The sequence below is a fragment of the Tenrec ecaudatus genome, chromosome 7 (genome assembly GCF_050624435.1).
Source record: "Tenrec ecaudatus isolate mTenEca1 chromosome 7, mTenEca1.hap1, whole genome shotgun sequence".
NCBI lineage: Eukaryota > Metazoa > Chordata > Mammalia > Afrosoricida > Tenrecidae > Tenrec > Tenrec ecaudatus.
Genome location: NC_134536.1, coordinates 32,607,121 through 32,870,670, shown reverse-complemented (window position 1 = coordinate 32,870,670; position 263,550 = coordinate 32,607,121). Strand labels below are relative to the sequence as shown.

At 44.3% G+C, this 263,550-nt stretch overlaps 3 protein-coding genes across 13 annotated transcripts; all 3 read right to left on the bottom strand.

Moving 5' to 3' along the window:
• Positions 1–15,985: 15,985 nt before the first annotated feature.
• MTFR2 (mitochondrial fission regulator 2) lies at positions 15,986–32,028 on the bottom strand. Of its 3 annotated transcripts, XM_075554495.1 has the most exons (9): positions 31,766–32,028; positions 31,471–31,538; positions 31,132–31,248; positions 29,642–29,746; positions 29,152–29,264; positions 25,572–25,804; positions 22,622–22,979; positions 20,711–20,885; positions 15,986–19,111 (listed from the first exon to the last, which is right to left on the bottom strand). In XM_075554495.1, exons 3-9 carry the CDS (start codon positions 31,192–31,194, stop codon positions 19,091–19,093), a joined length of 1,068 nt encoding a protein of 355 aa, XP_075410610.1. In that variant the 5' UTR covers positions 31,195–31,248; positions 31,471–31,538; positions 31,766–32,028; the 3' UTR covers positions 15,986–19,090. The 3 variants fall into 3 exon arrangements, with proteins under 3 accessions (XP_075410610.1, XP_075410609.1, XP_075410611.1); XM_075554494.1 differs by having other exon boundaries at positions 31,132–31,538; XM_075554496.1 differs by lacking the exon at positions 31,471–31,538.
• A 6,166-nt stretch (positions 32,029–38,194) lies between these two features.
• BCLAF1 (BCL2 associated transcription factor 1) lies at positions 38,195–66,858 on the bottom strand. 9 transcript variants are annotated; one of them, XM_075554485.1, is made up of 13 exons: positions 66,711–66,858; positions 61,944–62,044; positions 58,803–58,915; positions 57,127–58,035; positions 55,452–56,117; positions 55,133–55,302; positions 52,723–52,828; positions 51,713–51,797; positions 48,929–49,104; positions 47,654–47,834; positions 45,914–46,060; positions 40,863–41,075; positions 38,195–40,695 (listed from the first exon to the last, which is right to left on the bottom strand). In XM_075554485.1, the coding sequence occupies exons 3-13, from the start codon at positions 58,904–58,906 to the stop codon at positions 40,690–40,692; spliced, it is 2,763 nt and encodes a 920-aa protein (XP_075410600.1). In that variant the 5' UTR covers positions 58,907–58,915; positions 61,944–62,044; positions 66,711–66,858; the 3' UTR covers positions 38,195–40,689. The 9 variants fall into 9 exon arrangements, 8 of the variants coding, with proteins under 8 accessions (XP_075410600.1, XP_075410604.1, XP_075410601.1 ...); XM_075554489.1 differs by having other exon boundaries at positions 55,452–55,598; XM_075554486.1 differs by having other exon boundaries at positions 57,127–58,029.
• A 17,347-nt stretch (positions 66,859–84,205) lies between these two features.
• MAP7 (microtubule associated protein 7) lies at positions 84,206–262,244 on the bottom strand. The gene is made up of 18 exons (XM_075554227.1): positions 262,112–262,244; positions 181,856–181,957; positions 180,077–180,154; positions 166,675–166,838; positions 165,734–165,851; positions 162,316–162,426; positions 156,201–156,314; positions 151,740–151,867; positions 146,639–146,754; positions 145,960–146,234; positions 143,320–143,554; positions 141,513–141,696; positions 141,294–141,395; positions 140,908–140,958; positions 140,742–140,799; positions 138,973–139,075; positions 134,317–134,540; positions 84,206–84,378 (listed from the first exon to the last, which is right to left on the bottom strand). The coding sequence occupies exons 1-18, from the start codon at positions 262,242–262,244 to the stop codon at positions 84,206–84,208; spliced, it is 2,469 nt and encodes an 822-aa protein (XP_075410342.1).
• Between the last annotated feature and the right edge of the window lie 1,306 nt (positions 262,245–263,550).

Genomic DNA, 263,550 nt, shown 5'->3' with positions numbered 1-263,550 from the left:
CTTCTCCCCCAGGGCACCGCACTTCTTAGCCCCCTGCAGGCCTGCCCCGTGTTACGCCAAGGAAACTCAACCTTCACCTTACTGAGTTAAAACACTGCTTGTCCATTGCCCCACCAAAATTAGGCTTCCGATTTCCAGCTCAGTTCTTGTTCCCTGATGCTGCCAGGTACGCTTTGAAGCCGCTGCTTGCAAGGCCTGAGGTTCAAACGCAACAGGCCCTTGGCGAGAGAAAGACGAGTCTATCTGCCCTGGAGTTTGGGGAAGCGGTACAGAGGGCAAGTAAGAGTGGGCGGGCCAGGCAGGTGGTGTTGATGCTCTGCTCCCCTTGTCAAGAGCAGCGCTGGGAAGAGCGCCCTGGAGGACGGGCGGCAAACTCAGTGTTGTGGATCCAATGATGCCCTGAAATGTATACTGCAAAGATGCTTTTGTTGTGTCCTATTAATGAGGTCCCACCGTAGAGGGTAGGTCCTACAGCTAAGCATTTCTGAGCTTTAAGGAACAGTTTCGACAGAGAAACGCACGGGGTGGCAGGTAAGAATTTCGTCTACCAGCGACGGAACACCAACGCTTGACAGTAGATTCCAGAAGCCAGGAGCGTCTTACCGAAGGAAGAGACATGATCCTGATGTGGACTTTCAGCCTCCGTCACTTTGAGGATGAGGGGGGCGCTGGGCCAGGCACGCTTTCAATCTGCTGCACATAAGGTTGCGCTCTGGATGAGAACCAGCGCCGTGGCACCTGAAACCAATTGTGAGGAACGACATTCCTGTGCTTTATAGCCACCTGCTGTGGCCTTTCCGCTACAGCAACACAAGTTATCTGAGGCCCTCAGTCGCCAGGTGAATGGTGAACCCAGATGGCTTCTATTGTAAACAGGAAGACCGTGTTCTGAGAACCCCCAAGTCAAGGTAGCCTGGGATGGAAAGCAGATGCTCTGGCCCCAGGAAGAAGGCCCCTGAAGGCCTCCGTGGCCTTTGGTGCAGGAGTTATCCCTCAAGGTGAAGTGTGGAAATGGGGTTGGTCACTAGTAGGTGCCTCATCTACTAATTAAACATATTGAAGCCACCTTTTATTTTGGTCCCAAAAGATCAAATATTGGTATCGTATAGTTCAACCTAGTCCTTCAGATGGGGGTTATGAGGATATGATGAAGCGGTGTTTCACACGAGAACAAGTTGTTTGGCTCTGGCCCTTGCTCTTTTTCTCCTACTCCTTCCTGTGCGGTGCCATCAAATGAGATGCTCCCACTCCTGGGGAGCTCCTGTATGACTTAATGCAAGGCTGCCCGGGCCCGAGCGTCTTCATGGTGGTTGCTATTACACCCATCCACCTCTTTGAGGATCTCCCTCATTCCCACGGCCCTTCTGCTTTACAACACTCTTCTAGTGATTGGTCTTTCCCGATGGCTGGTGATCAAGAGAGAGCTACAAATATGAACCAATAGGAGGGGCTTGATGGCTTAGTGGGCTACTAATCAGAAGATCGGCAATTCCAAACCACCAGTGGGGCTGCACAAGAAAGAGGAGGCTGCCCACGGCTGAGTCAGAGTCAATACACTGGTTGGAAGTTTGGGCTTCTTTTGCCTTTTCTGCTCCTGCAGGGGATACAATCTTGGGTCCCCTCAGGAGCAGCTAACCCCTGTTCTAGAGGGTCTCTATACGCCAGGATTGACTCGGTGGCCATGAGTTTGGTTTGGAGTTTCAAAAAGGAGGTGGGAAATGGAGTTAAGAGTTAATGGAATTCATCCATGCATTTTTGAATCCCCGTCATAGTTTTATTCTAAATTATCCCCCGTGTCGCCAACCAGAGTAGACCCAGTCAAATTGAGCCTCACTCCCTGAGAAAACCTTGGTAGATGGTTTGGGGTTTTTATAACCTTACAAGAAAATCATCACTATGACATTTTCTCATATAAAATGTTTTCCTGCCCAAGAGGAGTACTCATGCTGATGTCTCCCAGATAACTGGGGAGCAAACCAGCAGTGCCAAAGCGTCCTGACATCTGGTTTGCTATTGAAACAAGGCCATGTTGCCAAGATTGCCTTTGAGAGATGTATCACGATGGAAATGAATAAACACATTCATGGAAAGACCAGTGAAACCAGAAGCAGACTGCAGAGCTGACCCCCTTGGGAAACCGAGAGCAGAGGAGTTCCCGGTTGCTGGAGGCTTTTAACTCTATGCCACCCACAGAGGTTTGTGCACCTCAAACCAAAACGAGTTCAGTCTCACTCGGAGCCACCCTACGGGACAGGGTAGCAACTGCCCCTGTGGTTTGACAGGAGCCGGAAGCCCCCTCTTTCTCCCACTGAGCAGCCAGGCTCGTGGTTAGCAGACCAGTGGGTAACCCATAACGCCATCTCGGCTGCTTTGCGTAACTGATACGGAAAGAAAGGTAGTGACAGTGCTTCAGCCTCACACACTGCCCCCTCCCCCCCCCTTAGGGAAGACAGTGGCAGAGACACAGCAACAGGAAAAGGGAGCCCCACACGGAAAGGGCACGGTGCGGCTTCTGCACCAGACATGAGCTCAGCCAGGGAGAGCAACTTCGCCCGGGAATGATGGGCGCCTGTGGGAACCGTGCCGACTTCACACAGCAAGCACAGGCGACCTCTAACAAGTGTGCAGCTTCGAGAAGACCCAGCGGCTTCAAATGCCCGCCCCGTGAACGTGTGGAAGCCCCCGGCGTTTCTATGACTTTGCTCCCTTGTTAGCACTGAAAGTTGTCATCGCCTTGAGAAGAAGAACAATGTTCTTTTGGGTCAAGGTGCAGAAGACCAACAAGCTGCTGTATACACATTCAGCACTCGGCTGACTGTGAGCGCCAATTCTGCTGCCGTGTCCCGTTCAGATGGAAAGCGACGTCTAGAGCCGGGCCAGTGAGGCCGTGAGTCGGGAGACCTGCTCCTCCCCTCCCACCAATTTGCCTGCCAGGACAGCAGACGGGCCAGGGCCCCGCAACCAGGCGTTGGCTGCACATCGTCCAGAGAATGGGACAGGTACTGCCGTCACCCTGTCCCTATTTTCCCGGACACACACACACACACACACATCACCTGGACTTGCGACCATCCATCATTCAGAAGTCTTCATAAGAAGCCGTGAGGAACTCTGTCTGAGAGAGAGAGAGAGAGAGAGAGAGAGAGAGAGAGAGAGAGAGAAATGAGGCCAAGGCGCTTCAGACTTTAACAGGGAAGAAGTGGCAAATTCTACCGGGCATGAAGTTTAGTGGATCCCAACTGGAAGCCATGTCCCCTAAATCAAGAAGTCCTAATATCTGAAAGTGCCCGGCCTAGTTGATGTTCTCAGCATCTTCCCCCAATTCCAGGAAGATGATTGTGAGGATGGTAGTGGTTATAGCGGCGAACATCTACTAGGTCCACACTAAGGTCACAATAACTCTGTGAAATGAGTACTATCATTTGATTTCTTTTTGTGAATAAATTTTAATGTTATTAATTTTTTGTAAATACTTTTACTGGGGGCTCTTACATCTCTTATCACAATCCATACATTTATCCAGTGTGTCAAAGCATATTTGCGCATAGGCTGCCATCATCATTTTCAAAGCATTCTCTTCCCACTTGAGCCCCTGATATCAGCTCCCCACTTCTTCCCGCTCCTTCCCTCGAGTGCTATTTTGTTTCTATTTTTCTAGATATGAAAACTGAGAACCAACAAACCCCAAAGGCCAGAAGAACTAGCTGGTGCCCTATGATCACAACTCACCACCCTGTGTGGGATCACAACAAATGATCCTGGATCCAGTAGGAGAAAATAATGTAGGCCAACAAAGCCAACACAAATCGATTTATATGAACACACACACACACACAGAGGCACGCACGCGATTTACTAGTCTAACAGAGGCTGACAATGCTGAGACAGTGGCCCTAAGAAACTCCTACATCGTTCCCGAAGACTACCTTTCACCAAAACAACACACGGGCCCATGAAACAAGCAATAACACCTGTAAGGAATGTGCTTCACAGAACAAGCAAATATACTAAATCAGAGGTCAGCAGTGGCCCAAAAGCAAAGAGGAAAACGTGGAAAGGGACAGAAAATCCGATGAACCGGGACGGAAAAGGGGAGGTGCTGACAATGGTGGGAAATTCAGGGATGTCGTGGGACCTTTTGTGTACAGACTATCGAACAGGAAGCTGCTTTCTCTAAACGCTCATTGAACTATGATTTCTGTAAAACAATGAGAGAGAAATAGAACTGAGGATCAAAAAAGGTGAAGTCATTCTACTGTACACCGGGCTAAAGAAAGGAGTCCTTTCTTAGTCTGGACGCTCCACTGGAACCTGTTCCCGCCAGGTGGCCCTGCTGGTATTTCAATGCAAGAGGCAAAGATTCCAGCATCACAGCAAAAGACACACCACCACAGTGTGGCACACTGGGAGAAAGGCGGAGGGTACCAGCCCAGAGAATCACAGCAAAAGACACACCACCACAGTGTGGCACACTGGGAGAAAGGCAGAGGGTACCAGCCCAGAGAACGTGTACCTTACAGTCAACCACTGAGCCCCAAGTTGGCTGCTTGGACTGTGTGAGTTCCCACGGCATGGAAGCCCTCCAAACCGCAAATCACTTCCAGGTCACTTACGCATTAGATAAGGGATATGAAAAGGCATTCCATAGCATTAATTTTTTATTAATCATTTTATTGGGAGCTCTTACAGATATTCTAACAATCCATCATTCAATTAGATCCAGCATAACTGTACAGTTGCTGCCGCCATCAGTTTCAAGCATTTTCTTTCCTTTTGAACTCTCTGTTATCAGCTCCCCATATCCCCTCCCTCCCCCACCTGCCGAGGAACCCTTATTGTTATCTATCTATACTGGCCATGTCTTACACCATCCAATGTATCCATTCACCTACAAATCTGTTATTCATTCCCCTCGAGTGGGGTTATACAGTCAAATTGCTATCGGTTCCCCTTTCCTCCTCTCCCACCCTCTTCCCACACCCTCAGGAATCATTACTCCCATTACTGTTTCTGAAGCTTTATCTATCTCGGCTGTCATGCATGGAACCATCTTAATTATACAAATGACCATACACTGACCATACACAGGTCTAACAAGATAAATGTGATAAAACTAAGATCATAATAGTAAAACTAAGGCCATAATAGCAAGGGGATGTCAAAGAACTAGAGGGTAGGTATGTGTTTCTCCAGTGCTCTACCGCACCCTGGATACATCATCCCTTCCGTGTGGCCCTTCTGTGAGGGACTGCCCAATTATCTTGTAGGCGGGTTTGGGGTCTCCACTTTGTCTATGCTCCTTCACGTCAATTTCCTTGCTTGTTTTTGAACTTCTGATACCTATTCCCATTGACACCTCAGGATCACAAAGGTTGGCATGCTTCTTCCACGTGGGGTTTGTTGCTTACCTGCTAGAGGGCCGCTTCTTTACCTTCAAGCTTTTAAGGCGCCAGACACTCTATAACATTAATTTATCCCAGGTTTGAAGAGATTACGTTATTTCAGGGAAAAAAATAAACACCTCTTGATCTCCCCTACCACACACCCATTAAGATCAAAGACTACAACCTTCAGCTGGATTACACCTGAAAGAAGACAAAACTCCTCACAACTGGAATCATGATAAAGGCCTGAAAGACTGAAATTGTCAAGGATTTCATTTTACTTTGATCCACAATCAGTTCACAAAGAAGCAGCAGTCAAAAAATCAAATTAGAGAGATGTCGTGCCTTGGGCATACCTGCTGTGCCCAGGTGCCAAAGAGAAAAGATGTCACTTTGATCAATCATGTGGGCCCAACCCAAGTGGAAGTATTTTCAATCACCTCATATGCATGCAAAAGCTAGGCAGTGGATAAGCAAGGTTGCGGGAGAATTGGTGCATTTGAACATGGGGCTAGCAAAGGCTATTGACCAACTCATGGCCTGCCTAAAGAGCAAGCAAATCTGCCTTGGAGTAAACAACCAGACGTTTCTTAGAAGTGAGGAGACTGTGTCTCGTGTGCTCTGTGCATGTTTTCAAAAGGTTTCAGTCCCCAGGAAGGGCACCATGCTCGGTAAAGTGACTGTGACTGAACAGCTTTGTGCTAGAAGTTTCCTCCAAATTCAGAGTCTCCATCTGCTCTCCTTTGACTTCCACTCATCAGCCTGGTGCTTCTGTCTGGATCGACACATGGATCAATTCTCATTCCATATGAACAAAACTACCATCTTCCCCATAGATACCCTCTTTGAAATTAAACGTGTACTCTTCTATTAATGCTTCCTTATAAAATATGGCATCCAACTCCCTCCCCATCCTGGTCCAACTTCTCACAGGTCCTCGATGGGCAGACTGTTTAAAGTATCCTCAACCTGTGGGTCGTGAGCCCTTTGGAAGTTGAATGACCCTTTCACAGGGGTCTCCCGATTTATAACTGTAGCAAAATCACAGTTAGGAAATAGCAACAAAAATAATGTTATGGTTGGGGGTCACCACAACAGGAGGAACTGTATGAAAGGGTCATGGCCTTAGGAAGGTTGAGAACCGCTGCTCTAAACCGGTCAATGTACAATAGAGCTCCTCTTAGGCACAAGCATGACTTCTGTTATTTAGCCCATGTTTGCAGGTGACGGCTGGGTGTTGTTTCAGGGGGATGTTTGATCAGTGATCTTTGTTTCATTCTGGTATGAGTTGAATTTGTTCCCTTGCAGTTGGAATTTTCATGATCAGACAGATTTCCCTTTAGCCTTTTACTGAAAACACCATCTCATTTTTGTTTAAATTCAATAACCTTTCTTTCCTCAAGGTAAGAAAGAACTACACTCATCCTACTATTAATATTTTCAAAAAGTAAACCATAAATCACCACTACTCAGCTTAGGGTACCTCTGCAAAAGGGTGTCCAGCCAAAGCTGAGCTGAGCCTGGATCTTCAAAGTTCATAAGTAAGTATCTCAGAGGGAAAATCATCAAGAAAGACATAGACTGGCCCTGCGTCAACAAGATATAGCGTATATAGGAAAACTATTTTACCTAAATGTCTGCTAGTTGTAGGCCAAATGGAGCAAGCAGTTCCGTTTGGGGAGAGTCTGGAAGTGTCCCGCTCTCTCTGCAGGACCTGGCAGGGTGCCTGGAACACAACAGGCATTGTGGGGCCAGACACTGATCTAAGCATCTGAACACAACTGTGAATAAACTATAACCATTGATGTGCATATGTCTCACGAAGGTATCTATCTATCATGAGTGCATAAAAATACAAGAATGTCTGGTGTTTCTTCTTCACTTCCCATCATAAAGAACAAATGGGTATAAAAACTATCTTCAAGTTATTACTATGAAATAGAAACATTTCAAAGTTCATTATCCTGGAGGAATTATTGGTCTGCTATAGATGAATTGTACAGAGGTCTTCAAATGAGATCTTTTTTAAAAGCAAGTGGAAGTGTCATCTTGGACTTATCTACGTACAGAAGTCAGGCCAACTTCATCAGCGTGCAGCTACAATAAATGTCAGGCAATATATTAAAGTGCACACTTATTATAAATAACAGAATACATTTTGTGGTCTTGAAATATTCAGTCGTGGAAACCCTTGCTGGGGTGCCCCTGGTTAGGCATTTATTAGTAGATTATTATCACAGTTTCTCTAGTATGTTCTCGTGGGGCTGGGTTCTCTAGAGAAGCAAAACCAGTGAAGCTTATCTACATCTAGAGCAGTGGTTCTCAACCTGTGGGTCTCCAGCCCTTTGGGGGTCTAACAACCCATTCACAGGGGTCCCCGGATCATAACAGTAGCAAAATTACAGTTACAAAGTAGCAATGAAAATAATTTTATGGTCGGGGGGGTTACCACAACATGAGTAACTGTATTAAAGGGTTGCGGCCTTAGGAAGGTTGAGAATCACTGATCTAGCAAGAGAGAGGTTTATATCAAGGAAATTGCTCCCACAGATGTAGACGGGGCAAAGTCCAAGTCCATGGGCCAGATGTCAGGCTGGAGGTTACTCCACCTACAGGGTCTGCTGAATCCAAGATAGAGGGTCAGACAACAGGCTTCTGGCTGCAGAGGCTAATAAATTCTAGGTAAGATGAGAGGCTGCTAATGATTCAGGCAATAAGGCGTGCTGCTGTCTCAAGCCCAGTGAACTAGAGGTTTACTAGCCAGAGATGCAGGATCAAGACCCAGTCCAAAAAAAGCAAGCTTTTTCATCCTGGGGGAATTAACTCAAAAAACAAAATCACTGCTCCTCAGTCAATTCTGACTCATAGCAACCTTACGGGCAGAGCAGAACTGCCCCTGTGGGTTTCTGAAGCTGTCAGTATTTATAAGAGGAGAGAGCCTCCTCTTTCGCCGATGAAGCTCCAGGTGGGTTTGAACTGCCAACCTTCAGTTAGCAGTCCATGTAACCCACCAGGACTCCTTTCATGGAGGATTATTACATCTTAATTGCCAAACCATGGATAATCCTGGCCCAGCCATGTTGACAGAGAATCTTCACTGTCATCGAGGGGCGCTGCAAAGCCCACCCAGGGGTGCCTGGAAAGAAAGGCCTGGGAATCCACTTCCAAAGGGTCACAACCTGGCAAACTTTTGGAGCACAGCTCCACTCTGCCTTTGATGAGCCGATGAGTCAGAACAGACTCAAGAGCAGCAACAAAACACAACGTTATGTTCAAAGCCTTTCTTTTATGACAAAGGAAATTGTGACCACAGACAGTAAAAGACTTGGCTCATGGTACACAATAAGTTAGAGTTCTTACTGGAAGGTGCTCTCCAGCCTCCCGATGCCAAGTCTACGCTCTTTGTGGTCATCACACATCGTCTCTCTCTGGTTTCTGGGCAGAGGAAAAGGAGAGGATTGACTGCAATAGAACGTACCCATTGTAATATGTTTTCCTAAAAGCACGGAGCCCTGGTGGTGCTATGAGTTAGTCATTGGGCTGCTGGCTGCCAGGTCAGCAGTTCAACTCCACGAGTCACTCCAAGGGAGAATGATGACCTATCCCCCCAAAGATTTATAGTCTCAAAAACCCTGTGAAGGGTCCCAATGAATCAGAATTGACTTGATGGCAGCCGGCTTTGGTAAACTCTAGCTCTGATATAGGGGAACGCTCGAAAGCTTAGAAAATAAAGTTTGTACTTACAATGATGAAGCAAAGACTCAAGGTAGAATATGGGCGGTTAAAAGCTGAAGATAAGTCATGGCCGAACTCCATTCACTGCAAACGGATATCCTCTGGTGTCAGTAATCGATGAGATTAGGACTCCTGGCAACAGGCATCTACCCTGAGGGAAAGACATTCGCGTCTGTAGTGTTTTACCTTTCACTGGTCCTTCTCGTGACTAACTTTGGTCATAATCCTTGAACTAACTACAAGCTTTTCTTTCTTGTTGTGTTTTGTTTTGTTTTGTTTTTTCAGTGGTTTGTTTTCCTTGTATATTGTTGCTTGGTTTTGCTCTGTCTTGTTTTTGTGCATGTTATTATCTTTGCAGGTCTGTCTAAATAAGATAGTCTGGATGAACAATCTGGAGGAAAAGCAACGGGAACAACAGTTCCGGGGGGAAATGGGAGAGGGGGCGTTGGGGGCTAAGGAAGTGGTGTTAACAAACCCAGGGACAAGGAAACAACAAGTGATCCAAATTGGTGATGAGGTGGGTGTGGGAGGCCTGGTAGGGCATGATCAAGGGTAATGTAATGAAGCGGTATTGCTGAAACCCAGGTGGGGACTGAGCATGATAGTGGGACAGGAGGAAAGTCAAGGGAAATAGAGAAAAGAGCTGGGAGGCAATGGGGCATTTATAGAGGTCTAGACAAAGACATGTACATATGCAAATGTATTTATATATGAGGATGGGGAAATAGATCTATGTGCCTATATTTATAGGTTTAGTATTAAGGTAGCAGAAGGACATTGGACCTCTACTCAAGTACTCCCTCAATGCATGAATACTTTCTTCTATTAACTTGGCATTCTATGATGCTCACCCTCCCAACTCAACAGCACAAGACAAAGCGGGTGAATAAGCAAATGTGGTGAAGAAAGCCGATGGTGCCCGGCTATCAAAAAAGATAGCGTCTGGGGTCTTAAAGGCTTTAAGGTAAACAAGCGGCCATCTAGCTCAGAAGCAACAAAGCCCACATGGAAGAAGCACACCAGCCTATGCGATCATGAGGTGTCGAAGGAATCAGATATAAGGCATCATCAGAACAAAAAACCCTTACCATAGTGAATGAAGGGGGAAGTGCAGAGTGGAGACCCAAAGCCCATTTGTCGGCAACTGGAGATCCCCTTGCACAGGGGCTTAGGGGAGGAGATGAGTCAGCCAAGGTGCGATATAGCACCGATGAAAAATACAACTTTCTTCTAGTTCCTAAATGCTTCCCCCGCCCTCACTATCATGATCCGAATTCTACCTTGCAAGTCTGGCTAGTCCAGAGGATGTACACTGGTACAGATAAGAACTGGAAACACAGGGAATCCAGGGTGGATGATCCCTCCAGGACCAGTGATGTGAGTGGCAATACTGGGACGGTAGAGGGAGAGTGGGTTGAAAAGAGGGAACCGATTATAAGGATCTACATGTGACATCCTCACTGGGGGACGGACAACAGAAAAGTGGGTGAAGGGAGACATTGGACAGGGCAAGATATGACAAAATTATAATTTATAAATTATCAAGGGCTCATGAGGGAGGGGGGAGCGGGACGGGAGGGGAAAAAAGAGGACCTGATGTAAAGGGCTTAAGTGGAGAGCAAATGCTTTGAAAATGATGAGGGCAAAGAATGTACAGATGTGCTTTACACCATTGATGTATGTGTGGATTGTGATGAGTTGTATGAGTCCCTACTAAAATGATTTAAAAAAATATTCCGTTTGAGTAGAAAGCACCATGAGTCCAAAAGTCCCATCTACATTTGAAGAACTAGAGGGAAATCGAGTGTTTGTGGTGCAGTACTTCATTCAGTAGCTAGTGTCAAACCCAATCTGTGGTTGGTTTTTGTACTGTAGGCTTGGTGAACCAACTTGCTTTTGACCTGGACAAGAATGCTGAGCATCCAGTTTGCAGAGGCTCTGGCTGAGAGAGGAAGCCCCAAACCCCTTCGCAGGCTCCCCATGCGGTCTAAGCGTTCACTCCAGTGAATCCCCCCGGCATGGGACAGGCCTTGCTCCCAGGCAGGGCGCATTGGAACGTGGATGGGAGCAGATGAGTTAGGTTAAAACTTATCACCTGTTCATCGAATCTCCCTTTTGATGCGTTTTAAATACGTTCTCGACTTTAATATATTCTGCTTTCTTTTCCCTTGAAGTTTTTCTGTTGTGTTTTGTCATGAGTGTTGGTTGCCTTTTGTTTGGCAAAGTTGTTTGTGTGTTTTTCTGTTCGTGAAATCCTGCAGAGGTAAATCTATAGAGATAGTAACTGGATTAAAAATTTTCTTAAGGTCGTGGCAGGGGAGGTTGGGGGAAATGGGGAGGTAATAATGAGCACGAGGGAAAAAATGTTCTCAAATGGTTCGTGGTGGTGATCACACAACTCTTTTTAATATGATTAAACAATTGACCTGGATGCATGTGAATTATAGTTCAAAAGAAACTGTTAATAGAAAGAATGTTGTGATTTCCTGCCCAACGTCTAGTGTCGATTTGTTAAAACTTGTCTTTTAAAATCTTGGGTCTTAAAACATCTATGGGGGCATCATCACAAGCTATAGTGATGATCGTGAGGGCTGAATGACGGGCATGTGACTGGGAAATCTGCATGTAAGATGAGAATCGGCCAGAGGAGCCGCAGCGCGCCGTGTTTCGGGAACTGGCCTCCAGGAGCAGCCTCCGTGCCAGATTGCAGCCCTCGCAAAAGCAGGCCTCGAATGGCTTGGCGTCACACTTCATTTGTGACCAATCGTGATTCTCATCCAGCTGACTCATCACCCATCGGATCTGGCACTTTCTCACTTTTTCCAAAACCCATATCCATCCCCGAAGGAGACGCAATTCCTCCCACTGAACTATTTTTCCAAGGCTCTGGGGCAGTTCCTGGGGAGACACTGCTGGGACACAGAGCTGGCAGAAAGACACAAGTGTCTGGGCTGAGCAGAGACCTTGTGACCCAGCGTGGTCAGCAAGTGTGAACCAGGGCTGCACGGACCAGCAGGTAGCCCTGGGCAGGACAGATGACCATGCCACCCTGTGGGCGGTTCAGGTAACCAGTGGCTTCAGGCCGGGTCCCCTGGCCGAGCAAAGGTGCACTTCCGGAGATATCCACCCCCAACACGGGCCGCAGAACCTGGGGGCCTCCAGCAGCCTAAGACGAAGCTTCGAGGCCTCTGTGTATGTTTGAACCATTTACTTCTATTTCTATTGCATTTTCTGCTTTTCGGTAAAGTCTACTATCAGCTCTGGTTCTAACTACACACGTGTCCCTCAAGTCTATTTTCTTTCATCCTTGGCAACCTAGGTTGTCTTGGGGACACAGAGCTCCACTGTGGAAGTCAGAAGAGGAGGGGGTGGTATTCCTGAGAAGGAGCTGCCTTAGCCGTTAAGAATTCAGACTCGGGGGCCAGACAGCCTTTCCTGTCTTGGTAGGGGTCTGAACTTGGGGGAGGTAATGAACCTCTCTCTCCTGCCATTGCCTCATCATTGGAAAGGGCACATGAACGCAGCTGCCCACTAAGGTTAATGTAAGGTCGACTAGCGTAGGCTCGTGAAGTAGCTAGCACTAAAGAAGTAGCCATCTATTTAGCTGTTACAGTTCACGAATCATCGTCCAGGAGCCTTGGCGGTGGAGTGGGTCACACATTGGGCTGCTAACAGCAAGGTCAGCAGTTCAAACCCACCAGCCACCCCAAGGGGGCCGAGGAGGCTGGCTGTTCCTGCACAGGTTTACGGCCTCAGTAACCCTCAGGCGTCTTCTCCTCTGTCCACGGGCTCACTGTGAGTCATCATTGCCCACCGACGGCAGGGGCAGAGAACAGGATCTGGTTTCCCAGGGAACAGAGGTGGCGAAAGCAGGCCCAGCTGTGCAGACAAGGCTGGAAATCAGGTCAGGACACTAGTATATGTGTAAGAAAGAACTTTATATCAAGAAACAATCGCACGTCAAGAAAACATCCCAGCCCAGTCCAAATGAAGTCCCTAAGTCCTTTACCAGCCCGTAAGTCCCTCTTCAGCCTCACGCAGCCACATGCAATGATGCAGAATGCAGGAGAGCACTGGTCAGTGGGTGCGAAGTCCTGTGGACACGATGGCGGTGGCTCTGGCGGCCAGCAGGAGGAGGTCAGAGAGGTGGGGTGGGTCCCAGGGTCCTTCTGAGAAGGCCACACCAACAAGCAGTCACCATCAGGCTGTGACCTGATTGGCAGGCCAACCTCCACCCCTTTCACACGTTCCAGTTGACGTGAAGCTGTGGGACCACCTCAGCCACAATCCGTAAGTTTCCATCAGTGTTGTCTTAAAAATCATTTTCCAATGGCAGCGTTTTGGGATCCACATGTACACGTGACGGTGGAGTAGCGGTCGTTGGTCCAGCCTGCCTCATGGTGATCCCGTATGTGTGGCAAGGTGAGATAGGGTCCCCTGGCGTCTTCACTGGAGTTATCTTGTTAAGCTTCTCGTCAGACCTTGCCCAATCAAAAGCCCACCACTCCTCGCCACCGTCTTCTGGCCATATGCAACGGCAAGCAGGAAAGCCAACATCCTAAGCTTTCCTGATGAAAATGTGGGCGTGACAATATGCTTTAGCAAAAAAAAAAAAAGGCACCACTTCCACGTACGAAGAACCCAATCTTCGTTAGAATAAAAGCCGAAGCTGAAGGGTCACAATGAGTCAGCACTGACTCGATGGCAGTGTTTGATTTGGTTAGCAGCAGCCTCACAATGGCTGTGCTTTTCCCAACAGGGAAACAGACAGCTGCACTCAGCCTGCAGCATCTGTGACAATCTGTCCGTGCAGCTAGTAAGCAATACCAACCATTGCTTTTATCCGGGAAAGCATCAATTATTACATAGAATATTATTCCTTGGGAAAGAATTAGATTTACCTGATAACATGGTCATCTCAAATTTATTATGATTATGCCCTTTATAGTACATAAATTCCCTTGAAAAAAAAGCTGCTTTTGCACTTGATACTAAATCTAACCATACTTTATAACGTAAAAGATTGATATCCGGTTAGTGAGGGATCACCTAGACGTTTCTAGGTGTTTTACTGCTCTCTTGTGGCAACTACTGAAAACTGCAGCCTGAAGTTTCTGGTCTCCTTAGTTTGCTGGTTTGGTTTGGCTCAGCTGGGCTAGGCTGTTTTGCTACATAGCTTTGAAAGCTGTCTTAAATGCCGTCTAAAATTAGTCTAACATTACAAAATGGGCAGTGCTGCATAGGGTTTGGAGAACCCATCTACCCTGGTGCCATCCAGCTGCTTTAGATTCAGAGACCCTATAGAACCGAGTAGACCGGCCTCATAGCTTCCAAGGCGATTAGATAGCACTCACAGAAGCAATTATTACATCTTTCTCCCGCAGAGCAGCTGGTGGGTTTGAACTGCTGACCTTCCAGTGAGTGGCCAAGCATTGTGCCACCAGGGGCTGCTGGAACTGTCACTGAGTGTGAGAACCTGGGCCGAAGTTGGGCTGTGGTACCTTCTCCACAAAGGTGTCGGCTGCTTCCCAAGGTGCTCGCGAGGAAGCCGCGACGACTTGACAGTGCCAGGTGGTTCTCCTTTCAGTCACCAAACACTTCGAACTGAAGCATGAGCCCTGGTGTAGCAGCTCCTCGCTGCTACCCGGAGACTGAGCCGTCCCAGCATGCCCGCCACCCTCTGCCGGAGGAAGATGTGGCAGTCTGCCTCTGAGGACTGAGCTCTGCAGACCCGACAGGGCAGCTCTACTGTGTCCTACAGTAGACTAGATTGCAGTGGGTTTGAACCGGGTTTGGAAATAAGGCGACATGACCTTGAGCCAAGGGCAACTCTCAAAGAGGGTGTCAGTTCTGGAGGATGGGGTGGTGCATTAGAGGGGGTGGGTCCCAGAAACATTGTAGATTCTGCGGGAGCAGCTCTGGTCAGAGCGTGTTATAGGCGCCTGACATTGCCGTTAGCTTGGTTCTTGGTAGTTGCTATTGTGACTCGCCGTGGCAGGCTACAACGACTTTATAGGGATATTTCAACATTGTGTGTGACCTCTTGGAAACACATCACCACATCAGTCTCCCAGGTGCCTCTGAGTGGGTTCAAACAGCCAACCTTTCTCAGTGGTCACTTTCAAGGGTGTGCCACCCAGAGACTCCTCAGGAATCCCAGCTGATGTCATTCCCACTTGAGTGGCCCTGTCATCCTGCTACCAGGCTCATTCTTTATTCTCTCTTGAAAAAGTTTGCACTGTGCAAGTTGGTGATCAGGACTGCAACCTGCAAATATTCTTTGGTGTGATATAAAAACCTCACATTTCACATAAAAACCTCCACTTCCTTTTGTTTCCCAACAGGTGCAAACAAATTCCATTGCATGCCTCTCTGGTCCGAAGGGAGTTCCTGCCCGATTCCAGAAAAACCTACTTTGCCCTTTGCTACCCACTGAATGATCCTTCATGGAAATGGCAACCAAGGCACCTGAGGTGGCGCCCTGGCAGTGTAGTGGTTATGCACTGGGCTGCTACCCCAAGGTCAGCAGCTCAAAACCACCAGAGGCTCTGTGGACACGGGCACGGCTTTCTGTTCCAACCAAGAGCGAGTCTCAGCAACCTGGAGTTCTACGGTGTCCCACAGGGTCCCTATGAGTTGAAGTGGGCTCAATGCCACTGAGTTGGGGGGGGGTTGGGGGAGGGCATCCGGGGATCAGAGGAGGGGCGTTCTTCAAGTGCAACGCTTCAAAACCAAGATGTCATCTACTCATCCAGTTGGCAGGAGCTTGGCTTTCTTGATTTTTTATACGTTTTATTGGCACATAGTTTACATATCATCCGATTCAACAGTTCCATATTGAGTACAATCACTACCATATCAATTTGAGAACATTCCACCTCCCACGCCCCTCCCAGGCCCCCTCCACTGGCTCTCTCTGCACTGGGCTGTCATTCATAGTGTACAGTGAAAGCTGGGTGTGGTCCTCCATCTTGCTCAGTAAGTGCTTCAAGTCTGCTTGGCTTTCGCGGAGTATGGTCGTATCACCTGCATGCTGTTACTCAGCCTTCCTGCGATCCTCATGCTGGGGTCTTCTCCACCTAAGGCAGCTTCTCAGATACTCGCTTAGCACAGACTGAACATACATGCACACCTTTCCTGTCTACCATGCAAGTAGCCCCTTGTCCGCGTACAGATGCTTCAGAAGCACAGCTGAGTTATTCTCAATGTTACATGCGAGGGCTTACCTCTCCAAAAAAAGGGGACGGCGCCGGGCTGGGCAGCGCGGAGCTTTCGGAGTCGGCATTCTTCCGGCTGGGCGGCCTCAGGCAGCCCGCTCGGAGTTAGTGCGCCCCGTGGCGTTGCCTGGTCACAGTAACTCTTTGTTTTGTAAAAGGAGTTTCACTCGAACGTCATTTGCTGACCCTGACTTGTGGTAGCTTCTTGACTTCCCTAGTAAGCCCCCTTCACAGTGAGTCCTGAGTGCTGTCCGACCCCAAGCATGCAGCGGTGTGGGAGGGAGAGCTGGAGACAGAATGGGTACGAGTGGCACCACGGGCGTCTGTCTGCCTCTCTCTGTGGCACCAGGGAAGCCAGAGGTAGCCAGACGAGAAAAGTCATCTCTTCTCTAAACCTTCACCAAACTCACAAAAAGTCAGAGAAAAATAACAGAGTTTTAAAAATAAGTGTCACCAATAGCGGTGAGCTCTGGCTCGTGGTGATTGCATGTCTAGCAGAACAAAATGCTACCTGGTTCAGCACCACATTCTACAAATAACATTTAGGTCATAGGTTCAGGACAAGAGGATTACACAGAATCCCAGACTCTGTGTGGAGGGGCTTCGGGCACCTGGACACCAGGGTCCACGGCTCGGAACAGAAGAGCCCCCGGTCAGCTCACTGCGCGTGGAGGTGCTGTGCGGCTTCTCGAGTACTAGACGACGCTGCCGGTGCCGTGGAGGGAGCTCTGACTCAGTGACCCGGCCTGCGCGGGCTTCCCGACTGCTGCTGGAGCCACTGTCACGGCCACTCGGCCAGTCCACCCCGCCGAGGGCCTTCCAGTACGCAGCGCCATTTCCTTTTCCAGGGACTAGCCTCTCCTGAAGTGACTGAAGTCTCGGCACCCTTGCTTCCAAGGCGCATTCCGCCCGTGTTTCTTCTGTGAGTGATCTGTTTGCTCCTGAGGCAAAAGAATCTCTCACTGCCATCGAGGCGATGCTGACTCATAGCAATCCTGTTTCTAAGACTGAGACTCTTTACAGGAGTAGAACACCCGATGTTTCTCTCGAGGAGCTGCTGGTGGTTTCAAACTGCCTACTGTGTGGATCATGGCCCAACACACAACCACTATACCACCAGGGCTCCTTGGCAAAAGAAAGAGTCCCTTAAAGTATCAACTCAAAAGTTGTTCAAGAAATACACTTCACTCAGCCCAGAATGGCTACCTTCCAAAGTTTGGTTACAGGTTTGAAAAGTCGAAAAATAACTGAAAACACAGACTACATTGGGTGTGGATGGCTAAAAAGCAGTTGTTTCGGGATTTTACAATTTTGACAAGGGCAGAGATGAGGGAAGGCAGGTGAGGGGATGTGCAGAAGGGGCAGAAACTGCAGCCGGAACAAGAGGAGTAAGGGGAGGAGGGCACGAAGTGTCAGAAAACAATCTCATATGAACACAGACCATCATCCACCCCCGCCCCGACTGAGGCTCTATGGCCAGGAGCCCTGCGGGCGGCGAGCAGCAGCAAACCCACACAGTGTGCTGAGAAGTCTGGGGAGAGTCCCGCTGGCAGTGCTTGGTCAGGGTTCACAACCAGGCAATGCCAAGCTGCTTTCCTTGTGTCACCAGGTGGCCACTGCCTGTCCACTACCTGGAAGGGGAGGTGGGGACAGTAACCAACCCTCTGCCATGGCAACAGGAAACCCGTGGGCATCCTGGGTTTCTATGGAAGGGAGAAGCCGGCCAACCAGGCGGGTACTTTGATCAAATCATTCCTTCAGCCCCCAATCCAGTGCCAAGGCTAATCCACCTAGGGGCCTAGGGCAATGTGTACACTTTCATATCACCTTAGGATGTGAATGAGGGGGACAGAGTATGTAGCCTGTGCTTTTGTGTGTTTCACTGGTATCGCCCAAGGAACGACCTATGGAGCTCTCACAGTTCAGACTTTATGAATGAAATGTACAGAAAAAACTTGAATTTCAATTGCAACAAAACCCAGTCAAGTTCAAATGACATGTTTTACAAAAATAATGATAGGCACATATATTTATATATCCAGCGTAAGCAAACTTTATCAAGAAGCAGATTCTTTAAATACTTCTATCATATAACAGGTCTAATCAGTTTATAGAAAATACCTTTAGCATCCCAGGAAGAATTATGTGGTGGATCGACCTATGACTCAAAATAGGACTATTAGAATTTTAATATGCCATTAAAATTATCATCTTTGAAAATGTCCAAGTTGCTAAAAGCCAAATCAACCAGATCCCTGCCAATGTCTCAAAGATGCAAAGCTTATTAAAATAAGGAGTCATAATTGGCTTTAAGCTGTTTAAGAATCTAAATATCTTATATCTGCTGAGGAGTACACTACAGACTTATTCACATTAATTCCTTAATCCATTAAAATGGTTTCTAAATCTTACTGTTCTGAAATGAACAATAAGACATTAAAGTCATTTAACATTTAGCTCAAGGAAAAGCATTCCAAGTGTGTGTAATCAGCTTTCAATAATATTAACATAGACCAAAAAAAAACCCACACGACTAACTGTCCTCAGCAGCCAGAGATCTCCCACAATCCGAGACGAGGGCTCTGAAAGGGCCTGAGTGTGCCAGCGTCTGTCCACAGAGGGTGGGCTCTTCCAGCGGACCGACGGGCAGCCCATTGCCGCCCCTTTCCTTGTCAGGTGCCCACCCAGCTCCCATTGCCAATCGCTCGGTCAACACCGTCTGTGTGGGTCAGTTCCTTTCTGTCACCGTCCTAGTTATGAAGGGTGATGTCCAACCTGAAATAGAGAAAATGCCAAACATACAAATTAGTCTACGTGAAAAATCTACCACGGCGCGACAGTTGCCGGTGACCCTTGATGTTTACTTCAGCAAGAGTCCATAGGAGAGGCACTGTGCGGAGGGCAGGGGACACAAGTGCGTGGAGGGAACACAGCCCGCGGGCGAGGCCCGGTGGACGTCAGGAGCCGCTTTGTGGGGAAAGGGCCCTGCGAGCTGCCACTGTAGATTGCAGCCTAGAAACCCCGCGAGCCGCTTCTCCTCTGGGGCGCAGGGGCGCCGTGGTGCAGAACCCACTTCCTCGTACCCAGCAAGGTGGCCAGGTGGAAGCTTAGGGCTATGAGATACACAAAGAGATGACTCTCTCTCTAAAGTGCTCACAGGAGCGGGAAGAGAAAGTGTTGAGTCGCTAGTGAAATGGGAACAGTGCAGACAACGAGGTAACACCTGCTGTCTCCCCATCACTCGACGGGGGCTCAGCGAAGCCTTTCAAGCATCCAGGAACTTTACCAGTCAACCGCCAGTCTCTGCCTAGCAGAGAGACTAAGGGCAGGATGGGGTGCATTTCCTTCGGTACAAAGAGGTACTATTGGCCTGACTGACTTAGGATATTGTTGTGTGCATTAAATAAGTGGAAAAGTACCTTGTAAGTCAGACATTTCTGTAAACTGTAAATTTCTCTAAGTGAGGCATCTATTTTAGCCACATTTGCATTTTATGGTGATAGTTCTAAATTATACATATTTAACCTAAATAGTGGAAAGACGGTAATTTCCTAAGTCAACATGACCAAAACATTTGATTTCGTACTCTGTGTTTGAGCGAGCACATGTGCACGCCCACACACACACACACACGCACACAGCGACCTCAAGGGTTCCAACTCCGCAGGACAACCTCCCGCACTGTCGGGCTCCTTGAACGGCCGCTGGCAGTCTCAGTGTCCGCGGCTGCCCGTCACCCGTCCATGCTCTCTGTGCCCTTTCTTCCTCAGGGGCGCTGTGCCAGGCCTCATTCTTACCCACACACTCTGACATACTGCCGCAACACGGTTCAAGATGGGAACCCATCCTCAGATTAGACTTATGTCGGGATTCAAATAAAGCGACACCAAGTGAGGAGCAGTCCTAAGTATCAAGCATTTCTTGGAAGCATCTACTAAGCACTGTCATTATGATACTTATCATCTCTTCATTCAAAGCACAATTACCCTAATAGTCCGAAGTGTCTGACTGGAAATATATATTATACATGTATGCATGTATTCACATTTAACTGTGGTTAGGTTGAATCTATTCCCCCATTCGTCCCTGGTCCTCTCAAACTTTGAAACACCAGTTGTCTAACAAGCAACAGTATGAAGCAAGCACCTGCCTGAGCAAACCACTAAACCACTAGAAACTCAGGCACCAGTATTTCCAAATCAAGGGCCTCCTGATCCGTAAAAGCCAAGAGGAGCGTATAACCGGGCATGTCGGCATCGTCCCCCACCGGCCAGCGCAGTCTGCATGACTACTTCGAGAGAACGCAAGTCCAGGATCCATGTGGACAAACGGGGAAGAAAGGGGGAAAAGGAAGGCTACGTTATCACCACTCACCCTTGACGTTTCAGGACTAGAAAACGGAGAAGACTCCCAAGACCTGTTTTCTTTCTCAAAGGCATCGTCCTCTTGGAATGCAAATTTCTGCTTCAGCGCATGAGCTATTAAAGACACGGGGTCCCAAGCTGGGTTTTGTCTTTTCCGCTTATGAATAGGTCTACCTCCAGGTGACCTGTTTAAAAAAGAAGAAGGGGTTGAAACATTGACAGAACATGAGCTCCGCTTTAAGGATAGAGCAGGAACAGAAGCACTGGGTCGCAAGAGGCTGCGATGCTTTGCCTTGCGGTTAGGCATCCAGAGGGCACAAGGACTCTCAACCGAGCATCACGGTGCCGAAGGGCTGGAGCCAATTTCCTCATTTCACAGGAGGTGGGGGAGGGGGACACACACACACACAAACACGCACACATTTAAGGCCTTCTAAAAGGAAGAGAGTCATTAAGATAATTAATTGTTCATTTGCTTGGCCATCCATTCCCTCAGCCGTCACTGAACTCGCACTCACCTAACAGGCTCTATTCTACCCTTCATGGATCGAGGGAATGTGGCAGGGACGAGAGGAAAGCCCTTTAGGAGAGATGACCAGAGAAAGGCTAAGTACGTGACATCGAACTGAAACCTGGGTGCAGGAGGGGATCTGTTTCTGGTGGCCGTCCCAGAAGGAACGTGGCCTGAGAAGAGAAAGCAGAGAGAGCGGCCGATACGGCTGCAGGGTGGTCAGCAAACCAGGGCGCTGGAGGAGGAGACGTGGCGGCCCCAGCAGACATGAGAGTTTCAGTCTCAGGGCCTGGAAAACCCCTGAGGGGGTAAGCAGGGGTGGCAAGGAGAGCTTCTGCCTGGACATCAACAGGGACGCGCCAACCTTGCATCTGTAGCCCCGCACGAGCACAAGCAGTAGAGTTGCCGGAGATGAGGTGGGAAGCCCGGTGAGTTGCGGGGACACAGGGGAGCATGGGACGGGCCCGCCCGGCCTGCCCACTGTGCATGGTAACCAAGGCAGCTCCTGCATGCCACCGACAGACCCAAAGCTACAGTGCCGATCTGGTGGGGATCAAGTGTAAAAATGTTAAGCAGTGCTTTACCTGTATCAGGAATGTGTACCGAGTGTGTGGGGGGGTGGGGGTGGGGTGACTAAGAGAACATACCGCTGATCTTCTAAAATAGGAAATAAGTATAATTAACCTTCCATGAAATCGCCAAAGAAGCCTGCCGTTTCAACAACAGGGAGTTCAGACTCCAGGAGAGGTTGTGCAAACACGTTGGAGCCCCACGATCGTCACCTAACTCTGCTTTACAAGCCCGGCTAGATCTGAGCATGCGCACTGGTAGAGACGAGAGCTGGAAACACAGGAGTCCAGGACAGACAAACCCCTCAGCACCACTAAGGACAGTAGCCAGACCAGGAGGGGAAGGGTAGGGTGGGGAGAAAGGGGGAAACGATCACAAGGATCTACATATAACCCCTCCCTGGGGGATGGACAACAGAGGCAGGTGAAGGGAGACAGCAGTCAGTGTACGACAAGAGAAAAAGAAAAGGTGTACATTATCAAGGGTTCACGAGGGAAGGAGAAAAAGAGCTGACACCAAGGGCTCAATAGAAAGAAAATGTTTTGCAAATGATGATGGCAACATATGTACAAGTGTGCTTCACACAATGGATGGATGGGTGGATTGTGATAAGAGCTGTAAGAGCCCCCAATAAAATGATTTTTTTTAATTCAAAAAAAAAAGGAAGTTGGAAGGGGTCATTTCTGGGGGAGCAATCCAGAGAGGAAAGAATTAGATAAGACTTGCTTGTATTACAATGATGATTTTTTAAAGATGCTCATTATTTTGACAAATGTAATACTCTTTCAAAAACATCACTGAGAAGATTTCAGTTCACTTCTCAAAATTATGACGACATACCGTTCCACGGCGCGAAGCTTGACTTGATTCATGTCCTTCAGCACATCTAACATGTTTGGGACATCGTTCCTCCTCTGGGTTTGCACATGACGGCGAGCACGGCTTTCACTGGCACCCAGGTGCTGTTGGGTGGTTTCCCTTGCTGAGCTGTCTGCGCCCCATGTATGAGGTCCGGGTTGTACAGTAGACAGGGCGCCCGGGGCCTGGAGAGCAGGCGGTGGGGGAGGCGGTGGGGGAGGAGGTGGCGGAAGAGAGGGGCGCTCCCGAGGGAGCTGATGGGCTTTGACCCTCCGCTGAGCAGTCTCTGATGGCGGCAGTGGGCCCATATCACAAGGCCCTTCGTTCAAGTCCCAGAGGCCTAAAGACAAAGGAGATATTGAGAAGCACGCAGACTGCTCTGCAGCATGCCACGTAAGCGATTAGAACCCAAACAGGAACAAAGTCTGCAGCAACGATGACACAGTGGCCAGAAAGGACAAGCAAATTCCCTCTGCTTGGCACTTTCTGTCAGTCAAGCCAAACCATAAATTCATCTTCAATCCCGTTTCAGAATTCTCAGGTACGCCCTTCCAAGGGGGAGAGTGCATTTTTAAGAGCAAATGGAAGAAAGTGTGTGACCAGCAGTGTACACGCTCTGAATGTCATTTTCACTGAGGCCGGAAAAGTCCAGAGATGGCCGACAACTTATAGTTTGGAAAGACTCAGGCTGCTCTGTCCACCCACTGGTGACCTTGTGCAGGAACACTTTTCTATATGGGCTGGGTAGAAGATGGCCACGAAAAAGCCCCGTGTCTCTGTATGTGTGCACACGCGTACAAGTAGAGACTGTAGTCACGGGCCGTCTAGCTAATTCTGAATCATAAAATCCAAACACTCAGCCTTTTGCCATCAAGTGGTTCCAACTCATAAGGACTTTACAGAGCGGAGAGACCCGCCCCACGGTTTCCAACCTAGAAACCTTTCTAGAAGCAGAAGGCCCAATCGCTGAATGGCAAGCAGGCTGGTGGGCTAAGGCTGCTAGATCTTCAATTAAGCAGTGACAAATTCAATCCCTGGGCCACCAGGGCTCAAAGAACTACAGGAGTGGATGAGTGCCACAGACCTTTGGTTAGTGGCCAAGTGCTTAAATACTGTCCCCCTAGGCTTCCTGTATGTGTGTGTGCATTATCTGCTACTATAATTTATTAATATGTGTTTCGCAAGTCAATTCAAACTCAAGTAGAACTTGACACAAACCTCCCATTTTTTTGGTTAGTAGCTGAACTCCTTGGTCGTTTATATCACCAAGAAACTCACTGATTATAGCTATTACAGATAAAGCAAATATTATAAATTCGTAGGTTTACAGCTAAAGTATATATTATCAATTAAAAGCATTATAAGATAGCATCTGCATTATGAATTGTATGTAATACACATTAGATACATCTGATATTTTTTAATCTTTTATTGAAAGTACTCAATACCCATCTTGCTTTAAATTCTGTATCTGTACAGACACACACACATACACATATATACATACTAGTACATCCATCCATACCCGTGTTTGTGTGTGTGTCTGTATAGATATAAAATGTATACAAGGGGGTATAAAAACCCCAGTTGCACTAGGTCGAGCAGAGCTCTCGTGGTAGGCGCTTTCCCTCTAGGCGAGCATCCAGCACCTCACTCTGAGGCAGTGCGCCCATGATGACACCTGGCAAGGTTCTCTCAGGTCACAGTAAATGTTTTCATAAGAGCAGTTTTGCTAAACCGCATTTCTTGTGATGGCTGATTTAAGAGAACAGCGTGCGGCTGGGAAATTTTGTTGCCTGCTTGGGAAAAATGCCACAGAAACTGTTGTGATGTTGAACACAGCTTACAGGACAGCGCTATGTGAAAAACTCAAGTGGACAAGTGGTTTTCTCATTTCAAAAAAGGTGAAATGTCGGCTGATGACAAACCTCTGTCTGGACATCCGTCAACTTCCCAAATAGACGAAAATGTCATAGTGCAGTTAGGTTCGTTCCAGCAGGCCAGACTGTTGATCAAGCTTTCTATTTAGAGGTTCTGAAAAGACTACGTCACAGTGTGTCACTTGTGCCTGATTTGTGGCAGACAGGGGACTGGTTCTGCCATGACAATGCACTTGCTCACACAGGAACCTAAGTGTGCCAGTTTGGGGCCAAAACAGCATGCCTGCTGCCCCACACACCTTTCTCACCTGCCTCACGCTGTGTGACATAAGACAGCAATTTGACGATGCAGAAGAGATGAAGAAAAAAATGCAGGAGGTGCTGTCAGCCATCCAAACAGATGAGTTTGAAAAATGTTTCCAAGAGACTCACAGATTTGACAAATGTATTAAGTGTAATGGAGAGTACTTTGAAAGTGCTAAGGTTGTTTTTAAAGAAAATTTTAATACATAGCTTTGAAAAAAAATCTGGGTTTTTTGGGGTCCCCTCGCTCGTGTGTGCGTACATGTATGCACGTGTGCATTAAAGCATGCTCCGTCTCTAGCCACGTTTGGAAAAGATGTACCTGGAAAGCGTTCTCGAGAAGCTGGTGGAAGAATAGCAGTGATGACTGTAAGTCACAACTAGATGAGACCACAAACCCGTATGTTCCCTTCAAATTAATGTCGTTTTCCTCTCTAAGTCATACTGGTTCTCAGAAAACTTAGAAAAGCTTCGTTAGAAGAGACTTTTTCATTTGAAAGAAGCAAACAAAACAATCTTTAGTAGTACAGCTAGCTCCTCCTCTCCAAACCAAAGCATCCCCTCACTATCAATGTCTAGATGTAGGCTGACTAAACTTCAAGCACGTTCATTCTATGTACATAATCTTTTATGCTACTTCACGTCATTCAAGACACATTCGTATCAAATGCTCTCATTTCAGAACTGCACTGACATCAACACTAGCTGGGTATCATTTAACTGAACCAAACTGCCAGCACATGGTTTACCAGGATTCACGCTGCTTCTCGGCTCCTGCCTTCCCACGATGGCAGCGATCTGGGCCCGCAGAGATGCCAGCTCATCTTCGAGGGCGGCTATCTTCTTCACGGTGGCATCCCTGTCTGGGAGATCACTCTTCATGGGCGCACTGTGTCTTTGACCATGGGACAGTGGATCCCTGACTGGTCGCAAAGGATTGAAAAGTTCCCTTTTCTCTCCTTCGTTTCTGCAGGTGCTCTTTCTGTGCGTAGAAGGAAGAAGCGGAAAGAGGAAAAGACAGAGAAGAGGAAATTTTCAGTCAATAGGGAATAAATGTCTTTACAGAAAGCAGTGAACACCGACACCCGGTCAGAGCGGTCTCCGTCCCCATGGCCACCTCTGGACTCCATGGGAGTGAGCAAGGAATCTGACGGACTTCGCACTCTCGATAACGAGACGTCAACGTGGCCCTGGAATAGGTGGTCAATGAAAGAAGAGTGAAGACAATGAAAAGCACGCGGAAACAATCAGTCCACGGACTGGTGGGCTACTTAAACATCAGCTTCCACGACCGTGAGACCAACACGATGTCAGAAGAGACTCTGAAACGTGCTCTTAATCATAAGGTAGCTAAGGCAAAATGGAAGCCATGATGAAGTCAAAGAGCTACAGAGCAAATTTTAAGAGACAGCTCGAGAAGACAAAGTAAAATGTTTTGAATGAAAAGTGCAAAGACCTAGACTTAGAAAAACAAAAAGGAAGAATATGCTCAGCAGATCTTAAACTGAAAGAACTGAAGAAAAAAATCAAACCTTCCTTGAAATTAAACAAGCAACCATCTAGGAGGGAAACAACAAAGCCTACTGGGAAGAAGCACAGCAACATGGTGTGTAACCAGGAGGTGTCGACGGGATCAGGTACCAGGCATCAGAAGACCCAAAACAAACAATCATTTTGATTGAGGTGAACGAGGGGGGTCGGAGTGGAGACCCAATGCCCATCTGTAGACAACTGGACATCCCCTCACAGAGGGTCACAATGCAGGGATAAGCCAGCCAGGGTGCAGTCTAGCACTTCCTCTTTCCCACTATCATGACCCCAATTCTACTTTACAAATCCGGCTAGAATGGAGCATGTACACTGGTACAGATAAGAATTCTAGACACTTGAAATCCAGGACAGACAAACCCCTCAGGAACAATAATGGGGATGGTGATACCATGAGAGTAGAGACAAGGTGGGAGAAGAGGGAGAAAGGGGGAAGCATTCACAATGAACAACATATAACATGTCCCCCTAGAACAAAGGAAACGTGCCTGAAGGAAGTCAGCGGTTGGTATAAGATATGAAAATAACAATAATTTATAATTTATTAAGGGGTCACGAGAGTAGGAGGGTAGGGGAAAAGAGAAGTTGACACCAAGGGTTCAAGTAGAAAGAAAATGTTTTAAAAATGAGGATGGCAACATATGTAAAAAATGTGCCTGGTACAATTGATGTATGGATTGTTATAAGAGCTGTAAGAGCCCCCGATAAAATGATATATATTTTTTAAATCAAGCGTTCCATTGCAATATTGATTCTGTGAGAAAAATCTTGGATGATGCAGAAAGCATCAAAAGAAGATGGAAATAGTGACTGTACCCAAAACTAGTTGGCATTCAACCATTTCAAGAGGTAGCATGTGATCAGGAACCAGTAGTATGAAGGAAGAATTCTAAGATGCACTGAAAGCATTAACCAAAAACAAGGCTGCAGGAATTGATGGAATCCCAACGGAAATGTTTCAACAAGCTGATGAAGCCCTGGAAGCACTCACATGTCTATGCCAAGAAATTTGAAAGACAGCTACTTGGCCAACTGACTGGAAGAGGTGCCTGCCTATCTGTACCCATTACAAAGAAAGATGACCCCCAACATGCTCAAATTAGAGAACGGTATCACTGACATCCATGCCAGTACAATGTTGCTGAAGGTCATCCAGCAATGGTTGCAGCAGTACTTTGACAGAGAACTGCCAGAAGTTCAGGCCAGATTCAGAAGAGGACAGGGAACAAGGGCTGTCATTGCTGATATCAGACGGATCTTGGCTCAAAGTAGAGAGTACCAGAAGATGTTTACCTGTGTTTCATTGACTATGCAAAAGCATTCAATTATGTGGACCTTAACAAACTATGGATAGCCTTGAGAAGAATGACAATTCCAGAATCCTTCATTGTGCTCTTGAGGAACCCCTACATGGATCAAGAGGCAGTTAGTTATGTGAACAGAACAAGGGAATACCTCATGGCTTAAAACCAGGAAAGGTGTGCATCAGGTTGCAATCTCTCATCATATTTACTCAATCTGTATGCTGAGCAAATAATCGGAGAAGCTAGTACATGTAAAAGATTGGAAAAAGGCTAATTAGCAACTTTCAGTATGCAGATGACACCACTTGCTGGCTGAAAGTGAGGGGGACTTGAAGGACTTGCTGGTGACGATCAAGGATGGCAGCCTTCAGTGTGGATTACCACTCAATGTAAAAAAATAAACTCCTCATTGGACCAATAACAAACATTTCATGATAAATGGAGAAAGGTTGATGTGCTCAAGGATTTTTTCTTGCTTGGATCCACAATCCATGCTACCGGAAGCAGCACTTAAGAGATCACACGGTGTGTCGCATTAGGGAAATCTGCTGCCCGAGAGCTCTTTAGAGTACTGAAGGGCCAGGATGCTACTTTGAGGACTATGATGTGCCTGACCCGAGCCATGGTACTCTCCGTTGGCTCACATGCATGTGGAAGTTGGACACTGAATAAGGAAGACTGAAGGAAACTCGATACGCCTGAACTACGGTGTTGGCAAAGAAAATTGAAAGTACCATGGATTGCCAAAAGAACAGGCAGATCTGTTCTGTAAGAAGTCCAGCCCGAATGCTCCTCAGAGGCAAGGACGACGAGAACGCATCTATGTACTTTGGACATGTTATCAGGAGAAACCAGTCACTGGTTAGCATCCGGCTTTGTTAAAGTGGAGAGGCAGCAAAGGGCAGGCAGGCCCTCGATGAGACAGACTGACACAGTGGCTGCAACAATGGGCTCAGACATAAGAACAATTGTGAGGAGGGCACCGGACTGGGTGGAAGTGGCTGGAAGCCACCGAGCGACAACAATGTGGTATGCAGCAGCACAGCAGCTTTCTCCGACAAACGAACACAGTGCTTCCCTCTGACATCCTGTTCCTTTTTCCTGGCAACGCTTCAATATCCCTTCCTGGGCCTGGTGTTGTCTTGAGCCCTCCACTCACTGCCGTCCAGGCAATGCTGACTCACGGTGACCCTACAGGACAGGGTGGAACTGCTCTGGTGGGTTTCCCACACCGTCAGTCTTAACAAGAACAAAAAGTCTTATCTTTGTCCCACAGACTGGTTGGTGAGGTGGCAGAACAACATGTAACCCACTACACCTCCCCAGGGATGAACAAAGCGGACTAAAGAAATGAGGAAGGTACTGGTACGGCCCTACACAGAGAAAAGCAAACTTCAAAAAGTGGCTCAATCACTACAAATAAACCTCAAAACATGCGAGCACTCAGATTATCCCACAATAAGCACGCTAAAATTACCTAAATCGGAGATAACTGGCTTCTTCCTCGTTTGCCATGCACAAAATGTCAGCCAAGGATGGCAGTGTAGAGCCACCGTGAGCAGAGGCTGTGGAGCTCCAGGGCGGGGTCAACTAAAGTGGAAAGGGGGAGAAGAGAAAAAGTTATACTTGGGCAGGTCTTGGCAAGTGGGGGGTGAGCATACGCACACTCCTTGCAAACTGAATCTGTGAAGAATCCAAGAGCGTGAGAAGGAAAATGGAGCTGCAATAGAAGAGTGCGCAATGATGAGGGAGAAACATGGTAAAAAATGCTGTCCCTCCACAGCCTGGTTACTCTTATCTGCTAACCGAAATGTAATTGCTCAGGCACCAGGGAACCCAACTGTCTTTGAATGCACTTCCTGGAGGACACAGCATGGCCACCCAGGAGGGGACTTGCTTCCCAGGATAAACTACTATAGCACGCATTCCCTAAGAGTCAGGGCGCTGAAATCAGCTGAAGGTCTTACCGCAAAGTCAGGCCTTGGGCATGGTTCTAAAGGAAGAATTCTCCCAATTATGCGAACAATACTTCGGGTTGATCCATATTCTTTACTTTCCCAAATTTGCAAAATCTATTTAAACACAAAATGTTATTTAAGATGTATTCCAATCAAGCCTGTTTATACGATCAAGCCTACAGAAAGAATGCCAATGTAAAAGGACAATGATATTATTTTTTTAAAAAGGTAATATAGGCCACAGTATTCTTTGCAGTTATTTTCCTCAAAGGAGAGGGGAGAAATGAACCAGGTCCTAGGCAATTCTAAAAATTGTTACTGAAGCCAATTCCTGATGTACCAACATCCCTTGAATCCCTCTTAAGGTCACCTACAACTTGTCCCTACTGTATTGAGACTATTTAATTTCCCATAATTCCCTTGTCAAAGCACATGTTCTTTTGGGCTAACACATTATCTCAATTGCCTTGAATTTACTCGTATCTTAAATTGTATTTTCAATTTCTCCCGGTGTACGAGCCTCTTCCTCAGAGCTTACTAATCTTCTCAAGTTATTCCTTAAAAACAAGCAAATATTCACCTCCTGCTCTGTTCTCGTGAACTTCGTTTGGTCTTACAACTTCTGAAATTCAAAATGTTTCAATGTCATCTGAGGTTCTATCTTCCATTACCCATTTCTATGCCATCAACTATCAAAATAATGTAGAGAACTCCCAAATCTCTTTGCGTTCCTACCTTTTTGAGCTATTTATCTGTCTGAAGACTATTTCTGTTTGTTTACTCCAACATCACTTCTGGTTCACCTTATCTCCCCGACTCACACTGACAAGCCTATTTATAATAACAGCACCATCATCCTACAACTTGCTATCGTCCAAGCTCCTGCTATCCTTGACCAGCTTGTCCATTCTGTAAGCCCTGCAACTCTATTTTTGTACCTTTCTGATACTGTCTTCTTTCATAATGGTTATCATTCTTGTGCTTTTTATTTTCTTAACCTATATTTTAAGAACCAGACATTTCTCCTCTTTATCGCCCGCAGAACCAAGGACAGGCTTGGCGCACAAGCTGGTCCGTAAGGAACCACAGTGCATTTGCTCATAGTTATCAGAACTAAATTATCCTCTCCCCTTCAGATTTATTCTGAAAGAGCTGAACCTCAAGTTGTTTTTACAACCAAATATCAAAATTATCTTTAAAAAATTAGATGAATATAAATGTTTTATCTATGCAATCGAGCAAATTCCGTGAAAGCTATGTTTGTATTTTGCTTCTTTTTGGATCTTCTGTTGGCAAATGATCAATGTATGATAGTAGGTTCTTAACAACCCTTTTTAATTCAAATTATCAAAGCTATACAAACTCACCTTGGTTCCACCTAAAAAGACGTAACAATTAAAAAGTAAATTTTTAATGTTTGCACATCTAACGTTATCAAAATGAGACCCAAGAACATACGCAAGAAGTTCATTCAAGTCCATTAAAAGGCACTTATTTACCTGGTCTATGGGAATCCCAAAGTATTCCAGCATCTCTCTGAGGAGTGTCAATAGTAGAGACATGGATGAAGCAAATACAGAAGCAAATTCAAGAAAACATGATCGGTTTCTTGATACCTGTTGGAAAAGATTAGCCTTGCAGATAATAAGCTGCCGCATAAATTATACTAACAGCCTGGATGGTCGTTCTTTACACGTCGCAGTATTTTGAAGGTCAAGGGGTGGGAGGACAGGAAGTTTGTAAACTTCAACTTATCGGTTAAGTTGCTTGAAAAATCCGCAGGGTGCTTGGGCCAGTGAAATCGACAAATCTCAATAATCAATGGGCGAGGAACTCACTTGGCAGGGACGGTTTCTGACTTCCGGTGAAGACTTGGGGGCGGTGTGAGCTCGGCAGGTGCTGGAAGCTGGCAGGGACCCACCCCACAGAAAGGTCAGCTAGCTATAAGTAGTTCTTTCTCAGAAAAGCATCCGACCGCCGCCCCAAGCTTCTCCGCTCGTTAAACGATAAGAAGCCTGAACCCCAGCCAGGAGGCCTGGCTGAGCCACGCCACTAGTTGAATAACAAGCCGCGGTCAGGGCCCGTCTCTCGCTTAAGCCCAAAGCTCCAAACCCAGCGGGTTCCCATGCTCACCTGACCCCAAAGCGCGGCCTAGCCCCCGACCGCCGGAGTCCAGCGGCGGGCGATTCGCGACCCGCCCGAGGCCCGGGCGCACGGGGACAGGACGACAGCAGGTGTCGGTGCCGAGGTGGCCCTGCAGCCCCGGGCTCAGCCGCGGCTACACGGCCGGAGGCGTGGCCGCCCACAGCCCGAGCCCCGCCAGCTGCCTCGCCTCCAGAACCGGCCCGCCACGTCCACGGAGCCGGAACTCTGAAGTGGACCTGGGCGAAAATCAAACTCCGCGGGGCCTGTGGCCGCTGCCTGTTCTCATTGGGCAACGCTGAAGGTAGGTCCCTGTGATTGGTCGTTAGATTACGTCGGGTTCTAGCGAGTTTTCACACCCCGGGGAAGCGGCTGCGTTTCTTCTGCGCTCGCGCGGGGGCGGGCCCTACAGACGCAGCCAATAGCAGCCAAGTCAGCTGCGGGGCGGGGCGGGGCAGCGCGGAAAAGTCCAGGATTCGCGGGGTCGTAAATGCCGGCCTGTAGGCCGTCTCTCTATTCCGTGAGCTCTGTGGTGCCTAGTTCGTGCCCTAGCCGGCTCTTCAGTGCGTATCGCCCCCTATACTCAGACCCCAGGCAGGCCAACTCTTCTCTTCTGCTGCAGGTCAGTCTACATTTCTGTTGTTTCACTTATTCAGTAAGCATTGCATGAGTTAGGCATCTTACGTCCCAGGCTACCAAATGTGGGTGGGACACTGGCCAGGCCTGGGCAGGACAGTCACCCATTGCCATTGAGTAGATGGGGCTCATGTATAGAAACCCTGCAGGGTTCCCCAGGCTCTGGATGTTGACAGGAGCAGCCAGCCTCATCTCCCTCTGAGGAGCTGGTGAGTTTGAACCACTACCCGACACTTAACAGCGACATCAGGGCTTCTAGGTAATCAGAAACCAAAGCCACTGCCATCCAGTGGATTCGGACTTCGAGCATCTTGTTGGATTCAAAATCCCTGACCTCTCAGTTAGCAACCTAATGCATAACTCACTTAGGCCACGGGCCTTTTGGTAAACTCAGAACTATCCAGTAGATTCAAACTGAGTGACACTGTAGGGCACAGAACTACCCTTGTGGTTCTCCCAGATTGGAACTCGTAACTGGAGTGTAAACCCTTTGCCTTACTCCTGTGGATCAGCATGGCTTCGACCACTGACCTTGAGGTTAGCGATCCAATGTGTAACCACTGACAACCAGGGCTCCTGATGGGTTCCTCGTTAGTGGTGAGGAAATATCTCCGTTTTCTTCTATCTGCTGAGGTGACTTACTAGCATGATTTAAAACCAAGGTTGTCCTCCACTAGTATTTCAATAGGAGAGGTGTGTTAAAGCGACCTGCCAATTTATGATCCATGACAGTTGCAGGCCTACATTACATTTGTTTCTCTATGGTACACATCACTTGTTCCTTCCTTCCTTCCGCTGATATTGAAGACCTGTTGTGTGCCAAAGGCACCCTGGTGGCACCATTAATTAGGTTATTTGGCTGCTAACCTCAAGGTTATGGAAATGAGGCAGCAGGCTTCTGCAGAGCTTTAGTTTTGGAAACCGTATCTAGGGTGGCCCTGGGTAGGTATTCACTCACTAGAGGGCTGTGTTCTGCGCGTCTTCTAAGCACAGGAACTGCACTACCTTGGGTAAGGCATCGAAGCGCACCCTTCCTGGAGGCACTTCTGGACCACCATGACACACAGGTATGGCATTTTTATAACATCACTACATTTTGCATTTATAACTTCCCCGCCCACATGCACCACCACGACCCAACTATGAGAACAGGAACTTCGAATCAATCCTTGTTGTATTTCCAATGCTGTAGGAGCAACTGGTATGAGTCTGATACCAGGGGCTTAAGTGGAGAGCCTGTTTTGAGAATGATGAGGGCAATGAATGTACAAATGTGCTTCATACAATTGATGTATGGATTGTGATGAGTTGTATGAGCCCCTAATAAAATGAATATATATGTAAGAACTCCCAATAAAATAATAAAAAAGAAAAAGCTATTTCTTTAACAAAATGACTGGATATGGAGAAAAAAGTGATAATGGCCACTTGAAAGACACACCTCCTGATCTTCAAAGTCAAAATGCGCCTGCTGGGTCTACTCTATGCATCTTGGGGCTGGGGCAGGGGGGTTAGCACTGTGAGTCAGAAGCAAACCCATGCCCATTAGTATAAGGCAGTGAGTAAGAACTGTCATAGCTGCTAAATAGATTCACGGAGGGGGGCGGGAGGGAGCGGTGTGCACAGAATGTAATAAGGATAAACGTTAAATCTTTGAAAGTACCAAGCAGCTACTTACTAGAGGAATACTTGCCTTTCATGTTCCTGATTATTTATAGCCTAATTTAAGCAAGCCATGGTACTTTCAGTCACATCATATCATATGCATTTGAATGATCCACAATAATGAATGCATTTGAATTATGGTCCTGGCAAATACTGAAAATACTATATGGGCTGCCAAAGGAATAAACAGATTTGAAGAAGTACAGCCAGAATGCTCCTTAGAAGCAAGGGTGGTGAGACCTCGTCTCACAAACTTTGGACTTGTTATTAGGAGAGATCAATCCCTTGAAAAAGACATCGTGCTTGGTAAAGTGGAAGGGCAGTGGAAAGAGGAAGGCTTTTGATCAGGTAGACTGGCAGTGGCTGCAACAATGGGCCAAAGTATAACAATGGTGAGGATGGTGCAGGACCAGGCAGTGTTTGGTTCTGGTGTAGTGAGATCCCTAGGCAGAACTGACTAAACAGCACCTAACAGTTCATTTAAAAGAAGGGTAGTGCCTAGAGCTGCAGTTCTCAACCTGTGGGTTGTGACCCCTTTGGGGGGTGGAACGACCCTTTCACAGGGGTCGCCCAATACATAGCAGTAGCAAAAGGGACAGTGATGAAGTAGCAACGAGAATAATTTTATGGTTGGGGGGGGGGGGGGCGGGGGCGATCACCACAACATGGGAACTGTATGAAAGGGTTGCTTTAGGAAGGGTGAGAACCACTGGCCTAGAGATACACTTACAACGCTAGTAAAAAGTGGGTAAGAGGTATAATAAACCTTATTCCTCATTACTGCTTTCGTATCCAGCACATACTGAGACTTACCAAACTAATGAAGTCAGGCACATAACTATCACAAAGAATGTCCAACTACTAGACCCCTAGCAGCGGGTAAAAACTGCTTTCAGCCACGGCTGTGTGTATGTATTAAGTCCTGGTGGATAGAGGGCACTGTGCCTTCAGATGAGAAAAAGACATTTCAAACATTCTAGAAATACTGCTGACCAAGATACTGATAATCTTCATGGAAACACAAGGATGAAGTTTTTTTGGAACTTTGCTATCAGACGTTATTCCAGACACTGAGAAACGTGCACTGTATTTCCTTCTGCACCTAATGGCAATTCCCTGTAGCATTGGATTATTCAGCAAAAGGCCAAGTTTAAAATTGTAACTACATTGTGTTATCTACTTCTCTCCACACACTCCTAACCAGATCTGCAGTTCTAAATCTAAAGCTTAGGATTCCAGGTCTCTCATAGGTGTGTAATTTCTTCTACTGAGCCTTATCCTGTGTAAAGAATATTATACATGCCTAACAACTTGGAAATCAACCGATCTTGGGGATCTACATATACCCTCCTCTCTGGGGGATGGGCAACAGGAAAGTGGGTGAAGGGAAGCCGCCGAGCACTGTAAGATAAAATATTAATTTATAAATTATTAAGGGTTCGGAGATGGACGGCAGAGAAGGGGGGGAAGGGAGACTCCGGATAGGGCAAGGTATGACAAAATAACAATATATAAATTACCAAGGGCACATGAGGGAGGGGGGAGCAGGGAGGGAGGGGAAAAAAAGGACGACCTGATGCAAAGGGCTTAAGTGGAGAGCAAATGCTTGGAGAATGATTGGGGCAGGGAACGTGCAGATGTGCTTTATACAATTGATGTATGTATATGTATGGATTGTGATAAAAGTTGTATGAGCCCCTAATAAAATGTAAAAAAAGAAAAAAAATTATTAAGGGTTCATGACAGAGGGGGTAGCGGAGAAGGAAAAAATAAAAATAAGCTGATTCCAGGAACCCAAGCGGAAGGCGAATTTTGAGAATATGAGGGCAACGAATGTATAAGGATGCTTTACTCAATTGATGAATGGATTGTGATTAGTTTTATGATCCCCAATAAAATTATTTAAAAAAAACCTATTTGGGAATCAAAGTACATCTTTGAAAATGCAACTTTTAAAAGTGCATTAATACCGGTCTTTTACAGTTAAATTATGAATAGGTGTTACTTGTTCCTTCCAAATCATCCATTTTTCACTCAAACAGTTTTCTAATTAAAATTTCAAATTAAATCTTAAAAAATGGTTATTCCCCACAGCTGGAAAACCCCTCGCTGCAACCAACTTCCCTAGAATCATAATGGAATCATCATTGACTCAACAGCAATGACTGGTGGGTGGGTAGACGCTTTAGATTCCCGTTTTAAGGTGACTCAGGCGATTTCTGCCACGTGTTTTAAAAACCGTGTACTGTATCGGTATTGTAGTAAACTTCTGTACATGAAAGTCATTATACTTTCATGTTTTTAAGTGTGAGGATACCCAACTGTACAACAAACTATTCCAAGTTCACTTACACAACACCGCATGGCAGCCTAAACAAGTACCCTGGAAGCTTTCAAAAAATGTCTTTCCTGCTTTGTACAAACCAGCGGCAGCAATGCTTTTATCTTCCATAGTGAGGACTGAGTAAACTCGCAGAGAAACCACGATTCTGGAGGAAGATGATGCTCTGTACTGTGATTCTCTCTGCTGAACTCTGCAAATTACAGCAGGATCATCACTGCCAGACCATTTGTAAAGCCATTTAAGCTATCCCACTCTAAGTACTTTTATCTTCTGAATTCTGAAAGTTCTATGATCTATTCTATGGTTGTAAAAAAAAAAAAAAAACCGAAAAGTTCAGCCTTGGTGATTTCAGTACTCGAACCCTTGTTTCTTTTCCATCAGTGGTGTTACGCGCCTATACATGTTTTCTTTTTAACCACTGTCATCTAAAAGGCTCTCAATATAAGATAGTAACAATGTACTAGGAACTCACTTTTTCTTCAGTTGTCTCCAGTGCATTCCTACTCACAGCAGCCTCATCACCCAGGCTTCAGACACATGCTCCCCGGGATTTTCAGTGACTGTGACATTTTGAAAGTACACTACCGAGTCTTCTGAGATGTCTCTGGATGGATTCAGACTAGCAGCCTCTTGGTTAGCATAAACTTCGCTGCTTGCTTGATAAAAACGTGCAGCTTTGGCGTCATTTGTATGACAGATAACATCTTAATCATTTTGAGAGTTGGTCTCAAATCAACACTATGCCTAAGGCTCATGTCAGACAAAGACAACTAATTTCCATATATTCCTTGACCCTAAAGTATCAGTGAGCAATAATCCTGCCCTTAATAAAAGTCCAACAGACTCCTAAAATTCTGATTACCTCTATAAGACAAGCACTCAGGACCCCAACACTCGCTTTTAACAATGGCTTCACCTCTGAAGACGTATAAACGAGGGAGTAATACTTTTATTTTGTTAGAGCCTGGCCCAATAGAAACCTCTAATGAAGTTCGCTTTCCTTAATTTCCTTACCGGTTTGAGAATTCATAGTTGAGAGAGGTTTCTGTAGTTAGTTCTGAATGTGAAAGAAGCAAGGTGATTCTAGGTGAAACCTCTCAAGAGTAAACTGGCACAGGAAAAGGAAAACTCGGTAAGCCTGAAAAAAGGTCAAATAACTATCAATAAGGATACATTTGTTCCTGTGATTAGGGGACATATAATTAAAATTACCCAGTACCATCAGCTTGCACACCCTTTATACATGCATACACTTGTTCTCGCTCATGAAAAGTAATCTGTGTAAAGCTGAGGTCATGGCTTGCTTTGTATTTGAAATACCTTTAAAAGGCACCATAATAAGCACACCGGATATTAAATGTGGACAAAGACTAACTTCAAGGAACCTATGATTAGCTATTGACTCTGAAAAGGGCTTCCCAAAGTTGGTGGGTAAATTACCTTTTAATTGCATGATTCCTTGAACTGTGTGAAGAAAGCTCTTTTTTTAAATGAAAAGCAATGACGATTCTCCATCATTAGGAGGCTGTATCTGAATTCCTATACTCAGTGGCACTGGCTCACCAACTTGGGGGCAGGGGATTCGATTTCTTAGAGGAAATAAAAATGAGAGTTTGGATGGATTTCATAAACATTCTTAATACCCACCCACCCAAGCTCTATACCAGGAATATTTCCACCAGTCAATATTATAAGATCCAGAAATAAGCCGTATGAACTCATTGCATAGGACAGATAAAGAACAGTCTCAAAATTAAGTAAACAAACAACAGCTATTACCACTTAATGACATTTTATTGGCATATGACAATTTACATGGGTCCCTGTTGCATTATACAGCAGACTAAGAGTTGTTTAGCCATCTACATTCATTCTTCTTGGTTAATTTTCTCAAATTGTGATTCCAACATTGGTAATAACTGTGACAAAAAGGAATCTGAGTAATTTCTTTAAGTAGATTGCACCTGGAAAACTATCTTTGCTCTGTATCTCCCCGATGCTGGAACGTATGCAGACCTAAGAAAGAACTGAGTCACAGCTTCTTAAACAGCCCTCTTAATCCTTTCTGGTTCATTTACATTTCCCCTTAGTAAACAAAAAGGAAGTCTGTCAATGCAGCTATCAATGAGTTAGTATTTCCTGGCACTTGTAAATAGGTATCATTAGCAAAAGGAACCATTCAGCTTTTATCATGTCATCAAATATGGAGTTAAAACTATGATTTAATAAAATACAGGTTACTTTGTATTTCTTTAGCTCTGAAATAGATCACAGCAACATGAAGATGAGTTTTCAACTGCAAAGTTCTCACATTCATTCTGTGTACTATATTCTGGTAGGATACTCCTTCCTCGGTGTTAAGTATTTGAGAGAATAAAAGTAACCAAATCATTTATTTATATTAAAGCAATACTTTTGCACTTAAAATATAACTGCTCATAGGACTTGGGAAACTTTAATTCCCACATTTAAACCATTTCTCAGCAAATCTGCTTTATCCTACTGCCTTAAGCAGAACAAATCAGTATCTTTTCAGCCAGGCATAGAATGATAGCGTCTAACCAAAGAGTAACTGTGAAAATAAAAGGCGGACTGTATAAAACAAAATGGTCACAAACTCTTTGTGTTAAGGGTACAGCACATAATTTCTTTGAAACTATTTTCACCAAATTTTAAAATTCCAGAATAAGAGTCAGAACAAAATAGGGGGAATCATGCAACACTAAGAATACAATTAGGCTCATAGCATAGCATACACTGGTGTTTTATCTTTCTCCCCTACCAGCTGCTTTTAAAGGCTCCTGTTGGAATCGTGCAAAAAGCATTGCAAATGATCAAAAATGAGGATGTAGACTCATAAGCTCAAGATGTCAAAACATTTACATGAACAGAAAACACAGCATCTCTTTTTAACGTGAACATATTTCAACTAATTCAGATGCTGGATTAACTAAGAGGCATTCGGTTGTCTTATGTGTGCGTGTAAGCGGACAGACTTGATATTGAAATTTACTATTTCTGACTTCCATTCTTTTAAAAGCTATCAACATAAGTATAAAAACTGGTTCAATTTTGAATGGAAAGATTATCTACCTGAATAGAGCCCTTAGGAATGAAAAGAGCCACTTTGCAAAATGAACCGGACTAGAAGGGAAAAGTAAAAACCATCGTAGAGTGCTGCTCTAACAAGCCTTCCAGAACTTTTTATTGGTGATATTTTAAAACAAGTTACTTAAAATACAAATGAACAGTAAATTGTGTTCCACTAACTTTTCTTATGGTTATACTACCAACTAAGGGGGTTTTGTATTTGACATCCAAATAAATAGCTACGACATGAAATCAAGTACACTGTTTTAATGTATCGAGTTATGCAGGATATATCCCTCTTGAGACCAACAAGCTTCCAGTTTTGCTCTGGGTTTTGTCATTCCGAAGACATTCAATAGGAATGAATGGGACTTTTATTTGCAATTATTACTGCAGACCAGTTTCCCCTCTCAAAGCTGCCATCTAAATCTGAAATGACTCAAACTGTAAATAAGAATGAAAACGGGAGGAAAAAAGGAAAAGAGAACATGAGTTTTGAACCCCCATAGGAAAGGCTGGTAAGAATGTTTCTAGAACCTCCAGCTAATTCACAAATTAAAGCTTGTTTTAAAAAATGTTTTTAAATCACTGCTTGCTTTAAATTTATTGTTTTAATTCTCTCAAACGTCTCCATCTATTAATAGTTTGTTCTGTGGTATACTTCAAAAATTCATCACCTACAGGGGTAGTGCTTTCCAATGAAGAAAAAACGTTACACAGACGTATACAAATAAAATAATTAGTGTGGCCTCTGTAAGCAACTTCTGTTCAGATTTATTTTTATGTAGAGCTAAAGTCTACTTCAGAGTAAAACATTAGCAAACAGGGAAGGAAGAGAATCAGAACTGTCACAGAGCTGTACTTGACCGTAGCTTATAGACAAAGCAGAATTACAATGCATGTAACAAAAACAGCAAAAAGTTTTTTTCTTTTTTTTTGTTTTAGGTTGATAGTTACAAATATGGTACTAAGAATTTTCTACTTTATTTCCGTACAATTTTCAACATACAGTCTACTATTTTTCAAGATATTTAAAGACTTAAAACAAAATGTCTACTGACTACTTGCAAACAGTAAAATTTAAATGAATTCTTACATTCTTATTTGGAAACAAAAATTAAGTAAAAAAAATATATGATGGGTGCAAGTTCTGTTCTGTTGTAAGGTTACTCCAGATGAACTATTCCTAAAAAGAGAGAGAAAATAAATATTAACAAAGATGCAGACAGTAAAAATGAACTAATTATTGTTCTTAAAAATTTAGTAAAAAAAAAAGTAGTTATTGTAATTTTCCCTTTAAATCCATATTGAAGAAAAAACTGTTCAAGTTACTAATCAGTTGACATGTCCTACCTTTTCTTCTTTGCGTCTATCCTTCTTTTCTTCAGCATTTTCCATGGTCTCTTCATCGTCTTCAACGATCCCATCCCCTTGATATTTGTCATGAGTCCATTTTGGACTGCTACCTGATTTTTTGAAGTTAAAGCGCCCTCTGCCACGTTGGAAAGTACCACGACCTCTTCCTCTTTTGGCCCAATAATCCACACCATCATCTCTGTCATCATGCTACAGAAAGGTCAGAAACAATTATCAATGAAATGGCTTTTTCTAAAGGAGATGATTATTTCTCTTCATCAAAAGTCATGGTATTAGAATTTTCTGAAAATTGAGTATGAGATGGGTAATATAACACTAAAACAAAACCAATGAAACGGAATTTTCCTTCAACAAGAACATATTACAGTAACCCAATGAAGGCTGCACATTCATGCAACCTCGCCTGCTAGATTATCACTTTCGTGGGTCAGAACTTTTCCTTTTCATTAATGTTATTCTATTGCCTGAAATGAGATAAAATGACCAACATTTCGCCCTACAAAATTACTTTAATCAAAAAGATTTGCACAAGTCTTATGAAAAAATATCACTATATTATCGTAACCTGATGAAATAAAATAGTTGACATCTCAATTATACCCCAGATGTAGATCAGACTTCAAGATTTTACTGGAGAGATTTAATCTAGAGCAGTATGTACCACATATATCATCAATGTTCTAAAATGGGGAGTTTCTCATGCAAACTCATGATGGTCCGAAGAGTTAATACCTCAGCTCTCCTTCAACCTTAACTATTTTATCACATTTGAATCGTAATTTTTTCACTCTCCAAATACAGATGTTCCCTAAATTTGATTGTTACACTAAATTAGATTGTTCCACTAACAAGACAATCTGCAAGTGTGCAAAGTGTTTGGCTTTGAAAAGTTAAATAATCGAAAAATGCTAGAGGTGCGCTTCATGGTACCCATCTCAACTTTAAACTCTAAAGGTTCTAACCCACAAAGTGAAAAATAAGGCAACTGACACCCCCCCTTTGTAAGACGCTCGCATGTGGTCAACAGGATGGTGTGCCAGTATTCACCAACTATCAAAAATGTACTGAAACTTTCTTTTACTTAACACAATGAGTACTCTTTCCAAAGCACATATACTTTAGATGGGCCTTCTCCTTTAAACTGAGTTCAACATACACATAATCAACACACTATATGACAGCATTTAGCAATTTCTAATCATGCTTTTTCTAAATCATTAATACATCACCAGCTAGAGGTGTGTGCGCAACTAAGATGAAAAACGTTGCGTGTGAACTAAGTCTGACCTTCAGAACATCACATAGACTTCAACCCTAAATACCAAATAAGCGATTCAGAGTCTAGAGCACACTGAACAATGCCGTCAGAGTTACATGCTCCCATGGGGTTGGTAAACCAAACCTATTTAGAGTCTGTCTGTATTCACAGATTTATGGGAGGAGCCAACAGGTTTTCAAAGTAGACAACATGGGTTTAAATCCTAACGCTGCCACTTAACACCAGTAAGGCAGTATTCTGGGCGCTTCACATGGATTTACGCATGTAATCCTCCCAACAACCCTGTGAAATAGGTATTGTTAATACTGCAGTTTAACAAAAAAAACTCGGGCACTGAGACATTAACTTGTCCAAGACCTCCTATGGCCATAACCCAAACACATGTCCCAGACGTCCTGGGAGCAGACGACTACCATTATCATGTAGCTTAGCTGAAAAAGCAGTGGCAACAATCTACACCAACATTCACAGAGCAACTACTTTCAGCTAGTCGATGACTTGAAAATAGCTAGAGAAAAGTGCAGCTTGAAGATGAAACACCTTCAGGAAGATATTGCTGGCAGCTACCTACTGAGATTTCTAATTCAACCATCGAATTCTTATCATTTTGAGTAACACTGAAATAAACAATTACGAATTACTGCAGCCAATTAGTATGAAGCCAGAAGTCAGTGGTTTATAAAGAACTCCGTGACAAAGTATGCAGTCCTCGTCCTACAATGACATTTGTCAAAGGGTTGACCTGTCCCAATCCAATCCTTAACCTATTCCTCCAGAAAGTTTCAGGTCTTAAATTAGACTGATAGCCCTCCTGGAGTACACAGATTACTGAAAACATTATTCTATTTTTGTGGAAATCCAAAATTTGAAATGGGATCCTGCAGAAGATTATAAAATGAATGTCACAAGTCGTTTACTACTGGAGAAAGACTACTACAGTGTTTAAGAACTCATTTCATGGGTTCAAATCTTACTACTCAGACAAGCAGCCTTTTCAACAAATTAACAGAAAAATTCCTTTTTTTCCACAAACTTTGTTTGGAAGCCTTCTCTTACTACTCTGTCCAAGCTTTTCAAGTGCAAAAGTAGAGTCAACCCCTCAAAACATTCAGTCAATACACATGAAAACACTTAGCATGATCCCTCAGATAGTAAGTCATCGGTAAATGTTAGCTATTAATATTCAGTATCGATGCTTTGCCAATATGGGCAAAATGTCCATGTTAAAGAGCCTAGCCTGCAGTTCTCAACCTCATTTTCTCTTCATTACACCTGTTTCTTTTTCTTTGTATTAATGTGAACAAATGTGATAGACATATGCATGTTTTACAGAGACGTTTTCAAATGTAGTGCAGAATAAACCAAAAAGAACTCACTGCTATGGGGTTGGCTCTGATTCACAGGGCAAGGTCAACCCTATTATCTTTATGGGAGCAGATAGCCTCATCTTTCTACCCTAAAGTAACTCATGAGTTGGAACAGCAGACCTTGAGGTTAGCAGATCAATCCACATAGAAAATGTTACTGCTGCTTTGCAGTGGCTAGATTCCAAAAATCATTTTCTTCTCGATTAATAAAATGAATGCCTGGCTATAGCAACATGAGCACATCCCAATTTAAAGTACAAGCTCTGATGTGCCAGGTTCTGAAAGAATGCCACAGAAAATGGTCTGGTCTAAGTACCTGTAAAATGCCACAGGTGGTAAACAATATTTGCTATCTCTGTTCACCTTTCACTTCTACCTTTCTACCTTTCATACTTGGTTATTGTGCCTCAAATGTTTTACTATCACTTCCTTCTTCCCCATCTTCTGTGTTTTATTATAGCTTTATTTGTGATCTAGGAGTAACTTGTAGATGTTTTTCTCTCTAGATTTACACTAAGAATTATTCATTAGACTACTCCACTGCAGTTAGTTCACATTCAACCTCTCCTGAAGGGAGTATCATCTCCAGTCTTCTTCCGCTCTGTTCACTATGAGATAAATCCCTCCCTCATTCCCAACTAGGTGGTTCTTCAGTAAATCCTCATCAGTACTACTTTCTTAATTTCTTGCAAATCTAATACCTTAGACCTTAGTTCAGACCTTTGAGTGCTATCAAATGTTTTCACAATCATGCTTCTTTTCCGAAACTCTTATAACTCAAAGTTATTAATAAGGTTTATGGGCTTCCACAATCAGGTTCCAGCAGGACTTTTTAGTCTTTACTTTTCCCAAATTTACACAAGTATCTAAGTACCGAAATCCCCTTTGTGACAGCTGTTTCACTCCTGCTGATGCACCAGGCTATATTTAAATATCAAAATTCAAGCCAAGTTTTATCTATGAAATCTTTTTAAATCACTTCCCCCTTTCCAAAAATCTCCATTCCTCCTTTTGAAAGTCAACATATGTATTTACCAGGTTTTATCACTGCACTAATTTGTCAGCAGAGAATTTGGAACCACATTTGTCTTTCCATCTTTCGTACTTTAAAACAGCATCAACAGCAATTTCTGACTGAATTTTTCCATGGAAAATAGATACGATGTTTGAACTTTATACTGCAAAAAGGGTCAAACAGACCAGCATTTTTACTTTTCAGGTTATGGACTCAAGGGTCTGAAACAAGTGTAAATTTCGCCAAGAAAAGGGCATTTTGAGCAAATATTAATTCATAATATACTCCGAACGACATTCTAACTTTTTCAGATTTCATGACCATTAAAAGTACCAACCAAGGTGGCAACAAGAAACCAATTTTTGAGACTAGTGCCCACTTTCCAGAAAAAGGTAGCTCTTCCTGCCTTTAACCAAACCTCCTTACAGCAAACTCACTGCCGTCCAGCCAGTGCTGGCGCCTAGTGACCACCAGGACAACGTACAACTGCCGGAGGGCTTCCAAGGCTGTGACTCTTCTCGAGTAGAAAGTCCCGTTTTTCTCCCTCTGACATGAAAATTGGCACCCCAACGTGTAACCACAACACCATATATGCCATATTCAGAATAAATAACATTCATAATAGCTGAACTCAAGACACAAGTCTGTAAATCCTGTATTTTCCTCAAGTTCACATCAATCTCTCTGAAAGTTATAAGGAGAAAAAAATTAATGCTTCTGGTAATGGCTTTGGATTTGCTTAAATCTGTCTCTAGGATGCAGGATGATCTTGCCCCATGCCAAACAGTGGGACATTTCAATCTGCCTTAAGAATTCCTCAGGTCCACCACTAGCTTCATCCCTTCTAAGTTTACTTCACATAGATAAGGAAACTATCTTCACCATAAAAACCAGATCAGTGTAATCTAATAACTTTTTCACACGGCGATTTTTTTCATCCTCCTTCACGCCAATGAGAGTCACCACACAACACAAGATCCTTAATTACAAATATTTTAAAAGGATTTTCCAGTATTTTTGTCCTATGATGTAAGGCAATGTAAGGTAAATCTAAGTCATAAGTTTCTACCATTGACACTGTCTTATAGACAGATATAAACCTGTATTAAAAAACTACATATGCGAACTACAATGTAGTTATCTCTGAGTATGGCTGTCAAATCCGACATACTTTTAGCTTACCCTGGGGTTAGTCAAGATAAACATGGCTAAAGGGACCCACATGTTCAAAACTACAAAGGGTTTCCACATTCAGATGAGATCATCTCAAAGTGGTAGATGTCTGTACTTAAATGTATTCACCCAGTATGCTTTAAAAATTAATGCAAACCAAAAAAAAAAAAAAAAACAGATTTCTAAAACCCACCAAGAAGTACTTCTTGCTCTTTGGGGTATATTCTGGATCCCATTCCTCTTCCTTCGGTCTCTTTTGAAAAGTGGTATTTGAGTTGTTTGGACCAGTATTTGTCCCAGCAAAAACTCCTCTGGCTCTTCCTCTGCCTCTAATTCGAAACTGATTAACATTAACAAAGTTGTTTAGTAATGCAATCAAAGGTACTTAGTTACATGCAAACTAATTTACTGCAGTAACAAAAAACATATTCCCTACTTTCCTCCCTAATTGCAAAGCCATTGAGGATGGTAAAAGATGGCAATTTTATACCACAAGCAAAAACACTTTGGCTACTCAACTTAAAAAAATTATACTCAAGTTTCAGAATGTTGTATTTTCATGGCCTCAACTAATACTATAGTCAAATTAGTTTTTCCCCTTTTACAAGAATTCTCCATTTCCTTGGATATAAATGGAGCCTCAAATGTTCAAGCACACCTGTCACCATGAAAGCAAATCTCTTTTTCCCAAAAGGTTAACTAAAGGACCCTGACAATCCCCACTGGACACTTACTGAAGGGTATGAATGTGAATGAAGACATTTAAGCAACCAGGAGATGCAAAACTATGAAGCCATTAATAATTAAAAGGTATGCATCGCTCAATTTCTGACTGGATAATGTCCAGCTACATATGCATTCAGGGTCCCATAAATTGGGGTGGGGGGGTTTAAATGAAAGCTACTCTCTTTGTTTACTAAATCCTATTAATGATTTTTTAAGACCTCAAAACAAGACTCTTGCAGCAGTGGGTCACAGGTGGGTGAGGCAGAGGACACGGCACTAGGTACAGGCTCTTGGGCTTCGTCCAGAGATCAGGCAAAGCAGAACAGCAGGCAGAGCTGGGCTCCCTCAGCACCCTCCTTGCTCACTCCCACTTGCTCTGCTACTGCAGCAGCCTGTTTCGGCACTGGTTCCTCTGGCCTGTCAGCAGTTTGGCAGCAGAAGCAATGGCAGCAGTGTCTACAAAGCCAACCCAAATCAGGCCCCCAGGTTTTAATATGGTGTTCACACCATGTCCAAACCTCATAATCCCTATTCAGAGAACATATTGATGAAAAGCGATGCATACCTACATAAAATCTTTATGAAAGCATGGGGTATGCTAATGTCACATAGGGAGAAAAGACTTTGTTATTGAAATCCACATATAAACAAGGACCTAACAGGCAAAAATGAAAATCAGTTGTTAGCGATTTGTAAAAAAGTTTAGAAATATTTCTACAAAAATTAACTAATTCTAAGAAACTGAAAACCCCTTTCTCTGATTATTCAAAGAAAAGTCTTGGACAACAGCCATTAGTAATCTCAAAATCAAGAAAGTAATCCTCCAGATCTCAAAGTGGACTCTCTTAAATAAATGTGAGACAATTTCCTTTTTCAAAGTTAATACTAGGAGTGCGGATTCACATAAGAGACACTCTAAAGCAGGCGTCCTCCAACATGCAGCCCGCCGAGGACATTTACCCAGCCCACCGGGTGTTTTTTGCCGTTTGTTGTTTTACTTCAAAATAAGGTATGTGCAGTATGCATAGAAATTGGTTCATATTTTTTAACTCTACAGTTCAGCCCTCCAACGGGTCTGAGGGACAGTGAACTGGCCCCGTTTAAAAAGTTTGAGGACCCCTGCTCTAAAGCATATATTCAACTTTTCTGATGTGCAACACAAGGTAAAGCCCTACGCCAAGTGACCAAAGACAACTTCAGAACTTACAAAGGTTCCTCGTGGCCGGCTAACTCCGGGAAAGCCGGAGTATTCTTTTAGTTCATGGTGAGTTTTAAGTTCTTCTTCTCGTTCTTTCTTACTCTCCTTTTCTTCTCGAGAACTCGGAGAAGAGGGGGATGCTGAAGAGGATGAAGATCGAGAATGATCTTGCTCTCTACTTTTATGTTTACTGCAAAATAAATAGAGAAAATAAAAAAGTATGTGACTTTTTAAAATTACAAAGACCCTGTTGAATCTTACAACAAAAGGGATATTTTTCAAGTGGAAAAAAAACTATCCCCTATTAAAATTAGTGCATATGTAAAATGACTGGGTGTTAAACTTTGACACAATCTGTTGCCTTTCTTCAGAATTTGGTTTCCATTTCTGAAAACTATGCTATGGCCTGCCAGTTAGAAACTAGCAGCGAAACAAACTGAAAGCTCAGTTCTACAATACTTTTAACTTTTTTACTTTGTTGTATTTTAAGGAAAGGGAAAGCAGCATAGGAAAAAGAATGTTCTTAAGGCCAAGTTCAAATTGACTGCAGTGTGTACACCCTGGGTGAGAACAGCGGATTTGGCCAAAACACCGTAACAGAAATAAAACACATATATGACATTACCAATACAAGTGATAAATAAACAGCAAGTGAAATCCACCATTGACCTAATGAACAGCAAGAAGAGCAATTATCTCTAATAATACTTTGTATTCCTATTATTTATTTGGCTCTATGATCAAATTGACATGATTCTAATATAACACCCGAAAGGTCATACCTGCAGTAACTCTTACCACAGCTAACAGTATCCATGGAAACATTACTTTGAAAGACTAGCACACATTGTCATTGCATAAAAACTAAACCATCCTCCCCCCCCGTATCTCATGTTAAAAACCACTAGATATATTTAAAATTCTTGTAGTCTGGGTGTTATGAGTTGAAAAAGTGCGGAATCAAGCATAACGAACCAAAGTTCTTACACAAACTGTTTCTAGAAATGCACTGCATTGAAGTCCAACCTCCTGATGTAGCCTGGATAATAGGACACATTAATTTGTCATTTTTTTTTTCAGTGTTAGCTTGCTATTCCAAAGTTTTTGTCCTCATCCACCATTAGCCGTGTAAAAGACAAATACATTTTTGCTGTAAAACAAATAATTTTAATTGTTTAAATTTAAACATTCGATTACATAGTCAAAATTGAAAGCAATTAAGCTGACAATTATTAAAAGGCTAATTAGAAGCTAAAACCTAACTCAGACAGTTTTAACAATTACCTGTCCTCTTTGTAAGATTTGTATTCCTTGTACTCTTTGGGCGTTTTCTCCTGCTTTCTTGATCCACTGGATTCCCTGGAGCCCTTGGAATCCCCTCGTTCTTTACTTCTTTCTTTTCTACGACGGTCAATGTCATGCCGAAGATCAGCAGAATCACACCTTAGTTTTTTATCTCCCTATAAAAGACAGATGTAAAACACAGATTTCAGGGGAGAAAAAAAGCAAAATAACATTTATAGTTAAGATTTTATGCCAATTTCTAAACTGATATTTTAATATCAGAAAAGAATGGGTACAATAGACTACATTCCTATAGTTTTGGTTTAAAAAAATGTATTTATTATGTTTTTACAAAGCATCTGTGTATACAAATGTTGTACAACTTGAAAGTTGTCACAGGCTAAAAAGGGAGAATTGTATAGGTTTTTGCTCAAAATGATTCCTAATAGTTTTTTAAAGCAAAACAATACAATTTTTCAACTCAACACATCCTCATTAATCCATCATCCCTCCTTCCAAGTTAACTCTTTTTAAAATTTTCAATTATAAATAGCTGGACAATGATAAAAAAATTTTTGAATTTTGGTTGAGGTACAGCCTTTCTGTCCTATAAAGTTAAAGAGCCCTAGATTAATGTTCTCATTACTTAAACCTCAATATTATCAATCTCTTTCCAAATTAAGTTGATCAACCCAACAAAAGACACTTCAAACGTTACGTACTCTAATTTCTATAACATGCAAGTGGAATATAACTCATGAAACCAATTGAGTTTGAATAGGGATAAAAACAAAGCCAGAAAGATATTATTCCCAATCCTGTACTCAGTATCTTGGGCCATTATACTGCCCTTTCTCAAGTCAGGTATTGCAACGGACATTAGTTTAACTGGGTCACAATTCACCTCCTTCTTGTTCCATTGCTTTTTCAAATACTATATAATTTAGGAAGATGGAAAGAGGCATCTAGGAATGAAGAGAAATTATACATCAGTAAGATGCTAAGCAATGTGGACATCCTTGCTAGTATTCAACAGTAAGAAGCATTTACTCTGGGAAGTGTAGGTGTAATATTTATACTCATCCAAGAACTGAAAGTATATATATATCCAAATGCTTTCAACTACTCATTTTTTTGCACTCAAAAAGTAACAAAGAAAAAAATCTAATCAAGAGCAAAAGTTGCCTAGTCATAGTATTACAAAGCCCACTAATGCAAAGATTACATAAGTGAAAGTACTTTGTAAATGGCAAACTATATACACATTGATTATATATTATTAACACGTGTTAACTGTTAATTCAGAGAGAAAGATGAAGGATAAAAACCCAAGTCATGTCCTCTCATCCATCTATCAGTTACCCCTTTCCTCCAGATCAAAATCTGGTCTCAATTACCGAGAGGAGTAAGAATCTCCATGTCAGAGCACATGGATAGACTAAATAGTTGGAAAACAGATTTAATCAACATTCAATCCAAAGTATTTACAGTAAAAGCCAAAAAGTATTCAAATTTCAAAATCTATTTTTCCATTATCAGTATGTCTATGCAAAGCAACCACTTTCTTTGTAGTATGGCCAGTTAAAACAACTTGTACGTTACTGTTGGCTATTAATAATAGTCCAATTTATGACTCTAGTTACTAATACCTCTGCAGAACAAACCACTTTTACTCTCATTTTTCTGATTAGAAAACCAAGGTTCATTAAAGTAAGTTATCTCCCAGGAAAAATTGGGATATGGAACCAACCAGTACTTACAAGCCCTCGAGTCATTTTTTAAGACAACATACAGTTGCTTTTTTCCTACCTTTCCCTATAATTCTACTACTAGATTCCTTATGACTGATCATACAGACAAGTCCACGTAGAAAATTCCTATAGCTATAGCCTTACTTATTGATGACCTCATTTATGACAACAGTAGAAAGTACTACCTGACAAACTTACCCAGAACAATATACTTAGAGGAGTAACTAACACTGAGAGGTGTGGCAAGAGCAACACTAGCTGAGAGTCAGTTCTGTGTCAAAGTTGCTGGGCTATGATTCTCAGTCATTTGACAGTGTGTAATCTGGCAATTGTGTGATCATGTAGTCATCCTACGTTGTAATCTGATGTGGTCACCTCCATTTTCAAATAACATCAATTTTTTACATAACTACCTGATCTTTAGAATCTAATTATGTCTAAGCTAGGTGTATTTAAAATTAAAAGATAACAAATATTCCACACACCCCAACCACTGCATTCCATTCCGGAGCCCTGTTCCTGGATCTTACATAGCCTTCCTTTCCCCATTTACAGTTTTCCCCAATCCAGATTCCAATAGTGACAACTTATTTTCCCCAATGTTCATTTGTAAATCAGTTCTTTCTTTCTTTTTTTGGTAAGTCAGTTCTTAAAATGCTTTTTGTCCTCTGCTGCCAAAATTAAAAACACCAGAACCATGAGTATTACTACTACTTGTTCTTGGAGAAAAACCTAGAGATTTTTTAGAATGAACATTTTACTCTAAGGCTGTCCTATTTCAGCACAAAACACTATAGAAATCCCCATATAATTTCCATTCTTCGTCTATTTATTCTTGAACTAATTCCTTTCACTAGCATTTTGAAGCACTCTTGGCTTATAACAATTCTTGAAATGTTAGTTTCCTCTAGGAAGGAATGCTGACTACATTAATACAATTAGAAGGTTATCTATGGACATTTTCATATGTTACCCTATAGTACAATAGCATTTAAGCATAACTTAACATGGAGAAAAAAGTACAAACACATACCTTCTGATTTTCTTCTTTAAAAACTCTCTCTTCCCCGGCTAAACGGGTATGCTTCCTCAGGGCACTTGGAGAGATGTCAATTCTCCTTAATGCAAAATAGTTATTTGTGGGTCACTTTGACTTTAAAGTTCCAAAAACTTCTCAATATTATCTATTTGTGTTAAGTAAATACTAGAGGCAATTATTTCTCCCCTAATTGACTTACTTATTAGCATAGTACGGACTATCCGATCAATTTCTATTCATCAGCTAGAGTAAAATAGGCAATATTCATTAAGAACAAATTAAAATGATTCAACCACATATTTATATATCTATAAACAAAACCTATGCTTTGAAAACACCCAAACTTCTCTAATTATCAAAAATGGAAAATGTGATTTCAATTTATCGTGTAATCATATAATACACCAGTAACCTCTATAAGCACTTTAAGCACTGGATTATTTTACTAGTTCAGGATGTTTACATACTCTTCAGTGCGTGCCTTTGTGCCTTCCCTTGTTAGCATCTCAGGCAACCTTCAGAGTGACTATCCTTCAAAGTGGAATTTAGGTCTCAAAGGGGATACTGGTAGATGCAATAGCTTATTCACATGGCAATTCAGTGCAGAGCCACAACTGGAGTTACAGCACCCACGTCCTTTTCACCATGCACTTTCATTTTATAGCAGGCCTCTGGGAGTGAATTCAAGCCTAGCTATAGACATCTATCTACCTCCTCCTCCCTCTACTCCCCCCTCCCAACCAAAAAGGAATGGTTAAGAATCTAATTCCATACTGTAATGTGACAAAAATTAATATGTAAGTTCTAATATCCAGTTTTAACCAAGTAACCTGAAAATTAAGAAGAAACAGTAAATTATAAAACTTTCATACCTAGAAATTACTTATTCAATGGATAAATAAGGCCAACGTTCGTTGTTACATTTGATAGCATACTTCCAATGTAATCTTATATAAACAGACTCTTCTTAGCAAAGCATGTTTATATGCCATTTCAATACATACCTGTGTATTTCAGGGCTCTTTTGCCGGGCACTATGTTCTTCAGTGGCTTTCTGATACGACGTGAACCTCTCATTTAGGGTCATTGAAGCTGATTTGAAGTATTGTTCTGTTGATTTAGGAGAAATACTGTCCTATTAGTTACTTTAAAAGAGATTTTGCACTTGTGACAGAAAGGCATGTAGCAGGTAAAAATAAAATTCAAATGCTCGAGAGATCTAGCAGAAGAGAACCAAGTGTTACATAGAATCCCTAGCCTTTTCATTTTAAATTCTTGTAATACTGACAGAGGACCAGTGCAAAGTGTCTCACAGGCCCCTCTCAAAACCATTTATAATCCAAAGCCCACAAATTAAATCTCTGTAAACCACTATACACATCATCCATCAGTACAAAAAGGGACAATGGAGGTCCTTACACCAGAATGAACCACTGAAGTTACCTCAAGTAACCATTTGCAGAACACAAAAAAATACTGAATTAACTACAAAGCTGGCTTCTGTACTTAAAACTATTTGAAGATACAATATAATCCATAAAAAAATGGACTGAAGAAAAAAACTGAATACTGTCATTTCAAATGGAAAAATATTTCTTTAGAATCAACATTCATGAATTATTCCAAAAGATCTGGCATCTTGGCAAACCTGACGGCACATTTGATAGTTATCTTGCCTTTCCTTAAGCAAATTTTAAAATTAGTACTATCAATACTGATTAGCTTTAAATCGGTTCAAGAGATAAGCTAATAAATGTAAAACAGACGTATAAAGTCAATGAGCTATGAAATGTTACATTATGAAGCAAGCTATCTGCTTAACAGGTCAACATACATCTGCGTCAACTTACCGCCCAATATCCAGCAAATGTCTCATAACCAATCATTAAAACTTGTAATGGCCACTACCAGGGTAGTGCCGCAATCATAATTCCATGAAACCCAGGAATTTGAGCTAGTAACTCTCTTTTTATGCCATTTTTGCCAGGAAGACAGAAGATTCAACTTTGCCTGTATCTTTCAACAGCTATTTTACTTTGAAACATGGATTTTGCCATTTCAAAACATATTCCAGGACCTAGTTACAATGAAAAAGAAAACATCACTGGGCATTTTCAGCTCTATGTAAAGTAAGAGCTGTTCAGATCGGTTGCACAACACGAATAATGAAACATATCTACAGTTCTTTTAAAAAGGAAAAAATAAAAGGAAAAATATTTTTATCAAAATGTGATCTCAAAATTCAGCAGCAAATTATAAAATAGGAACAAGTCCAAAAAAGCAAAAAATGTAAAAATCTAATGTTTCATATTTCCTTTACCATAGTAATAGGGTCATAAATTGGTTCTCAAAACTACTTAAAAGCCAAGTAATATTCTCTTATGTTACCATGTTTAAATAATTAACAATCAAAAACCAGTATATATTGGATATGTTAAGTGCACAAAGAAAAGTTTCTACTATGAGTTACTCCTGTCAAAAAATAAAAAACTGGGGGGAAAAAAGAAAAGATTAAGACCAACAGCCATAAAAGGTTCCTCAAAAAGGAGCTATCTCCCTCCTAGCAAGCTGTCTCTTGAAATTTTAAACAGAGGTAAAATAACAAGGCAAACAAAAACTTGATCTACTTGCCCAAAATGTCATCCCTTCAAATTTTTGAAATTACATAATTTTGAAACTAGAAACTTATTAAGTGAATACAAAAGTACTGCTTCAGTTAAAATGAACACCCTGATCTTTAAAAATCTGAAAAAATGTCATCATGAACCACTAGTAAAAGTTAAATTATAATCTCACTTGCTCACTAGTCATCTAAGTCACTATTTACATACTTCAAAAAATATCAACATTTCTGGTCTATTTATCATCATTAAATTAAAAGCCAACTATGATAAAAAATTAAAGCAGCATATAAAAACATGCTGGGAAGTTAATACCGCTTTTCCATTAGTTTCAGGTTTCTTTAGAAGTTTTAGCTAATTCTTAGTAATATTCAGCAACAACCACAGTGTTCTGAATCTATGCCAAGGGCACACTACACCAAACACTAGCATGCAACAAAAGATAATCCATAAACATTCTGCATTTCACATCAATCAGGTACAGCTGATGACACACAACATAGACCGGTCGTCTGCATTAAATCTACATCATGTTTCCTTATAATGCAGATTCTTATGGCATGATTTAATTCTGGATCGTGTTTAAATCACCTTTTGTTAAATACCTTCATGAGTCTCATTGCTAAGTAAGCAATATTAATTTCTCTTTCATGGAAGTTTTTTAATCACAATTGTAAGAGTTCTTGATGGTGCATCTACTCCTTGACTATATTAATAACTAACCCAACTAATACCCTTTAGGGTTTTTATCTTTACTTTCCAAAAAAAATGTAATTCACAATACTAAGCATACCTTTAACATGATGAACCAAGGACACAATGTGTTGAATAAACGACTCTGATGTGCTTTTGCTGGCCTGTGGCAACTTAATGTGGTCAAAGATGGACCGGAATTCTTGCTCCTTCTTGACAGAATGGACAAGTGTACTAGCAAGAAGCCTGTCTTTAGTCAAGGAAGCAGGTCTGGAACATGTAACAAACACAAAAACAAAATACACCATTGGTTTCAATACCAAAATGCTATGTGCAAAACAGAATAGCTACCTAGGACATTACCGGTAACTGCCCGCCCGTAAGGTGGTATTTACTGCGCACCACGTGGACTTTCTTACCTGTTAGAGTCATCAAGCGGGACAGGTGCCATTTTGAGTTTGACCTCAGGACGATGAGAATCGCTGGCTATCATTTTGATCCTAAGTGGGCTCTCCTCTCTGAAGGTAGACTTTTCTCGTACATCCAGATTCTTGTGTAGAGGGGGACTGTAATCAAAGAGGTCTTTGAGCTTTTCAGACTTTACCTGCTCAGGTGACTGAGTTTCTTTCTTTACTGTTATTCTCTCAGAATTTTTGTCGTCTTCCTTGTGCTTATCTTTTGTGGTGCTAGGCCTTTCCACTACGTATCCAGTCTCTTTAAGTTTATAATTTTTTTCTTCTCTAAATCCATCACTTTCTCTATTGCCTTTTAGTGAAACTTTAGACTTGTACTTGGGTCCTTCCTCCTCAGCATTCCGGTGAGATGTAGTAGCAAAATTTTTACCCTGATCTGCAAGGACTGACTTCCTGAACTGTCTATAATCCTCTGTCTCCTCTGTGTCATCCCCTTCTGAGTCATTAAACTTTTGTTTTCCAGACTCTTTATCACTGAAGTAATCTAGAGCTTCCTGATCTTCCCATTCTCCCTCTGCCCTCCCTTTTTCTGATCCTTTCTCCTTTGGAGTCTCTTTATCCCTGGTATTACCCCTATCAAGCAGGAATACTCTAGACTCTTCATCTGTGAACCTGTAAATAATAAGCAAAGAAGAGGGTGGTAACTCTGGATTGCATTCACTGCAGATGACCCGCATGCTTAAATTTGTTGTCCAAAATCACAGGACCAGTAATAAAAAGAAAAAGTCCTACTGAAAAATGCTTTATCAAACCATGCATATAGAAGTGATTGAAAGTGTACAGAGCACATTATACTGGTTTTTCAAAGTAAATTTACTTCTTAGGTTTCCTGAAATTTCCAAAGCCATGCTAAAAAATTCTTGTATTTAGTCACAGACTATGACTGCATTAACAAATGCAAATTTCTAGAGGGACGTACAATTTACAATACAGCCTAAATTTAACTTTTGGCACTTAGACCCATTAATAGGAAACATTAAGTATGTATTAGAATTTTTCTTACAATCTAAAAATTTCATGTTTCATTTATTAATATATACGTGTGATCACAAAAATGAACTTCAATGGGAATTATGTTTTTAACATTCTTTATCTGAAATCACTAAATAACTCATACATTGTTCATGAAAATAATGGTATCTGACAATATTAAGTTGAAACAGTATCAGTTCAATAAAAAATTAATTCTAGTATTGTCCAGTATTATATACCATAAACAGCAAGTTAATCACACTAAACCAATTTTCATTATGCTGTTTACCAACTCGAATGAACACTTAAAATCTGAACACAAAATACCTATCCATAATATCAGTTCATCAGGTAAGCAACATCTTAATCAAATGAATGAAAATTGATAGCAGGGCTATTTAAAGTACCACCCAGGTAAGAATCGCATCATGTAAATTTGCTATGTAGGTCACATTCAAGAAGGGATGAGAAAACAAAATATGCTTTTTGAACTCATAACACTTTAAAATACAATCTAGAATGACAGTATAAGAAAGGAAATCATGAGCAAAAACCACTAGTTAAATGTATATATTTCAATGAAATGTAGTCTTATTAAATTCAATTAGAAGTATGAATATTGTTGCCTAACTCATTACTTTATTCCTACCTTTTTAAAAATTTTCCACTCTTTGCAGTGTCCTGATCTCCACCATCAGGATAAAACGAGGACCGCCCTCTAGCTTCATCTCTTGGAGCATTCTGTGGTGTGATTGTCTTTGCAGGGCTTCTTCGAGAAGGGATGTGATGAATTGGACTATTCTGAGAAGGACTGTATCGACTAGACCCATTTCCAACAGACCCAGACCCAGATCTTTCAGGACTATGCTGAATGGAATGTGAATGCTGAGACGGGGTGTTTTTTGCAGAGTGGACTGTACTGAGCATGGGGGCATCAGAGCAAGAGGAGCTCTGACTAGGTGGTGTAGCAATAGGTGAAGGACTATGGGGTGATCTGGGGCTATTATCATAAGCTGAAAGGCCAGCCCAAATATCACCAGATGCGGCTGACTTATTAAATTCATCAACAGATTCAGATGGGTCATGTTCAAATGTATCTTTTGGTTCCTCCTGTGATTTACTTTTCAAAGGACTCTCTTCTTGAGGCTCCCCTTCAGCTTTTTTGGTTTGCTTTTCCTGAGACCCTCGTCGTTTAGACACAGGGGACTTGCTATATGGGGATGAAGATCGAGAAGATGATGATCTTGGAGACCTAGAGGATCTATATGACCGGCGAGATCTGCTTCGGGATCTCTGCGAAGAAACAGATCTTCTTTTGGGACTTCTGGAACGTGATCGACCTCGTCTAGGGCTCCTAGAGTGTCTTCTATTCCAGACAGGTCTATAACCACCTCGATGATATCTACCTCCTCCTCCTTGATAATACCCTCTACCCCTTCCTCTGTACCCATAAGGTCTTCTCATTCCTCTATTATTTCTGTAATCTCGACGATAATCTCTAGAATAAATGCGATCCCTACTACGAGATCTTGAATATGTCCTGGAACGAGACCTAGAACTAAAAACGAAATAAATATCAATGCAAGAAAAACACTTCCACTCTACCATTCTAAAAATTGCTAGCTGAGTAAAACAGTTAATTATAAAACCTAACAGTATACATTAACAAATCCTCAAACGAAAGAAAAAGCTAGCATTTTCAGTAAAAAGAGTTTCGTTTCAAAGGTCAATATTGAAAATAAAGGGCCTCAGAAATGAAAGCTCAAAAAACGGGGCATGGGGGAGAAATCAACCCATCTAACTATGAGACATATTGTAAAGCATAGTATATCTATGCAGACATTATAAAAATTTATTACTATTAGAAGAAAAACAACGTGAATGGTCAATTTAAAACAAGTAAATGAAAAAACTTATTGAGGAGCTCCCAACCCCCAATCAAAATGAGAAACTATGAAAAAAAAAACCATATTGTCTACAGTCAAATAGTTCCATTATCTAATTAAACTCTGATTAAGCTTATGGATAAGTGCAAAGAATCCCACCAAGGATTAGCACAATGTAAGAAGAAAATGAGATGGGGAGTCAGGCTAACTGTATTCAAATAAATACTCTATGCTATTTAATTGGTTACAACTTGAGCAATTCTCAACTTCTCTAACACTAAAATGAGGATAAGGTTCATTTGAGAATAAAACCCATTTCATAAGGTTCTTTGAGAATGAAAAATTAAAGGGTCAGTATTCGGTCTATAGAATAAGCATTCACTAAGTAGTAATTGGTATGTTCATCAAGATTAAAATACTTAAAATTACATAAATTCACCTGTATCTCTTCTTTCTAGAGTGTGACCTTGATCGTGATCGAGAACTAGACTGTGATCTAGATTTTGATCTTGAGGAATGGGATCTAGAATTTGACCGACCCATCTTTTGCTCCTAGTCAAATGAAAAAGTAAGAGATTAAAATTACAACATGATTATGAAGATATCATTCAACATTACCATTCTCCTCAAATAAATATTTAGAAGATCATCAATTATCCCTACTGAAAGTATATTTCATCTGTGTGACAGACCCTGTATACTGAAGACAAAGCTTTCTTTTTTTTTTTAATTTAATTTTTATTTTTTGGGACAAAGCTTTCTATGCACTGCCCCAGCTATGTGCCGTAAACCAAAAAGGGAGTAGCTGCAGAAGGCAGAAAGAACAGTATCAGACTGTCGCAACATGTCAGATGCTATTTCATGCCTATACAAATGCCAATACAATGCCTACCTCTCCTGAAAAATATAAATAGCATCAAAGTATTACAAATAAGGAAGCTAAAACAATGAGAATAAAATGGCACATTACTATAGAAAAAAATAAACCTACCAGAATGTAATCATAGGTGCTTTATGACCTTGTAAAGGGATTAAACTGAGCATACCATATACATTCTATCTCGGTGGTTCTAGCTAAGTCTCTTAGGAGAATAAAGGCACCGGTTCTCTGAACAACTAGAGCTAAAAGCTCACTGCACTCTCACCCAGGAGCATGACTCTGCTCTCAACTATCATGACAGTAGAATGAAAACGTGACATATAGTCTCCTCTATAGCTTTCTGGTAAGATGAAAACAAATAAAAAGAAATTAGATTACTGCAAGATAGATATTAGATTAGAACCATGAGGATAACTGAGACAGTGACATGTTTTTTAAACACAACAGTACAAAAATCAGTAACAGGAACAACTGATTTATAAGATTTGCTTTCTATAAAACTAATATATGCAATATACATGAGAGGACTTCAAAAAGTTCATAGGAAAATATAATCAAAATATAATGAAATTTTCCCACAAACTTTTTGAAGCTCCCTCGTATATATATAAAATCATTGCATTCCATTCCAAATTTTCAGTTTTTCAATGATTCTTAAGTATACTTTTGCTACTTATAACTACTCTCAAATTGTACTTTATTACTACAAATTGTTTTCCTAAAATTCAACTATTAAATTTTTAAGTCTGTAATTCCCATACATTCAAATCATTTTTCCTACAACCCAATATTTTTGAAGGCCTCACTTTTATCTAGACTTTGTTTGCTATTGTGAAATAGCCATCTGTAAAAACTGAGTTGTAAGAGTAACGTTTGCATACTTTCTCCTTAAAGAACTTAAATGACAAAGTCAAAGGTTTCAGATAAATATTTCAAAATAAAACATAACTTCCTCTATTAGACAAACTAGCACCTTTGTCTTCTACTCTTATTCTTCTCAACCCCAAGTAACCAAGACAAAAAGACAGAGCAAAGTATAAGTTTGGAATTTTTAAAATGTGGGATAAGACCTGCAACCGGCATGAAGCAAATTTAGGAGTTAGTATAGGGAGACTTGATATAAGACAAATTTAACAAGGCAAACACAGTAATTTTATTATGACAATATAATGAAACTGATAAAAATATATTTTCATTTTGAAATATATGTGGACCTTTGGGGAATTCTTGATAGTTTACTGCTAATTTGCTTTCAAAATACTGCTCCCCCAGTTTTACTTAATTTGCATTCGGTACAGTTCAATTAATATCAGAAATTTTAATTCTTTCAATTCTGAAATACTTGGACACACTCTAAGAATTAAACCTGGACAGCAAATGGTTTTGGAGCGCTCAGGAAAAGGCAAAACTGCAATTAATTTTTTAGAAAGAAATACTTTCAAGGAATTAAGGCTTAGAAAAAGGTGCTGGGCTACACTTAATAGATCTAAAATCTGTTATGTTTCCTAAGCTTCCTGAAACTAATTTCTGGTAAGTGATTGAGAAATTTTCTAGGTTTTCAATCTGGAACACCTTGGTTAGGATAGAAAAAAAGACAGATCGTTGGGCTAGGAAGATAAACTCAAGACTTCATTGCTCAGTACTTTTACAGCACTATCATCTGGTCAGTGTCACCCATGGCACTACTAAATGCGGGTTGGACTGCTATCCAGACCCCTCCCCAAATAGATTCAAAGCCACCAGCTGCTCCATGGGAGAAAGAATAAGCTGTCTTCTCCAATAAACTCCCTTAAAGATTTAGTTTCAGAAGCTCTATATAGGATGAATCAAAAACTACTTGATGACAGCAGGTTTGTTTTTTTCACTGGTCTGGTACTTGGTGAAGACAAGAACAATGCCTTTTGTCTTTTTATTTACTGATACCCCAGGTTGTAACACAGCTAGAGATGTACATAGGCAGAACCTGGAGAAATTTTTTTAAAGAAAAACACATATTTTCTATTAAGTCGGCACACCTGAAATTTCAAAGTACATACTAAGAAAGCATTATTTGTCCTCTTACAACAAATATACTTGGCTAAGAGCTAACATGACCTCTGCCGTTATACTAACCAAAACCAAAGCCACTGCCATCGGTTTTATTGCAATCCATAGTGGACCACGTAAGACAGAGCAGAATCGCTCCATGGGCTTTCTAAAGCTGCAAATTTTAGGGAAACAGGGCATCCCATCTTTCTCCTGCTGGGCATTTTAACCACTGCACCATCAGGGCTCTATGTAGTTATGCTTCCTTAGCTGTGTGCCTTTGGATATATTCCTTAAACTTCTTTGTAACTCAGTTTCATCATCTATGAAATTAAAGAAAATAACCATGCTTCATTTAACTGTTGAAAGACTAAAATAAGTACACATAAAATACATTTAATAAAGTTATGGCACTCTTCTTGTTTAGGGAAAATGTGTTAGTAGGGGATTTTGTTTTATTTTTAAATAGCTTGATGTGTACTGAAATAAAAATAGATTAAGTACAGACTTTCCTAAGACTAAGTTTTAAAATATGGTTTACATCATAAAAGTCAGGAAAACCAGAAGATTTCAGATCACATCCTTTTTAATCATTCAATATGAATCTTTTCTTTAGCAGCCACATTTTCCCCAAGTAAGTCAAAACTGAAAAGTAGAGAAATGAATATTATTTACCTGGAACTTTATTTACTCAGGATCAAGCAATCAAGTGAAGTCTGTGAGATGTGTAAAATTCTTCCTGGAGACAATGTTCTGAGAAATCAAATTCTAAATTCCTAGCAAAAATAAAAATGAGATTGATTTAAGGTTAACTGTGTCACAAAGCATCTCACTAAGTGCTTCAATAAATGCTAATAACAGCACTTATGATTTATGGGTAGAAAAAACTGAATTAGGGCATAGCAAACTTACTAACCATTAAAAAAAACTCAACTATTCTTTAAAATTATAATACATAGTAGTATGTCACAAAATTGACAACACCATAGCATGTTATTGCAAACACTTGAAATAACTAGCAATTTGGATATCTGAATCACACAAAAATCATCCCAGTATCTCAAAACTATGCGTAAAAGCACTGTTATGGACACTCTCAAATGTACAGCAAATGAAGCAACTATCTATTATAAATCAATACTTCTAAATCAACATTAAGCACGTAAATTTAATCCTCCACAAAATATTAACTATATATAGTAATGAAATCCTGGTGGCACAGTGTTTAAGCACTCTGCTTATCAAAAGGATATTGGTTCAGATACCAGTTGCTCACCAGGAGAGGAATGTGGCAGGCAGTCTGCTTCTGTAAAGACTGACAGCACTGGGAACCCTATGGGGCAGTACTGGATATTCCTACAGGGTCACACTGAGTTGTAAGTGCCTCAACAGTGCCCAACAGCACGAATATTGACAAAGCTAGCCTTGTGAGTAACAGTGATTTTCTATTATATTGGTCAAAACCAAGCCCACTGCCTAAAGTCCATTCTGATGAATAGCAACGCTGTAAGACCGCTCCATAGGATTTTCAAGTGCATTAAGTCTTTATGGGAACAGAACACCTCATCTTTCTCCCTACAAGCAGCTGCTGAGTTTTCCCACCTTACCAAGGCTCCTCTACAAAAATCGCCAAGGGAGCAAAACAAAAGAAATACAAGGATGTGTGTCTGCAAAAAGATACTGCAAAAATTGCTTGGTGGGAGGGGGAATCTGAGGCTAAAACAATTCAGGACAGAAAGACAGTAAGGTTATGGTACTATGATCGCAGAGGGGAGTATAACATAAGCTGGAAGAAGCAGTAAAAGACAAAAGTAAGGACTCTTGCTTTTATTCTAATTTTTATTTTAGCTGCAATGTAAAGTTCCTGGAAGTTTAGATTACAGAATTGCGCCCACTGATACATATATTTTAAGACTGGTTGTATAGAGGGTGAAGTCATAAGGAAAGAAGTGAACAAAGTAACAAATTAGAAAGTTGAAGGGAAATATTAACCAGGGTAAAGGGGTTGCAATAAAGACAGAAAAAGAGACAACCCAAAATCTAATTTGAAAATACAGTCAAAAGGATTTGCTCAGCGTGTTGAGGGTGCTAACAGAGGGAACCAAAGGGAGAAATAAATACTAAAGGTGCCAACTTGTCTAGCATCTGGGTACATAGTAATCAAAGCTTTTCTGAGTTTGAGAAATCAAGGTCAAGTTTGTGGGAGAAATTGAGATGCGTTTAACCTTGTAGGTTGCTTAGTTATGCATGACATGTAGCTGTAACCCAAATATGCAACTCAAGAGTTCCTTATCAATCATCCCCTTATTACAATTTATAGATTCCACTTGCTAACAGAGATAGGGAGTAAACTGCCCCACGCATCTTTATCCAAAATAAAGCAAACACTGCATCTGAATTGCTTACAACTGATTGAGACCCTCTGAGACAGTGTACAACTGCACCACAGGGTTTCAAAGGCTGTAAGCAGACTGCCCATCTTTTCCTGTGAAGCAGGTGGTGAGAACAAACTGCTGACCTTTCCCCATTTGTGACTGAGCGCTTCGATCACTGCACTACCAGGATTGCTGATAGGACTATGGGGAAAACAGATGAGACCTTTTTAATTAGATATAGTTCTTCACTACCTTACCACACTGAATCTTTAAGATATTTAACAACCAGTCAGAGCACAACTGATGCTAAAAGCAAAAGTGGGATCAACAAAATATGGAACATGAAGCTTCAAAACGCAGATTGTTTAGGATACTACTTGAACTAAGTCTTCATTGTTAACAGCTACAAGAAGTCTGGAAGCCAGAATTTCATGGCAAAACCATATACTTAATAATCCTAAAACAATATCCCAATATCCAGTTCAATTGCGGGCTCAACCATTAAATAGCTGTCGTTATAACCCTAGATGGGTTACCTTAATCTCTTTCAGCTTCAAATTTTCTCAGGTGTAAAATAAGGTGAATAATGTTACTTGCTTCAAAGGGTAAAAGTTAATAATCAATAGCTTAATTCAATGGTTGGCACAACACAGTACACACTCAACAAATGTTAACCATCATTATTTAACTATGATTCTTGTTATGTCAAACTACAAATGCACCAGCATACAAAACTAAGTAGTACTTTTCTTATCAAATCAGCATATATAAGTCTTTCAAGAAATGAGGGGGAGGGGAGAAGGGGGGAACCCATCACCAAGTTGGATATATATATATATATATCTCCCACCCTATATGGGAATGAGTAACAGAAATGTGGGTGAAGGGAGACAACGATAATATAAAAATGATCAAAGATTCACAAAGGTGGGAGAGGGAGGGGAGAAAAGAGCTGATACCAAGAGCTCAAGTAGAAAATAAATGTTTTGGAAATGTTGATGGCAACATATGTACAAGTAGGCTTAATACAATTGAATGATTAAAAAAAAACAAGAATTTCCAGCATTTTACTTAAAAATATTCCAGGAAAATAAGATTTAAACAAAATTGGCAAAACATATTAAACCTACATCGATGAGAACTTGGGAGAGTTCACTAAACTCTTCAAACTTTTGTTTACAATTTCCAGAACTAAACACTTTTAAAGAAAAGGGGGGAAACACGCAACAGAATGTTCCCATAAAGATTTAATCTTGAAACACTACATATAGGGTAGTCCATTGTAACAGTAGGACTGAATTTATAGCCATTTATTTGTCTTTAGTCCAGTTTGTCATTCAACTAAAATGAACACAGAACTTAAATTCAAAATACCTGCCACTCCTGGTTCATGTGACCCAAAGCTGTATGTTTGAGCCTCCATTTAGAAAACGGAGAAATGACATTTCTTGTGCTTCACAGGAGTCCTAACAGGGTAGTGGTTAGGCATTGAACTGCTAATCTCAAGGTCAGTAGTTCAAAACCACCAGCCACTACAGGAAAGAGCGGCTTTCTATTCCAGTGAAACGCACTGCATGGACCCGTGACAGTGTGGGTGAAACTACCTCTATGGGTTTCTGACATGGCAAATCTTCACTAGTCTCCTTTGACATCATTTTTGTTATCAGTATTCACCAGTGAATTGATTAGTGTGACATCCTTAAAACAAGATGAAACAAGCTCTTAATTAGGTTTACAGGTATTGTTTTAGTTATAAAATCCCTCATATCAAATTATGTCAGGAATGGGCACAAAATAAACAAATAGTAATTTGCCCTATATAAATGTACTTTCCAACCTAAACAGCACCCCAAACATTCAGCTTGAATCTAAATAGGAGAAATCAGAAAGTTTTGCTTTGCTTAAAACGAGGGGGGAAGAGATTAAGTAGACATCATTAGCACATCTGTTTGAGTCACGTTTGCTTTCAACCGTGTTTTCTAATCCTAAAACGGTTAAAAACTTTTAGAAGTTGGTTTGATATAAACAATTACCGAGGTAGCTGCTCCAATCGGATTAGATGGGGAAAAAATGGTGGTGGGGGAGGTAGAGAGTAAAGAAAGCCCACTTAGGAGTTTGAAAGAAGGGCAAGATCTCCAACCTCACCTCGACCATCCCTCCCGCCCAGCGGCCCACCGCCGTCTCCCAATCTCGGGTGCCAGACGCCGGACGCGGAACTCGGGCTGAACCTCGGGACGCGGGGGAGGCTGAGTCGTGGAAGGGCCCTTCGGCAGGGTAAGGCGGGCCAGGCCGGGATCCTTTCGCTGGGACACCCCGCTTTGAGCCGCCCCCACCCCCAGGAAAAGCAATGACACCAGCTCCCAGAAGGGCCGGGGCACGCTCCCTTCCCACGGGGCAGGTTGTCGCGGGATCGGGGAAGCGGGGCCCAGAGCCGAAAGCCCGCGGGGAGTGCCCTGCCGGGGGGGGAGGGGGGGGGCTGCGACGCGACCCAGCGCCAACACGCCGGGCGAGCCCGCCGACAGCCCGGAGCCGGGGAACCACCTACCCGTCTACCCCGGGCACTCCGCCGCGGGGCACAGCGATTTTGCCAGCGCCCACACGCGCCTCGAAGAAAGGTGGAGAGGCAGCCAATGAGCACAAGACACAGTTGCACCGCGGGCGGCCGCGGGAACGTGGGCGGGGGGAGGGAGGGAGCCGCGCGTGCGCGGGAGAAGGCTTCGGGCGGGGGCGCGCAGAAGCCAGGGCAGAGAAAATGGGGGAAGGGTTGACCCAAAAAAAAAAAAATGGAGCCATGCGCACGCGCAGGAAGGCCGAGCAGCCTTGAGGTCTGGAGCCAGGTTCGTGGCCGCGCGCGCGCACCGTTCGCAGAGCTTCCCCCACCCCCTCCACTTTGTCGGCCGCGCAGTGCCCCGAGATCCTGAGGAAAGCTGACAGAAAAACGCATAAATAACGGAACACCACCCCAGATATCCTATCACAGCCAGTCCGTTACCACTCACACAAAAAAATTCACCCGTCCTCGGTACTCACTACCATTTTTCCCATCCGAATGCAGCCCAAGGCCTACCTGATACGCCAAAGCACGATTCCCGGGACTGCTCTCCGTTGTAGCTACACAGCGGCCATTTCCCGACTCCCGAACGCGGAGGAAAAACCATAGAGGTAGCTTCGACGCGCTAGCTGGACTCCGTCACTTCCGACTTGGGGCGTGGCCTCCGGTGCCGCTAAATACCGAGGCAAGCCCCGCCCACCCTGCCGCCCTGGACTGGCTGTCCGGCCGCTAGTCAACGTTGCCTGAGGCTCTCTGGGAAGTCGCGTCGGAGGTCTCGCGCGGAGAGCGGCGGCCCCGCCCTCCGGCCCGCCGGGCGGGGTGTCGGGCTAGGCCTTAGGGCCCGGGTGCCGTTTGCTATACTGTCTCTGCCTCTTGGGGGGATCCTCCGACCCTGGCTGTCGCCCTCCCAGTTTCTGCTCCCGTTTATTATTGCGGAGCGTTTTCCCCCACGCGGCCTAGTCAGGTGTACTGCGGGGCCGCCTCGACCAAAGCCAGCCCTCACGCAGGAAGGAAACGGGAGGGAGGCCGGAAGCGCTAGCTTTCTTCCTGGACGCCGGCCGACTGGGTTGTATCGCTTTGGCGGAATAGAAAATGCGCCAAACGCCCTTGGATCGTAGAAAATGGCCACGATCGTATTGGACGAAGTGGCGTCCGATGGCCTCGCCCGTGCTTAGCCCTACAGTGACACTGAATTTGCTCACGCAGCCTCCCTCGGTGGCGTTCGTCGCGTTCACCGGTGCATTTTTCATCGCGACTTGGTTCAGGCGTTGTCTTCGGCGTGGCGGAACGGTGCCATACGCATCACGATAAAGAAGAGCGCGAAATGGTTACGCTTTCACCCACTAATTTGTCCCCGCCGAGGAGCATAACCCAGCACCACTTGGCCTGCTAAAATTGTAAATCACAGTCTAAATCGGCGGGTCACATTTGATTTGGATAGAATTTCCAGTAAGAGCCACAGCACATTGTCTATTAATGTCTCTGAGCCGCACTTTGTACTGTTGTTATCCCTTTGATGCGCATAGACATTAACTAAAGGATTTTAAAGTTGTCATTAGCAACCAGTTCTCAGGCATTCAGCTAGTTAAATTCACGATCCTATTTCCTAGACAAAAGTAGCTTGTATGGGGTGATCTACTGTACAGCCTTTTACTGTGAACACACACCCCATCCCCACCTCAGAATGTAGGAGCAGGGAATCTTTGCTTATTGTGTTTGATCCATCCCAATATCTTATGGAAAGGAGCTCTGTAAATATTTGTTGAATAAATGAACTTTATTAAAAGAAAAAATGGTTGACAGATCAATACAACTCCACTACTGCAGGTATGGGAGGTGAGAAATCAGGGGCATGGTTTAGGGCAAGACTAACAGCCCTTGTCCATTTATTCTGAATGAATACAACCAAGTTTCACAGGAGTGTTTTTGAGCCTAGACTATTAAGCCTTCCTTAGTTCAATAGAAAATATTTTGAGAAATGAAGTCATCTTTGTATCTGGCTCACTGAAGCTGACTGATTTTTTAAAACCAAGGCAGTAACCAGAGGAGACACAATGTGTGAAATTGGCCTGGATGAGGTATTCAGACTTTTCTGAATCTAAGGTCATTTGATGTATGGAATTTCCAATTATCAATCTTCAAAGCCTCTCATGTAGACCATGTTTGTGTCTCTAATAGCACATCCATTGCATTGTCTTATTTTCACACTCTGAAATCCCCTCATCGAAGCTTCATGCCCCTGTAATAAAACATGATTCCTTATTAAAATAGAAATAATGTTAAAAATAACATGAGTGGGGCACAGAATCTCAAGAGTTCATTTAAAATGGATCATCGATAAAAAAAAAAGTATCCTAAAAGGAAATATAAATGACCAACACTAACAATAGAATAAATACAAAAACCATGCTCCGATATCTTACACTTAATAAGTTAGTAACTTATTTTGACTGATGGACCATTGACAATTGGTGAACAGCAGAGAAATGGAGCCAACGGAGATTGCTAACTGGACTTTTGTGCCACTGCCGGCTTCCAATCTCCCTTGGTTCCTACCCTTCCCAGGCTGTGCTTTGATCCTTTAAGCTAGCTGATGCCTTTGAAGCATATTTCTTCTCTGGGTAAGTTATCCAAAGTCAGTTTCTGTTGTTCACACACAAGAACTCTAAATTCCATGACATAGTTTTGTTATGAGAATCATTTTTCAAATATGGTCCGGCATTTTTCCAAATCTGTACCAATGGAATAAAGGGTTCCCCTTGCCTGACCAATTTCATTCCCTGCTGTTCATGCAAGCTAATTTGTTTGGACCCCTGAATCTCCTTTGGCAAACTCTTTGATCCATCTTGAGTTCGTTTTTGTACAGGAGGTGAGGTATAGGGTCTGTTTTATCCTTTACTGATGAAAATACAGTTTTTCCAGCACCATGTGCAGAAAAGGCTCTCTCTTCCCATTTAATGTGTTTGAGTCCTTTATCAGAGTTAGGCACTTGGTTTTATTTGTGGGTTCTCAATTTTAATCCATTGATCTTCATATCTATTATGCCAGTATCAGGCTGTTTTGATCACTATGGCTATAAAGTTAGCTTTAAAGTCTGGGAGTGAAAAGCCTCCTATTTTACTTTTTTTTTTTTTTTGAGGGGAGCACGGAGTAGAGTTTTACTTATCCTACGTTTGTTTCTTTCCTTTCTATATAAAGTTGGTAATTAGTTTTTCCATTTCTTTGAAGAATTGTGGTGGGATTTGTATCAGAATTGCAATGAATTTTCAAAGTATGTTTGGTAATATTGACATTTTCACAATGTGTGGTCTGCCTATCTGTGACCATGGTAGCTTGTTTCATTTGTATAATGTTTTTTGGTCTCTTCAAGGAGGGTTTTGTAGTTTTCCTTATATAAGTCTTTTGTTTCTCTTGTAACTTGTTCAAAGTTTAAGATCACCAACATTACTTATTCAGGGAATATTTATTGTAGTGAGGTTCCTTAGTAGTCACCTCTCCATTTAGAAAAAATAATAAAGTGAAAATGTAACAATTACATCATACCTAAGTAAATCCCCCCAGGATTAATGTGCATCTTTTTCATATTTTTGCAACAAACAGAACATAAAATACTAAAAATTTTATAAGAAATATTTGCCCCAAATTGTATCAGCTTGTTGTCCAGCAGAATTCATTCAGAAGAGGCCATGCCAACTGAAATAAGAGCAAGACGACACATGCCACATGTTGTGTTTGTAAGATGAGTTCAGAACTATTTTTAGGTCTAAGTAGGAAGATGTTATCTTCCTCCATATTATCTTTGCTTCTGCCAGACAACCAGAAACACGAAGAATCTGGGGCCACCACGGATTGCGATAACTCAAAGTAGAGCTAAAGATGACTAATTCTAGTTTAACCTACTGCCTAACCCAAAATCAGAAACTTCACCAGAGTCACTGGCTCCTTGGCATACCCGGATGCCAAGGTCCATGAAGTGGGAAGAAGCAGCTTGAATCTCTCAGCTGCCCCTTTCAAATCAGCATAAAGAACAGCTTCGAAGTTGGGCTCTTTTGCATGGCTCCCCTTTCCAGAATCATGGCTTAGTAATTCTCCATTCCTTTACTAGATCCCCAATTTTTCCAGTAGATGTTTGAAATGAGGTTATTACCCAAATTAGATAATCCACCATGCCAAGAAATAGAATACTCCTCCATGAATTTTAACAAGCCACCTCAAATCCTTTTTAAATAATGTGTTTATTTTTATTGTGATATTATTCTGTTGTAATTATTCATACATAACGCCACAAGTTTATGATCTTCTTGAAGGAAAGATAATTATATTTTTTGCATCTTCAGTGCATAGCATATACAGTCATCTCAGCGCTAAGCATGTTTGAAACCATAACTTCATTCCAAGGTAAGTGATATATTAAGGGAAATTTTCAGCATGACACAAATTTTATATTTACTTATGCACAGTTTTGTCTGTGAGACACACTAGGTGATGGCAGCAACTGCTCTCAGAGGAGTCCAGTCCAGGAGAATGCTTAAGCAGACAAACACTCAGAGAGCTGCATGTCCCACACCCATCTCTATCGAATATCAGATAACTCGTTTTACCACTTTACAGTAACACATAACTAAAAATAAATAAATAAATAATGACACATAAGCTATAATCCTTCTCATGCCTACTTCCACAAGTAAATCTCAGGTATTTTAAAGAGAAAATAATTTATTTGTTGTTTCTTAGCCACGTAACATGCAAAGTTCTGTTAATACTTGTTAACTTCCGATCTTTAAATGTGACATTAAACTTTTATGCAGCTTAAATTTTAATACTATGATCCACCTCTCCTTTCCCCATAAGCACCTATGGTTTTTTGGTTGGGTTTTTTTGCGTAGTGGGTAATGTTTATGAACACATCGGTTGCATTATGGCAGAACTGACTATGTAGCACTCCGTTTGTAGGACCAATATTAGCTCGTGGGAAACGGAAGTTTGCCAAGGTGAAGTATCAAGTCAGACGTAACACAGCTAATACGTGAGGAGCTAAGAGCAAAAAGACAACCTTTTTACCACGATAAGATTTGCCCACCTTTTGGGAGGTCTTCCACATAAGTACTGGGTCTTAGGCCAGGTTCTTTAGAGAAGTAAAATCAGTGACGCTGTGAGGTACACAGAGAGATTAAGCTCAAGGAAAGAGATCACCCATGATAAACAACGGCAGCCTCCAAAGGGAGCAAAGGACCAGAGAGCTTGGCCAGAACATCCACATCTGTGGGATGCAGGCCACACCCCTGAGGAAACTCCCTTGTAATGAGTTGGCTCCTCAAAGCAGATCTCCTCATGGAAGTGGTTATATTATATTCAAAAACCAAACTCACTGTCATTTTTCTATTCGATCTCAACTCAGCAGCTCCATTTGTAACCTGCCACACCACCAGGGTTCCTTGATTACAGTATGTTAGGTTAGATAAGTACATCATTATGTAACAACCAAACTGCTAAGAATCGTGACCCCGTCAAAATGGCACACAATCCTAATTATTATACACTTTTTTGTGTGTGAAGAACTAGAGTTTATTTTAGGCTTTTGGTTTGTATTAAATTTGTGTGCGTGTGTGTGTACATGTGTGCACACGTGCCTACGTGTGCATGCCGTGCAGTTTGTCACTCTGAACTGTCTCTACTGTGACACAGACATTTGCAGTTGACAGATGGCCTTCTGCTGTCGGGACCCAGGCTGGTTGTGACATTATCCGCTTTTTAATAGAGTTAGAACAAACAGATCTACCTGACCTCAAGACTTATCCTTAATATATGTAATTTGGTTAGTTCATGTATTTCTTAGTCTAGATAGTAAATTATATATTCTAATGTATGCATATATGTATATGATTGTATTTGTTTATATATTTATTTGTCTTAACAGTTCTTATTGCCCGCAAGTAAATTTTTAAATTTCACACTCTCCCATTATTTATGAAATCATCTTCCTAAATTATATACTTCTACTTGACTTGATAAGTGTAAATATTTTCTCTTATTTCAAATTTACTTTTATATTCATGCAATTAAGATGTAATATTTATCTGCCCTACTATCTTCCTAAATAAGATCATTATTGGGGATTACACAGAAATATTGTTGTTGTTAAACCAATCCAAACCAAACTCACTGACACTGAGTCAATGATGACTCAAAGTGATCCTTCAAGACACAACAGAACTATCCCTGTGAGTTTCTGAGACTGTAACTCATCAGAGTAGAAAGCCCTACTTTTCTCCTATGGAGCGGCTGGTGGTTTTGAACTGTTGACCTTGCACTTAGCAGCCCAACTTGTGACTACTATGCCATTTGGGCTTCTAAAGTTGTCAGGTGCTGTCAAGTCATTTCCAACTCACAGCAACCTGATGTATAACAGAATGAAACACTGCCCTGTGCTGCGCCATCCTCACAGTGGTTACGTTTGAGCCCATTCTTGCAATCCCTGTCAATCCATCTTTTGCTGTCCTTCCACTTTACCAAGACCCAGTATCTCCTGACAATATGTCCAAAGGGCGTGAAAGCAAGTCTCGCCCTCTTTGCTTCTAAGAAGCACTCTGGTTGTACTTCTCCAAAGACAAATTCAGAGGCAAGCAGAGCTGTCCACTGCATTTACTTAAACAAGCGTATGCAAAAAATACACTTGAAATTAAATTGTGGAATGTTTCAGGCCAGACTTATTAGTGCTCTAAGAAAAAGCATGCAGGGAGTAACGAAATGAGGAGACTGTCGAGGCGTACAGCTCCAAGGCTATGTAGTATGAAACCCACATTTGATCCTAGGCCAGTAAAGTATGGACTTAGGGTACAACAGGAAGTGGAATGTTTAGAGGATTATAAACATCAAGCACTAAGAGTATATGCAATAAGGTGAGAGGTGTGGCATGTAGTATGAGGTTGCGGGGGGGGGGGGCACCCCCCACCGCTAGTCGTGGGTTCAGTAAGCACAATCGTATGTTGCGATATATAAGTATATTATATTCAAGTCATCGACAGCATGAGATAGAAGAGATATTGCAATAATGGGGTCAGACACATTTCGGTAGCATTGCTCACCTCAGCCCTGCTTGGTGGTCCACATGGAGAGAGGGGGAAGGGAAGGAAGACAAAGGGAAAGGGAAACGGGGCAGGAGAGGGAGCAGAGGAGAGAGGGTGGAGAGACCAGTAAGATAGCGCCTCTATTGCTAACCCAGGGCTATATACCTTTTGGGGGCATGCAAGCCCACTAATTACAGGTAAAGACATACGTCACAGGAAGGGGTTGCACTATAGGTTATATAGTAATGAGAGGGGGTGGTCTAAGGACATACACACAATAGGAAGAGGAGGGATTGGGGATATACAAGTGACAAGATGGGCGGATCCAAGAGTCAGAATGGCAGCTTAACTTTGACCTGTTCTCTGGATCTCCATAGGAACCATTATCAGTAGGGTGTAAACCCCACCTACAGGAACCAAGCTAATGATAGCAAGCTTCAGGGAGAAGTAACCCACTGCTTCCAGCAGCAGGGAGCAGGCCCAGCCCTGTGGTGGGAGGACAGCAGTCTGCCTCCAGGGAGGATCTGACCTCCCCCACAGTGGCCAAGAAAGCAGAATTAGACACCCTAATCTCTCTCAGAGGCTGGACGGTTATGAATATGAATTGCCTGCATGGGGCACCAACCTCCAACTTTCCAGAGATAAACAATTGTGTTACTGTCAAAAATGATGACAGATTTTGAAAAGAAGATAAAACCAGGTAGATAAATCATGAATGAAGCCATGTTTCAATCTGAAATTCTGCATATTTTTCATCAAGATAGAAAATAAATTATCCGTGCCATACCTGAACCTTGTGTGCTCCTCCAAACATTTAGTCATGCTCTGAGAAAAGTTTGCATATTGCCTCATGAAACGACAATGTATGAGAGAACTTGATATAGTGTCTGGGGTCTTCAAGGCTTGAAACAAGCTGCCATCTAGCTCAGAAGCAACAAAGCCCACATAGAAGAAGCACACCAGCCTGTGCGATCACAAGGTGCCAAAGGGACCAGGTATCTGGCATCATGAGAACAAAAAATCATATCTTGTGAATGAGGGGGGGAGTGCGGAGTGGAAACCCAAAGCCCATTTGTAGGCCACTGGACATCCCCTTACAGAAGGGTCACAGGGAGGAGACAGCCGTCAGGGTGCAATGTAACAACAATGAAACATACAACTTTCCTCCAGTTCCTAAATGCTTCCTCCGCCCCCACCCACCCCCAACTATCATGATCCCAATTCTACCTTACAAATCTGGCTACACCAGAGGATGTACACTGGTACAGATAGGAACCAGAAACACAGGGAATCCAGAGGTATGAGTGGCGATACTGGGAGGGTGGAGGGAGGGAGGGTTGGAAAGGGGGAACCAATTACAAGGATCTACAAATAACCTCCTCCCTGGGGGACGGAAACAGAAAAGTGGGTGAAGGGAGATGTCGGACAGTGAAAGATATGACAAAATAATAATTTATAAATTATCAAGGGTTCATGAAGGAGGGGAGAGCGGGAAGGAAGGGGGAAAAACGAGGAGCGGATGTCAGGGGTTTAGGTGGAGAGCAAATGTTTTGAGAATGATGAGGGCAATGAATGTACCAATGTGCTTTACATAATTGATGTATATATGGATTGTGATAAGAGTTGTATGAGCCCTAATAAAACCATTTTAAAAATTTAAAAAGAGAACTTAACCTTAGTCTAGGTTTTAAAGTTACTTTTGGAATCAGAAGACTAATGAAAATCATGAGCAAAATTCTATCCCTATTTTCAAATGACTTGTCCTTTCCAATATATGTTATATGATCTGATCAACAGCCAGTGGCATCAAATCAATCCCACGTCCTGGTGATCCCACGTGTAGGACCGTGCTCCAAAGGGTTTTCAGTGCTTGATTATTCAGAAGCAGTACTCCAGAACTTTCTTCGAGCACACCTCTGAGTGGGCTCGAGCCCCCAACATTTTCATTAACACCCAAACATGTTAACCAATTGCACCACTCAATGACTCCATGTGATCCTACATTAACCCCCAAACTCAGACTCACTACCTTAGAATTGACGCCACCCATAGCAATCCTTTAGAGCAGGGTAGAACTGCCCCTGTGGGTTTCTGAGAGTGCAACCATTAGAAAGCCATGCTTCTCCCATGAAGCAGCTGGTGGTTTTGAACTGCTGACCTTGCCATCAGCAGCCCAATGCATAACCACCACACCACCAGGGCTCCTGGATGACTTCATACACAATCCTAATACTCTCACCTTGAGTTACTTAGCGGACGTTCTAGATGCAGTATTAATGACTCGAGAGAACAGAACTAGAATTTTCCACATACAGTGAATACAGTGAAATATTATGTAATGAGATACATATAGCAAATATATAAATAAGCATTTTATAATTCATTTCAATGCAGCAACAGAAACTTTTTTTCATATAAAGAACAAGGTCTTCCCTTAGCAACATGTGTCTTCTTCCTAAAATTTTAAGCCTTGTGTTCAGTTTAAATGTTCCTGAAGTTGGAGGAACAAAAAGAAGTCCAAAGGAGCAAGATTAGGGCCATAGTGTGGAGGGAGTTAGGCTTCCCAATGAACTTCTCAAAGGACAGCGATGCTTGCTTTCCTGAAGGAAAGAGCAGGTGCGTTGTCCTGGGAGCAATAAATTATTCCATGCCAATTTCCAGGCCTTTTCCTCACCAATATTGTTATCAATTCTCTTAAAACTTTTTCCTACTGAGCCCCCAGAATTGTCCTGTCTCTTTCAAGAAAATCTATCAAAATTATCCCCTTTGCAATAAAAAAAAAAGAGTTGCCAGAAATGTCCTCTCTGGTTTGACTCTAACTGAACCAGCAGATAACCCTCAAAAGCCACTGTTTTGACTGAACCCTTGGGAAGGCGGACATGGGAGAAGAGGGGACAGTGAGGGGGACAGAGATGGGGAACAATGTGAGATCTAAATTGATGGCGAAATGGGGAGCTGATATCAGGGGCTCAAGTGGAAAGAGAATGCTTTGAAAATGATGATGGCGGCATATGTACAAATATGCTTGGCACATTGGAGGAATGTATGAATTGTGATGAGATGTAAGAGCCCCAATAAAAGTATTTATAAAAATAAAGAAGAACAGCTGCAAGGTAATGCAAGAAATATAAACATATATACAAAAAATTGATGGCGAGAAGGGTGTATAATACCTGGTGGGGTTTAATCAAGTGCAATGTATCCGAGAGGAATTACTGAGAGCCGAATGGAGGGTGCGCATGATACTGGGATAGGAGGAAGGTGAAAGGAAATAGAGGAAAGAAAAAGAAGGCAAAAGCTATTTATAGAAGTATAGCTTTAGGCATGTATATATGTAAATATATTAATTTATAATGAAAGGGATAGAAGCCAATGTACTTATATTTATGTGTTAAGTATTAAGATAGCAGACAGACTTTGGGACTCTACTCAAGGCCTTCCTTAACACAAGAATACCTTGTTCTGATAATCTGGCACTCTTTGATACTCACCTTCCCGACAAGATTGCTGAAGACAAAATGGTACATACACCAATGTGGTGAAGAGAGCAGATGGTGCTCGGGTTTCAAGAGATAGTATCCGGGGTCTGAAGGCTTGATGTTAAAAAAGCAGCCATCTAGCAGGGAAGCAAATAAGCCCACATGGAAGAAGCACACCAGCCTGTGTGATCATGAGGTTTCTACGGGCTCAGGTATCAAAAGATCCAAAACAAACAACTATATCAATGCAAAGAAGAGGGGTTAGAGTGGAGACCCAAAGCCCATCTGTAGACAATTGGATTCCCCCCCACACACACAAAAGGGTTATAAGGAAGGGATGATTCAAGTAAAGTATAGTACACACATCATTTCTCTAGTTACTGAATGCTTCCTCCACCCTTCACTGCCATGACCCAGTTCTGTATTAAAATTTGGCTAGACTGGAGAATGCACATGGATTGACACATGGAATTCAGGACAGATAAATCCCCAGGAACAGTAGTGGGTGTAGTGAATCATGAGGGTAGAAGGGGTCTGGGGAGGGGGAAGGGGGCAAATGGAGGAACCCATCACAAGGTTAGATATATAGCCACCTCCACCCCAGAAAGGGACAAATAACAGATATGTGGGTGAAGGGAGACAACAGACAGTGTAAGATATGAAGTAATAATAGTATTTAATTGATCAAGGATTCATGACGGTGCGAGGGCGTTGGAGGGAGGGGAAAACGGGAGCTTATATCAAGAGCTCAACTAGAACATGTTTTGGAAATGATGATGGCAACATAGATACAAATATGCTTGATACAGTTCATGTTTGGGATATTATAATAGCTGGAAGAGCCCCCAATAACATTTTTTTAAAAAGAAAGAAAATGGCTAAGAAGTAAAAAACAATAAGTAAAGTTATCAAATTTAAATAACTAGTCTTATTCAAACCACTAAAAATTGGGGATTGTAAACTGAAGAAACATTAAGGAAATTAATTTAAAATCATTGAAATACTCTCAAACTGTTTTGCTACTTTTTTAAAAAGTAGAAGGGGTCCATTTGATAGTAAACCAGATTATTCCGGCATTAAGGATTGGGGAGTGGGGTGGAGGGCAAGAGGCAAATGGAAATGATTATCTACTAAATACTTACTTAGATGACACAGTCCTGTAAACCATCTTCAAATGCCATTATCATTCTGTTTTATTCATGAGGAAACAGTTTTCAGGTTGGAAATAATTTATTCAATAGATGATAAACTGAGGCATCAGAGTTGTAAGCCAAAGTTGTGGAACATCTAAGGGAATGGCATGTCTGGTTTTTCCTTCTGGTTTTGGTTGAGAATTTGCAACATTGAACTAGGAGACTGGGAACGCTCTGAAACAGAGGAAGATGCTCCACCAGAAGGATTGCCATTGTGACTGCAACAATGGGCTCAAACGCAGGGACAGTTGTGACATGGCGCAGAACCCGTTGGCTCTTTGTTCTGTTGTTCACAGGTTAGGTCACTGTGAGTCAGAAGCGACTGGAAGGCACCTAGCAACAACAACAACAAATGCTATTCCTTTTGTTTTAAAGATTAGTTCAGAGAAAACTGCTTTCAACATATTTTGTGTGCTGTTAGGTTTGAAAGGAAAGAAACTTCGAATTTCTCAACACTTTTTGTAAAAATATACCATTCTCTTGTGCCTACATGGGAGTGGTGTAGGAGAGCGGCCTTGGAGTACAAAAGGCCTCGATTTTATGCTAGGAGTGAGAGAACATTTGCTTTGTTTGAAAAAGGCCTGTTGGCTTCAGCATCTCCCATCTTGATGGAAGGACTGGAGTCCTGTAACAATATGAAGCTGGCCCTAACGAGATAAGGGATTAGAGCTGCACAGCCCTAATCTGTCCCTGTGCACTCGCCAACCTCCAGAGCCACAAAAGACAGGCGCAATCCAAGGGGAAATTGTCTACTGGTGAAGCACAGCCACGACAAATCTTTGCAAAGTTCTGTGAACCTGTAGTCATTTCTTTCAGTTCATCCAGTGTCAATCTAAAAGAGGACCGCTAAAAGACCTCATTTCACATCTCACTTTTAAAAGTTGGCATGTTCGGAAACAAATTTAAACACCAAAATGATACTCTGTTTATGGATTTTTAGAATATAAATGATTTCTAGATTTTTCTTTATTTGCTGTATTTTTGAAAGTTCTACAATAAACGCTACTTTTATAGCATAAAAAATCCTTTTAAATGTTGAGGTCACTATTATTTTGTTTGAATTGTGGAAGCTAAGGGACAGTTAAGAATCCAGGAAATACTGTCAGATAATGAAGAAGAATACAAGTTCCATTACGGAATCACATTCTAAATTTTCACTAAGAGAATATTTGCTTCCAAAGAACTCTCCCGAGTTTGGGGGGTTTTGTTTTGTCCTGTTTTCCCTTTGCTCCTAGTCTGCCCTCCAGTCCTCTTAGCTGCAACAAACTTCCCTGGAGCAATGAAATGGAGCTGCAGTTCAGAGAGAAAATAGTATGTCAAACCACTTGCTTCCAATTACAGCGAAGCTGCATACTGAGTTCCAATTGAGCATAAACCCAGCCCGTTGCCATGAGGTCAATTCTGACTCATAGCACCTCCATAAGGCTAAGAAACTGCTCCCTACGGCAGCGGTCCTCAACGTGTGGGTGGTACCACATCCCCTTGGGGGGGTCAAACGACCCACTTACAGGGGTCACCTAAGACTATCGGAAAACACAAATATTTCACAATATATAATTACATATTGTTTTGTAATTAATCACTATGGTTAAATTATGTTCAATTTGTAATAATGGAAATACATCCTGCATATCAGATATTTACATTCTGATTCACAACAGTAGCAAAATTACTGTTATGAAGTAGCAACGAAAATAATTTTATGGTTGGGGGTCACCACAACCTAAGGACCTGTATTAGGAAGGTTGAGAACCACTGCCCTAGGGTTTTTGAGGCAGTAAATCTTCACAGGAGCAGGAAGCCTCGTCTGTCTCCCAAGGAGCGGCTGGTGGGTTTGAACCACTGACCTTGTGTTTAGTGGCCTACTGGCTAACCCACAAGGGCTCCTTTAGAACATGATGAGCATGCCTAAAAAAAACACTTGATCCTTTGCAAGACAGTTATTTTTCAAATTTTAATTTGTTATATTGCAATCTGGTAAGTTAGGTTAAATTTTGACATCATTGGTTCATTGTTGCCTTGAGTATAGAAAGGACTGTGAAAGAATTTAACTGACATTGTTTCTTGGTGTTCATTTCATTACTTAAAAATATATATATGTATGTGTGTGTGTGTGTGTGTGTATACCAAATAACAGTGAGTACAAGGAAGAACAAAATGTTCTAAAATTGATTGTGGTAATGATTGTACAACTCTTCTTAATATGTTGAACTACTGAATTGTACAATAGATGGATGAAGTACCAATAAAAATTTTTGAAAATCCCTAGAAGCTTAACATTATGCTGTAACTGGACTGATTTCTGCAACACAGACCCATGAAGTGACTGCTTTCACACACGTCTTCCCTGTCACAATTCCAAGGAGTTATTTCTGTCAATAGCATAAGAGATGATCTGTTAGCCCAACAATGATATGCTTACACCAAATGTTTGGAAAGGAATTCATTAACATGCTTTCAAATCTTTCAGGAGCTGGAGTCATGAAAATATTTATCATCATTGGTCATTTGTAATTTATTCATAGAGATCCAGCTGGTAACCATCTGGTGGATAAAACTGAAATCTGGGGGAAAGTGCAAGTTACTGGAAAAACATATTCATATGTCTTTGATACAAAGTTCAGCTTGTTTATTACAACTGACACGGGATGGTTTACCACAGCAGATACATAGGGTATACGGAACTTAACACAAAGGTAAGTTGGAATTGTACTCAAACGTGAATGCTGAAAGACAAAGTGAAGAAAGTAGAAGCATTCTAGTATCTAGTTGGCAAATACACCAGGTGAAGTAGGCTAAGCGTGAAACAACTAGACTCCAAGACAAGTAACAGCTTGTATGTAAATAGAAGCCTTTTTCTCTCTCTGCAGCCCAAGGCATTTGGTTGGGATGGTGAGCATTTCCTCTCTTCTGTCTTGTGACTTCTCATCTCTTTGGGGCCCATGGATGAAATTCAAGGGCATACCAACATTCAAGGGATCCAGAGTTAGAATTCAGGGGTACCAGCATAATTATATTAGAAAAAGGTAGATCACTTAAAATAGATTTATCATATCCTTTGTAAATGATATGAAAATAAGCACACACACACACATACAGCCCACAAAAGTAGTATTAGAAATACTCATGACTATGGAAAATAGAAATCAGAGATCTTTTAGAATGATTTTTAAATTTTGAATTAGGTTGGGGGTGGGTCTACATTTCAGACCATTAGCTCCGTATTCAACAGTTCAAACCGCTCATCAATCCTATCCTATATCCTGCCCCCCCCCCCCGCCCCAGCCCCCAGTAGTCTAAGTCCTCTCCACTCCCCTAATTTCTCTCCCCTCGTGTGGACCTCTATCCTCCCTCTCCCCCATGTCACTGTGTGCCAACCCTCTGCTAGCACAGACTTTTACAAGCTCTTATTGGCCTTGCTGCACCCCTCTGTTGTCATCAGGTTTCAACGAATTCAAAAAATCTTTATTGATATATTGTTCCTCAGGTGCCTTTGAAAGAAGTTTTCACGTCAGACACAGTAAAATTTGCAAAAGCCGGAAACCATGCAAGAAAGAAACCTGTCAGAGAAGGAAAACGCAAATATTTTCCACTAAAACAAGTGATTAAAACCCACTCATCAACAAGAGTGTGCCCTGGCAAAGGTGGAAAATTTGTGAAACCCAGGAAAATAGGCCGTCTGTTTAGTTCCATCTCTCACAGGTTTCATGGTAATAGGAAATTCTCATTTCATTAAAATACCACTCCGTCAAAGTACACATTAGAAAAAAATACACAAATGAGTACCGTTGTTCTATCAACCCAAATATCTCTTGAAGAGCTTTTCTTTGAAAGGAGCTGAATACTCATTAGGAAAGACACTGGTGCTGGTGTTCTGCCCAGTTGATGGAACAAAGGGACTTCAAAAAGTCTGTGGACAAAGTCCATTGTCTCTTTAACAACCGGCTTTATTGAGCTATAATTCATATATCGTACAATCCAATCATTCAATCACACTAAGAAGCGAAGGGCAATCACTCAGTCGGATTCCTCTGAGCTGAAACCAATGTGACGGCAGAGGATTTGATTGGTAATCAACCCAAAGGGGACCTGGTGCCATGCGGGTTAGGTGTCGGACTTCTAACTTCAAGGGAGGTAGTTCAAACCCACCAGCTACTCTGAGGGAGGAAGAAATTAACTGCTCTGTTAAGGTTTAGACTCAGAAACACAACAGAGCAGTTTTACCCTGTCTTATAGGGTCACTATGAATAGAAATCAACTCAGTGACAGAGAGTTTGGGTTTAGTAAGAGACCCATTGTCAGTTGATTAGATGGCCCTTACTCTAACTGATAAAGAATGGGTGTGGTAGTTGCATAATCTGTTGTCAATTTGAGACTTTCAAGTGAAGGGGTGGAGTTTACTTGTCAATCAGATTGCAGTTTGATGACCTTATTTGAAGGCACTAAAAAGTTAACTAGCTTACTGAAGGTGGGACAGAAACTCACCCCTGGGAGACATTGCAGCTGACAAGACACATGGAACTACTCTAGTGCCCTGAACTGAGGGAGCCACATGGAGACCCGTGCCAGCACTGAGATGCTTACAATGCAACTGGATCCACAAGACTTCCCACCCACTGGCCTGTGATCTTCCTGCATTCAGCGTCATTACATGTGTTTCATGAGTCTGAAGAGGACTTTCTAGATTGGTATTGCACATATGAGCTAATATCAGATTTATGGGCTTGATTTGGACTGGGCTGCAATGTTTTCTTAATGTACAACTACTCTTTATATAAATCTTTCTTTTTTTCTTTTTATTTTTAAGAAAGCTCTTTCTTGTACACATGTAAGTGTCTATGAATTTGTTTCTCTAGTCTACCCAGACTAACACAGTGGGGAAAGAAACATTCTGGAAAGAAAGATGCTAAACTCTGGAAAGATCCCATCCTCCTTCACACCTGGGCCAGGGCTGATGCTTCATAGAGTGTAGGATAAAAGGCATGTCAAAAGGAGGGATTTGATCAAATAGGGAAACGATCAAGCCCCCAGCGACAGGTCTGTGTCCTTGGGTAACTCGTTACTCTAGGGGTAGAGGAACGGTGGCTGCAAACCCTGCCAGTGGAGACAGAACTGAAATCTGCACCGAGCATCTCTCATCCCCACCCCACCTCCAGCCCTGTCTGCAGGGGCCCACATCCCACCCCTCTTCCTTGCAGAGCCTGTAAAAAGGAAAGCCACTCTCAGCATCTCCCAAGAGCTCAAGTTCACAGCTCAAGAAACGGCCTATCCTAGAACACTTTCCCGTAAGGAGGGACAAGGTAGCAGAGTTTGAGAAGGCGCTGTGGGTGAGAGAGTAGAGGAGGGCATGTTTAAAGTTAAAGTCTTGGGAAGCAAAGTCTAAAATACATGTTCAGGATCTCTACATAAATTAAGCCTCCGGTGATTTCCCTCTGACCATGATCAAGAGGTGGGAATAGCCTGGTGATCAGACAGAGTATTGTAGAGACTCTTGTAGTAGATTAAAATGAAAAATCTGACTTGAGTGGTTAAAAGCTTATCATTTGATCTCCCTTTTGAAATGCTCTGAGTTTGATCTGGTTTAAAAAAAAATATTTTGTGGGTTTTTTTCCCCCTTGAAATTAGGGTTTATCTCTTGTATTTTGTTACTGTTGGTAGCCTTCTTGAATTTCTGTTATGTATTTTTCTATGTTTTCTGGTATATGAGACCCAGGATTGGTGAATTTATAGAGATAGTAACTACATTAAGGGACCCTGAGGGTCACGGCAAGGGAGGTGGGGATAATGGGGAGCTAAGATCAAGGGGTACAATAAAGAAAAAATGTTTGGGAACCGATTGTGGTAGCAAGTGTACACTACTTCTTGATATAATTGAACTATTGACTGGTGTGATGTCTGGACTGTGTCCTAGTAATTTTTTTAAAAGACCATCCTCAAAGAATGAGAGGTTTTTTTTTCCTGTTCCTACAGTTCAACAAAGTCAACCAACCCCATCTCATTCTGATCCATACGACTTTAGGAATTTTCTTTCAGGGAAAACAAATCTCGTAGGATGCAACCAGAGCTGCTTCTGAAAAGAAGAGAGGAGAGGCAGAGGGCCCAGCGTCCAGTGGGCACAACTCCATTTTCTATCGCAGTCTGAGCTTTCTCGCTGACTTTCATTAGATTGTCAGAACACAGGGCCTGTGGTCAATTGTACCCCCAAACTCCAACCTTTGCCCTGGCCATCATCACCAGCTATGTCCTTTTGTTCTCGTTCCAGGAAGGCTGCCTCAGCCCTTGCCCAGCTGACTGCTCAGTAGTCCTGCTGTCTTGGCCTCGGTCAGGCCCACTCCATAGAACGCGATGTGTTCCAGGGTCCGGCCACAGACCAGGGGTGACTGGGCAGGTGACATGGGGTGACAGACCAGGGGTGACATGGCCAGGTGTTTGCTATGCCGGCTTTCTGGCAACCAGGATGAAGGGAAGAGTATTAGAAGTCCTTAAATACACGCGCAACACACACACATACGCATACAATTCGAAGCTACAGTTTGCCTTAGAGCAGGAGTGACCCATAGCCAGTTTTTGTGGCGTTTTACTGGAACACAGCCACGCCCATTCATTGACGTATTGGCCATGGCTGCATTTGAATACAGCAGCACAGAGACATCGTTGTAACAGCGACAACATCACAAGCAAAACCTAAGATATTTAGTGCTGGGCCTTTTGCTAGGAGGCCTGGTTGTGCTATCCGAAAGACGTTCGGTCCTTGGGTTAAACCTGCCAGCCTCCCTACCGGAGGAGGAGGAGGAGGAGGAGGAGGAGGCATTTTTCTCCCAGGAAGATGGACAGCTTCAGAGACCCTAGAGGGCCACTCCGAGTCCGGATCAAATCCAAGGCCGCGGGTTCAGTGTGAGCCCTTTCCAGACCTGCCTTAGACTCAACACTTAACCTTGGGTCTTGGAAGTCACCCCAGATGACTGCAGAGTTCTCCTATGGCAACGCAGGGGCCATAGTCACAGTACACACGCCTCTGACCCCTCAGGAAATCCCCACGCTTTCACCGAAACAAAGCACACTATCTACCTGACCTTGCCTGTTTTCCTCTTCTATGACTTCTCTTCAGAACTGTATTGGGCCCAGGGTCCAACAACAGGATCGAGCTTCCAGAACCCTGAAGACAAGGAAGACCCTCCACAAGGTTCTTTGTTACTTGTCCAGTCGATTCTGACTCGGGCAACTCCATGGGTGTCCCATTGCCCCCTCCACCTTCATTGGCTAAATAGCTGCCAAGAACAAAGGCTGTACTCTTGATACCTGGCACCTAAACTCAGTGCTGCCTCCCATGTTCCTGCTTTCTCGGAGGTGCCCACAAACACACTTGGGGAAAAACTTGGAGAGCGGTCCTTTGCTGGCATGCACGACATTCTGTGAGGGGCCCTGGCCGTGGTGACGCAGCAGCAGTGTGGGTCGAGGCTGCAGCCGCTGAGATTACATGGAAACCAGAGCCCTGGGAGAAACGTCCTGAGGAAGGAGAGAGGCAAATGGTCATGGCTGCTTTGTGACTACAGGAAATACTGGTGGGGCTCCCGGAGAGAAGGAGGGGTGGGTGAAAGCCCCACCAAAGAAGAAGAGTGGGAGCCGAAAGTGGAGGCTCCCAGAAGAGTGGAATAGAAGGCCCAGCTTTCTCTGTGCTTCTCAAATGCAAAGAAACAAAACCTTTTACCAAGGAGAGAGCTGGGATCAGCGATTTTGAAGACAGCAAAAGGAAGAGGAACGAGCTAAAGAAACCAAGCTCACTGCCATCGAGTGAATTCTCCTTTACGGCAACTCTGAGGGTTTCCGGACCTGTAAGCCTTTACAGGAGTAGAAAGCCCAAGCTTCCCCCCACGGGGCGGCCAGTGGTTTTGAACTGCCACCAGGGCGCCCTATTACGGCTCAGAGTGACCATAGGTTTGCAAGGCTGTGAGTCTTCACAGGAGCAAATGGCCTCCACTTTCTCCGGCCGTGTGGCTAGTGGGTTAACTCGTGACACCCAGGCTCCTTATCATAAGTCACAAGAAGAGCAATGCACCAGCATCAGATGCAACCGACTCAGAAACTTAAAATACACCAGAACCCCACCCCCCTCTCTCTCCTCAACTCTGCCGCCTTCTGTTTTTTCACAAGTGATTTTTCAAATGCATTCTCTTTGAGAATGACTATGTTGATAAGCAACATGGGCAGAGATTGCAGTTGATCTACAAAACTCCCAAGTTGCTGCCTTCCTAAAGAATTTCAGATCCAGGAGAACAATTTCTATCTATCTATTATTATTATTAAGAAAATAGGCCCACAGTTCTCCACTGCGGAATACTTGACTTTGCAGGGAATGCAAATTCTGTAGATGCCATTTTTTACCTCTAGTCAAATTCTTGCTAAAAACATGTCAGTATCAAATCACAGACCCATTTCTCTTTTCTACATCAAACCCGAGGCACACGGAAAACTTGTATCATAGTGATTATGTAAATGTCTTTTTGCCACTTAGAAAATGCCTGCTAAAATATTGAGGGACAAGAGAGTAGGATATTTACAACTCAAGCTGAGGGGCTGCGCAGCACTTTCCAATAGAAATATAGTTTGAGACACATGTAATTTTAAATATTTAAACATTTTAAAAATTTAAAAAGTCCAAGCAAACTCACTGCTTTGAGTTAAATCTGTCTCATAGTGACCCTATAGGACAGAGTAGAAAAACTCCTAGTACTTTCTAAGGAGTATATCTCCGCCCCCCCCCCCCAGGCATATGTCTTTATGAAAATAGAGAATTCACCCAAAGAGCAGCTGGTGGTTTTGAACTGGTGACCATGTGGTTCACTATGTCACCAGGGCTCCTCTTAAATATTATAGTAGCCACATTTTATTTTATTTTTTTTTTTTTACAGGAGAATAGGATTCATTTACTGGTACAAGAAGCTAAACAAAATAAAGTATGAGAAAAAGGAGGTTTGTCTGCATGACCAATAATCTAGACATCGATGGATGGCTCCCCTCAGTTCTGTTTCCTAGGCCACTGTGATGAATTCTGTCCTAAATCTAAATGGGTCTCTTTCTTATCCAGACTCCCTCTTACCTCCCATATGATGTGATTTCCCTTTGAGTCATTTTTTGGTAAAAATGGAGCTCAACCCAGTCATCCACCTCAGAAATGCCAGACGATGCAGCAAAGATATGAATACACGTATGCTATGTTGACCTTCTTACATTTCAATGCTGGGTTACATGTTGGGCTGCAAACTTCAAGGTCAGTCGTTGGAAAGCACCAGCAGCTCCAGGGGAGAGAGGTAGCACGTTCTAATCCCGTCAAGATTTCCAGTCTCAGAAACCCACCCAGGCAGTTCTACCCTGTGGATGTGATGGCATTCGGCAAGTTGCCCAAGTATTAACCACTCTTGCTTCCTAAGTAATCAGAAGACAGAGTGCTCTTTTTAATGGAAGTTCGTTGTTACTCTTCTTGTTCTTGTTGCTGTTGTGTGCTTGTGGGTCAACGGGAACTCGTAGTGACCCTCTAGGACAGAGTGGGACCTGCCCCAGCAACTGCCCCAGGGTAAATGTTTATGGAAGCAGATTGCCCCCTCCTTTCTCCCAGGGAGCAGGTAGATTTGACCCAATGGCCTTTCTCAGTAGAAGTCAAGTGCTTAGCTGCTGCCTTATCAGGGCTCCTGACTTACTTGTCATAGGGCACGTTTTCTGAAACCTCTAGCGGAGTAATCTGTGGAGTGAAATATGGGCTATGCAGAAAAATTTACCCTCACTATTAATATTCCAAATGTCATGGTTACCACTATGTACCTTGTATTGCCCATTACTGAGCACAGATATCATTCCAAGCCCTTTGCAAGGAAACTCATTGATCATAAACAGCAAGATTTCCTTTCATCCTGTTATCTCCACTGAGACATACCAAGGGTGCCTGATAGTCCAGAGGTTAGGCATTAAGGTCGTATTTGGGTTTCTAGACATAGTGGTAGGCTGACCTTGGTCCCAACTCCTTCTTTGATACTGTTTTAAAACCTCATTCTTTTTAGTTTGTAGAGATTACATAACCTAAGAAGATTAACTAGCTAGTTAATATACAGTAGCCACATTTTAAAACGTCAAATCAAACAAGTGACAGTCACTTCATAACAGTTTATTTAACCCAGTAGGCCACAAATATTTTCTTTTTGCCACAAATATTTTCATTTCAGCCTATAACCAGTATAAAATTATTAATGAGATATTATATCTATTGAATTAAGACTTGGAAATAGAATATACACTATACCTTTACAGCACATTTCTATTGGTTGCTAATTTTTTACCAGAAATATTTGCTCTTTTTTTTCAATGTCATAAAATGAACAATTTGAAAAAGTATATTTTTTCGTGTAACCAAGGTGTTCTAAATATACTTAAATTTTTTTCTAATAAGTGTATTGGAATTGCTCTTTTAATTTCTATTTAAATTAAATAAAATTTAAACTACAGTTCCTTAGTCACACTAGTCACATTTCAGGTTTAAACAGCTAGTGGCGACCAGACTGGACAGCCTAGGGCAAAGGGAGAGGTACTGATTGTCCAAATGTAACAACTATAAAATGTTAGCAGTTGCTGAATCTAGGAGAACATGCAAAAGTCTTTTGGATGATCCTTTGAAATGATTCTAAAAATAAAAAAGATAAAACTTGCTCAATGATCATAAATGTGTTCAGAGATGGAAAATGACTCTGACTATAAAAATATTTGTATTGCACTGTTAGAGGAAAAATCCTTAAGACTAAAGAAAAAATACAACATTATATGTACCATAAAAGTGATAGATCTTCACATAAAAGAACAAAAAATCATATCATTGTGAATGAGGGGGAGTGCAGGGTAAAGACCCAAAGCCAATCTGTAGGTAACTGGACATCACCTTACAGAAGAGACACGAGGAGGAGATGAGCCAGTCAGGGTGCAGTATAGCACCGATAAAACATACAACTTTCCTCTCGTTCTTTAATGCTTCCACCCCTCCCTCACTATCATGATCCCAATTCTTACCTTAGAAATCTGGCTAGGCCAAAGGATGTCACTGGTACAGATCATAGCTGGAAACACAGGGAATCCAGGACAAATGAACCTCAGGACCAATATTGAGTAGAGATACCAGGAAGGTCAGGGGAAAGTGCAGGAGAAAGGGGAAACAGATCACAATGATGTACATATAACCTCCTCCCTGGGGAACAGATAACAGAAAAGTGGATGGAGGGAGACATCGGAGAGTGTAAGGCATGAGAAAATAATAATAATTTATAAATTATCAAGGGTTCCTGAGGGAGGGGAGGGGTGGAAATGAGGAGCCGACACCAAGAGCTCAAGTAAAAAGAAAATGTTTTGAGAATGATGATTTCAACAAATGTAAAAATGTTTGACACAATAGATGTATATATGGATTGTGATGAGTTGTATGAGCTCCCAATAAAATGATTTTTTTTAAATGATAGATCTTCCCCAAATAAAGCAAAAACAAAACAAGCACTTTTTATCAAATATTCTCAGCCTAAATTGTGTGGGATATTTCACAAACAGAATTTTTCTATATAGTTGTCTTCTTTCTAGTCCAAATTATACACTAAATCTCAAGTCCTGAAAATACTAAGTATTACGCAAAAGGTTTTAAAAATCAAAAACCAAATTCATGGCCATCAAGTCAATTCTGACTCACAGTAATTCTATAAGACTGAGTGGAAGAGCCCCTGTGGGTTACCAAGATTTTAAATCAGTAGAAAGCTTCATCTTTTTCCTGCAAAGCCAGTGGTGGCTTTGAACAGCCGATCTTGTGGTTAGCAGCCCAATATGTAACCACATCTATCTGTCTGTCTATCTATCTATGGCACCATGCCTGTGTATATAGCTACATGTACACATATCCATATAGATGTGTGTATGTACTCTGCACACACACACACACACACTTGAAGGCATTAACGGGCTAATAATAAAGAGAAAAATGACTGAGCTAAGACCTGGAAAAGACCGGAGGCAAGGACGTAAGGCAGGCCACTTTAGCCTGGGTCATTTTCCCTGGAAAGCGCGGTAGCTTCTGGAGGAGATGGGTGCTGTGAGAGCCTCTCCCCGTGGGTGGGGAAATGGTCAGAGTCACGAGTCCTACAGAAGGGAGGGACTGGGCCCGCTCTTTACTTTGAGCTGGAACCGTAACAGACTGCACTAAGGACTAAGCATGCATTAGAAGTAGACAGGCCCTTCCTTAGTAGGCTTGCCACTGAAATTTGAGTAATCTTATTTTCATATTGAATTAAAGAGTTAGTCAAGATGCTGGTTCTCCAAGTCACCCAAGAGTCCCGAAAGAAGCAAATGTTAAAGTATCCAACGATTTTGGCCAATAATTCTGCAAATAGAAAGTCTGACATTAAATAAAAACTAGCTAGATTTGAAGCTACTTGCAGTCTCTATCCGATGTAGTATAAATATTCATTTCACTGAAGATAAAAATGTATTGGATTAAAGTGTGTCACCTCAGATCTTGCTGGTCGTGCCCCGCACTACTTAGCTCATACGCTCGCTTGCTGTGATTGTGTGCTACCCAGCGGAGTCAGACTCCCAGAGACCCGCAGGTGGGCTAGGACTGTCCCACGGGTTTCCGAGGCTGCGCATTTGTGGGAACAGATGGGCCGGTCTGCTCTCCAACGGAGCCATTGAGTCACTGAGCTTTAGGCTCATTTTACCGTGCACAACCATGGCTCCTCTGTACCTTACTAAAATTCTAAAAACCCTGAATTCATACATATAGAAGAAGGAAAAAAAAATCTACCTAAAACACTTTGGAATGTTCAAAACGTTCGCGGCAGAAATGGAATGAGAAGAGATTGGAATTTTTCCACCAACCTCGGAAGCCCCCTCAGATGATGCTTAGCGCAGAGCAAGTCTCAAGGTGCTAACGGTAGTTGGAGGAGGAGCCTGGCGGCCATGGGTAAAGGCTGAACTGCTGACTGCAGGATTGGGCGCTTAGGCCCCCAGCGCGCTCCAAGAGAGGGGAAGATGCTCCTCTAAGGGGCCTCAATCTGAGAACTATAAATAAGGAGCCTCTCTGAGTCGCAACTGACTGCATGGCAGGGGATTTATTTTTGTGTTAAAGTACCACTCTTGCCACCGCTCGCTCTGTTATTGTTATAAAATGCAGGAGCAGCCAGGAAACGGTTAGGCACTTAGCTTCAAAGACAGAAAGAAACTCTGCAAGGGGATCTGGGGAGGAGATGAGTCAGCCAGGGTGTGATGTAGCACCGATGAAAAATACAGTTTTCCTCCACTTCCTAAATGCTTACTTCCGCGGCCCCTCCTCCCCCAACTATCATGATCCGAATTCTACCTTTCAAGTCTGGATAGAGCAAAGGATGTACACTGGCACAGAGAGAAACTGGAAACAGAGGGAATCCAGAATGGATGATCCCTTGAGGACCAGGGGTGTGAGTGGCAATACTGGGAGGGTAGAGGGAGAGTGGGTTGGAAAGGGGGAACCAATTACAAGGATCTACATGTGACCTCCTCCCTGGGGGACGGACAACAGAAAAGTGGGTGAAGGGAGACATTGGACAGGGCAAGATATGACAAAATAATAATTTATAAATTATCAAGGGCTCATGAGGGACGGGGAGTGGGAGGGAGGGAGAAAAAAAGAGGACCTGATGCAAAGGGCTTAAGTGGAGAGCAAATGTTTTGAGAATGATGAGGGCAATGAATGTACAAATGTGCTTTACACAATTGATGTATGTATGGATTGTGACAAGAGTTGTATGAGCCCCTAATAAAACGTTGAAAGAAAGAAAGAAAGAGAAAGAAAAAACTCACAGCAGCAGTGCCATGCATTCTGTGATGCAAAATGCCACTGGGGACAGGACTCGCAGCGTGTGCATCTGAGGAGCATATGGAGGGTTGCCACTGTCTGCTTAAACTCGATTCAGAAACGAACGATGGCCTTTGGCAAAATTTTCCGTCCTCTGTCGCCCTCTTCTTGCTGGCCCCGTCACACTTACTTTTCCGACTGTGCAGTGTTGTTTCCATTACAAGCCTGCCTGCCCAAGTACCATGCTCAAAACCGTGCGTTCGTGATGTTCCGATTCTCCCTCCAGTTTCAGCCTTTAAATTAAAATTGGGTGATGTGCCCGATGCCTTGTCAAGATTGCTGAGAATGGAGCATGGGACCCTTGAGGCCAGATGGCTGTCTGGTTCTGATAAGATTCGCATCTCTCACATATTTGATGATGGGTATTTAGGAGTGGAAGGAGCTCTCGTGGGGAAATGGCTAGGTCCCAGGAAGCTGGCCAAAGAATCAGTGTCTAACAGCCTCTCTGGGATCTGCTTCCACAAAGATTATAGCCTTGGGGACCCTATAGGGCAAGTCTACTCTGTCCTATAGCGTCATTATGAGTCAAAATAGACTTGATGGCTACAGGTATTTAGAAGTGCCAGTGTGCATATGACACAGCCTTGCTTGCTGAACAAGGATTGTAGCCTTCAGGATGGATTACAACTCCATGTAAAGAGGACCAAATCCTCACAACTGGACCAATAGGTAGCATCATCATAAATGGAGAAAAGGTTAAAGTTGTCAAGGATTTTGCCTTGCTTGGCTCCACAATCCCTGCTCATGGAAGCAGCACTCAAGGGATCCAAAGACATGTTGCACTAGGTAAATCTTTTGCACAAGACCTCTTTAGAGTACTGAAAAGCAAAGATGTTACTTTGAAGACTAGGGTGCGGCTGCCCCAAGCCATTGTATTTTCAATGGCTTCATACACAGGGGAAAGCAGAGCATTGAATAAGGAAGAGCGAAAAAAAAGTGATGCCCTTGAATGATGATGCAGGTAAAGAATATTTTATGTACCAGGAATTTACTAAAGAAAAACCAAATCTGTTTTGGAAGATGTACAACCAGAATGCTCCTTAGAGGCAAGGATGGCGATACTTTTTCTCAAGTATTTCGGACATGTTATCAGGAGAAACCAGTCCCTGGAGAAGGATATTATGCTTGGCACAGGGGTGGGGGGCTCTAGGGGTAGTGAAAAAAGGAAGGCCCTCAATGAGATGGATTGACACAGTGGCTGCAACAGTGGGCTCAACCATAGCACAATTGTGGGGCTGGCAAAGGACTGGGCAGTGTTTCCTCCTGCTGTCCACAGTCAGAGCTGACTCAACGGCATCTAACAAGTGGGGTGAGAGGGGTCCAGGGAGTGTAGTGGGTGATGCTGTGGGTGGAAACTACCTGTCACTCCATGGGAGAAAGATGGGGCTTTCTACTCTGCAGTAAAGATTTACCATGCCAGACACCCACAAGGGGGTGCCATTCTGTCCATTAGAGTTGCCATGAATCAGCATCCACTCAGCAATGAATGGTAGGTCAAGATGACCATATACTTACCATTTTAATGCCCGGATTGCTTTATGATGATGTTTATTCATCTGGTAAGTGTGGATCTGCCACTGTTAATAAATATTATTTAAAGTGGATGCATAAGCAAATGCGGAAAAGAAAGCTGATGGTGCCCGGCTGTCAAAAAAGATCGAGTCTTAAACACTTGAAGGCAAACAAGTGGCCATCTAGCTCAGAAGCAACAAAGCCCACATGGAAGAAGCACACCAGCCTGCATGATCACGAGGTGCCAAAGGGATCAGTAATCAGGCATCAAAGAACAAAAAAAAAACCATATCATTGTGTGCTCACCTCCCTGATATGATCACTGAAGACAAACAGGTAAATAAGCAAATGTGGTGAAGAACGCTGATGGTACCCGGCTATCAAAATATATAGTGTATGGGGTCTTAAAGGCTTGAAGGTAAACAAGCGGCCATCTAGCTCAGACGCAACAAAGCCCACATGGAAGAAGCACACCAGCCTGTGCGATCACGAGATATCGAAGAGATCCGGTATCAGGCATCACCAGAACAAAAAAAAAACATACCATTGTGAATGAGGTGGAGAATGCAGAGTGGATACCCAAAGCCCATTTGTAGGCCGCTGGACATCCCCTTACAGAAGGGTCTCAGGGAGGAGACAAGCCAGTCAGGTGCAATGTAGCAAAAATGAAGCATACAACTTTCCTCTAGTTCTTTAATGCTTCCTCCCCCTCCACTATCATGATCCTAATTCTACCTTACAAATCTGGTTAGACCAGAGGATGTACACTGGTACAGATAGCAACTGGAAACACAGGGTATCCAGGGCGGATGATCCCTTCAGGACCAGAGATGTTAGTGGCAAAACCAGGAGGGTGGAGGGAGGGTGGGTTGGAAAGGGGGAACCGATTACAAGAATCTACATATAACCTCCTCCCTGAGGGAGGGACAAAAAAGTGGGTGAAGGGAGACATCGGACAGTGCAAGATATGACAAAATAATAACACAAATTATCAAGGGCTCATGAGGGAGGGGGAACAGGAAGGGAGGGGGAAAATGAGGAGCTGATGCCAGGGACTTAAGTGGAGAGCAAATGTTTTGAGATTGATGAGGACCATGAATGTATAAATGTGCTTTACACAATTGATGTATGTATGGATTGTGATAAGAGTTGTATGAGCCCCTAATAAAATGATTTTTAAAAAAGAGGATATAAAGAAAACACCAAAAAATATATATTATTTAAAGTTTTGCCTTATCACCACCCTCACCCCCCAACGCCCCCCCCCTCCAAATAAACTTGATAGTTGGGAGTTGGTGTGAGGTTTAGATTGTTTGTTTTTTAAGGGTGTGTGGATTAGTTTGTGTGTATAATATCATTCCTGACATTGTTTGCCTGGCATTCACGATACTCCTTTTGTATGTTTAGTTATTAATCCAAGCATTGTGGACCTTAGAAAGACCCTCCATAACTCCTCAGCTGCACTCGCTTCTTGCTTTCTGTTGCTCCATTGCAGTGCCTAAATCTCCCTGCATAGCTAGGTGAAGGATTGTTCCCGTGTCTGTTAAGTAACACCCAGGAATGGAAAATTGATTGTGGGTTATAAGAAATGTGATCTCGCGGCTGCAACACCCCAGGGAAAAGGCTTCTAGATTCCTACTTTCAGAGGAATTTGATGAAATCATAAACATGCTTAATAGGCACAGAAGTTTCCTGAGCAACTGTATTTCTAAGGATGCTTGTGTTAGTCTGGGTATTTTAGAGAAAAAAATCCACAAAAACTCATATGTATAAGAGAGTTTTATATGAAGGGTAAGTGCACATCAAGAAAACATCCCAACCCATTGCTGCCCAAGCCCACAAGTCCAACATTAGCCCATATGTCCGACACCAATCCACAAAGTCTTCCTCCATCTTACAAAACACACACAACTATGCCCGCTGCAGGAAGAAAGCTGAGTCAGTGAGCATGTAAGCATCTCAGTGCTGGCAGGGGTCTCCACATGGCTGCTCCAGCAGCCTAGGCTGCATTGGGGTAGGTCCAAGTGGCTTCTCCTTGGGGAAGTCTTGCAGAAAGTGAGCCTTGCCAGATGAAGCAGGGAACTGACTAAGGCAGCTGCACCCTGGTCCAACCTTCACAAAGCAAGAGACCTGAGAACTTGAAAGGTGAGGCTCACCGAGCCATTTAGCCATTTCTCTCTGGGCCCTTCAATTATCCCACATGTGTTTATTGGCCAGGTTGGAACAATAAACATTAACTATCTCAATGCTTAATGGAGTCTTGCTTTCCTCTGAATGTAGCTCTAGTTTAAGTAGGAGGTGCTTTCAAATCCAGCATTTCTTGCTTCTTAGAATCCTATGAAGGTTGGTATTTCAGAGCAAATAACGATATTGTTTTAACCAATAGGCTTTTTATATTGCTTTAACCAGTAGGCCTTATTTTAGTGATGGCAAAATCTCTCCATAAGAATCCTGTAGTGTAATCCAAAGAAGATGCTGAGGAGGGGGGTGGGGGGGAAAAGGATGAAGGAAGAAAAGGGAGGACGGGACAGATGATAGAAGGAAGGCCATCGGCCATCGAAGATTTGGAGGGGACAGCTGTTGAGTGTGAAATCCCAAGAGAGGATATGTTTTAATGGTATCAATTATCTAAAGGTGCTCCAGGAACAAAGGTGAACATCGGCAGAAAAATCCTACCTTGTAAATGAAAACACCTTTGCGCATGCTCTCATATTGCTTCCCTTTCTGTGGCCTCCTGGCCCACAGGGGTCGTTTTATTTGGACCGATCAACCTTGTCCGAGGCAGGTGATGCCAAGAGGTCTAAACAGGGCCTTGAAGGGCCATTCTCTCCCTGAGAAGAATCTACCTGTCTAGCCCACGTACAATGAATTCGAATCTACTTTTTAACAAGATCTCCAGGTGATTCTGATAGTTGTGCACATGATTCTTGTGTAAACTAAGATAATTTGGGTGGTCTTGTGACACGGTAGATTGTGATTCAGTATATCCGGTGGGAACACAGATTACCATCAGGGAGTTGAAACAGAAGGGACTAGTTGGACTCTCTGGGTTTAAAGGACTGACTCAGAGTACACACACACACACACACACACACACACACACACACACACACGTGCACGCACGCCAAGATCCTTGGGGAAGTGGCAGCTGTGGAGTCAGCAGAGACCACCCGAAGGAGATGTTGGAATGAAGCCAGGTGCTTGGGAGGAGACTCAGGTGGAGAGTCTCCCTCCATGGCTTATTTCAGAGACTCTGAAGAGAGCTTTGAACATGACAGGTTTTCTGATAGACCCCAGTCAGAGAAAGATGTAGCCATTGAAAAGGCATTTAATTTTCAGGGAGAGAAAAAGAGATTGAAAGAGAAATCAATGGAGGAAGAGTAGGGAAGGGAAAGGGAGAAGCGAGCGCCTAATAGAACTACCTCTGCCCACTAAATTCCCCACTCCCTCCCCACCCTGCATGATCAATACCAGCCCACACCTGAGGCGAGGACTGCTTGAGCATTGTGGGAAACAGACCCGGAAGAGAGCATATGAAGACAAATTCTCTGTGCTCAGGATGAAAAAAGCCATTTGTGAGTTGGTGAACAGGCCCAGTCAATTTCTCCTCATTAAAAATCACCCCCACAATATCCTCCCATTACAGTGCTACCTTCAGGAAACCTCTAACAAGCAAGCACATGATAGACACTATTCGGCCATTTCCTTTATCTATCAGAACAGACATGTTGTCATTCTCTCCCCGCTCAGGGCACAGTCACTCCCCTCTACCTGCCCCCAGTACGGTGTAAGGTTACTCCCCCCCCCCCCCCCCCCCGCTCCCCCTCCTCCCCGCTCCCCCTCCCCCCGTGAGTTCAGGGATCTCTAGGGCTAAGAAACTGCGGTGGAGGCCACCCCCACCCCCCAGCCCCCCATGGCATGCCCCGAGACTATATAAGTTGGTGGAAGACTGTATTCTCTCTCTCTCTCCATGGAAGAGGTGAGCACCCCACAGCTCCTGTCTGTCTTTTCTGTATTCCCTTCACTCACACAACTGTCCCTTGAGTCCCATCCAGTTGCGGGCTGCTCCCACAGAGCCTGCCGTTTTTTGGAGGAAAATCAGGCCAGTGCACAAAGCCTGCGGGTGGGCGGGCGACCTGTGGAAAACAGGCGTGGGATGACTCTCTAGGGCATAACACCCCCTACTTCTGTACCCCTAAACCCCAAAGGCTCCTTTGTTTCAGGGAGTTGGGGAGAAACTTTGAGGGTGAAACCTCTGAACTGACAAGACATTGGAAGGGGAAGGACTCATAATGGCTGTGCTTCTGGTATCTCTTTCAGGTTTCCTCCCTCCCTCCCCTCTCTCCAAGCCCTGAGACAAATTGTGGCGGCTGGTCTTTGGACCTGCCCTGATATATTTTTCTAGGCAGAGTATCTAATACTCTTGGGAATACACACTCACAAGATACCCGAAGAGCACATCATTTGCTGAAAGACAGTTGACCCACCAGCAGAAGTAGTCTATTACAACAGCAGACCAATCATTTAAAATGAGCATCATAAATATTCTGGGAGAAGACAGAAATGATGTTAACAATGAGAAACATGAAAGATCAGGTTTGGGAAAGTATCCTTAAGGTTGTGATTAAAATGAGAGTGGATAGAAATAAGGAATGACTCAGTGGGCCGGAAAATCAGATGGCAGCAGAGAGAGGGAAGAAAACATAAAAGATGCTGAATACGGCGAATAGAGGAGAGTATTCAGGACCAAAGCGTAGATAACAACCCAGTTGCCATCAAGTTGATCTGACGCATGATAACCCCATATGTTACGGTGCAACATTGCACTCACAGGGTTTTCAGTGGCTCGGATTTTTCAGGAGGCCTTTCTTCCAAGGAGCCGGTGGGTAGATTTGAACGGCCAACTTTTTGGTTATGGTCAATTTGGATAATGTTAGTTTCCACTGAGTTATAGCTGACTCAATGTGATCCCATGTGTGCTACTCCGTAGGGTTTCCAAGGCTGTGACTTCAGAAACAGATTGCCTGATCTGCATAGGAGTCTATAAAAAGAGAAATATTAAAACAAACTGGAAGAAATATTTATAGAGACAAGGCAAGATAAACTCCTCAGAATTATGAGAGACCCTATTAGGTGCTAAAGCAAACATACAAGGAAACACTCATACCTTGACATATCGTAGTGAAATCTAAGACTGAGGGAGATAAAGAATAAATTCTAAAACTCTACAGTGAGGTAGAGCAAAACTGAGGTAGTTTATTGTGCCAACCTGGCCGATAAACACATGTGGGGTTAATTGAAAGGCAGAGGGATAAATGGCTTACTGAGTCTTACCGTTCTAGGTTTAGGGTCTCTTGCTTTGTGACGGTCAGACCAGGGTGCAGCTGCTTTAGCCAGTTCCCTGCTTCAGCTGGCAAGGCTCACTTCCTGCAAGACATCCCCGAGGAGAAGCAGCATGGACCTACATTGATGCAGCCCTGGGTGCTGGAGAAGCCATGTAGAGACCCCTGCCAGAGCTGAGAGGCTTATACATTCACTGATTCGGCTTTCCTCCTGCAGTCAGCATCATAACGGTGTGTTCTGTGAGATGGAGGAGGACTTTGTGGATTGGTGTCAGACATACGGGTTAATAGATTAGTGTTGGACTTGTGGGCTTGGGCAGCACTGGATTGGGATGTTTTCTTGATGTGCACTTACCCTTTATATAAAACTCTCTCGTATACATGAGTTTCTGTGGATTTGTTTCTCCAAAGTACCCAGACTAACACAAGAACATATACGAAGGAACAAGAGTCAACTCACAGAGCGACAAGGGTCAAACTATCAACAAGAAACCAGGCTGGGGACAAAAAATGAATAAAACAATATTATTTTTGAAGAAAAAGAATGTGAACCTAAAATTTTATCTAATTTTTGTTCTAGTTCACTTATGACATATTGTCTTCCTTCTGTACATAGGTTAATATGTGTCTACTCTCTAGTTAATTATTAACCCTCCATTATATTCAAACATAAGAGTTTGATGACAGTATCATGCATAAAATCCTCAGAAATTTGTTACACATTGAAAACAACTTTGGACAGAGAATTCAAATAGAAAAAGCCATTCCAGGATAGGCTGAAATATATAAGAAAAATAAAGATAATTAAGAAGTGAAACTTAAAAAAATTATGCCTTTAAGAAGATGCTGTTATTGTTAGATGCGATTGGATGAGGCTGCACATAACAACCCGATATACTCCAGAATGAAGCACAGTCCAGCCCTGCACCATCCTCCCAACTGTTCCTCTGTTGAGTGCACAGGGACCACCATTGTGCCAATCCATCTTGTCCAAGGTCGTCCTTTCTTTCACTGCCGTCTGCTTTACAAGCACGGTGTTCTCCTTGGACTGGCTTTCCTAATAACAGGCCCAAGGGACTTGAGACAAGTACCACACCCTTTCCTCTAAGCCAGCGGTTCTCAACCTGTGGGTCGCAACGACCCTTTCACAGGGGTCTCCTAAGGCCATCAGCAAACACTTATTTCCGATGGTCTGAGGAACCTAGACACTGCTCCTCTCTCACACGCAGACACACCCGTATATGAGGACCCAGCATGAAGACTGTTACCCATGCTGCACCATGCTTCAAGACAAAATGTCATTAGAACAAAATATTTCACAATATATAATTTCATATTGTTTGGTGATTAATCACTATGCCTTAATTATGTTCAATTTTGTAACAATGAAAATATATCCTGCATATCAGGCATTTACATTATGATTCATAACAGTAGCAAACTGACAGTGATGAAGTAGCAGTGAAAATCATTTTATGGGTGGGGTCACCACAGCCTGAGGAACTGTATGAGAGGGTCGTGGCATGAGGAAGGCTGAGAAACGCTGCTCTAAGCAGTATTTAGGCTGTGCTTCTTCCAAGACAGGTCTGTGTGTCCTTTCGGCAGTCTACGGTTCTTTCAATAGTTTTCGCCAGCAGCATAACTCAAATGCACCAATTCGTCTTTGATCTTCCTTAGTCAATGTCCAACTTTCACCTTAGTCCTTAAAAATATAGACTGGACCACAGAAAAGACTAAGGTCAAACAGAACTTACAGTAAAAATTCAAGATAATGTTAACACTATAGGGAATAAAGAAGAGTTCAAGGAGAACAAGGAATATCAGACTAAACAAAAGCTGTGGTATCAGGCAAGAGCATAATATTTTAAAGGGAATATAACAATAGAAATGTAGGCTATATTGAAATAGTAAGCGAAAGTTTCAAGCAGACGTGTAAAGAATTGAGTAAAAGTTGAATATACGTGTAGAGATGTGTAAAGAATTGAATAAAAGTTGAATATACGTGTAAAGAATTGAATAAAAGTTGTTAGGTGTCACCGAGCAGGCGCTGAGCCGTAGCAACCTTATTGTGCGCAACAGAACCAAACACTGCCCAGTCCGACGTCTCCCCACAATGGTCCCTGTGCTTGAGCTCACTGCTGCAGCCACGGTGCAGTCCTTCTCCTGAAGAGCCTTCCTCTCCTTCACTGGGCTCTCCTGACCACATGCCCAAAGTATGCCAGGGAAGTCTCGCCATCCTTGCCTTTAAGGAGCGCCCATCCATTCTGCTTTATTCAATGTCCATTTGAGGCATCGGAAACCACCATGCATGGCTTAAGGTAGGCACCTCCTAGTCCTCAAAGTAAAAAAGTAAAATCTTTGCTTTTCAGTACTTTTAAAGAGATCTTGTCCAGCAGATTTACCTAATGCAACACGACTTTTGACCTCTTGACCACTGCTTCCATGAGCATTAATTGTGGATCCAAACAAGACAAAATCCTTGATTGCGTTCAGCTTTTCTCCATCTATGATGGTTACCTCTTGGTCCAGTTGTGAGGATGTGGATTTTCTTTTGCAAACTAGCGAATTATTTATTTATTAAATACGTTTACTTGGGGGCTCTTACAGCTCTTATCACAATCCTTACAACAGCCCTGTGGAGCAGGTTTCATAGTGAGCCCCATTTTACAGATGGGAAAACTGAGGCCCAGAGCCCTTAAGGGGCTGGCTCATTGCTGGGCTGTGGTGGGATCTGGACTTGAATCCAGACAGCTTGACTCACAAGGGCAGGGTTTCTGTTGTTGTTCTGATAAGTCCTTTCCCTGCTTCCCCCAATCAGAGGTTCTGGCCCATCTGGAAGTGGTCACATGGCGTGCTAATTGCGTTTCCTAGCTAATTGTGTTTTCTATATTGCCCACTGCTGAAAATTCATCATGGAGTCCATGCTGACTCATGATGACCTGTTGTTTAAGAGTACCCAATCTTTCTCCCTTAGAGCTGCTGGGGGTTTTGAACAGCCCACCAGACAGACCGCGGACCAACATCTAACCACTGCACCACCAGGGCTCCTTCTTGCCCGCTTGACTCCAGGAAACTTGAAAGCTGGAGCTGTTTGCCTCTGTGCCCATGGTCCAAGAGCAGCGAACACTTGGGAAATAAACAACCCCCTGCCGACCTCCTTCTGGACCCTAAAGCAGTGTCAGAAAACAAGCCGCCCCTCCCTGCTCTCCTCACCGCCCTCCCCAGCCCAGATCCTTCCTCCCCCAGCAGCTCTGGAAGGCCCCCCTGTCTTGCGCCCTATGGCCTAAGGTGGCGATGGCCCCCGTGGCAGGAGTGCTGAGGACAGGGGTCTCCTGTGAGAATATAAAGAGACTTTCCCCAGCTTTGTCTCCCCCAAAGACATGCCAAACATTAGGGGCATTTTGCCAGCATATGGGGGGAGGTCAGATGCTCACAGACATCCTCCCTGAAGACAGTCAGCTGCGAGACTACTGTAACCCCTCCCCCCTATTAAGGACAATAGGCTACTTCTCTTTAGAGGCCCATAATCATTGATTCGGTTCCTGCAGGTGGAGTTCACACCCTACTGATAATGGTGGCAGGGAACAGGTCAAACCGGCTCAGTGACATCCAAAGTGAGGCTGCCATCCTGAATCTAGAATCCGCCCATCTTGCCACATGTATACCCCTAATCCCTTCTCTTCCTATTGCGTAGATACCCCTAGATCACCCCCCTCCCATTACTGTATTAGCTATAGCACAATACCTTCCTGTGACATTTGTCCTCACCTGTAATTAGGGGGCTTGCATGCCCCCAGAGAAGATAAAAGCCTGGGTTAGCATTAAATAGCTGTCTCTATCCACGTGGAGCACCAAGTGAGGATGAGGTGAGCATGCTACCAGGAGTGTGTCTGACTCCGTTATTTCAATCTCTCTTCTATCTCTCATGCTCTTTATGACTTTACTATAATCTTTACTTATTATCGCTGTACAATTGCGCCTACCGGACCCGTGATGATGTGTTAGGGCAGGTACCCTGACAGTCTCCCGTTTAGCAAGCCTTTGTGCTCCGTCCTCTCTGAGAGGGAGCTCCTCCCGTGGGGCCAGCCTCGCCTGCACCTCGCGGTCTCCAGCCAGATCTTTCTCGGGTTTCCTGACCAATGTCTCCCTCCCAGCTCTCCCCCTCCGTCTTCCTCGAAAATTGGAATTTCCAAAAGGGAAATGGAATGTATAAGGATTGATCTTCTAGGCATGAATGAGCTAGAATGGACTGGAGTTGACCATTCTGAATTAGAAACGTATGTGGCTTACTCTGCCCAGAATGACAGATTCCAGAGGAATGGCATCACAGTCATTATCCAAAGGGACATTCATTAAGACCTATCTGGGAGTACAATGATATCTCTGATAGGATAATATCTATCTGCATATAAGGAAATCTGGTCAATACAATGAGTATTCAAATCTATGCACCAAACACTAAAGCTAGTGATGCAGAAATTGAAGAATTCTCCTAATGTCTTCAGTCTGAAATTGATCAAATATGTAGTCAAGATTCACTGATATTTATTAGTGATTGGAATGCAAAAGTTGGAAACAAAGAGGAAGGAACACTAGTTGGAAACTATGTTCTTGGTGGTAGAAATGAGACTGAAGATTGCACAGTAGAATTTTGCAAGATCAGTGAATTTTTCATTGCAAATTCCCTTTTCAACAACACAAATAGCAATGACATATGTGAACTTCTCCAGATGGAATACACAGAAAGCCAATAGACTACATCTACGGGAAGAGAAGATGGAGAATCTTCATATCAGCAGCTAAAACCAAACCAGGGATGACTGTGAAAGAGATCATCAGTTGCTCATATATAAGTCTAAGTTGAAGTTGAAGAAACTTCAAACGAGTTCATGAAAATCAAACTACATGTTGAATATATCACACCTGAATTTAGAATGTCTCAACCACAGATATGCTGCATTAAACACTGAGTACAGAAGGCCTGATAAGATGTGGGATGGATGACTTCAAGAACATCAAACAGAAAGAAAGTAAAAAGCAAAACATTCACTGCCACTGAGTTGATATCAACTCAAAGTGACACTGTAGGACAGGGTAGAACTGCCGCTGTGAGTTTCAGAAACTGTAATTCTTTATGGGACTGGAGCGCCCTGTCTTTCTCCCACAGAGTGTCTGGTAGTTTCAAACTACTGACCTTGAAGATCAAAGCTGAACTCATAACCACGACATCACCAGGATTCCTTACAGAAAGAAAAGGTCATTAAGAAGACAGGAAAGACAAGATCGGGTGTGTTCAGTGCAACGAATGTATAAGGGTGCTTGGCTCAATTGATGTATGTATGGATTGTGATAAGAGTTGTATGAGCCCCAATAAAAAATTTATTAATAAAAAAAGACAGGAAAGAAAGAAAATATCAAAGTGGATGTTGAAGAGACTCTGGAACTTGCTCTTAATGAGAGAGTGGCTAAAGCAAATGAAGGGGATGATAAAGTGAAAGTGCGGAACAGAAAATATCAACGGGCAGCTTGAGAAGACAAAACATTACAGTGAAAATGTATAAAAACCTAGATTTAGAAAACCAAAAAGCAAGAACACGCACAGCATTTCTTAAGCTGAAACAACTGAAGAAAAACTCAAGCCTCAAAATGAAATATTGAAAGAGTCTTTGGGCAAAATATTTAACAATACAGAAAGTATCAAAAGAAACAGCAAGGAAATGGAGCAGCAAGGTCCCCAGGGAATGCTGAAGGTGGACTTTGGGGCCAGGGCGTGGTGCCCCAACAGACTGGACTGGAAAACACTCCTAAAGGCCAACAAATGATCCTTGAACTAACTACAAGCTTTTCTTTCTTGTTGTGTTTTGTTTTGTTGTCAGTGGTTTGTTGTTTTGTTGTATATTGTTGATTGGTTTTGCTCTTTCTTGTTTTTGTGCATGTTATCATCTCTGCAGGTCTGTCTAAATAAGATAGGCTGGATGAATTATCTGGAGGAAAAACAATGGGACTGACAGTTCTGGGGGGGAAATGGGATAGGGGGAGGTGGGGGCTAAGGAAGTGGTGTTAACAAAGCCAGGGACAAGGGAACAACAAGTGATCCAAATTGGTGGTGAGGTGGGTGTGGGAGGCCTGGTAGGGCATGATCAAGGGTAATGTAATGAAGAGGTATTGCTGAAACCCTGGTGGGGACAGAACATGATAGTGGGACAGGAGGAAAGTAAAGGGAAATAGAAGAAAGAGCTGGGAGGCAAAGGGCATTTATAGAGGTCTAGACAAAGACATGTACATATGCAAATATATATACGAGAATGGGGAAATAGATCTATGTGCTTATATTTATGGGTTTAGTATTAAGGTGGTGGAAGGACATTGGGCCTCTACTCAAGTATTCCCTCAATGCAAGAATACTTTCTTCTATTAAATTGGCACTCTATGATGCTCACCTTCCTGACACAACCACTGAAGACAAAGCAGGTGAATAAGCAAATGTGGTGAAGAAAGCTGATGGTGCCCAGCTATCAAAAGATACAGCGTCTGGGGTCTTAAAGACTTGAAGATAAACAAGCGGCCATCTGGTTCAGAAGCAACAAAGCCCACATGGAAGAAGCATACCAGCCTGTGCGATCACGAGGTATCGAAGGGATCAGGTATCAGGCATCATCAGAACAAAAAATTCTTACCATAGTGAATGACGGGGCGAGTGCAGAGTGGAGACCCAAAGCCCATTTGTCGGCCACTGGAGATTCCTTTGCAGGGGGGGTCTAGGGGAAGAGTCAGTCAGGGTGCGATGTAGCACCGATGAAGAATACAGCTTTCCTCCAGTTCCTGAATGCTTCCTCCCCCGCCTCCCCGCCCCTCCCCCCGTCTATCATGATCCAAATTCTACCTTGCAAGTCTGGACAGAGCAGAGGTTGTACACTGGTGCAGATAGGAGCTGAAGGCACAGGGAATCCAGGGCGGATGATCCCTTCAGGACCAGGGGTGTGAGTGGCAATACTGGGAGGGTAGAGGGAGAGTGGGTTGGAAAGAGGGAACCGATTACAAGGATCTACATGTGACCTCCTCTCTGGGGGACAGACAACAGAAAAGGGGGTGAAGGGAGACGTCAGACAGGGCAAGATATGACACAATAATAATTTATAAATTATTAAGGGCTCAGGAGGAAGGGGGAAGCAGGGAGGGAAGGGGGAAAAAAGAGGACCTGAAGCCAAGGGCCTAAGTGGAGAGCAAATACTTTGAAAATGATTAAGGCAATGAATGTGCAGATGTGCTTTATACAATTGATGTATGTATGGATTGTGATAAGAGTTGTATGAGCCCCTAATAAAGCATTTTAATAAAGAGAAGAAGATGGAAAGAATACAGAGCTCGGTGCGGAATTACTATATAAAAGAGAACTGCCCCTTATTCTACCCTTTCAAGAAGTAGCAACTGATCAGGAACCAGTGGTGCTGAAAGCGCTAGCCAAAAAGGGCTCCAGGAATTGTTTCGACAAGCTGAGGAAGCACTGGAAGCACTTCCATGTCTATGCCAGGATCTCTGGAAGATAGTTACTGGGTCAAATGACTAGAAGAGATGCATCTGTGCTTTTACCCACCCCAAGGAAAGGTGACCCAACAAAATGTGCCAGTTATAGGACAGTATCATCCATGTGACATGCAAGTCAAATTCTGCTGAAGATCATCCAACAATGGTTGCAGCAGTACATTGACAGGGAGCTGCCAGAGGTTCAGATTGGATTCAGAAGAGGACGTTGAATAAAGGATACCATTGCTGATGTCCTATGGATCTTGGCTCCAAGCAGAGAGTTTATTTGTGTTCCATTGAGTAGGCAAAGGCATTCGACTGTATGGATCGAAACAGACTGTGGATAATCAAGAGGAGGATGAGAATTCCAGAACACTTCATTGTGCTCATGAGGAACGTGGCCATGGATCAAGAAGCAATGGGGCCAACCGAACAAGGGAATATTGTATGTTTTAAAAGCAGGAAATGTGTAGTCAGGGTTATCTCCTCTCACCAGACTTATTCATGAAGGACGTGTTATGACGTGCTTACTGAAAGTGGGGGCTTGAAACATTTGCTGATGAAGATCAAGGATTGGAGTCTTCGGTACGGACCCGTACATAACATCGCGGTAAATGGAAAATAGATGGAAGTTGTCAAGGATTTTGTCTTGCTTGGATCCGCAGCCAAAGAAGCAGCTGTCAGGAGATCACGCGGTGCATTGCATCGGGTGAATCTGCTGCACAAGACCTCTTTAAAGTGTTGAAAAATAAGGACTAATGGTGCCTGATCCAAGCCATAGTATTTTCAATTACCTCTCATGTGTGTGAAAGTTGCCCATAGGATAAGGAAGACTATAGAAGATTCGATACATTTGTTTCAAGCACCATGGACTTCCAAAAGAATAAATAGACTGACTTGGAAAAAGTACAATCACGATGCTCCTTAGAAGCAAAGATGGTGAATGAGGGGGAGTGCGGAGTGGAGACCCAAAGCCCATCTGCAGGCAACTGGACATCCCCTTACAGAAGGGTCGCAGGAAGGAGACGAGCCAGTCAGGGTGCAGTGTAGCAACGATGAACCATACAACTTTCCTCTAGTTCTTTAATGCTTCCTCCCCCCCACTATCATGATCCCAATTCTACCTTACAAATCTAGCTAAACCAGAAGATGTACACGGGTACTGATAAGGGCTGGGAACACAGGTAATCTACAGGATCCTGAGGGACCAATAATGAGAGTAGAGATACCAGGAGAAGGGGAAAGTGGGGTATAAAGGGGTAACCGGTCACAATGATCTACATACACCCCCCCTGGGGGACAGCCACAGAAAAGTGGGTGAAGGAAGACATCAGAAAGTGTAAGATGTGACCAAAAAAGGTTTTCTGAGGGCTGGCGGGAAAAAAACGAGGAGCTGATACTGAGGGCTCAAGTAGAAAGAAAATGTTTTGAGAATGATGATGGCAACAAATGTACAAATGTGCTTGACACAGTGGATGGATGTATGGAATTTGATAAGAGTTGTACGAGCCCCCAATAAGATGATTAAGAAAAGAAGAAGCAAGGATGGTGAGATTCTATGTTCCATACTTTGGCTAGGTTGTCAGGAGAGACCAGCCCCTGGAGAAGGAAGGACCTCACGCTTGGTACAGTAGCAGGACAGCTAAGAAGAGGAAGTCCCTCGACAGGACGCACTGACCCAGTGACCGCCACCCGAGGCAGTTGTGAGGCTGGCGCGGGTCTGGGCACGTTTCCTTCTGGTGTTCCTGGGGTTTGGGAACTGACTCAGCAGAAGCTCACAAGCCCAACAACGTACCTGGATGTTCTATAGCAGGGTTTCTATAATAGACATTTGGATGGTGCCCTTTCGTCAGATGATTAACTGATGAATGCGTGAACAAAATTTAGCCATAAAACAGCATAATATACTGAGCCCCTTTAAGGCAGAGTAGAATTGTTCTTTGGGGTTCAATTGGTGGGTTGGGGAGGATTATTTCCCCCTGCATGGTACATGCGGAGGAGTTCAGAGATGATCAAATGGCGACAGTCTCCCACCTCTCTGCCTAATGCCAGTTGGTAGTAGGCCTTAAAATCAACCAAACCGGTTGTCATCTTGTTGATTCTGACTCACAGTGACAGGGATGTAGGAAACTTCAGGCTGCAACCTTCCTTCCGTCTAAGGCAGCTCTCTTCCTCCACCTTCTGGACATTTGGGGAATGCGCAATTGTGCTTTTGGTTAGGTATTCATATTTTATACCTCTGGCCACGCGCATTGCTGGGAATAGGTATCCTCATAAAAACCACCAGGATCTCACTAGGTAAAAATCTTGTGACTTAAAGGCTTACCAAAACCCCCACTACATTATTTTAATGCCATTGTATTTTTAAATTATATCTAGGTAAACAGATAACTAGCTACATTATGTGTCTACGTCAAAGTCTCCTTTTGCTCGTCCAGTTCAAGTGAGACCAGGCAGAGTTGCAAACAAGTCTATTCCATCTAACTAGGGACCAAGTGGGAAAACGCCACAGGACGGTTTGAGTTTCATATGTTTTGACATGTGCGAGGCCTGGACTTCCACGCACTTTAAAAAGAATTTACTCTGTATTTGTGAGAAAAACTATCAGTAGACTAGCACCAGAAGGAAGTAGCTTATATTTGGCAGTGAGTATTTCCCAAACTCTTACTATCACTTTAATTCAAGATTATACTGGAATCGTATATCAAGGAAAAGAACCAAGTGTTCTGTAGGGAAAAAAATCAATAAAATAACCATTCATCATACCCTCCAGCACAGGGTAAAACTGTCCTTGTGGCTTCCAGAGCCAATGACTCTAGATGAGAGTAGAAGCTTCAAGTTTCTCCCATGCAGCGGCTGGTGGTTCCGAACCGCTCTCCTGGGGCTCAGCAGCCCAACGCACAACCACTATGCCACCAGGGCCCCTATGTGCTCTGTAAGTAGAAAACAGAAAAGGCTACAGACAGATTACTAGTACTATGGACAGAGTTCAGCAAGCTTACTGATACAAGGATATTTATTTATTTTTTAATGAAGTTCTTTAAATTGTGAATTAGGTGGAGCAAGGTAAAAAGCGAAAAAGAAATCCATTGTATCTCTATTTATCAGTAACTAGGGTCGCAGTGAGTCAGAATCCACTCGCTGGCAGTGCGTTTGGGTTTTCTGGAGCGTGGCTTGGAAGGAGAATGATTGACAGTCTCGGAAACCCGAGCGAGGCGGGTTACAATTCAGAATTGATTCCATGGTGGGGGTAGCAGTGGATAGAAAAGAGAACCTGAAAATGGCGAGGAAATGGCCCGGGGGTCATGTCCGCCCTCCTCTGGCCACACAGAGGAAGAGGAAACACAGCTCCACATCTGCCCAGGGACAGTCCCAGGGGACAGAGGGCAGACACGCCTTCCTGCCTCCCTGCCTCCCCGCTCCCACGTCCTTAGAGCTGCCACCAACCACCCTCCCACGGCTCTCCCCTGCCCAACAGAGCTGCAGGATGGCAATGGGTGCGCAGCCTCACCGACAAGAAATACTCCTGATGATGGGGTTCATCCTCATCACTGCCCTCCTAATACACCCCATCACCGCGAGTCTTGTCTGTGAGGGAAGCTAACGGAGTACGAAATGCTAGGGATACAGTTCTTTGGTTGTCTTCTCACCGCTTTGCAGCCCCTCAGCCATGCAGCTAGACATGTCCCTCCCAGGTTCTCAGCCTCTCAGCAGTGTGGGCCCCTCGGCCTCCTGGGTGGGTAAGCCCCCATCCGTGCCCGAAGGCACTTCACCCTGCAAGCCAGCTTCCTCTTGAAGGCCCTCAGCTCTGCTCATTCCATGGGCCGGGAGCCCTCTCTCTGCCTCATAATCCTCCCACTGCTCCTCTGCTCGTGGTCTTTGCACCTTTGGGGACCTCTGCCACCTCACATAGGAATCTCTCATGAGTGGTGAGTCTTTCTGATGGCCACCTGAGACGCTGCTCCAGCTTCTGAAATGACTCACGTTGAGGTCCCGCAGAAAGGCAGAACCAACCCATCCCTGAGTTCGAGTTCTCTGCACCCTGTTTGCATGCCACCTCCCCACCCAGTCACTGGGTAGGCATTACAAAACTCTGGAGAGGAGAGCCATCGGCAATTTTACTTCACTATAAATGGCTCACAATAATATAAAGAAACATTATATACTTAATCAAAAATCTAGAGAAAAGTGGCAAGACCCCTAGTCTCAGAGGTTTTGGAGCATGAATCTGGTCCTACAGTTTCTATGGAAACGCGAGGGGTGGAGCTCCACTCAATGAAAAGAAGGGAGAACTTGCTCTCGATGAACAGCACAACCCTGGGGCTTTGGCTCAAGGGCAGACAAATAGACCCTAAAGACACACTAGACCAAGAAACTGACAGAGGAATAAACACAGGCCTGGTTTGTGATAAGACTGGGCATTGCATAGGCCTTGGGAGTGGATTGGTCAATAAATGGGGCTGAGGCAATTAGAGATGTGGAAAGCAAGCAACTCAAGTAGAATGCAACCGAAACTTGGTTCTCAGAGCATGATGAGACTTAGACCAGAAAGGCAAAGCAATAAAGAGCTCCAACAATGATGTAAGAGCGTATCATTGCGACCTTTGGGTTGGGAAAGATTTCTTTGATTAGATTTACAAAGCACTAACCTCAGAAGAACACACGATTAACTTGAACTACACTAACATAAGACCTTTGGTTCCATCAAAATAGACTGTGGAGTGAGTTAACGCGGGAACCATTTGCAATGCACAGAACGAACAAAGGATCACGTTCTGCCTATATGGAGAACTGGTCCTGGTTAGTTAGAAAAAGGATAAAACCTACAAGGAAAGCAATTAAGAAACATGAATATTCAAATGGCCAAGAGAAAATCAGAAATGTGTCTATCTTATTAGGAACCCAGGAAATGCAGTGAGATCTCTTTATTGCCACTGGAATGTCTAAAACGAAGCAGTCTGACAAGGTGAAAATGTGGAGTCATGGAAGCTCTTTTCAGTGTTGGTCGGAGTACGAATTGATCGCTGTAATTCAGAAAATATCTTGACATTTTAAAATAATTTCAACAGTTGCATTCCTGTCACCAAGCAATTTTGATCCTGAATATGAAAATGTGTGTATCGAGACACATATTCAAGAGGGTATAGGGCCTACACATACTGATTGTCCTCCAGTAGGTGATATCTCATAGTGACTCCATAGGACAAAGTAGAACTGACTCAGGGCTTATTTCTAGGTTGTAAATCTTTTTTTTTTTCCTGTTTTCTTTTTTTTAAATTTTAACAATTTATTAGGGGCTCATACAATTCTTATCACAGTTCATACATATACATACATCAATTGTATAAAGCACATCTGTACAGTCTTTGCCCTAATCATTTTTTTCTCCTCTTTTCTTTTTTTACATTTTATTAGGGACTCATACACCTCTTATCACCATCCATACATATACATACATCAATTGTATAAAGCACATCCATACATTCCCTGCCCCAATCATTCTCAAGGCATTTGCTCTCCACTTAAGCCCCTTGCATCAGGTCCTCTTTTTTTTCCCCTCCCTCCCCTTTCCCCCCTCCCTCATGTGCCCTTGGTAATTTATACCTCGTTATTTTGTCATATCTTGCCCTATCCGGAGTCTCCCCTCCCCCCTTCTCTGCCGTCCGTCTCCCAGGGAGGAGGTCACATGTAGATCCTTGTAATCAGTTCCCCCTTTCCAACCCACTCACCCTCCACTCTCCCAGCATCGTCCCTCACACCCCTGGTCCTGAAGGTATCATCCACCCTGGGTTCCCTGTACCTCCAGCCCTCATATGCACCAGTGTACAGCCTCTGTCCTATCCAGGCCTGCAAGGTAGAATTCGGATCATGGTAGTTGGGGGGAGGGGTTGTAAATCTTTGTGGAAGCGGATTGCCACGTCTTTCTTCAGCAGCTCAGCTGGTGAGTTCCAAAGATCAGCTTTCTGTGTAGCTCGCAGCACTTAGTCAAGCACTCAACCACTTAACCACCAGCATGAGAACCATGTTGTGCATATTCCAAGGAATATGCGATACAACGGAATGGGGAAATTAGTGCCACACGCAAGCAAGATTTTTCTGGAGATCATTTTAAAAATGGGTCGCAGCAGTCCATTGATATGAAAAGTCAAGCCAAATCCAGAAGATAGGAATGAGCGCTATCATTGTCCCTGTCAGGTGGGTCTTGGATGGAAGAGAATATGAGAAAGATGTTTGCCCGTGTTTCATTGGCCAAGTACAGACTTTTGACTGCAGATCAAAACAAACTGTGGACAACATTGCAAATAAGGAGACTCGAGAGCACTTCAGGGTGCTCACTGGGAGCCTGGACGTAGATCAAGAGGCACTCATTCGAACAGAACGAGGGACTACCGCAGGGTTAAAAATCATATGAGGCCTCTGTTAGGGTTGTATCCTTTCACCACGCTTGCTCAATCTGCATGCTAAACAAATAGTTTGAGAAGCTGGACCACAGGAAGGGAATACAGCATCAGGAATAGAGGGAGGCTCATTAACAAGCTTCAATGATACAAATTTGCTTGCTGAAAGTGAAGAGGGCATCAAGCACTTGCTGATTAAAGCAAACAACTGCAGGCTGAGGCATGCATTGCAGCTCAATGTAAAGAAAACAGAACCCCTCACAACTGGACCTGTAAACGGCATCGTGGCGAACGGAGAAAATAATGATGTTGTCAAGGATTTGTTTGCTTGGATCCACAAACAATGCTCATGGAAACAGCAGTCAGGAAAACCAATGACATATTGCATTGGGCACATCTGCTGCACAACACCCTTTTAAAGTGTTCAAGAGCAAGCATGTCGCTTTGAGGACTAAGGTGCACCTGCCCCGAGCCTCATGTCCAAGTGGTTGCCTCATATCCAAGTGAAAGTTGGACACTGAATAAGGAAGCCGGCAGAAGAATTGACGCCCTTGAACCACAGTGTTAGTGAAGAATGTTGGAAGCACTGTAGGCTGCCAGAAGAACAAGCCAACTTGTCCTGGAAGCAGCACAGCCAGAGGACCCTTAGATAGAACCAAAAGTGACACGTTATCTCACATACTTTGGCCATGTCATTAGGAGAAGTCAGTCCCTGGAGAAGGACAACATGCTTGGTACAGTGGAGGGCAGTGAAAGAGAGGAAGGCCCTCGACAAGATGGATTGACACAGTGGCTGCAATAATGGGCTCAACCATCCTGAGGATGGCGGGGACCTGGCAGGGTTTCTTTCCATTGCATCTGCGGTTGCTGTGAGTCGGAACGGTCTCCATGGCATCTAACAATAACCCTAAATTCTGTGTTCTCTACCTTCACCCCGTGGAATCCGGTCTCCTGGAGTGCCAGCAAGCTGCAGGAGGTGCCTCCCTTCCAGATTCTCTACTTGGAAGCGCTTTAGATTCACAGCATTCTAGAACTAGAAGGCTCGGTGGCTCTACTGCTAAGTGACTTTGGCCCCATTCTGATCTGAGATGGGTCCCAAATGGAGCAGGGTCCCATGGTGAGGATTAAAGAAAAAGGCATCTCATGTCCTAGTAGAATCCTTTGACCAGGATAGAACAAGGCATTGGCAATGTTTAAACCTTCTATTTAAATCCTTAGTGAACACAAGTTTGTATTTTCTTCCTTTCTCTTAGATTCCCGTGGAAACTTCTGTTTATTCTGATGAAATAAAATATGTTACAAAATAGTGGCCATTCCCCCATTTGTTATGCATATAAGTCAGTTAGTTAGTCCATCTTGCTGTGCAGCCTTGCCCCCTGTTGGTTTCCAGAGTTTTCCATCATTCTTAGCTCAGTATGCCTTAAGCAGTAACTCCCCCTTTAGTCCCTTACTAATCACAAATACACTTTGGGCTCTATTATTGGGGGCGTGGAATCTTTTGGCTAGGACATCATACTTCGGAAAGTAGAAGGTTAGTGAAAAAGAGGAAGACACTCACCGAGCTGGACTGACACTTGGTGCAACCAAGATAAATGGCTTTCTGGAGGCTAGTGCCTCTCTCTCTCTCTGCTGTCATCTTTCTGCTGGGTGACCCTGATGGCTGCCAGAGCCCAGGAGATGCATCTACCACCATCGGATCCACAAGACCTTGAACCCACCAGCCTGTGATCTTCTTGTGTTCTGCATCATTGCATGTGGCTGCATGAGCCTGAAGAGCGACATATGGACTAGTATCAGACTTATGGATTTGATCTTACGTAGGCTGGGAATGTTTGCTTGATATACAAGGGGGTACCCAAGTAAAATTGATACTCTTTTTTTTTTTATGTGAGGGGGATAGTGCATTTGAAATTTGTTTCACCAGGTCAGACTGTTAATCAAATTTTCTATGTAGAGGTTCTGAAAAGATTGCATAAGTGTGCGACAATAAAAGGCCTTACTTATGGCAGATGGGGACTGGTTTTGCCACCATGACAATGTAACTGCTCATGCAGACATGTCAGTGCGCCAGTTTTTGGCAAAAAACAGCATGCCTCTCTTGCCCCACACACCTTACTTACCTGACCTCGCACTATGAAAGCTTTTTTTTTTTTTTTTCTGAGAATGCAGAGGGACATGAAAGGACAACAATTTTACCAGGTAGAAGAGGTGAAGAAAAAAATGAGGGAAGTGCTGTCAGCCATCCAAATAGATGAGATTGAAAAAAATATTTCCAAGAATGGAATCACAGATTTGACAAATGCATTAAGTGTAATGGAGAGCACTTTGAATGTGATAGGTTCTTTTTAAAGAAAAATTAAACACATAGCTTTGAAAAAAATCCGGGTTTTTGTGGGGGGGTATCCCCTCTTATGTGAGTGTCACTGTATTTGTTTCTCTAGTCAACCTGACCTAACACATTATCCGCAGTGGTAGCAGCAGTACATTGGCAGGGAACTGCCAGAAGTTCAGCCCACCACTCTACGGCACCTAACATGTATGTACTTAACATGCATCTACATTATACATATACATGTGAATACCAGTAATATATATATTGGATTTCATTTCGAGTTGAAATTTACTGCACTTTAATGTATTTTATATTATCATTTGGATCACTGTTTTATTTTTATATTTAAGAGAACATTATAATCTTAACTAGGACAATGAAAGACAAAGACATATTGTCTGGAGCGGGGAACCATTGTCTTGAGGTCATCGTGGTGTCTGAGGGTTTGCTGACATACAGAACTTCAGACAGTACCGTGAGCTCAAGAGTGTATATGAGTGGTCAAGTGCAAAGCAAAACATCACAGTTACAGGTGAGGTTACGAGGGGGATGGGTTGACAGGTGAGGTTACAAGATGCAGACAGCGCCCCCCCCCCCACAAGGCAGCCAGGCATGACTCCAGTCTACGTGACGCCACCTCCCATCCCATACAGTGAGAGGATCATTTTCTTTATGAAGTTTTAAAAACTGCATCTGCAGGACAGTACTGCCTGTGAATTCAGAAAGCGTTTAGAGTTGTGCTAGATGCCTTTGCTGTCTGAAATGACAGTGAACATGTATACTTCGAAAGAGTGCTTTCAGTTATACTGCAGAAAGTCTTCATAATTTATTCCTTGGTAACAAGGTTTTAACAGGTAGGGATAAATAGTGGGCAACTGGTACAATGCCACAAATGATATCCAATAAGTACCAACTATATGATATGAAGGGACTTAATAAAATTTGAGGGAAAAACAAGAGGAGGAGACATGACAAGGAGACGACGATATCATTACAGAATAAAGAACAGGTGAAGGGGAAATATGTGTGGAGTAAGCAAGTCCCTGGTGAGTCCCCTCTGGCCGTGGGTGAGGGGTGTGAGCAGCCTTGCCAGCCTGCAGGGTGCATTGGAAAGTGGATCGCTGCCGATTCAGTTAGGTTAAAATCTAGCACCCTCTTACTTGATCTCCCTTATGAGCCATTTAAATTTGTTCTAGTTTTTAATATTTCTGTTTTTCTTTTTGATTGAGGTTTTTATCTATTTTACTTTGTTAGTCCATTTTAACTTCTTTGTTAATTTTCTGTGTAGTAACTGGATGAATGGTCCCTTGGGGGTATGGCGGTGGGGGTCCCCCTGGAGGGAAATGGGGAGCCTGTAACAATGAATACGAGAATGAAGAACATGTTCCCAATGGGACCTTGGTGATGGTTGTACAACTCTTGTTGATGTGACTGAACTACTGAATTGTCTGACATGTGACTTATATGTCAGTATAACTGATGGGGGAAAAATAATACTGAAGGAAGGACACAGATCCTCCACTTGAAATAAACCCCAAGAGAGTAAAATGTATTTCCGCTGACACTAAGCCATTGGGCAGAACCGCCGAGAAACACGAGAATCTATACTGGGCCAGTGTTCTTCTGGTGTCCTGTGAATGACTAAGGAGGCCTGGTGGTGCAGTGAGAGTTAAGTGCTGGCCAGCTCACCTCAGTGGACAGTTCGAATCCACTGGCTGCTTCATAGATAAAGAGGAGACTGTTGATTCCCATAATGCTTCATCATCTTGGAACCACTAAGGAGCCGCTCCGCTCTGTCCCGAAGGTCACGATGAGTCAGAATCAACTCGAGGGCAAGCATTCTGCTTACTTAGCAGCCTTGGAGGTCCTCTGGAAAGTCCAGAAGTTGGCTGGTGGCGCAGGGGTTCAGGTGCTCCACTGCTCCTGAAAGGCTGGAGGTCAGAAGCCATCAGCCTCTCTGGGGAGGAGGATGCAGCCCTGGAAACCCTCTGGGGCCAGTCCTGCTCTGTCCTCTAGGGCGGCTGTGGGTCAGAATCAAGGGCAACGGGTTTGGAACTTAGGAAACTCCTTGCATTAGAGACAGCACATGAGTCTAGACAGCCAGATGACAGGATTTCATTCTGAGGCTTGGTTGGTTTTCATTGAGGCTGAAAGCTCAAGTAATACATCCCGCCCACTCACAGCCTCCAGTTCTCCTGCCTTTTGTTACACATTTCCTGAGAGGAACAAGGCCAGTGTGGAAGGAGCCAGGACAAGGGCATACAGTAGTTAACCGAGAGTGTGTGCTGTGTTCAGAAAATGCTGTGTGAAAATGAAGGTTAGAAAGGATTTCTTTCCTCGCTGGGTGACCTTTAATCCTATTTTCGGTGGCCTTCAATGGGACTAGAGCTGGGAGGGGGGGTAAGTGGAGGAGGAGGAAGGAGACTGAAGGAGAGAGTGGGGCAGTGACCAGAGTGGGGGCCAGTGTCTGCCCCACAGTTGCTGTCAGAGACTGGGACGTCCACAGAGCTGTCATGTGGAAATCCCTCCATGGCAGTGGAACTTTCTAGAACTCATTTACCTCCCTTATAGGAAGAGAAGCCGTTTCCTTTTCTTTCCCCCTTGTAACTTGATTGGGAATTAGGTGAAGGTTTACAGAGCAGATCCGTTGTGCCTTGAATAATTCACACCCCCTTTGCTTCCGGTTATCGAATGCACTCCCCACTTCCTCCTGCCGGCTGTCTCCTCTTCCCATTCCTCCTTTCCTAACCCTTCGGAATTTTGTCCTGGGCAAATGCTGCCCCCTGGATCTCCACGGTCAATAGTTCTAAGCGTGTGTGCCTTTGGGTCGTTGTTCCCTCGCAGAGTTGTCTATTTGGGTGACCAAGGACCATGCTTCTGGGAGTTTCCCTGTCTTTATCAAACCAGCAAGCCTGATCTTTTTGGTTGGTGATTTTGACATCTTTGCCAATTCATTTCTTTGAACTTTCTAATGTGCTCCAAAGGTGGAGTGGCTGAAGCATTGGGCTGCTAACCAGAAGGTCGGTGCTTCAAACCCCTCAGTCCCTCCATAGGAGGCAAATGAGGCTCTCTGCTCCTGTCAAGATTACAGTCCCAGACACCCGAAGAAGCAGTTCCCTATGTTGTGTAGACCTGAAATACTCTCAATGGCACTGGATTAAAAAAAAATCAATCCCATGGGTTCGTCATCTCTAGCTTCAAACACTCACTGTTGATGTCCTTGTAAGCATTTGTACAGTGGTTGACTTTGCCAAACTTTCTGGGATTTTAGCTACAATACGGTGGGAAGTGGTTACTTGTGAACCTGTATCAATAACAACTTTGTTAGAATGAACTCATCATCAGTGGAAAGGGCAAAATCACAAAAACAGATTCCGCTCCTTACTGATGCTGTGGTGACTCCTCAGAGGAAAGTGGTCATTCAATGCAGAGAGATTTTAAAACAGTTCTGCTAGTATCTAACAAGTACCACCTCTAAATGGCTTACACCAATACTTACTGTACATCTATGATTGAAGTTGGTAATAAATGACTAGGGGTCCTGTGTGGTGTGATAGGGGAGGAGGCCGACAGGGGTGGGAGGTGGTGGTGGTGGTGGGGGAACCAGGTCGAGAGAGATTGAGGTCGCAGCACTGCATCTAAAGGTGATTTCTGAGGTCAAGCACGCCTGCTGTGTAGACTAGACTCCATCTCCATGGTAAAACAGTGGTATGCGTGTTTTAATTAAGCCAGAGCCAAGAGTGAGTGGTGAATGCCTAATGAGACCCCACGGATCCTAGCGATGCCTATAGGTCTAGGGATGGCCCGTGGCTCTGAGGGATTCGCTCTGCGGGTACCATGGCTACTGCCTCCCCCCTACAAATGGTTGGTCACCATAGAGGCTATGTCTATGTGACCAGGTGGAGGAAGGAGCAGATGGCCTTGTGCCTCAGCTTCGAAGGGAGGCGGGCAAGGGGGAGAGAGAGTGGGAAGGAGGAGGCATGGGCTGAAGTCTTTGCACAGGACCTGACTCTCAGGGGGGGTCCCCCTCAATCCTCCCATCGCCTCTTCCCCAGGGCAGTTTGAATCGAGATAAACTGAGGCGCAATGTCTCCATGGGAACAGCATCTGGAGAAGAAAATGGGGAATAAAGTCAGTATGTATAGCCCGTGACTGGTGATTTTATGAGCTGAGTTTCTTCACTCCCTCCCAGTGGATGAAGGAGGGCAGACGTCCTGTTCCCACACCTGCACCCCCGCAAACCACCCAAGTAGGAAGCAAAGGCAGGAAGCATGAGCTGTGCAGTCTACTCAGACCCCTCTCCTTCCGCTGTGTCCTGTGGACAGGGCACAGGCTTTAGAGGCCAGGGGACCCAGGTTCAAATCTCCACTCTGGTGAATCTGTTTCTTCATCTCTAAAACAGAAACAATGGTATTCACCTCCACAAGCCGAGAGGATTCAAAATGCTGCAAAGAGCGCACTCAAGTGTGGCTCAGAGAAGACCCTTTACCAATGGACCCCCCCCACTCATGGAACTGTCGCCGGCACAGAGCAGATCCCCCCAGAACAGAACTCTCCGTGGGGTTTCCAAGAACGTGAGTCTTTATAGAGGCAGACAGCCCCATCTTTCTCCCACTGAGCGGCTGGTGGGTTTGAACCACCGGCATTTTGGTTAGCTTTAACGACTGCAACACCGGCTCGTTAAAAAATGACAGGTATGTTGTATATCATTGGTGACTTGATGCTTTCGTAAGTGGGTCTCGGATTTGGATGCAAAGAATGGGATTACGGATAAGGAACAAGCAGGAACCCCTATTTCTGAACAGAGTCCAGTGTGGTGCAAATGCACAGTGCCGGGTTGCGAACTAGATGCCCAGCAGTTCCTGCCCAGGGCCACCTGGGAAAAAGGTCCACCCTCTGTGTTGGAAGGGGAAGCGACGGGAACCCGCCAGAGGTCAGTCTGAAACCAGGGGGTTGCCATCAGCTGAAATCTGCGGGAAGGCAACTGCTTCTGTTGTTCATGTGTCTAGAAGGGTAAACATCTGGGTTCTTCGGAGCTCAGAAGTGTAAATAATTACCCGGTGATCATGCCCGAGGCCCTGGAGCATGCTTTAAAAGTATCTGGACAAGTTGCCTGTGCCTCTTCTAGTTCAATGCCATTTCCAGGCTGCCAGACAGGCCGATTTCATCAGTCTGGGGAGCCGACTCTCTCTCTCTCTCCACACACACACACACACACACACACACACACACACACACACATTTGTTTTGCCATGGTGACCCCTGTCACTTCCATCTGGAGAGTGAGTGATGATGTCATTATCAGGCGAGGACCAGGGAGCAGGCAGCCACATTGGTCTGGGCTGTAGGATGCCAGAATTCGGCATCCGTCAAAGGAAGCACGGTGGTGGCGTCTTTCGCAGACGGCACTGAGAAACGTCACCCCAAGAAGCATTCGCTTTCTTGGACAAAGAAAGAGTTGTGTTTGGACTAACTGAATGTGATTTTGAGAGAGGGATGGCGTGTATGAAGCGACTTTAGTTTGCTGGCTGTTCCGGACTGGTGTTTAGTGAGACTGTAATTGGCTCTCATGGTCTGGTGATTCTTTTAAATCTTGGGGACAAAATGTGACATGGTCTGGTCAGATCTGCTGACGAGGCACTAGGGTGACCCTGGGGATGCAGAGGACACCAACTGCCTGCGGGTGGCCCCTCCAACCAGGGCTAAGGAGGAGAGAGAGCTCCAGCAGCCTGGTGGTCCCGACAGAGAAAACCAAAAAGCAAACTCACTGCCATCGAGTTGATGATGGTGACATTAACAGTGACCCTACAGGGCCCTTTTTCAGGAGTAGACAGAAAGCCTCCGCTTTCTCCTGTGGAACAGCTGCTGGTTGCAAACTGCTGACCTCTCAGCTAGCAGCCCAACACATCACCACTGGGCACAAATGAGCGGCTATCCCAGGCAAATGGAGCCCTGGTTGGCATAGGGGTTACATGTTCAGCTGCGATCCTCATGGTCGGCTGTTCAAAGCCACCAGCAGCTCTGAGGGAGGAAGACTTGGCTTTCTACGCCTGTAAACATCTCGCTGACTGGCTGGGAATCAGCACTGGGTCAATGGCAGTGAGTTGTGGTCGCTGTACATGAGTCACAGAAGCCACTTGTTTGCGCTGACGGTTTAGCACTGCAGCGCTGCGGCACAGTAAATCATGGCAGAGGGCCACTGGTGCTTGTATACATTTCCTTCTTCCGCCAGGCCTCGTCAGTTTCCACTCAAGTAGCTGACCCTTTAGCTGCTGAATACACTGGCTGCACGTGCAGTCCAGCTACGGGGAAGCGTAAATCAATATTCCAAAGGACTTTGCCCTCATTGGTTTCTCGAAGACACACTAGTTGGTGATGGTGCAGCTTTAGGAGTACAGGTGTGCTCATCTTCGGGCTTCGCCGCGTGGCACTCGCGACTTCCCGTGTGGCTGTGGGAGCAGCGGAGGAGTTTATGGCCAGGCCTGGAAGTTGTACACACCACTTCTGCCCATACCCGAGTGGACAAAACCGGTTTGGGGCACCAGGGTGACACAGATACATATGACGCAGCCTGCCTTTGTTTCTGAGAGTTGAGCGAAAGCAGTGCTTCCTAAAGGGGACAATGCCACCCCTAGGGAGCACTGAACTGATCCAAACTCACTGCCTGTAGTAGTTACATAATTTGTTCTCAATTTGAGACAATGATGAGTGACGGGGTGGAGTTTAGCCTGTCAATCAGGTCACAGCTCGATGACCTCATTCGGAGGTGCTAAGGAGATAAATAGCTCGTTGGAGGTGGGACACACACCTACTCCCTGTGAGGAATTCCTGTGGACAAGACACATGGAGCTAAGCTAGAGCCTTGGAGCTGGAGAAGCCATGTGGTGACCTTTGCCAACGCTGAGATGCTTCCACCGCCACTGGACCCACAAGACTGTCCACCCATTGGGCTGTGATCTTCTTGCACTCAACATCATTGCATGTGTTGGGTGAGTCTGAAGAGGAATTTACAGACTGCCACTGGACATAAGTGCCAATATCGAACTTTAGGACATGATCTGGACTGGGTTGGGATTTTCAAAAAATATTTTATTGTGGGCTCAAACAACTCATCACAATCCATACATCCATCCATTGTGTCAAGCACATTTGTTGCCATCATCATTCTCAAAACATTTTCTTTCTACTTGAACCCTTGGTCTGAGCTCATTCTGTCCCCCACTCCCAGTCCTGCCCTCCCTCATGAACCCTTGATAATTTATAAATTATTGTTTTGTCATGTCTTACATGGTCCGAAGTTTCCCTTCACCCACTTTTCTGATGTCTATCCCCAGGGAGGGGGTTATATATAGATCTTTGTCATTGGTTCCCTTTCTACCCAACCTTCCCTCCACCCTCCTGGTATCACCACTCTCACCACTGGTCCTGAAGGGTTCATCTGTCCTGGATTCCCTGTTTCTAGTTCTTATCTGTACCAGTGTACATCTTCTGGTCTAGCCGGATTTGTAAGGTAGAATTGGGATCATGATAGTGGGGGGAGGAAGAATTTAAGAACTAGAGGAAAGTTGTATGTTTCAGTGTTGCTACCCTGCACCTTGACTGGCTCATCTCCTCCCTGCGACCCTTCTGTATGGGGATGTCCAGTTGCCTAGAGAGATGTTTACTTAATATACAATTGGCTCTTTGATATAAAGTTCTTTCTTATACACATGAGTCTCCCTGGATTTGTCTCTGTAGTCTACCCGGACTAACACATTGCCATACAGTCGATTCTGACTCATAACACCCCTATAGGAGAAGAAAGAACTGCCCTCATGGGCTTCTGAGGCTGTAAATCTTCATGGAAGTGGCTGGTGGTTTAGAACTTCTCACATTCTGGGCAGCAGCCCAAAGTATACCCACTACTTCGCCAGGGTCCCTGGGAAGATGCAGGGGGACTACGAAAGCAGATACCTACACTTTATCTTGGGTTATGGGCTATGGGACAAACGTATTCATTGCTGGGGGGCGCTGAGTTTATTATTTCTGAAAAGGGGGTTGAGATAGTTAAAGTTTATTGTGCCAAGGGAGCAAATGAAGGGGGAGGAAGAGAGAGTGGAGCACAGCCTGGCCCACCAAGCCTTGAGGACTATATCCCCCCTCAGAGCAGCCAATCCACAGAGAAGACCATATGGCCGGTCCCACTATGAGACACGACATCCCTCACTGACCCATACCCCTAACACTGGAGACACAGTGTGGGAATTCCACCCAATCTGATCCACCCACACTGACGCAAACCACTAAGCACGTGCAACAGAACAGCAAGGGGAACAGAGCAACAAAGTCCCCAGGGAATACCAAAAATAGACTTTGGGGCCAGGGTTTGGCACCCCATTAGACTTGACCAGAAAACACTCCTAAAGACCAATAAACAGTAACTACAACCTTTTCTTTTTTTGTCATTAGCTTTTTGTTGTTGTTTTGTCTTGTTGCTTGGTTTTGTTCTGTTTTGTTTTTGTGCATGTTATTATCTCTGCAGGTCTGTCTAAATAAGATAGGCTGGATGAACAATCTGGAGGAGAAAACAATGGGACCGACAGTTCCAGGGCACATGGGAGAGGGGGAGGTGAGGGGAAAGGAAGTGGTATTAACAAACCCAGGGACAAGGGAACAATAAGTGATCCAAATCGGTGGTGAGGAGGGTGTAGGAGGCCTAGTTGGGCGTGATCAAGGGTAATGTAACCGAGAGGAATTACTGTAACCCAAATTAAGACTGAGCATGATAGTGAGACAAGAGGAAAGCAAAAGGAAATAGAGGAAAGAGATAGGAGGCAAAGAGCATTTATAGAGGTCTAATTAAAGGCATGTATATATGCAAATATATTTATATATAAGGATGGGGAAATAGATTTATGTGCAGAGATTTACAGGTTTAGTATTAAGGTAGCAGATGGACATTGGGCCTCCACTCAAGTACTCCCTCAATGTAAGAACACTTTGTTCTATTAAGCTGGCATTCCCTGATGCTCATCTTCTTGACAAGATTGCTGAAGACAAGATCGGTGAAGAAAGCTGATGGTGCCCGGCTATCAAAATATATAGTGTCTGGGGTCTTAAAGACTTGAAGGTAAACAAGCAGCCATGTAGCTCGGAAGCAACAAAACCCACATGGAAGAAGCACACCGACCTGCGTGATCACAAGGTGTTGAAGGGATTTGGTATCAGGCACCCGGTTGGAGACCCCTGCCAGTGCTGAGATGCTTACACATTCACTGACTCAGCTTTCTTCCTGCAGTCGGCGTCATTGTGTGTGTTTTGTGAGATGGAGGAGGACTTTGTGTCAACATATGGGCTAATGTTGGACCTGTGGGCTTGGGCAGCACTGGGTTGGTATGTTTTCTTGATGTGCACTTACCTGTTATATAAAACTCTCTCATACATATGAGTTTTTATGGGTTTCTCTAATGTATCCAGACTAACACAGGGAAGGTAGGCCGAAGACGGGAATCTGAACTAAAACTACCCTTCTCTTTACACAAAGCAGAGCCCATGGATTTCCAGGACTCCTTTTGGAAATCACATTATAGAAGGCACAGCGGCGGTAAGCTGATGCCCTGGACAGACCTGGCTCCGGTCCTGACCAGGAATTTCTGACCTGTAAGGCTTTCTTTTACCTTTTTAAGTCTTCGAGGATGAGAGTTATAGTCACTTAAAAGGGTTGTAAGGATCATAGGAGCTAATGCATAGAGAGATGTATTACAGAGAACCACATATAGTAAATGCATATTAAGTGGTGGCTTTTATACTTGTATTTATTGATTTAATGTGGGGCTAGTAGGAATTACATTTGGGGAGACAATTACCACTAAGCTTCATAATTCATTAAAGCATGGCGACATTCAAGACAAGTCTTAACAATTTTTTTTATAACTCATATCTCCGAAAAGGAAAAAAGACATGTTGATTCAACATATAAAAGCCTGACAATGCAAATGACTTGCAAGCAACCTTTTGGTTTCTGTTCAACATGAAAGGAAGATAGTATGAGATGTGACGCTGCCTTTTTCTTTTAAGGTCTGGATTACTCATCCACCGGGAGTCAAAATCACTTGATGGATCTTTTCAAAAGGGCTTTCATCAACTGCCCTTCCTGAGGAACAAACAGATCGTTCTGAGAGTGGGCCGTGCACGAGATGGTAATACTCTGATTAGGAAAAGGAAGCTTGGCGATAACAAATATTTCAAAAGAGGTGGCTAACAGACTAGAACGAGTGGACATAACCTAACATACTGAGATTGTTCAGGCTTACAGACTTCCACACTCCTGGTGTTCTTTACTGATACGGTCCAACAACACGATCAGGAAAAGCAGCATCATCATAAACACAACTTTCTGGCAAGGCTGGTGATGAGGAGGGAGCTTTCTTGGGCCCGGAGGATCTTAGTGGGGACTGTGTACGCGTAGTGCAGGTAACTCAGGCATTAGGGCGACGGGCTCAGAGTCATGGTGACTTGTCTTTAAGTTAGCCCCTGGGACACTCTAACCGAGGGAACCTTCAGAGCAAGAACCTAACTGGCTAAGAAGTGCCCGTCAGCTATCTGGTCTCTTACGCACGATGACCAGATTGGTAGTGGATAAAAGATGGGGATATCAAGTAAAGCTGATTTCAGGGGTGGGAGAACAAGCTTCGTTGACAGGTTGAGTTTGAGGATGCACAAGTGGAATTATCTGACAAGAGGTACCAACTCAGCAACCGGAGAAATGGTGTTTGTTAGAATTCCGCTTTGTGATTGGTCTGCACCGTGGAGGAAACGTGCTCAAGGCTCGTGTGACCCTTCAGGTGCGGCTGAGTGAGACTTGAAGGAGCTGGAGACAGCATCTGATCGCCGCTCCTGCTCCCCTGGCAAGTTAGGCTGTGGGGCCTCCAGCGGCGAGCCTGGCTCCTGGAGGCCGGAGGTGAGCGCCTGCCAGCATCACGCTAGGCTGATTCTAGCAAGAGCTGGAGTTGCAGTGGCCTCCTAGCTTCCTCCGCTCCTACTGATGCCAAGAACTCCAAATTCTGCCGCGGTGCTGCCCCCGCAGAATGGCAACAACTGGCTTTGAAAATGCAAATACTGCCTGCCAGGCAGCACTGAGGCTTTTTAGAAAAAAGGGCAACCTGCCCGATTCTATCAGACTATGCTCGGACATTGGACCTTCCTTTACTCAGGGGCTTGCTATAGCGGCTGCGTAGCAAGGAAAAACAGTAAAGGAGGGTTACTGATACTATGGAGCTTATGGGAGCCCTGCAGCCTGGGCTCCCTTCCCCCTCTGCTATTCCAGCCAATACATAGATCATTTTACACAAAAGAGACTGTTTTACACCATCCCTTTGGACCGAAATGATTGTAAAAGGTTTGCCTTTAGTGTTTCTTCCACAACTTCAAAGAGCTTATGAAGAGATATCATTGGCTTGTTTTGCCTCATGGCATGGCCCCAACCCGGTATTAATATGGGGACGAGGGCATGTTTGTGTTTTTCCACAGGATGCTGATGGAGCGCGGTGGCTACCGGAACGGTTGGTGCAGTTTGCAAACCATGCAGGTGGTAATTTGCCTCGGAATGCTTCTGGGGACATCGCGCAGTGAGCAGTACTGGGCTTATGTTCCTGATACACCCCTCTTACATCCTGCTTTCTGAGAAAGTCTGGAAATCAGTGTGGGTTAATGACTCACATCTTCCCTGTACAAAGTGAAGGAAATGTAATCTCATCCACTCCGCAGTCTTTTTCTCCTTGTGGACTAGAGACTCGAAAGAATAATAAAACCATATTGTGGAGATTGTGATCGTGCCTCACAGACAAGCCCATCCGGTGTAACATCACAACTAGGACAATACTAAACAAAACAAAAAAATACTGCCCAAAGGGGGGAAAAATACTGCCCAAAGTCCTGTCTGCAGGACTTGGGTGGTCAGACTCTGGTTTTCCACAAACTCAATGGTGGAAAATAGGGGCTGCTTTGGGGACATGAAGCTTATGGGCCCTTCCTCCAGACCGCAGGGAAGCGTTCCTGCCTGCGTACCATCGTCTTATGTACTTTTGGCAGGGAATATTACTATAGATCATGATGATTCTCAATTTAACATGTCTTGTCTAATTGTATTACCTGGACCCCTGAAGGTATTGCCATCGCCCTTTTGTATCAACCTTCTTTTGTTAAGCTGCCAGTGAATTTTACTGGGCCTTGGTATTTGGAAAGAGGGTTACAGGTATTAGAAGACATTGAAAAAGCATTAGCCATACCCAAGCGTTTTGTAGGCTTGCTTATAGAAAGTATTTTAGCTATATTAAGTTTACTTGCTACTGCTACTACTGCAGCAATTGTACTTTCACAAAACATACAAACTGCCCACTTTGTAAATGAATTATCCAAAAATGTGACTAATGTGTTGGGTACTCAAGAAGATATAGACAGGAAGTTAGAACAAAAAGTAAATGGTCTTTATGACATGGTCATCTGTTTAGGAGACGAGGTGCAGGGGCTTACGGCCAGGTCTAGTCTACAGTGCCATGCTGTACATACATGGATCTGTGTTACTCCTAAACAGTACAACAGCAGCCAGCAAGGCTGGATTAAAGTGAAGACTCGTCTTCAAGGTATTTGGCATAATGCGTCTTTAGATTTATTACAACTCCACCAAGAAATATTAGCCATAACAGATGCTAAGTCTCTTGATCTTGATGCCGCTAAGGTTGCTGAGGGTCGGCTCCAGCATCGAGATGCTTTCCCTTCGTTGGGAAGTCTCGGAGGCCTGCCTCACATGCTTGTCTCTAGTCACAGCAGGAGTGTGTGTATTGTTGGTCTTATGCATACGCCCTATGATACCGTGCAAGGTTATGGTCGAATTTATGGCCTTAGGAACAAAGCTTCATGAAGTGCACCTGCACACGTTGTCTCATGCCCTATATGTGCCAGTGTTTGCGAATTTCTTCTGTGACTTTACATTTTGAACAGACTGTTAAGAACAAGAAAGTATGCAAGGTCTGGGAACATAGGTTGTTTAATTTTCTCAAGGATGTCTGGCTTGGCAGAAGATAGAGTTGCTATGTGTATCAAATGTGCTTGCTTAACAACGAGATAATTAACCCTGGGTTGTTTCTGCATGGATAAAAGGAGTATGTAGAATAAACTTGGGGCTTCAGTATTCACTGTTGCCCTCCCAATACTTTTTTTTCTTAATCCCCATTCCCCCTTTCAGGACTGTTTGACTCGTCAACTGGCTCCAACATGAGATTCAGAAAGATATCTGGTGGTGTAGCAGTTACACAATTGGCTGCTAGCTGCAAGGTCAGTGGTTTGAAACAATGAGCCACTCATCAGGAGAAAGCTGGGGCTTTCTACTCCCATAAAGGGTCAGTCTTAGAAACTCACAGGGGCTGTTCTACCCTGTCCTATAAGGTCACTATGAGTCAGCATTGACTTGAAGGTAGTCAGTGAGTTTTTGGCTTAATGAGATTAAAGATCTTGAGTCCTATTGCTATTGAGAACTGAAACCAGGTGAAAACAAATCCATCATTTGCTGCCTTGGGTGGTGTCAACACTCCCACCCTCCAACACTGGCAGAAGCAGCAGAGATTGTGCGGGGCAGGAGGGTGGGGTGTTTTTGAAGATTGTGTAGTAGTCATCTTTTTAGGAATGCCAAGAGCTCCCTAAAAACAGTCTGAGACACAGGAATGACGGTGAGAAGACAACTGGGAACCACTGAATAAGAAAGGCAGGTGCACAAGGGCGTCGCTCGGGGTTTTCTTGATTGTAATCGCATGTCTGTTTTACAAAATCCACCCATCTCCCCAGGAATGAGGACTGACCATGTCTTGTGAATGCTTGGACCTCTTACCTTGCAGAATGAGCCTAGGTGGTGCACGCAGTGTGATTGGCCACTAATCGAAAGGTGGGCAGTTTGAACCCACCCCGTAGCTTTGCCGATGAAAAGGCCGGGGTGGAACACTTTCACAAGGATTAAACTGCCACGTGTAACCACCCTTGTGGTGTACTGGTTATGTGTTGGGCTGCGATACAAATGGTCAGCTGATTGAAACCACCAGCAGCTCTGAAGGAGAAAGACTGGGCTTTCTATTCTTGTAAACAGTTACAGTCTTGGAAACCCACAGGGGGTCACTCTGAGTCAGCACTGACTCAGTGGCAGTGAGTCATTCAAATACCCTTTTTTTGGGGAAGGTTACCAACTTTGGCACTGTTTACTACAATTGCTTTTGACTCTAAAATCGTGAGCGGCCTTACCAACACAAAAAAATCTAAGTGAAGGTTTAACAAGGGTACAGTTATAAACAAATTATTTTATTTGTAGTAAAATGGGCTCCTTTGTTCACACCACTCCCACTTGCAGGCCTTGGGAGCCCCGTCTGAACAGTGAGGACCACAGGACATCTGCACACGACAACCGAGAGCCCATCGAAGGGGGTTTGTGTGAAGTAAAACCGCTTGTAGGGTGGTCTCGATGCCTCTCGAGTGAGGTCATTTCACAGGAACAGCTTTTTACCACTCCACCCAAGAACTATTCTATCCTGTTGCTTAATGGTCTCAGCGTAAAACTCAACAAATCTGTGGGTGGGGAGTGCATGAATTGCCCTACATCAGCGCTCCCTAAAGTGCGTGATACTGCCCCCTAGAGGGCACTAGAATGATGGTGGGGGGGGGGCGGCGCTGCAAAAGCAGATACCTACACTTTATCCTGGATTATGGGCTATAACCCAAACCCCAACTTAACGCATTGAGTACATTCTGATTCATAGCGACCCTATAGAACAGAGCAGTACTGTCCCTGTGTTTCTGAGACTGTGTTTCTCCTGAGTAGCAGCTGGTTACAAACTGCTGACCTTGTGGTTAGCAGCCCAATAAGTAACCCACTGTGCTACCAGTGCTTGAGAATAATGATCAGAATTATTAATTAACCGGGAGTGGGTTAGGTGCTGAGTGTAAAAAAATTTTTTTTTTTTTTTGGACAAGCCGGTGGTCAAACACGCAGTCTGGGAACCTGTGGTCTAGGGAGTCTACAGTGGTCCACAAAGGAAACTAAAAATCCACCTCCCTCCCATTGTTCCATGGTGCAGGCTGGGTTTAATCCCTAGCTGCTCCCCTTCATGTGGTGCCCCACTGCAGACCCCTGGAAGGTTGGTGATTGCTGATCTGGCAGTGCTGGACAGAAAGCAAGTCTGTCATTATGAAGGCCAGTGCCCTCCTCCAAACAGTGTGGTCCTGCACCAAAGAGCGATTCTTACACCCTTCCCATTTAAAGACGGATTACTTAGAGGCGTTGCTAAGGACTGTACAATTTAAAAATATAACGAGAAACAGGGAACCGGTGCCAGCTATGGATGAGCTCAGTCCATGGGACTGCTCGACAGGAAGATGGGGAAGGGCCCCTGAGGTGGGAGGACGGGCAGCCAGGTACGACTGTAGTGTGAGACCCCTAAAAGCAGGGCCCACCTCCAGCAGTGTAGTGTTCTCTGGTTATTTTGTGCCTTGCTGGGTGCTGTCAGTTCCAAATCAGGGCGACCCTACAGAGCACATGGGGGCCCAGGGTCAGGCTTTCCTCCCTCTGAGCCCACTCTGGTGGGTCTGAACTGCCGGCCTCTCGGTGAGCAAGCCGCCCAGTACCTACCTGAGGGCCCCCAGGGCTCTTTATTCACGCTAGGCAGCGGGGAACAAATACAATCATTTTTGAGATTTGTTTCTCTTTTTAATACAATGACTTATGTGTACACGACAATTGAGGGGGATGTCCATAGTAAGCTTTCCAGGGACCCTGTTACCTCACCCGGGGAACTTGGTTTTCAAGAAAGAATCGGGGAGATGTGCAGTCTCCCCTCCACCTACGTTACCCAGGTTATCTTTTAATAAAACAATGTGTGCGCACTACGTTCCCCAAGGCCATAAAAACACCTGCCCCTGAAGGCACTCTCTCCTTCGATATTTTGCTTTTCAACAGGCTCTCAGATGTCAACATAAAATGCAGTCACAATAGTAAAGGAAAGCGTAAGGTTGTATGTCTAAGCTCTGCAGCAGGGGAGACCAGAGTGGAGAGCTGATGAGGAATGGGGACATTCCTGGAGGGGACACCACCCGGGCCTTTGCGCCAGGCAGTCAACAGCCTGCCACCTTGCCATTGCTCTTAAACGAGCAAAACCAAATCCTTTTGAAAATTTTGATTTAAAGAAATATTCAGTCTTCACCCCCCCAACCCCCCAAAGACACATAATTTGTGCTCAGGTAAGGCAACGATAATTCCCTCCCTCCGTCACTGAGGATAGAAGGGTACAGACTCTAGAAACAGCCCCGAATCACCAGTCACATACTCCCATGGCAACACACGGAAGAAGTGCATCCCATAGACCAAATGTGCAATGTTGTCACAGTTTTCTAATTTATTTGATTAGTGCATCTGGAAAAAAAACTTTATAAATACATTATTTAAGTGGGTAGTAAATTATTTTCTTGTTCTGAAAAAATAATTTTCCCCCTCTCTCACACACATTGTAAAACTTTTCAGTGTGCTTCCGCCACAGGAGGTGCAAGGAGGATGCAGTGACAGCGGGTGTGCAGAATGTCCACGTACAAGTTGCATTGACAAGAAACAGGTCATCCGTTTACAATTTGCATCTATGAACAGAGCTCTTTGCAGTAACATTTCAATAAACCGGCTTAATTTACACACCTCCTTCAGTCACTCTACTGGTACAGCCAAGGGGTACTTATTTTTCAAGTGCCATGTATTGTAAAAGGGAATTTTTTGGGTTGTTGCTCCAAATTTTCCATATTACAGCTTTTAAAACCAAAACATTTATGTGAAAAATCATGCCCGGCCAGCCCAGCTCATTTCTTTTGTAGCCAAATGTTCTTTTTGTTTAAAGAATGCAGAAAAAAAATATTGATTTGCTTCAAAGGAGCACACTGGTAAAAAGGCATTTTAAATTATTGAAGAAAAAGGAACATTTTCTTTTTCTATTGGCGAAAATTATTAGAAAAGCTATCCAGTCTGTTGTCTTTAGCTGGTTTTAATAAAGTGTTTTCAAAACAATGTTCAAGAAACCTTTAGAAAACTGGACGGGATGGGAGGGTGCGCCTTTAACCGGAGAAATTCTCACTAAAGTTCTGCTTTGGTTCTTCGGAAGAAATTTTCATATAACTTCTATATTAAGAAAAAGAAAAACAGTAGATTTATATGGCAGGCACCTGAAGTCATATGTAAAGAATAATCCACAGATATCTTATATACCTAAAAGCTTTACCATGTCCTCAGTCATTGTTTTACATAAAAGGAGACCATTTAATTAGGGCGCTTGGTGTCCTTATAAATATACACGTGAATTCTACGAAGGATAGAAAAATGTCTTTTTCTTTACTTCAATCTAAGGTTTACTTTTCGAAACTGCATGTATCAATTGCATTTTTCTTTAATGCTAACGACCTACCTTAATTTATCTGGTGTCTTCAGTATTGATGCTGAGAGTTACAAACATATTGGAAGGCTAAATAAATGTTTTAAAATAAAGTCATAATCCCAAAGTACCACTCAAGATCAAAGACACCAGACTTCCCAGAGAACGTGTGGGAGGGTGCGGTCAATGGGAATGGAGTGACGGCAGACGGTACTCTAGATGGAAGGCGAATGGATCACCGAACCACCTGAGGCTTCCTCCCTATGAAGCTGTGACACCACAAAAGCAGCAGCCGTATCAGGAGCAATTCCACCAATGAGAAGCAGTCCCATTGTATCCAGAAACTGAGGAATCAGAACATACGGCCTTTACAACTTCCCCTCCCAGCCTGGAGAAGGGGAGCTTGCTTAGGTTAAGTTCTTCTCCCAAGGTTAATGTATTAGAGGAGGAAAAATTACTGGTCTCATGGGGCTGGGTGGGGCGGCACAGTTCTTTTCCACTAGCTCCAAGTGGGAAATATCTGTTATGAGTTCACAGATGGGGTCTAACAAGCACGACACCTTGGCCACACGGTTCTGTACAGACTCCGCATTCAGCCCTCGTGACGACGGCGGGTGTGTTAAAGGAGAGCCAGGCAGCATTCCCCACGTGCAGTGCTGAGTCTGTGATGGAGGATGCTGCTCAACAGCTGTGGCCACTGCACGTTTGCAACACTTTTGATGTCGCTCCTGATTTCGCTGGATCCTGTAAAAAGCATTCTGTCCCTATGTGAGTCCTGGACACTGTCCTAGCGACCCAGGGGCAGCGTCAACAGCAACCTCTGTCATTCACAAGGTACACAGGCCCCTAGGGTTGGGTTGATCCTAGTTATGATCTAACCCTAAGTTCCCAATCTTTATTTGGCTTGCAGCCGGGGGTGGGAGGTGGTGGTGGTGGGGGGAAGTACTCAGTGCCTCCCCTGCCCCCAGCGCCCATAATTCAAGATCAAGGTATGGCTTTTGTGGGCCCCCTTGAATCATTCCAGTGCCCCGCCCCCTCCTCCCAGGGTGGTCTGGCTCCTTTTGGGAGCACTGATCTAAATCCATTCATATTTTACCATCTGTAAAAAGGACAGGGATCTACCACTGATCAAGTTGCTAAACTCAAATGAGGGAAAAATGGTGGGAGAACGGGGTGTCACAGTCTCCACTCTCTGAGGAATGGAGGAAAGGGAGGCAGGGCAAACTTCTCCCCCAGTGGGTAGGGCCCGAGCCTGTGGTCATACGTGACAGGGGGTGGAGCAGCCTTGGGGCTGCTGGTCTGTTGGTTCTGATTGGGACTTTGCAGGGCCGGTGTCGGCACTGACGGTTTCCTTGGCGCTCATCTTTCGGCAGTTTCTTCTTACAGGCCTGCCACCAAGTGCATTCCGCCTGCCGACCTATTGGTGACTCAGCTCACTCACTGCCAACTCTTGGAGACCCTAAAGGGCAAGGTCAAACTGCCCCGTGGGTTTTCAAGAACGTAACTTTAAGGGAGTAGAAAGACGCCTCTTCCTCCCATGGACCCGCTGGTGGTTTCAAAGTGCTGACTTTGTGGTCAGCAGCCTAATGCGTAACTGCTAGGGGCCAGGGCTCCTTGGGTTTAAACACCTGTAGCACCGAGGGACCTTGAGTCAGCCTCATGTCCATGCGAAACACGTCCCAGCAGTGGGTGCTGCTGGTGGAGGGGGCGCTGGTATGTGCAACGAGAGTAGAATCCTGCAGTGTGTGAGAGGAGAGACCCTGAAATGATCCAATACGCCCTGACACCCCATTTCCACAAGCTTTCCTATGATGTCTTATCTGGTCGCTGGGATCCCGCCCAGGATAAGGTGAGACGCAGATGGCGAGCACACTGGTCTACCCTCGTGAACAGCACGTGTTTCATAGGTCACAGAGAGGGGTCTGTTCCAGGCTTAGGCTCACCTGCTGTCTGCTGAGTCTGAACACCATCGACTTGCGGGAGAGACCCCAGGTTCCCTTCCTCGCCAAAGGCCAGGACTGGACTCAAGGGGATCCCTGAGCTCTCACTGTTGGCGACATCTAACCTGGATGGTTTGGACCCGACGGGCAAATTTATAATTTCTTCAAAAGTTTCATTCTGCACAGGCACTCCATTTTCATTTGGTTGTTTTTCAAAATTGGGAGTACTGGGGAATTTGAAAAATGAAAGTAAGAATGAGTTAATACCAAAAGTGAAGGAACATATTTTTTAGGACAGTCAAATGTTTCTAAGTAGTTCGATACAACTTTACAAACCAAATGTCTGACTGACTGGTTACAGCATTACTTAAATTATAAAGTGGATTCTGTATATCTGCATTTTAAATTCTTTTTTTAACAACAAAAAACCTCTACTTTTTGGTACAAAACAAATAAGAAGTTATTTAAAATATATGCAGCAGCAGCAGTCTTGCATATTAAACAATTTCTACTGTGGGTCTGCATTTGCACACCCATTTGTCTGACAAAGAGTAGCAAGTACCAGGGCTTTTGCTTCAACGATGAGTGGATTATACTATGGGGGAGGGGGACGGGAGGCTAAATGATTTAGACAAAAAGTCACACAGCTACTGAGTGTCAGTCAGATTAATGCATGCTGCTCTCCTGAGGCCACTGTGCACACTCTCTGCCTATTCAAACTGCAGCTCTTCCAGGGTCTCCCCACCTTCTAGAAATGGTTCCAAGCCAACCTTCCCATCGTTTCCCTATAATGGGCCTCTGGACCCACCGTGACTCTCGTGGACTCATTCATGCTTACTATTCTGGATTTATCATGAATGTATATTTGACTTGCCACCATATCTTCCATTTTCTTTCTTCTTTTTGGTTTCTAGAGATATGTTTTTATTTATTTAATAAATCATTTTACTGGGGGCTCGTACAACTCTTATCACAATCCATACATCCATTGTGTCAAGCCCATTTGTACATTCTTGCCATCATAATTTTCAACACATTTTCTTTTCAGTTGAGCACTATCAGCTCATTTTTTGCCTCCTTCCCGCCTTCCCGAACCTTTGATAATTTATAGATTATTGTTTTTCATGTCTTACACTGTCTGATGTCTCCCTTCACCCACTTTTCTGTTCTCCATCTCCCTGGGAGGGGGTTGTGATCGGTTCCCTCTTTCTCTCCCCACCTTCCCCTTCCTCTCCTGGTAAGGCCACTCTCCACATTGGTCCTGAGGGGTTTTCTGTGCTGAATTCCCTGTGTTTCCAGTTCTGTCTGCACCCGTGAACATGCTCCATCTTTGGTCTACAGCCACTCTGAAGGTTGTCGCTCTTCACCGTCTCCCGCTCTTTGTGTAGCCTTCGCTGACAGTGGCTGCACCGACAGAGGCTGGCTTCGTTTGCTTTCGGGGAGCGCAGCAGTACATATAGCTGCGGGCTTCCTGGTTTGTTTAGCAGTCAAGCTCATGCATGAAAACTGACTCAGTGTTACACAATTCTAGCGTGAAAACTTCTAAATGGAAAAAAGACTAAAAGCTTGAAGCAAAAATTAAGAAGGTCCTAAGGCATTGTGATACCTGTAACAAATGGACAGTTAGCTCTAGATGAGCTTTTATCCAGAGACAGGCACTAGATCAGAACATCAGGCAGATAGCACCCAATGGCAGCAACAGTCTCAGCACTGGGAGCTGCTTGCCCTTTAGCAAATCAATTAGCGGATTTTCTATCGCCTTCTAAACGGGTAGGAGAATGAGAAACACTGAGTTGGTGGTATACATGGCAGTCAGGTCTTGTGTCAATTTGGCTGGGGCAGGATTCTCAGGAGGAGCAATGGGTAGGTACAAACTGGTCTTCTTCTGGATGGAAGGGTATACGTGGCAGAGAGTCCCAGGGATCAGTGCTAGGAAGTTTTATACTAATCTAAAAGTTTTAAGTGTACAAATAAGTTGTTCTGGGAAATGCACGTCCTGGGAACAATCCCTTGAGGACAGGAGGGAAAATCACTGAGTGCTAATATGGGCAACATCACAATGGAACTCAGAATTGTCCTTAAAAGATGGAGCGCTATCAGTCACAATGGGGTAGGAGATCTCAACGCACTACAGTCAGTTTCTGGGCGACACAGACACCTTACTCTCTGATGGGTAAAAACAAAGGTCAGTGCAAAGCTGGGCACAGGAAGGGGGCTAGCAGGAACAAGTCCTCTCCTCCAGCATCCCCTAGAGAGGGCGGGGCTGTGCAGCCCGTGTTCTGGCTCGTGTGGACACACATGTTCAGAAGAACAAAGGTAAGGACGTGGGACATCGTACGATGGGCTGTAGTTTGCAGGGCCTCTTCATAGACGCTTTCCATTGGGTTCTCTGGGACTCCCAGGGGGAAATACTATCTTTATGTCCAACTGAAGAACTGTGCTTTAGGGAGGCTAGCCTCAGAGGCATGGCGCCTCTCGGGAAAGGCAGGCATCCAGCCCCAGACTTCTAGTGCCTTAGCCCCACACTCACGCTGATGAACCATGAGAGAAATAGCACTTGAACGACCAAAGAGCTGGTGGAGGTGCCTTTTAAAGATACAGCTAGGTTGAGTTTGCATGTCTCAATGCCAAATCCGTCCTTTACTCCTGTTGCAGTGCATGTGGCCAGCCCTTCCTCTGAACCACTTGCCCTGGCACTCTAGCAGGCAGATTCCTGTCAAGTATCCCCATTCCTGTCCAGTCTGATCTCAGCTCCGTGGGTGGATTCTTCTATGTTTGGATGACTGAAGGAGGTAGGTCTGATTTTCAAGGAGTTCTGGGCCACTATAAGCGCTTAAAAAAAAAAAAGCCCTGCCATTGAGTCCATTCTGACTCATAGCGACCCTCCATGGACAGGGCAGAGCCGTCCCTGTGGGTTTCTGGGGGTGTAACTGGGTAGGAGTAGAAAAGTCCTGTCTTTTGCTCCAGGAACGGCTGTCATTGTTAGGTGAAGGGAAAGACAATTCTATGCTGTCGTTTTCTTAATGGCTGGACAGTCCTTCCTTGGGTAAGACGCGACACAAGCACCTGCGAACCCTGTGACTTACGTTGAAAGCAGGTATTGGCGTGTTTCCCTTGCGAGTCACAGAAAAAGTCAAAGGTCTGACAAGACTGGCGTTTAGGACTTGAATTGGTATTGTGAACTTTAGAATTTTTCATTTCTTCTCAACAATAGATTATCTAAGATGGAGGAGCCGAAGTGCCCCCGTTTTCTCCTGCACACACAGAGCTCTGCAGCTCGGGTGGAAGCCACAGAGCAAGAGGAGGGAGCCAGTTCACAGGGCCGTGCTCTAACTTGCTTGCTACGCTTCTGGGTACAAGGGAGTGGAGGGAGACTCTGGGGGAATTTAGTATTAGGCGTCAGCTCCTTGACAGTGTTACATTTTGGTGATGGCATTTCTGCGAAGAGTTAACCAGAGGAGAAATGAAATCTTATTGATCAGAGTGAATGCTCAGGGACTGACAGGATGGTGGCATCACCTCCTGGTCTGTGGAGTGGGGTCCCTGCAGCGGCACGTTTTATTCCTTTGTAAAACCTGCAACTCCTTCATTAGCAAGTCGAACACGATAGATTATGTGTGTTACATATAATTTATATATACACAGACACACAGACATACACATTAACACACAGACACACACATACACAACTCCACACTCACTGCCATGGTTCTCTCTCAGCGCGCTCTCAGAGTTCTATGCTACGGGGCAAGGCAGAACTGTCCATGGGCTTGCAAGGCTGCTAATCTTGATGGGACTAGAAAACTCGTCTTTCTCCCGAGGAGCAGCTAGTGGTTTTGAACTGCTGACCATGGGGTAAGCAGCCCAACACGTAACCCGCTATGTCACCAAGGTTCCTCATATATAACATAGATACACATATTATACACAGAAATATGTATTATACACATAAACATATATACATTATACACATAAAAAATCAAGGTCCAAATAAAACTAAGGGGCATAATACATATACATATCTATAGATGTATCTTTTTCAAAGAATAAGTCACAGCTACATTGTTTCCACATTGCTATAACTATCCCCATCCGGTCTCGGTAGTGGATTGTTAGGCCCAGCCTATGAGCACTTGTCTTTTCATAGCTGAAGATGCTCAGGTAACGCTGCTCAGATAAATGCACGAGCAGGGGGGCAGCCTGTCTTCAGCACCCCTCTCGTGACTGTTGCCAGCAAATATCTGCTTCTTCATTCAGAGGCTAACATTGTACCCTAAAAAATGTTGGCACGACACTGTTACTTATCACTTTGGAACATATCAGTGACTCGCTTGAACATTCCGTGCACCTCCACGGCACAACTGTTGGGCACTTTAGGGTAAGGATGTGGTGCAGGTCAGGAGGCAGAAAGAGAGGGCTAACAAATCACTCTCTGTTAATCGTCTTTGTCACGCTAAAATGGTAACATAATATTCAAGGACTCAGGTAAAATTATTTCCCCCCTTTAATAAAGGACAGAATTTCTAGGTTTGCCAAAAATTAATATATCCAAATAAAAAGGACTCATCATTGAAATGCTGAAATGCCTTCAAACATGGGAAATTCTGCTGGGATTGATGAGAACATGAATGTGTGTCGGTGGTCATTCATTCAACTCACCTTTCCACAGTCGCTTTCAATTGATGTGAGGTAACCACGTGTGGGCTGGCCACTGCTTCCCCACTCGCGGGAGAGTCTGTCTTACACGGAAGGTCAGACACTGCTGGACAAAGCCAAGGAGGGGAACAAAGGGTTACTTAGTCTGTAGGATCAGAGCCACTCTCCATGGAGCACAACGGTGGATTCACGGCATGCCTGCTACTTACCAGCCACCTGACCAAGTCACTCGAACACTCCGTGCCTCAGTTTCCTCATGGGCAACAGTACCGACACCTCACAGGCTATTGTGAGAACTAACTGTATTAATAAGATAGCATGTGAAGTGCTTAGCATAGTGCCTAGCACACTGTAAGGACTGAAACAATGGTTGTGATTACTTTTGCTTATACGAGATTGACTCTAGACAAACAATTTTTAATATTAATATCGAAACTATTAATGAAAATAGCCATAAGATGACTTGGTCAAGCTGATTCTATGCATCTGTTATAGATGGAATTGTGTTTCTGCCTCCCCAAATATGAGAGGTTTTCAAGAAACTCATGGAAAAATTCTGTCAACTTTTAATGTCTTTTCTCATGAACATTTTGAAACCCACTGGGTATGTGTTTTGTGTCTTCGCTCCGGGCCTGGTAGCACAGTGGTGAAGCATGTACTTGGCCACTAACCAAAACGTTGGTCGTTCACATCTTCCAGCTGCTTTTATTTAAGCTTGATTTTAAATCACCAAAGAACAAAACATCTTGTCCTAAGTATCTATGAAAAAACCCAAACTCACTGCCATCAAGTCAATGCTGACTCAGAGCGACTCCCCTGAGGGTTTCCGAGACTGTAACTATTTATGGGAGCAGACAGCCAGCTCACTCTTTCTCTTGTGGAGCAGCTGGAGGATTTGAACTGTTGACCATGTGGATTGGAGCCCAACACGTGACCACTACATCACCAGGGCTCCTAAAGTATCTATAGATAGCCTCTATAAATATATACACCCCAAACCAAAGCCATGGCTCGATGGTGGCTCATAGGAAAGCTATGACTCTCGTCAAGATTGCAAATGTTCACAGGAGCGGCCAGCCTTATCTTCCTACCACAGACAGACAGAAACACAGGAGTGCACCAGGAGCCCTGGTCCTGCAGTGGGCTATGACACAAATGTAACCATCTGAGACGTAAACGGACTTAAGCTATGAAACATTCCATGACCTCAGCGAGGCTGTAAATCTTCATGACGACAGACAGCCCCACTTCACTGCTGTGGCGTGGTTGGTGGGTCTGAACTGCTGACCTTGCCGCCAGAAGCCCAGTGTATAACCCGTTACAGCACCAGGGCTCCTGAGTGCGCGGGCAGAGAGCGGTAAGCGCTGTGACGCTAGAGCTGTGGAAGGTGGAAACGGGTGGGCGAAGGCAACGCAAACACGCATGCGCTGTCACTAACACCAGCAGCGGCACAGTGGTATGGCTGCACACTGTCTGGGCGGGCAGGGAGGGGGTAACCGTCGCACCCAGAAAAGCAAGGCGGACTTGCGGAGGCCTGGCTCTCACAGGTTTCCCTGCAGACACAAATGGCGAGGAAACAAGCAAACCAAGTCCATTGCCAGCATGCTCCCGAGCTTGACATGCAGTGAGAATGTGTGCGTTCGATGACATGTATCCCTGCGGCTCTGTGGGTGTCTAAGTAAATGTAAGTCACCAATGAATATCTTGACCTGAGAGAGGCGACCAAAAAAAGCCCCGCACTTTAAATCATCAAAACCCATTGGAATAAATACCTGTTTCTCCAGTAAGAACGCCTTTGGCTATATCTCCATTTCTCTGGTCAAGAGTTTTCTACCAAAAGGAAACAAAACCAAACCCGTTTAAACATTAAAGTTACAAACAAAGTAAGGGGAGACGACAGAGCTGTCAGGACTCCGCTGAAAACGGCCATCTCAATACCTTGTCTGCAGCCTCGGTTCTCCGGGTTCTTCTCATAATCTCCTCGAGTCGCTACAGGAAAGGAAGAAAGGAGCGAGAGGCTCAGGGAGGGAGAGAGCCGCGGCACGCTCCCGACGAAGCACACGGCAGGGCACGCGAAGCGCGGCTGTGCTGTGGGGACACGGGGTCTCCGCTGCCGGGCCCTTCCTGGGGTTCCCCGCCCTGCACCCATAAGTGTGTGCCGGTGAACAACGGTGACGCCGGGCATTGCTCTGGGGTGGGTGGGGGTGGGTGTGTCACCAATAGTGAGAGCCACTTGAGTTTATCGAACGTGGCGGGGACACTGCGGGGCTCCTGGTCCTCAGAGGGTTCAAGCCCCCCCATGCGCTCCACCATCGGGCAGCTACCTTCTTCCTCTCCAGGCGCTCCTGCTCTTCTCTCTGGAAATGCTTCTCTCGTTCCTGCCGGGCCTTCTCGGCTTCTTCTCGCGCACGGGCTTCTTCTTCTTTCTGGAAAGAAAATGTCGACGGCTCCTTTCTACAAAGGCTGGTTTTTGCCAGCTCCCAGACCCCTCGGGGGCACCCACACAGGGAGGCAAGGTGGCCCGTGGGCCCAGACGCCTGTACCTGCTTCTGGGCGCGCTCCATCTCCTCCCGCTCCCGCTCCTCAGCTTGCTGCCTCCGCTGCTGCTCCTTCTCCCGGGCCTGCTCGGCCTCCAGCCGCCGGGCCTCCTCCTCGCGCCGCCGGGCCTCCTCCTCGCGCCGAGTTCGCTCCTCGGCCACTCTCTGAGCCAGTTCCTCCCTCTTGTGTCTGGAACCAAGGCACACAGAGGAGAGTGACTGGGAGACCAGAGCGTATGGGGGCCAGGGCAGCTTGTTCAGAGGCCCGGCAGGAGCTCCTCCACTGCGGGCATCCAGCATCACCAGAGGTGAGGGCACCTCCACCTGCCTTCCCTCCACCTGCCTTCCCCCCACCCAGCCTTCATGCTGCCCACACGGAACACAAGCAGGACTTCTGCAGGGAGCCTTTTGATGTGGAAAGATCTGCAATTTAATGATATTTAAAGGAAGGCACTTTTATGAATAAGGTGCCTTCACATCAATAAAGGCCATTGTGTTCTATCTTCCATTGAGGATAGGAGTTGCTCTAACAGGAGGAGGGTGGGCTACAGGAGGAGGGTGGGCTACAGGAGGGTGGGCTACAGGAGGGTGGGCTACAGGAGGACGGTGGGCTACAGGAGGAGGGTGGGCGACAGGAGGGTGGGCTACAGGAGGAGGGTGGGCTACAGGAGGAGGGTGGGCGACAGGAGGGTGGGCAACAGGAGGAGGGTGGGCTACAGGAGGGTGGGCTACAGGAGGAGGGTGGGCTACAGGAGGAGGGTGGGCGACAGGAGGAGGGTGGGCGACAGGAGGGTGGGCAACAGGAGGAGGGTGGGCAACAGGAGGGTGGGCTACAGGAGGGTGGGCTACAGGAGAAGGGTGGGCTACAGGAGGAGGGTGGGTGACAGGATGGTGGGCTACAGGAGGAGGGTTGGCTACAGGAGGGTGGGCTACAGGAGGAGGATGGGCTACAAGAGGAGGGTGGGCTACAGGAGGAGGGTGGGCTACAGGAGGAGGGTGGGCTACAGGAGGAGGGTGGGCTACAGGAGGAGGGTGGGCTACAGGAGGGTGGGCTACAGGAGGAGGGTGGGCTACAGGAGGAGCGTGGGCTACAGGAGGAGGGTGGGCTACAGGAGGAGCGTGGGCTACAGGAGGAGGGTGGGCTACAGGAGGAGCGTGGGCTACAGGAGGAGGGTGGGCTACTTTTGCTCCATGATGGGCCTGAGGGCAGGGCCCTTCCAAGAGAGCCACCTAGCAGTTCCATTTGTGTGAAGAACATTCATGCTGACGTTCGTCCTACGTGCCCCAGCAGGCAAACGACCAAGCAAACTCTCCCTGGCATGGGGTCTGGCAGGCCATCATGGGGCAGTAAGTTACTGTGGCACCAAGAGACTATCTTTCAGCCATATGGCCTGGAACAAAGCATTTCTGAGCTCTCATTGTGTGCTTTTTAAATGACAATGAGGCTGAAAGACACTGAGGCACGATGGAACTTGGAGATGTGTAAGGTGAGAACAACGGCACCTCTATTGTAGTTAGACAAACACACGTGTGCACACACTGCAAACAGGGACTGGGAAGGACCAACCAACGCGCACATAGTTACTGAAAGCGTCTACGGTGCAGACACATTCATGTCTTTGAGCCTTTCTCCACTAAGGAGCTTGGGAGTTAGCATCAGAAGAAGACAATGAGTTTTTCAAAACGCCCATTCGTGGTCCGAGGACCACCAGGGCAGAGGCATTCATGGCTCTTACGGGTGTCTGCCTTGGGTGGACCCTTTCCCCCAGGCCTCACTCTGCTCCCCCTGGGATCCCGTGGCTCCCTCCTCTACCTTTCCAGCTCTTCCTGCTCTCGGCGCTCCTTCTCTTCCTGCTCTCGCTGCTCGCGAGCCAGCCGCCGCCGCTCTGCCAGCAGCCTCGTGGCTTCCTCCGGGTCGGTGGTGCCTGCTGAGGTCTTCGTAGAGGGACTGGCAGTCACGGAGGGGGCGGGGGCTGGGGCCGGAGCTGGAGCCGGGGCTGGGGTCGGGGCCGGGGCTGGAGCAGAGACTGGGGCCGGGGCTGCAGCAGCTGCACAAATAGGTACAAGGAGAAAATCAACTCGAAAGAAAACCCAAAGAACAAAACAAAAACGAGCATCCCCCACACCCCAGGCCTAGACTTCATCCTTCTGAAAGACAAGGGAATGTTTATGGCCGTGTTCTCACGGTCTCACTGTATTCTCTCTGTAACCCGGCAACAGATAACCAAAGGCTGCGTGTGTAAGTGAGACATCCAGAGGAGCTGCCACTGTTTCCAAAGTCTTAGTTCCATGCAAGTGAAATCAGTTAAGAGCCTATGTCGGCTGTGTGCTGAGTATACAGAGCTTAGGTTAGGCCCTGTGGGAAGTTACAGAGGGGCCCCGAGAGGAGATGAGATCTGCCGTTTGTCTTCTGTGGCATGTTCGAAATGCCTACCCTCTGGCGACCATTCACTAGCAGAGCCCTACGGCTTTCCTAGACGCGCTCTCAGTGTCTGTGCCGTGGGCCCAGGTTCAGGCTGGGAAGACGGTGCCCAACAGAGGGCCTCACTGTCTCCCCAAATCTCTGCTTGCACAAGCTGGCACCCCTGACTGCTCACACTTCTGGGCCCTCTGTGAGACCCGATGCCAAGATGACAGCCCAGGCTTTCTGACCTCATCTACAGTTAGAAAGATGGCCAGCAGCACGGCACGGTGCCCGCCACACGCCTCCGGTGAGGCGCAGCCTGCGCCAGCCGACCACCATCACCGGAAGACTCCAGCTCTTCTTTCCCAGCACGGCACCCTTTGGCCCTTCCTGTCCCCGCTCTCCAGGCAAGCAAACGCCGGGCTCGTCCCTTCTGACAATACTCTCTCCCTTCCCCCCACCCGCCTCGCCTCTACCCTCTGCCTTCAGGTTAAGTCTCAGGGAGAACATTATGGAATGAAGACAACTTTCAACAAGGGGTGGATTCTCAGCTCCAGGTGACTTTAACCTCTTGAAGAGCCTGGTGGCACAGTGGGTTTTCACTTTGGGCCGAGAACTGGCAGTTCAACCCCAGCAGCTACTCAGAGGGAGACGGATGAGGCTCTCTGCTCCTGTGAAGATATATAGCCTTGGAGGCCCCAAGGGCAGTTCCCGTCTGTCCTTCTGGGATGCGTGAGTCAGAGTTGACTCGATGGCAGTGAGTTTAGTTTTGCAGTTGGGCCTTTTGGGAAATGTTCTGACCAGTGGTCCCTGCACACTGGTAAGCACAGAATAGAGGTCCCGGATCGGACTGCCCTTCCTGTGCTTCTCTGCCGACACTACATGTCGCTCAACCGACGAGCTTGCTATCCTTCAGAGTCCTAGGAGCTACTTCACAGCGGTTCTCAACCCCGGGGTCGCGACCCCTTTGGGGCAGCCTGATTCATAACAGTAGCAACATGACAGTGATGAAGCAGCAACAAAATGCTTGGGGATCCGCACAAGCTGAGGAACTGTATGAAAGGGTCGCGGCATCAGGAACACGGAGAACTGCTGTCCTACCAGATCTACCAGATCTTCTGAGCCAGCAGGTCTGAGCCCAAGGACCTGGAGTATAAGAAACACGACGATGTGGCAGATTCAAAAGATTTCCACAAACTCTTTGAAATGCCTGCCTTCAAAACGGGAACATGAGATCCTCTCCCTGGAGTGTGAGCTGGAGCCAGCGACGACTACCGAGTCCCTGGGCCTGGGACTCTGGAGACTAGCTGGTGAAGGATGCTGTAACTTTCGTGTTTCTCGCCAGGATTACTCCTTCTGGGGAAGCCAGCAGCCAGCGGTCAGACCCTCAGGATAGCAAGCCACCCTTTGGAGAGGTCCACATGGCATGGCCTGCTGCCAGCAGCCACGAGTGTGCCATCCTCCATGGTCACCAGGCTCCTCGGAGCTTCAGCTTAGCTGTAACCTCATGAGAGACCCTGAGCCAGAAAACAGCTACGCCACTTCTCAATCTCTGACCCAGGGAACTGAGTGGCATGACGTGTAAGTGATGTTGTTTTAAGTCATTAAATGTGGGTCTATTTGTCACACAGAAATAGATAACCAACAATATGACAGAGGTGCTCTGAATGAAACTCAGACACCACGCCTGAACAAACACACTGGGCTTTAGGGTGTAGGAATGAACCGTCTCTATATATGAGTGAACCACACTAAAAGCTGAACCTACAGCCGTCGGGTTGATTCTGACTCACACTGACCCTACAGGACTGTGTGAACTGCCTCCAAGTGGTGAATCTTTTACCTAAGCAGCGCGCCCCGTCTGTCTCCCCTGGAGCAGCTGGCGGGTGAGAAACACACACCTTTTGGTTAGCTGTCCTAGGCTTACACCACGGTGCCACCAGGTCTCCCGCACTTAAGAAAAGGCCCCAGTAAGAAAACAAAAATTAGAATAAAAACAGCACAGTCCAAAATGAGTGCCGATACCTACGGAACCCGGACAATTCTTACCAGGGGCAGCTTCCGGCTCCGCTGGTGTCCCCTCCTCAGCGGGGGCCTCTTCGACCTTCACTAAAGGTGCCCTGACCTTGAGTGTGGACTCACTGGCAGCTTTCTGAGGTTCCTTCTCCGGCTCCACCTTGCCTTCTCTCTTGGCGGGGCGGATGTTGCCAGGGGACGGGGGCCGGGCCTGGGCAGGGGCAGCAGCAGCTTTGGCGGAGCCAGGAGACAGGGACGAGGCTGGTCTGGGTGTGCCAGGCAAATGAGGAAAGGACTTGGATGGCAGCCTGGGCAACAAACAAGCAACATGGAAAGGAGACGACACGTCAGGAGAGGCCTGCCAGAGCCTTTCTTCCGCCCGTCCTGGGCGTGTCCCAGGCGTGGCCTAGAACACCAACTCCTGGCAACGCAGGGGAAGCATCCGGAACATATGCATTTGGGGCTGGCATTCTCGTATACGAAGTCTGCCACGAACGAGAGCCACCCTGGTGGCAATCCAGGGCAGCGCTGTCACCGCGCTGGCAAACCCAGCCAAATTCTTGCCCCAGAGCGAGTTCCACTCCCCCGACCCTCCTCTAAGGAAGAATGCCTGTCCCACCTCCGAGGCTAACAGCGTGGGGAGACCCGGGAAACAGGCTATCTGATTGTCCCATGTGGGAGAGCCCGGTGCTCAGGATCAGAGGGAACTTACCAAAGTCGGGAGGATGCTGGTGATCTCGCTTTGGGAAGAGACGGAGATAAAGCCCTTTGGAAGCCAGATGTGAGATGGAAAGGGCTATTTTCCCTGCCTTTCTCTCTCTTAAAGCTCTGCGTCAGAGGAACACAGGGATTAGATTCTTCCAGGAGCAAGGCATCCGCACAGACAATCTGTGTTCAACAGTGGAGCCGCAGTCTACTGCAGACTTTCTGGGAAGAAATTTAAAACTCTACTTCATAGACTCAGCCCAGGCCAACATAAAGCTCTCGTGAGCTTAAATCTAAAGAGTTTTATCTAACTGAATCCACACGACAGGACACTAATGAGTTTCTGGGTGTGTGATTGAGTTATTTTTTGGAAAAAAAAAATCATACATATACTATATGTATATTTTTTCGTCTAAAATTTAATGCAAAATCTTATTCTGGTTTACCCCACACAAAATAGAAACATGAACAGTCACGTCAGTTCCCCCCATCTTTTAATTAAGAACAGGACTTGACCTTTTTCATTCTTAAAGTTAAAAACATTTTTTTTTAAAACCCTGAAACATGCCATAACTCCGTCTTACATCTTTTTGGAAATCTGTGAGTCTGTTACAATAGATATCTCTCTACTTTGCTGGGCGGACGGTGCAGAAACAGACCTTGCACCACCGCCTGCCCTGGCAGTGTTCTCTTGGAGAGCACATGGAGAAGACCCTTGGAGAGAGTGAGGGAGGTCTTCCCGTTGACTGGCAAACCCTTCCCGAGGCAAACGTTTGTGTCTTCCAAGCCTCTATCAGAAAGCATAATGAAGCCTCTTTTCTGCGACCCCTCTGGGTGGCTTTGAAGCTCAAACTTCCAGCTAGGAGTTGAGCACTCAACCATTTGCACTAAGTGACAAATAACATCTGACGTCTTCCTGTAATTTCGAAACGACAAAGGAGGGGCAAGGAACGAGCTTCCCACGGCGTGTGCCAGTTCGACAGCGTGGGCCACACTGGTCCCAGAAGGCAGGAGAGGCCCAGACGACAGCTGCAGTCCTCGGGTGGCAGAAGCTGCAGTCAGGGGTCCCCCAGGGTCCTCTGGCAGGTGCACGGAGATCAGGAAGTGAATCTCTACTTAAAGCATGCTACCCTTAGACAGGCTTTTTATTAAAAACTGGTCATTGCGCCAGTTACATTTCTCTCCCCAAACTGTAGCCAGCCCCGATTCACAGTGACCATATGTATAACAAGATGAGGTGCTGCCCGTGTCACCCCAATAAACCCTGTGGTGTGCAACCACGGTGACAAATCCAAAACTGACTCAGGGACAAGGGAAGCAGGGGAATGGTGGCTAGGAAAAATGCTCAGTCCTAGCGATCAGAGTCCCCTTTCTCACCATTGTCAGGTCCTTGAGTTCCGCTGTCCTCTTTTTAGTAAACACTGTGAATTACGCGGATGCTTACATACTCTCTCCTTCCAAACGGCATACATGCTGATTCAGTTCATCCACTGCAATCCAGTCCATGTACACCACTTAGTCCACTTAGTCCATGTCTTCCCTGTTTCCCGTTCTATTCTTCATCCTTTCCTAGCCCTCTGAACTCTGTCCTTGGAGAAATGCTGCCCTGCTCATCTTAAATGGCCTATGATCTAACAGAGGCTGACGGGGGAAGGGCAGGATTATGGGGAAAGGGCAAAAAGAGTGATCATGCTGCTAATTAAAAAACTATAAATGCCACACAGTTTTAAGATTTAGGTCTGTTAAAAATCCCAAATGTAACAGCCCCTCCGTGTAGTAAAAAATTCCTTTACCACGTAATCAGTAAAGGATGATCTAACGCAGGAAGAAAGCAAACAGGGCTAGGGAGCGAGAGCAGTGCCTGAGCCCTCAGGGCGCATGTCTGACAGCTCCTGGAGAAAAGTCGAAACTGATGGTCAGAGCATCCCTGGCAGAAATGCAGGCGGTTTCCCTGTGACGTCTGCTCCGTGTTTGGGGTCCTCTATTAATCTATCTCTTGAGACTATTGCAAAGCCTGTTGGGGGTCACAGGTTAAGGTATAGCTTACTTGATTTTCACGGGATCTTTGAAGCATCTGGGAGGTACAAACCCCACTGTTTCCTCCTGTCTCAAGTTACAGAATAAATTTAGTGTTTCTCAAATTAATCAGGCCTCTGTCTTTGGCAGAAACAGTGACAGCAACCACCGCCCTTTGTTTCCTGGCAACAAGATGATTTCAGTTCCAACCTGAATGGTAAGCACCAGAGTCTCGTGCGATGCACCAGCTTCTATCCGACCAGAAAGCCTGGTCTCTTCTATGAGTTCAAAGTTCTGTTCTATCACATTGGTTTTCTCTTGATGCGACTTTGCACCATTGCAGACAACACCCTTCAGGTAGGCATATTTTATATCTCCTTCCAAAAACCATCTCACTGCCAGCGAGTCGATGCTGACTCACAGCAAACCTATAGAACAGGATAGACCTGTCCTTGTGAGTCTGAGACTGTAACTATTAAGAGAATAGAAACCCTCATCGTTCTCTGACAGAGTGGCTTGTGGTTTTGAACTGCTGACCTTGTGGATCACAGCCCACCATGTAACCAATAAGCCACCAGGGAGGGCTCCAGCATCTTCTTCAATAGTGATCCTCTGTGGGTTTATGAGGCTGTCACTGTTTACGGGATCAGAAAGCCCCATCTTTCTCCCCAGGAGCTGCTGCTGGTGGTGTGGAACAGCTGACCACGGGGCTCAAAGCCCAACACACAATCTCTATGCCACCAGCGCTCTTAAATGTACTTTCATTGGTCCGAGTACCTATTTGGGTCTACATCTGTACAGGGCACGTCTGCCTCAGCCTAATTTGAGGGACCAGCTGGCGCTGTGTCCACAGAGTTGAAGGGAGCACACGCAGCAACTGCCCATAGCAATGGTCTGGACACTCTTCTGGAGCTCGCTCCCCAACCTCGATGGGGCTCCAGGTGCCCGTGGGCAACGGCTGAGACAAACTCTCGGGTTTCTGGTCTCCGTTCTCTGCGGGCCTCTGTATTCGAAACCAGCACAACTTAGCCCAGAGAAAGCCTTTAATTTTACAACTCGCGGTGCGGCTTAGAAACAACTCCCTGTTGTAGGTGCTATGCTGACAGACACTCCCAGGTGGTGCTGTCCACAGAACCTCTTGCGGTGGTGGAAAGGTTATAAATCCCTGCATTACAGCCCACTATCGTGGCCACTGGCCCGGGAGAGGAGGCGGTAGTGGTCCTCGGGCTGAGAGCTCAGCTCTTAACTGAAGGGTTGGTGGTGTGAGCCACCCAGCTGCAAACCTGGAGAAAACCCTGGAACTTTGCTACTGCAAACACTGCGGCCTAGGGCACCATACAGGAGCCTAGGCATTGCTGGGGTGTCCATTAGGCTGCTAACCAAAAGGCCAGCTGTTCAAACCAAACAGCTGCTCGGCAGGAGAAAGATGAGGTCTGTTGGCTCCCATGAAGATTGACAGTCTTGGAAAACTTGACTTGATGGCAGTGGGGGAGGGTTTGGTTTGCAAGGTAAGTTCTCCCATCACATGGGTCTGGACTGATTAGGCAGCAAACATCATAAGTCAGACTTGGCTACTCGGACTCAGATCTAAATGAAATACACTTCACAATCCAGTTTATCGGTCTCAGTAAACATATCTGAAGTACTTGAGTGGCAAACTGAATTCTGAACTAAGTAAATTTAACTGTAAACAATTCATAATTCAGCTTCTTTCCCTCACACGCCTCGCCCAAAGCTAAGCATCAGCCCCGGTAGCCAGAGCGCTGTGACCCAGCAGCAGGTCTGACCCCAGGGCGGGACTGGCTCCCGAGTACTTTTCTACCCTTGCATTAGAGGAGCCGTAGAGTGTGCATTCGCTGAAAAGAGGGCCAATCGACCCAACGGAGAAAGAGAAAAGCGTCAAGCAGAAAGTGTGAGAGAGGGGAGGCTTTGGGCCACATGACAACACCTCCCTCCCACTGGATCTATTAGCCCAGGGTCAGTCCTTAGCCATCCCTCATGGAGTGAGCATTTTTGCTTTTATTCACAAGAATATTTGCCCTTGGTAAATGCTCTTTTTCTCTCCCCAGTAAGTACCCAATGATTGGTGCCAGAGCTCCCCGGTGTAACCAGAGCTTTTGGTCCACAGCTCGGATTCTGCATCGTCAACAGGCTAATGAACTCAAATACCACAGACATCAAAGGTAGAGTCACCTTTGGCTTAAAGCGCTGGAGGTCTGAAGCAATCATGAATTAAACACTGACGCTTGAAAGCCTGAAGGGGCTTGAAAGAAAAGTGCCTGTGGGTCTCAGAGCCCTGGGATTACCTAAGCAAAATCCTTTTAAGTGTCCATCTTTGTGAATCTGAATTGCTCTGAGAAATTAAGATTTTAAAAAATGGTTCTACCCTTTCATTAAAGGGGTCATAGTCTTATCATGGGGAAGAGGCTCTAAGGCCTTCAGATCCACTGGTAGATGTCTGAAAACCAGGGAACAATGTCTGGATCTTGTAAGACACAAGGTACAGAGCCAAACAACGAAGCAACATTCCAGGAGCCATACAAATGACCTCACTTCCACTCAAAGGGCAGTAGAAATGAACATTAGCTCGGCCGACACACAGGTGATAACAGGCATACATTAATTTCTTTAAAATGTGCACAACACTGTCAAGGGCCAGTTTTCCTAACAGATGCCTGGTGTTTTCCAAATACTGTCTGAACCATATTTGATACCTGGGCCTTGACAGGGATTAGCTAAGAAGATAGGTATGATTTACCTGACTTTTTACCAAATTTACACAAAAGGTTAGCTGTGCTTGGAACGTGACTGGAACCAATGCTGAAGAAAAACTGCCAAGGCCCATTTTCTCTCCAGAGGTCACTTGGTTCTCTTCAGTTCCAACAATCAAAGTATTCTGGGCCACCATTCCTTTGTATGGAGGTTTCGTGTGGCAGGGTATGCCAGCACTGACGCAGGTTTACCCAAAGAATGCAGTTTTCACTTTCAAGTGGACGTGTTTGTGAGACAGGCACAGCGTGGGGCCCCTCTGCCCAGACAGGCAGATTCACTTTGGTGATGGGCGGGCTGGCATCTGCCCCGAGAGTACTCACCGAGCTGCCGTGGATGGTCTTCCGGCGTGCGGAGCCCTCCGGTGCTGTCACAAAGAGTTTTGGTCGCTCCAGCGGATTCCTAGAGTGTGCAGCTTTGTAGGGCATGGTGTTGATGGGGCTGCAAGATGCTGAACGAGGACAAATGGGGATAACTAGGGTGCAGGTGATTGTTTTACACACAAAAGCGCCAGAGGAGCAAGTGGAGGGAAGCCAAAAGCAGGTTCAGGAGAAGGAGCAAAGCAGAAGTAAGAGAGAAAAGTAGGGAGAAGATGTTATTATCTAACGGAACCCAGAACCATCATAATTCAATTTTCCTCACGGCTGGAGGAGTCCATGAGGTGCCCATGCAAACGCTGGACTACAGTGCTGATTGGAGATACAGACTCAACCCAAATAATGGAGAGCCCGGGGCCTAGCAAGTGATGGTTCTGGTAAAAGGCCGTTTTACCGACATCAGACCCTTTAGGTAAGAATCGGTCCGCAATCAGATTTTTCCTCATTAGCTTTAGGATGAACAAAGGTGGAAAGAGAGGAAGCGGGCAGGCAGGCAAGCGAGATTTACTACAGCTACTGGAGCAGTCAAGTTCAACAGCCCGTCGGACCAAAGCAACCCCGTTTGCACAATGTCCAGGGACCAAGTCTCAGCAGATACTAAGACCGGTCGCAAGGATCAGTCCCATGTAAGTGTCATGGGACAAAAACCTGGCAATATTTCAGCTACTTCAAGGTGACTCAAATGCATGTTTCTTTGGTTCCTAAGAAGCAGAAGCAGAACATCTGGCAAGATGTAAATTATACGGATTTCGATGATGATCAGAATAAGATATTAGAATGGCAAAACACGAGGGGGAAGCATGAACAGCGTAGACGGCTGTAGTCAAAACTATTTTCTTCATTCAAAAAAGCTTCTGATCATCCAGTTTCAAAAAAATGAAAAACTGCCACTTGTTTATTCTGAACAGTACCTTTAAAGAAATTCATACGACACAGCACACACATCCAAAGCATGGGAACTAAAATTCCACGGTTCATTTTCAAATTTCGTCAAGAAATTTGTTTTCCAGAAGTAAAATGAGGCAATTAAACATGACTACTAAGAAGAATACTATGCATTTGGACCACGTTACACAGTGACTTTATCCAACTCTAGCCATGGTAATGATTCTTTAAAGAGACTGTTATGCCAACTGAATATAATAATGTTAAGTTAAAAACTCAAAAGTTCACAAGACAAATCTGGAAAAACCTAATTACAGAATTATTAGTTTAGTATATTTCATTGTTATTTGGTTTTAATTTGTTGACAGAAATAGACCAGATTTCTTATTGATTAATGCAATTTTTTCCCTTAAATGCCTTATAGCATCTTTTGGCTATTACTCAACAGTCAGGGCAGTGAACAAATGGCACCGTTCTCTGTATCTTTAGGATAAAACACAGACGCCTTGCATTCCCTCACTTCTCTGTCAAGAATGTATGTGTCTTAAGAGTGGCTCTTAACTTTTTGCTTTCAACCTTAATGGTGAAGGAAGGAGTGCTTGTACTTTGAGGATGGACTTCTTTCTCCTCCAGTGGAAGAAACAATCCCAAGAGGTGCCTATGGGGGCATTTCCTGAAGATCGTCAGGATGTAAGCCCATCTCAGTATGCCTTCTGAGTCATCTTTTACCAGAGTGTTGTGCACAGAGATAGCCTTAACCGTACTCTCAGGTAGGTGATGCCCAAACTCTCACAGTTAATTGTTCAGTAACACCTTTCTGGTTAAAATAAACAGTGGAGAGTGTCTTTTAAGGGGACTAAATTTCATGGAACTCACTGCTCTTCTGAACAATCAATTCTTACTTATTAAGAACCTAAAACCTGCACATCAATCATTCTAATAATTTTGCCCTTCTGAAGAAATAATCAGAGCAGCACGTGGTTTTTCTTTCTTTCCCAGACCATTCCCGTACTCAAACTAGTCTCATGACGGAATCTTTGAGAAAAATTAAAGGGGCATTAGCTGTACCTCCTCCTGCTCTTGGTAGTCACTGTCTATGAAATGAATTGTAAAGATTTTCACAATATAAAATAATAGGCATAAAAGAGCAACAATGCAATGCAAATAATTGGAGCGCAGCATATAGAACGGAAACTGTCTAATGAAATAAGAATGTTCACATTTGTTGAAAGCCTAACATGAACAGCCACTATTTTAAGCATTTTACATGTATTATCTCACTTAATTCTAAAGTTCAATAATCACATGTATTTTAAATGTTCTGAGAAAAAAGTGCGGTGTAGGGGAGACGAGAGGCAGTCAATGGGAGGAAAGAAGTTTTGATTTCCAACCCTCTGTTCCTAGCTGAGGTGGTCTGCTTTCACCCAACAGGCCTCGGGGGTAAGGATGAGGTTTACTCTGCTAGCCCATCCCAGGCTCTGGGTGTCAGTCACCCTCTTGCCAAGGGCAGTGGGGAATAAGGCAAAGTTACGGTACACCACTAAATGGGAAGACGAGAAAGAATAATCAAGGAGACAAGATGGAGAAATAAAAGTGATGGAAAAGTATTTTTGACAAGATATCTAGAAAAGACGTCTACACATCGAGACTTCTCAGCAGATATACACATGGCTCGTGTAACATAAGCTCTGTGGATGCAGTCAGTGACAATGACTTAAGGAATGCACTAACAAAATAAGGCAGCTCAAGCAAAGAATGTGGATTGGATCACACGAAATGAATTACAGACCTGGGCGGGTTGGTGAAAAGGAGACCGGAAGTTGCAAACACAGAAGGGCCAGTGAACAGATAAGAAGCACTTTGATTGAGCCAAACAATGAAGGGAGGTAGGAAATGGGCAAACAGAATGAGTGGAAAGTGAAGAAAGGGTGTTGGGAGACTAGAGAAAGAGTGAAAGAATTGACAAAGGTTAGTGACAACAGAAAAGGAAAGACAATTTTCTCGCTGTGTACAAGACAGTCGTTTACCAGGGGGCGAGTCAGAAGCTCAGCAGCCAGGACCTACAGAGAGCCCCCGGACGCAGGACTGCAAAACAAGTTTACAGTTCCTTTGGTAAACTAAGCATGACAAAAATTCTTGACTTGTATATACTAAGTAGGCGTAAAAAAATAAGCCATTATGAACCGAGCCCTACTTTTTCCTCTGGGGAAATCTCAGATGGAGTAAGTGACTGCTCTGATAAGAGGCAGGCACGGCGCCCTGTGGTGCAGCTCGCTGACTGCACAATCATGCGAGACATCACCCAGGCACTGAAGATGGCTTCGAAGTGGCCCTGCTACAGACGCTTATCGTCACTGCGCTCGCACTGGCTCTCTTGGCGGCTTCCCAAGGGTACTGGGAGAATCAGAGTTCATACTCATTAGTTCACTGGTCAGGTGGGCAAAAGACACTGGACAACCCCAAGGCCCATTATTTACAAAGCGACTACAGAAGAGCTAGCCTGGCGTCGCAGTGGGTTATGCACTGGGCTGTAACAAGAAGGCAGCCGTTCACAGACAGTAGCCGCTCCTCCGGGGGGAAGGAGGTGCCTTCTATGCCTGTAAAGATTTACAGTCTCAGAAACCGACAGGGCAGTTCCACTCTGTCCTACAGGGTCTGAGTTGGAATTTTATAAAGAAGGCATGCGATTTCTTAGCAGTCAAAACCGAAGGCTGGCAGCGTGGTCACAGACATATGGCCAATGTGCCCAAAGATATATGCAGGGATTGATTCCAAACCTGAACAAGCCCACCATCAGGGAGATGTTTCCAAAAGCCCAACACTTACCTTTCCAACTAGAAACAGCCTCTACAGCAATATCTCATTAAATTAATGGGCTCCTGGAGACATGTTTGCATTTTTAAAGGATGAGGCAGTATAAGCAGTTATAAAGACCAGCGCTTGCACGTTTCACTTAACTTCAGAGAATGTAACACATAAGTGCAGTCATCGCCCTCCCCCCCGAACCCCCCATCCCTCAGTCTTTGGGAAAGGCATAATTTCTAGCTGATACAGAAGAGAGGAGCACAGGGAGGAGAAGCCAGGACCACCTTAAGAAACTCCACATTTCAATAATAAGTTTGAGCTTTGATTTTATGTCCAAGTCCATGCATTAGTATCGAATAGAGAATTATTTCTACTTCTGCCCATCTGCTCAGATGCAGGGGCAGAAAGGCAGGTAAGAGATACTGTTTTCCGGTAACATTAAGAACAGATAGAAGAGTCTGCAGCCATCTGATCACAGGGAGGAGCCTCCTTCAGCTGCCTGGCATCTGGTGTCCAGATAAGATGCTAAGACGGAGACAAGGAAACGCCAGGGGGCACGAAACCAACACCAACAGACACATTCCCTAAGTTGCTCCACCCAGAGAAGTGAGAAGCACACCTTAGGAAAAGCTGGAATGTGGCTAGAATCTAGCGGGGTGATTACTGGCTGCCGAAGAAAACCTTGACCTCACCGGGGCGTTCCCACTGAGACTTTACCTGCATCTCCAGACAAGGCAGCAGTGCTTTTGCTTCTGGCCAGGAACGAATGTGTGGGCGTCAGGAGTCTGTTAACAACGCTGCTCTCCCACGGGCTGAGCTGCAGGCGGCGAGCTAAACGTCACCACATAAGCAAGATGTTAGATACATGCTTTCCAGGGCCAAGAGGGCCCAAACGAACCAACGAGTGAGCGAACGTCACACCTATGGCTTCCATATGCTGGGCCTGGGAAAGAAAGCCGGCTCTCTGGGGAGGAGAGCTGGCTGGGACCCTGCCCTGAATGGACAGCCAACTCATACTGTGACTGCGCTTCTGAAAGATGATAATTTAGTGGCAAGCTCTACATTCGCTTTGCAGATCGCGGTTTTTCAAAAACACTTTCCTTGAATAGTCAGTAGTTAATGAAACAGAAATATTTCAACTCCAGGCTTGGCATGTATCACTGCTGACCCCAGGCTGTATCTATCTTGCTACAGTCAGGATAGGCTGTTGGCACAAGACTCAAGCCAAGGGCTTCCTAAGAACCTTTAACAATACATGCCAACAGAGGCTTTGGCGGATTAATGGGAGAGTGGATTTCTAGAAAAGATAGGACAAGTTCTCCTTAAATTGTGCCAGCTCTCTGTGAAGTACTTGGGGACTGGGCAGGGTTGGAGGTGGGCTAGGTACAGTATTTTGGAAGAGGACTCATAGGGAATTTGGCATGCTTTGTCTGTTTGACTTGACTACTCAGGGAACCAGGTTCTTTCAGGCCCCTGTGGACAGGCCCCTGTCTACAATGTAAAAAGTCTGGTCGAAGCAAGACAAAATCCAATAGGAAATATAATCCTGGAGATTACTAGCAGGTACTTGAAGAATCTAGAAAACAATTTTTAACAAAAATGCCATTAAGTATGGTCCCAAATTATATTACGGATGAGGCAAGATCACTGATGAGAGGCAGGCCAATTATAAGTCAATTACTTTGTTGATTTACAATGTTTATTTCCAATAATAGCTCATGAAAATATTGGGGCTATTTTCCAAAAAGAACAGGAGAGAATCTTGGAAAAATCCTACAAATGATCACTTAAGGTGATATTTTAAATTAAGGTGACATTCTGATTTAGAACGCCCCACCCCCAGCCACTTACAAAAACCTTTCAAAGGGTCTAAAACTGGAAGCATTGGTACCCTTTGTCTCTGGACTGAGTTCTGATCACAATCTTCCCTATGTCTTATTTTAGAGGAATAAGACACTTAAAATCTAGGACATTAATTTTGGTAAATAAAAGACACAGAATGCTAAATAACACAGAGAAGACTTCCTATCTGACCTGCCAACCACAACACCTGCTATTCAAATCCACCAGCTGCTCTGGGGGAAAGACGATTGGGGGGGGGGCTACCATGAAGATTCCCAGACTCTGTCCTGAGGATCACTATGAAACAGAGTGGCATGGGCAGTGAAAACTATCTTTATTTTCAACGAATGGCAAATTGGATCGAGAATCAGTTGAACTTAAGAATTAGTGACTCATTCATTATATTTTCTGTTTTAGGAAAATTTTCATGATTAAACTGATAACTAATTTGACATTAAAATAGTAATTATTAACATGAAGATCTGTTATTAAAAATGTGTCACAGTTACATAGTAGAACCCACCAGGGGAGAGGTATTATTATGATAATACTGCCCCGTAACTGTGTGTATACACACACGTGTTATAATAAGAATAGCATAAACAGAGGCTTAAAATTATGATACATTCACAGACTGAAATGTCAACAGAGAAAATGTAATTAGGATGCACTGAAAATCTTCAACAGAACTAGATTTTCAGTAGAGAGGGAGGAAGATAGTAGAATTACAGAGCTGGTTATTACAAAGACAAGACTTCACCCTCCCCTCCCCCATTCCATTAAGAAGTTTCCATGAGTCTTCAGCGCATCAAAGAATTTGCCTCAAACGAAGGCCAATGAAATCTGACTTTAACTTGTGTTTAACCATGGCTGCAGGGATTGTCTGATGCTTCCCAGTCTTACTATGCCCTGACCCGGGGACAGAAGGACGGACACACACACTCCTTCTTCCACAAGGTAACTGCTTAGGACAGGCTAGTATGTTTCCCAGTCTTACTATATGCCCTGACCAGGGGACGGACAGACGGACACACACACACACACACACACACACACACACACACACACACACACCTTCTTCCACAAGGTAACTGCTTAGGACAGGTTAGTAGAGCTAGTTTTATTGCTCTTTTCAACTAGAGGGATTTGACTTTTCGATCACAGAGCTCCTGGAGGGCGAGACCTGGAGCAACTTTATAATACTGGCCCTACAGAAGCCCTGAAAGACGAGGCCTGTGAGCCCAAATCGATTTGATGGCACTCGGTCTGTACAGATGAGATGCTGACAATTCCCAAGATGGACTATCAGAGGAGACAAACTTAAGATGTGGCTGGGCCGTGCAGGCTCATATAAATAAGTGATCTGGGCCAAACAGACACGGGTAACTGCACTATGACATCCCTCCTGTAAACAGGAAGTGATTATCCGCTTCAGGTAATGAGTGTTGTGTAAAAATGGGGCCAACCCCAAAATTTTCATTGTAAGTGGGAAGTAAAATGTTAGAGGACATCTTCCATCTTATAACTGTTGCCACTAAATTTAAATTAAAACAAAAGCAGAAAACACTAGCATGCCTGTGAGCTGGATCTCCATCTTCGTACCCTCTGGCCTAGATTGCAGGGAAAAGGGGCAGGGGGAAAGTCCTGGCTAATTTTAAGTGAAAAGTAGGTAACTTTGCTCTTAAAATTTTTTTCTTTTTAATGCCCTCTATAGCTTTCTTGAGGAAAGAAAAAGATTTTTTTAAACACAAATATGTCTAGTGGTTAATACTCTGCCTGCTTTATTAATTATAGACAACTTTAATAATCAGGGCTTTCTTTCCATGTAAGACAATTATATAACGATAATTCAGGTATAATAATAAAAACACTTAAAAATTGGTCAGGCATAGAAAACGAACACTGGCCATTAGCTCTGACGGCCCAGTGGAGCATACACAGTGAGCTATTATCAACAGACTTGACAATATTTCAGTAATTTAATAACTAGTCGGGCTATGCGGAAGCTTTCCAGATGAATGTCCACCCTGATGGTAAGAGAATCTACATTTATTACCATCTTTAAGGTCTGTGCTAAGGCTGAAGAAATGCCAATGAGCTAGCAATGACGTATGCCTCAGACACATTTGTCTATAAAGACTTCAAATTTAATAACTCACTAAGAAGGCTCTCTACGTAGATTGTAAACTATAGTCAGCCAAGTTAGAAAAACAGGAAAAAAATATATGAATTAAGTTACTTAAATATTAGAGACATTCCAATTCAGAATAATTTCAGTTATTCTAAAAAGATCTTCGTCTGTTATATCCTACTAAGGGCTTCGCTTAACTTTATACACACACACACACACACATATATATGTATAAAGGCTTTCTAAAGAAAACCCCAAATAAATACATAAACTCTAAAATCTGAAAAGAAGTAAACAACCAAGTACTTTCCTGGGCTCTATGGGAACTCTTGGATGAACAAACTCTTCTTTGCAGGCTGACCCGGGCTGGTAGGCCCACTAATTGGTTCACAGTCCTTTTGCTCAGGGGTAAAGGGAAAGAACCTTCAAATGTCATGTCCCTCCTCCTGCCCCACTACCCAGCTTAGTACTCATTCAAGGGGCTGCTGTCTGGCCTCGGCCCCTGTAACACTGGCTCTTGAACCACCCGGAACCCTAGTGTCCTAGCGCTTCACATCTTCTAACATTATTCAAAGAAGGAATGTGTGCAGCTGAGCGGCAAACCAAAGGATTGTGGTAGTTACATAATCTTTTGTCAACTTGTGAAGGGGTAGCGTTTAGCCTGTCAATCAGGCCATAGCCAATCACGTCTGTGTGGGCATGGCCGTCTCCGGAGGCTTCTGGGAACTCCTGTCTGGAGGCGGGGTAAACTCTCTGCTCTGTCTTCCTGTGACCAGACACATGGAGCTATGCTGGAGCCCTGGAGCTGGAGGAGCCACGTGGAGACTCCTGCCAGAGCTGAGATACTTCCACTGCCACTGGATCCACAAGACTTCCCACCCACTGGCCTGTGATTTTTCCTTCCTGAATTTGGTGTCATTGCATGTGCTGCGTGAGTCTGAAGAAGAATTTATAGACTGGTAATGGACAAATGAACTAATATCAGATTTATGTACTTGACCTGGACTGGGCTGGGATATTTTCTTAATGTACAATGGCTCTTTGATATAAAGTACTCTCTTACGCACATATGAATTGCTTCTCTAGTCTACCCAGACTAACACAAGGATATCTGATGGTAAGCACTGAAAATGCAGCTTCGCAAAAGCATGGTGGTCTCTGTTCTAGTCCCACTTCTGTAACAATGAGTCTGTGGGAGACTAAGTCAGGTACTTGGTATCTTAATGGCTCTACCAAACGGAGTAAATGATGCATCGAACAGATCATTCCTAGTTCCAAGATTCTATTATCTTAAGAATACCCAATCAGATGCAATCATGCAGAGTTCATAAAAGGCCTGCTAATCACTAACTTTGACAATTGTGTATGGTTATTTCAAAGAAGCCTGGATTGGATATTGTCCCATTTACAGCTTACCCCCACCTCTACTCTTGCCCCGATTAAAACTATGGACTATAGAAGGCAGTAAAAATGGTTTAATACTAAAATCCTAATTATAGTTTGTCTCCGACCACGTTAACAAAAATACAAAATTAAAGGGATAGGTGACCAATTCCAAAGGCAGTATGCACAGACAATTGTAAGAACAGCATTTTTGTAGGTTGTATCTTACATTATATGAAGGTAATAGGGTTGAAAAGAAAAGTTATTTATGGAAAGGAATTTTAATCCACAATAATTCCTCTAACATGTGAATACCTCTTGACTGTATAGCTATTGTCTATATAGACTATATTTTAAAGAAATGATTTAGGTAAGATAGGTTAAAAAAAAGAAGAAACAATTTGTTAAAAGACAAGAATAAGAAGTTGTTCAAACATTTACTACTTTAAGAGTTAAGTTATAAAATCACATCAACACATGTAATAAGATACATTACAATGAAAGCACAGCAATTTTATACAATAAAAAATATACATACACACACAACATGCACGCATTACATTCTTTTTAAAGACTATAAACAGGGAATTTTCCCCAATCAGTTTCTTAATAAACTACTCAAAGTAACCACAATTTGCTTTTGAAAAGTTGTGTTTTTTTATATTGCACAATCATTCTTTGGTTTCTCAATTAAAATCATTTCAGAGAACGAGAAGCTTATGTTAAAAGCTTGGCCTCTCCTTCGATGATATTTAAGAATACAAAATCACTTCATTTAATAAATAAACTCACTATTCATGTACTGTAAATCCATGGGATGAATGCAATTAAAAACTCAAATGAAATTTTAATTGGAAAACTACGATGATTCAACTTGTCAGGAAACTGAAATGATGACAACATTGCTGAGATTAGGCCAAACTCTTTAAGAGTAAATGAATGGACACCAAAAACCAACCACACACACGAGAGATGCAGTAAGGAACGTTTTGGTTAAATGAGAAATCAATTGGCAAAATGAGATTTACCAACATGAATCATTTAAAAAGATTCGTGTTTGTTTTCAGAAAGTCAAAGCCTGGAATTCCCAAAGTACAGATGAAAAGCCAAAGGCAGTGTGATTGAAGTCAAATAGATGTTCACAACAGAGATGATCTGCATTGTGGTGGGTGAGTGGGCGGCTTCTGGAGCTGCAAACCCATGTACTAAAATGTCGCAAGAAGCACCGCTTTCATCACTGCTGAACGTAGCCATTGGCCAAGTTCTACAATGAGAAATGTTCTTGTCGCAAGGAAAATGCTGCTCAGACGTTTATTGCTTTTTGACTCTGAAGTTTTTTCTTCCTATATAAGACACGTAGGGAAAGCAACTTCAGATGCTTATTGGTATCTGCAGACATTCCAGAAAAAGATTAAACCAAGAAAAGAGAGCATTAAGTGAAGAACAGAACATGTTTGGATTTCCTTTTGACTGTACCTCTATCTGGAGAATTTAGCAAAGTCGCAGATGAGGAGGAGAGCCGCTTGCTAATCACGGGGTCAACATGTTTCGAAAGATTCATGGTGGAAACTGAGCGCCTGTCGGTATCTAAAACAAATGGAGACAATGCTAATTGACAGCCAACATGCAGAACCCCTGTTTCCTAGTTCATTGATGGAAGGAATGGCTAGGAGGGGGTGCTTTCAGCTCTATCACTAGATCTTTCACAGTAGCACAGCTTCCTGAGTGGACATCTTGAAGGTCAGTCAGTCACTTAAAGGCTAGAAATAAAGTTCATTTTGCTTGGAGGACCAAATAAACAGCTAGTGCACTGTTTGTTTGGCCGTGGACATTTCATGAAGCTGCCTTCATACCAGGAGTGGGAGGCAAACGAGAGAGGCGAGGGAAGGGTGCTATAATCATGGAGTCTGACTGGGCAGCTAACTGGGAACCATGAATGACGAAAGTGAATAGTTTCTATCTTTCCCGAGTAGAAACAATGGGGTAATGACAATAAGTACTTCAGACCGTGCCACCCAGGGCCTCTGAAGGTTAAAATCTCACCCACTGCCATTGAGTCGATTCTGACTTAGAGTGACCCCAATAGGGGAGAACTGCCCTGGTGGGATTCCGAGGCTGTAATTCTTTACAGGAGTAGAAAGTCTCATCTTTCTCCCACGGGGCTTAGTAACAGTGTGAGGATAATAAAAAGAAAACAGTAGAACATAAAAGAATATGAGGTTTCATGTATTTGTTGATACTTTGGCTTATGGTGCCACTTTACCCAGGGCATTAAAGTTCAATTGTAGAGAGATTTTTTAAAGAAAAAAGCATTTCAGGTCTGGAGAGGATGGTTGCTACAGTGTTTCTTTCCTAAAACTTCTGTTAAGAATCCTATCTCTGTGCCTATATGAGAGTCGAGTGCAGTTTACAGGGGAAGAAATTTCCCAATGAAACCGATAGCAAGATCAATAAATCGGAAATATTCCCCTACGGTGATGAACATTATTGTGCATTTTGTGGCTAGTCAGGTTATTTTAGAATAATTCTTAAAATTTCATTTATATAGGACTTTTAATATTCCTGCTTTATATGGCAGTAACAACCACATAAAAGAACAAAACTAACCATGTTCGTTTTTTTCCAGATACGGTGGGACGGAGTTGTAACATTGCCTTCCGGCATAAAATACACTCCCTGAACAAAACTGCACATAATTAAAATCTAAACCAGTGGTTCTCAACCTGTGGGCTGTGATCCCTTTGGGGGTGGAACTACTCTTTCACAGGGGTCGCCCAATTCATCACAGTAGCAAGATGACAGTGATGAAATAGCAACGAAAATAATTTTATGGTTGGGGTGTCACCATAACATGAGGAACTGTATGAAAGGGTCGCGGCATTAGGATGGTTGAGAACCACTGGTCTAAACATTTTTATTACGTTTATCTAGAAGGTAGGTGGATGTTTTGGTCTATAATAGCCAAAGTTAAAAGGGGATTAACATTTTTTTTAATTAAAATTTCCCCCCCAATATTTAGTGCCTTGTAAAAGGAAAATTGAAAATAAACAAAACCCAGTTCCCACTGGTCTAGCTAGCTTTGGCAGTAAAGATTTCACAGTGCACATCTCCCTGGGACGGTCCTGTTTTGAAAGGCGCCCCAGTGGTGTCCAGGGTTAGCCCTGGGCTGCAGGCCTCAAGGTCAGTAGTTCTAACAGACCGGTCACCCCATGGGAGAAAGGCTCCAGTAAAGAGTCACATTCTCGAAAACCCACTCTCCTGCCCTGTGGGGCGTCGTGAGTCGGAATCAACTTGATGGCCAGGGTTTGCTTTCTCTGGTTGGGCTGTAAGCACAAGCCGTCCATCAGCAGCAGGCTTTCACGTCTCCTACTGGGATCCACTTTAGTGGCTGCGGCAATTTTATTGCAAAACCCGCATCATTTCTGTGACTCACATTTGCACTTAATTGATGGGCTCTCAGGGCACTGCTAACATAAAGTGTCACGGTAAACCATCAAAGCCAACAATTTAGTGATGGAATGGGAGGTAAAGAAAAGACACTAAATTCATCTCCAGGTAGAGGAAACCATCTTTTGACACTGCCTTGCAAGCTAGGCTTTCGTCGGGGATCCCTGGCTACATGTAGGCCTGCCCGCCACACTGTGCTAGGACAGCTGGCTGTGGTAACACGCTTTCAGATGTTTTTTTTCAAATAAAAGGGTCATAGGGAATATGCTGAATTTCAGGCATGAGAAAACATGGACAAACAACAACCCATGTCCTGAGATCACAACCCCAGATGGCCGTAGTGATACTGGTGAGAGAGCAGTGGGCTGCCAGGCACCTGTAGTTTGATTCCAGGTAAGTTAAAGATGTCTCTTAAGGATTTCTCTAAAACAATGCGTGTTCAAAGTGAAAATGCGGGTACAATGCATGCGGTCGCTTTATTTCAAACCTTTAAGCTTTCTGTGCTGTGTTATCACACTTAGGAACCACTGTGCCGCAGACCAGATCTAGTTCTATGCAATGGGTTATCGAGCATGCATTATGACCAGAGCAGTCATGGCCCAGCTGTGGATGAACTGGTCCTAGGTCTGAGGTCTAGTGACAGGTCAGGCAATCAGCATTCACAGGGGTGTCTGTACCAGATGTGCTAGAACCACCCAAAGCTGGGAAGTTGTGGTCCAGGCCTGCTAAATGGACAAAGGTGAAAGATGATCCAATAAAACCACCTGTGGACAGAATGTAAGACAATGGTTTTCAAAGCACATAAAAAATAAAAGCTGTTACTCATACAAATGAGGAGGAATGATGCAGTGCGCAACATCCAAGGTGCACTGAATTTACAGTACAAAAAAGAAAGCCTGTCACAATGTCCAGATTGCTGTAGGATTTTACATCCATTCAAGGAGAAAGGGACCACACCCTTTCTCCTTCAGGAACCTGCCCATCTCATCTCCTTGCAGAGGCCTGGGGATGCTTACAGGCAGGGTCCAAATATGTAAACTCATGGTGGGTGCGATGAACTTCTGTCGGTTAACATAGCTTGGCCTCTTCCAGAGACAAATCGAAAGTGGTTACCTCATTCCCCAGTCCTGAAACCCTTATACAAATGAATTACTGGAAATGATGTAGAGTTGAAACTAGCATGCTACTTAAGAGCATTGCATAGACCGCTGTCACCTGAAGTACTTCTGGAAGAAAAGAGAAAAGCCCCCGCTGTTAGGGGAAAGACAGAACCTGTTCTTACCTCCTTCACCCACTTTTCTTCTAAGGTGGAAGCGTCACTTAATGATGGGTATTCATTTCAGCAGGCTACTTGTTTTGCAAACACAGACTTAGGAAAAGAAGTAACTGTACTTTTATCATCCAGGAAAAAGAAAGTGATTTTAAAAGTTGTCCCAGCCTGTTTTACCTGCACTGTGGATGTTGGGGATCCCGTGGAGGGGGCCGCCCCATGACCACCGGTTCTGCTTCTGTCTTGGCTTCTGACTCCTCTCCATTGTTCGCCGTACAACAGCTTCATGGCGTTCCTGGAGTGGAATACGAGAGGTGATGCGCCCATTCAAGTGGTGGGGTGGAGCAAGGGGTTGATTTAAAACTTTGACCTTACAATTTGGAACCTATTCTCTAATCTCCCTGGAGCTCAGAGACCACCTTGTACACATGCATGTACTCGTGCAAGTCTTAGCATAGACCTGTCTTACCGAAGATGGCTGCTGTTGGTAGGTGCCTCGATTCAGAGTGACCTCACGTAGCAGAGTAATACGGCCTCACGGGGTTTCTATGCTGTACTTGCTTGGCCAGGTAGAGGGTACGGGAAAAAGAAGGCTCTTCAGGAGCTGGATTTGCACAGCGGCTGTGACAATGCGTGCAAACACAGCCATGGCTGCGGATGGCGCCCGAGGTCACTGTGACTTGGAGCCAGTTTGGCGACGCGTAACCACAACAAATCTTCACAGAAGTTGATTGCCAGCATGGTCAGAGTGGCACAGTACCAAAACCCAAATTGGAATTCAGAATGTGAGAAGCCTGTAAGGCACGACTTAGGATCTTGTGCCGTTCCGTGCCTCCGTTTCAAGTCTCGCAAAACGGATGGGCAACACGCAGAGAGTTGGAATGGATAACTGATGGGAACACGCTTGTGACCTGCAAACCCTACAAGTCTCTCCACTCAGAGTGGCCTCACTAGGGTGAAACACAGGTTACTGATCTCGGACGTGAGAATGGGTTTTCAAGAACGCTCCTGGGCCGATAAGATAAATCACAGCCCCGCCCCCACCACCCCCGACTCTGCCGAGGGGCCCCTGGGCAGCGTGGAAGCCCTGCACCCTGCGTCCGGGCGCGGGGGCTCACTTTGTCCTCCTCCAGCCTCTGCCTCCGCTTCTCCTCCACCGCGGCCCTCCTCCGCTCCTCCTTCTGCCGCTGCTCCTCCAGCCGCCGGCGCCGCTCCTCCAGGTGCTTCTCATAGTGCTGCCGCGCCCGCGCCTCGCGCTCCAGCCACACGCTCTCCCGGGCGGCTTGGGGAGAAGGGGGAGAAGGGGGAGAGAGGGCCACCAAGGCACGTTTCACCCTGACCGCGAACAGCCACAGACGCGGTCTAGTGCATGCTTGAACCAATGACAGCCTTTCGGTTGCCTTGGATTTTTGTGGCCGGAAAGACTGGTTACAAGTTGCTGCATTCTTTAAAATGCTAGCAACCAGGTCAACGAAGCCGCACGGCTCTCTCCTCAATCTACTAGCTGCACCTGCTGGTCCCAAAGCGCACGCGCTGCAGAAGTGCCCCCCAGGCACGCGAGGCCCACGGACTCCACAAGCAGCAGCCCTGCGTCCCAGACGCCCGCCATCTCCCTAAGCGAGACCTCCAAATGGTGAAATGCAGGGACCAGCGTGTGTTCCACACACATTCTTCAATACGGCCTGTCAGAGGCCCTGGCCGCATAATGGCTGCTGTGCTGGGCTGCTAATGGAAACCACGGGAGAAAGATGAGGCTTTCCACTTCTGTAAAGGTCCAGCCTCCAGCAGTTCTACTCTCTTAAGACTGCGAAGAGTTGAAATCAGCTTGGTGGCAGAGGGTTTAGATTTTTCCTTTATTCTCTGTGAGTTCTTCATATATGCATGAATCTGACTAATTTTAGTAGCTATGTTGGCCTAATAGTTATGCATGAGGCTATTTTCCTCAAGGTCAGAAGTCTGAAAGCACCAGCAGACCAGTGGGGGAAAGACGAGGCTTCCTGTGTAATTGAAGAGTTCCAGTCTCGGAAACCCACAGGGACAGTTCTACTCTGTCCTACAGGGGCACTGTGAGTTGGTGTTGCCTTGATAGCAGCTACATATAAAAAATGTGTAGCTTCTGTTAGCACTGGTAACTAAAAATACCTTTAATATAGGCTATTAGCACTTCAAGCACAAGCAGAAAATGAAATTTACAGTGCAGCACTCTAAGGAACATATATGAACAGGTAAGAGTAAAGGGAAGCTTGAGTTTCCGCTCAATCCTTCGTAGCAAAGGCTCCACATTTCTGCCACCACTCAGTCTTTCTGAAGTTACTGCAAGGGATTGAATGGTTCACCCTGTTGTTGGGGACCATTCCCAGTGCATTCTATTCCCAGAGGGCTTTCTGCAGGGTAATCTCCGTCACACCCATGGCCAGGCTCTCAGAGCCACTGGGCAGGGAGAGGGTAGGGGACAAGCTACCTACCATTCAGGTAGCAGCCAAATGCCTAGCCACTGTGCCACCTGGGTTTCTTGACCTTACTGCAGTGGAAGGAAAGGACAAGGACAAAGTCAAGGTGAGTTTCACCTTCAGCTCACTTGGGGTGGTGGGCAGAAAGAACTGCAGACTGGCACATAAGAGGTCTGCCGAATATAGTTCTCAGCCTCGTCCACTTCAGTGGATCTCAGTTTTTGCTTCTCTAAAGTGGGAAGATGATCATGTCATCCCCAGCAAAGTCTTAACAATGCTACTTCTGCCAAAAGTCTTTGAGGGTCTGAAGCAGGGGAAAAAACAACCCAATTTGTACCCTAAGATCCAGAACTATGTGGTATGACAAATGTATTTCTAAATGTTTAGTGCCTAGACGGTTTAATTTTTTGGCCTTTGTACCCTGTTTTAAGGAAAACATTAGATTCTTGAAGGATATTTATAAGCACAATGTATTCCTTGCCTCTAATAGATTTAAAAGCTGAGAAAATAAAATAAGAAACGATATTTATAAATCAAGAAGTTATAAAAAATGAAACCGGGACGATCAATTTGTAAAACAAGTTAAAACAGAAAATAGTGCATTCCTAGGGAAAATTTCCTTACATAATGATTTATCCCTAACTACTCTCTTACTCAAGAATATTTGTGACTATTTCCTCATTAAATAAAAATCCCTATTCCTAACCTTCTCACTGCCACCAAGTTGATGCTGAGTCAAAGTGACCCTAGAGGACAGGGCTGAACTGTTAACTACCCCTGTGAGTTGCTGAGACATTAACTCTTTGCAGGAGTACAAAGCCTCTCAAGGAGCAGCTGGTGGTTTCGAACTGCTGAGCTTACAGTTAGCTGCTGAACTGGTAACCACTACGCCACGAGGACATCCTCTATCCCTAACGCCATACTTAAAGTTGGCTTTAATATCTTTGATTTGGCCTTCACATAAACTCCTTATTCTACCTCGACTCATCTCCTCACGGCACCTCCCCAACCAGCCAGGCTTTTTCCCAGGCTTTGCTCCTGGGGCTGCTCCCCAGCCCTGCGGGGAAGCCGCCAGAGCTGTTTATTCAAATCAAGCCATCCTTTCAAATAGTAGCGTACAAGGGGCTCAAAAAGTCTGTGGAGCGAAGGGAGTCATCGGACAGTGTAAGACATGGAAAATAATGATAATTTATAAATTATCAAGGGTTCGTGAGGGAGAGGGGAAAAATGAGAGCTGATACCAAGGGCTCAAGCAGAAAGCAGATGTTTTGAGAATGATGATGGCAACAAATGTACAAATGTGCTTGACACAGTGGATGGATGTATGGATTGTGATCAGAGTTGTATGAGCCCCCAATAAAAAGATTAAAAATTAATTCCGTGGACAAATGGAATGAAATCTAATTTTCCCATGAACTTTTTGAAGCCCGGTCAAGTTCCTAAAATGTACTTCAGAAATCAGCTTTGGAGATGGACATGGTCTGCATTTTAAAAGGCAGACGAAAGGCTCCAACCTTCATATTTGGATCTGCTGATTCTCGGAGGGGGAGCCTGGAAATCAGTATTTCTAACTGCAAGGACTGCTTTTTGAGTGCCAGGCCTGTCGCGTGCTTTGAGGCTCCCTTTGGGTTATTTGAGAGTCCCTGTGGGTCAATGTTAATGGCCACTCTGAGTTAGCATCAGTGTTGCTTCTATTCTGATTTTTGTGTAGGACATGGTTTTACTGTGTGGGTTTTGCATCCCCCACTGGGTTTTCACAATTGGACATATTCTAGTGTCTTCAAATTTATTTCTAGACTCCTTAGAACTATTTCTTGATTTATTCACCCTGAACAGTGTGAATTATTCATCCTGAACAGGCAAGTTCCTAAGCCTTCCTGTGCCTCAACACCACTGGGGTATGCTATGGTTAAAAACAGTTCCTTTGTCATAGATTCACTATGAGGATTAAAAGAAAGCTGACACCTGAAGAAGTTAAAGTGATCCTCTGCACTGTGTACGCGTTCTGTGAATACTGACTATTACTGTCATCAGTGCCCTTGCCACCGTAATTCCAATTCAGTAAAAAGGTACTTTATTTTTTAAAATAGGGGTATAAATCACAAAACTAGATACAATGAAAAGAATAATCAGTGCTCTAAGTAATCTAGGATGAAACTTCTTCAAACTTGCACTGAATTTCACTTCTATTTTCTACCAGGAAGTGGAGATCCTATCTCAATGACTTCTTTAAACAATTGTCAACAGCCACAGGCTAGGCGAACAGGCTGAAATAGCAAGCAACAGCTTCTGGTTATGTACTGCAGTGTGCTGGTGAGCACTGGGGTCTAAGAACAAATCCTGTGAGCCCATACATTATAAGGCAACACACAAAGCATCCCAATATTTTAACAGGAATTGAAAGCTAATTTATTCTAAAGGTTTTAGTTATATAAAATATTCCATATGGGTGTCAGAGAATGCCAAGGTGTGTCTTTGTCCCGCTAAGAAATGGGAAGAAACGAACAACATCTTCAGTATTAACTGTCACTTGATTTTAAAAAGGGGTTGTTCTATTTAAAAAGTAAGGTCAAATAAAAGGAATGATAATGTATGCTATTAACCTTTACTCTCTTGAAAGTATCATTACATCTGTAACTCTCAGATCTTCATATAAAATGAGATAAAATGCTGTAGTCCCAGAAACACTAAAATCAGCCATTCCCATCCCTGAGCTGCCGTACCAGCAGGTCAGCGCTATAGTGAACAGAAATACACTTTCAATTTGGACTCCATTCAGAACCGCACAGCGACTTTCCCGCTGAGAGCGACTTAGAGCCACAGGCAGAGACTTGTAGTGGAGGGAGAGAGGCTGTGACTTCGCAGAAGCAAAGTCCACCGTGAACCCGGACACTGCCCGGCCTGGCGCTATCAGGCCAGTCACCGCTCTGCGTCCTGTCTCCTCCAATTGCTCTAGGTCCCTTCTGAGGCCTCGTGCTCACATGTAAGCGCTTAGTGCCAGGTCGTGCCGTGCACAGAGCAGCACTGGCCAAGCACGGCCTCGTGTGTCAGAGCAAAACGAATGTTCCAGAAGCAGATCACCAGTCCTTCTGAAGCACCTTGGGGGACTCTACCTTAGCAGCTGGCCTTTTGATTAGTGGGCAGGCTAGTTATCACTCATACCCTCAGCACCCAGTTGACCTATATTTTTAAAATGCAGCGGCTGTCCAGTCAGTGCCAACTCACCGTGACCTCCACCGTAGACCTGTTCACCTGCACATTCAATAGGTGACTTTGGGGAGGTCCATCACAGACCTAGCTTCACAGGTGCCTCTAGGCAGATTCAACTACATTTTGGACGAGCAACGGAGTGGCACACTCAGCTGTGTTCATTTATTTAAAACTTAATGTATCAAACAAGGTATAACAAGGAAAGATTAGCAAACAGCTTTCAGGTACTTCCGAGTGCCCTCACTTTCTCCCTGGCTGATGTTAGATACCCCCGCCCCCTAACTGGACCCACTGGGGCAATGGGCTATCAGAAACACGCTCAAATCCAGTGCCTTCTCTTCTACTCTGCTTGCTTTTGTCTGATTTAAGCCAGGGGTCCTCCGACTTTTTAAACGGGGCCAGTTCACTGTCCCTCAGACCCGTTGGAGGGCCGGACTATAGTTTTTTAAAAAACTATGAACAAATTCCTATGCACACTGCACATATCTCATTTTGAAGTAAAAAACAATCAAGGAACAAACATCCGGCCGGCTAGATAAATGTCCTCAGTGGGATGTAACTTGAGGATGCCTGATTTAAGCCCTCACCCCCTCCTCCCTTTTCCTGATGTGCAGTGTATACTTCTTTTATAGACTTCTTACCCCTCAAACCAAATCCCAGGTCACGACACTGCCTGACAACCGCTGTGGGTTCCACAGGTGCCTCTGCCCTCCAGACAGGCAATACTGCTCCCATCTGCAAACTTCAATTAGCTTTCAAGTCTCGGTCAAATGTCCCTTCTTCTGACGAACCTTCCCTGGCGATCACAGCCAGGGTGCTCCCATTGCTGCACCCAGGCTCCCAGTGGAGCACGCATACTCCCGAAGGCCAGTTCTCTGATTGACAGGCCTGAGTTCTTCCCCACACTTACCACACGTGGTTGTGCAGAAAGAGAACTTGTCTGCTAACTGAAAGGCTGATGAGTCAAACCCAACCAGCAGCCCCGTGGGATAAAGATCTGACAATCTGCTGTCATAAAGATTCAAACCCCAATCAAGCTCACTGCCATTGAGTCAGTAGGGCCCCACAGTGATCCTATAGCAACCCCATCATAAAGATAATACTGCCAACAATTTATAGATGGCTACCTGAAGGGTCATTGTGCTGTGCACAATGGAAGCTGAAGGGCAGTTTATACATGTGGTAGACCAAGAACTAAAGTCCAGAGCTTCCTTGCATACCGAATAACATTTGAAGTAAGACAGCAATACACTTCTGGGGCTTAGCTTCAAGGCTAGGCTTAACAGAGTGTTTGGCTTGTGCCAAGTAAGGTAAATGGAGGTGTGCTAAATTGTAAAGAACAAGGCTTGCTTTTGGAAACGATTACTCATGAACTTTAATCCTCATGGAACACTGAGTAGTCGGTACCAAGCCCCTCCTTGTTGGATCAGGAAGCGCAATTACTCCTTTCTCTGCTCCACCTTAGCTCAGAGAACAGGCTTTCTTAGTCCCAGATACAAAGGAGCTTGGTGGCTCAGTGGTGAAGCACTTGGCTACCCACCACAAGGTTAATGGTTCGAACCCACCAGCCACTCCCTCCCAGGATAAAGAGGTGACCACCTGCTTCTGTAAAGACACTGCCTTGGAAACCCTCGGGCAGTTCTCTGATCCTCAGGGCTGCTGTGTGTTGGCATCAACTCGATGGCAGTGGGTTTGACTTCTTTTTGCTCTTGGTTAGTCCCAGGGATCTAAGTCAGGGCCTGCGGGATCATGTGACCCACTACCATCGCCGAGGCAAGGTGTTCTCAGGTCTTAGACATGTTGAAACCAAGGCATTTATAGATATTATCCCAACAGCCGTTCTATGAGGTTATGAGGTAGACACTGCTCTTAAACTCACTTCATGAGACGTCTGAGGCTCAGAGGACTGAAGCAACCTGCCCACATCGTTCAGCAGTAAGTGGGGGAACTGGAATTCCGACTCTAGACCGTCTACACAATGAGCCATTATACAAAAGGCACCACTTGGACCACCTCCCAGTGGCTCCACCAGGTTGGGATGAAATGGCCATCCAAAGGTGAGGAGCCCGATCTTCCGATGCCATCTCAACTTCTATCACCACCCTTTCACAAGGCTCTGAACTATTCTCTAGAGTTTAACATCTTTACCTTAAAAGCAAAGTAAATTTGAGGGAGGAGGTAACAAAAAGGCTGGTTAGCTGCAATGACTCACTTTACGTGACGGCCTTGGCTTCTGCATGCCGAGCTTGACTCCGGCACAGCTGCTCTGCCATGTGCTAATGCCCCCCCCCCCACCCCGGGTCCATTCAGATACCGTCCCTGCTGACACACTGCTTGGCAGCCTTGTGCGCTTGGTGCACAGGCTATACGCTAAGTGACAAATAGGGGAGACCCAGACTGCCCACTGAAAACTGCTTCCCACAACTTTTTTGTGAACAGCGTCTGAGGAGGAAGATTCCTGGTCAGAGTCAATGGCGGCCTGAAGCAGCCGACGTGGGCGGGGACATGCGGGGTGGCCTGGACAGCTCTTATCTGCAGCACTCGCCAGGCAGCTTAGGAGCGGGTCCTATTCTGCTGGAACGCTTCTAAAGGTACATTCTCCTGATGTACTCGCTCATCGGTATAGCCCTCTGTGTGGTGACAACACACGCCAAGACGGGGAGAAAACGGGCAAAGTAATTCCCAGGAGCAAAGAAAGTCCGGGGAAATTATCCAGGGAATAACTTCTTAAAAAGTGCAACTGAAGTTGAGTTAACTTTGAAGGTTAAATACTCTTTATAGTATTTTACTTTCTAAAATGTTATAGTATGATAGCTTTCTCATGTCGCTTTGAACTTAGCAAGAAAGCCCAACGTGACTGAATTAAATTATAGATTTTATTAGCTCAGGTTTTTGTGATGATTTATGCCAATCTATCATTCCATGCTTGGATAGTCTTTTGTGATTATATAGAGAACCCCAAAAAGCCCCAATTCTAGCCAGCTAAGAAATCTGTTCTCATGTAAAGATTAAATAATTACTCTTTACACGAACTTATATGGACTATATTTAATCAACACTTCAAATTTACTTTGTACCATCTTCAAAAAGGAAAGCCCAGTAGACCCTAAAGAAAGGACTACCTGTTTGCTAAGTGTTCTTACGTGCTAGATTGAAATAGCTCGACAACATATTGCATGGCGATTAATTTTATAACACAGATGGAAAACTACTTAAGGCCTATTATATAGATTATCAGTGTGTTTTTTATCATCTAACTAAAAAAAAGCCTACAAAAAGAATTTAAGATTTGCTAAACTGACCTTTTGTCCAAGTATTGCTGGATAATCTGGTATCTTAACATTTGAAAAACAAATGTTGAAAAGCAATGATGTTGCCTGGAGGCTACAGTGCGTCTGACTCAGGACATTCCATTTTCAATGGCCTCACATGCATGTGAGTGCTGGACAATGAAGGAAGCATGAAGAAGAATTGGTGCAGTTGAATTATGGTGCTGGCTAAGAATAGTGACAGTACCAGGGACTGCCAAAAGACCACACGCGTCCGGCTTGGAAGGAGTGCAGCAGAACGCTCCTTAGAAGCAAGGATGGTGGGACAGCTTTACGTACTTTGGACGTGGTATCAGGAGCGACGAGTCCCTGGAGAGGGACATCCTGCTTCATAAAGTGGAGGGGCAGCGACAAAGAGGAAGGCCCTGGACAAGATGGAACGACACGGTGGCTGCAACGATGGATTCACACAAGTGTGAGGATGGGGCAGGGCTGGGTGGGTTTCATTCTGTCCTGCACATGGTTCCGAGCAAAAACAACAACAGACCCATTCATTGACTTCCATTGACAATAACATGCATCCACAAGGTGGTCTCTGGGGTGAGAAATTCACCAGTCAAGGCCTGGGCCATGCTAGCGACCGTGGCAGCAGCAATGAAAGCACGGCTGAGCTTCTGTTAGGGTGCTGGGAAAATATGGAAACGACAGTGAAGACAGTTAAACAGCATGGTGACTGTCCTCAGTGTCACTGAGCTGTATGTGTCATGTACAGGTACATGAAATGGCAAGTGTTCTGCTCGGAAAAATACTTAACATCACTTTTTAAACTAAGGAAAAAACACAGGTATGGATCTGAAAGGTTTCATGACTTGAATGATGACTGAAAGAGTGTCAATTTCCCACTAGAAAAACGTTCCCGAAAGAGAAGGTTGAAGGCCCAGGTAGAGGACTAGGTGGAATCTCAGCTGACTACTGATAACTAGAAGCAGCCCAGCTAAAATGAAAGGGGCCAGGATGGAGACTAGTCAATGTTTGGGGTGGGCCAGCCAATGTCATGTTCTACAAAAGATGCACTATCTCTCAGGACTAGTAAAAAATAAACACAGAACACAATAGACCAGGACTCAGAAATTCCCAAGAGGAGACAGTTCTGGAAGCAGAGAAGGAGAGGGAGAAGAAAACAATTTTTTCTACAGAAATTGAGCTTCAGATAGCAGAGCAATATTCATTGCTGAATGTGTATCTAGAAATATGGAACCCATATCAACAAAAGGGATTTGAAAGTTGAACCCACGGGAACCATGAGCCCCCACCCCCACCCCACCTCAGAAAAGACATAGCTGAAGTTTAGAAGGCAGGGTAAGAAGAGATGCAGGAGTCGAGGGGGAGTTTTAAGGAACTGCCCGATGGAATGGAGTGGTTGAGGATATTGCTTCATGCATAAAAAGCTTTTAAGGAAAATTATGCTGTCAGAGAATATGTGCTGAACCAAGGTGACAGAAAAAACCCATATGTGAAGAATTATGCGTGAATTTTAGGTAATAAATGAGGGAGGACAGAAACAGGCCACGTGACATAACCCTGCCACGGCAGCATTAAAGTGCGACTCAGAGATTTAACCCACAGAAAGTTATTAACCGGCCTTTCCCATCTGCAAAACAGTGCAAACATGCCACGCCCTGAAACCAGAGCAAGCAGAACTTTCGCCTCTGCGTACCTTGCTTTCTTCGGTACTGTTTTACAATTTTACTGGCCAATCCAGCAAACTTTGCTTTGCTGAAATATATTAAATGTTTTCTAATCTTTCACTCAAAAGGGTTTAAACCAGCTGTTCCCAACCTGTGGGTTCCGACACCTTTGGGGGTCAAATGACCCTTTCACGTGGTTGCCTAAGACCATTGGAAAATATATATTTCAGAATATAAAATTACATATTGTGTTTGTGATTAAATTATGTTCAATTTGTAACAATGAAAATACATCCTGCATATAAGATATTTACATTATGATTCATAACAGTAGCAAAATTACAGTTATGAAGAAGCAACGAAAATAATTGCATGGTTGGGGGTCACCACAACATGAGGAACTGTATTAAAGGGTCGCGGCCTTAGGAAGGTTGAGAAACACTGGTTTAAACTGAGAAATTCCAGCAGCAGTTAAATCAACTGTTTGTTTTTGAATTAAGCCCAATCCAAAGATCTCTTATTAGGTTACACACACACACACACACACACGTACACATGCACCCCCAAAACTCACTGCCAATGCTGACTCATAGTGATCCCTTGTGGGTTTCTGAGACTGTAACCCTGTATACCTAGATACACACATACACATGCATATATGCATACGTCATCCCGTATGTTAACATTCAACTGCCATCATAGCACCTGTCGGTTTTACGTACCTGGTTAGATGTGACTTTTGATTATTATTCTTTTGTATTACTAAAAATTCTCTGCTTAAACTGGATGCCACAGTTTTGATGGTTCTTACAAATGTACATGTATTTACATGTATGTTTATTTACATATTTATGTATATGTTTTAGATGAAGGAATGCTAGGTTTAAGAGAGTCTGTAAGGCTTAGTTCCTACTATGATTATTTAAGTAGAAAAAATAGTCAAAGCACACGGATTTAAAAGAAAAACAACGGGAAAAAGAAGTTGATGTTTTCCATTGAGATTGTGATTTTTGCGGTGGGCAGAGGGGAGGGGAAAAACTTATTTTTAACAGGAAAGAAGAAATGAGATCAGAATTAAGGAAAATTATTATATTTAATATGGTAGGGGAGATAAAGAAACAAGAATTATAGACATCAAAATGGTTGTGATAATCAGGCAATATCCTGAAAAATGTTTGGGGCAGGAACTAATCTAAAAGCATGTGGGCCTCTTAGCAAATGCTCTCTCTGCTCCCTGTTCCTTGAGCGTGCCCACCTCTCCAGCCCTGGGCAAAGCCTCTTCTTCCTCCAAGAGGAAGCTCAGGGGCACTGGACACAGGCAGGCTCGGGCTCTGCAGAGTCTACGGACATGCCCTCACGACTCCCATGGCAGTTAGTGTCTGCTTAGCCCCCGTCCCCGCTAGACTGCAGCTCGTCTAAGGCAATGCGTCCCAGCATTCTTCATCTTTTGATCACTCTTACCCGCTATACAGGCAAATAGGCCCAAAAAGGTTCTGAGAAGCAGGGTCCCGCCCATATGGATGGAAATGTGGGACTCCACCCTAAGGACACTCCAGCCACTCAACATGCAATGCATTACACGCAGGCAGCTTTAGTGAGACTTTGCAGCCTGACAGCGGCAAGGCTTACAGCTTTTTAGCCTGCGAAGGGAAAGCACGTGTGTTTGACCAGCAGGTTCACGCTCGCCACCAATAGCTGTTACAGCTTGACTCTGAAAGATGAAGAAGCTCTGACAGGAAGGCAGAAGTTAATATGTAGAAGTTCATTTACAAGTATTCAAACCGTAACGGAGATACTTTCATTCCAGCAGCTATGAATTGCCATGGCAACTCTATGAGGCGGTATCTAATTGTGCAAGGCCTGACCTGATGGGGCAGGGTATCAGGGAGCACTACTCCTGGCATAGAGCCGAAAACAGAGCAAAAGTGACAGCTTACAGCCCAGCAATACGTCTCTGCCTGCTTCACAAGGTCTGCCTTGCCCTCTCCTCCTCCGTTCTGGTCAGTTTGTCTAACCAACCGTGACTAGGGACAAATGGGCCCGGTTCAGAACAGAAAGGGCTGCAGATGGCAGGGGGCTAAAGGAGAGGGTATACCCCGCTGGGTGCACACAGCCTAGTTTTCCAGGAAGCTACCTACCTGCAGGATACCTGTCACAGACAGACAGGGAACTTCGGCCTTGGTGGAAACTCTAGGCACAGAGCCAGATGACTTCTACCAAGTCAGTAAAATCTGTAAAAATCTCAGTGGTTCAAAAACAATAAAAAAATAACCACAAAATAAACTCAAACGATCTCCTATGGAAATCATCGCAAGGGATAAAAATGGGACTGCGTTAAAAGAATGCACACATTATCAACAAATGTTTGGTAGCTATTCTGTTCTAGGCACCATTCAATTCCAGTGTGGTGGTTATATAATCATCTGTCAATTTGAGAGGATTAAGAGTGAAGGGGTAGAGTCTGGTCTGTCAATCATGTCACAGCCAATGCGGCCTCTCTGTGGGCCTGGCCTTCTCTTGAGGATTCTGGGAACTCTGGTATTCCTCCTTGGAGGCGGGAGACACACACTCTCTCTGTTAACTCCCTGTGAGACATTCCCGTGGAGAAGACACATGGAACTACTCTAGTGCCCTGAGCCGGACGAGCCACATAGAGACTCCTGCCAGTGCTGAGATGCTTACAATGCAACTGGAGCCACAAGACTTCCTTCCCACCTACATTCGGCATCATTGCATGTGTTTCATGAGTTTGAAGAGGACTTTATAGATTGGTACCAGACATATGGGCTAATATTGGACTGCTGGACTTGATCCGGATTGGGCTGGGATGTTTTCTTAATGTACAATTACTCTTTATATAAAGCGCTTTCTTATAAACATATCAGTGTCCATGAATTTGTTTCTCTAGTCTACTTGGTCTAACACATACAGGTTAAAAAAATGAACATCAAATGGATGCAGATATTGCTGCTGAGCTCTCCATACAAACCACAGATTCCTACAAGATGGAATTGCTTTACAAAAGTTATGGGTCATCAACTGCAAAGATTTTCAGCAATCCAAGTAAGCCTTAGCAACACTTAGACACTCCGGAAGCACCGCGGCATGCTGAGCAAGCATTTCGTCTTCCGAAGGAAGATAAAGACAGAGCATTTTGTTTCAGGAACTTCGTGTAAGAGAGCATTGAAGTACAGAGGAGCTGGCCCCAGGATCCTTGCTCAATGACTGCTCAACTTGAGTGCTTTGGTGTCTGCTTTCTGGTAAGCTAGTCCAGGTGACTGCGGTATAAATCCTGTGTGGCCTAGCCTTTCCCAAGGTGTTAGGCATTAAAGGAAGACTCACTAGGTCCTGGAAGCATGCCCATCGGTAGCACCATCTATAGATTCCACAGCAGCATCCTTATTAACATGGTGGCAGCAGCTGCCCAGCAGTTCAGTGTCTTGTAAATGTCTTTCTTTCTTTTTAAATGAAAATCTTTATTTATTTAGTAAATTTCTACATTAAAAAAGAATAATATGTGCACTGGCCCTTCTACTTTCCGAACTCTGTAATGTAATCGCAGATATGTGATCGCTCCTTATATCTGTAATTTGCTCCTCTGACACATTAAACGGTGATTAATTGTAATACAAAACAGAAATGACTCTAATCCTGGGCCTGACTCCAATCCTATTGTTACCTAAAATTTAGCCCTATGTGTACATCTGGTAATAAATAAACTGTATTTCACAAGACACCTGCCACAAGCGCCATTACCGAACTCTCGAAGGCACAGTGGAAAACACAGTTAACATAGTGCTGTCCATTTGCTCGATGTTAAATAGCCATCACGCTGCAGGAAAAAGCCACACTTCAACACCAGTGCCTCCGAGTGAGCAAACCCGAGGGCAGGGCTAGAGATACCTAGCTGTTTTTCCCGTTCCTCGCGCCGCTCCCGGGCCAGCCGCTGCCGGTCATCAACCCGCAGCACAGGCGGAGGGTCTGAACAAAGAGAAGGAAGAATGAGTTAAGTAACAACAAACAACAAGCAAAAAACACACATCCTGACACCCCACTGTGGGGAGGAGGGGTTAGGGTCTTATAAACTGTGACCCCCGTCAGGTTGATTCTGACCCACATCAACCCTAAATAGGGTTTTTGAGGCTATAAATCTTTTTTTTTTAATTTTATCAAATCGTGTATTTTAAAAGATCCTTTTATTGGGAGCTCTTACAGATATTATAACAATCCATAATCCAGTTAGATCAAGCATAATTTTACAAGTACTGCCACCATAATTTCCAGCACATTTTCTCTTCTTGAACTCTGATATCAGCCCCCCCCCTGATTTATCCTTACATCATAAATCTTATTATTATCCATATCTTATATGGTCCACTGTATCCATTTCCCTACAATTCTTTTATGCACTCCCCTTGAGTGCGGTTATGTAATCATCTTTACTACAGGTCCTCCTCATGCCCCCAGGAAATCGCTACACCCATTACTATTTCTGCCGGGTTTATCGATCTTAGATTTCATGCATTGAAAGATCTCCATTATACATTCCCTGTCACTGCACTGCTGCAATTGCTGTTGGATGATCTCAAGTGAAATTTTACTTGTGTGCACATCAACGATAGCGTTGTTTGGTTGAGTACTCCGTTGGGCCACCTTTCTTTGGAATAGGTGCAATATGGGTCTCTTCCAGTCAGTTGGCCAAGCAATATAGTTATGCTCAATTTTCATGGTAAAACAAAAGAGATTTTCATTTTGAAGAATTTCTGCTTCCATAGGGATGATCACTTGAGTGTAAGAAATGAAAGTCCACTAGAATACACTCTTAAGTCCTGGGACAGGGCAGCAGTGGACACGGTCAGCTGGTCACCCAAAGGCTGGAGGCTCAAGTTCCCCAGCGGTACCTCAGAAGAAGAGACTGGCAACATGCTTTGCCCAAACCAGCTCTTGAAAGTTCCATGGAGCCCAATTCTACTCTGACTCCCATGGGCTGCCGTTCAGCCCGACTTTCCCTTCCTTTGACGTCTCTCTCCATCACGCCATGTGTGCACGAGCAGTTTGAGATACATCCTACTGAGCAGTACTTGCTGGACACCTGGAAGCGACTGCTCTGTCTACTCAACTGTCCCTATCATGTTTACAGAATGCTTGCTGCTCCATATCACTCAGTGGGAACAGACTACGAAGCACAGAGTATTCAATGAAATTAGTGTGTAGGTGTAAGATCACCGAAAGGAATATTGAATAAAAACACAATTCCTTCTCAGCTTTGCTATTTGTCAAAAATTTTTAAACTGTTTTTAAAAAAAATCCTAAAAGAGATGTGCAATAATGCTGAATATACAATTGGCCCACATCTAGCATTAGAAGCAGAAAGGTAAAGCTATTAGCTCTTATACACTGTTGGACAGAAAACAAATGCATCTCACTGTACCATCTCACTGATGGCTGAAGTAATTTTCAGTGGTAAGCAGGGTCTCAATTTGGACTCTGTTTTTAAGGACAGAGAAGGATAGCGTTGAGTGGTTCTCTGACCCAACAAGCCCCTTCAAACCCGTGTGTGTGTGTTTTTGAGGGAGGACAGGAACCCAGCTCTCCCATATTTTAGCTCTGTTGAGCCTATAAGCCAGCAGCATCCCTCTAAGCACACCCTTCATTTTCCCTCATGGAAACAATGCAGCATACCTGGTTTGCTTCCTGAGTGGCTGCTGTTTTGACCTGGGACAGCAGAGGAGGGATGGTGGGAGGCAGGGACTTTCTTATCTTGCACTTTGTAGCTGTCAGGAGCTATGTAAGTAAGACAGAAAAGAGAAAGAGACGTATTTAGTTTCTTAAAACTTAAGCAGAAACATTCACTATTCAACACTTCGTGCCAATCTCTACATTCAATACAAGGCTAGATTTGGGAGATGAGGTGGGCTCAGCTTGGCATTACAGGAGGAGCATTACAGGTCCATGGCAAAGACACAATCCTGTGGAGGGGTTTCCAGGGCCGTGCGGGTCCTTCAGATTGGCTGGTCCTCATTTGCATACCTATAAAGAAACCACCAGGATGCACAAGTGGAGTTCAGAGTTGCTGATCTCAGTTCTGACTTGGCGTGAGTCACTAAAAAAATGCTACCAACATGATCCCTCAGGTCACCAAAGGGAGTGCAGAGGCATCATTTCCTGGGATTTGGAAATGCTCTGGCAGAAGTTCTGTAGCAGAGACTCCGGGAGAGAGGCGAGTCAGGGTTGACTCGAGCGCATGCAGTGGAAGCAGGCGAATGGGCGAAAGTAGGGGGTCCTCTAGGTCCAAGCATGTGCACCTCTGCACGTACTGCTTCATTTACTATATTCCCAAAGGGAAACAGACATCTTTTGGAAAAGGATCCTCGCCATGGAATCAGGGAGAATTCCTCCTACCCCGGTCTTCAAAGCAACTCTGGCCCGAAGCTAGCCCACCAAGGAGGCTCGTATGGCCTTCCTTTATCAACAGCCAGAGGAGTTTACCTTAGTCTTTGAATAGGAGCCATTTTAAAAGGCAGGTCCATTTCTTACACTCATTGAACGGTTTAAGTCAAGATCCACAACAGGAATATTCTCTGCAGAAAGCAGGCTTCCATGGGCGCTGGCGGCACACTGGTTAAGCACCCATCCCACAGCTGGAAGGCCAGCGGTGTGAGCCCCACAGCTGTTCTGTTGGAGAAAGATGTGTAGTCTGCTTCTCTAGGAAGGCAGTCCCCACTTCCTCACAACAACAACAACAAACAAATTCACTGGCACTGAACTGATGCCGACTCATGCCCACACGGGCAGTTCTCTGCTGTCCTAGAGGGTTGCTCTGAGTTGATGGCAGGGAGTCTGGTTTTGGTTAGTTTGAGAGTTACTCTTGACTCTTGACAACTTTTGACAAGCGCTATAGGGAGGATCTTTACTACAAAGCCTTATTCCATATTCTATATCATCTAATACGAGCCCACTGCCATCAAGTCAATGCCGACTCTCAGCGAGCCTATAGGACAAGGTAGAACTGCCCCTGTGGGTTTCTGAGACGGTAACTTTTTATGGGAGTAGAAAGCCCTGTCATTCTCCTGAGAAGTGACTAGTGGTTTTGAACGTTGGACCTTTCGGATTGCAGTCCAGCTTGTAACTAAGATGCCACTAGAACCCTGCCCCTGTAAGTGGGGATCCATTTGATGGCAGGGGTTTAAAGCTAGCAGTGTTATGGACATTCTAATGTGGGGACCACACCCAAGCCAAACCCACACTGCGCTATTTTGCAATTCCAACTATAGGGATGCAACTCTAGCCTGGTTATTCACAGTCACTTTCTCACGGGAGTGTGGGAATTCTGATGATCATAAATTATAGGCTAGGGGAGGGAATTAGCTTTGACCTAGAACACAGGGTCCGTCTTACTCAAGGTTTCTGAATCTGAAAGGATAGGATGATAATCATACTTCTTTCAGGGTGACTAACTTTAAAACGTGTTCCCATGATATACTAAAAAAATTTTTTTTAATTACTAAATTTACCAGTGGAACATAAAGACTAGGTCTTTGACCTCTGAATGGGCCATTACTGATTTTTAATGGCCATCTTCTAAGCACATACAATATGACCGTGTGGAAACAAATCACAGACAACTAGTCGTAGATAGAGAATTATATAATTATTTTAATCCCAAGTATCCCACCTTCAATGGGTTTGCTTTAAACAAACACACACAGATATTGTTGGGGCTAAGTTTTATCGATTTGAGCCTTTTCTGCAGGGAAGAACTGTAAGGAATACAGCCGAGAACCGTCAGATGGCAAACCAAAGGCCAAGCAGCAAAAGGTCTCAGAGGGCAGTTCCTACGAGATGTTCCCGGGCACGTCACTGTGATTAGAAAAGGCTGATGCCACCTGGCTGACCACCCCCAATAGGTGGGGGTGGGGGCCGAGGCGTGCCTGACACTGACTGAGACAGCAGACCCCGAAGTGTGACGGCTTTACAAGGCTGTCATAGATGTTTTCATCCCAGTGCCAAAACAAGACCCCAGTTCCAACACGAAGCAGGTGAAGCTCAGCTATGTGAAGTCTATAGTCTGACGACGTAGAGGCAGCCGTGAAAAAACTCAAAAAAGGGGGACAATTCTTGGAACCTTTGCTGCCAAATAACCTTTCCTGCTATTCGGCAAGTTAATCTTTCCAAAGCTGCTCCTAAGGGGGCTAATACTTCAAAATACACAGGGAGAAGGGGACTCTGACCCAGAGCTGAAGTACTTTCATTGGTGTTTTCTGCTTATTACAAGTCGCTGCCAGCACACAGCAAGTAAAGCTGTAATTAGCTGAGGTGTTCCGAATTGTTCTCTTATTTTTAGTTAACTGAGTGATAATTAGGAGCATTTGTTTATCTATAATTAGCAACATTTAGAATATATTCTACGTGTACTCATTTCTCTTCTGGCTTGACATATTCAATATGATTTTTTTCTCTGATGATTCTCTTTAGTACCCTGGGACCTGGTAATAAACATCTCTCCTAAGTGAAAGTATCATAATAGTTGGCCACAAAAGAGATCAAATAGACCTCACAACATGTGCAGTCCAAACCTTTTGGAATGATCCATGATCACCACCCCCACTCCTGCCAATAATTGGCTTTCTCGCACTCAAAGTCAAGTGTAAAAGGAAAATAAAGTGCAATTAAACTGGAGATTCTGCTTATGCAAATTCCAGTTTGGTGACATCAAGCTATTACTGGGCCCACTCTTCGGAACATCAAAGGCCTATCTGCCCACCACTATCATCTGGCTCTCAGGAATTCATTTCTGCCCTACAAAACCCTTTGAGTCATGCTCTGAACAAGACATTTGAAATTCACCTTAAAGGTTTTCTATGTTCTTGTAAAGCTGATGCTTGTCAAGCTGCTTACTCTAAGGCAATATAGCTGGTGTCCCACGCTCTAGTTTGGACATGTGTCTGGAGCTTTGGGCTTTGACATCAGCACGGCGGATGGCCTTGAAAGGAATGGGAATTCCAGCGCACTTCACTTTGTCATGCGCAACTCGTGCTGGATCACGAGGTAGTTGTGTGAATAGAACAGGAGAATACTGCCCGGTTTTCATCAGGGTTGCATCCCCTACCATACTTATCCAACCTCTACACTGAGCAAATAAACAGAGAAACCCGATAATATGAAAAAGAAAGCGGCATCACGATTGGAGGAAGGCTTACTAACAACCTAATATATGCAGGTAGCACAACTTTACTTGCTGAAAGCGAGGAAGACTTGAAGCACTTGCTGATGAAGATCAAGGATTACAGCCTTCAATATGGATTGCAACTCAATGTAAAGAAGACCAGCATCCTCACAGCTGGACCAATAGGTAACACCATAAACAGAAATAACTGAAGTTGTCAAGGACTCTGTCTTGCTTGGATCCACAATCAATGCTCATGGGAGCAGCAGTCAGGAGATCAAAGGACACTTTGCACTGGGTGAATCTGCTGCACAAGATGCCTTTAGAGTATTGAAAAGCAAGGCTGTTATTTGGAGAACTAAGGTGGACCTGACCCAAGCCATGGTATTTTCATTGCCTCGTATGCATGTGACACTTGGACATTAGATAAGGGAAACTGAAGAAGAATGGATGGATTTGAATTGTGGTGCTGGCAAAGAACACTGAAAGTGCATTGAATTAACTGCCAAAAGGACAAACAAGTCTGTCTTGGAAGAAGTACAGCCAGAGTGCTCCTTAGAAGCAAGGGTGGCAAGACTTTGTCTTACCTACTTTGGACACGTTGTCAGGAGAGACCAGTCCTTGGAGAAGGACATCATGCTTGGTAAAGCAGAGGGGGCAGTGACAAAGAGGAAGGGCTTTCACAAGGTGGACTGAAAAGCGACTGCCCACTGAGCTCAAGCACAGGACAATTGTGAGGAGGGGAAAAGACCAAGCAGTGTCGGACTCTCTTGCATAAGGCCGTGACGGGTGGGAACTGCCTCGATAGAACATAACCACCACCACCACATTTTCTCTCCACCATCGGGAGAGTCCATATTTCCCCCGTAACTTCTTTGGGTAAGCCTGTATCATGGAAGAGCATGGTCACACACCTGGAGCCTACAACTCCCTAGCCGGTGACCTAGGCAACATTACTTACCTGCTGTGAGTGGGTGATATGGGGTTGACACTGACAAACTCACGTGATCCTGAGAGGAGTAAGGGAGAAGCTGTTCTGTTAAGAAGCTTCCAGAGGGCTTGGCAAGTGTTTTCATGAGTAATCAACCCCTTATCGCCCAACCCGTGGGCTCTTCCATAAAGGTCCGGGGTGTCACAGGCCCACAGTGTGGCTGTGAGTCTGGACAGAGGTAAAGACAGTGCTCGAAGGTCAGTCGACTTGGCTCTGCATTTAGGAGCAATGGATTCTCACCAAGTCACTGAATCTTTCTGAGTCTGAATTTCCCCATCTGTATGCAACTGGGGGGAAATGCATGTTTTGATAGTGCAAATTAATGAGATTATACAGAAAGGTCCTGCCTCCTGCCTAGTCCACCATCAGGCTTCATAAATGGTGGAGGGTATTTTGAGACACCCCCCGCCCCCATTCCTTACACAATGTGAAAAACTAGGCTTCTATTTCCTCGGGGCTCTGCTCGTACCTACCACTAGCAGGAAAAGCAAACCTATGTCCACCAGCTCCTGAGAGGCACAGTGACCGGCAGTAGCAAGGCCTGGCACTGCCGCTGGTAAGCAGAAGAGGTGTCTTCAGGTGAGCTACCACCACAGCTCCCGGGGGGCCTCAGGTAGGCTGCACTTAGGGAGAGCAAAGAGAGTCCTTGCGTGGTGCAAACAGTTAACCCGAATGGCTGCTAAGCAGGTGCCTGGGGAGAAAGGTCTGGTGATGCACTTTTGAAAACCTGGTGGAGCTGCCAACGCTACGGAGCCCGTCCTCCTCTGGCACATGGGGCTGCGCTGACAGAAGCTGATTCAACAGCAAGCAGCTGCTGCTCCTGGTCTGGTTTGGGAAGAGGTCACCGTCAGTCTATTTGGGGCTGGGTGAGATGACATCTTTCTGAGGATTATGAATGCCTTTCAAATTTTCATCACATTTTAATCATGCATCTTATAAAAGACCTCAATCATAGTACGAAAATTAAATCTTATTTTTAAAAATAACACAATGCAGGGAATTCCACTGCTTGAGAATAAAATGAAACAGATATTTATTCATTTCAAGAATGAATAGCAACCTGGAAACCTTGAGTAACTACTAGCCACCCACCATGCTAAAATTCATCTTTTCCCCTCCCAGGGAGAGGAATAACAGAAAGGTGGGGGAAGGGAGTCAACGGGCAGTGTATAACATGAAACAACAATAATAATATATAATTGAACAAGGATTCATGAGGGTGGAGGAGGGAGGGGAAAGAGAGGAGCTGATACTAAGGACTCAAGTAGAAAGAAATTGTTTTGGAAATGGTGATGACAACATATGCAAGTGTACTGGATCCTACTGAGTGCTGGACTGTTACAAAATTTGTAAGATACCCCCCCCAATAAAATGATTAATAAAAAAACAGAAGAAAACATTCATCTTTTTAAGACACCACTTTAAGTGGTTTCCCAGTATTGTTTATCTGAATCTTTTTCTTTTTTAAAACAGGAGAGGAGCTAGCCTCATAAAATCTTTATCGATCTTCTAACAAGCTTGAAAGCTTTGTGCATCAGTAGCGCCGGAGGGTAGCAGCGTCAGGAAGGGACCGGGCGTGCACTTGTGGTCTGGGCTTCATCCCGGATGCGCACCCAGGAAAACAGGAGGCGGCTGACATTTGCAGTCATTATGTAGCCAACGTGGTGGCTCAGTAAGCGCCACAAACAGACTATTAACCCAGCTTATGTTTAAAAACGACAGAATGAGTGGTTTCACATGTACTACTCTTATCGTTTCTGCCTAACTGTACCAAAAGTGAACCTAGCAGGCTTTGGACTGCTGTCTCTGGGAAGCCCTGCTTCAAGGTGGGTCCTGGGCTGGGAGCTGGGGTCTTGGACTCTTGGAGCGTTCCCATCATGCCCTGCCAGGAGTGGCTCCCAGGTGGTTCATGCTGAATACCTGTTTCCTTCGGAGGGTGTGGAATTTTGGCATGCGCTAGGCAGAGGATGCCTACGTGGGCAGACCCAGTAAAAACCCTGGGCCCCGAGTCCCCAGGAGACCCCCCTTCACAGGTGCTGCTGGAACTCAACGCTGGATGCCTTCTGTGTGACTTCCCGGGGGAAGGACTCTGGGTGCTCTGCAGACTTCTCCCCAGGAGCAGCTTCCTGGCTTCTGTTCTCTGTGCTGTTACAGCAACTGCAGCATGTTAGTGGTTTAAAACCAGGGCGTGAAGATTATGCAGTAGTGTTCACACAATTCAGTCTTCGACCATATTAATTTTCTATTTTTTTGTTTAGTTGATAAAGTTTATTTTTTCACATCTAATATTGTGTCTATTCTAATTAGCAATATACAAAAAATCGCTTTAATGGCTTATGGAGCAAATAAACAATCGTGACCCACCAGTTGCAAGGTTGAGGTGTGGCGGGTGGACGCGAGCACATTAAAGTGATGTGTTTGTGTATGCCCTTTGCAGAGAGAGGGCTGAGTTTTCAGCAATCACCACAGTATTCAGATGTCCTACATATTTTAAAATGAAAATGTAGGTCATGCTTTTTTTTAAAAAAGATAAAATCTTTCAACCCACAGGAATGAAATTGAGTCCCAGCAACTCCCTCGGGACACTGCATCCTGGGGATGCACATGAGCTTGGCTCAGTGCATTTCTGCAACGACGATTCTGCTGAGCCTGCTATCCTGGTGTTCCGGCTAGTCACGCTCCCTGCGCCGTAGAAAGGGAAGGGCTCCTACAGTGATGGACCCTTCGAAGGAGCAAGCTAACAAGCTGAGGCAAAATGAGTTTTCAAAGAAGTCCGTGTTGGCGAGAATAAAAATGACGAGAGGAGGAAAGGAGAAGACTGCATCTACCTCCACTTATTCTTTACTTGCTGACATCTAGTTTTAGGGTCTTTCCCCACACTGAGTTTTGGAGTTTTGTTCCCCAGCCTAAGATCTCTTTTCTTCCAAGGTGTCATCTCCTCAGCTGGTTAAAGTGCCACCTGTGTCAGGTATCAACCCTGCCCTTACACACATTCTCCCAGTAGAGCATCAGTCAGGACATATGTGATCGCGTGTTTCTGCCATCACTGCAAACTCTGCCACCGTTGTCCTGCAAGACAGATGTCTGTCTCTTAGCTGTTGTCCACGGAGCCCATTCTCCCAGGCTCAGAAAGAGCATTAAGTTAATTTTCCAACGAATGTTTACTAACACCCTCATGGGCCAGCCACAGTTAGTGCTAAGCACAGAGAAAACAAAGGTCCTAATACATAGAGATGCTTATCATCAGTTAGAGGGAAAAAATACATAAAAGGGTAAAATGGAAACAACAGAACAATCAACTAAAAAGCAAATCAACAAAACCCACAAATCGGTAATCAAATAAGTGATAACCAAGTCAAACCCAAACCACTGCCACTGAGTTGATTCCAACCAATGAACTCAAGATGGTCATTGAGTCTATTCTGATTCATAGTGACTACCGATCAAACCAGCCTCTTTTGACCTCGGAGGCTCTACATCGTTATGGGAGCAGAAAGCCTCATCTTTCTTCCAAGGAGTGGCTGGTGGGTTTGAGTTACTGACCTTGAGGTTAGCAGCCCAATTTCTCACCCACAGTGCCATAAAACAAGTAAGCAAAAACAACAACAACAACAACAAAAAAACAACTCCACTATCATGTCACGCCTGCCTCATAACGGGCACACAGGAAACAGAACTGGTCCGTAGGGTTTCCAGGACTAACTTTTCACCGGAGCAGACAGTCTCATTTCTCCCCTGTGGAGTGGCCGGTGGGTTTCAACTGCTAGCCTTGTGGTCAGTGGCCTGATGCTCGGCCCACAGTACCACCTTCAATCAATGATAAAAGTTAGAAGTGGATGATCACTGTACAGTGATGTTCAAGAATAGAAAGAATCTGAAAAAGTGGAGGATGTTCTTGATTGGTACAAGGCACGAGTGAAATGATGAGGTGTCTCCAAAAGGTCTGTGGGACAAATGGAGTGAGAAGATAATGGGACTTTCCTGGAGCTTTTGAAGCCCTCTTGTAGAGGAGCCAGCGAGGAGGCTGGGCGTGGAGAATGGTGGGCGTAGGAAGACAGGAAGGTCTAAATAGGCTCTGAGAAACAGGCTGAGGTCAACGCTTCCTTAAATTGCAAGCGTTCAGACTTCATCATGAAAGCATATTGAACATCTAGCTGGGAATGGCTGTAGTTTCAGTGGAGTCTGTATAAATCACACGTGCCTCTTGGCAAGTCTATTGGAAATGCATATAAAATAAGCTATCCTCTTAAGAGAAAAAAGAAAAAGATTGAAAATAGATACCTAAGCCTGCACAGGGCTATACAGATCTTAGAGGATTATACAAATCTCTGCCTTCTGTATAATTTAGTGATCATTCAGATGTTTCCAGTTGTGCCGAGAGAATTGTTTTCCTATTAAAGAGGGCAGGCAGTCTCCACGTAGATGGAACTGGAGGCATTTAGCCTAGAGTCGCATGCCTGAACGGGGTGGGACAGACCTGGCGCAGGAGAGGAGGAGCGGGGATAAGAGGAGCGGCAGGGTCTCCTACAGGGAGCCAAGGGTGGCGAGCGCAGCTGCACACAGGGACTCTCACATCGCCACGCAAGCTCGTGTGTATTGTTGCTGCTGGGTGCTGTGGACTCAGTGCCAACTCATAGTGACCCTAAATACAACAGAACTCCATCCTGCCTGGGACGACACCATCCTCACAATTGACAGGTAAAGATGCCAAGAGCGGTGCCTTCAAAGCTGAAGTTTGGTTGTCTCTTCTCTCCCAAATGCGTTTACTTTGTAGTAGAGGCTATCTGGCCACATGTGTTTCGACACAGCCATGAGGATGAGGATGAAGAACTACTTCTTGGCCACATTTCTAGCTGCAAAACCACATGTCAATGTGAGTCATGTGTGCGGGCCTCCTTACTCCGCTGACGCACACAGCGCAGGGAGAGTGTGCTTTGCCTTCACGTACTCGGTGGACTGCAGTGTTAGGACTGGGGGCGACAGCAGGCAGATTAGAGGACGGGAAGGAAATGCGGAGGGGAACTCATTCAGAAATGATGACTGGCTGAAAGTCACTTTCAGATTCCTCCATTTCTTCATAAGGAAAAATAATTTAATAGTGAGGGAAAATTATTTTTGACCCGAGATGCCCTTCCTCCAAAAAAGCTCACTACTGAGATGGTGCAGACCCAACATACAGACCTTGGTTTTATGAATGCAGTCCCAAGTGGCACAAAGTCATGGGCCTGTGGGCACAGACCTTCCTAAACCAAAGGGGCAGACCCGTGAAGATGTTTGTTCATAATGTATAAACCCAGCAGCTCCCAAGGACAACTACAGGCAGATGCATTGAACTGTGAAAGTCTATAAATCAGATAAAAATATTGACATAACCATTACTTTTGTGTTAAAAAATTCGTTTAATCTGCAAAATCTGCCTGCCGGTTTGCCTGCAAAGAGCTTGCGTCTAATCTCAGCCTCATCTCGAGTCCACAGAACCCAGTACACGGGACCTGAGATAGTTAGTCTTTGACTTTCATGCCGGTACAGACGAAGGACAATTTTCTATGTGACCAGAGCATGTTGAGGGCAGCAACCGGGCCTTTATTCACACAGTCTACATGTCTTTAATGTAACAATGAATAAATGCTGGAAAAAAGACAGGAGAGGGAGAGAAGGGAAAGGGAGGGGGCGGGGCGGGGGCTGATCTGCTCTGTGGCAAAGAGCCAGGGAAGCACGAATGACAAGACTGTTTGGGCAGCAGTTGTCAAGTTGGTTTAGGCTCAGAATGACCCCAGGGGCGGAGAGTAGCACTGAGTTGTTCTACAGTTTTCAGGGCTGTGACCTTTGGGAAGCATATCCCACGCTTGTCTTCGCAGGTGGTTCTAGTTGAGTTTGAACCTCCAACCTTTCCGCTGGTAGCTATGTGCTTACTCATATGTAACAGCCAGCTAACTTAATGACAAAATCAAACGATCCAAAACAAACAACCATTCCAATGCAAATGAGGGGGGTCAGCAAGGAGATCCAAAGTCCATCTGTAAACAATTGGACATCCCATCACAGAAGGGTCACAAGGAAGGGACGCGTCAGCCAGGTGCAGTATAGCACGAACAGAACACACATTCCTCTAGTTCTTTAATACGTCCTCCCCACCACTATCATGACCCCAGTTCTACCTTACAAATCTGGCTAGACCAGAGTATGTACACTGGTACAAATCAGAGCTCTCGACACACAGAATCCAGGATGGATAAGCCCCTCAGGATCAATAATAAGTAGTGATACCATGAGGGTAGGGGGAAGGTGGGGGAGGTGAAGAGGAAGTAAGGGGGAACTGATTGCAATGATCAGCGTACAACATTCCCCCACCCCACCTGCCCCCAGAGGATGAATAACAGAAACGTGGGTGAAGGGTGACTGGATGGTGTAAAGTATGAAAATAAAAATAATTTATAAATTATCAAGGGTTCACAAGGGTGAGAAGGTGGTGGGAGGGAGGGAAAAATGAGGAGCTGATACCAAGGGCTCAAGTAGAAGAAAAGGTTTTGGAAATGATGATGGCAACATATGTACAAGTGTGCTTGAAACAACTGATCTATGGATTGTTATAAGACTTTGATGCCACCTACCAACAAGTCATGGGCCTTAAGTGACAGAGGACTGGACAACAGACTATGACCTCCCGTGCACAGGAAGCTCATGGCACATTACCAGAACCTGACCATGTCAGGAAAGCTCCATGCCTACTTACACTTAGGGGGATTTGCAAATCCCAACTCTTTCAGAAGCAATTCCACCCATTTGGTTTGATAATTTGTTTACTAAAAAGCCAAGGGAACATCCAACTTGGCAGAACAGAAAGAAAAGGGTATTCCAGATGTGCATGTGCTCCATATATAGGAGAGGCCTATCGGGAATCACGATTAAGCTGCTGTGTTTGTTGAAGGCTAAAAGCAGCTCCTGGATTCACCCTGCAAATTCATTCTGATACAGGAGTAAACACTGGGTACTTTGAGTTCAAGCAAAGAGGCTTTTGTCTAAAATGAAATCTTAAAACTAACAAAGCTCCCCATTCGACCACATGGCAACACTAGAAATGGGATAGAAAATGCTCTATTTCCCACCTGCTTTCTATAAACCAGATTAAAAGGCCAGCCTTTTCAACCTGAGGGGCGATTTACTTTCCTGGCGACTTAACACCAGTCACAATGCTGCCCCAGTTACTCCTGCCTGTAACAGGAATAATGTTCCTGAGTAAGCCCAGTGCAGGGCAAAGTCCACACGAGGGGGAGGAAGCCCACCCATATTCGCCCCTTCCAGTTACACTGGGACACGTGACTGGAAATTGCAGAGGCGTTGGTTAATGGTGAGAACTGCGACAGCTGGATGTGGACTTAATCAAATTAGAAACGATTCAATTAAACTCACGGTGTAATTAAAATAAGCAATTTAAATAACGTTGTATAGAAAAATAATTAGAATTCAACTTTATTAACTGGATAATTAAAGCAACCAACTAAAGGAGATTGTTTTTACTTTTAACAGGATAATGATTTACTTTAAGAAAAGTGAAAATGGCTAATGCCTAAAATTTTACAAAACGATTACCACTAGCCACTGTGTAGGAAAGCTTTTATACGTAACCGAAAAATAAAGTGATCGAGGTAGAAATGTATAGTTCTTAGAAATAATCCCATGTGGACGGTGGACTCAACTACGAGGATCACATTTACAAAGAAATATGAATGCAATTTTAATCCTATGATTACTTAACCAGTGTTAAATGAGTAAGTTTAATCAGTGAAATACACACACACATCCAGTTCCACAAGTGCTGGGGCCAGGGGTGGGGGAAAGCCAGAGGGTACACGTGTTGCTAACAGCAAGGGTGGCAGTTCAAACCCCCCTACTGCTCCTCAGGAGAAAGACGAGGGTTTCTGTTCCAGTACACATTTACAGCCTCGTAAGCCCACAGGGGCAGTTCTACTCTGAGGGTCGTGATGAGTCAGAATCTACTCAAGGGCAGTGAGTTTGATTTTGTTTTTGATATACTGTTGCAGACTATCAGTCTTCCTCTGCAGAATATTAAAATATTTAACTTTAAATTCCTTCTGTGGCAAATGCCCGAAGTTGATCCCAATTCATTTGAGGTGACCAACAGGACATTTAATTGCCTCGCATTTTGCTTCTAGTCCCACCAGCCACCCACCCTGCCCCCTTGATCTACTGGAACAGTGACCACACCAGCTCTCCACCGACCTGAGTCTCCCCGGCTGTCACCGTCTAGCTGGAGCGGCGACTGCGCACTTGGAGGGGTGGGGGGTCTGCTCTCAGCCGCCCCATTCTACTGTCCCTTCCCTTGGCAGACTTGCAGTGTGCAGCGAGCATTTCCCTGACCATTTTTCACAACAGCGGGTGTGTTCTCCCCCCGCCCCCCCGCAGAGTTTAGAACTCATTTTGAAATAACAGATTCTGAAAACTGCCTAAGTGAAATCATGTTCTCAGCCGTGTGGGGTGCACTCGAAGCGTACACGGCGGAGCTACAAACAGCCAGACCCCTGCCCTGTGGCAAGCAGTCGGGGGCCTGGAAGAGGTCAGGGGTGACCTCCACACCATTTGCTTCACAGGTTGGGGCATACAATAGTACAGAAAGCTGGGTCCCTCTCCCCGCCTCCTCCTGACTGATTTCTTGCAAAGATCATGCGGTCGACTCCTCTGTCCCTCTCCTCTCTCACGGGGTGGCCTATCTGACACAGCCCACTTTTCAGGTTCGTTTTCAATTGCACTCCATCCCAACACACTTCCAACACGTGGCTTCAGAAACCAGATAGTCCCTATCTCGCCCTCTACTTAACACGCTCTCTACCTAATCTCCATCCACGTGAGGCCACTGCCACAACTGGGTATAATTCGCCTTCTTACAGGAACCCTGGCAGCTGAGTCTGCCTGCCACTCCCACCCTTTGTCAGGATCTTACGGAAATTCCGGAAGAAGGACGCCATTTCTGAAGGCCCGGGGACAGCATAGCAAGTGCCCAGGAGGCTTGCTTCCCTTCCCTGGGGGATAGGGTGTTGGGCTTGCGGAAGAGTAGGATGCTGGTGAACAAAAGGGGGGTGGGACCTCAAGGAGCCGCAATGGGAGGAGGGCATCGGAGGCGACTCAAGAAATCAAGGCCAGGTTTGTTCCATGGGGATGCATTTCCCATGTCTTCCTCTCTCAGCTTTGCATGCCAAACTGAGCATCAGTTCCGAGCCAGGGCTCTGCCAACTCTGCTGGGAAAGCATCGTGGGCTGGGCTGGCATCAAATTGCTTCTCTGGCACCTTCTCCGCCTAGAAAGTGGAGCACCGCAGCAAAAGGGCGGACGGATGAACACTTCCTGGCCAGCTGGATGCCTGCTCCCGGGCTAGAACTGCAAGGCTGTTAAGCCAAGGGCGCGTCCCTCCGTGCGTGCACAGCAGTGTCCCGGGTGAAGGCTGAAGACAGTCCCGTGGTCAGACAGGATGCCCCCCCACCTTGCTGGTGGACTCTGCACAGATGCTGCCTTAGGATGCAAATGACTAGCTACTTTCAAGGGCATATGATTTGAAACATTTGTAGATCTATTAAATAACTACAACTTATCGTCCTGGGGTGCAAGTCAGGTGACTAAGAAAAGATTTTGTTGTTGTTAAATATCTTTTTGAGACAAGGGGAAAAAAGATTTCAATAGAAAAGCATTCCTCTGGCCTGATAGAACCACAGCTGTAGAGTCTGACTCACAGCAAACCTACCCGGCAGAAAAGAACAGCTCCAAATGGTTAAGACTAACTCTTCATGGAAGCAGACAGCTAGCTGGTGGGTTTGAACCACTAACTTTGCAGTTAACAATATACCATTTAATCTCATTTTAGTGTGAAAACAAACTATACTTCCAAACATGAGTTAAAAATCCAGTAAACAGGCTGCCGGGGAGCAGACTGTGACTTGTGCCGGCCCCATGTGTCCATGTAGAACGGTGCTCACCCTGTTTTCAATGGCTAGACATTGCAAGGGAGATGGCCAGGCTTTTCTTCCGAGATGCCTTGAACCTCCAACCTTGCAGATCTGAACCTCTAACCTTGTGGTGAGCAGCTGAGTGCAGCACTAAGGACTTCTTATAAAAAGATTAGGCTGAATAAATGTAACATCTAGAAGAAACTACTGAATGATCAGAACCTTGATTATACATTTTTATATTTTGGTTGGAGATTATAAAAAACTTTAAATGTTCTCAGATCATGCTTCAAATGATCATGTGAAATGTCTCAGTATTTGCTATTTCTATATACTCATTCCACCCCATGCTGAAAGGCTTCCAGGTCTACACTCGCTCCTCTACTATTGTTGTTATGTATCATCAACTCGGTACCAACTCATGGCAACTCTGTACAACAAGACAAAACACCACCCAGTCCTGTGCCATCCTCAAAATTGTTCTTATGTTTGAGTCCACCATTGCAACCACTGTGTCAATCCATCTCCTGATGGCCTTCCTCCTTTTCAGTGTCCCTCTACCAGCATGATGTCCTTCTCCAAGGATTGTTTTCTCCTGATAACATATCCACAGCATGTGAGATGAAATCTCATCACCCTTGCCGCCAAGGTGCATTCTGGCTGTACTCGTTCCAATGCCTATCTCATTGTTCTTTGGGCGGCCCACAGCACTTTCAGTGTTCTTCACCAGCACCACAGGGCAAACGTCTCCATTTTTCTTCAGTCTTCCTTACTCAATGTCCAATTTTCACATGCACATGAGACAACTGGAAATCCCATGGCTTGAGTCAGGTGCACCTTAGTCTTCAAAGTAATATCATTGCTCTTCAATGCTTTAGAGAACTCTTGTGTAGCCAATTTAACCAATGCAACACATCCTTTGATCTCTCGACTGCTGCTTCCATGAGCATGGATTGTGGATCCATGATGAAAGATGAAATTCTTAACAATTGAACTTTTCTCCGCTTAACCTGATGTGGTCCTGTGGTGAGGATTTTGGTTTCTTTTACATTGAGTTGTAATCCACACTAAAGGTTTAAATCCGTGAGCTTTTTCAACAAGTGCTTTCTCCAATCCTGATGCCAAATTATTCTTCCCATAAGCCAGTTTCTCTGATGATTTGCTCAGCATACAGATTTAGTAAATCTGGTAAGAGGATGCAACCGTAACACACACCTTTTCTGATTTTAAACCATGCAGTATCCCCTTGTTTGGTGTGCACAACTGCCTCTTGACCCAAGTACAGGTCCTACATGAATATAAGGAAGGGTTCTGGAATGCCTATTCTTCTCAAGGTTACCCATAGTTTGTCACAATCCACATAGTCAAATAGTTTTGCACAGCCAAGGAAACCCAAGTAAACATCTCTTAGGTAATCTCTGCTTTCAGCCAAGATCTAGGTGACATCGGCAGGCTCTACTGTATCCTACAGGGTCACTATGAGTTGCAATTACTTAAACTGTCTTTGAGTTTTGTCTCCAAAAACAGACATACAATAAGGCTCAATCATTTCTTGACTCATTTTTAGCCCTTGAGTCTATGGACAGGCATTTTTTAAAAGATGAAATATAAATTCAAAATAAGCACCGATGCTTATTCAGAGTCTGTATGGTAACTGACCATAGTCATGCTCAGGAAGAACTATCTCCTTACATATCCCAGTCATTGTCCATGTGGTGGGGCAGTGATGCTTCTCCTAACATGCCATATCCCTTAGAGACTGGACACCAGTTTGGGACCAGCAGTACACAAGCTAATCAGTAGACAGAAGGGCAAGTCTTCCCTTGTAAACAAACGCGATCTCCACCGCACGAGCTGGAAGGCACAGGTGCCACCAATGGTTAAGTGCTTGACGATAAGTCAAAAGGTTGGGGTTTGAATCCACTCAGGGCACCTTGTAAAAGGCCACAGTCTTGGACATCCTGTGGAGCATTTCCATTCTGCACACGAGTGGGAACTGACTCGAAGGAACTGACAGTATCGTGTGATCATGTGATCTGGTGATAAATACCGGACTTAAATATTGGCACTGCTATCTAACCATAGTCCGGCAGGAGAGTTATCGCTCACAGTGTCTGGCATTCCACTGGTGCCTACCGAGATTGTTTTGTTTTCATTCACGAGGCTACAATTACATTCATCATGCTACTTGGAGTTGCAATTTGAGCCCTTTAATGAATACGAATTCAACAAATGACTAGGATCAGGATTTTTCTTCAGGAAGAAGATTGGCATTTCCTATTGCTACTCCCTAGAGGGGAGATGTGCTGGTTAACTGTTCATGCCTATATCCTTGTTTGGTTTGTCAGTTTTCATCTGGTCAGATCAGTTTTAACTCCAAGGTCAACTGTTAATTAAAGTATGTAACGCTAGTGTTAATCGTAGAGTTTATTCCTGAAACTTGCCAGGGAGGACAAGATCTTGAATTCCATTTCAAGAGCCATAGTTATGGAGAATATGCAGTAGCTTAAAAGAGCCCTGGGGGAGCAATGCTTAAGTACTCAGCTGCTAAGCTAACTGCAAGAACAGAAGTCTGAACCAGCAGCTATACAGGAGAGACACTCTACAGGCCATCGGCTCTGGTGAAGGCTACTGTTTAACTGTCCTGCAGGGTTGCTGAGTCAGAATCCACTTGCAGCACATCATAACAAGAGTACCGTCATTCTTCCACACAGTCTTAAGTCTATCCCTCTGTTAAATCACACGAATCAAGACCTGTGCTCTGAACGACTCCTGTAAAGGCTGCTTTTAGGTTAGTGTACAACTTTAGCAGATTAAAACCCCACAGCCTAGAACGTTAATTTGTACTGTACATAGAGAATGCTCAATCCTTCAATGTTTCAGCATTTACTTCTACACTGTATCATAATCATGGGGGAAAAGAGGCATTGACCATAGTATTGTAAGATACACACACTCTCTACATATTTCTGGGTACAGAACTGCCTCCTGACATGTCAGTAGGGGAATTTGTGCATATTTGCAGTAATTGCAAATGCACATGCAGTAATTGCAATGAAATATGTATAAAACCAGGGGGTTATCCTGATCAAGCTGAACCTGGGTGTAAAACCAAGAGGTTTACTTTTTAAGAATCATCCTTATGACACTTGCTACTGTGACTCTTAGCCTGAAATGGCATCATTGAAAACATTAAAAGAAACATTTTCAGCCTTAGTGCGGAGAGCACTGTATTTCTTCTGAGGAACAGCATTTTCAGCAAGGTTTGCTCTGCCCCTCGGACCCAGTGGCCTCTGGCTGATTAGCAGAGGCAGTTGGCTCCACTCACAAGAGGCCAGATTGGGGAGGCTTTATTCACAGCTCTATTTTATCTCCAAAGTCTGGTTTTCCTTCTTTTGTACTCTGATGTTTCTAATTTATGTTACTGCGTTTGTAAGCATATTTAGAACAAGGCAGAGTAAACATAAATTCAATATAAAAAAGGCAAACAGGAGATTTCTCTCTGTCTTCCCAGAGCCTCTCTTCCCTTTTCCAATGCAGTACAAACAAGGGGGTGGTATGTATTTTAATATGATACAAACTGAGTTGTTTTAATAAGAATTATGCTTTGTGGTAATATCTTTAAATCTGAAGATTTAAGACAAAATTTATAACCTTAAAGGTGAATGAAGAAGCATCGTTATTTTGAAGACATGACAACATGATCCTGTGAAGCCTTCTGTCCTTTTCCCCAGCATAAGCCAGAGCCGCAGCTCTAAGTACAAAAATACTAGAACGAGAAAATATTGTAACTAGAATTTCAAATGCAAAATTTATTTCTAAGTTTGTTTTAATTTGTTTCATAATAACCCTGTCCTTCCTTCCACAACATAAAGGTAGATTTTTAATGGAATGTAATTCCCATCAAGGAATATTTCTATTTATCTCAGCAAACTTAAAAATTCAATTCTTCATTTTAAAAACAAATATCAATGTTTCAAATATTGAATTTGTGTTAGAGCTTTTTTTTTTTCAAGAGGGGCTTTTTGAGATATGCAGCACTTTTTGGAAAGTAGCTATGTTTTCTTGGAAGAGGAGACTGCCCATAATGTGATGCCCTGTTTTTCTGGAAGGTTACTGCTAAACTAACAAGCAGTTGCAAATGCATGGAGGCAAAAACCTTTCTATTTTTCTCTTGGGTATAATTTTAAAACATTCTGATGACAGCTATTGGCTGTAAACCTGTATAAAACATTCGGCCTATTTCAATGATGCTTAATAATTAATGAACATCCTATGTTATTAATTTATAATAAATTGCATCTGTTGCATAGTTTTCAGAAGCACTGCTTTGGATCCCACCCCAAATGTCATTAGGTGAAGGGGACAGACCTTAGATTCCTCGATTAGCATTCCTCATGATATGCTTTCTGGACAATCCAGTGAATACCCAGTGAGTTTGAGGAACCTGGACGGCACCAGGCTGTGTAATTACTTCCTGTCATTGGTAAGAGATTTATCTTGTCATTGGAATACATGTTGAGGAAAAGAGGCTTTTGCTCAATAGCCACAAACAGGAGAACAACCTTGTAGCTATCATTCTTTTCGCCATTAGGATTTTCACTTTCTCTTCCAGGCAGGATACCTTTTGACTGGGGTTAGTTTTCTTAGTCTTTATGTTCCTATGGGATTACTGGATTGCACATTTCGACCAAATAATTTGGACTCTTTCTTTCTCTCAAGCAGCTGAGTGCTTTCCTAGATGCGGCAAAGACAAGCTTCCGCATATTCAGCCAAGTGCATTTACTAGCTATCCTTACATTACATGTGCATCAGTACAATCACATGATACATCTTTATGTGTTGCTTTTCAATGCATCATCTCCCACATTTGGATGTCAGTCTCTTCTTGGCTTTCACCCTGCCTCCCAAGCTGCTAGAGTTTCCAACAGTAAGTATCTAGTTTGGTAGGGATCAGTGTAGGAACGAGAAAACCCCTCAATAGGCAGAGTGGGCTCAAAGATATCAAAGAGTATGAACACAGGGCAGGACCAGCTAATAGCTCGTTCTCTTATACCCAAGCTGGGGCTCGACTCAATGGCAACGACAACCTGAGCTGACAGTTTCCAATTCCACACCACAAGTCCCTGTTCCTCAGCATCCATCCATCTTTGATTCATTAGTCTCGTGGACAATCAAATATTAATTTGGATTTAGGTGTTAATGGTTCCTGAAGGTTTAAACCCAAATTATCGACTTGTAATATATTTATAACAGGAGCATCAAAAAGTTTACGGAAAATTGAATTAAAGAGTAATGGGGGGAAATGGATGGTTTGTACGCACTTTCTAAAGCCAGTTTATACTTCCTCTTACTGACTCAGCATTTCCTCTGCCTCCAGTTGCTGTCAGGGAGGCTTGGACTTGTGGAGACCACACATTGAGTATAAGAATTCACTTCGCTTAGGGTTAGGGTTAAGAAAGAAATAAAATAGAAAAAAAAGAATTCACTTCGCTTGTAGTTAAAACTCCTACTTTCTAGAATCTTGATCAGACAACCCTTCATCTTTCATCTAGGGTGAACCCAGAATAAACACATTGGTGCTTTCAAATCTGGTGGCTACCCTGAACACAGAAGGAGTAGGAGTGTTATAAACAGTAGAGTTACAGTATATTGGTACAGTGGCCTAACTGCAGGAAAAGAATGTAGCAATATTTATTGAGTGCCATTAAGGGGGCTGCAGTCCGGGTGGCATTATGGTTATGTGTTGGGCTGCAATCCACAGGGTGGCAGTTTTAAAGCAACAGCACCTCCGAGGGACAAAGAAGGGCTGTCCATTCCCCTAAACACTTACAGTCTTGGAAACTTCCAGGGGCCCTTCTACCCTGTCCTCTATGGTCACGGTGAGTCAGCACCGATGCATGGCAATGAGTTAGTATGAATCCCACATGGGGACTATTTCAAGGAGATAATCTAGGATATGGGGGGAAAAGCTTTACACCACCCAAAGATACTCACGACAGCCCTACCTATAACTGTCAAAGTCAAGGGCACCTCTCAAACGAACCTAAACCAGACTCACTGCCATCAAGTCAATTCCCACTCAACGGATCCAATAGGACAGCACAGAACTGCCAGTGTGGACTCCGAGGCTGCCCACTTTGAGAAGAGTAGAAAGCCTCATCTTCCTCCCTCGGGGCAGCTGATGGGTTACAGCCACTGCCTTGTGACAGGTTGGTATTCATAGCTCAGTGTGAAGTCCGCTAGTGGGTAACACCAGAATAAGGGGCGATGAGGAAGGGAGTGATGGTGGGGTCCTTGTGTGAATTACCTAAGCAGTGCAACTAAAAAGTACCGAAAGTAAGGCAACGCACCATGCATAACTGCTTACAACATAATCCCGCATGACAAGAATTGGGGCACCGATAAGCACCCTAATGTGGAAAGCACTCTCAATGTTGAAGCTGCTCTAGTTATATTAAGGTGATAGCTTTGTGAGTGATGTTTCTTTCGGACAAACTTTGGTCAATTCTGTACTTTGAGAACTTAAAATATTAGAAAAATAAGATGCATGCTTATAAGAACCTGATTTAAAAAACAAATGGACATTTTTACTACTAGAAACTATGATTTTTGAATGAGGGGGAGTGTGGCGTGGAGACCCATAGCCCATCTGTAGACAATTGGACATCCCCTTACAGAAGGGTCACAAGGAAGAGATGAGCCAGACAGGCTGCAGTATAGCACTGTTGAAGCATACAACATTACTCTAGTTCTTTAATGCCTCCTCCCTCCCACTATCATGACTCCAATTTTATCTTATCCAATTTCATCTGGGCTCCCTAGCCCAGGACAGATAAACTCCTCAGGACCAATATTGAGAATAGCCATACCAGACAAGGTGGGGGGGGGGGGAGGAGGGGAAACCAGTCACAATGATCTATATATAATCCCCTCCCAGGGGGACAGACAACAGAAAAGAGGGTGAAGGGAGACATCAGTCAGTGTAAGACATGAAAAAGATTATAAATTATCAAGAATTCATGAGGGAGGGTGGAGGCAGGGGAAAAATGAGCTGATACCAAGGGCTCAAGCAGAAAGAAAATGTTTTGAAAATGATGATGGCAACAAATGTACAAATGTGCTTGATACGATGGACGGATGGATGGATTTTGATAAGAGCTATATGAGCACCCAATAAAATGATTTGAAAAAATAGAAACTATGATTTTCAGCTTCCACAGAATAGGATTTCAGCCAATTCTGTCATTATTGGTCACAGAGGCGTGATCTATATAAAAAGAATAAAATGTTATACAAAGTTACAAAGATTGAACTTTTAGAAAAAAGGCCTGTCTTATTCCTAACACATACTACATCTCTTTAAAATGTTTAAGGAAACTCCATGTTTGCTAACAAAGGGAATTCTCGCATAGACCAGATTATAAATAAAATTTAATGCGAAATGAGCTATCATTTAGTTCTCCATGATGCCACCTCACTCTGAATCCAATTACAATTCCTGAATTATATAATGGTTTATTTGTTTATGTCCTTATTGATTAATTACCTTGACCTGGCTAGCACTGACAGAATTTAATTAAAAAAATGTTATATAAAATGTTAATGTTTGAAAAAAATGTTAATGTTTGACTTAAGTACTTTAAGCTATCGTGTTACAGAAAAACCACGACAACTTTAAACATTAACTTTAAAAAAATCATTTTATTGGGGGCTCATACAATTCTTATCACAATCTAAACATTAACTTTTACTTTCTTGCTCTTTCATCACTGTTACCTGCTATTCAAGTAATGCTATTTTATTCTGTCTGTGATAAGATATGAAGAACACATTTATATAACCTCCCAAATTGTAATCTAAAAATGGATTGTAACAGTATCCTTTTAAACAGATTTGGAGAAAAATACCTTTTGGTTGAGAATGCCGATGCCTCCACTGGGTGCGCATGGCATCCTGAAGGAGGCTGTGGTATGCCACATCCCAATAGTAACAAAATGGAACTTACTGACATACTTGGGGAATTTCTTCTCTTATCACAATTTAGAGTCTGGTGATCTCAGTGAATAATCTACCTTGGAGATGAAAAATTAGAGATGTGGCTATTTGTACTAGGTATTCATACTCTAGTCATTGTGCCTGGATTTGCCTGTGTCGAAAAGTTAACCTAAATTCTAAAAAGAATGATCACTTTTAATTGGCCTGTTGTTCTACTGACATTTATTCACATCACCTTGAAGTGAAAAGAAATTATTTTGTAACAATAGTGTATCAATATTTGCAAGTTAGCATTGAAATTTCAGAACAAAGAACCTTCACTAGCCATGACTCAGTAAAATGCTATGAGAAGGCATCAGTAGCTTCGAATGTATAATTTTCATGTCAGACTACAAACCTCTGAAATTAAGTAGGTTTAGGTAATGTGGTAATATTGCTCTACTTCCTCACTCCCCTTTTTGGCGATTAGCTTGAATCTGTCCCCATTCCCACCTTCAATTCCATTTCTAGAACCTAAGCAGCAGATCTCAATTTTAACCACAGATAACTCTCTGTCTAGATATTATAGAAGATTCACCAGCAGCTAGGGCCAGAATTTATACCTCATCTCTAATACAAATAAAAGTTATGGTTGTGACAGTGTGATTTAATTTATGGAAACACAATGCTGCTGCATTTTCCATGCTTGCAGACTTTACGCAATATCAAATTAAATGGCAAAAACTGAAAAATTCAAGCCAAATGATAGCAGGTTACATAATTTAGTTGTTTTGAACCACTTAGCTAGGCTTTTTAGAACAGGTATCTGAATTTTAAAAAAATCCTTCAATTCAAAGTTATCTATTGGACATGTACAATATTTGTTTACTGATGAACACCTGTATTTTATTGTTTAAATGATTTGTCATGAAATAGTGTCTATGACTAGCAATGTCACATATTGAAACCTGGATTCTATGTGTAAATCTGCCTTCTGAATAGAAAGATATGTTACTGCATAGATGACTAAGTGGACAACGAATCTGAAAGCAAGTTAGCTCAAGAAGTGCATGGAATGCGAGCACCTATCACTCTGGGCAGCCAGCCGCTGGGTGGGCGTGTGTGCTCACGAGTGAAGAGCATTCTATGGAGGACACACACTAACAGTCGAAGGAACTCGTCTCAAGCAGCAAAACTAGTACAAGCCCAACTAAGAGACCAACTCTGACCCAACTCCAGTACACCACGCCAACCCTCTAGCAGGAGGCTTCGAAAAGCTCGTGGAAAAATGAAACTAAAAGATGATGAAAAATGTTCACAAACACAGAAAGGCCTCTTATATTTTATAATCATGAAACGCTGCAAGCAGGCCAGTAGTCACTAGAATCTGTCTAATGGGACTGGATACTGGTCATCGTGCCTAACATGTCTTTCCTAAAGGTGAGGTTTGCGTTTATAATGAAAATATTTGATTACTACTTATGGAAAAAGATAAATATTATTTTAAAAGGGTATATAATCTAATAAACAAACCACCTACGGGATCCTTAAAAACTAAATGTCACAAAATATTTACATAAAGAAGAAAATAAGGTATAGTCTTCTGCTGACATGCCACACAACTGCTGGTGGAGAGACGCAGGTGGACACAACAGCCTACGGCGCTAATAAATAAATAAAAGCAAAACTAAATAAAATCTAAGACGTAGCCGAGAGAAGTATGACCCTATTTACTAAGAAAAGAGCCCTGCCCCCCAGAACCCCACAAAAACAAAGACAAACATTACTCTCTCAACAGAAAAGCAATGTTTCTAAACAAATTTCCAGGTCTGATTCTGACACAAATGTTAAAATCACCACGAAGTGTGTGTGTGTGTGTGTGTGTGTTGCTCCAACTCCCTACAACCACTGGATTCTTTTGGGAGCCTAGGAGTTGGTTTTTCACAGGAGTAATGGAGAAGAAGTATAAGGAAATGGACAATAAAGATGGGTATTATAATTTTTCATGGCAGCTATCCCGTGGCTTCGGGTTATGAAGACAAGTATAGCTGTAAAATCTATCTGAAAAATAAAAATTCCCATTCTTTCTAATAATAAATAACTCTTAAATACTTTTAAAAGAAGATTTATGAAACTATTTCCTACTCTGCATTCCACCTGGTATCCGTGATTGAGTGAAACATGACCTGGTTTCTATATTTCTCTATTAACGGTTTCAGAACACATTTTGAGTCCCGGAACTTACAGTCCAGCTTAGAGGTTTCCATGTGAAAATCCGTCTGTCTTGAGGATGCTGCCCCGCACCTGCATGTCTCCCCGCGTCTTGCTGTGAGTCCCTCACCCAGGCACAGACAAGGGATCAGTGAAGGGGCTGTTTAATCATCCTAAGAATTGTCTCCGACACAGCTTCAGGGACACTCGGGAGCGAGAGGAAAGGGTGGTGAGACCTGCAGCTGCGGCCACCGTTTGTGAACAGTAACCTTGTTCACTGACCCAAGTGAAACGGGGCAAGGCCTCGTTCAAAGGAGCCAGTGGAGCTTGCACGGCTGAGGGCTGGGCGCAGCCCAGGCCTCTCTGGGGAAACGGTGGCTAAGATCTGCATTTCAGGAGTTCTTTCTGGACATGCGCGCAGGCACAGTCAAGCCTTGAATGTTTAACCAAATCAGCTGGGCCTGTTGTATTTTGCCTTTCTAGACTCTTCGGCCTTTTGGTTTATTGATGCATTACAAATGGCACTTAAAATGCGCTACAGCTGAGTTTGTAGCCACATCAAAAACAGAACAAAACGAACAGCCAACACAGGTGATCCTTTAGAGGCAGTCAGGCGGAGAGACGCTGCTCTTTCCCTCCCTCCTTGCTGAGGACCTGCGACAGGAAGGGCTGAGGGACTGACTGCCACAAAACTTCTAAAGGTCTTCTTGGATGAGAAGAAGAATCAGTAAGTGCAGTGCTGCTGTTTGCTGAGTCGGAGACCCTTCAGTAAAAAGGTCCTCAGATTTTATCTTGCTTCCTAAGTGATAAATTACCGTATACACTCGAGTATAAGCCCACCTGAATATCAGCCGAGGCACCTAATTGTACCACAAAAATTGCATTAGAAAAGTGCTGAAGGATGACTATCTGTTCAGGCTGGGTGTTCAGGCACATGTAGATTTTAATTTATAGTTGATTCTCCATATGAATATCAATTGTCTTAAGCAATGCACTTCTGTCAAACAAGTGCCTATAAAATTTAGATGTGTCTTAGTCTTTAATAAATCAAACCAAATTTTAATTACAAACAAAAGTGCTGAAAAAGTCGGCTTATACATGAGTATATATGGTACATTGTGGACTGTAAACTCAACATTTCTACCACAGGCTATCTTTACAAGTATTGGCTTGGGAGAGAGGCGGGCCATAGCACCCTCTGATGGGCTTGTTCTACAAAAGGCAATCAGAATTCTAGGAGAATTTCAACTCTGTTGAATCCCTGTTAGTTGGACCTGACCTAGGAGATAGATGAGACGCACGTGGCTTCCAGGCCGCATTGGGGCAAGCTCTCTGGCCTGTTTAAGGCCTTTGGGAGCAGAGCCCAGGAAGAGGCAGAGGAGGGTCAGCTGCAGACACCCGCGCACCACAGAGACCTGTGGCCAGTGCTCTAGCTCAGCCCACCTGGGATGGGCGCTCACGGGGTTGCCGGGCAGCCTGTGTGGGGACAGACAGCATCTTTAGAGAAGAGATTCTCAGCCGGAGAGTTCTTTGCTGTGGGTGGCGGGGGAGGAGCAGCACTGCAATGGGCACTCCAGTAAGTGACGCGACCAAACCAACTCACTGCCAATGAGTCCATTCTGACTCGGAGCAGCCCGAGAGCGCCGTGTAGAAGTCGGGACTGCAGTTCCTCTCGGGAGTGCATAATCCCACGGTTCTCCTGTGGACCAGCTGGAGGTTTCCAAGCGCGGACTTGCAGTTCGCAGCACAACGTGTAAGCCGCACCCACCAGAGCTCCTAGTAAACGACTCTCGCCAGGTGCCACTGAGTCGCCTCCTCCTCATAGTGACCTTTTGTCCAACAGAACCAGACACTGCCCGGTGCGCCGTGCCCTCCAGGCTGTCCTTCTGGAAGCCCCTGCTGCAGGCACTGCCGGCACATCCCTGGTCAGCAAAATCGTCCGGTTACAAATCCCAGCCCGGTGGTTTCAAAGCAACGGGGACTCTCCCCACCCGCACCCGGCAAGGCTAATGCGGTAGGGGCGCCAACTGAAAGAGAGGGTGTTCGTGACAGGGGGAAAAGTGAAAGAAACACATGGCTTCTGAGTGGTTTTGACTGCCGTACTGATTGCTTTTGGTTAGGGTTCCTAAACCGGAAGAGGACTAACCCAACAGAAGAAGCAGGCCAATGTTGCGAAACCGGTCGTAGTAGTCATGAAACACCATATGCTCAGATTTGGTACAAAGGCCGGATGTAATTCTGAAACTCACTGCCACCGAGCCAACTCTGACTCACGGTCACCCCACAGGACAGCGTGGAACCGTTGTAGCGGTTTTTAGTAAAGTTTCTACAGGAGCGCAAATGCTCATCCTTCTCCTCCGGAGTGGCTGCTGGGTCAAGCCACTTACTCTGCAGTCAGCATCTGCCTGATGGTCCCAGAGATTTACAATTCTCCCCAGCCATAAGCACTAGCCAGATAAATAAGCTGTTACTTTTTAAAGCGTTGAGGCAAAAAACAGAAACAACCACAATACCTGTGACTGGAAGAACGCACAAACTAACTGCACAAAGTTAAAAATAACTACCTTTGAAACACCTCACAGCACGGACATTACGCTGAGTGAAATCAGTCAGTCACTAAAGAGCCAATGGTGGATGCCCCCACTACTGAAAAGTCAAGGAAAGGGCTTCCCACTGGAAGAAACCATCCTTAATGGTTACCAGGAGATGGGAGGAAGAGAGCGGGAGGGCAGGTCACTGGCTAGAATGGCTGAGAAGGGTTAGTTCACAGTAGGAACCCTGGTGGCCTACTGGTTACACTTTGGGCTGCTAACCACAAGGTCAGCAGTTTGAAATCACCAGCGGCTCTGAGGGAGAAAGATGAGAATTGCTATTCCTGATTCTACCCTGTCCTATATGGTCACTATGACTCAGAGTTGACTAGATGGCAGTGAATCTTTTTTTTTTAATTCACAATAAAATATTTTTAAAGAGTGCTAATTTAGGTTGAATGGGGCAGCAACATGCAATAAGAGGGAGGCTGGCAAAAAATGATGGAAGCAGCGAAAAATTGGGATATTTTCAAGATTTAAAGGCAACAAAGGTGAATATTGTTAAATGCACAATCCTGCAATAGCGGTGGTCTATGAGTAGATGTGTGGAGAGACACCGGTGTGGGTGGGAGAGTGGGAGGATACCCACAAGCACATAAAGACTTGACAGAAGAGATTTGTATATAAGCATTTTAACATATCGAGATATGTGGTGGAATATACAGGGGGCACGATTGTGAAAACTCCGTGGACATAACCAAACAACTTGAAGGAATGATCAGGGCTATAACCTTGGGGACATTTGTCATGACACAGTTCACAAAGACAATGCTCTGCATACTACTTTGGTGAGCAGTAACTGAGGTCCTAAAAGCTTATAAGATGCAACTGTTGGTCTCTCCCCATCTGGAAGAAAGAATAGAAAATGGAAACTTTCAGTCCAATGGACTAATGGGCCTGCAAACATCAATTTCTACAACCTGTTGACCAGAAAAACTAGATGGAATGGCTAAGGCTGAGTTGACCAGAGCCATATCAAGTGAAAATAGACTGATGTTGATCCTGTGAACTGGTGTAGACTGCTACTGTCTTAATGGATGGCTTGTTCTAGACGGGAATTTTCTTATGTATGCATTTGCTCCAAGTTCTAACTGGAATGAAGATTCCTTACAGAGACCATGTCTCCTCAGTTTTGGGTTAATAGAGATGGGCAATTTAGAAACTGGAAATCCAAAACAGGGTAGATAAAGGGATAGAGTGGCTGACTTATACACAACATTGGTTGTCTTCAGTCTCAAATAGGTGGAAAACTGAACAGTTTACTCTTTTCCTAATGGGTCTGGAAGAGAAGCTGGGGAAGATATGGATTGGGTTATATGTTTCAAGTGTGATTGCTAACAGGATTAATTGTGATTTTTAGAAACTGTAATTGCGGAACATGTAACTACAAAGAAGGGGGAAGTCATTTTTGTATGCGTGGAAGAGACAGTGGCTAGAAGAACCAGAGGTGGTCTGTGGTGAATTAAAGTTTCTTAATATGGGTCTGTTGTCCCTAGCTCTGTCACTCCCCACCAAATAACTAGGTGGGACTATGCACACAGGGTGCGTGTAACATTAACAGAAAGAATCAGTCACTTTGTGTTGCCACTCTTAGCTATAATGAGAGGCTATCTCAGAAGCAGGATAGGAGAGGACTCCCTGGGCTATCAAGGAAGAAGAGATTTCTGTCTGAAGTGGTGGAGGCTGAGACCAGAGGGACCAGAGGTTGAGGCATGGAGTCCATGGGACAGACAGAGCAAAGGAGCCAAATCAAGACTAGGGAACCAAGAGACAGGATGAAGGTGTAACACAAAGACTATGGGACTGTGAGGCAGAGCGGGGGGCTGGCTCCCTGGCCCACAGAGACAGAAGCCGAAGGTCTAAGTGGTTGAGAGCCTGAGGAGCAGAGACAGAGAGTTGAGTGCTGGCTGAGGAGAGGTGCTCCTGGGGACTAATGACCATACCAGAATATTGTCTGATCCTGGCTTATGGCCACCTGTTAACTTCCCTAATGACCACCTTAATCGTGTGGTCACTGCAATGATGACTGAATCCCCAGGAGAAAAGGAGTGTCCTGGCAGGAAGGGTGGTCTCAGGATAGGGTAAAGACATGCCTGACCTCTGTCTCGTGGCAATACCTAGGCTTTGGGCTGGTGAGTTGTTGGAGCCTCCTTCTCGCTTGTGTCAGAGAGGGACCTCACACCATTTCACACAGTTCAGAAGGAGGAAGGATGTAGATGGGAAACACAGGGAGGAAGCGGGATAAGAGATGACACAATTGTAGGAGCGCACTGGATGAATGGAAACTAAATGTGTATGAAGGAATGAATGTAAAACTGATGGTGTGCATTGTAAGCCTTCACCTAACTCACAATTAAAAAGTTAAAACAAAACCAAAAACTTGTGAGTCATGTCATTAAAAAAATCTGTTCAGAAAGCTAGCAAGTGGCAGACTGGATCCCACTAATACGTGGCAGGGCAGTGATGCTCCACTTCTGAGCCCCCGGGCAGCATTCAGCCAGTGTCACTGTGGACAGGAAATGGCTGGTACCACATAGAGAAGAAAGGCAGAGAAAGACAGGAGAGGACATTGTGTAGAGACAGTGCGCCACTCTTCTCTTGGGAACAACAGCTTTTAGCTAAACGGTGAAGCATTCATGCAGAAAAACAGCTGAGTGCGAACAAGAGAGGAAGAGAATGGGGTTTTATATATGACAAGTGGATCACGGAGGTTTCTTTATCTGAGTGCATGGAGCAGTGGGTACCACAAATTGTGCATTAACTTCAACTGTTCACTACGCAGTAGCTGTCTTACAAAGAGGGATGTTCTTAACAACACAGGTCATTCCTGTTATTTCTTCAAGACTAACCCTCATCCTATTAACAACCTTCAATACGCAGACTTGCCAATGAAGATCCAGGACTGCGGCCTTAGTATGGATTACAACTCAATGTAAATCAGACCAAAGTCCTCGATCTGAACCAGTAGGCAATATCATGATAAATGGAGAAGACATTGACGTGAGGCAGAGCGGGTGGCTGGCTCCTTGGCCCACAGAGACAGAATCCATTATCAGTGATCATGGAAGTAACCAGTCAAGAGATCTAAAGACGAGCTTCATTGGTAAACCTGCTACACAAGACCTCTTTAGTGTTGAAAAGCAAGGATGCTGCTTGGAGGGCTTGGGTGAGGCTGACCCAAGCCATGGTCTTTTACATGGCCTCATATGCATGTGAAAGAAGGGCACCAAAGAAGGAGGACAGAAGAAGAATCCATGTGCTTGCAGTGTGGAGCTAGCAAAGAATATTGCAAATACCAAGGATTGCCAAAAGGACAAACACATCTATCTTGGAAGATGTATGGCCAGAGTGCTCCTTAGAGGCAAGGATGGGTTCTCGATAGATCCTCTATCTAGGTCGATATCTGTCTGAAGGTGGTGTTTCCATCCCACCCGGCCTCAAAGAGCGCAGCCCTCTTCCATTTCCACCACTCAGAGCGGCTACAGCATCATCGGGGGCCTCAAGCCATGTTTCTTTTCAATGTTCTTGGAGTTATGGGAACAAAAAGACACAAGATCAGAGCTGTAGACTGGATGGGGTAAGGTTTCCAACAAAATCCTTCTGGGGAGCCCTTGCGGCATGCAAACACTGAGCAGGTGCATGTACACACAGTTTGTTTGGAATAACCAGATGCCTATATGAACTGGAAGGCTGGTCGTTAAAGATATTTTTAAACTTATTCTCATATAAGCTGTGGAACATCTCTGGCAATGGGACTTGGTGAATTCATCCTGGTGAACTGTAAAGGTGAACACAAGACTTAATAGACCCCGTATTCTTCCTGCTCATTCGCCACTCTGTTCTCTGCCTACCTGCTGTCCTCAATCATCCTGTAGTTGTTATATGGGTAAGATGATGATTCGTGAGGTCTGTTGCCTAATCTGCAGGCACACTGTCATTTTCAAAATTGCAGAGGGCCTGGTTGTGAAATGGTAAACTGTGGGAGAAAGTCATATTTTCCAGTAGTTTCTTGCTCTTCTCAAATAGATTTCTAACCTCAGGGTCCAAGGTTCAGACCCACTAGCCACTCCTCAGAACACCGAGGCTAGCTGATCCTGTGAAGCTGCACAGCCTTGGGAACCCTGCACAGAGTCACTATGAGTTGGAGTCGGCTCCGTGGCAGTGGGCTTATCAGATCTGGTTGTCACCTCTCTTCTGTGCTCTTTTCATTCTTTATTTCCCTTTCCCCTTTCGGCAATGCACAGACAGCGAGTTCTTATAAAACAGAATCTTTTTACAGCAAGAATTCTGTGAAAATAAGCCCCTTGGGTAGAAGCACACCAGCCTGTGTGATCATGAGGTGTCGACAGGATTAGGTATCAAAAGACCCAAAGCAAACAATTATATTGATGTGAATTAGGGGGTTTTGGAGTATAGACCCCAAACCCATCTGTAGACAACTGGACATCCCCCACAGAAGGGTTATAAGAAAGGGACAATTCAACCAGGTGCAGGATAGCACTGAGGAAACACACACATCATTCCTTTAGTTCCTGAATGCTTCCTCCCCACCCCGACCCCCACTACCATCACCCAGTTCTACCTTACAAAGCAGGCTAGACTGGAGAAAACGCATTGGAACAGGTAAGAGCTCTCTCGACACATGGAAGTCAGGACAGATAAAACCCTCCGTCAGGAACAGTAGTCCAGTAGCAATAGCATGGGGGTAGGGGTGGTGGGGGCGGTGGGGGAGGGGAGTGGGGAAAGGGGGAACCCATCACAAGGTTAAATATATATCTTATCCGCAGGGGGACAAGTAACAGAAATGTGTTTGAGCAGTGGACAGTGTAAGACATGAAATAACAACAATAACATATAATTGACCAAGGATAGGGGAAGGAGGGATAAAAAGAGGAGCTGATAGAAAGGGTTCAAGTAGAAAGAAAATGTTTTGGAAATGTTGATGGCAACATATGTATAGGTGTACTTAATACAATTGCATGATGGATTGTCATAAGACTTATAAAAGCCCCCCCCAATACAATGATAAAAAAAGAATTATGTGAAATGTCTGATAATATATTTTTAAAGTCTGTTCTATACAGAAAACTGTGGGACTGCATTGTTTGCATTCATTAGAAAAATTCCAGATGTGAAATACTATGTATATGTGTATATGTGTGTATATGACAGAGAGAAGAAAGGAGATATAAATGACCACAGGAAGATCTAGTGGCTTGACCAAATTATTAATGCACATCTTTTTAGAAAGGCTAAACCCTTTAGTAAAAAAAAATGCACTTTACATGGTAGTCTTGTTATTTACAAGAATTTTAATACTTTTTCCTTCAGAATTTCAAATATTTTACACAAGAAAAATAATATTTTCTAGATTTTATCATCACAAATATCAAAACAGTGCAGTTGAAATGCTTGGTACTTGGCTAAACTTGACTGTTTAAAATTTGGACAGTTTCTGTTATTTTCAGAGGAAAATACTGAGAAATAGGTTGTATCAAATTTGTATTTTATAAATATGTATAAAAAGTAAAAGCAGATATTCTTTTTATAGAAAATGTTATATATTTTTCCACTGTAATTTTTTAAAGTTAAAAAACCCATACATAATATAACTAGCTAATTAAAAGAACCCAGCTAATTCCATTTACTATTTAATATAAATTGATTCTGATCAAGGTAGTTCTTACTAGGAGATGCATGCCTTCCTTCAAATCCTATTGGTCAGTCTGCTTCTGATACCAATGTCAGCCTAGACATATTTCAGCATCTCATATTCTCCAATCAAATGCACACTCATTGCCACCGTGTCCTTTTATAGAGCAGGGTAGAACTGCCCCTGTGGGTTTCTGAGACTGTCACACTCTATAGGAGTAGAAAGCTCCATCTTTGGAGTGGCCAGTGGTTTCAAACTGTTGACCTTTCGGATAGCAGCCCAACAAGTAACCACTACATTAGCAGGCCCCCAAAGCCCCTTCTTAATTTGACTTCTTGATTATACAAGGGGATCTTTTCTAATAAAAAAATTACTAAGTGAGCTTTGGGAGCATATTTGTTTCTAAACGTCCTGTGTATATGGTACTCTGCTTTATTTTCTTCCCCAATAGTTCCCACATCCTAATTTTCTTTCCTCTTTAGTCTTTGCATTAGACGCTCCCCAGCGGTCACATCAGCTTCATAAAATTCACAGATCAAAAAAATGGAGCTAAAAGATAACAGAACGACGAGTATACGAATGAAGAAAATGTTCTAAAAGTAACTGCACTACTCTTGATATGATTGAATGACTGAAATGTATGATATGCAAATTATGTGCTAACACAACTGTTAAAAAAGAGAATACTAGTCAATGACAAGATTCCTTTCTATATATGAAAAATGAGAAATGAAATCTTTCATGAATCTGAAGCCCCTTTGTATTGGAGAATGGTGACACTACCTTGCAGAGTGACAAAAGCTACAAGTGCTGTTTATTTGGAACAAAACTCACTAAATTCAGTTACAATCGTACTCCACACATTCCAGTGTGTTTGGGGGGCCGTAGGGGTGGGGTAAGGTGCTACAACATGCTTGTTTGTTTCTCCAAATTCCCATGTGCATGGCCATGCTTACTTCAAATTACAGGAACAAGTACATTTCTTTCATGGCTAATCTTCACAGAAACGGACCAAACTATACTTGCTAAAGAATGAAAAGGAGGCACTTCTATTTTGTACATTGATCCATTCCCACTGTGCCTGTAAGAAACCTCCTCAGTCACTATCCGACCCTCAGCACATGCCTATCACCGGCTATTGCCAGCTTTCATTTGGCACTTGATGTGCGATTCCCACTAGTTTAGGAGTAAATATGAGACAGTTTTTCTTTTTTTAGATTTGAAACAAAAATCATCACTAAATATTTCTGCAAACCTTGGCTGCCAAGCCCAGGTTCCCCACTGCCATCAAGTCAATGCTGACTCCCGGCAGCCCTATTTAGGATTCCCAAGGCTGCAAATCATTTTTTAAAAATCATTTTATTAGGGGCTCATACAACTCCTATCACAATCCACACATACATCAACTGTGTCAAGCACATTTGTACATTCATTGCCCCCATCATTCTCAAAACATTTACTCTCCACTTAAGCCCTGGAATCAGCTCCTAATTTTCCCCTCCCTCCCCGCTCTCCCCTCCTTCATGAATCCTTGATAATTTGTAAATTATTATTTTGTCATATCTTGCCCTGTCTGATGTCGCCCTTCACCCCCTTTTCTGCTGTCTGTCCCCCACGGAGGAGGTCACATGTAGATCCTTGTAATTGGTTCCCCCTTTCCAACCCACTCTCCCTATGCCCTCCCAGTATAGCCCCTCACACCCCTGGTCCTGAAGGGATCATCCGCCCTGGATTCCCTGTGTTTCCGTTTTCTATCTGTACCAGTGTACATCCTCTTTCAGTATTAAAAACAAAGCTGCTTACAGAGTTGTAAAATTGTAGCAATGCCTGAGGATAAACTCTCCGGATGGAAGCAAGTAAAACTTTGAGTAAGGAACATTTAAGGTTTGATCTATTTCCCCCAGAGAGTCATTTTCCTGCATCTTCATTACCAGCAGTGACTCAGTCACTAATTCACTTGGTGTTTACCAAGTCCCTGCTGTGTGCCAGGCACGGTTCTAAACCTGCAGATGCGTTGTTGTTGTAAGGCGCCCAGGAGTCGGTTTCAACTGAAAGCAACCCTTTGGACAACAGAAGCAAACACTGCCAGCTCCTGGCCCTTCCTCGTAGGTGCTCTCGTGTTTGAGGCCATCGCTGCAGCCGCTCCGCCAAGCCATCCTACTGAGGGCCTTCCTCTTTCCTGGTGCTCCCATGGACGGGGTCTCCTGATACTACACGGTGAATGTAAATAGAAAGTCCATTGAAAAAGTTCATAAATGAGATCAGTATTATAAGGAAGACAAAGCTGGGGCGCGGGAGGAGCTGTAGGGAAGTCCCCTCTGAAGAAGTGCGCTATCAGTCCATTCTGACTTGTCATGACCCACAGGTAGGGCAGAGCAGGGCTGCCCCGCTGGGCGCCCGCGGTGTAATCTTTATGGAAGCAGCCTGCCACATCTTTCTCTGGCTGGCAGGAGGGCCTGGTGGGTTTGAACGGATGACATCTTAGTTGGTTAGCGAAAATTAATGAGGATCGGTCATTCCAAGAGCCAAAGAAAGGGTGTTTCAGAGAGACGGATGGGTAAGTGCAAAGACCCTGAGGCCTAAGTGAACACAGTACCAGTATTAAGAAAACGAAAAGGAAATTAATCGGGATAAGAGCCTGTTAGAAAGAGGAAACACCAGGAACGAGACTGGCAGGTGAAAGCTACAAGCAGAGGGGAGCACCTATCTGAATTACAGTGTTAGGGTGGCGATGTAGAGATACTCACTGGAGCTGGGATGTGAGTGGACAGGCTGACCTACAAGTGATGGAAGCAGTGCCGTCACGGATGCAAATGCAAGCAAACGTGGTTCGGCCTGGGCTGGGCTGGGTTTAATACGCCACAGAGGTGATCCCCACAGGGCTTGCTGATGGACTTGAAGTGGGAGGCAGAGAAGTCTGAGGACTAGAGAGGACCGAGGAAAGGACCTACAACGGAAGCTGTATCAAAAAGATACAATTTTTGCCCATGTGACAAACAAGAGATGCTCTCATGCTGTTTCTATGTATTTACATAGTTAAATTATTTGGAAATATTGCTTCCTGTATTGCATTTCAATTTTAAAAATTACTTTCTATTGTCAATAAAAGCTCTTCATAGATGTACCAAACATACTTAGCTATGTTTATCTTCTTGCACATTGAAATTCCAACTCTTCCCCACACTTTCGTACACTCACTGTACCTTTAAAGTAGATTAAGAGTGAAAGGACAATTACGATGTCAACGTCATCAGCAGTTTAAGGCTTTGATACACAATACCTTATATGCAGGTGACAGTTGGACACAGAATAAGGAAGACTGAAGAAGAATCGATGCATTTGAACTGTGGTGGAGAAGAATATTGAAAATGCCGTGGACTGCTGAAAGGATGAACAGATCTGTCTAGGAAAAAGTATGGCTATGGTGTTCCTTCGAGGCAAGGACGGCACGACTTCGCGTTACCTACTTTGGACATCCTGTCGGGAGACACCAGACCCTGGAGAAGGGCACTGTGCTTGGTAAAGCGGAGCAGTGGAAGAGAAGGCGGTCCTGAGCAAGGTGGCGGAACGCAATGGCTACAACAATGGGCTCGGGTATGGGGACCATCACAAGGACGGCGCAGGGTCATAACATGGTTCATTCTGTCGTGCCTACGGTCGTTATGAGTCGGAACTGACTAGCCGCTAGCACCTAACACCAACACAACCCAATTTACCTTCCCACTAACACTGAGACTTGTCAGTTAATGGTACTGACATTTTCATTTTAAAAAGGTCTAAGATCATAAATGGTTGTAATACATAGATATCATTTAACCTATAGGGAGGGAACATTCGAGGGAACGCATTACCATTTTACTACCAATTCTCTGAGTAGTATTTTAGATTCTTTCTCCAAAGCATTCGTCTTGAAACTAGTTACCTAAGAGATAGCTCAATACAATCTCCTCCTGCTAACTGCCCACAACTCTCTTGATTCGTTGATCTCCACATTTTCTTTTAAATAGAGTATGAAATATACTGCTCTAGGACAGGGGCCAGCAAACTGCGGCCGAGAGCCCCATGCAACTCTTGGGTCTACATGCGTGGCTCTGAAGTAAAACTGAAAATGAAAATAAAACGACCATAGTTTCGTTTTCACATCATGGTGACTGTATATTTGTGGTTCTCAATAATTTTTAAATTGTTGCGAGGGAGAGGATTGGCTCTTCCAGCTCAAAAGAGTGCCAGCTCTGCTCTAGAACATCAACACATACTGAAGTTCCTGGATTTACAAGCGTCTGCTATAAAATTAATGTGCAAATTTGGTATCCCAAATCAGGAGCTATTGTGACATGGATAGGACAAGGGTGGTTTAGCTCATTCAATCTGGCGTGCATGACCCAAGGGGGTCTGGCTTTGCCTTCTCCACCGAGCACCTGGGTGAGGAAAAGCAAGGACCTGCCCCTCCACAGCTGCCCCACAGTGCCATGGCGCTCTGTGGAGCACAAGGAAAGAAAGTCAACAGCGCAGTTCCTCAGCAGGCCGTGCTACATCCTTAGCGTTGAATCACCTGAGGTGACCAGCAGCTGCCCTGTCCGACGCTAGGCGGGACCTCCTTGTCAAACAAGAAGACTGACACACTGTGTTTCTAAAGCCGAATCTCATCTCAATTCCAATGATTGTGTGGCTTTAAAATTCCTTTCAAGTACTTTTCCATTTTCTCAAAAGAATTATGAAAATATAATTATAATACTTTAAATTCATAGAATCTCAAAATAGCAGTAAAAGAAGAAAACACTGGTTTCCTAATTTTCACATGAAAAGAAAACACTGAAGTAGAGGGCAGGAGATTTGCCAAAGTTCTTGTTGAATGGATGAGCATCCACAGAACCTTCAATCCCTGTGTCTATGGGAAAATGAATCAATCAGATTAACACAAAGTCTGATATTTGTGTGCCTCTACAGAGCAATTTCTTAGTTCTGTCTGTTCGGAAAGGCCTAGAAAATACACAAATAGGAGAGAAGAGAATGCACTTCCTTAAATGAAAGTGGAAAAGGAATGATGAATCAGAAAAATCAATCTCTGACAACAGATATAATACAAAAATCATTAATTGATGGTACACTCGGTGGAACAGACTATTTCTGTCAATAAAATACCCCTGCCCATTATAAAGCAAAACTTCAGAAACTGATCGTGTGGGACACGTGGCAGCTAACACCTTCCCCAAGGGGTTCAAGGTTGCTATCAGTGGCACTGGGACAATCATATGCAGTCAAGCAAAGGAACCTGCATCTGCTAATGAGGAAATACCCGGGAAATCCAAATGGAGATGAATTTTCCATAACAGTTGGCTTGTCCACTTCAAAAATGCCAATATCATAAAATGCAAAGACCTTAAGAACAACAAGATTAAAGGCACATGGCATTGAAAACAGTGCATGATCGTGGATTTTCTTTATTACCAAAGAATTTGGGACAAAGGGTGAAATATGAATAAGACCTGTATGTTGGATAACTGTATTATATCATTATTACTTTCTGATTTTAACACATCTACTCCTTGCCGACTGTCTCAATATCTGACATTCTGCATTTAGAAAAGTTAAAAACAATCTGACTGTTTTGCCCATGAACAATGCACACGTGGCAGTTATGCGACACGACAGTAAGCTGGCGGCCATGGTTAATGTCACATGTCAGCTTGGCTGCGCCATCACGCTCAGAGGCCTGGCAATATGTCAACGCGTGGCAGTTATCTAATAGAACATAGTCGTTGCCATTTTGTGACCTGATGTGATCATCCTACATTGCCACATAATGACCTGGCTTTGGGACCTAACCGTGTTGCTAAGTGAGGAGTGGGTGTACAGTGGTCACGTGTTCCACGTCCATGGGTTCAATCGACCACAGGCTGAAACCACTCAGGAGAAAAGGGTAAGTGTTCACGGCAATCCCCCAAAAGCTAAGAGGAAGGGAAAAATTCTATCCATTCAACATCACTTACATTGAATTAGGTACAGCACACGCAATCTTGAGGTGATGTAAAGTAGAGGGCAGAGTGTGTATATAGCATATGCAAATACACAAAGGCTGTGAGCATCCACAGATTTGATTTTGGTACCTGCAGGCTGGGGTCCTGGAACAAATCTCCCACAGGTGCCAAGGGATGACTGTATAGTTATCTAAGAGTGAAGAAGGGAAGGAGGGAGGGAGAGAGAGAGAGAGAGAGAGAGAGCAGTATCATCTGGAAGAAGAAAGGGAAGGAATTGCAAATAATCCCAGAGAAGCATTAACAATGGGGGGATGAAGGGGAAGGGTCCATGGGGATTCTTTATACTGTTCTTAAGATTTTTCAGCTTTACGGTTAGTCTGATATGATGTGAAAGTAAAGGGAAAAAAAGGCTATCTCTCTATTCATTGTTGTGCTGTTCAGTCTATTCTGACTCATGAACTCCCCCATCAGCTATCCAAGGCTGAGAGCTTTGTGGACATCAACAGCAGCCATCTCTTTCAGGAGGAGCAGCGAGCCATGAGTGGGTTCCCAGCCCTGTCCCAGCGAGCTGCCAAGTGCTTCGCCACACCAGCCGGCTCCTTCTCTGCTCCCCACTGACAGGTAAAAACTGAGTGCAGTCCTCAACTCCTTTCCACTCACAGAAGCATTCACTGACGTGGAATAAACATGCAAAATATGCAAGAAAATTTAAAGTTCTTTTTCTAAAAACAGGCCATGACATTTTCTTCAAATTAAAAACCAAAGCTGTAAAGGGAAAGAAGAGACCATGCCCATTCCCTTCCTCATACCTATTACCAGCTGTCCTGCTGTAAACTTCTAGAGGAGACACAAACATTTGTTCACCGTCAGTTATATGTTTTAACATTTCCTTTTTCAGAACAAGAAAATCAATTTGATTTGAAAAAAAACTTGAGAGACCTAATTTTAAACTGGGCAGAAGTACATACAAGAAGTAGACAAAGCTAACAATTTATGTATGGGTGCAACTAGCTAGCCCCATGTGACCAAGGGAAATGGCCTCTGTCCAGTGTGGAGCAGCAGGAGAAGGGCTGGCGGCTCAGGAAACACTTCCTACATTGTGCATCAATTGACTTGAGATGCTACTCTTTGCGCAAGCTAAGTTTGATCCACTCCCCAGGTCCCAGCACACAGCAGCTGGAGCCCAGTTAAAAACTGGCAAGGCTATTAGCATAACATCCTATCATGTTCAGCAGCACAATTTAAAAACCTCACCTCTCTCAAGCTCCCTTCTTCCTCCAACGGGCCACTCTAGTACCATGTGGTTACATGCCATCCAGGTTTCGTCACCTAAATTATGGAACTTGTAGACAAATGAGCTGAATCTCTCAGCTTGGTGTACATGTATTTTATAGAAAACCCATTTGTTCGATAAAGGCATTTTCTGGATCTGTTAGGATAAGCCTCGTGCATGTGTTGCATGAGTAGTGTCAACTGCCACTAGGTTGACTTCAACTACTACCCAGGAACCCCACCTAGGGTTTCCCAGGCTGTATATCTGCACAGGAGCAGACAGCCCACCTTTTCCTGCAGAGCAGCGGCAACCATTAGCTACCTGCTCACCTTGCAGTAGCAACACTGCCAGCCTAATCAGACAGCAGCTGCACCTTTACTTTTCTGCACAATTACAGTTACATCCCTATAAATACTGGGAAATAAAGAAACGTAACCACATATTTTGTAATTAACTACTGTCAAGTTGACCCACAACAATGGGTGCGTCCCCTAAAAAGCCATTCTGACACTAAGCACACTAGGAAACTGCTACAAATGTTGTCCTCTCTTTGAAGAACTACACACACAACTACGGGGGATGTTCTGAGGCACCCTGCAGTACAGCAGGTGAATGGACGTGGGTCTCCCAAGGGGTTTTCTTGGATATTTATTCACCGGGACTACTCTAGGATACACTTTAGAAAGGTTGACCAAGTCTGCTTACTAATTACATTGTTGCAGGCGATTCTTTTAAAGGGACATGTTGCCACTTTACAGTGTCTCAGCATCGCATTTCTCATAAAGGCATACAGGGCAGCAGCCAGGTCTTCCCTTGGCATGTCACATGCACTGGGATGAGCACATTGGTTAGAAATTTGGGGGAAGTAAAAGGATTGCCTTGAACTATGTTTGATGACTTAATGATGGTCAGCCCTGCTGTAGTTTCTTTTCTTTTTCAAATGCTTTAAAATCTAAATCCATAATGCATTTTTTTCATAATGCATTTTTAGATGTTAAAAATAGACGTCAAACTCCATTAGTGGGCTCCGCATGTCTGATGTGGATGAACATTTTTCCCTCTTCCTAGAACCTAGTGAAACATCAAGTGCATCTAATGGACCAATTAGAGTGATAAACCACCCCAGCCTGCTCACTGCTGCTTCTAAACAAAGCATTCTGGGAACAGGGACAAATGGCTGTAAATGAAAACGCTGTCAGTTTTAAAGTTAAATGTGGGGCACAAAAAGTACCCAAACGTGGGAGCTATCTGCTGGGGGTGAGGGTAGAGAGGTGAATTGGGGGGGGGGTAGTAGAAATGGGAAACAATGCATTTGAATCCCTCATAAAGTAGTATGTTAAGCGAGAGGCACCTTCAGGAGCAGCAGGATGGAGCAACTCTGCCTGGAGAAGACAAGATCAGAAGGGACCCGCCTACATGTGCAGTCATCTATCTTGCTAGGTGTCATCGAGTTGGCTCTGCCGCACAGCAACCCTCCAAGCACAACAGAACAAAACACGGCCCGGCCCTGCACCTCCCTCACAACTGTTCTCAGGTTTGAGCCCGCTGTTGCAGCCACGGTGTGTTGAGCGCCTGCCTCTTTTGACTGCTTCTCTCTCTTCTCACCAAGCACAATCTCCTTCTCCAGGGAACGGTGTCTCTGATAACATGTCCCAAGTATGTGAGGCAATTCTCCCCATCTTCGTCTCTAAGGGACACTGTGCTGTGCTTCTTGTGCGCGTTCGACTGGGAGTCCCTGGTACTTTTAACATTCTTCACCAACACCGTAATTCAAGTGCATCAATTCTTCTTCCGTCTTCCTTATTCAACGCCCAACTTTCCCATACACATGAGGCAACGGGAAATATCTGGTCCCGAGGGAGGTGCACCTCAGTCCTCAAAGTAACATCCTTGCTCTTCAACACTTTCAAGTGATCTTGTGCAGAATATTTACCCAATGCAGTGCATCATTTGATTTATTGACTGCTGCCTCCAATACCACTAATTGTGGATCCAAGAAAGATCAAATCCTTGACAATGTCAACCTTTTCTCCACTTATCAGCATGCTACATATTAGTTCAGTTTTGAGGATTTTTGTTTGGTTTACAATGAGTTGTAATCCACACTGAAGGCTGCAAACCTTGCTCTTCACCACCAAGTGCCTTAAGTCCTCCTCCCTTCCAGCAAGCAAGGTGCTGTCATCTGCATATCGCGGGCTGTTCATGAGCTTTCCTCCAATCTTCTGCATGTAGTCTAGCTTCTCAGCACACCTTTCTTGATTTTAAACCTGCCGTATTCCCTCGCTGTTTTCAAGCAACTGCTTCTTGGGATCGATGGACAGGTTCTGTGTGAGCACAACTAACAGTGTTCTACAAGTCATTTTCTCCTCAATGTTATATAAACGGCCACCTAGATCACTGGCCACCTCATACACATATATGGCCTACAGACACACACACACGTACACGAAATCCTGTGAAAGTTGGAACCTATGTAAGGCAGAGAAGAAAACACGCAGGTGTGTTCTACTAACGACCAGTAGATCAGTGGTCTATCTGCACTGTCAGAGGAGACACACAAGGCCGTCCTGTGAAGTTCTGGCTCTCACAGGACTTGCTGTGAAATGAAGGTTACTGGGAAAAGAGACCAGGTGCTGATGTGATGGCTGGATGTCTCCTTCAAAGTCTCAAAAGTCTCTAAATAACTTGAACAGATTTACTTCTAATTGCCCCGCATGCATGTGAAAGCTACACAACGAACGAGGATGACTTGGAGAAGGATCGATCGTTGCATACTGGTGTTGGTGGAGAAGGCTTGCTGAAAGGACAATGGACTGCCAAGGGAACAACTCTGTCTTGGAAGAAGTACAGTCAGGAGGCTACTTAGAAGCGCGACTTTGTCTCAAGCCCTTTGCACAGGTTATCAGGAAAGGCCAGTTCCTGGGAAAGGACGCCATGCTTGATAAAGTAGGGAGTTAGCAAAAACAACAACAACAACAAACCCTCCACTAGATGGACTCACACAATGGCTGCAGCAATGGACTCAAACACGACAATTCTGAGAATGATGCAGACCAGACAAATGTTTCATTGTTTCATATACAGATGCTTTGAGATGGAACCTACTAGATGACAACTAACAACATTATCTACTTTGCTTTTTTCAAATTAAATCCTCTGTATACAATTTCGCTAATAGGAGCCATATGGGAAGCATCTGTGGCTTTCCTCAATTCTAATTTTCAGAGGCAGAAGAAACACTGACAAAAATAGCCCCGTCTGCTAGAGCTGCTGCAGGCTGGCCTAGTTACAGTCAGCGGGCTGAGTGCATCGGGCTGGCTTAATCCTGCTCCGGCTCTGGGACTGCTGGGGGGCTCACCACCAGCTCTGGGGGTGTAAGAGTAACACTGGGACCACTTGCAGTCAACCCCAAAGCAACACATGTCACCAGGTTTCTGCAATCACGACCCTAAGAACAGCCTCCAAGAATTAAGCAACCACCAAAAAAAAGCCTTTAACAACATTTAATGGGCATTGTTAAATGGAAAAGCATTAACACAAAGGAAGAGAAAAAAAGGTAGGAACCTTTAATTTATGAAAAGAAAAAACCAACACCTCTCTCAATAGAGAACAGAAGAAATGGCCATGTAATTCACAAAAGAAACTTAATAAACATATAAACATGTTCAGTATCCCTAGTACACATAGAAATGTATATTATGACCATAAACCACCTTTTCTTTGCCACAAGATTGTTATAGACACTTCAAAGAAGGGGAGACCCATTTTATGAAAAACTAGAAACAACTTAATCTTCAAAGAAGTGCTAGCCAAATGACTATGGAAATATTGTGTATATTCAACTGTTTTAGAAGAATTTTTCAAAAAAGATTCCTGACACTAAATGGAAAGAAAATAGTCTGTAAAGGCATGGGTACAATGCTGTGCTTCTCTCTCTCTCTCTCTCTCACACACACACCCCAAAGTCTTAAAGTGGCTGTATATGTTATCTATATATGTGGGTGCTCAGATAATGGGATTACAGATGATTAAAAAAATTGAACCCTTTATGCTATTTTAAGTGTCCTACAATTAATATTTATTATTTTTCCTATCAAAAACTGCATGCCATGTGTTAGATACTTAGGCTCCAACCAGTGCAGGATGCCTGGAGACTATTTCTGGCGACAGTACTCTGTGCCGCACTTGTCACTGTTGCCAGAAAAGATGCTGGGAGTTGGACCTGATGCTGGTGAGCATCTTATACGCTAATGTGGAAAAGCTGAAAGTCCCATGTTAAGCGGCATATTCATTTGGGGCGGAAAAGGCTTCCCAAGAGACAAGCACTGTGACAAAGGGCAGCTTATACTTTATTTACATTCACCTCATGCTCATATTAGGATCATGGTCGCTTATTTCAGAAAAGGCAAATTTCTACAGCTGTGATTTCCTTTTCAAAACTAGTTTTAAATAGCTTCCAGATCATATTCCTATGCCAGTTTGAGGGGTGGAACCATATGCTAAGTATTGACTTCCCTCACTGCTGTGTTCAGCTTTGAAAACTCTGATGATGGTGGTGACATTTTTTGGCAGCATTTCTATATGGGGTTTTCCTCTATTTTTTTTATATAATCAAGTATACTGGAAGCACACAATTATATTTCTAACTTGAGTTATCTTATGAAGAAAAAGATCATCATTAAAAAACCCTATTTTGAGTATTAAAATATTTAACATTAGTGTTTCTTTTAGTCAAGTAGCAAATATTTATGGGTTCTTTGTATATGTCATGCTAAGCACTTGATGAGGTTTTATATACTTTGGGACAACGAGTAAGACATTACAGGAAGCAAATAGAATGCCCAGCTTGACAGTCTTACATGGTGGGCAAGACCTGTGGCCATCCGCACAGAGACCAGGCTAACTATTACTCTGCTGTTTGCAATGTCTTTTTCAGCTTCCCCATTTCAACAGAGGCAGAGAAAGACTCTAGAAGGTGCAAATCTCCCTGGAAACCTGGAGGTCATGCTATTTCTCTGCCTGCCGAGGGTGGAGGTTGTTTCTGCCATCTGCACTCCAATGGGCCAGACTCATGGCAACTCGTGCACAGTAGAAGGAAACCCTGCCTGCTCTGTGCCATGACTGGGGTCAGACTGTGTCGTTGTGAATCCATTGTTTTTCTTTCTTTCTTTTTTTGTTTGCATAATTTATTTTCTTTCCTCCCCATTTATTGTTCTATTTATCTTTTAATCATTTTATTGGGGGCTTGTACAACTCTTACCACAATCCATACATCCATCCACTGTGTCAAGCACATTTGTACATTTGTTGCCATCATCATTCTCAAAACATTTTCTTTCTACTTGAGCCCTTGGTATCAGCTTCTTATTTTTCCCCTCCCTCCCTCATGAACCCTTGATAATTTATAAATTATTATTTGTCATGTCTTACACTGACCAATGTCTCCTTCACCCACTTTTCTGTTGTTCATCCCCCTGGGAGGGGTTTAAATGTAGATCATTGTGATCAGTACCCCTTTCTCCCCCCACTTTCCCCTTACCTTCCTGGTATGGATACTCTCATTATTGGTTCTGAGGGGTTTATCCGTCCTGGATTCCCTGTGTTTCCAGCTCTTATCTGTACCTGTGTTTATGCTTTGGTCTAACCAGATTTGTAAGGTAGAATTGGGGTCATAATAGTGGGAGGGAGAAAGCATTAAAGAACTAGAGGAAAGTTGTATGTTTTATCAGTTCTATTCTGCACCCTGACTGGCTCATCAATTCCTTGTGACCCTTCTGTAAGGGGATATCCAATTGTATACAGTTGGGCTTTGGGTCTCCACTCTCCACTCCTCTCATTTGCAATGATGATTTTTTTTTTGTTCTGGGTCTTTGATGCTTAATACATGATCCTATCAACACCTCATGATCACACAGACTGGTGTGCTTCTTCCTTGTGAACTTTGTTGCTTCTCAGCTAGATGGCAGCTTGTTTGTCTTCAAGCCTTTAACACCCCAGATGCTATATCTTTTGATAGCCAGCCACCATCAGCTTTCTTCACAATATTTGCTTATGCACTCACATTGTCTTCAGCAATCATGTTGGGACGGTGAGCATCATGGAATGTCTGTTTAATAGAACAAAGTGTTCTTGCATTGAAGGAATAGTTCAGTAGAGGCCCAATGTCCATCTGCAACCTTAATTCTTAACATATAAATATATGCACATAGATCTATTTGCCCATCATCATATACATATATTTACATATGTACCTGTCTGTATGTAGACCTCTATAAATGCCCGTTGCCTCCTGGTTCTTTCCTCTATTTCCTTTCCTCTTGTCCCCCTATCATGTTCAGCATTGATTTGGGTTTCAGTAATGTCTCTCGGTTACATTGCCTTTGATCAAGTTCTATCAGGCCTCCTACACTCTCCTCGCCATTGATTTTAGATTACTTGTTGTTCCCTTGTCCCTGGGTTTGTTAACACCCACTTCTTTTCCCCCACCCCCCCTCTCCCATGTGCCCCTGGAACCACTGGTCCAGTTGTTTTCTCCTCCAGATTGTTTATCCCGCCTATCTTATCCAGATAGACATGCAGAGACAATAATATGCACAAAAATAAGACAGAGCAAGACAAAGCAACAAAAGAAAACAAAACAACAACAAAAGTAAAGCCTATAAATAATTCCAGGTCTGTTTGTTGACCTTTAGGAGTGTTTTCCGGTTGATCTGATGGGGTGCCATGTCCAGACCTCACAGTCAATTCTTGATATTCCCCGGGGACTTCCCATTATTTTTTGATGGCTGATTTTTGAATGTAGATTTCCAGATCTTTTTACTCCATCTTAGTGTGGAAGCTCTACTGAAACTTTGCTTAATTAGAGCAACATTTGAACCTCTACGAACAGTAGTTCCCAAGTAAGATCACCCACCTATCATAGGTTATCACAGGGAACAGCAGGCTAAATGGAGAAAAGATTAAAGTTGTCAAGGATTTCAACTTGCTTGGATCCGTAATCAATGCTCCTGGAAGTAGCAGTCAAGAGATCAAACACCACACTGCACTGGATAAATCACTGAAAAAAATCTCCTTAAAGAGTTGAAAAGCAAGGATGTTACTTCAAGGACCACGGCATGTCCTGACCCAAGCCATGGTATTTTCAATTGCCTCCTATGTGTCTGAAAGGGCAGTGGATAAGGAAGACAAATGAATCCATGCATTTGAATTATGGTGCTAGCAGAGAATACGGAAAGTACTGTGACTGCCAAAGGAGCAAATAAATCGTCTGGGAAGAAGTACAACTAAGATGCTCCTTGGAAGCAAGACTTTGTCACATGTTCTTTGGACATGTTGTCAGGAGAGGCCAGTCCTGGAGAAGGACATCATGCTAGGTAAGGCAGAGGGGTAGTGACAAAGAGGCAGGCCCTCAACAAGATGGACTGATACAGTGGCTGCAGCAATGGGCTCCGACCTAACAATTATGAAGATGGTGCCGGACCAGACCAAGCAGCGGTGCAATTTGTTAGAGCCACCAAAATGACAGCACTTGGCAGCAGCCGCAGCAGCCACGTGTGTCTTCCCAGGGCTGTTGCTGTTCCGGCTCGCTGCTCTCGAGATGCCCCAGGTGCTCACTGAGGAGCTGGGACCCCGCACAGAGGGTGACAAGTCTACCACTGAACTGCCTTGGAGAGGCAGGCGATTTGCACTATTTCATTAAAAAAAATCATTTTATTGGGGCTCTTACAGCTCTTATCACAACCCACCCATCCATCCATCCATCCATTCATCGTGCCCAGCACATTTGTACATATGCTGCCACCATCGTTCAGAATGCATTTTCATCAGTAATGGGAAAAAGAGCCACTGTGTGCTGTACTAACAGATAATCTCATAACTGTGCCTTGTTCTGAAGAGCAACTCATGAACTTTCAACTAGGGGAAATAAAAGCAAAAAACATGTTTCTCTAAGTTGATATTAACCAGAAACTATTTGATTAACAGGTCTGATCCTCAACAGTGTTCCTTTTCTTCCCCAGTCTTTCCTCCACGCATTACCTCGCTTCCCCTCTTCATACGATTGGCTTTACTGGCCAGCAATACCCCCTAGAAAATTCTGGGCTCAGCACAATGCTCTGTAGCACTGGGTTTCTGACACAGCGTCTTGGCGACCCTGCACAGACCCTCTGGTGTTCCATGGGGAGGGACATGAATGTTTTAGGGTGAACAATTTAAAAAGTGCCCCGCACTGGAAACCTAAAGGCAGGATAGGTCTGATGAATGCGATTTGGCACAATGTTTTGAGTGATATTAAAACATAACAGACAAGAAGGTATGGGGTAAGCATTAAGAAGAGTTTATCTGGAGAGACAAGAAAAATCGAACACCTTGAAGCCTTAGGTCACAAGGCATTTTAAAGCCTGCCAAGAGGAACCATGGCTGTCTCGAGATAAAGAGACGCTGCTTTGTGAACAAAGCAAATGCTGCTGTTTTGTCTACCCTGAGATCCTGGAGCTTGAAGTGCATTTCAGAAAAACATGATGTAAAACTAAATATATGATACTCTCAACTAGAATAGTGAGAGGTTTAAGTCAAAACGTTCATCAAGTATAGCTTCCTCTCTATCTATCTATCTATCTAGATATAGATATATATATAAATAAATAATCTGAAATTCTTAAGGCTACTTCCCATATTTATAGTTGTGAGAAAACCGATCAGTTTCCAAGGCAACAACACAGACCTTTATCAACATGAGAATGGAGAGCTCATGACAGCAAACTTGTAGAAGCCTCAATTAATCCACAGAGAATCACAGCACACTTCAGAGCTGAAGAGCCGACAAGACCTGCGGTTCTACCTTTAGATGTATTTGTTCTCAGAGAGGTCTGGGAGCTTGTGGCAGTAAATATTCTCCTACATCCAACTGGAAAGGCACCAACAGGAGAGCATACGAGCCATTAAGCCTTCACCAATCACATGCTGTAATTATTCATCCTATAGTCACTGAATTCTGCTTTCAAAACAGAAGTGGCAAAAGGAACCCAGAGAGCCAAGAATAGGCAATCACTGTGACAACACAAGGACATCCCACCTAAAAGCCATCAGGAAGATTTTCTTAAGTAGTCAGATGAAATGCGAATAATATAAAGTACCCCAAACACCCAAACTCTACCGTCGAATCCATTCTGACTCATAGCAACCCTATGGGACAGAACTACGCTCCCTAGAGATTTCCAAGGGTGGGACCGTTTGAAAACAGATCTCCAGGCTTTTTTCCCCCGAAGTGCCTCTGGGTGGGCGGAAGCCCCCAAACCTTTCAGTTATCAGCCAAGTGCATCCATCTTTTGTACCATGCAGGAACTCCAAGTGTAGCCTTTCTGAAACCAAACTCAGCCACTGTGCCAATTCCAACTCACCGGTGCCCAATAGGCCAGGGCAGAACTGTCGCTGGGTGTTCTGAGCCTCATCTTTCTCCCACAGCGCACCTGGTGGTTTGAAACTGCTCACCTTGTGATTAGCAGCCCAACTCATACCCAGTACTCCTCCAAGGCTCCTTTTGGTTAACAGTAATGCAGTGACACGGGTTCCTCAATCGCATACCAAAGTAAGATATTAATACAGAGGAGAAGCTGTGTATGTGTCCAGGGGTGGGGGCAAGTACATGAGTACCACTGTACTTTCTGTGCAATTTGGCTGTCAACCTAAAATTGCTCTAAAAAAAGGTCTTAAAGAAATGGTCAAATATGGGAATTTCTTATAGGCTAACTTACTACTTGCATCAAGTGCCAGGATGAGTCATTTGTGCAAAGACACATGACAACCAGGACAAGGTTGTCATGACGAGTGTGACCTAGCTTTGCCACCCCAAGGTGCCTGGACCCAGTCTGTTACATGGGATTACCCACGACTCACACAATAGCACAGGCGCAGACAAACAACCTGGCGGGCAAAGTGACGCGTACATGGCTAGCATCACCACTTAGCCAGGAAAGAGTGAACGATAAAAACAGTAAGAAAAGTAGAGCTTTAATGACATAATTCATAGTATACTGTAAAAAAATAGAGTTCTCTTTCGTTTCAAAATCAGTTTTTGTTTTTGACTTTCACACCCATTTAGCAGACAATACTGAATGGGACTCTAGTTTTAAATACCCACATGAACCCAGAAGCAAATACGTGACAGCGACACTCCTGTGATCTTCTTCCACATGGCCAGCTGGCTCGGTTTGGTATTACCAGCAAAAGAGCAGGACAGTAACATTCTAGATGCATTCATTGTGTACAGTAAATCATCCCACGCACAGTTTCTACAATACGAAAACTCCCTGCCAGGTCTTTATTCCAACTCAGGTGACCCTGCAGGGCAGAGCAGCACGTCCCCTGTGGGTTTCTCAGACTGTAACTCTTTACTAGAGTAGAAAACCGAATCCTTCTCTATGGGGTTTGAACTGCTGACCTTAGCAGCCCAACGTCTAACAACCATGACACCAGGGCTCTTTGTCTACAATATTAATAGCCTATATACTCAGAATTCCACAAAATTGTTAAGAGGATTAGGGGGTAAAAGACACCCCCTCCCACTACTCTCCCCCGCTGCCCGCTGCAAAACCTTAATGTAAAACACACACACTCCTTCCCTTAGAGCCTTTGGATCCAATAGCATGAAACACAGTAACCGTAATCAAAGGGAGCCTGGGGGCTGGGGTACAAATTGTTTGCTTTTAGCTTCTAAACTAAATGTCATTGGTTCAATCCCAAGCACAGTTAATTCTGCTGAAGTCCTGGTGATCTGCTTCCATAAGAACTATTGCCACATTCCATGATGCTCACCTTCCTGACACGATCACTGAAGACAAATGGGTGCATAAGCAAATAAGGTAAAGAAAGCTGATGGTGCCTGGCTATTAAAAGATATAGCGTCTGAGGTCCTAAAGGCTTGAAGATAAATAAGTGGTCATTTAGCTGGGAAGCAACAAAGCCCACAAGGAAGAAGCATACAAGTCTGTGTGATCATGAAGGGTCCACAGAATCAGGTATCAGGCATCAGAAGACCCAAAACAATCATTTGATGTGAATGAGGTGGAGTTGGAATGGAGACCCAAAGCCCATCTGTAGACAATTGGACATCACCTCACAGAAGGGTCACAAGGGACAAACCAGCCAGGGTGCAGTATAGCACCGACGAAACATACAACATTCCTCTAGTTCAGCGGTTCTCAACCTGTAGATCATGACCCCTTTGGTGGTCAAACGACCCTTTCACAGGAATCACCTAAGACCATCGGAAAACATAAATATTTAACATTATATAATTGCATATTATTTTGTGATTAAACACTATGCTTTAATTATGTTTAATGATGTTCAGTTTGTAACAATGAAAATACATCCTGCATATCAGATATTTACAATTCATAACAGTAAGGAAAATGACAGTTATGAAGTGGAAGCAAATATAATTTTATGGTTGGGGGGTCAACTGTCTTAAAGGGTTGCAGCATTAGACATGTTGAGAACCACTGCTCTAGTTCTTTAATGTTTCCTGCCCCCCACCACCACTATCATGACCCCAGTTCCATCTTACAAATCCGACTAGACCAGAGCATGTTCACTGGTACAGATAAGAGTTCTCGACACAGGGAATCCAGGACAGATAACCTCCTCAGGAACAATAATGGGACTAGCGATACCATGAAGGTTGGGGGAAGGTGTGGGGAGAAAGGGGGACCCAATCGCAATGATTAAAGTATAACACCCCATACACACACCCAGGGTGACAAACAACAGAAACATGGGACAGTGGATGGTGTCAGATATGAAAATAATAATAATAATTTATAATTTATCAAGGGTTCATGAGAGAGGGAGAGTGGGAGAGGGAGGGAAAAATGAGGAGCTGGTATCAAGGGCTCAAATAGAAAGAAAATGTTTTGAAAATGATGATGGCAACATATGTACAAATGTGTTTGACACAAAGGATGTATGGATTGTTATAAGAGCCCCCAATAAGATGATTAAAAAAAAACTAGGAGAAATTCCACTTTCTGAAACATGGGGTCACCTTGAATTGTACCCAACTTGACAGCAATAGGCTTGGTTTGCCTCTTAAGCCAGGAATTATCATCTTGTGTCTTCTTCACTTACACTAACTACTAAGCACACTTGGACGTGAAGCTCACATTCATCTTTAAGTCCTGGAACCAGATACTGTTGCATCTAAAATTCTGATGAACAAAGTAAAAAGAGAGAAACTCTAAAAAAAAACTCTTGTTGCAAAAATAAGAGTTTTAAAATATGTAAGTACAGTTCTAGCTCTATTGGCTTTCTTCCTTGGAGTATTTGGGAAGAGGCATTTAGATCGATTTCTGTGTCTAAGTTTGTTCATTTGAATAATAAAGGATTCATTGCCATTACTTGGCTACATCCGTAGTATTGGGGAGAAATCAGAAAATGAATTTAATTCATTTTGGAATTACAGTATAAAATGCCCATATAAGAATTACATAACGTGGCAAATACAATACAAATAGAATTACACATCTTGGCCTTGCTAAATCGGTGCAAGAAATTTCTCTAAAAGCCCAGAGGTAAAGACAAATGGCAAAAGATACACAAATTTCCATTCAAACGATCCACAGATAGGAGAATGGGTTTACACTCCAACCCAGGGGTCCTCAAACTTTTTAAACAGGGGGCCAGTTCACTGTCCCTCAGACCGTTGGAGGGCCGGACTATAGTTGAAAAACAAAACTATGAACAAATTTGTATGCAAACTGCACATATCTTATTTTGAAATAAAAAACCAAAACGGGACAAAAACACCTGGCAGGCTGGATAAATGTCTTTGGCGGGCCGCATGTGGCCCACGGGCCATAGTTGAGGACCCCTGCTCCAACCAGTTATGTTGCTGCTCTTGGCTGCCACTGTGCCAATTTACACAAATGGCTTTCAAGACTACACCTTTACTGAAGCAGATCACCTGGATTACCTTCAAAGTATCTCTGGGTGGGTTTGAACTGCTAACCTTTAAACTAATTGTCGACCATTTGTGCCAAGAGTATTATTTAAACCAATTCTGGCACTATCAAATTAATTTTTCCAGTTTTATTGGCATATAATTCACATACCATTCAATCCAAGAGTTCAGTCATAGTAAGAATAATGGTGTAATCATCACCACAATCAATTTTAGAATTTCTTCTTCTCACACTCGTTGTTGTTCGTTCATCATTACCCCCAAGCCCTTCCCGCAATGCCTCTAGGTAATTATTAATCCAGTTACGGTCTCTATAGATTTGTCTAACCGGATTTCACATATAGCAAATCATATAAAACAACAGGAAACAAACCAACGAAAGAGAGCAGAAAATATTCTATCTGGCTGGGAGAAACACTACTAAACAAAATGTAGTGTACATCAGTTTACATAATTTTGCCATGTAAAATTCATGAATCATACTATCATCTATAACCAAGAATTCTGTTTCAGATTAAAAAAATCTTTGAATAAAATCACGCATAGTTGAACACTTATATAATTAATAGTGCTAAGAAGTAAGCTAAGGGTAAAAGTCCTTATGTTGGATTTTTTAATAGTAAACGTAAGAGATCATCTGGCAGTAAAGCCCTCGTGCTTAAAATCTAGAATTGCACCTTTAAAGTCAGAGGCATGCGCTTCAAGTACCTTCCGTAAAGTGTCTCCAATTTAACATACCAACCCATGCCAAGAGTCGAAGATAACTGAAGATAGTCCGTCTTAGCAGGAGAAGCAATCAGTATTGGTGTCAACTGCCATTGACTCACAGAACCCTGGAGGTGTAGTGGTTAAGTGTTGGCCTGTGATCAGCTTAGTCAGCAGTGCAAAACCACCAGCAGCTCCTCTGGAGAAAGAGTGGGCTTTCTACTCCTAGAAACAGTCAGCGAGATCGATTCAGCCCCCAACTTGAGGGGATGCCAAGCTCTTAGGCAGAAATGTTGTCCTGTCCTGAACATCCCTGTGATCAATTTTTAATAGACTAGATCTACTGGTTCCATGGGGTTTCTATGGACTGGTTTTTTGGAGTAGATCACTCGTCCCTTCTTCCTACCTTGGAAGCTCCTGCTAATACGCTAATTTGTTCAGTATCACCCTGACAGGTGGGCGGTGTCTGTGCCTGGGGATCGCTGGCTGGGAACTGAACCTGGGTCGCCCACGGGAAGTTAAGAATCCTATCGCTGAACCTCCACTTCAGCTGGGCTGAATTAACAAAGCAAGCTTGCTGAGATGAGATGGAGCTCCTTTCGTCCAGCAGCCAGCCTCGAAATAGATTGTTGCTTAGGATACCAGGGAAACATGATCCCCACAACAAAGGCTGCTTCACAGGACGACATATGCAGTAGCTAAGTGAGAATCCTGGCATATTTAGTAACAGATTTGGTGGCAGTTGTAATATTAAGGCTTTTTCATTGTAAAAATGAAACTGATAAGTTTGGTCAAAAGTTAGATTAGCTGACTCATTTTACTTATACTATATTGGGGGCAAGGTATGTTATTTTTGGGGGGTGGAAATATCTGATTGAGTAGAGAGAAATATCTAGCAAGGAAGGCTCATTGTTAAAAAGTCTTTGAATAATTACCATCCTCAGTTTTCATGAACACTGAGGCTACAACGAATTCACAGAGTCCTGTCATTGTTGAGACATGTTTATAGGAGATGAAAATCCTATCAACAGGAGACAGACACGGAGAAAACAATTGTCTCTATTCTAAAGAGTGAGCTCAGGAGACTGAGCTCAGGATGGCAGACACCTTCATGCTGAATGAGTCCTCTGTAATGAATCAGTGGAAACAGGCAGCCCTAAATCAGATTTGTTCCTCCTGTCCACACAGACTATGGTCACCACGTCATCTCACATGTTCACACACGCACACAGGCAGGAGGGCGAGAGAAAGCATGGCACCTGGTTTCGCAAAGTGAAGGCTTTCTCTAAAGCATGTTTAGGGGCATCAAACCCCACGAGCAGAACAAAGCCTCCATCTGGCCTTCAAAATCACACTGGTGTGGTTCCTATTTATCACTGCCACTTACCCTCTGCCATACCCAGATCTTTCCAGCCTCCCTGCATTTCTAAGCCCATAAAAGCTAAATTCAAAGCTTTCGTGGGAAGTGAGAAAGACATTACTTAGGTCTACTAAGCAATGGACTACTGAAAAGTGCTTTCTAGATTGTTTATGTCACAGCTTTTTCTAAGCCAAGTCCATGGATTCTGAACACTTTTAGATAAATGTAAACCCAAAGGATTGTGTATGGACCATACCCCATTCTTGGCCTAAACTCAGTTCTTGAACTTCTGTCCATGATATCCTAGGTTTAAATCCACAGGATACTTTTCATGAAGTGCACATGGGGATATATAGATATCCAGGTGTGAATATATTCCTAGTAGGTATAGGTGACCTTTCCTGGAAAGATCTTTCTACTAAGATTATTACTTGTGATGCTTCAACAGCCAGATACAATGTCAAGAAATGTGGAAGGCAGCTACTTGAATAACTGGCTGGAAGAAATTTATATCCATGTTCACTTCAGAGAAAATCAATCAACCCAAATGCAGAAAGTGTTGAATAATAGCATTAATATTACATGCTGGCAACATTTTGCTGAAGATAATTTCGAACTGAGGTTTCAGCTATCATCAAATAAATGGGAACAGCCAGTCATTCTAATCAAATTCAGATAAAGAGTTAAAACCAGGGATTTTTTTTAATGTCCCACAGATCTTGGCTAAAAGTATAGAATACCAGAAAGATGTGCACTTAAGTTTTATTGATTATACAAAGGCATCACTGTGAGGACCCTGACGAATTATGAAGAACAGGAATTTCAGAAAACTTCACTGTGCTCATATGAAACTTCTACATGGATTTAAAGTTAATCATTCAAACATACATAAATACTGATTGGCTTAAAATCAGAAAAAGTGTGTGGCAGTTGTGTCCTCTCATTTTACTTATTCAATATGTGTGTTGAACAACTTTGAGATGCAGGACTACATGAAGAAGAACAGGGCATTGGGATTGGAGGAAGACTCATGAACAACGGATGACAAGCAGATGGCACGATCTCATTTGATGAAAGCAAAGATATCTAGAAGGACTTAATGATGATCAACGTTTACAGTCTTCAATACAGATTATACCTGAACATAATGAAAACAATAATTCTTATAACCGATCAATAAGCAATATCATGATGGTGAACAAATTGAAGCTACCAAGGATTTCTTTCCATAATCAATGACCATGGAAACACAGTCATGAAATTAATTAAATCGCACACACGCACACAGAGCCAAAGACTTCTTTATAGAGTTAAAAAGCAAAGATATCACTTTTATGGCTAAGATGAGACTGGTCCAAGTCATGGAATTTTTAAATAGCCCATCTGGATGAAAATGCTGGACAGTGAAACAGGTAGATTGAATAATTGAGCATTCAAATTGTGGGCTTGGCTAACGATGCTGATCATCATACTCTGTGCTGCCAGAGAACAAGAAAATCAATCTGGAAGAGGTTTCATTGGAATGTTCCTTATAAGTGAAGGTGCTTACTTTGGACATGTCATGGGGGGGGGAGGGGCAACGGGGACACACGCTGTAGTAGAAGGCCAGCAGAAAAAGAGGGACCTGCACCTGGATGGACTGGGCCAGTAACTGCGACAAAGGGCTCACCCAAACAAGGGTGTGAGGATGGTGCAGGACTGAACAGGTTTCCGCCTGCTATGACATCTAAGGCCGCTCACTATATGAGTCACATCTGACTGAACAGCACCTAACAACAACACACGTCCCCAGTGAGACCCAAGAGGTAATCTACAGACAGGACAAAAGTCCCCTCAAAATAAAGCCAGTTGAAAGTCTTAGTTCATGGAAGGTTGAATTTGTAAGGAATGATTCAGGCTGAGGAATAATTAAAATATTCAGTAAGTATAATTTATAACACTTTTGCTATGATTACAAAGAACATCCCAAGGACCATACATTATTGATCTCATACTTCTTTTGGCACATAAACTTCTGTGCCATCCTCCCCATCTCTGGTGCAAGGAGACAAAGGAAATAAATGGTGCTTGAAAGGGCTGACCTTTGTTTCCCCCTCAGGGAATAAAAGATGTCCACACTGGGCCTCATGACTCAAGCATTGGCAGGGTGAGGCATTGTTTAAGAGAAGCAACTCCTAATTACCTATGGCTAGAACAGAATAAAAGCTTGCGCTGCCATCAAAAAGGATAAACAATAAGCATCCTCCATGTGTCTCTTATTCCATTATGTCACACAAAGAATAGATGGGTAGAACGAGTTTCATGTCAAAGTGACTCCAGAAGCAATGAGTAAAAATATTTGTTTATGTCACATTTCTTTGGGTTTCTTTCATTTTTATTCTTCAAGACCGTATCAATTTTCAGATCCACTTGAGGTCTCCAATATAGGAATGGGTCATTTGTTAGGATCTGAGAAAACATTTCCCCTACAGAAGCATTGCGATCTAGGTTAACTCAGTTCCTAAGACATCTCCTTAAAGCCCAGCTGACCCAAACCCTCACCTACAATCTAACACCAAGAAATAACGTCAGGATGCGGGAGGGAGGGGAAATGAGGAGCTGTTACCGAGGGCTCTCGCAGAAGAAAATGATGATGGCAACACATGTATAAATGTGCTTGGCACAGTGGATGGTGTATAGATTGTGATAAGAGCTGTACGAGCCCTCAATAAAAAATTTATAAAAAGAAATAACATCAGTACCACCACGTAGCAATTTTTTTTATGAGCAGTTTCAATGCGAACTGTCAGGAACACAACTGGAATACAAGCACAGAATCTTCCCTGATCCCAGAGCACCAGTAATAGCTGCTCAAACCTAGCAGGTAGGTTAGTAGCAAAGCCTGGGCCGAAAGGGACAATGGAGTCATGGGACCCCCGTGCCACTTCCTCACGAGCCTGAGGTGGCGAAGTGACTGCCACCCTCTCTACCAGCCACACAATGCTCGCAGTGTCACTGTGCAAGCTAAGAACCCGGGCTTCAGAGTGCCCACTGTGACACAGTGAAGTGACGAGCCAAAACTCCAATGTGGATCTAGTCATTCCTCCAGGAGCGATTTCTGTCTAGTTCCAAAGCTTGAGTGCTTTCCATCCCATGAATAAAAAAATGAGAGGATTAAATAAGCAACACTGCGTGTGCAGCCGAATTCGGGCCTGTGAAGCTGTCTGGTGGCTGTCTCCCGTGTCCTCCTCTCAGAGCTCCACTGGCACCAATGTTTCTTCCTAACAAAAGTCTCTCCTCTTTTTTTTTTTGAGTTTTTCTAAGTGATTTTCTCTCTGGTATTTTGTTAAAACAGTGAAGCGAATTATAAAACTATTTTCTATCTCCTTTCATCTTCTCCATCTCTTTATACAGAGAACCTTCACAGTGGGAGATTTTATTTTTTTGAGGTCATATATCCCCCAATAAAATGATTTTTACTGGGAGCTCATAAAACTCTTATCACTATCCATACATCCATCCATTGTGTCAAGCACATTTGTGTATTTGTTGCCATCATCACTCTCAAAACATTTGCGTTCTACTTGAGCCCTTGGTATCAGCTCCTCATTTCCCACCCTCCCTCCTTGGCTACCCTCCCTCATTAACCCTTGATCATTTAAAAATTATTAATAGTTTGTCATGTCTTACACTGTCCAACATCTCCCCCTTCACCCACTTTTCTGTTATCTGTCTCCCAGGGAGGAGGTTGTATGTAGATCCTTGTCATTGGTTCCCCCTTTTACTCCACCTTAACTCCACCTTCCCAGTATCACCACTCTAACCACTGGTCCTGAGAGATTCATCTGTCCTGGATTCCCTGTGTTTTCCGTTCCTGTCTGTACCAGTGTACATCCTCTGGTCTAGCCGGATTGGTAAGGTAGAATTGGGATCATGATAGTGGTGGTGGTGGTTGGGGGGGAGGTAGGTAGCATTAAAGAACTGACTGGCTCATCTCCTCCTCCCTACCCTTCCGTAAGCAGATGTTAGTGGCCTACAGATGGGCTTTGGGTCCCTACTCCGCATTCCCCTCATTCACAATGAACACATATTCCCTTTAAGGAGGCCTGTGGGCAGAGTATGTAACACATTGAGGTGCCAACCTGGGAGGAAAACAAAGCTTTATATCCCCTAAGGAGCTGTGGGCTCCGAAACTGAAACTCACTGGGCAGAGTCAGGGAAGCGGAGATATCCCCTGTGGTGTATCTGATGGAAGCTATAAACTTCCTCCCTAGGAGAAAATCACTGGGCACTTTCATGAGTTGAACTGTGTCCCTCAGAGGGTGGATCAATTAGGCTAGGTCTTAAGTCGCAGTTTCACACAATTGTCTTCCATTTATGAGGTATTGTAAATCCTGACTAGGTGCTTATAGTTATTCACATACTGTGGACATGTTTCAGGGGGTACCAGTCTCCGGAATAGGGCATCATGCTTAGTACAGTGGAGGGGCAGTGAAAGAGAGGAAGACCCTCCCCGAGATGGACTGGCGCAGTGGCTGCAATAACGGGCTCAGAAGAGGTACACCTGGTGAGGATGGTGTGGTGCAGGACCAGGCAGTATTTTGTTATGTTGTACACAAGGCGGTATGAGTCAGCACCCCTCCGTGGCACTGAACAACAGTGACATGTTAGTGAGTCAGGAGGTGATGAGGTGAATAAGGACTAGGTTTATGCTAATGAGTCAGATCAGGATGGGACACTTCAACTGAAGTTGCTCAACATTGTGGAGCCGATTGCAAATAATAGTGACAGGACAGGGTAGAGCGGTCTCTGTTAGTTTGTGAGACTGTAAGTAGAATGCTTCATCGTTCTCTCCCAGAGCGTTTCAAACGTCTGACCGTGAGGTTAGCAATCCAACTTGAGTAAGCACTTTGCCACCAGGGCTTCGGTACTCAAATCACAGCCTGATCTACTTCCCTGGGTGAGCCAGCTTGCATCATCACCATTTATCTTGCAAGAGATAAAAAAGAGAGAGAAGAGAGCGGAAGAAGAGGGGCCTGCCACTGGGACCTGGGGACCGCCCTGCTATCCGGCAGGGAGAAGGGCAGAGAAACTGAGAATCCATGCACTTTCTTTCCCATCGACGCTAGTTAATATTATTACTGACAATGGCTCTAGAATGAGGTGGAAACCAGAGGGCTCCGTGTGTCTCTGTGTGTCTGCATGCACACGCTCATCTGTGCTTACCCGTGCAGAGGCAATAGACTGAGGATATATGGAAAATGGAGGGGAGAACAAAGGGCAGAAGGCCAGACGTCAGCAAAGCGGAAAAGGTTAGTGATGGAGGAGATGCAAACCATGTAAGCGGAAAGATCCAATGAGCCATCTAGTCACCTGCCTTGGTGTGGGTGGGTTAGGGTGTATCTATGGAGCAATGTAAAATGTACATTATAAAGAATATAAAAATACAAGGCCTTTTGAAATTCAGAGTTGTTTATATACAAATATCCATATGTGTGAATTGGATCTGATATATGAATCAGCTGGAATTTAACCTCTATTTGGACCACTCACCCTGACTTATTAAAAATATTAATTAAAATACATCTACATTAAGAAAGATAAGAATGCTTACAACCAGCTTTAGTTAAAAAGTAAATAAACACTTAGATCAACCAGGCCTGGTCAAAGGGGAACAGCAGGTGCAGAAGGCGGAGAAGATAGGACAGACAGACAGGACATGGGAAACACAAAAGGCAGTGGAATTACTGCTGGAATATTGTGGGACTGCAATCAGTTGCAGGAAACAAATGCGCATGAACTGTTGAGTGGAAACCCAATCTGATCTGTAAATTTTCAACCAGGTTACAATACAGAGTTCAAGCAATAAATAAATCAAATGGATTCTGACTCATGATAACCAAAGTGGGTCGGAGAAGTAACTGTGCTCCAACTTAGTCCTCCTGGACGATTTCCAACAGTTCACCGCGCATCACAGGCTCACTGTGCGCATGACAATAATGACGCACAAACAGTGCCTGGCACAAATGGCAAGTGCTCAGGACGCTGTGCAACTGTCGGTCTGGAAAGAGTTCCGAGTCGCACAGGCTTATTAGCACCCGGGGCAGAAGAGAGTTACTCACACCCCCTTCAGTACTTTGAACGGATTTTCCTTCTCGAGTCCTTTTAATACACCCTATTTGACGCCTTATTCCAAGTCATCTCCAGCACTGCAGCGCTTTTGTACACAAAAGGATCTGTTTATAGCTGTTGCCATCAGACTTAGTAAAATCCCTTCATTGAGCTTGAATTACTTCGGACCTCACTCTCAATAAATTAAGTTCTTCCCAGTTTTAAAATAGTGTCCAACTGATACCAAGAGGGCCACGTTACAAAACACTGTGCCAACAGTTGTCCTACTTGGCGCTCCAATCTTTCGGCGATCGTCTAATTAACATAGTCCAGAAAAGCAAGCTTCCTAATATCTGCTCCGATTTATTAGTAATCAACTACAGACTCTAGTCTTAACCACTCTCCGAAAATTTTAAAGAAAAATATAAATTTATCAAAAGGTAGGACATGCAGAATAGAATTCCAGTATCTCATGGAATCCAGATGCTCTGGAGTCATGGAGGTGGAATGGATCCCAAAATCACTGCCCTACGATCATCTTTAAACTTAAAATCGAAACACCCTTGACGTCTTCTTAAAGCTAAACAATATTAAAACTCAAACTCTTTGCCACGGGGCCATTTCCCACGCATGGCGACCCTTTGGGTTTCCAAGGTCATCCATCATCATGACCTACTTTGACATTGTGCTCTTTGCCAGACAACCTACATGAGACCCGAGAGAGAACTTGAGAGTTAGGTATGAATCCTACGGGGCAGGGAGTTGATGTTAGGAGAGGTAGCTCAGAAAGGTCACAGTGGCAGCACAACTTAACGAATGTGGTTATTAGTGACACTGAATTGTACATGCAGAAACCTGAGATGGTCTATGTTCTAGCTGTGCATATCTATTTTTTTCATTAAAAAATTAAGTTTGAGAAAATGTATATATATTTTGAAAATGTGCACTTTCAGAAAAAATAATGGAAAACGAACAAAATTTTAGCACTCCTGGTTAAGCGTATACTTAAGACAATTTTATAAACTCTCAGGCAGAATAACCACGGTAAAGCTTAAAGCAGAGTGCCTACATTCTAGATCACGGGGAGTAAAACACAGAAAAAAAAGATAAAAAGCCCATAAAAATCAGGAATAGAAAATGTCCAAATGCCAACAGTAGTTTTCTGAAAATATGATTATTGTGATTTTCAGTTTCTTTTTAGTGAAGGTTCTGCATATTATAAACTTTCTAAAAATAATCACATGCAAGAGAAAACCCTTTCAAGAAATCTATTTTCAGAGCAGTATGATAAACTTAAGAAAAAGTGTTCCCTTATTCTTTTGTATGTTGAAGTGTTTTACTATGTCTGACATTTTGTTTATTTTTAAGTCACAATAAATTAGTGCCAGAGGAGCAAAACCATGACAAGTCACTGTTGAGATTTGGGGAAATCTAAACCCTCCGACAGCAAGAACACCCGAAGGAGGTCTATTGTTTTATGGACCATGCATAGGCATCCGACAGTGTGGATCATAACAAAATATGGATAACACTGCAAAGAATGGGAATTCTAAAACACTGAGTTGTCTTCATGCGGAAGGGGATACGGAATGGTTTAAACTCAGGGAACGTGTGCATCGGGGTTGCATCCTTTCACCATGTTTTTTCAATCTGTCTGCTAAGCAAATCATCCCAATAGCTGGGCTCTATACACAGACGACACAAACTTGCTTCTCGCACTTACTGACGAAGGTGAGAGATCCTGCAGTATAGATTTATACCTCAACATCAACAAAATAAAAGCCCTTACAAATGGACCAATAATAATAACAACATGATAAAATTTGGAGACATTATGGATATCATGTTACTTGGATCTCCCCCTTGTCATAGTCAAGAAGCCAAATGACATTGCTTTGGGCACATCTGCTGCAAAAGACCTCTTTAAAGTGTTAAAGAGCAAGCTGTCACTTTGAAGACTAAAGTATGCCCAACCCAGGCCATGGCATTTTCAATACCTCCTATGCGTGTGAAAACTGGACAAAAAATACAGACGACCGAGGAAGAACTGATGCTCTTAACTCATGATGCAGGTGAAGGCTGCCGAATGTGCCACAAACTGCCGAAACACACATGTCTGCTTTAAAGTAGTACAGTCAGAATGTTCTTTAGGAGGAAGGATGCCAAGACTGCATCTTCTGTACTTTGGACATGTTGTTAAGGGGGACTGGGCCCTGAAGGCCACCAGGCTTGGTAAAACAGAGGGTCACTGAAATCAGAGGAAGCCCTTCAATGCGATGGATTGGCACAGCGGCTGCAACAACGGGCTCCAACAGCAAGGACTGTGAGGACAGGGCAGTATTTCGTCCTGTAGTGCATGCGGCCACTATGACGTGGAACCGGACCAGTGACATTTAACAACAATAATACAATGTCATTTGCATTTAACAGTGCGAAGTATCATGATGTGTGGCTGAGCTGAAAGCATAATTGAGGTCTCCAGACTGCAGTCGAAGAGTCTAAGCTTCCTCTTGGTACTGAAATAGTCGCTACAGTAATAAAAGAAACCCCACAGTCTCATAGTGCTAACTCCTTACCTTTTAATTATTCATGCTAATGTCTTGTACTGCAGGGTTTCTAGTTTACAAAAGCTAATCAGGCTCTAGGATCACATCACTAATGGAAACCTGCAAATAATTACCAAATCTGATTTTAAGTAATGTTTTCAACACAAGCTCTCCCCAGAAATCTTTACCAAAAAGTACTTCCCTTGTCCCTGGAAGAAAAAAAGCAACAAAACCCTCAGTGTAAAGACTTTTATCAAGAAGACAGTTAACTTTTGCACACTTTGCATGCTCTGGGCCATCCTTATAGGCGGGGCTCTGGATGACCAAAGGAAGGTGCAATAAGAAGGAAGAAAGCAAAAGGCTCGGGCCCAGAATATGCTGGATGCACTGCTGGAAGGCGGAAGCTGAGCCTGGGTCAGATGCCAAGACAGCAAGCACAGGACTGAGGCCTGCACTCCCTGCTTTGGAGATGCACTGCGGTGGGGCCCACCAACCTCACCCCAACCTGTCAAAACAGAGGACTGGTGAAGCACTTTTCCTTGTTATCCTTGTGGACAACCACCACCGAAACAGGATCATTGTTTCCATTTCTTTTAAAGGAAAAAAAACAAGAACTAGAAGAAACCTACAGTCACCAGTGTCCACTTTTATTATTTATATTACTTTTCAAACCAACTCCCATTCCAAACTCATGCAACTGGCAAAAATGCCAATGTTTTACTATATCAAGTACAAGTGAGGACATGGGGAATTGGGGACCTTCCCTGGCTACAGGCAGGAGGATGCTGACCAACCAGGTGGGAGAACAATTTGGCTGTGAAAATGCACATACTACTTTGAGCACTGAGCACCGAGAGGCTTGTGCTGTACCAAAGGAGGAACCTAGAAAAACAGTTATTGTGGCAAAATCCTTAGTAGCAACACAAAAGTAATCAACTTCTTCACTCATCAATTGGGGGAGAGGAAATAAATGGTCACTTTGCATAATTCTGGGCAGCAGTTGCCTGTTTTATAACTAGAGTTATCTCCTGGGATAGGTATTTACAGGTGAGTGCAAAACAAAGCTTCAACCCGATACAATACTATTACAATGTAAATAACATTTAAAAACATCAATGGTATTCCAGATCAATACATGGAGTCAAAGTGCAGAAGCAGACTGGGAGGTATACTTTGTCTCCTGGCAGCTGCTGCTCTTGTGATGGGAAGGGGAGGCATGACAGGCAGAATACAGAAGAAATATGACATTAACCAGAATATAAGTGGTCTGGATTATGGGTACATAGTGACACTCTGTTTTTCTATGCATTTTCTCACACTAGTATTTTTTCCCAAACATTATAAATCATAACCTCCTTTTGCAGGTCAACATAGTAGACTGAGAAAGTCACATGATCTTGTATAAGGGGAAAATGAGTTATTTTTGACTATTAGCCAAAACAATTTGGAGGCACACTGGCGGGCAGGTCTGGCCGTCTGCTTCTGAGAGGTCACAGCCATAAGATCCCCCAGAGCAGCTCTACTCTGTGCGCATGGTACTGCCGGGTCAGAATCAGCAGCCACTAGCCACCGTGAGGCACCGAGGACTATCTTCCTCCAACGCTGTCTTAAGAACACAAGTATACGTCATCATTTCACACCGGTGTGGTGTCTCAGGACTGTGTGGCTGAAAACACGTCAACATGCAGATGCCTGGCTATACTGGTGGTTATTTTGACCAGGCCACGGGAGATGGATCCTTACTGAATGGGAGAAAAATTGATGAGGGCGACCCTCAAATTCTTCAAAAAGTCCAGACGTACTGGACCTTTTAAAGATGACTACCCAAAACTATTTTTAAAGCTTACACTAAAATGATCACTGTTTAGTTAAATAACAGATTGGCTTATAAAATAAACGAGCATCACCTATGAATACCTATGTGCTTCAATAAATCAGTTATAGGAGACCAAAGTTTCAAAAATTATACTCTGGAACACAGAAGAGGAGGCCTGGGAACAGGGCAGGTGGAACCCTGGCAGTGGCACCACTAGAAAGGAATGAATGAAGATGCTGACAGGCAGTGAAAAACTTAGCCTACATTGCTGAATAAGCTGTGTAGAAACTGCTAAAACAGGAATCTAATTGACTATTTAAACTTTTACCTTTGGCACAAAAGATATAGCTTAGTAAGGAGAACGTGTAAGAAGTGAGTCTCTACTTGTCCAAACATGTGCCTACCCATTACTGTGGACGGGGCCAGCCATCAAAGAGGCATTTTCTCAAATACTGGAATTATGGACACCCACACCACCCTCAGCTGAGGGGCCGCTGAAAGAGGGAGAGGACGTGGAGAGAGAACAGAACTGTGTGCGTGTGGCCTGGGGCATTTCTGCATCCAGCCACTTTGAAAGTCTACAACATTTTAATAATGCATTGTGGAATATTTCGTCTGTATTTTTTTTACAGAATCCATGGACTCTTGGGAAGAAAATGTCTGCTCTATCTAGCTCCGGGGTTGGGATCGGACCCAGATAGCTACTGGAATGGAATTTCAGATCTTTACACAGAGTTGAAGCGAGCAATTGGCTTCAGGCCAACATCACTTCCGTAATTTTTCTCAGAGGCCAGGTACAGCTTTCTTTTAACTTGTTTCAAGTCTCCAAAGTTTAGAAACCCTTAGCAGAAATGCTGTTTCCTTGGAACTAGTAAGAGAAAACCATCTAATGGAGAAAACCTGTCAAATAATGCTGGCTACCACTTGTATGGGAGCTGTGGTGGCGTAGTGGGCTATGCATTGGGCTGCTAACTTTGTAGTGCACAGTTCAAAACCACCAGGTGCTCCTAGGGAGAAAGATGAGGCTTTCTACTCCTGCAGAGTCTCGAAAGCCCACAGGTGCAGTTTTGTGCTAGCTTATTAATGGCAGGCAATGGTTGTGAGCACCTTTCCATCTTATCTCACGTAATCTTCACCAACTCTGTGAATAGACGGCACAGTTCTCCCCAATTTATAGATGGGGCAAGTGCAACAAAGAAAGATAAAGTCCTTTGCCTAAAGTCCAGGATGACTAGAAGGTAGAAGAACTGGAAGAAGGTCACAGCGGGCAGCCTGGTGCCAGAGTGCATGTGACTGGTCACGACAATGGGAAAACACCAGCCAGCCTCAATTCAACATCTTCTTGGACATCCACTGCCCAAGGGAACCTTCAGGGATTCCTAGGACAGACACGAAAGCTGAGCTTGCTCAGTTTGCCAGTGAGGGAGCTGGGTTTTCACCAGAGGCCACGGGGACTGCTGCGGAAGCACCACTGTGATGTGTGCATCAGGATGAAGGCAAGAAGTTGTTTTCCATCGGTTCATTTACCAGAGAGCAAGCATCCTGCATTTTGGCCCCAGTACATTTGGCTGCCCTTATTGTCCAAAGCTTGGTATCGATCCACTCCAGACCTGCTAGGACTGCTCTTTTTGAGCTGACATCTTAGAAAGAGGAACTCAGGATCAGAGCCACACGAGAGGGCAAAGGGATAAATGCTTAAATCAAACCACCCAGCACGACGCAAGAGGGTTTCATTGCTTACTGCTTTACTTTCCCATTAAAACATCCATTTGAAATAAGGATGCAAATGCAACCATTTATATATAAACACACACACACAAAAGGGAGACAGAAATAGTCAAATTGTCAAGAAATCTGATATTACCCAGTGTGACTAGTAGGAACCCCAGTGGCACAAGGGTTAGTAGGTGCTCAGCTGCTAACTGAAGGTTATCTGTTCGAGCCCATCCACTGGCTCTGTAGCAGAAAGATCTGACAATTATTTCCATAAGGATTACATCCCAGAAAACCCTAGGGAGTGATTCTACTCTGTCTCAACTGGTTCACTATACACTAGAACTGACTCTACGGCACCAAACATGAAAGTTGATCTGATCTCAGAAGAGACCGGGTCTGGACTCGGTGATCATGACAATGCTGTCGGAGGAAAAAGAAGTCAATTGGCAAGAGCCCGGATGAGAGCACTTGGCAGCATGTCCCCTAAAACCACGGTGGGCACGCCCTTTCACCATGCTCTGCGCAAGGAGCCAGCACCTGTACTCACTCTCGCAGAAAGCACCTATCGTAGACCCACAGCACAGCAGAGAAAGTCTCCCATGGGGCTGGAGCCTTCCAGCTGCCTCCCTCCTGTCTGCAATCACCACATTACTGGCAACAGAGCTGCACTATCTCTTGGGAGAAAGACACTCAGAGTTTAGTTTCATCTAAACGGCCCTGTAAAATGTCAGCCTCTTGCTTCTTCAAAATGGTTATCAAGTGAAAACAATGAATTACCTGTGCTCCTCTTTTCTCATCCAAAGTGTACAATCACCCAGGCCGGCTGCCTTTCCACTTATTTCGTCTCTCCAAGACAGTGAATTATGGCCCAGAAGCTAGTTGGATGCATCCTCCACATTCCCAGCTAAGTGGCTGGACACGTTCACCACGCAAGAAAGCACTCTAACTGGATGCTGTTGGTAGAAGCCGTCAAGCTGGTTCCAACTCGTGAGGGCCTTTGTGCAGAACAGAACTGCTCCACGGAGTTTCGGAAGCTGTGGCCTTCCCATCCCCAGGCCTGCTTCCAGCCAGTGGCTGACCACTTAACCGCTGACTGCCCCAAGAGACTGGAGAGTAGATGCGCAGAGTGAGGCCGAGGGGCGAGACCCACCTGCAGTATGAGTTGCGTGCACAATCTGGCCACGATGGTGACATAGCCTGACCATGGACCAGACTCCAGCACCTTGCTTTTAGGACTCTTCACAACACAAGCGCCAGCAGCGCTAGAGAAGAAAGAAGCTACCAGAGGATTCTCAGAGCTCCACGGAAGGGCCGGCGTTTCTGTGAGTGCTCCGGCAGAATGGTTACCCGTGAGCTGCAGGCTGGTCAGAAGCAAGGGCACGGGAAGTGTGAGGGCACCGTGGGTTCAGGAGCCAGGGGGTTGTACAGATGGAGAGCCAGGGAGTGGGAGGCCGTGGTGCAGGCAGGAGGGTGAGCTGCTCACATGATGGAGATACCCAGTGAGTCGTGGAAGCATGGGGGTAGGCACAAAACCCCTGTTTGCTGAATCTGAGGCATGTGGCTGCCTAGGGGCATTTCAGGTTGGTGATGGCACAGGTGGAGTGGCGACAAGCCCCAACACAGGCCTCCACTAACTCACAGGCAGATGTCAGCATCGCGGCAGGGAGCAGACAGTCTGGAAACCAATTGGGTTGGGAGAAAATGCCACAAAGCTTGCTGATCTTTGGAAGGGTTTGCCAGGGTGGTTGAGCAAAAGGAAACCAAAGGATAAGGACATTAGGGGCGGAACTGTTCTTACCACTGTAGTGCCCAGGAGTCTCCGAGGGAGCAGAGAGGAAAAGGGAGAGCGGGAGTGTGTGGGCCGGCCTGGGGGAAGTCCCCGGAGGGGTGAGGTTTGGACCTATCTCAGGTGGGACTGCAGCTTTCACTGCTGACTGCAGGTTCTGTACCGGAAACCATTGACCCACAAAGAACCTGTTTTTCTGGGCCTGGGAAAAGAATAGGGAAGGCTGATCCGGAGATATGGTATTATAAAAGAGGAGCACAAGGAAATGCTAAGGGAGGCTTCGTGAGAGGTGCTGGAATGGGTGGGGGGGCCAGAGGGATGCTGCCACGTACACACGGCTGCTACAGTAGCAGGTGCTTCCTAGCCCTGGAAGGAACAGGTGAGATGGAGGGCATTCCTGATCAAGCAGCTTAGGGAGAGTTTACATCACAGAGGACCGGTCTCCTATCTCGTTGCCCTGACTTAGTCTATGCTTTGTAGCTATGAGAGTGAACTGCAACTGGTCAAAAGGCAGACCAGTGCTTAGGTTTCCAATGTGACTGTCATGACTGTACCCTATTTCATAAGGAGCTCAAGCAACTCCAAGCGAGGTGACGACAGATGCTTCTGGGAAGGCCTGGCACCGGACTGTGATCCATGTAAGTCACTGCCCAATTTGGAGACACCCAGCCAGTATCCCAGCTGACAGCTATCTAATGGGTCATCGCTGCATGAAGGCTGGTGGGCAAAGGTCTTTAATACCAAAGTCACTGTCTCATCACCTGCCTATGTGATGACTGATTGATGCCTTCAGACTCAGAGGTGCCAGATTCAGAATGGATCCTTGGACCCTGAACATTAGGAGACTCGGACAGAAAGCTGTCCACCCTTGTGCTCCCTCCTTCTCTCTGGAGAGTGCCACTGGATGGTCCCCCATTAGCCATCCTGTTAGAAACCAGGATTGGGCGTGTGTCTGATGTGGGCTAAGAAGTCTTGCGTCTGCACCTCCATGCCCCTTCAAGTTCTACCGAACCCCTCAATGGAAAAAGAAGAATGTTTCAACTGGAAAAATAAAGAGCAAAGCTTCTAAGACTACTTACTTTCCATGTGAAAAATTACTGGATGGAGTTTTGTTTATTTTATCTAAGTTGCCATTCCTATTCGTGTCACAAATGTTTTGGGACCTTCTATCCCTCTGTCACTCATAACTTCTGCACTGCTGTGATGTTGAGCAGGCTTCAGCTGAGCGTCTTGACTAAGGCAGACTAGGAAGAAAGGCCTGGTGATCTGCTTCTGAAAACCAGACCACAAGAAACCTTGGATCACACCTGCCCCATCGAACACCAATCATGGGGATGGTGCAGGATTGGGCAGCGTTTGAGTCATATTGTGCACTGGGTCACCCCAAGTCAGAGGCCAACTTGATGGCAACTAACTATGGACTAGACCTTGTATCAGGAGTTGGTGGCACCGCGTGACTGTTAACAGATGCTCAATGAGCTCTCAGAACAAAGGCTAGTTGGGAAGATAGACATTGCAGGACTACTCAGTAAAAAAATAAGGAAAAAATAAGAACGTACAATTTATTTGGAAAAACAGGATGAGTAAGCAAGTCACTGAGAGCCTAGCACCTGGGACCACCTAGTCTGGGAACATCCTTAAGGAAATGACATTTGAATTGAAGGACAGGTAGGAAGCAAACAGGTACAGAGAGGTGAAGAGATGAGAAGTCCTAGTGCACACCAGGCACAGGGAACAGCTGAGTGGCACCAGCGCTCCTGTAACCCAGGTAGACAGGTATGCACGTGTCAGCATCTAACCCCAGCAGGTAGCATCTACTATGGGGCTGTTGCCACTGACACTAAAATACCTACCGCGGACTGTCCAGTCAAAGAGAGAAGATCACCAACGAGATGTGCGGGAAGCACTGAGATACAAGCCGGAGACTAACCATACGCAGAACGAGGCGCCTGGGTTCTGAAAACAAGGATGCGAAGAAAGAGAAGCCACCTGGGTAGTGCCGGCGGCCTCCAGTGAGACCAGCCACAGCTCAAGTCCCGGGCAGCCTGGGAGCTGCCCACAAGCCCAGGGCATCAAGCACCACTTTTAGCCCTGTCACCTCAGGAGAGGAGCCACCTTGTAAAAGAAATGTCCTTCTGACTCAGTCTCAAGATGTCGTTCCCAGACTAAGGCAGAACAGAAAATTTCCATTAATCCTAGAGAATAAAAGGTGCACTTCCTTAATCGTATTTGCAATAACAAGCGAGGCGATCTGACATAGTGATCTGACATATTTCCTTCTTGTAACACAACACAATTACAGGGTATCATGGTGAGCAATCTCCCTGACGTCTCCTGCATTTGCCCTGTGTGAGCGAAGCGGGGGCAAGGATCACGTGGGCCTGCTGTGGGGCAGAGAGGAACAGGTCTCTAAATGAGGCGGGCCGCGTGGAAGTTTTCACTCAGGAGCAAGGTACGAACAAAGCAGGAACGAGGGCAATGGGGACTAGGTCCCTGGCAGACTAATTAACTGCGGTGCTAGAGCAGGCAGGGGGCTGGTCCTTCCACACAGCCAGCCCCCAGCAGCAGTGCTCGGCAGACCGGAGCAGAAAACGTGACCCAGATGGCTATGCCAGCCATCATTCCCTGAGCACCTGGCCATTTTTCAGGAGCAATGAGCTCCCTGAGACACGCTGATCGTAATGGAAACGGACACCAAGTTAAGGCTCAGACGCCAGCCTTCCAGTAGTGAATGTGGAGATTCTAAGCAAATACCCGAGCTTGATCTGAGGGGGAGAATCAGTTCTCTCAGCTCTATCATTTATAAATCTTGAAACTGGCACTCAACTTTCCCCCCATTTTGGGGGGAAATCATTTTATTGGGGGCATGTACAGTTCTTATCACAATCCAGACATACATCCACTGCGTCAAGCACATTTTTACATTTGTTGCCATCATTTTCAAAATGTTGACACTCAATTATTAAGCTTTTTAGCTTTATATGGAAAAATACATTCTATAGCATAATTCACTGTACAAAGAATTTGGTTATGGACAGATTAAAGTATGTTCCTTTTGCACACCTTGATATGTATGTTTATATTGACTCCGAGAATAAAGGATGCTTCCGAGATAGATACATTCATTTAGTGAACAATTAACAGAGAATCCAGTTATTGAAGGCAAATATTAGGCATACTTGTTCCTGTCATTCCCTATTCCTTTTAGCTTTACATAAATACTTGGAATAAGATCAGCTATTTAGGATTTCTTTAGCAGACATAAGTTAATCCAATAGAGTAAATTTCAAGGTTTTTTTAACTTGTAAAATATACTTTGTCTCGTTAGCTGTTGCTTTTTAAACTGACTGTTAAATCATTTTTCCTAGTTCTGAAATGTCACAAATAAGAAGAGTGGGAACAAACCATGTTCAAATTCTAGAGGATAAAAGAAGCAAAAAAAACCCAAAATATGTGTATGAAAGAAAGGCAGAGTCATAGTCACACACCTTGACAGAGGACTCTCCGTTGAAAACAAAAGGCTCATGACTTATAAAGAGGACATTACTATGGCTAGATCATCACCTTGCCAATAGGAATATAAACAGCAAATGACTGATTCTATTTCATGTGGAAGCTTCAACAGGTAGAAATTCTACCTTTACAAAAGGGGGGGTGTATGTCAAAAGGAGACACCACTACTAAAAACCAAACTCTCTGCCATCAAGTCCATTCTAATTCAGAGTGACGCCCCTCCCCCCCCCAAAAGGCATTGTTAACAAAATAGGATCAGGGAAGAGGAAAAGTTTCTTTTAACTCCTGATCCATAATTTCAAGAGGGGTGGGGCATGTCTTTCTTAACACTTTAACTTGCAGTTAACAAAGAAAGGGGCAAAAAACATTGACAACTTTGATATAACAAAGTAGTTAACTAATACCAACTTGTAACATTTCCAAAGAAAATGCTCAGTGGTATGATAGAAAGCAAAACCAAACTAGAACAGAGTTTCTGATACCTGATTAGATACATTCAGTGGGGTTGAGTGTAACGCGATTGCCACACCAGAATTTACATAGCCGAAGCAGTCACCTGGGCAAAAAGACGTTCAGCGCCTGTGAAAGTTACTTCTCAATGTCAGGTCCACCTTTGTGCAAGAATGCTCCTACCCTCTGTAAGATGCTGGGTATGAAGAACAGCATCACAGCCACCAAGGGTACAGTCCCAAGAGGGGCTGGAGGTGGGCAGGGAGCATTTCATCACAACACGACACGCGTCAGGCCCAAGTAAGTATGAAACTTCAGGGGCCATAGGCCACAGTAAGGGACTACCTGGGGCACTGTTCCCAGAAAAGAGGGAAGGAGGTGGGAGTGAAAAAGGGGGTGTTCCAGATGTGACGCCTGACGAGTGAGAGCTATCCGGAGGAGGAAGGAAAGAGAAGAAAGCAGAGAGAAGACCAAGGGCAGGGCACAGGGGCATGCGACAGCATGATGGAGCAGCAACATGCCAGCACTTTGATCCTGCTGGAGCGTAAAGTTCAAGGGAGTGGTAGGAAAGAGATGAAAAGAAAGCCAAGAGGCAGGTGATGGGTAGTCCATGTGTCATGCTAAGCGCTTGGACTTCTTCCTTAGGTCAAAGGTTACAAATACAAGTGACTAATGTGATGTAAATAACTGGGCAGGCCAGGCCATGCACACTCTAGAAGATGGTGGGGTGGAGCCTGGGGCAGACAGGAACATGCAGAACCCATGCAAAGTGGCGGCTGCTGCTCAGCGCCAGCTGATTGTTGCATGAGAACACATTAGCCACGTGTGGCCACATCTCCTGGTTGCTAAAAGGAAGCTGAAGTCAGATTTTTGTGTAAAAATCTGTTTATTTATAAATGTTGCTTCCACTTTTAGCTGTTTACATTCAGGTCCAAACATGCACGTACCTGCACGCCCAACATGGCTCAGAGATTCCAGCTCAGACCTCTGCTTTAAGTGAAGCAATGCCACGAAAAGGTGTTAAATCAAGTGGCACGGGCTGATCTCCACATGAGAAGGATTGCTTTCCTGGCATGCTATGAAGGAAAGAAAGGCAAAAAGCAAAAACAAAACCCGGGAGCCCATAATCAGTCTGGCGAGTCTGGAATTAGTCTTTCATCTTTTATGGCTGATGTTAATTTTTACAAAATCAATCCAAAGTCACTTAGAGTTGAGTCTCATGAGTAAATTCAGCATTAGAGTTACATATCAACCAGGTTTCATGTAAGAACAAGAAGAGTATAAAGTCGATGAGACGATTGAAAAATGGGTCAGGAGGCTGTTACTCAAGAGAATGCTGTATAATGGTAGTCGGACTTTCTCAGGAACATGCAGCCTCTAGAAATGACTCCGTCCAGTCCTCCCTTATCACCTGGTGCGTTTCCACAGGCCCGGTTGTTACGCAACATCGACATGGTTTGGGAAGAACTGGAGGAGATCACAGAGGCAGCCCCAAGTCTGCTGTGCCCCGAACACCACTGTGCTCTGGACCCCAGGGCCTTGCTGTCAGGGCTGGCACTCAAGTGGCCCTGGGGACCTGGCACTGGGCTCTATACTCAGGCAATCAGCAGGGTTGGAGGTCAAGACCATCGTGGGGCTTGTTGCTTGTCCCCACGCCTCCCACAGCTGCTCCTAGTGCAGCCCAGCACAGGAGCAGGGGAGGACCCCTCTGAAATGAGGGAAACACTGCTAAGCTCAGAGAACTTGGAATCTGGGGCCGAGGGCCTAGAAATTCACAGCTGCCCAGCCGGCCGCAGAGGAGGGGGCGTCCTAGGAGCCTGGGTACTCCCAGTACCCTTGGAACTGCAGCAGAGGAGGGGGCGCCCTAGGAGCCTGGGTACTCCCAGTACCCTTGGAACTGCAGGACTTGGTTCTTCCAGGGGCCCGAGAGTGAGAGCTGCAACAATGACAACCCCCAGCCCACACCCTCCTGGGCCCTGCCAGTCACAGGAGGGCCCTTCTTAGGGGGCCTTGAAAATCCTCCAAGCTTCTTCTGCACAAACAACTGCAAAGGTGTTCTTAGGGGCAGGTATGGTGCCTAACAAGAGGCTGACAGACATGGCTCTGCAGGCTAGGAGCTGGAGGAAGGAAACCAGATCAGGATGGAGGATTCTGTACTAATGTCATAAAAACCAAAAAAAAAAAAAAAAGAAGAAGAAGAAGAAGAAGAGGAAGAGGAAGAGGAATAAGGAGGAGGAGGAGGAGGAGAAGAAGAAGAAGAAGAAGAAGAAGAGGAAGAGGAAGAGGAATAAGGAGGAGGAGGAGGAGGAGGAAGAGGAGGAGGAGGGCTGGATAATGAGAGTCGATGTGCGAGGAGTTTAAGTGCATTTATAGGAAAACACTGCATAGATGTCCAGATTCTGAGACTAAAATGAGAGGCCTCTCTACCTATCCTGCGGTGCTCCTGCCTCGAAGCCTATGTAAACTGCTAGCTTCCACCATGCATCTGGCACGGGCCTCCGCCTTGCTTAATCCCTATGCCAGTTTACAAACTCGAAGCTAACAGCCCCATCCCCAGCACATATTTAATAAGTCTGCAAGCCTATCCTGCATCCTTTGATTTCAGTTTATATTCTTCCCTTATTTGTATATCAGGGATTTATGAATAGGTCATGGAAATAATTCATATTACAAAAAAACAATGCATGGATTTCTGGCGGGGGGGGGGGGGCTCCAAAATAAACTTGTACTTGTCTCATCAGGATCTAGTCTGAGGCACTGAGAAGGGAAAGGCATCGGTTTGGAAAGAGCCTTGATCAGAGCAACGGGAGCTCTGTTAACAGCGAAGCAACGTCAAGTGTCCAACTTTTGGTGAGGAATGGCGAAAGTACTGATGCTTTCCACAAAGTTTCTGGCGACTTCAAAACAGAGACCTCATTTTATAAAGAGCTAAGAGGCCGAGGATAAAGCCGGCAGTGGCAGCCATTCCCATCAATTAGACGGGAAGTGATGTCTCCCAGCCTCCCTGAAGGGGACCGATTCACAGCAGAACACCAGCCAACATGGCAGACCTCACCTCCGGCTCAGCACAAGCAATTCCGACTGAGAAACGCAAGGTGAGGACGCTTTCTGCCTGCTGGGTGCCCAACTGATGCTGCAGGTCAGCTGCAGGTGAGACCGAGCGCTCGATGGGCATGCTTAAGGAGTGGGCTCAAGCACCTGGAGGACTTCTTGAGGACCTGAACGGGCGCTTTGTCAGGAGGATCCTAAAGCCAAAGCGTAATCCAAGCAATGGCTACAGCGAGACGGCAGCTGCACCAGGCGAGCGCCGGGTCCTAGCAACAGCTGGCTGGGACACTCAGGCATTTTGCATGCTGCCTCTCTGAAGGGCCAAAGAACGACAACGCTGCTTCACACGAGAGTCTTTTGAGAAAGAAGGCTTTAGAGGAAAAACACCAGAGTCCTTTTCCACCATGACAATGCTCCCGCTCATTCCTCTCTTGAAACGAGGGCCGTTTTGTGAGCGTCCCTATGGGGAATCAGGCATCCAGCTTACGGCCTGACTTGCTTTTATTCCTAATCTTACTCATTTTTCTTCAGTTAGTGACATAAAAAAGACTGCACTGACATGGTTAAATTCTTCACTTCTTCAGGGACGGGCTGACATCAGCTTACGAAAGTGTCTTGACCTTGGTGGAGCTTATGTTGAGAATAAAGTTTCTTTATTTTATGTTTGTCTTTTAACCCCATTTTCCCACAAACTTTTCAAAGTCCCCTTGAATATCTACGTTCTTCCACTAGACAGTAAATGCTTCTGAGAGTGGATACCATGTCAACTGCCGGCATCGTGTCCACAGCATGGCTCCTGCTGGGACATTTGCACCGTGAGCATTTAGCAAATGTTGGCTGAGGGAGAAAATGTCTGATTATTTACAATCACACTGTGCTCAGCAAAAATTCACCATAAGGCAGATTCGCCTTGAAATACATCCAAGGGCATTTAGTTACTGCAGTGCCTAAACAATCTCTTCCAAGCCAATCCTGAGTCAGCATTAAGTGCAGCTCAGGCTTCTGAGCTGTAAGAGCAACAGCTGAAGCCTAGATTATTCTAAATGACTATTTAAATGTTACAGGCGCTGTAAGGGCTTGCGGGTTGGACTACTAACCAAAAGGTTGGCAGTTCAAATCTACTAGCTGCTCCTGGGGAGAAAGAGGAAGCTTTCTGCTCCCACAGTTTTACAGCCTTGGAATCCACAAAGGGGATTCTATCCTGCTAGGGTGGCTATGAACAGCAATGAGTTTGGTTTGATGTGGATGTTAATAAGAAGGTAAATAAAACATTTACATTGCTATTGATTCCATGAAAAAGCAAACACTTCTTCATGGAGCTATCTAGTCTAGCATCCAGCTAGCCAAAGTACTATCTCACTGCAGCAGATCATCCAGAAGCCACCAGTCAGGGGCCCAGAGGTAGTGGACATGCTCCTTCCTGCTGAGTTGATTATAATGGTTATTCAGCAGCCCGGAGCACCTGGATAGATAGATGTTACTCATCATTAAAAACGCCCTATGTAGCCCACAGTAATCCTGGGCAGAAGCTTTCAGCTCAATGAATTTGGACAGCAAATCTCTTCATCCCTGCTAATCACAGAAAAAAGTACTAAGTATGAAAACCAGATCTGGACATGGGTGACTGAACAGACCATGGAGTGATTCAAAACAAGTTCTCTGGTTGCTTATTTTAATGGGCACACATAAAAGAACCTGTGTATCATCTTGCTATGTCGCTGTGCAAATAATAATTTGGAAAACAGGAATCCATCAAAAGCTGTGCGAAGGGGACGGGAAACTGATGACTGGAAGGAGAGTACTCAGAGTGGCAACGACAGTTAAGTGGCAACAAATGACAAGATTGTGGGCAAACCCTGGTTATGAGGCTCTCTTGTAGTGAAGGGACGACCTGATCCATGTTATACTCTTTTTTAAAAAAATCATTAGGGGCTCGTACAGCTCTTATCACAATCCATACACGCATCACTTGTGTAAAGCACATTTGTACATTCATTGCCCTCATCATTCTCAAAACCTTTGCTCTCCACTTAAGCCCGTGGCATCAGCTCCTCATAACTACATTCATCTTAGGACCAGATCATATCTGGCAGCAGCAAGCACCGAGGATGAACACAGCAGAAAGGATGCAAATCCAGAAGGTCATGGTTCTACAGAAGAAAACTGAGCTGTCTAACACGGAAGCCATTAATTAGCCACACTTGGCTACTTACGTGGAAAGTAGTGAAATTAACTACAATTTAAAAATCAGTGTTTCGGTCAGCATGCCGTATTCCAAGTGCTCCGTAGCCATGCGCATGCAGCTGGTGGTCACTGTATTGAGCAGTGCAGATGGAGAATTTTCCCATTATTGTTGAGGTCTATTGGATAGCACTGGACTAGAAAATGAACCTCCCTATTGCTCAGATAGACATGATAAGAAATTTAGAATCAAAGCCAATAGCTTCACTAAGCATAAACAGGGACACAAAGGTCAGTTATATGCTTATTTTATTGAGCATGTCCATAAATAGACACATTTGGGGAGACACACAAAATGCGGCCATCTTTATCAGCACAGAATCTCTTTGCCTGAGACTCTCTATCTATGTGTTTCTCTTGTGCAAGAGGTAGAAAAAGGAAAAACAATTGGTCACCAGGAACCCTTTGATTTAGTCTCTTTTATCCACAGAGCTGTACACATCATCAAAAACAAAGAGAGTTTGGAAGTACCTATTTTCCACCCACTCGCCATCTTCTTGACTGCAAATGAAATGCTGAAAAGAATCAAGGAAAAGAAAGAATTCAAGACAATGACTGAGAAGGAAGAGGATGGTTGTCCTAGATTACTGTTCCGGGTCACTCAAGACAGAGCACCAAGAGGGATGCTTTTCGAGAACACACTGGGAGCGCCAGCCAGCCAGCCACTGGGCTTCTGAAGCTACCAAGTCCTAGGGAGCCAAGTGGTCGGCTACTAGCAATTTAAAGTACGGAGTTCTCGACAAGAGCCACACACTCTGGTCCGACTACTTCACATCCGGGCAAAGAAATAAACGAAACACACAAGTCACCTTCCAATCTATAGCTTCAGCGGTCAGCTGGCCCTCAGAGGGAGGCCATGTTGGACAGGCAGATAAAAATCAACTACTGTAAAGGATGCTACTTGTCAGCAGTGAGCTGTACAGTCCTTTAAAAATGACATTGACATAAATCTTTGATTCATGTAACTAGTTCCAAAGACATCTTATGAAACCAAATTAAATTTCACTCAAGATCCAGGAAGAAGAAAACCAGCAGTGCTCAGACATTGGATGCTATGTAAACATACACTCTGTCACTGCTTCAATATTTGCCACGTTCCCTCTGTGCGCCATGCCAAGATCTGATCTCTTGGTCACTGAGCGATTCAAATGCAAGCTCAATGCAATCAGCACATGAAAACTACAACGCATATAACTATAACCTTTCGGTTTACGAGGAGAACAGCTTATATATTTTTGGAAAACTCAAGAGTGTAAAAATCCCCTTTTGTAAATGTGCGATGCTGACATCTCTGACAGTAAGTCCTGGCGGGGCTAGCCACAGACAGAGTGGACAAGGATGAAACAGTCGGGCTGCGGGAGCGGACCTGCTCCTTAGAGCCGGCCAGCACACCCAGCCTGGCTCCACTCTGAGAGCGCTATCAGGAGCTGGCTACACATCTGAAGTTGTAACACTTCACAGTCCCCTACCTCCCTCGCTCCCTAGCTTGCCCTCCCCAGTGCTTTCCTCCCCTTTACGCTCTCGCTCTCTGGGTTTCCGTATAGAAGGGGAGGTGACACCCTACCTCTCTCTGCCCAGGGAGAGGCTGCCCTCAGTGTCACTTGGTCTGAATCCTGCCTTTGGCGGAAGACCACTTCATGAAAGGAGTCGACACTGGGACAGATAGGGAGAGGTCTGTTTACGACCGTGCTAACCCCCTGCACTCCCTTCTACTGAGGATCGGCTGTGAACATTCAAGAGCACCAGCCAAGAAGGTAGCTTGGGAGAAAAAGGCAACTGACCTGAAATCCACCAAATCTGCAACCTCTACCCGGGGGATGGGTAAATGCCCCGGCAAACTGCTCACCCCACTCACAGCGCGCGCCCTGCAGGGACAGCGGCCCGTCCCAACCACCGCGCAGAGCTGAGGCATACCTTTCGGTCTTCTGGAATTCCCATTCCTTTGCTGCTCATCTTCCTCATTAATGGTGAACAAACCAGGGGGGGCTGGCCTTGCATTAATCTTCTTCAGCCGCTCTTGTCGGATAGCTATGGCTGATCCCGGCATACTGCAGCTACTTTTTTTATTCATTCATTATTATAGTAAAAATATATGCTTAGATCATTGCAGCTCCCGGGAAGCTGCTAGTTCTTAAGCTGCCAGTTCATTTGAGCCCTTGTAATCGATCTCCTATGGGTACAGAGTGTGCACACAGCTGACAGATAGTACCAGCCACATGGCAACTGAGGCCCTGCTAGCTGCCCCCTCACCTAGCAGCAACCCGCTAACCCACCCCCAGCAAGCCCCCTCCCACTTACTCCCCACAGACACACTCACAGGCGCTCGCTCGTGCTCTCTCTCTCTCTCTCTCTCTCTCTCTCTCTCTCTCTCTCTCTCTCTCTCTCTCTCTCACTTTCCAGAAAAGCCCTGATTAAAGGCCTGCGGGTTCTGATGCCTCCCTCCACTGCCTAACCTGCTCAGTCAGATCCTAGCTTCTCCTTCTGCACAAGCACCTTGCCCAGTCCTCTTCCTGCAAACCGACAGTCCGACAGACAGTCCGCACACTACACACGAGGGTTAAATATGATGCACCGCCTTCACTGCCAGTTGCCCTGACAACCCAGACTTGTCTCAATCAAGGCGGGCCGGCAAGCAGTGGAGTGGCAGCAGCCGGGATCTCAGGCCCTGGGAACTCACCGGCTCCGGGTAGCAGGCGGCGGCGGCGGCGGCCAGTGGCAGCCCGCAGCAGTGCTGGGCAGCTCCCTCTTCCTCTGGGCGGCGGGAGCGGCGGGGTGGGAGGAGAAACGGAGCTTCGCTGACACAAGCTGCAGCGAACTCCCCGGGCCGGAGGAGGACCCAAGGCAACCGGGCTCTTTCTTCTGCTTTGGGGCAAGTTTTCTCTCATAGCTATGCCTATGAATGCCTGGCTGAACGGAGGCCAGGCTGCTGCTCTCGGGATCCTTGGGACCTCAGCACCTCAAGCTGACATTCCTCGAGCTCCACCTGAGCAGGGATGCACTTGAGCTTTGGGAGCACTGTGTGTACCAGAGAGCCCCCAGGAAAGAGAGGGCCGTGCGTGTACTCACTGAGGTCACAATTTGGAACACCTCTCCCTGCTAGTTAAGCTGAAGGAAGGCTAGAAGTGAGTCACCAGAATCCAGGCGAGGGAAAGATGTCATCCAGTTGCAAAAGGCCCTCAGGCCCCACTGCCCTAGGCAAGTCCAACCAGCAGGCTAAGCAGTTCTCAGTACTTGACCCAATTGTACCTTTTTTGTACTGTTTTCTCTACTCAGTCATGTTTCCACTTTAGGGCCCCCCTGTCCAGGCTACTTAGAATTTAAATTTGAGGTTAAATGGCATTTTTTAAATGCCA

Bases quoted from the DNA above. Each gene is read 5' to 3' on its own strand.
- MTFR2 (XM_075554494.1), bottom strand. From the start codon at position 31,290: ATGCGGCAGCTTATTATCTGCAAGGCTAATCTTTTCCAACAGGTATCA. The intron at 29,265-29,641 runs GTAAGACCTTCA...TTTCCACTTTAG, and splicing joins GCCCAAGGCCTGACTTTGCG to TTGACCCCGCCCTGGAGCTC. The intron at 25,805-29,151 runs GTAATTTTAGCG...TTCTACGCACAG, and splicing joins GCCAGTTATCTCCGATTTAG to AAAGAGCACCTGCAGAAACG.
- MAP7 (XM_075554227.1), bottom strand. From the start codon at position 262,244: ATGCCGGGATCAGCCATAGCTATCCGACAAGAGCGGCTGAAGAAGATT. The intron at 181,958-262,111 runs GTATGCCTCAGC...TTACTTACATAG, and splicing joins GAATTCCAGAAGACCGAAAG to CTCCTGACAGCTACAAAGTG. The intron at 134,541-138,972 runs GTGAGTTGAATG...CAAATTCCCCAG, and splicing joins TTGAAAGCGACTGTGGAAAG to TACTCCCAATTTTGAAAAAC.
- BCLAF1 (XM_075554485.1), bottom strand. From the start codon at position 58,906: ATGGGTCGGTCAAATTCTAGATCCCATTCCTCAAGATCAAAATCTAGA. The intron at 56,118-57,126 runs GTAGGAATAAAG...TATTATTTACAG, and splicing joins AGTGGAAAATTTTTAAAAAG to GTTCACAGATGAAGAGTCTA. The intron at 55,303-55,451 runs GTAAGAAAGTCC...TACATGTTCCAG, and splicing joins CCGCTTGATGACTCTAACAG to ACCTGCTTCCTTGACTAAAG.